At 46.7% G+C, this 287,466-nt stretch overlaps 10 protein-coding genes and 1 pseudogene across 11 annotated transcripts; 6 read left to right on the forward strand and 5 right to left on the reverse strand.

Moving 5' to 3' along the window:
* Positions 1-144: 144 nt before the first annotated feature.
* Positions 145-1,667, reverse strand: LOC149348378 (uncharacterized). The gene is made up of 2 exons (XM_089585807.1): positions 1,335-1,667; positions 145-757 (listed from the first exon to the last, which is right to left on the reverse strand). The coding sequence occupies exons 1-2, from the start codon at positions 1,573-1,575 to the stop codon at positions 549-551; spliced, it is 450 nt and encodes a 149-aa protein (XP_089441933.1). The 5' UTR covers positions 1,576-1,667; the 3' UTR covers positions 145-548.
* A 38,464-nt stretch (positions 1,668-40,131) lies between these two features.
* On the reverse strand, positions 40,132-41,091 carry LOC149348379 (uncharacterized; annotated as a pseudogene).
* Positions 41,092-44,061: 2,970 nt separating this feature from the next.
* LOC149348380 (uncharacterized) lies at positions 44,062-48,399 on the reverse strand. The gene is made up of 3 exons (XM_089541735.1): positions 48,298-48,399; positions 46,306-46,431; positions 44,062-44,307 (listed from the first exon to the last, which is right to left on the reverse strand). Exons 1-3 carry the CDS (start codon positions 48,397-48,399, stop codon positions 44,098-44,100), a joined length of 438 nt encoding a protein of 145 aa, XP_089397861.1. The 3' UTR covers positions 44,062-44,097.
* Positions 48,400-50,065: 1,666 nt separating this feature from the next.
* On the reverse strand, positions 50,066-59,090 carry LOC149348381 (uncharacterized). The gene is made up of 7 exons (XM_089541736.1): positions 59,072-59,090; positions 55,838-55,932; positions 53,697-54,020; positions 52,164-52,386; positions 51,672-51,822; positions 50,962-51,074; positions 50,066-50,264 (listed from the first exon to the last, which is right to left on the reverse strand). Exons 2-7 carry the CDS (start codon positions 55,917-55,919, stop codon positions 50,066-50,068), a joined length of 1,092 nt encoding a protein of 363 aa, XP_089397862.1. The 5' UTR covers positions 55,920-55,932; positions 59,072-59,090.
* Positions 59,091-68,927: 9,837 nt separating this feature from the next.
* Positions 68,928-86,615, forward strand: LOC149348382 (uncharacterized). The gene is made up of 10 exons (XM_089541737.1): positions 68,928-68,950; positions 69,504-69,604; positions 70,374-70,586; positions 73,933-74,134; positions 75,949-76,102; positions 76,196-76,293; positions 77,545-77,674; positions 84,027-84,209; positions 84,893-85,015; positions 86,406-86,615. Exons 1-10 carry the CDS (start codon positions 68,928-68,930, stop codon positions 86,613-86,615), a joined length of 1,437 nt encoding a protein of 478 aa, XP_089397863.1.
* An 18,830-nt stretch (positions 86,616-105,445) lies between these two features.
* LOC149348383 (uncharacterized) lies at positions 105,446-132,170 on the forward strand. Its single transcript, XM_089541738.1, has 9 exons — positions 105,446-105,468; positions 106,013-106,113; positions 111,795-111,996; positions 112,592-112,745; positions 112,841-112,938; positions 115,500-115,629; positions 117,335-117,517; positions 125,980-126,102; positions 131,961-132,170. Exons 1-9 carry the CDS (start codon positions 105,446-105,448, stop codon positions 132,168-132,170), a joined length of 1,224 nt encoding a protein of 407 aa, XP_089397864.1.
* Positions 132,171-141,958: 9,788 nt separating this feature from the next.
* Positions 141,959-160,196, forward strand: LOC149348384 (uncharacterized). Its single transcript, XM_089541739.1, has 10 exons — positions 141,959-142,023; positions 145,130-145,230; positions 148,497-148,709; positions 150,835-151,036; positions 152,880-153,033; positions 153,125-153,222; positions 155,747-155,876; positions 157,584-157,766; positions 158,446-158,568; positions 159,987-160,196. The coding sequence occupies exons 1-10, from the start codon at positions 141,959-141,961 to the stop codon at positions 160,194-160,196; spliced, it is 1,479 nt and encodes a 492-aa protein (XP_089397865.1).
* Positions 160,197-174,947: 14,751 nt separating this feature from the next.
* Positions 174,948-194,231, reverse strand: LOC149348385 (uncharacterized). The gene is made up of 7 exons (XM_089541741.1): positions 194,044-194,231; positions 191,738-191,891; positions 191,547-191,644; positions 181,497-181,626; positions 177,632-177,814; positions 176,833-176,955; positions 174,948-175,157 (listed from the first exon to the last, which is right to left on the reverse strand). Exons 1-7 carry the CDS (start codon positions 194,079-194,081, stop codon positions 174,948-174,950), a joined length of 936 nt encoding a protein of 311 aa, XP_089397867.1. The 5' UTR covers positions 194,082-194,231.
* A 61,595-nt stretch (positions 194,232-255,826) lies between these two features.
* Positions 255,827-257,738, forward strand: LOC149348386 (uncharacterized). 2 transcript variants are annotated; one of them, XM_089585809.1, is made up of 3 exons: positions 255,827-255,946; positions 256,680-257,438; positions 257,469-257,738. In XM_089585809.1, the coding sequence occupies exons 1-3, from the start codon at positions 255,856-255,858 to the stop codon at positions 257,654-257,656; spliced, it is 1,038 nt and encodes a 345-aa protein (XP_089441935.1). In that variant the 5' UTR covers positions 255,827-255,855; the 3' UTR covers positions 257,657-257,738. The 2 variants fall into 2 exon arrangements, with proteins under 2 accessions (XP_089441935.1, XP_089441934.1); XM_089585808.1 differs by having other exon boundaries at positions 256,680-257,738.
* An 8,538-nt stretch (positions 257,739-266,276) lies between these two features.
* LOC149348387 (uncharacterized) lies at positions 266,277-270,132 on the forward strand. The gene is made up of 3 exons (XM_089541742.1): positions 266,277-266,453; positions 267,504-267,644; positions 269,857-270,132. The coding sequence occupies exons 1-3, from the start codon at positions 266,277-266,279 to the stop codon at positions 270,130-270,132; spliced, it is 594 nt and encodes a 197-aa protein (XP_089397868.1).
* Positions 270,133-277,403: 7,271 nt separating this feature from the next.
* LOC149348388 (uncharacterized) lies at positions 277,404-282,580 on the forward strand. The gene is made up of 5 exons (XM_089588089.1): positions 277,404-277,727; positions 278,285-278,504; positions 279,509-279,834; positions 281,341-281,718; positions 282,452-282,580. The coding sequence occupies exons 1-5, from the start codon at positions 277,404-277,406 to the stop codon at positions 282,578-282,580; spliced, it is 1,377 nt and encodes a 458-aa protein (XP_089444215.1).
* Positions 282,581-287,466: the final 4,886 nt, after the last annotated feature.

Here is a 287,466-nt window from a genome sequence, read left to right on the forward strand (position 1 = left end):
TTTATACATATATATATATATATATCACTTGCATATATACATATTTATTGATGAAACTTATGTCAAGCAAATAATCACTAATTAGGTTCCGCCATTTCTGGCGACCTCGGCTTGCTCAATTCCCCAGCGTCAAAATTACGCAAGCTGATTGTGTATTATTCGAGAAGACGATACGCAACTCTGCACAAAAAAAAAAGAGCTCTTTCTTCATCTTTATGCCACTATACTTTTGTCTGAGCCTGCAGGGCTGATATAGCATTTTCTTAATAAGAAAAATTCTTCCTCAACCATAGAAAACTTACGGTGCTGCCATTTATTGAACCGGAGTGCACGACGGCAGAACAGAACTAGGATAGCGAAATAATATTCGTAAACCAGAGAAAATAATTATTTAATCTCCTGGAAGCTATGCACAGGCAGTGATAGTTCGGGGAAAAAAAAGTCTGGCCGTTGTTAAAACTGAAGGTATTGGACTTGTCCTAGGAGTTTTCATAGATTTCTGAGAAAGTCGTCAGTCGGGCACCCAGGGAAAGAGATGAGCAGGAGGATTATTGCCGCTTCCACAGCATGGGAGGCCGCTCTTTCTTGGTCAACTGGACGCACTCCTTGAGAAGGTTGCGGCAGTACCCTTCCTTGCAGTAGCAGCCGTATCCGCAATTTTTGGGGCACAGGCTGAAGACCTTCCTCAGAAAGCAAGCTTGCTCGGCGCAGCTCCCTCTGGCGCACTTTGTGTAAACCTCATTAGCCTTCTTGCAGCCTGCGAAGGGGAAGTGAAAATACATTTTCGAGATGTAGGGACCGCTGTAGTCGTCAAGCGCCTAGGAGGTGTGAAGATAATCGGCCCAGCATTGGAAACGTATTGGCAACGGCCGGTTCAAGAAAGTACCAGAGTGAGACCATCAGCTGTAGAAACAATCAGCTGTAGAAGCATGCGACATTCAAGAAACCTGTGAAGGCACAAAGAGTACACTTGCGGTTGGGCTGAAAGGCTAGATAGTAAGCTACCAGATAGCAGTGGCAATTAACATACGACCGACAAAAACTTAAAAATAATAAAAAAATAAGCTTGACATCATCCCACCGTACCTTGCTTTGCGACATGAGGGTTTTATTTTCATCTATCGGCAGTCTTTTTCACTGGTATGCCGGCTGTGCGCCAAATTGAACCAATAGTAAGTGGATGAATATCGCCTTTTCACTGACGTTTAAATCTAGTCCTTGGTGTCAATGCGACTTGCGTCCGACCATAGGGGAAGTGGTCCGACCATAGGGGAAGGACAGAATGAAAATTTCCTGGCAAGTTTGTGGAAACAAAACTAGAATATTTTACTTACGTGGATTTTTTGGTTTCCAAGGCCAATTCGGAAGCCATTTCTTAGGCGGCCATACAGAATTCCATATGCTCTGCAACTTTCCAAGCGATTTCTTAGGCCACGAGACACCATTCGCAGCTGAACGTTGATCATTAGCTGTCGGCAGGTTTTGCTCGGAAGCACTTGGTCCTGCACTCGCTGGCCGAAAGAGTACACACACTGTGGCCAGCACCAAAAGGCTCCATATGCTAGTCTTCGCCATTTTGTGCGCAAGTGCGCTGGCGGTCAGCACACACTGGCAGAGACGTCCTTTTCGTGATTTTTTTCTCCATAAGCAGCAGTGCTTTTAGGAACTTGCAGTCCTTTCTCCTATTTGCGACCTTGTTTACAAAAGCCACTGCTCGGGTTCACAATACCCATTGTCGCGGGTGCTCATGTTGCGAACGCCCCTCATGCGATCATTGATTTTTCGAACCTTTGCGTAAAAGCCTCTTTTACTCATCTATTCTTTCTTTTTTTGGGTGGAGAGGGGGTATTTATTTCCCCCTACAATAAGTTTATTGCGCCATTTTCCTTTAGCTATTAGCAAAGCTAGCATCTATATTTCTACCTTGAAAATAAAAAAAGCTTGAGGGTCACTTAAGCTCCGCCTTAAGAGCATGAGGCGATATCTTTAACAGGGCCCTTCATTGGCTTGGGTCCTCTTTTGGTAGTCGATTCCATATAGGGACATTGTTCTTTCTTTCTCCATCACATAATGCTTAAAACAGCCTCAAGACTGCAAAGCTTTAGCATTACAGATTCCTTCTGAGCAAGTACTTCTCGGTCGCCTGCCTACGAGTTCATATATGCGGAATCGGTTATTGTCTCGGTTATTGTCTACATCGGTTATTGTAATCGGTTATTATCTTCTGCGCAAGTACTTCTCTGTCGCCTGCCTACGAGCTCATATATGCGGAATAGGTTATTGTCTACCTACCGCTAGAAGCAAAGCTTGCAGCTGTTGTATTTTATTTTTATTTAACTCTCGCTCGTGTTGGAAAGAGCCGCCAACCGATCTATAGTGAAGATCGCATTGTTTAAATTCAGAACGCTCCTTACTCTCGGCTTTCCGACTCTTTGTATTCACTTTATATTCTGCTCGGGCAGTATTTGTTAAAACGGCTGCTCGATTTCTGCAAGTTTCTTAGAAAAGCTTGCAGCAGTCAAAGTCCAGTGTACTGTTCCAGCTGCTTTTCTCTAAGAAATGCTTGGTTTCGTGTGCGTTGCAAAAGAGATGTATTGCAACTGTTCATACTTGTAAACGGGTGAATATAAAGAAAAAATGAACATATATGTCCCAGGTCAGGTATGCAAAGTGCGAGTTTCCTCACAGCCTGCTGCGTCCCATCCGGCCACGTTCTTTGCCTACAAAACAGATGTGAGCTCGTTTTCGCACTTCGAGAAAATGGTTTTGTGAGCTTAGTTAGTATTTCTATACTGAAAACGGCAAACTAACAAGTGCATAAACTAGAAGAGACACCTAAGATATTCGGTAGGGTTAACGGGTTACTGCCCATATATACTAAATTGATCATTCTATAAATATTTTGATCGCTGGCACTCCTCATACAACTCCTGGCGCAGCGATGTATCTGTTAAGCGGTCCACCATGGACCTTCGGTGGCAGGTGCTGAAGCCGAAATTAGCCCCTAGCGAAAAAAAAACTATCTTTACGATAGTTTCGCTAATAATGAGGTTGACTGGATGGAGCAGCACCTCGTCAACCAGCCGCATTTTGATGGAGGGGGGGGGGGGGGGGGTGCTGTGCTCACTGAGCAAACTGTGACCATAGCACGATGAGCAGCAGGGGCAGTTTTGTCATTCTATACTATAGCTTCAAGAAGGAGCTGAACCAGATTTAACAAAGTTTATTAGCTTGTGTTCTTTCAAAGAAAATGTACAGTTTCAGCGCATTTTATTATTTATTATTACCTTCGCAAGCTTAATTGTCCGGTCTCACCGTGACCGTTGAAATATTATTCGATGCTTTAACTCACCTTGCAATCTACCCGCCTCTTTTGTCAAAAATGTCAGCACTGTCTCGAATAGCCCGTGAAATTTTCTAACGCACGACAGCAGTTCAGAACTGCTCTAGACAGCTAGTAATATGATAGTTATGAACTCTACTTCCGTAACGTTGTTTCCGAATGACCTGTTTTTTTTTTTGCGTAGTAAATGCAGACGCTCAATATCCCTTGCTTCCACTCGAAGGCAGACTACCTAAAACTTTAGCAGGGGAAATTTGAGCACAGGTTTCCATTGCGCCTTTTCAGTTTTTACCATACTGTGCCTTCTCCTGCCTTTATTGCAGCTGAAATTCCTTTGTAGCCTCCACGCTCGATATATCTTTAGCAAAGCAGAAATTTGGTCTAGCTGGTAAACATTCATCGTGCAGAGCAGCGCTTGCTCTTGTCTGTTTCCGTCTGTTTTGTGTTTCCCTATAGTTTGCGCTGCTTTTCATCACTTGTGTTGCAAAAGCACTGGATTCTCTGCCCTCTTAAGTGCACACCTGCTGCTTCGCTGTTGTCAAGGGGCCTTCGTAAAAAAAAAAAAAAAACAGGCACTGCGTTCACCGGTCAGTACTCCTAAGCTGGGCATCGTATTTCTGCTATAAACGCAAATGACAAAGATAAATGGTACAGAGAACAAATTGCCCAGGCTGCAGGGCACAGTAGAAAAGAACATTGTTGTAGCCACACGGTCTAGAGGCATCGCAACAAATCTCCAACAAAAAGCTACGCAGTTAAATGGTGGCGAGAAACACTCAGACAGCAATGACCAATAAATGCATTTGAAACTGAAAAAGCTTCTACTTTTCACTTAACAGACTACCAATACGTTAATCTTTAGAACCGATGTAACGGCTTTTCGAGCAGCCTGCTTTTATAAACATTCCTGAATTCTAAGTGGTCGCCCCTTCGCTCTAGAAAGCATATATGCATTTCAGAAGAAATAAAGTAACCCCATCGGCATCCCGCTCCCCATAAAATGTCTAAGCTATTATGGTACCTTGCATAAGCGCACAGTTGATAGCCACCCCGAACAACAAGTCAGGTCATGGCGCAGGTTATTTATTTCAGGTCTTCTGTTAAACTCACGGTAGAATAAAGCTTGTTGGTCTTGGGCAAAGTGACATTTCGGGCGACACTGCTTTACGTCTGTAATTTTTGTACGCCACAATCTTGAACCTTTCTGAAACTTCTTTTGCCTCTAGGCTTCCTTCGTAGCGTTACTACTGAGATGGGGAGCCTGTGGCTGCTAGTCGCATTTAAAAGTGTGTATTAATATTTTATTCAAATAAAAAATAAAATACGGCCCCGTATGAAACACAAGCGTACGCCGGGTTACAACGCTGCACGTTTGGAGCAACGGAGAGATTTAAGCCAGTTATATAACAGATATTCCTCAGCGGCCAAGACTTTGAGGCCGCCCCCTCCTCGCGTCTAATACTTACTGTAAGATCATGCTCTTTTGTACTGCTTTTCGCCCACTTTTATTATACTGTGTAGCATATGCGACCAGAAACTGCATCTTGTTTACAGCTTTTTTTGGTCTTCGCACATATGTAAGTATTTCACATTTGTTGCCTTTGCCGGGATAGCAAAGTGTATTCAGGTTTATGAATCACGCTCTTTTTTGCTTTTTTCGCTCATTTATTACAATTTCTAAGTCCAGTTCCACAATTTCTGTATGCTGTGCCTACGGCACAACGAAATAGATATGAAGGTACTGAGTCAAAACCAATATTTCTTCAGTAGAAAAAAAAAACAATACCACGACGGACTAAGCTACGACGCATACCGTAAATACAATACTGCAAGCGACCGCAAATCATAACACTCACAAGAAGGTTTTGGAGGATGACGGAAAATAATCTGCATTGACGAAAAGAATGAAGATGACGTTTAGAATTACGCTAGCCTTGTTCAGAATAAGAGCGAAACGTCACCTTCTTCATTCTCTTTGTCGAGGTCGTTTATTTATCGTGATCATTTTTTTTCCGTCGAGCAATTTAAACTATTGGAGCATGCCATGGTATGATATCCGCTTGTTTCCGTGCATTTGTGTCTTGAACCTCTGCATTGCTCAGGGATGATTAAGCATCATTTCTAGTGTCTTTTTTTCTATTTCAACAAAACGTACCCCGAATAAACCCCTTAGAGATCCGAGAGAACACCGTTGGGGGACTGTCGTTCGGTCGTCTTCCAGGCTCATTAAGAAACTGCTGTAGGCCTAGTTCAGCACGCCTAAGTTTCCTCGTGATGAAGCGTTACCGAAAGCTTTTGAAGATACTATGGTTAATGCATGAAGATTTGCATTAATTTTTTCCTGTTGTCTTCCAAAATTCAACCTTTTTCTTAAAAAAAAATGCCTAAAGTTAATGGGCTGTGCAGCCCAAGAAGCATTGGCTGTCGCAGCAACCATGGTTCATTAATTTCTTTGCTCATTTTTTGTTCTCAATCGCCGCCACAATAAAATTTACCTTAATATCTCCATCTGCTCCCACCCCTGCCCTCAGCCTTTCAAGCCCAAGTTCGCTAACTGTCCTCGCTTCAGACCCCTTAGATTCCCTTCTGCTGTGCTGGCCGTTTTCTTTTCACAATTTCGCAGGTTAACCGTTTATTCCTCTTTAGCAGCCGTCATGTCTGGACAAGATTTACCCTCCCCATCCTTACATGCTTGTTAATTCACACCCTCATTTCCCTCACCGGGCCTTCCTTGTCGGAGTGAAGATGGCCGTCATTTCTTGCTAGACTTACTATTTTTGAATTTCTGGACTTTTTTCTTTTGTTTGTGTAGCCTTTTTACTTTGCACTGTTTGTAAATTGCCCCTCCTGCTAGGGCCAAAGCATTTGCCTGCAGTATGGTTAAAAAAAAATAAATAAATAAATAAAATTAGAAATCAGGATCCAACGATGTTACTAAAGTTGCCGCAAAGAAAGAGAGTTTATTGCCGATAGTCGCAGTGCGCTGTGGAGACACCGCACATATCATTGCGTGCATTGTTCTTGTCTACTGCCTGCCATTTTTAGACTCCTGCCCAAAATTGGGAAATTCGGGCTTAAATGGACCAGGCTTGGGAAATGGGAAAGGGCGACGCCTGGGGCAATGCCAGGAATATACGCAGTTCCCATTGTTGTCTCTGTAGAAAGGCCAACGACAGACGCATTGGGGCTTGCATGGTTTGCTGCACAATCTTATGCGGGGGCGAGACAGCTCCGAACATTTTCTCTCGTGGCATCTCAAGGTGACACACGTTAGGACTTCGCGCCTTCCGCAACCTGCATGTAAAAAAAGTTGCGTCAGTGCAACCAACACTTTCAGGAAAAAGAGAGACGCTTAAGCTTCAGACGCTTAAGCTTCGCCTTTAAGAGTAGACTGCAATAGCGTACTAGAGAGAGAGAGAGAGAGAGAGAGAGAGAGAAAAATTTAATGAGGAAAAGGTGGAGAGGTCGGCCGGTGGCAACATGACCCTGGCCATCGCGTACTAAATAAACTAATTCCTAATTAGCATATCCATACTTACTTATGAGTCAGAACATGTCTATGAATATGTCTTATGAAAACCTCTGTTATCAGATGAAGTGTCTTATCAGAAAATGTCGCTAAGACACTTAAACAAGCCCAAGGCCACAATGCATAACTATACGTCCACAGCATCACTATACGTCCAGTATACGTTTATTCAGCTTGAACCAATGAGCCTTCGCGGCCTACCGTTATCGTACCGTCCCGCAAACCAACGGTCCTGGGTTCCATTCCCACTCAATTTCGAGTTATCCCAATTTTCTGTTCAGCTAATTTTTTATTAATCCCTTGCTTCCATCGGTATTTTTCGCTCACGCCGAACTACATCACGCCCTTCAGGTTGTCGCATTTGAACAAAATACACGAAACTATAATCGCAGTGCTGTCATTCCGCGTCTTCGATTTGCGGAAATTAAGTCCGCAGGGAGGCTGTTAGAGAAACAACCGAGTGATAGCACCACTGAATGTTTCCTGGACAAGAAGCAAGTACATTTGTTGGGGTTTCTCTTCGTCGCGGCAAGCAGCTAGAAGTCTGATGTAGAAAGATGCAGGCATTAAAGTTGGCGAGGTACACAGCTGCTCACTTCCTTCTCCGACGTAATACAGAAGTTAGTGCAGTGATGGTATACGTGCGCTGTCGTTCGTTTAAAGCCGTGTAATAGAATGGCGCTATCTTGGAATAAACCACATTCATAACTTTGAAACGAAGGTGTAACGTTAACAGATCGGAAGCGGCCGGAGTGGGTGAGAGAACAGACGCGCGTTATTGATATCCTAGTTGAAATCAAGAGGAAGAAGTGGGCTTGGGCAGGGCATGTAATGTATAAAATTGGTAAGCTCATTCCTTTGTGGTTGAAGAAAACATTGTATTCCTCTCTTTTCCTCTCCAAGTTATTATATTTTAGTCTAGTGTGGGGTACTACTACAGCTCATAACTATAACAAACTAACGATCGTCCAAAAAAAGGTGTTGCGAATATTTGAAAATTATCAAGGAAAACCATCTGATCTTCCAACAGACAAGCTATTTATTAAACATGAAATGCTTCCAGCTGCGCAAATATATTATTTCAAGTTATTACAATACATAAAAAACAATAAATTGTACCTCTCTGAAGCAAACCTCCAAGGACCAAAATACACCTTACGTAAACACACAAGAAGAATACCGCTCACTAGGACCAATTATGGCAGACAGATCTTACATTTCCAAGTTCCTTATTTGCTGAATTACATAGGAGAAGAAATTAAATTCGAAAAACAGGAGTTTAAGAAATATGTCAAATTGTATTTGTTAAAAAACCCCATTTCTTTTCTTCAATAAGACATTGTTGCATTCATTAATTTTCGGTGTAATCAAGGTGTATATATATTATCAGAGTACGGTGTGCTATGTGTCTGTAATCTGTGTGTGTGTGTGTTTGCAATTACATGAGTTTTGCAGAGTGCCGAAGTGTGCATTTAGCGTTTCTTTTTTCCCTTAAATTCTACTAAGTGTTGTCTAATCAGGTATTTATATGTTCCCTTTTATATGTTGAAATATTTATATGTTCAAATGTGTTTTCTGTAATTGAGAGCTGTTTCCATGTCTATCTTTTCTTTTTATTAAGTGTGCACTGAAATGCCGAATTGTGCTACCTGGGGCAGGAGCCTCTGTCAGGCTATGAGCCTTTAGCTCCTGCTCCTTTTTTCTCTGTTGTGAGAAAATGAAAATGAAATAAAGAAAGAAAGGCAAGATAACCGCTGGTCCTTAAGGGTAACGGAGTGGATTCCAAGAGAAGGCAAGCGGAGCAGGGGGCGGCAGAAAGTTAGGTGGGCGGATGAGATTAAGAAGTTTGCGGGAATATGGTGGCCGCGGCTGGCGGAGGACAGGGTTAATAGGAGAGACATGGGAGAGGCCTTTTCCCTGCAGTGGGCGTAGTCAGGATGATGATGATGATGATGAATGACTTCCACCTCCATCGTCATGCAATAAAAAAATGGTACTACCGAAGAAACGGGCTGCACCGAATATCCTTGCTTTTTTCAAGAACAATGCACAGCTTACCGCTGCGAAAAAAGGCGTCATTCTCAATCCGATCGATTCACTGTAAAATAAAAAAACCCGACTGAATGCTTAAACAGTGTTTTAAACTTTTGGTATTCCATTAGGCAGATCAGACTTACAGACCAAGCTGGTTCAAGTAACCCAGACTCACATCCCCTCTATGCTGCCTCAGCAATGTGTTGTCCTGTTGCTCACTACCTCCTTAAAGCTTAGTTTTGCATTCGCGTTCATAATTGAATTTTTCAGTTTCGAAAAGCGTCGAATGGCATTCTTATCTCTTTTCCAGCTGCTTGGCGATTGGCTCTAGCAAGAGCAGCGCTGCGGACATCAAACTCATACAACCACTTCCTGCACTTTCGAGAGCCACTTAGAGGAATATAGGCGCATTACAGATGGCACTGGTTGTACAGCACAGGTTTGCTTGAAGTTATAAATTGAAACCATCCGCATGGTTAGTCTGTTGTAAGCAAATTACCCCCGTTGAGGAACCCTTCGTCATCAATCCCTGAACTTCCTTGATACGCCCATTGGATTATGGCCAGTTAGCCCAATACCTCATATATGGTAAAGATGCATCAACTAAGCAGTACCTTATTCGTTTCCAACGAAGTCTTATTCCTGTCTGCGTCTAAAATTAAATACCATGAAAGCCTATTTTCACAGTGCACTCGAAAAGACAAAGTTCGGATTGTTACTGGCTGTGAGCGCTGAAAATATGGTTACAGTAGTATGTAAAAGAACAAAGGTTCCAGCTATTCTTTTAGTATTTGTATAAAATGATGTAATGATTCGTTGCTAACAATATGCGCCACCAGCGGACCATACGGTTGCAACTAGCGGTAGTGCTGCAACATTTCATTATCCCTACATGTCCCCACCCTGCTGCTGCCACACCTACACGCAGATGCCTACAGGTTTCTGGAGGCCCAGAACAACAAAAAAATTGGTCAGATTGCCGGCCGCCCGGAGATACGGTCTAGTATTATGCCCAGATCGTGCCGGGAAGTGAAAAACACAACCTTTCGTTCGTGGCTGCATCGTTATAAGCAAAATGAAATTGGAGCTGTACGCACGAGCATTCCTTGTTTCGAATACTTCTTCGGGCCCCAGCACATAAAACACCGCAAGGAAGACGAATAGGCGAATGCAGGTTGAAGCCACTCTTGGGTGAAAGGGTGTCCGTCCCTCTTCGAGGGGAGCGCCGTTAAGATACTCTTCACCGACTTCAATAATTATAATCAATATTTTGTTAAACTCTTTCTGAAGACATAAAACTACGCCGGAGACAGGACAGCGTATCTTTCCTGTGTCCTGTCTCCTGCGTAGCTTTATGTCTTCAGAATGCCTTACCAACTAGCCTCTCATCACACACTTCTAGAATTTGTTAAACTCCGCTGTCTTGGGCGTTTCTTCTGCAATAGCGATTACAATGCGCAGTACCAAGGCGATGCCCGGTACCAACTTGCCATCTAGAAGTAATCTTTTAAAAAATATAATAATATAAATTACGTACGCGACGGCCGCAAGATGTTTGGCGGCCACAGTGGAGGGAGTGTGTTTTGGCCCGGCCACAGCGGGTTCAGAAGATCTTGCTGCGGTGGCAAAAGGTCCAGCTGTGGCAGTTGCGGAGGCAAGAGACTTTGCCCTGGTAGCTGCGGCGGCAAGAAACCCTGCTCTGGCGGCGGTGGTGGCAACAAACCCTGCTGTGGCATCTGCTGTGGCAACTGCGAGGTAGGCACTTGAGAAACAATGCCTGGCTTCGAGGCCTGCACGTAGATGTGGAAAGAGCAGAAGCTCAAGAGAGCCAGGAGGCTAAATCTGGCCATCTTGGTCCTCACTAAATGAGATCCACCTCGAGCTAGTGCGCCTTCATTCGATGCGGTGCTTATATCTAGTATTCGGGAAACAATAGAAAGCTCAATGCACCTCCAGTACTTTTTATTTCGTTTGAACTCATCCATGTGACTGTTCAACGCTCCACGACCAAGTAATGGCCACTTGTCTTGCAACAGTCATTGGCCTCTCTTGAAATTTTGTTTGGCGACTGTATTGCTGAGTACTAAAAGCTCGTTTGCTGTCTCTTTCCACCTTTCCACCACTGCGCAACGCTGCTCGTGGACAGACATAGCAAGGCAGTATCCTGTATTGCAATGCTGTTCAAGCCCGTCTTGCATTGAATTTTCGCAAATGGACTTGAAACCGCCACGTGCGCGCGGAGACCTCTCTCTGACGTCAAGGAAAGGCTACTGCGCTTCCAACATTGTACCTGAATTATTGGACAAAGGTGTATCCGAGGCATAAATGGTGAATTCATTGCTACATAATGGTTGAGACGGCTTTCTATGCTGTCATAAGAGAGAAACAAGGGGTTTATGTGCATAAAAAACAGCAGGGCTCTTGAAATACTTTCTTACTGTAGCAAGCTTTTTAGACAAGTGATATCTATTTGCTTACGTCATTTCGAGATGAATCATGTTTGACCTCAGGTGTACGTGTGAAGAAACAGTCGCCCCAATGTTCAGCAATATTTTTTCAGCCGAACCCCGAAAGTTTTGCCTGACAGTGCAAAATGTTGAAAACAAAGGTGCTCAAAGTCCAGGGACTGAGAACAAAAAGATAAGCTGGCAGTTAAGGTCGTTCATGCAGATTATTAAAAATGCATGTAGGCAACACAGCTAACTGAAAATGGACTGTACTCCTTATAATTACTCCTGAAATTTCGCAGCTGAAGAGGTGACCTAAATAGGGTACACGCGTTTAGTGTAATCAGGATCGGACTATGCTTAAGGCCGACGGAGGTACTGCTCATGATCAAGGACGCACAATGAGAAGAAGGTAACATTTCTCACTCACTCATCAACTTAGTTTCTTTTCACGGATTTGGTGCGCATAGACAAAAAAAAAATCTCTGACAACTTTGTCGACGCGAATGAATCTTGTTGTTGCATGCTGATAGGAAACACGGAGCGCTTTTTCGAGAGTTATGCTTGTCCCAAATCCGCTAAGATAACTGGTACAGTATTGTATTTAGATACTTCGAGAAAAACTTTAAACATTGCTGTGCTATTTTTGCAGGTCCAATAATTCTTCAAGGGAACAATATTCTAGCCTGCACATTTTATTTTTCCTGCAGCACGAATCCTCGGCACGCGTGGTCCTTTTAAAGTTTTTCAAATTCGGTGGAGAAGTATACATAAATATGTTTACACACACACACCACAGAAATACACACACACGCGCGCGCACGCACGCACACACACACACACACACACACGCACGCACACGGGACGAGCCTTTCACTGCCATCTAGAACAAGGTTCGTGCTAGGAAGGCCGTGCGGTAGTGAGAGTCGGAGGCGTCAGCGCCAAGTAGCCGCCGCCACCTCTGCATGAAGTTCGCCACCAATATCGGTTCTCGCTTTCTATTGTAGTCGAAAATGCGCTAGCACTTATTGTGGTCGTTCACCTGAATTTAGCTGTCCGTCCGTCCGTCCGTCCGTCCGTCCGTCCGTCCGTCCGTCCGTCCGTCCGTCCGTCTGTCTGTCTGTCTGTCTGTCTGTCTGTCTGTCTGTCTGTCTGTCTGTCTGTCTGTCTGTCTGTCTGTCCGTCCGTCCGTCCGTCCGTCCGTCCGTCCGTCTGTCTGTCTGTCTGTCTGTCTGTCTGTCTGTCTGTCTGTCTGTCTGTCTGTCTGTCTGTCTGTCTGTCTGTCTGTCTGTCTGTCTGTCTGTCTGTCTGTCTGTCTGTCTGTCTGTCTGTCTGTCCGTCTGTCCGTCTGTCCGTCTGTCCGTCGGTCCGTCGGTCCGTCGGTCCGTCGGTCCGTCGGTCCGTCGGTCCGTCGGTCCGTCCGTCTGTCCGTCCGTCCGAAGAAAGCTGCACACCTCATGCAACGTTGGTCGCAACCACGGCCTCCGACGTGCGCAAGAAAGATTCGTGCACGATTCTTGCTTGTGTCGGTTCCCAAACATTGCTAGTGCAGACACGGGTTTGCACCAACCGTGGCATCAGCTGTTGCAGGTTAACGTTGCGCACATGTAATTCGCTAATTGTACGCAGCTGATTGAAAATAAATATAATTATGCATGCTATGAAAAAGCGATTCGGAAAAGGTTAACAAGACTAGGCTCGAACATGACGTCTTACATCAGCCATTTCACTTCGGCTGCACACTTCCAGAAAATATTTGAAAACCCCGCTCCACTGAAAACACAGTCTAGGGATTTCATGCTTTGCGAAAGCGTTCGAACCTCCTGTTTTTAAAATGAGTATCAAAATTTTCGATAGGCTCAGAGCCACAGGGCAAAACGCGCTGAGATGCTTGCCCAGTCAAGCCTGCTAATCACTGGGAGACTTCGAATTTAAACATCTGCCTCATTATGCAGAATCACTCGTTTTGACTATGCGCATAGCAAAAAAGCAAGTGTCTAAGATTGTAAACTCAGCCTGTGGACACCTGTCTCTGTGTCTCAGGGCCCAAACGGCCCATATTGCTGATGGGGCGAGTGCCGACTCGTCGAGAGCGTTTTTCTATCTTTTTTAGTAGTCGTAGAGGAAATAACTGAATCAATCACAGTACTATCAATTTATATATAGTTTCGGGTACATGTATTGAAAATCAATTCCATAAATGTATTTTGTAGCGGCACCGAAATTGCAGTATTTTTCTACGCAGCGGATACAGGCATCGTAGATCCTTTTTTGAGATATCATCGTGCCGAGCCCTGGCGCTTACAATGCCATAGAGTTTGAAATGCATAAGCAACGCACTGACTGCGGCAGCCGCTCCTTTTCGCACCTACCTCACTTCCGCTTTCGGCGTTTCAGCCAACCTTTTTTTTCTTCCCTTCTTTATGACAGAGGAATAGCGGAACAGTTTCGCAGCACTTTGATACAGCAGCGATTACAAATAAAAAAATAAGGCTTTGTGTAAATGCAGCTTTCTATAAATGCAATAAATCTTTCTATAAATGATTATAAATCAAGTGCGAAAGGGTAAATATTGTTACGCGGCGGCCAGCCGAAGAATGAGGCGTGGTGAACGATGGCTATGAGATGGTTTAATGGCCGCTGGCCTAGCGCGAGCGCTCCGTCCCGCGCCACTGCCAGCTTCGTCTTCGTCACACTACCCGGGGCCTCCGAGCGATCGTCCCGATCGGTGACGAACAGTCGGCGAAATGGCGATGGTGTTGAGTGAAGGATCGAACAATATGTAGAAGATGGTGCAGTGCTGGCCGCCACGATGAGAAAGATGAGAGAATGAATCCCGGTCCACGAAGCATCCGCGCCGTAGGGTGCCAGGAGCTGACGGCCGAGGTCTCTGGACGCACCGAACGGCGGGGGCAGGGGGGCAGTGTCTTCATGTTTGTGTCTTGGGTCAGTGGGGTCTTGGGTCGGTGAGGTCTTGGGTCGGTGGGGTCTTGGGTCGGTGGGGTCTTGGGTCCGTCGGGTCTTGGGTCGTCGTTTCGTGTGGTTCGGGCGGGGGACGGGGCTGGGGTGAGCGGCGAGGTCGGTTCAGGTCGGGCGGGCTGGGGCACGGCCGTGCGGCGGTGACCAGGTACTCACGGCCGACGTCCACGGCAGGCCCAGGACGCCGAAGCTCCGTGACCAGGATGGCGATGAAGGGACCCCAGCACCTCACACCAAATGTTACGCGGCGGCCAGCCGAAGAATGAGGCGTGGTGAACGATGGCTATGAGATGGTTTAATGGCCGCTGGCCTAGCGCGAGCGCTCCGTCCCGCGCCACTGCCAGCTTCGTCTTCGTCACAATATCTTCATCTTGTGCCGGCTTTTCAGGCATTTCAGACATATGCTTGCACAAAGTTTTTCGAAGTTCGTAAGGCTTGTTTGTTTTTTTATCTTTTGTCTCCGCGCTTGTACCCTCGTTCTTAAGCACCAGAATAAAAACCAAAGCTTTTTTACTGGCTTAACCTTTATTTCTTTTGATGAGCAACTTCAATGTGCACATTATATTAGCGGGAAAACTTAGTTACTAACTATTGCTTTAGTAGCCGTGTCTAGGGGTATGCTGTTTCAGACATCAATTTATGTGACCTTTACATTTTCTACGCAGAGAAAAGCCGACCCGGATTTCTAAGATTGTGAAAGATTGCAGATAATAGGACAGCCAGGGTACCATTGAAGCTGGAGAAAGTGTCGCTCAATGAGCAACAGTTTATTGCTTCAACATTATGTTGCGCTCCTGCGACAATAATGTCTACACTGCGTGTATTTTTCTGATCCTTATTTTGGCGTCTGTCTAGCGTTTACACGTGGCAAGTTAGGTAGCTGCCCAGTCTTTGGAGGCAGCAAGTTAGGGAGCTGCCCAGGTTTTGGCCCTGGAAATGGCCGGCGCTTGGGGCATTTCCAAGCTGCAACACAGCGTCCCTGGTCATTTCTGAAGAAAGGCCATCGGCAGACGCATCTTGTGCGGCAGTCCGCTTGGCATCTTCTTCTTGGGTGCGGCTTGAACAGGTCGGAACACCTTCGTTCGCCGCATCTCATGCTCCTACACTCCAGAACTTCACGCCCTCTGCAAACTGTATTTTAAATAAACGACATAATTCAAGCAAAAAGCGTGAATAAAAACAAAATAGCGGAGGGCATGAATTTTTTTCTGCTTTTGTGTGCTTTGTTTTGAGTGTGCAAGATTTCAAGAGAAAATGTTTTAAAAAATACACACCGCATGAACGTTCTGGTTCAGGCATTATCTCGTATTGAACGCTTTGAAGTTCTTTTGAGTACTCATTTTTTTTAGAGTTCAAACTGAATACTCTTCGTCCAGTGTTGAGTTCAAGCCCAGATAAATGCGCTCGCTAGAACACCAGCCGAAGTCCTGCTTAGGTACTTTCGAGCGACGGTTTATTTATGCTCGTCATTTTTAAGCTCACATTCCTCGCAGTGTTTTGTATACCTCTTTGATAGCACTTGTGTCTTAAACTGTATCCTGGGCTACTTTCGAAAGCTCGACATGTTGGCTTGCTTTACCCTACCATCATGGCTTGCCCTGTCTTGGAAGGAGTCGAGTTTAAATTGCATTCTCACCTGCGAGTCACGAACATCGCTTTCCCTCCTTGTTTTCCTATCACTCCGGAACAGCTGCTAGATGACGCCATCACGACAAGTACATTTATTGCTGCCAGTCGTTGCCGCTGAAGTTGAACAAGTTTTCTTATCTTTCGCGGGCATACTCTAATAACGCCAACCTGTCATCAGTTGCTGACGTGCGTTTGTCTCAGAACTTTGCGATATTTCTTATGTTTTCAGTGCTTGCAAAAACCTTTGTACAAGGATCGTAATTTCTATGCAGAACGGAAAAGAAAATTTCGCTCTAGAGATATTGCAAAAATCCACTGTAAGGACGATACGTTTAGTGCTGTTCAGAGCTCATTTATTTATTCCTGTTAATGACGAGGTGTTACTTTGCAGCTCCCAGAAACTCTTACTACATATGATCAAATCAACTCTCGGGCGCAGTTTACAGGTTATACATCGCAGTGGAAATTGACGCATCAATGCCGCATGCGCAAAATACAGGAGGAGGCGAGTGGAGAGCAAGGTTTAAAAGCAGCTGCTGTCTTGTCAATACGCCGACCAATTCTAAGCCGACGTGATGCTGCAATAGGCCATGACCAAAATTGTGATTGGGGTTTGTCGTATTTCGTAGGGTCCAATGTGGCCGCGGCGAGCACACTTCGGTAGAGGCGAAATGGGAAAAGCCCGGCTTGCTGTGCGATGCCGGTATATGCTGCTGAACTTCAGCTGGTCTGAATTAATCCGAGCCTTCTACTACGGAGTCGCTCTCAGTCCATGATTATCTTTTTGTCGTAAACCCACATATGCCACACCTCATTATTCTATATGAATAAGAAATGCTTCGGAGGTACATCGCACCCAAAATATGGTACCTTACCAAAGCCGCCGTGGTGACTCAGTGGTTATTGCGTTCGGCTGCTTACCCGAAAGACACGGGTTCGACCCCGGACCGCGGCGGTAGAATTTCGATGCAGGCGGAATTCTAGAGGCCTGTGTACTATGCGATGTCAGTTCACCTTATGGTCGAACTTTCCGGAGCCCTTCTCTGTGGCGTCCTTTATAGCCTGAGAGGCTTTGGGATGTTAAATTTTACCATGCACCAAACCAGCCTGACCGATTTCTTCCGTACAGGACACGACTTTCCCGAACAGTACCAGCTTCATTTTCGAACTTCTCGAAATAGCAACCAGGTATACGTACCCTTTGGACGTAAAATCGGATTGATCGGTACCGGAAATAAATTCCCCTGTTCCGGAAATTGCGGAAATGGAATGCCAGGTTGCGGGAGTTGTGGGGTGAGAGTATTCTGGTTTGGCAACTGCGGAAGTGGGAGATTTGGCTGCGAAAAGTCAGGAAAGAGGAAATTCTGCTGCGGCACCTGTCCGGCGGGAAACTGGAGTCCAGCACCGAGCTCTAAAGCTTGCACGTGGAGTGGAATAGAGCAGTAGGCCAAGATAACCAGAAGGCTAAACGTGGCCATCGTGGTCACCGCCAGATATTGTTCGTGCCTACTGAAGGTACATTCGGCAAGTGCGGAATTTATATGCAGTACATCGATTAATACATCAAAATACACGTGCACTTTCATTATTTTTCTCTGACTTCTTTCATGTTGCTTTGTTGAGTTGTACGCCTGTTCGCAGGCCCTGATCGCACCTAAAGAACAAAATCATTGTTATTCCTCATGTGCTTTAAACTTCAGTCAAGTTCTCGAACAACGAAGCAACATAGTGTTTGACCGCAACACACTACAATAGTCGCTGACCTATGCGAAGGTGTGTTTTGGCAATCGTACTGTTCAGCATTACAAAAAAAGCTTTTCAAAATCGTTTCACAATGGCGCAGCTCCAATAGTACACGGACACAGTAAAGCCAGCTCCTCATATTTGCATGCTATCTTCTTACTCCGAACTATCAAAACAGCTGTTCGATACCGCCTCATATGTACCGAAGACTGTCTATGACGTCATGTAAAGGTCGGTCCGTTCAAAAAATCGTGTCTGTATTGTTGAACAAAGCTTGAGCCGAGGCACAAATGGCGAATTCATTGAGGACATGATGACTAAGAAGGCTTGCTATGAAGTCAAGATAGAGAAATACAAGGTTAATGTCCAGAATATACGTCAGCGCTTTTTTATTCACTGTTCAAGTTCACCTTTTCATTATAATTATTCCTTTCCTCTTCGAGGCAGCTTGCTATGTCGAAGGTCTCTATATACTTACGTCATCTCCCGATGAATCATGTTTCACATTGGGTAACAATGTGAATTTATTTTCACATTGCTCTGGATTATTTATTTTTACTGTTAGCGTCATAAGTGCACTGAGAGAAGCAAACCTCATTGAAAACAAATATCTAGAAGAAAAATGCTCAGAGGTGCGCGTATCATCCTCGTAAAATGGATGTAAAAGATAACTGAAATCTGTAATTTATTTATTTATTATTTATTCCTCCGTCATGGATACATTCGCGCACTTTCAGAGTTCGACAGCATTTTCAACGTAGCAGGTGAAGGTTTTACCCCTCTTCTAGATGCGAACCCGAAAACGCTGCTCGGCGCGAAGTTTGCGCATGGCCGAGCCGCCGAAGATGTCTCAAAAGCTGGTCTTGAAGGAGGACGAGGTGCTGAAGTACGATGCATGCAAGGTTCTTTTACTAGGGGTTGGCTACACCCGTTGAGCAGAAGGGGACAGTCACGAGCTCCATGCTGTTGTGCAACCGGTTATGAGCGCTCACCCGTTCGTAGGAGGATAACCAGTCTACGTCGGCGTCGTCCGTCCCAAATCTTAGACGAACTCCGGTGTGCCAAACTTGATAATGGACGGTGGTGTTACCTAGCCTCAGAGATTGGCACAGTAAAGCGGTTTTGACTCCCAAGGCATTCCTTGTGAACACAGCCTGAGGTGGTAATACAAAATTGTAGTAAAAATAATTTTTTTAAGTTCCTGGGCTCTTCTCGATTTCCTGTCTCGAAACCACGAGCTTGAACTACTATTTCTGGCGAATAATTTCTTGAGATTATGCTACCACCAAATAAAAAGTGACTCTCCGATTACGCTTTCTCGTTAATAATAGCGACCAGCGCGTCTTATGCATGCCAAATGCTGGGCGTCATTCTTGCTTACATTGAGACTCCCTACCCCACTTTAAGCTTTCCTGACCCCTTCTTTCATAAACAAGGGGGCGCTAGATCAATCAATGTGAAGAGCTGTGTATGCACGTAATACATGGTCACAGCGCCTGCATGCTCACGCGGACGTCACGGAAGAGGGTCACATGACCAGCGCTGGTCACGTGAGAGGTTTCGACAACCCCGATGACTACACTCCACGAACAACTTAGCGGAGCGTACTCAGACAACTCCTCGTTTCCGGTGACGTCACGGTCACGCATTGTCACGTCACCCGAGTCGTGCAAGCGATGGCACGGACTCATGGTACCACGTTAACGCGAGTTGGTCACGTGATGCGTTATATCAACACTGGACGCTGCTGAAGGCTGGAATGAGCGCTTATCAGCTGCGCTATAAAAAGGCCAAATAGTGTCTTGCAAAGCGCTCTTAGAACCTACTGGAATCCCATCGTTGTTAACTGCTCTTTTGACAGCTCTAAATTGTATTTTTGTTATACTTTGATCCCTTCCCCGCCTTTCACTGTAGCGTGTCATCTCTGCTCGAAGGGTCTCGGAAGTCCTGCCAAGGATGACCGAAGTTAACCCGCAGGAGACAAGCCCTTTTTTGGAGACCTTGGTCAGTGGTCTGGGGCTTGCCCTTGCCCTTTTATTTCCTGCAATGAAGACAGCGGTCCAAGCTTTATCCACCTCTCTAAATTGTACAGGCGTTTATTGCAAGAATGACCGCGCCAAAGATGACTCACCCCCCCCCCCCCCCCCCCCCCCCCCCCCCCATGCCTTGAAAGAAATCGGTCTTTGAGCATTGTTAGCAGCTATGACGTCGAAAGGGGCACTGGCGACAGCCAACGACAATCTGAGTTTTTTCTTCGCAATTTCTCAAAAGGCGGCGTTAATTATGCAACAACAGACTGCTGCTTAAATGTCCCAGAGCAGCGTAACAAAGCGAAGGTGACTGCATTGCAGTGACCAAGTATATTCCCGCTGCTACAAATGAAATCTTCACCTCTATGAGAGGAGAACTGCCTGTAAGGCATTCATTGCGATTACAGTCGGTCTTTCGAGTTCCTTTTCCACAGAGCTCAAACTAGTAGCACAAAATGGATCATATGCCTAGTGTTCTGAAACTGTCACGCACAAATTTCTCTTTTCTCCTAAGGAATTTTTTCGTTGCTTTTGATTTGGGCATATTAGCAGGCATAACGTGGAGGCGACATTTTGTCTTTTTATTGTTCCTAATTGGGGCGTTAAAGGGTTAAACTACTAGTCTTTGACGACATCGGAGTGATTCGCCTCCTGTGGACTCTTGGACTGGCGTCGCTCTACCCTGGGTAGCTTTTCCCCCATCTTTTTGCTTTTTCCCATAATGTCTACTTATAGATCAAAATGCAACGTTCTGCTATAAAAGTTTTTGTCATCATCGATCACGACAGGCATCAAGTCGCGAGCTGGCATTCAAAGCTGAAGCTATATAAATGTGTGTGCGTGTGTGTGCGTGCGTGCATGCGTGAGAGTGTGTGTGTGTGTGTTTGCGCACACTAGAACGGCATAACAAGTGTCTTTATTGAAAATTATAGGTGCCTACAGAAAACGTTCGTCGTCTAATGCCGGCAAAATACTTTGTGCCTCTGTTGTAACGGACCGCTAGAGCAACAACGACCTCTTCAGCCTGAATGGTTTGCAGTTTGTGGTGGTGATACTGGCAATTTCTCTGCACGCAAAGTCCAATGCCGTAGAAAGAGCCGCTCAACTTTGAGCATAGCAAGCATCATACACGTGAACCACGTCTCCTCTAGCCTTCAAACGTTTTCTAGGCTCTTCGGCCTCGCTCCTATCCTTCCTTGGTGCTGTTCGGGGTTCATGTGTCGTGGAATAGGGAGGAGTATGTAGGACGCCCTAATATCATCTAGGACGTCTGCGACCTCTTTGATGTTCTCGACACAATCTCAGTAGCTCATTCTTTTCAGTAGAGATCTGCAGGTCTTCGATAGTAGGAGCCGTTCAACTTGGGAGCTGAGCTGCCTTTTGTACCCAACAGCTACGCAGTAGTTGGAAGGAACGGCACCTGTGAAGCTAAATACTATTTGCTCGCCGCGGAGTCTTTTGTTGCGGAAGCAACACTACGCTAGGTGTGAACGATTTCGCGGAGCCCCGGAGAGCCCCATCTGCGCGTGCGCTAGGAGCGAGTGACGTCAGAGCAGCGCAGAGCCGCCATCGACTCCCGCGCTGCGCGGGTGACTCAGAGGTGCCGTCGCCGCTCCGCCTGCAGTGCATTCTCCAGGAGGAGTGACGTCACACGGCGCACAGCTGCGGCACTGAGGCCACCGCCGACTCCTCCGCTGCGCTGGTGACTCAGCGGTGCCGCCGCCGCTGCGATTGCCACGCCGTTGCTTCCGCAATTCTACTCGGGATGGCCATTGGTCAAACCACAGCCAATTTTTGTCTTCTGTGGTAAGGGGCTCAGCGATCAGGCCCGTCTTGCCCTGACGTTCAGAGCAGTATTCCGTGCAGTCTTCGGTTTTTTTGCCCATAGACAACCAGATATACCTTAGCCGTGCCGACACTGTTCGGCGCCGCCATGGCATAGCTGGTTGCCTATGGTTAAAAACAACGCTCGTAAGGCACTTGGGTCGTTCCAAAAGCAAGACGGCAGTCTGAACCATTAGAAACTCATTTGGCTGAAGAAATACATTGTCTAGATTCTGTTGCCATCACCCATTTGTCACACGCAAGCCTTGCGTGGCTCCGACAGAGTGCGGATAATCATGCCTATAAGCGCAGGCAGCTAGCACGGAAACGCAGTAGGGCTGCGCAAAAAACTGCTTGCACCTCATGCCAGCTTTGCGTTACGCCGCTGAGATCAACACGACTAACTTCAGGGTAGGTTGCCTATTTGCCGGTTTCACTTGAAATTTCAGAGTTTCGGCGATAAGTAGCCGAACCAATGCGGTAAGTGGATGAAAGGATCGGGGATTCATCAAGGTCTGGGGAGAGCTTAGAAAAGGACAATCGGTTTTGCCTGTTATATAATTGGGTATGATAACTGTAGCTGAGTTAGCCGATTTGCTTCATCATAAGACAGTGATCAAGCGAACTGTACGTGTTCGCGCGATTTTGCTAAAAAATCAGAACAGCGTACGTCGTCCTTCACTGTTTTCATTGTATGAGTGCAGCTGGCAGGGACTTGACCTGAGAAAAAATAAACGCCACTCTGGTACACTGCGGCAAGTCCTAGTTTGACCAGACATAGCGGCTTAAAAAAGAAGGGACAAACTAGGCCAACTTGACCAGTGCTTTAAAATAACAAACCCTTCTAGCTTATGTCGAAAACAGTTGTCCATAAAATAAAAAAGGAAGGAAAAGCAGTCTCCGGTATCAGGAAATGAAAACAAAATAGGTAGTACTTGGTACGTCGTGGAGCAGCCGTCGTCTGCTTGAGGGTCTGTGTAGTTCATTTCGGACAAGGAGGTCTTTATTAAGCTCTCCTTTTATCTCTCCCATAAGAGATTTGGAGTGCCGCTTCCCCGGAGACGCAACAGCTGTTGCCGACTCGTATTACAGCAGTAGGACACCGCAGGCACTGAGCCACAGAAGGTGCAATTCTGTTGAATCTACTCCGCGCTGTTAATTACTGCTACAACCGAAAAGGTTACACCAGGCACACAAAAAAGACACCGTCAGAACACCTTTTATTGCTTCCACAGCGGCATATCTCAACTCTTACATTGAGTCATCATTAAGGTGATTCTCGACCGTGTTGTTTATAGGCAATATTTTTCATAGATTCTCCACTTGTTCCGTGGAGTGGAGTTTGAAGGTACTGGGGGGGCCGACCTATTTTTCCATGCACCTCCAACGATTCACACAACTTCCGCGGTGATTTCTGAACAAGCCCCGTTTGCAGAAACAGCGACTGACACAGTCGGCAGTGCACGCGGGAGGCCAACGCGTCGGACGGAACGCCTCATAACACTTCTTCTCGCCACAGCTGCTGCTCTGGCATCTCCTGAAAATTTCTCCTGGACCACAGCCTGCGTGAAAAACAAAAGAAATTGTGCATTTAGCAAGTGCCGGTTTGCTCCTTGACTGCGAACTGCGCTATTTCAAATTGTGCTCCGCGAGTTGGGGTATAGAGAGGTTTTTAGCAGCACAGATATTTGTTGCAATAAATTGTCGTTCTGCACTCTGATGAACGCCGGTTGCGTTTACACTCCAACACTGAATTGTCCTCCTTTATTCTGCAGTTTTGATATCATCTTTATACCTCGACTAATGCTAATTTCACAACAAAATTAGCGATATTAAGGCTCTTCTTTTCATGCTCGAACACTGCAGTGTCAAAACATAAATGTTTGAGAAAATAATTGTGACGATCATGAGAGATCCTACTTTTCAGGGCTCACTCAGCAGAAGAGACACGCTTTTGAATTTTTTCTGAGCCGCTTCTATTGTTCCGGGTCGGAGGATCGCTGCAGTGGGAGCCACATGAGGGTCTCTTTAATAACTGCATGGCATTCGCGATGCCGCAGAGTCTGCGTCTAGCGCCCCGCCAACACGTTGTTCCCAAACCAACTAATGTGATGTGATTCGCACGACTGCCACCCACTTTCCTGGAAGAGTAGAAGTGGGCCAAAAAAATGTTAACAGTGCATTTCTTGATCCCACGCTGTCACCCTTGAGTAAGGTGCCTGGTCGGCACCGAAACTTCGCTGTTCTCATAAAACTTTGTCCGGAGTTTCACAGTACTTTTACGTTTATTCTCCTCCCGACAAGGAAGATCTTTTAGGACATGGACTCGTCTTAATCATAACTTTTAGTGCACAAGACTTCCAGCAGGCCTGCATTACTTTGAGGCATAATCACCTCCTAGGAATTACTCAGAAAAACCCGCAGAAAAAAATGAGTGAAAGCAAACTGTACTCTAACATGTTAGAAAAAGCTAATGATCCTTCCTCGAGAAGATGCAGGTTTTAAAAAAAAGTTTTGGTTCACACTCGCACTGCTGAAGAACTAAGAATTTAGGGTGTTGAAGGAAGTCTTTTCATCAATAACTCTGAACACTTAAGTATACCCCATGCAATTTACTTTATGTAGTCGGCTATGTTCGCGCGAGCACCTGTCTTATATCAACTGGGTGCATGAGTTCGTATGTAGGACGGGACATACACGCTAAAAGGACCCTCGGCTGAAAGTTCAGTTCACAGAACAGAACACTAGGGCTTTCTTGAGGGTAACAGATTCGGTACAATGAAAGGCGCTAGCAGCAGATCCTCAGGCAGGCTGATGTGAGTAGGAAGTATGCTGCAACAGTATCGTAGCGGCAAGGACAAGACAGGAATAATTGAAATTTAAGGATGACCCTTTTTCAGGCAGTTGAATTCATCTGGCTTTAGAGAATATTAGAACTTTAAATAAAAAATTATAACATGAGCGAAAAAATTTACTTTACCTTTACACTTAAAAACTCGAAAAGCGTTTTGAAATGTTACAAAAGAATGGCGGGAAAAAATATCGAAGAGTGCTGAGGATCGCTAGTTGGTGCGATAGCCTTTAAAATAAAAACTGAGCTAACGACAGTGTCCTGTGTCCTTATTTTCTGTGTCCGATCCTTTCCGCATTTTTTATTTTTAAAGAAAAACAAAAAAATGCTTTCCAGACGCTTATTTTTATGGTTTCGGTTGGCAAACGAGTAAGATTAAATAAATGAAATTTCCAGTCAGAAGCCATTCTTGCACGGGCCGATAGTTCCACCAGGGAAGAACCAGCGAACAGTCATAGCGCGGTCTGATGTTAGGCAGTCAGGCGAAGCCCTCAGGCCAGGAAAATTTGTGCACCACAGATATTTGTGCACCACAGATACTGCCTGTAAGGAACGAAAGACTACTCCTTGCTTCTTTCCTTTCATTGAACGTCTTCAAAAAATTATATATACCTTCTAAAAAAGTCACTTGATCATGAAAACCGTGAGAAATTGCTATCAGTGTTTTACAATGTAATTTTTTCTTCCATAAGCCAAAGGAAAGGCACAGCACCACGTAAGGCAAAGTGAATTATTTCGTGCTTGTGATGATTTGTGGGAAGTTTTTGGGATCAGCAAAATCAGTGATAGAAGCCTGTGTTAAGCCCTCGTTGAAAATATTCCCTCTCGTCTCCCCGTCAGAAATTCTTGACTCTTTTGCACGCCCACATTCAAATCACCAACTGTGAAACAAAAACCGGAGGGAACACTTAATATCCTCTTTAAGGGTATGATGCGATAGCGCAGTACAGTCTGCGGGTTAACTCTCATATGTGCAGAATGCATCCTGCACGCATTTCTGCAGAAAAAAAATTCAGAGTTTAGAGCTGCTTTTACATGCAACTCAGAGAAATGCAATAGCGTTCATAAGATGATTGTCGGAGGACATAAAGGTCCTCCTAAAGGTCCTCCAAAATCCCCCTATGAAGGCTATTGCCGTAGCATTTGTTAACCTTAGCTGCTGGCTGTTTTCTTGCGGACGTTGCTACAATTTCAACAGTGATGGCAATTTGAAGAGCAGGTACTAGTTCCTCTATTTACAGAGAGAGAAAAAAAATAAGCCTCGAAAAAAATATTCTACTTACGTGGTCTCGGAAGGTGGGGAGGGCGCGGCGGCCAATTGGGATATGAAGGCCAGAAGGGATTTTGCAAACCAAAATCATCATCGGGTGTCCAACGCGCCTCATAGGTGAACTGTCCTCTCACCAGCAGGACCCCAGCACAGAGTGCCAAGAGGCACATAAGGCATGCTGGAATCACCTTCGTCATGCTGGACGAACTCGCAGGCCTTCTGAGATAGGCGTGCCTCCTGAAGGGTCTATATATACGGTTCTTATACAATACACCAATTACTCTGAATATAACTTCATTTATTTGTGGCATTTTTTTTTTCCGGGAGACATTTCTACTAGCGCTCCTCCACTGCTGGGGATAGGTTCCAACCAAGCTCAGCTGGGGGAAATTTACTTCTGTGTCTTGTGAAACAAAGCATTGCGTTTCCGTTTCTTCATAGTGGTGCCACAATGTTACAGAGCACTGTGACGCACTCGGTGCAACAAATCGTATCACGGGATGCAAATCCCGTTATTGTTTTGCAATGGGTGACTGGTCGAAGGCCCTTAGCACGAGTTCAAGAAACAAAGAGTACCGCAGTGCGGAGTGTTCCGCATCAGCGCCACGTAGCAAAGTCACGAAGAAAATAGCCTGAAGTGTTACTGACAATCCAGAGTCACCCTTCGCTCCACGTAACCACGGGTACTTCAACCAATAGCGTTATAAGAAAGAACCGAGGTACTTCCTGCAGTTGTTTGTCGGCTTTGCGTCTCCAGATATGTTACAATGACTGTACACCTCTTCTGACGAGTTATCTATTCTTGGCGATTTAAACATTACAATTGTGAATGTCCGCATATGCCTTTTGGAACAGGAATATAGTACCAATACTCAGCGTTGAATATTGAATCGGCTTTACATTTATGACACTAGATTAATTTATTTACTACAGGATTTGTGCTTTGGCATCCTTCAACTTTTACTTTGCAAGGGTCTGTGTTTTGAGTATTGGTTGTTTAGCGCGTCGTGACGCGCTAAACAACCACCCGCCGAAGTACAGCCACCCGCCGAAGGCCTTCAGAGGAGAGCTAGTCGGGCACGGGCAGTACCAAAGCACTGTTAATTTGACAACCGATAGTTGCGTGAAACACGCAAGCTTTTTTACACCATTGGTTGTAGTGCACGTCCTGGGAGTCAGCCTCGTTGCTCATTCAGCGGCGTTTTGCCCAATAGTGGCGGGGAGCCCTCACGTCCCAGCGTTTCTAGAATGTATGGCTATAGTCATCAGAAAGGTTTTGCAGTTGTGAACTGTACTGAAATTTTATTGAAAATATTTGGCTTATTGTGTACTGGTAAGAGGAATAGATGTATTAATATAAGCACTCGCTTGACCCGTAGCACATCCTCTGCGGCTTTGAGATGAAGCATTTTGATGGTGCGCTGTCAGCACACTGGGAGACGGCGCATCGCTACAAGGTGCGCGCGACTAGCTTGGCAGCGATGTAATCTTGCCTCTGGGCGAGCGATAAGTTTACTAATTGTCACTCTTTTATAACCCGTATTATCGCAATATCTAACTCTTTCGCCATCCCCTTCGAGTTCAGCGTATCCAGGTTTGACCTTAGCACCTTCAACAATGTTCGATAAAAGACAAACAATTGAATTTCAACCTTGCCTTGTCTTGGAACTTGAGATCTGTCGTCATTTTAAGTATATTCATGGCCATGCAGCTAAGATCGTATATGAAATTTGGAAAAAACCACCTAGGCGCAAATAATTTCACAATGACAAAGAAGAGACGGTGGTTTTTTCCAAGTTTCAAGATGCAAAACCAGCTAGCCCGTAAACATGCCTTACTAAGATCGTATATATTCAAGTAAGTTCAATTCGCGATTTTCACGAAATCCGTAATATGCTGTGGCGGCGCCGTGAAGAAAGAAGGATCGGCGCGTGGAACGGCTTCGTCTGGTCCGTTGACTTCGTGCGTTAAGCGGCACCTACATATGACTTAGTGCGTTCGCCGGCATGTTTTTTTTTGCCAGAGTTTCGTTGTATAAAGGTGTCTTGGGTGCTCGCTTACGTAGGCATTAGCATGCTGACGAGATAGAAGCGGCGGTATGTGTTATTACAAGTGTTTGGTGTTTTCTGCCATAGCCGCTCATTGAGGGCGCTCTGGATTCTTCCAACATACGGCCGCGCTCCGGCACTGAAGAGATAGCATGGCTTCAGGAAGTTTGCACGCTCTGCAATGGAGCACTTGCTGGTGCACGAACGAGCACTTTTTAACAAGCACCGAGCCTCACTTAAAAAAAAAATATGATTTGTGTGTGCCTATTTGAAAACTAATGATTGACAAAAGCACGCCTAAATTTCTGCACGAAATTCTTTATAATGGCAGGCCTTATACGTTGCACTTGTATAGTGATTTTGTGTCCACGGATAGGAAGGAGTGGATGATAGAATTACTTACGCCAACCTCATTTCGCGATAATTCTTTCACACTTCGCTATTGCCCCATGCGTTCGATATGACTAGAAACATGCACTTAGACGGGCGCATCGTAATAACCGAATATAATCGGACGCAAATATACAGTTAGAGTGGCCTTGCATACATTACTTTCAATCTCTTGCTTACAAATAGACAGAGAACACCGGGCACTGTTATTCCGAGAAAACTATGCTCGGTAAGGTGATCTTATATTTCAGAAGAGGCGAAATACGGGCTGGTTGGTACATGTTTGAAGAATTGGACAAAACAGCGCAACGGAAGACAAGAAAAGAGGACACCGGGGCTGGTGTTTGGCTTCTCTTGTCTCGTCTTCCTTCGCGCTGTTTTATTCAACTTTTCAGAGATATGATATTTGTTCTTGACTTACACCTGTACACAGGATTAAAAACCCGCTTTCTTAAGTAAACTAGCCCGTCGTGATCACATTTTCTTTACACAAAAATAAAACCCAAAATAGGGGCAGCTTTTGCAGTTAAAACTCATCTTATAGAGAGAACGTTTTTATCTTTTATTCCACGCAAGCTTCATGGTAATCGCTGAATCTTGCTTATCTGTAGTGCTAATTGCACTAAATCATGCTTCTAGTTCTTTCATTCACTCATTGTACAAGCCACTAAATTCGATGTTGCCCATTTCAAATTGCCGCCAAAGCACGCGACCGCTTTCCATAGCTTTGAATGCACGCCAGCCGTTTTCACACATGAAACCAGTGATTTCTTACTTGTCCTTCCTTTAGTCATTTCACATAAACCAGAAACGAAACGCTGGCTCGAAAAAGAATCGCGACTTTGTCATGAAATTTTAGAGCAATCACGGATCTACATAGGCTGAGCCCAAAAGAAGTCTCTAACGGATCCGCAATGGCAAATAAATTGACGCTCTCGCTCGTGGTCGTGAAAATCTCCTATAGACTTTATTTCTTCAGGCCTAGCTTACAGTATGGTGCGCACAGTACCGCTGTCAATTAACAAATTGCATATTGCTGTGAAGATCGCGTCTAAGAATATCAAAGAGCTAATAGGCTTTTCTGGTCTCCTGAAGCGCTGGCCGAAACCTGTTTCTATAGAGTATTGCACCATATCAAGAAAAAAATAACTGGGAGCGCTGTACCTTTCGTCATTTTCAATGAGGCTGATTTTACAATCGATTTTTTTTTTCTGAAATGACTCATGATAGTTTCACTTGTGACAACAGGCCTCGTTGACGAATGTCCTCAAAATAGTTGAAATAGTTGCAGCTGTTCAATTGTGGAAATTTTCCTGCATTTGTCATATGTTTCAATTTTGGTAAAAAGGAAGCGCGATTATGGCTTAACTTATCCGGCTCACCCATGCAAACTGTATTTCATCATCAGTGCTATCGCCGTCCAGGTCGCTGTTCTACTAAGATTCACTAGTTGGTCGCCGCCTTTTTTGATTAATCTTTGTCCTCGACTGTATTCATGCTGAACGTATACATCGCCCGAGCAGAGGGAATGAAACGAAACTCTTTTTCTGTTTATTGCAGGTCTAGAGGGTGTTGGACTTGGGTACCTTCACGCTTGAATTCTGAGGATGTATCGATGTGGTTTTTCGGTTGCTGATTTAAAGAACTAATCTTCAACCGCTATTCCGGTCGGCTGTTGGAGTGTTGCCCTGTTCCGGGCCTGCGAAGATTTCGCCGTGTGAGGCAAAGAAACGCAGGAACGCAGCGCCCGCGTGCATTTCTGTACAGGGGCCAGCGACAGAAGCAGCCGGTCTTGCAGTCAGCAGTGCAGGCTCGGGGGCCGCGTTGAAAGAGCTGGTGGCAGTGCAACTCCCCGCAGCTGCTGCTCTGGCACTGCTTGAAGACCTGAGTTACTGGACACCCTGGAGGGCAGAGAAGTCATCAATGTCAAAAAAAAAAGGAAAGGAATGAAGTCTTCATTTGGCCGCCTGAGAACTCACGTCAAATGACTTATAGGTATACAGGAGTTCTCGGCAGGGATCACTGCTTGCATTTTGCTTTTAACGGATTTTCTGGCCTACGCAAGCATCGCCTTTTTGTAAAGGAAGGAAGGGAAAACTTTATTTACACTAATGGTTTTTCCTGCGGTTTGGGGCATCTTCAGAGACGTCTTGGTTCTACCCCCAGGAGCCTTCTCTGTCGAAGTCGTCCGCCTCTAATCAGTGGTCGGTTGCCCTCAGTTCAGGGCTCCGCTGGCCACTGCCGCCCGTTGAGCTCGCTGTACCAGACCTTGTTGGTCTTCGCAGCGGTCGCTGGACAGCAGAGTCTCCCACTGCTCCGCACTCGGGTTTTGTATGTTGGGGACCACTTCTATGTTTTGGCAGGCCCATGTGATGTGGTATAGTGTAGGTTTTTCGTCGCACCAGGGACATTTGTTCGTGTATATCGTAGGGTGCATTTTGTTTAGTATATGTAGGTTTGGGAAAGAGCCTGTTTGTAATTGTCTCCAAGTGACAGCTTCCTCTCTGCTGAGAGATTTGTGCGGTGGGGGATATCGCATTCTTCTGCTTCTATAGTTTTGTAGTATGGCCGAGCATTCCCTGGGTGCTGGCGCGAGTTCCGCGGTCTCGTCGGAAGCTCGGAAAGTAATGTATCCTCGAGCTATCCTGTCGGCCTCTCGGTTCCCTGCCACCCCCGTGTGCCCTGGTACCCACACAATTTTGTGTCGGATCTTGTCGTGTTGTTCTTCCCGGTTTTTAATTCTGTCACTCGCTGCGAGGAGTATACGGAGCGCGTGACGACCTATCCTGCCATTCATGTAATTTCGGCAGGCTGTTTGAGAGTCCGTAAGTATTGTTAGTGACCGCCCGGTTCTACAGCCCTCCGCCACCGCTAGAGCAACGGCTACTTCCTCGGACTCTGCAGCTGTGCAGCCTCGGAGAGACGCGCTGGTCATTTCGCGTAAAGACGAATCGACCACCGCCGCTACGGCGATTTTGGTATCTCCTCCTCTCCAAGACGCGTCTGTATACACGGTCGTGGCTTGAGGAGCGTATGTTTTCTCGATGAATTCGGCCCTCGCTTCTCTTCTGCTTCGATGGAGGTTGGGATCCATGTTTTTTGGTATTGGCGCTACCTTGAGGGTGTTTTGTAAAAAATAATTCAATTGCAATATTAGAACTCTAGTCCCGTAATGTAGGCATACTTTTAGCTTATTAGGGTTTATTGCTCCTGTTCGAGCAATAATGCTGGTTGTAGCGCATTTTCACTCAGCGTGTTCCATAAATAAGTTAACGGACATAACAAAGCACACTATAAATGACACAGGCAACGCTGAAACACAACAAGTAGCCCAGCGCTCGATCACTGCGCAGCACAAAGGCCAGAGAATGAGGCGGAAGCTTTACCACCGCTTTAAACCGACCACTTTAAAGTGGTCGGTTTAAAGTGGTGCGGAAGGTGACGCACACGTCTCCCAGCAGTTTCAGCAAGTAACTGGCAGCTCCCAGGGTGACCACTGTAAGGGATCGTTAGTGTACGCGGGGTCATCGGAACGCGGCTGGGAGCGCTCAAAGTGAAGCGTCTCGTTTTTCGGAACACGGCCGCTCGCGAACGCGCCAGGAAGTACGGGTGTCCCCCGCCCCGCGGTACCGATTCGCGCACGTACTGGCACGAATGTGTATTTGTGTTTGTTTTTATGTTTATTTAGTGGTAGAGAGGGTGGTTTACCTTGTTGAAGCCGGAGGGCTGGCCATGCCCTTGAAGAACCAATCATGTTAAGAGCACAACATGATTGGAAGCTACGAAATGTGGGCCGGGCCTTTAGGGCTTTAAAACCGGGCCCCGGAGCCGGAAAAAGGGTTCTGCGCTAAGGTGAGATGCTACGCATCTTCGGCTATGCCGAGTAGGGGCCTCCCCTAGTGATTAGCCAGATCCACCCTTTTTGTTGTTGTTGGGGCACCTCTGGTGCGAGGAAGAAGAACCTGAAACTTTACTGGCGCAGTCGACAGGATCCTGCGGCCATCGGAAGACAGCGCAGGAAGAAGATTGAACGCAGGGAGAAAGGCGACGGTCAGGCAACAACAGCGTTCGAGAAAGGACCTGCGGAGAGACGGCGGCAAGGACGCAAGGACCACGGCAGTAGTCCAGCGACGCGGGACTGGAAAAGCAGCGCGTCAAGAACTTGACGGTCACCGGCGGGTCACAGCAAGTGACGACAACGTGCACAGGACCAGCGGCGTGCGACAGCTCATCGCAGCGTCCGGTGAAAGTGGCGGTGGACTGCGACGCCAAGGAGCTGGCAATGCGGATCGACTCTTCGAAACTGTGAGTTTCCTTCGTCGCATTGTTAGCGTCCCTGTGCATGTGTTCGAGCCGGTAGGACAGTTGAGGGATACAGACAGTGGTATGGAGAGTTATCCATGCCGGCCCTCACTCGATGTGAGGTATCGAGTGGAATTGGCGAAGGCGCGCTTAGCTTATTATCAGGCTGAGCTTGCAAAAGTGAATGGAGGAAAGGCGCCGCAATGCGAGGAAAAACCTCCAGATTTGCAGGCGTTAGAAGCAAGGCGCCAGCAGCTAGAGCTCGAGCTGGCTAAGCTCAAAGAGTCTAGGAGAGCTAGCCAACTAGCCAGGGAGAACTGCTCCGAGTCCCGAGCAGAGAGGTCGCCTGTGCTGGACGACAAAGGATTATGCTTGTCATGCACAGGTCAGGGAAACAGCAGTGAGGACGTTGAAAGCAATCAGCCGGTATGCGGGAACGCATCTTTGTTAGGAAACGCCGCAAAAGGTTCAGGAAGTGACAACAGGATTCCTGAAGGACGCGGAAATATCACAGCTTTTGCGCCACTGGGGGCGGCTAGCAAAAAACAGGAGCAGTCCAATTCTCATGATCTAGGGCCAATCGAGACCAAGGTGTCCGATAACAAACAGGACAGCGGTGGAATTCCTGCAGGCTATATGACTAAGATTGTGACCTCTGACACGGAGCTAGTAACAGGTGAAAATCTGGCGTTGCTGTAAACACAGACTGTGTCCGCGATAGGGCATGAAGTGCCCCGTAGCGTTTCTGGTGGCAAGAGCCCTTCATCCGAGGCAAAGAGCGGAGGTGGGCCTGCTGGGCCGACCGGGCAGAACGCCGCGCTATTGTCGAACGCTCCCGGTGTGTGTCCGGCCAGGTCATTTGAGGACCCGGAAATGAGTGGCCACTTGCCGCAAGGCAAGCTCGGGTCAAGTGACTGCGAGGGAGCCCATGGAGCCTCAGAGTTAGACGATGCCACGAAGCCGGCAAATGCCTATCAAGCAGGGAACGGCAACGTCAAGGTTTGCCCGTGCAGGAACGGGACAAATGGCTCCAAGCGAGGCAGAGTAGCTGGACACAGGTGCGCGGCCTTCACGTTTAAAATCAGCGCGTGGAGAAGTACGTTCCGTGCTGCAGTACACCAAATCCCGTGTGGCAAAAGCAGCCGCACTGATATGATTAGACTGGCCAGGAGCTATGCTCCTTACGCAGGACACGGCTTGTACTGGCGCGCCGGAGAGAGCGTGCCCTCAAGGGCGTCGCGTGGTCAGGGATTTGGACCCATCGAGTACCGCGACGTTCTTGATCGTGGAGGCCACCGGCTTTTGAGCTCTCGCCCCGCTGTGGCACCAGCCTAACGAGCCGAGTGGCAGTTAGGCGTTAATAGTGTTGAGACGCGTAGTGGCTCGAACGCACACAAGGACGCGCGATGCGACTAAGGAGGCTCACGTGGCCGCTTACGAACCCTATATGAGTGCCAATGAACGCTCCGGTTGCGAGTGTCTGTGTGCATGTGTGCCCATTCGCGAGGACGAGTGTGTACTTGGAGGTGGTGAATTGGGTGCAACCCACCAACTTGGACTCCGTTTTGCGGCGCACAGCAAGCATGCCACCGTGTGTATTTGTGCAATTTGCTTATGTTGTGTTGGTTCCTGTGTGCATTTTGCTGTTGGTTTTGTTCGTGCCAGTGCTGGTGTAGCTGCGCCATGTCACCCACAGGGTGGTTTTGTGATCCGTACAGATCCCTATGTTATAATTCTAAAAGTGGCATTTGAGCCCTTTGTAGAATCTTGGGAAGGGCGTGTAAGGGATCGTTAGTGTACGCGGGGTCATCGGAACGCGGCTGGGAGCGCTCAAAGTGAAGCGTCTCGTTTCTCGGAACGCGGCCGCTCGCGAACGCGCCAGGAAGTACGGGTGTCCCCCGCCCCGCGGTACCGATTCGCGCACGTACTGGCACGAATGTGTATTTGTGTTTGTTTTTATGTTTATTTAGTGGTAGAGAGGGTGGTTTACCATGTTGAAGCCAGAGGGCTGGCCATGCCCTTGAAGAACCAATCATGTTAAGAGCACAACATGATTGGAAGCTACGAAATGTGGGCCGGGCCTTTATGGCTTTAAAACCGGGCCCCGGAGCCGGAAAAAGGGTTCTGCGCTAAGGTGAGATGCTACGCATCTTCGGCTATGCCGAGTAGGGGCCTCCCCTAGTGATTAGCCAGATCCACCCTTTTTATTGTTGTTGGGGCACCTCTGGTGCGAGGAAGAAGAACCTGAAACTTTACTACCACATAATAAAGAAACCGTACGTGCATCATCTCCCAGCAGTGGCGCAGTCGTTGCTGCCAACATAGTAGCGCTATTCTATTATAGCAAATTATTTTTAGAGAGAACAGGTGAGAACTCACAGGCGCAGGACACTCTCCTTAAATTTGTCTTCAAGAAATGATTTCCTCTTTTGAACACAGCCGCGCAAAATACGAATCACTTGTACAGCAACTAAAACTAAAACGTAATAATGAGGAGCTCTTAACTTTTAAAAGCGGAATTTTAATTCCGTGTTTCTTTGCACGAATATGACAGAAATAGTTTTTAAAGCCTCACAACACTGTCCACATTGACCCCAGTGCAGCTTATCATTGCTGCATAAAAATATAACCTTTATCCGCCGTAAGGCTTTTCGCGATGGCATGCACAGATTGGTTAGCGCTACTATAATAAGCCTGTTTTTTATGTTTTCTACGTACACGTTCCCACCGCTTCCTTTTAAGTAAGCAACAAATAACTGCAGACAAAGATTCTTTACGTACGCCTCTTTCCTAGACCTTTTAGAGACTGGAATGGATTTCGTAGTTGAATATCGAAGCTCGGTGCCCAAGACCATTCAGCTCCAGCTGCCCCTGTCACCATCACAAGCATAGCGCAGAGTGCCAAAAGCACAGGGAGACACAGAAAAGAAACCTTCGTCATGCTGAATTCACTCACAGGCCGTAGAGCCCGCAGTTGTCGCCTGCAGCGTTTATATCGTGGTTCCTGACAATGCAAGAAAGCAAGATCAATTCAATAATGTTCTTGCTTCTAGCTGTATCTTCGTAGAACCCTGTTCCCCAGGAGCCTGGTCTCCCTCCACCGAGTATTCTTATTCTTCGGCTAAAGCATCTGTTCACTGTATCATATTCTGGATTTTCTTTTTCATTTTTTGAAAACATGTGGTTTCACCGCTTCAATCCAATACTTTCACAAAGGTTCTAACTGTGGGCACAACATTGTGCCCTGGTGCGCAAATGCAATACTTCAATTTTTGCTCCCGAAAACGTTCAGCAACCCTCCTTTGTTTACCAGTGGACATCTGTGTCCAAGGCTTTCTGAGCGCTTGCGAGCGATGAGCGCAACAATGCGCCCTGCAAAGAATGAGCGCAATGCGGTTCCCCTCTTCATCATCCGGTGTGGTCGTCGAAGGCTTTCTGATCGTGTGTGTTCAGTGGGTCTACACTAGCGCCCGCGAAAGCTCCGCCGCCTGCTGGAGAACACCTAAGAAAAAAAAATGCCGTGGCGGGCAGTCATGTGGCAAGAAGCTGAAGCTTTTGCTTTTTGCATGTTTTCTGTTGCACGCAAAATCAATGTTAGGCGCCAGTTTAAAAGACGATGAAACAGGCTTTCCGCTCACCGGTAGATAGCGTAAAAGTACCTAAGTTCAATAAATGCCAATACCAATACTTTAACGACTTGAAGAGCCATCGCAGTTTGCAAAGAAGTTTTTTAAGCATTTCTGCTCAAGTTTCTGCAATGAAACTTCCCAAGAGCATAGAAAACGAGAAAATCGAATGGATAATTGAGTTATGTAAGTTTTTTTTCCTATTTTTCTGGACTGGAATGTGTCGACAGTTTTCGGACAATGTCGTTGTTAAGAGGACAGGCTGATGTAGCAAAACATGTAGCATTGCCGCTATCGGCACGGGTGACATGAGCGATGAGGTCGAACTCATTTCCGACTGCGAAGCGTTCGCAGGTATATTATAGAGGCCAGGAGATTCTTGTGTCAATGCTTCTTTTTCTCTACTTTTCTTCCAAAATTTGTTTATGATTATTATTATTTTCAAAACTGAATTGAATTGAATTGAATTTTTATTTACCAGACAGCACTGGAAGGCTTTCAGGGCTAAAAACTGGTCTGGGCAGCTTGAAGTGGGCACTGAAATCTGCTCTTGGTATTACAAAGACGAAAAAACAGTGTAAAATGCAATAATAGTTCACAAACACAGAACCAGAAACACAAGTTTTAACTTCACATTGAATGAGAGTTAAGTTAGTCAGTTAGCATCTATCTGTTTATTTCAACCCTCATCACTTAGTTTCCTTGATATTCATTCCAACCTCCACAAATTTTTAAAATTTCTTTTTCGAATTCCCAGAATCCTCAGTTTTTATTTATGAACCTGTTGAGATGTCGAATTTCTTTCCTATTTAGATCTGCAGCAAACTCTGGCCAATCCCCCTCCGTGGATATGTGCCATTGCCTAAGAGGCAGCAGCAGCAGCAGCTCAGCAAACTTAGTAGACTTCCAGCAACCAACCATGCCAACACGTCATCAGGGAGCACTACATGGTTACCAGCCGCCCCTGCCAGGCTCTTTAACAAAAAGACGCAGACTGCCCGATCATTAGCCATCTTCCAGAAGGAACTCTTTACTGCCTGTCCTTGGGCCAACAACGAATTGAACCGTGCGAGGGAACAGCGAATGACAGCAGCAACTGCAATCATGGTGTCGCTGAGGCGCATTTCCGGGTATGCTGAAAAGCTCGTCGTTCTTATTCTTGTGCTTGCTCTGCTGGTATTGGTATGGGAGACGTACCGTTCCAACGCCACGCTAAGCCTCCTATAACGACAAAATAGAAAAACCAACGAAGCAAGCTCAAGGTTAAGAATACGAGCTTTTCAACATCCCCGAAAGTGTGCCTCAATGAGACTATACGGCCAAGCACCTGTGGAAGAGCCGCATGACTGAACTCCACGCAGAGCCGCTTTGTTCAGAGCGAAGTGTGTTTTGAAGCGAGGAGTATACGGTACGCACCTGTCTGACTGGCATTACTCGACGAATGTGTGTGTCTCTCGGAAGTCTGATGTCCGGGTAGAATTATAGGAGGATGATGGTGTGACCATGTATGACAAATTCGTAAGAAGCGCCCTGGTTAATTAAAGCTAGAAGGCTGTCAGTGTCGCATGGTACTCCCACGCAATAAAGAAAAAATGAGACAGTGGTCGAGCGCTTAGGGCCCCAGCACCCAAGAAACATGGATTTGAATCCCACCGGAACCTCATTTTCCATGTGTATTTTAATTTCGCTAATTTTCCAGTGTTAAGGATACGCTGCCTTTACAGCACGCCCGTGGCCGACGCATGTTCACTTGTTTAGAGCACCTCTCGCCACAGCTGTTGGTCGTGCAATCCTTGTAAACTTCATTCCGTAGGCAACCTGCGTGTAAGAAATAAATGGTCGCATTCGCTGTTATTCCAAGAGACCAAGCTTTCAGAAAGATGCCCATGAGATTCACAGTTTGCACGCCCCTCTCTTGCAAGGCAGAAGTTAAGATATTTATAAAACAGCAACTGTAGTGGTAATAACTGCCTGCTTCCACGCAGGTTTCCAAAAAGCCCTACTAGAAATTTGCTGCAACATTGTCGTTCGTCGCTGCTTGACGCAATTCAAATTTCCACTACACGGATACTTCACCCAAGAAAAATGCTTGTTCTTGAAAACTATGAGCCAGCGCCTCGGTTACCATGTTTGACGCCCTATCATATAATAACACAATTTCACCACGGAATAATTACACATTGTGATTATGTGCTGCCTGGTTCGGCAGTAGATATCACACCTATCCTAGCTGCGCTGCCTCAGGACAGCCTGAGGGTTAATCTCGTGAGCTTGTACGGCAGGCAGGTTTAGGTTCCTGAGAAGCACTTTTAAGCAAATAAAAAAAATAGCGGGAAAAAATAAAGCATTCTCTGAGTGTTCAGTCACAAGTGCCCAATAGATCAGATAATGAAAAAAGGTGGTGCAAAGTTACCGCTCACCTTAGGCTTCACAGATATTCTGAGTACTATTAATTACTTCTGGGGTTCTTTCAAGCAGATATTTCTGGACACCACTAGTATGAACCGTTCCGAATTTTCCGACATACCATTTGTTTTTAAAGTTTGCACACCACACCGCGTCTTACTCCATATAGAAATTGGAAGCTGTAGGGACACTTATTAATCGGTGCAAGTAAATAGATTTGGAATTATAGAAATGGAAAATTAAGCTCGAAACAAGCTGACGCGAACATTTCAACATATTTTTTTCTAAACGAAGTGTTCATAGGGGCATCACGCTCCGTGGATGCAACTCTAATCTTGTGCTCCATTGTTTTGAAACCGTCGATATTCAATAGAGCACATGCAGGAGTTTTTGCAGTCACTATTGTTTTTGCACATCAGATTCTTTGATGGTAGATTCTAAACAAATCTGTAGTGAATCTTCGCGCACACTCACGACTACAACACTATAATTCTTCACTACAAGAACATAGGTCTTTTAAATTTTTCTTGTTGCATAAACAAGAAGCCCATCACCTCAAGAAGTTCTAAGCACAATAATTTTGATGTTTCTGTCATGCCTAAACGAGTGAAGCATTGACTCTAATTTTGTTAACTGCTGAGGTTAGCGCAATAGTACTGGAACCTCCCGGCCACAGCCCATTGCTGCCAACTGCTGCCTTTTATAACCTGTATTCCGGATTTTCTCCCATATCCTGCAAATTCAGACGAAATCTCCGTTACTCTGAGGCAGTACTCCGAAAACGAAGTACCTTTTCCTTGAAAACTGTGTACAAAGAATAAAACCATTCAAGTTGGAATTTTCCGAAGCGGGAATCTGCGCATCACTGATCACAAAGAGGTTTTCAGGGCTTCTGAGTCGCAAATTATGCCGCAGAAATTGTTTACCTCCGTACCCAAGTGACCGAACCAAAACCGCTTTCATTGATGAAATTTTAACCGTGATCTTCCTTTTGGAGCACTCTGCAGTTAAATGTGAAGGCTCCAGCACGCACACTTTATCAGAACATAGGAAGCCGAGTTAATCACGATAAGCCAAAATGCTAATTTCACAATCAACTAGTGAAGACCAACGAATAGCTATGCTTTTCAAGATAATTATACATAGGATCTTAATATATAAAGAAAAAACAAAGCGGAAGGAGCGGAGACATATCGAACAAATGATTTAAGTGAAGCAGGTTTCGGTTGGCTTCTGACCAGCTTGAAGTGGATGCTTTGAAATATAGCCCAATGCTCCTAAGTAAAACGTTATCAGTGTTTTCCAGCTCCAAGGCTGCAAGCAGGAAACGATCGCACGCTTTATCAAATAAAATGAATGAAACTGCCTCAGACTCCTTAGCAGCGCCGTAGATCCCGCATGGCCAATTGCCTGGAGAAGAATGAAAAACTGTTAAATTTGTGGTATCGCCTTTTGATCGGTGAACGTGGAACACGTTGTATTAATATGCAAATTAGTGCCAGAGCAGAACCTGGGTCTTAAAGACCACGAACTACTTAGTGTCCTCTTCGAGGCTAACACAAATTATCTCGCTAATAGCACTCTTCGGATCAGTGAACAGAACGTCGGCAACTGACAGGAAAGGAAAACCTTTCTATCACGCTGCTTAAGAGGCGCTGACAAGCCATCAACTCCAAGTGCTCACCTGGAACACTCTGCCCGCGCGGTTTCTTCAGCCTCTGCAGCGAGCGCAGCTTCTGCTCCGGCTCTGGCCAGTTCTTTTTTGTCCCGGGGTGCTTCTTTTTCGCCTAGCGCAGCTACTTTTTCGACCATTGCCGCTTCTGCTGCGGCCAAAGCCATTACTTCTTCAGCCAGCACCGCTTCTTCTTCAGCCAGCGCCGTTTCTGCTTCAACCAGATCGGCTTCCAATTTCGCCAGCGCTGCTTGTCCTTCGACTAGAGCCGCTGGTTTTACTGCCAGCGGCGCTTTTCCGTCGACCAGCGTCGCATCCTCGGTCAGCGCAGCTTCTTTTTTAGCCAGTCCTGTTTCCTCTTCGGCCAGCGCTTCTTCTTCCTCGGCCAGAACCGCCGCCTCTTCAGACAGGGCAGCTTCTGCTTCGTACAAGGCGGCTTCTTCTTCGGACAGGACCGCTTCTTCCTCAGCCAGGGTCCTTTCTGCTTCGAAGAGTGCCGTTTCTTCGTCGACCAGCGCCGCTACTTTTTCCTCCAGCCCCTGTATTTCTTCGGCCAGGGCCGCCTTAGCTTCGGCCAGGTCCGCTTCTCTTTCGGCGAGAGCTGCTCTTTCTTCCACAAGCCCCGCTTTCTTAGTTTCTGCCAGCACTGCCTCTTCTTCGAGCAGCGCAGCTTCTATTTCAGCCAGGGTCAATGCTTCTTCGATCAGTGCCTCTTCTTCGTCGACAAATGCCGCTTCTTTTTCGGTTAGAGCTGCCTTTACTTCGACCAGCGCCGCTTCTTGTTCAGCCATCGCTGCTGCTTCTTGGGCCAGCGAAGCTCTTTCCTTGGCCAGCGCCGCTTCTTCCTGAGCCACAGCTGCTCTTGCACGGGCCAGAGCCACTCTGTCTTGGGCAAGCGCTGCTGATTCTTCGGACACCACGGCTCCATCTTGGGCGAGCATTGCGATTTCTTGCGCTCCTCAAGCAATCGCCAATTTTTAACCGCTGGCCTGTTGTGCTACGTGCGCTCACGTCAGCTTCCTCATCCTTCGTCCCTCTGTTCTCTTCTTCTTCGCTCTCAGTCAGTGTGAAATTGAATTATTACTTGCGCTGTATTCCAGTTTGCACATAAAGGCATTGTCCCATCTTCGATCTCCCAGTTAACAGGTCTCCTGTCGTTACGTCGTGCAATCTGTCAGCCTATACCCTATTACTTCTCCTTTCCCCCTCTAGACGCTCCTGTTTCCGGCAATTCACCGCCTGTGCCTTGGCCACTCCCCCGTATTGGGTATGTGTCATCTTTATTTTGAGGCCATCCAACAATCAAATGCTCGCTGACGGTAGCGCTGCTGCCATGCCTGTGCTTTTGAGCCCGTTGTCCAAAGTGAAAGAAAGGTTCGAACATGTCGCCATGCGCAGCTTTATGTAGTTGCATAGGAGAGAGGGTCACCAGCCAACCTGGCCAAATGCGCGGCTAAAACCGAAGAATAAAAGCCGAGTGCTACGGTGGAAAAATCTTCGAAGGAAGCATATATTGGCGCAGGTTCATCGAGGCGAAAAATCGGCAGGGATACCTAGTGCGCTGCAACGTTCGAAGAGCAGAAATGGGTTAAACCGGGGGAACACACGACAGCTAAAGCCCCTGGCCTATACAGATATGCGGATTCATCTAATGAGCCGTCCAGAAGCCTTTCCAGCAGAGCATTCGAGGCTTACACCTCATCATCATCATTCATAATTTATTTTACCCTTAAAGGCCTCTGTTGAGGCATTACATCAGAGGGGGGGGGGGGGACAAAGCAGATACAACTGTGAATAATACGTTAATATAACAAAGCATAATGCAATACAATAAAATTAAAAACGATACATCACAATACAACGTTGGTCAATAGTGAATGGTGAAAGGCTGAGTTAGGCGGTAATAACAAGAACAACAACAAGAAAAAGAATAAGTGTAACTGGGTGAAGTTTGAGACAAATCGGCAGTATCTTTTATTCAGTACAATGATTAATTAATGCCTGTCGAAATTTCGTAGCGTCGCGCTCGTTAGCAATGTGGTCGAGTAGCAGTTTCCAATTTTCTATTGCAGTTGGAAGAAAATATTTATTAAATGACAAGGCCGATCGATGTGTACGTTCAATGTTGACATACTCTCAACGACAAAATAAAGTATGCATTCTTTTCAGGCATCATTGAATCCTTGATTACATTTACGTCCTTTATACCTTCTCCTAATCTCACCAGGGGCAAAAAAATACCAACCCATAATCTACCAGTCTAAACTTCGTTGACAAAAAGCCCATGGTATACAGGATCATATCGAGGCCTATGAAGATAACTTTACAGCGCTGAAAGAGCACAGATTTCTGTCTCAAATTATTCTATCGAAGACCTATAAACTTTGATAAGAATGCCTTTATCTCTCATCCCGACGATGAGGGAAGTGAACATCTGGAGAGCCAACTCGACGCACTGATTCCTTCGCTATGATGTGAGCACAAATTGCGATCAGCGTAGCACAGCCCATAGGGCAAGCACCGCACAGGCAACCAGGAGAGAAAACAAAATGTAAGTTCAATCAAAGCAACTTTGAATTACGCATGCATCAAACAACTGATACACATGACCGAGCAATGTTTTTAAACCAAGAGTAAACTAAGGCTGTACAGCAGCTTCAACAAATTTGATGGCAATTTTTACAATTCTTTCGTGTCTGTGCCTTTACCCTTGAGACTGGCCATGCCGATTTCGAATGATCAATCGTGGTTTTCGAATCAATTTCTCTTTTTCATTCTCGACCCAGTGCATACGACGTTTATGCCAGAAAATGAAGACAAAGCAAATAGAAATCGCCATACCAGACTACTTTTACACGCTGTTGAAGGACTGTTGCAGTACATTGTCTATGCCAGCGGTCCATATATTTTGTGCTCTTGTGTACCTTTCAAGAAATAGAGCCTAATTTTTTTATCGTTCATCATCATCATCATCAGCCTGACTACGCCCACTGTATCCCATGTATCTCCAATTAACCCTGTCCTTCGCCAGCCGCGGCAAAAAAATACAAACCCATAATCTATAAGTAAAAACTCCGTTGACAAAAAGCGCATGGTGCAGGATCATATTGAGGCCTATAAAGCTAACTTCACAACGCTGAAAGAGCACACATTTGTCTCAAATTATTCTATCGAAGACCTATAAATTTTGTTAAGAAGGCCTTTATAATGCGGGGGTAGCCATGGGGGCTGAGTTTGTGGTAGTCCAACAGTTTTCAGTGTTGCTTTGACATTTAGGTGGTGGCGTGGTCTTTCACGAATGCTCTAATTTCCACGACTGTTAAAGGTATGTCCCAACTGAACTCCAGAAATCTTCTGTAATACAGATACCTAATAGTGAGGATATTCGGAGGCTATCCACATAGTGGTCAAATTTTTTTGTGTGCAGGAGTTTAATTTTTGCTTAACATCCATTTGTAGCGCCAGTACCCAGGTCGGGATATTTTATTTTAACATTTACATCGTTTGAAATCCTTCAAAGCGTTTCTAGATAAAAATAAAAAGAAAGGCAGTGAGGTGAACTTCGCAAAACGCACGGCTGGCTAATCTGGCTGCCAAGAGCTGTAAATAAAGTTAAGAGGACCGGAAAAGGCACGTTTAGTCCGTTGTGTTCATGGGGCGTGATTATGGCCGCAGGAATACACCATGACCATGAAAAAAAAAACGTGCACTGTTTATTGTTAGGCGCCAACTCAGACCCGTATATTGAAAATATTTGTACAATTCTTTTGCTGGCGTCGTCATTAGAATAAATTAACGCAGTTACTTTGAAATCTCTCCACCCCTATGGAGCCGAATTTGTTACAAAGATAAATTAGAGCATGCCCGAGTTGCGTAAAATTCGAATCTTATTCTGTTGAATCATTTCTCTTTTAGTGCAGAGGCAACAGTCCGTGAATATTTTTTTTTCTTGTCGAATGCCCACCGCGGCACCCCTAACCAACGATGGCTGTACACGATGGCTCTGCGAAATCGTTGCTAGCTAGCCTCCTGTAGTAGTCCACGATCCTCCTCAGAGTCTTGAGCCGGCTGTGCCTCCCAAACTTGTTGAAGGACGCGCACTGGTTCGAGTAATCGTCGTAGTCCACGTCGAAGGCGGCGATGCCGAAGTTCACGTCCAGCTCCTCACTTTTCACCCTGCAGAGCTGTGCGTTGAAAAAGGAAAGAAGCGTTTTGCAGAGTTTTTCTAAAGACAGTCATTAATGTTCCAATTATGTTCAAATGAACTAAAACAAAAACTTTCCAATACACAAAATAAGATCCTCCAGAACCATTGTAAAACCACAAGAAATGTCATTTCGTGCCTGCACAACTATGGTAGGTCATGGACAAGTCGAAATGCATGGTATTATCCAGATCAGCTTTTTATGGCGAATTCAATTATGTTGAATTTTTTAATCCACCTTTATTTTCAACATTTCGCAATGTTGACGGTCTCCCAGGCAAAAAGCTGTAGCAACAGCTTGACGAGGCCTGGGAGCCGGTGGCAGGCAACAGTCACAGCAGGCCAAAAAAATTCTATACAAGCTACCAACTCCTATACCTAAAAAAAACAGTCACATTTTATCATAATTTACGAAAATAAGAGGTGAAGTAAATGAATAAAAAAAGATATCGAGATGTTATACGAAGATTAGTGTTAACATGCACACGATACTGCTACAAAATCGATAATTGCACATATGAGAGGTTAAACTACCATGTGCATGTTTTTGTTGCACGTATTACCAGTTTACGCAAGAAACAGGAAAGATGGGTCACTCCAGAAACATTGAACGCAAAATTTTACGTGTTATAAGCCCGTTCTTAAATCTAGATAGACTGAGCTTATTTAGTAAGACTGGCACTGTAGAGCTTAATGACTGCAGAAGGTAATTAGTTCGGTGGTATGGGATCAACCATTTTTCAGGGGCACGTGTTTTAGAAATATCGCCGCGTAACGTTGCTCCGAAATCGACATTTGGTTCATTCGGAGTGAGGTACTGAATTCGCACCAGAGCCACTAAATACGCCACAGGGTGACCCAATCCTGATCTAGAGTTTTCTGTAAAAGAAGACGCTACCAGATGTGCCAGTCATTTTTCCTCTGACCGCGCGCCACCGCTTCAGAACAAGCGGAGATAGATGTGTAACTTTTCACGCGCAATGTTCAACGCTCTCCATTGGTAATGGATGATCCTTCTCCATTGGTCTCGTACATTACACGGCGTCCGCGAATGCGCTTACTTGTTTATGCGAGAGCATTATGTGGTTTATCTGCAACGTAACCCGGAGGCGTTCAACAGCAGCAGTGGTCCGAAACACCCACAGCGACATTACCCTCATATCGAATGACGTCAGCAGCAGACCGTAAGATAGTGATAACTGAAGCAAAAAAAAAATGTCTTTCGAAGGTGCGGAAAATTGCACCGAGGACTTTCAGATTGTAACGCGAGCAGCCAGTGCGTTGTCCACAAAACTGAATTGCTAGTGGATAAAAATGAACCAAGTATATGCGTATCCTCAAGACTGCACGCTAATAAAGTGTTTCATTAGAAAGGAATGAATCTTTCATGGGCCTCCCAGAAGAGCTTACGATGAGACTGTTTTCGCATTCAAATCGCCTAGGTAGTCGAAGTGCCCTCCATAGTTTTTTGACATCCGCCATTTCTTGTGAGAAATGTACCATGTGAAAACGGCCCCTTGTTCTCTTTTAAAACTTTTAACAAAGGCTGTACATCTCAGTCACCGTAGTAAAGAGGGTGGTAAAGCCTCCCTGACAGTTTTTCTGTACACCGTTCACATGGAAACGTGTTACAAAAAAATGGCAGTGGTTTAGCTGTGGTTAAACCTGGAGGATTGCAAAAGCAACCAGGAGAGAGAGAGAGGCGATAGAGTGCGCGCGGCATCGGTGGCGGCCCCGGCACGCTAGCTATGCGCCTCTACTGCGCATGCGCAACTGGCCAGCGCGGCGGCGGCACCTCTGAGTCACCCGCGCAGCGACGGCGGCGGCGCGCCAGCTGTGCGCCGTGTGACGTCACTGCTCTTCGCGCATGCGCAGTATGGCCTTTCCTGGGCTCCGCGAAATGGCTTGGCGACTAGCGTAGTGTTGCTTTCGAAACAAAAGCACAGGAACTTTCCAAACGGGTAGCAGACCTACATACCTTGGCATTCAGTCCCTGCTCGTTGTCGTAAGTGAAGACGCGTGTCTTGGTGTCAAGGCTGGTCAGCATGGCGTAATGCTTGGGCACGTACTTGAGGTTGGCCGCGTATTGAGTGTGCCTGCACACCTGCGGGGCCGAGGTAAAGCTAAAGCATCGAAACTGAGAATACCAGTGTAAGGACGGTAGGCTAAAAAACACACACATGCGTTATTGAATATACCATCCAGCTTAAATTATCTGCGTCGTCACGAAGAAACTTAATTTGAAAGCCTCTTAGGGATGCGGAGTGACGACAAGGCCCCAAGCAAGGAAAGCGTGCTCCTGAAATAACAGTAACTGCGTTATTTCAAGCATTTGTACACTTTCTAGTATGCGTAAGCTTTCATATATGCAGTGAGCATAGGCTTGTCTTGGGTGAAATGCTTGTTAAACTGCGTCTTTGACTCGTGCCTCGCGCAATCAAATACGTTAGTGAAAGCGCTTTCTCGCTGTTTCCTTTCAGCACTTAAGTATTGTCATCATCGACACTATCGGCTTGCATTCTTGCAAGAAGCTTTTACTTAACAATGTTCCAATATTATAACATATGAAACATAGCGTACTTTATTTTAACTTCCTACACACCCATCTTCGAAATTTTTCTTACCGCATGCAATGCGATGAGAGTATAAAACATCACTACTATAATGAGGTTAAAGTTTAATTTTTCTCCAGTGTTTCCTTCAGCCAATGAACGGGTGCTGTGGCGTGGCAAATGGGACTAAGCTGACGAGGCGCGGGCAGTAAGTGCAATGTAAAAGCTGCTTTTCGACCCGCTGTCACTATAGCTCCAAGGGCAAACGAGCGTAAACCTTGGAAACAATTCAAACGATTAAGCAACTCTTACGTCAGAGTTCTTGCATGTCCCATGATAAAACAGCCCTATATATGACATCATATTCACCATCCAGCTAAGAAACCACCACTACAATTACACACAACAAGAACTTCTAGCACTAGCTGGATGCCAGGAATAAATAAAATTTCACATGCTGATTCGGGTTCAGTAGTATTTTGCGCAGGATTGTTAAAGAATCGACCAAAAATTTTGAGGACACTTTGGCAACTAAAGTGTAGACAGGCGAAAGCCTTTTTGGCATGTTGCGTTTGCGAATGCTTGCGATTAATCACACTTAATTCACAATTACTCCACTCGAACCACCTCGCTCCATCTACACACTATTCTAAATATTCAAATTTTGCGCCATTCGTCGACTGCGCCTAGACTTCCGGTCACATGGTACTGCACTTCCTGTGGTTCAAATTTTGCACCTTTCTTGCTTCGACCACCACCAATTTTGGTCGTTTTCTTACTATAATTAATTCACTAGTCATTCTACAGTCATCAAGCTTGGCTTCTAGGTTTAGTTGTTCCTCCTCTATCTGAAGCAACCATTGCTTTTCTTCTATCTTTTCTAGTTCCCGAGTTAAACGCGTGTGACGCGCTTTGTTAACGGACGGACGACAGTATCAGCCATTAAAGGCCTTCGTCTTAAAACTATTTAGTCCCTGTACCCCTGCATATCTTAGTGCTTCATCATTCTGAAGTCATCAAGCTTGGTTTCTAGGTTTATTTTTTTCCTCCTCTATCTCGAGCAAGCATTGGCTTTCTTGTATCTTTTATAGTTCCCGAGTTAACGCATGTGACACGCTTTGTTAACGTACGGACGACAGGGTGAGCCATTAAAGGCTTTCGCCTTGAAAATATTTAGTCCCTATACCGCTGCATGTCTTAGAGCTTCATCGTTCTACAGACATCAAGCTTCGCTTCTAGGTTTAGTTTTTCTGCCTCTATCTGAAGCAACCATTGTTTTTCTTCTATCTTTTCTAGTTCCCGAGTTAAACGCGTGTGGCACGCTTTGTTAACGGACGGACGACAGTATGAGCCATTAGAGGCTTTCGCCCTAAAAATATTTAGTCCCTGTACCCCTGCATATCTTAGTGCTTCCTTACTTCGGTGTAGCTGCCAAATGACTCCGCCGCTGGGTCGTGCTTGCACCGCGCGAAGAATTCCGTTGGCTGCCCCTTTTCAGGCTCGGTCCAGCGGCCCTTCATGGTCACCGAAAGGAACGCCCGGCTCGAAACATTCCTCGTGTGGAGCTCACGAAGAGCAAACCCGCCGGCCGACTGCGAGATTAAGCAAAAGGTATATCAGTTGGCCAGGAGGATGGCAACGGTTATTAGACACCTTTAGCATACGATGTACCGTGTTACCGTTACCGCTACCAGTGTCCCTATCGGTACCGGATTATCGGAAGCCCGCGCGCAGCCAATAAGCATGCGCAAATCTCCTTGACGGCGCCAGATGGCGCCAGGTGCCCGGCAGCTGCGGCGCAAGCTTGCAGCATCGGGACCAATCAGCGCGTGCTCACCAGCGGTGGGCGGGATCCTGATACTCCGGTACCAGTAACACGGTGCACGCTATGATAAAGGTGCCTATTTTACAGCGACAGCGTTGCTGAAACTCGAAGGAGTGTGAGAAAGAGCGCAACAGGTCACCGCGCTTCGTCGATTGCTTAAGATGCAGTGATGCCAAGTCTAGCTTGAACGCAACGTCATGAGTGCTACGCAGTGCCGTGATTGGTTTCAAACCATAATGACGTCCCGCGCACTCTACAAGAGAAGGCGATAAATAGTAATGAATAAACCATATCATACTGACCCCGCCAACACCTCCCGCTGTATCTGGCGTTATGCAGCGGCAATGAACTTGTGGCTGCTTTCAAACGGCGAAGTAATGCGCGATATCCTTTATTCGTAGCGTACGCTAATGAAGCATTCACATCCCAGCTACGCCTTTTCAGTAGTATATACTGCTACTGGAGCACTTTGCTCACTCTTTCATCTATGAGATAATCACTGAACCAGCAGCCTCTTCACGAGAACCACAGAAGTAACTTGATATTAATAAGCAGTAAAGCTGGAGCCCATAAAGAGCCAGGATACATAAAAGCTCATCTTTTGTAATGACGTACAGCAAGACGGCGGCTGCTCAAACAGCATGCGACATCAGCCGTGCAGCCTGGCGATTGAGGAGTTCTGTATACTGGTCTTTTGGAAACCCGCCTCCGCGGAATGACCCTCTAACCAACTACTACTTCCTGCAGTTCTCTTCATTGTTTCGAAAATATCTTGTAAAGAATATGTCGCATACCGTGCACACATGCTACGGCATCGAATTAGCGAAAAGCAACAGCTCCTGAGCCGTAATTTTTTGTAGAGTGTAAAGCTCTGAGTACTGTAGCAAGGTAATGCGCACTGGTATACCTCGATCACTAGCTAAGGTTGGAAGTCGTGGCTAGTAAGTTCCTATAATGCAGCTAAACACAGCTGGTCAAGAGTTTTCATTCACACGTGCATGCCACCATATCCCCCGACATGGCTGGCAGCCGAGAGTTTTCGAGTTGAGATGCGTTTAAAAGATAGCATCACATAGATCCTAAATCTGTACTCGAGGTCACGCCGTGAAGCGTGGTGACCTTAGTTGTTTGGTACCATTTTCGGTCACGTAGGTGCCATAGGCCTCTGGTATTTACAAAAAGCTTCCAGCTTTCCAACTAAGACTACGATGCTTTGAAAGTTTTTGAAGACTCTAATGATTCCGATAATCGAAAATGCTGCTTCCGGAAATTGTGTTGGTGTTGTTCAACATTCAACTGCCACAAATTAGCGCGGAAGTTTCTAACTGCAACTTCAGCCATGGACATCCAAGAACGCTACTTCACTCATGATGTAACTTGCGCGCTGGCGACTTCGTTCGCCGCCTCACCAGGTCGAAGCGATATTCATCGAAGATATGATCGGGTAAGTCGTCATCTGGATGCCGCGTCGGAGGCATCACTGCGCAGTTCTTCAAAGTGTTGTCACCGAACCGGTAGTGGCCGATCATTATGAGCAGATCCGGCGTGAAGAGAGTCTCCCTGGGTCAGGTTACAAAAACGAAAACTGCATTGTCGGCTACGTTATTCTATATGGTACGGTATGGTATAATGAGCGACAGTACAGAGTCGTACGTGATTGCAAGATGTGGTATAGCCTTCTGCGGTTTGGAACTGCGTGGGTAGATAAAGAATTCCATTTCGGGCTATATTATGTTCTCCATTATGCCTAAATTATAGCTCCATCGGAATGCAGGCGTTACTACCTGTATTTGATGCCCTAGGAAGCTCGAGTTTCGCAGCCCTAAATGAATGAATCTAAGCCATAACTGTAGCTCACGGAGTGAATGAAACAGACGGCGGTCCTTGTTGGCGATATAAGCAACAGTCGAGAGGCAGCAACCTGAAGCATCACGTTAATTAGTCCCACGGCCAGGCTACATGCATATGAAATGATCTCTTAAAATTCGTAAAAAAGGAAGGTGTGAGCATCGTGCACTACACAGGAACTATAACAATATCTTGGCGTTTTAGTAGCCCTGCGCTTAAAATACGCCACCCATTAACTTAAATGAAAGCGATGGATACATGCACAGTACTAATCCGGTAATGTGCAAACTTCCCCGTGTATTTGCTGTTAGTATGGACCACACTGTGCCTAATTTTGATTGCGTGTTTTGGGGTTTACTTCTGTCATCTCCTTCTCCCTACAGTGAAAGACGTGATGCTTATAACTGACTTGAACCGCTCAGCCAGGAAAACACTCCAGTCGTGCTCCGGAGACGGCCCGGCAAGAACACTGAGTGCATGGCTACCCAGCGCCCTCTGCGTGTCCAAGAGGCCGTGAATCATCTGCGAGGATAAGAGGCAACCACAGCTCAGGATTCTGACACTATCCTGATATGCTGAGATGGTTAAGTTCTGGCGCAAAACAACACACTGACGAACAACATGACAATGAACATAAACAGGACATGTAATGTTGGGAACAGACAACTGGTAGACGCTTAATGTAAGCGATAAATTTGATTGGAAGGACTGTGTAGCCGCCGTCGGAATTAGCTCAGGCGGGGAGAACAAAATTCCGCTAATTAGCTTAGACACCATGCCTGGAACAGACGCAAACGGGAGGGCTGACTGCAGATTAGTGGAAGTCCTCAACGTTGACGTAAGCAGGCTCATCATGGCCATGAGGAGGATGATTCCCTTTGGGTGCTGATTATTATTATTCTAGCGCTCCCATAGTATGCACTGTACTTCACATGACTACCACAACATACCCCAAACATTGACCTATATGATCGAAGGAGTGTCATTGCCTCTGTCAGGCACAAAAAAACAGGCTGTCTACTACAAGTGGGTCAGGAATTTTCTAGACAATATGTGTTAGCAACTGGCACTAGTGAAGCGTTTTCCGCGCCTGAAGCACCATACGAAACTGAGACACACCTTCAGAGTGAGTACGGCTTCCTTCAATTTGGGCCCCGATATTTCGGCAGGAGTGTCAATGATTCCTGCGTGGAAGACCTTGCGGTCCCAGAATATTTCCAGAGGGCTCGGACTTCTGGGCTGCAGGTCTTTTTCCACCTCCTTCAAGTGCCTGCGGAGGAAATGCATGCATGACGCAGCGGTCGTTAATGGCCGACCAGACTGCAATGAAATGAGTATGGAGATGGGACTTTTATTACTATTTTAACACCCGACACCGTTACAGGACTTGATTACAGCAACCAAGCGATGTTTAATGCAGAGAATGGGGTGGTATAGCGTCCCCATTATTCTTGATGGAACTTCTTGTACTGTTGCTGTTAGGACAAGGACTTTAAGAATCAGCTAGTTGCCCTCAAATTTACTTTCCCTGACTTTTGACATCAGCGCAAAAGTGTTTGAATAGGCAGTGCGCCCCTCATGCCTAGCGATAAAGTCAGGATGCGTACTCACTGGAACGCGAATCCCACTCCCAACGTAGTCCTTTTGTAGTCGTTGGCAGCACTGAGGAAGGCGTAGACTTCCGGTTCGAGCTTCTTGGTGCCACTCAGCTTGTTGACGTCGTTGGAGTACAGCGAGTCGTAGATGGCGTAGTCACACAAACCATCTTCCGCCATTACAGCTCTCGATGTCGTCTTCCGGCCGTAGGTGCAGAGCAGCGTCTCGGGGCCCAATCCTGTAGTCAGGAATCCATGTTCACGGACGTAAACGTCGCGCCAAGAGCGCAGTTCAATGAGTGGAATCGCCAAAATTTCCTGTTAGTCTCTAGCTTTTCGTCCGCCAATTTCTTGCATACAAAGAACGCAGTTGTGCTGTTCTCGTCTGCAAATTTGAAACTGTACGGGAGGTGCGGGGTTCGAACCCAGTGCCACAAGCTGTTCAGGGAGGTGGAAACGGATCCGAGTTTTCCCACAGCCCCGCCTGTCATCTCGACACTGTGAAACGCTGGAAAACTCGAGTTTATGACGGCACCGCTTGCAGACCAGATACGTGTCATAGAGTGCGTTTGCCAATCTATCCTTGTGTCATGAAGTCATTTCGCCATCATTATTTTCATCTCAGCATGCTCACTGCGAGTGATATACAAAATAACTGCCCTAGTCGACGACTGTAGCGGGACCTCTTCAGCAAGGAAGGACGCCGTACTTTATTTTGCGATGTCCCGCGCTATTAGCAAAGCGGACGACCTGAAGAGGCTGCCTCACGTGTTTTTGAAATGGTAGGTTAAGGCCGTCGCAAATACATGAATGAGATTCGTTGGAGGAATTAGATAATCTGATTACAAATATATATGGGAGAGGGAAGCGAGAGGAGTGATAAAGTGATGCAAGGTAATGCATTTTCTTTTCTACTTTTTTGGAAGGTGGAGAAATAATCGCTTACTTACACCCGCCGCTAAAACATTTAAGAAATAGCACGTCGCCGGTCGCTTTCTCCAAAGCAAATTTTCTCACTAGACATGCTTTTTATTAAAACCTCAGTATTGTGCTCACTTTAAAAAGCCGGCCAGCTCTGAGGTGCTTAATCATCTGGCACTGGCGTACTTTCTGGCTACAGGCTTACATGATGGTGTGCGCGGTACAGTACGCCGTCGTAACTGTCGACCAAGCAATGGGAAAGATAGAGTTATGATTTCTTCATTTGGTACAATTTACGACAAGAGCAATAGAATGCTTGGTTTTCTTTAATTTACGTAATTTAACATAGTCGTGCGGTTGTTTCCAAAATTGAATTAAGTGAAGGATACAGGTAAACAGTTGCCGGAAGAGTGCTGTTCGCTCCCTGGTTTTCACGAACACGGTAATTCTGCTTTCGAGGTTACCATGCTACAAACGGTCTATAGGGAATAAACACGGGCCGTAGTTAACAGGGGTTCTTATCATCGGCTGTTCACTGTTTCATCAGTATTGGTGGTTAGCGCCTTAACTTTAACCGCATATTACGTTCTGCCGTCTGCATGCAATAACAGCGGATTTAACAGCTTACCCATTGGAGGGGTCGTTGGCACAGGCGTCTTCGGCTCTGGCTCCGGTTCCGGCTCTGGTTCCGTCTCTGTCTCCGGCTCTGTCGGCGGCTCTGTCTCCGGCTCTGTCTCCGGCTCTGGCTCCGGCTCTGGCTCCGGCTCTGGCTCCGGCTCTGGCTCGGGCTCGGGCTGTGGTGGAGGCAGTGGTGGCGTCATTGACGGCGTCAGTGGTGGTTTCGGCGCCGTGACAGGCGTGTGGCTTGATGGGACATCGTCGGGGTGTTTGGATGAAATATCTTTGGTTACGTCGATGATGTCTTCGGTCGACACGCTTTCATGATCACCGCCTGCGACCGTGTGACGCGTCGAAATCAGCAAATTTTGTTGCGGACCGGCAGTCGCAATTTTTTTTATACCGTCGCGAAGCTCTCTGTGAATGCGAACCTTTTGGCGGGGACAAAAAGGACGACTTCATGCAAGCTTTGAGCTGAGAAAAAAATCAATTATACGGGTTTTCCCTGATACGTTGGTGTTTGTTGGGCTGCGAAATGCACATTTATTGTTGAAGAAAGCTTGATTTGAAATTTTTTCTTCGGCACAATTCCAGCCTGAAATGTTGCGACCTGAAAAACATCGTGATAAGAGGCTCGGAACGAACGCCCACGTTACCTAGCCTCTCTTATCAGGGCGCAAAAACTGCATTCGCGCCTCCGCAGTTTCCTTGCGTAACTGCCCGATGATGACGATACCGGTGGATTGTTTTTTCATTTCTTCTAGCTGATGAACGCTCTAGTTTCCGTGAAAAGTAGGTTCTGTTCAAATACTCCACGCTAATACATCGAAACACGGTGACCTTTATTAGTCCTGTGTTCATTTATATCTCTAACACTGCCTGCTGAAGCTGTAAAACCTCAAAAAACACACCGCCGACTTCCACGTTAGGCTTCAGATCAGCTGGCCGCGGGAAAACACCGGCTTGTCGGTCATTTGTAATGCAGAAGCAAGTGCGCCGAAAAAGGTGAGGACTAACGAAGAGAACACAGGCTCCACTTCGGCTACAAATAGAGGTGGCGTCATTTCCCGTATGTTCTGCGCAGTTTTTCTTTGTATTTTTGCTTTGTCCTTTTCATCGCTTTTAACGTCCCTTCCTTCGCTTGGCGTATGCTCAAGCTTCTTGCACTTGTCATTCTCGCAAGAGCCGTTGAGGCGCATGTGTATTCATTATATCCAAGTGAAAATATCGCGTCCAGGTATTGGAACACCAGGCACACGTCTAAGCATTACGAAAGATGGCGAAGATTGCTTGAGAAATCAAATGTGGTGCGTTTAGTTTGCATGTGCAAGTAAATTAACTTCCTTTGCTTGATCATGACCGTCAAACAGCCAATTATGCAAACGTTTGGAAGAATACGAAGTGAGCGGAACTGCACGGGAGACACCGAGAGCAGTTCGCCACTTTTAAGGAGTGGTTCCACGGATTGGCATTCTCATTTGCACCGGGCCCTAAAGGGGCTGCTCTCTTGAAGAATAGGGCATCATTCGCATAACGGTGAGGAGCAAGGGTATCTCGAGATGTCGGGACCTTCAGCCACCCTCTTCCCTCAATTCCCTCCCTCCACTTTCCAGGCCACCTTTTAACATCGCTGATCCCCAATCCTGCTTAGGCCAATGGGCCATCATTTTAAATGTAGCCGCTCCCATTACGAGCGGGCGGTGGACGACTTGTCCCCAGTTGTGCCCAAAAAGCCTATATTTTTTTCTGCTTGACATCTCATGGACTCATTCTCGATGAATAAAAAAGTCGAAGCAAATTGACCTCTTCATTCTAAACAAGGAATCTCTTCAGTTTTGAACATGCGCAATGTTGCAAGCGACGCTGAGTTTCGAGCCAAGTCGAAATGAAATGACGACAACGTATTAGCGTCAGAAGAAGAAACGTACAATCTTGGTCAGAAGTGTACAGGCCGAAGGCTTATCTCTGAATCGCATAATGGCGTCAAAGCCCAAAGGGTATTGAAATGCTGGGAGGTCTCTTCTCGCAGAATAGAATCTTGCTGCTTGACGCCCACTTTGAATGCTCCGTTACAAGGAGCATTCAGGAGACATTCAATCCGCTACAAGCAAACGCTTTGGTCTGGAGACTTTTGACGGGGGATGTACGTACCACTCGTTAAGATCACCACGATCAAGATGCTCATGAGGAGAAGGAAGAGCGTGACCATGATGCTGAACACCGTGAAGCTCATGTTCTCGTGTGTCCTGCGTCATGGCGACAAAGCATCGTTTTAGGCGCGAATGAAACAAATACGACTGGTTGTAACACTGAGTTTTAAATGGACATCAAAGACAACAAGATTCAGTTTTTTCTCTGAGTAAAAATCGGTTGCTTGGCATTTTCTGGCTATGCTCATGTTTGTTAGGCAGCAAGGATACATTTTTGCTCAGAGATTTAGATTTAAAATTAGAACATTTTTTTCTAGCCATTCGATTAAAACGGATGACGTCAGTACTAGAAGAGACCCCGAGATCACTGCTTCGAAATATAGCAAATGGCACAGTAGCTTAGCCTCAGTAATCCGATACTTAAGTTGTCTTGACACCCACAGAGTTTGTGGTGATAGTGATAGCAGTCTTTCTTTATTTTCCGACGACTTTTTAACTTACACGCGCCCTTTTTAAGAGAAATTAGCGCTTTTATATTCAGACTGGGGTAATCTAGCATATATATAGGACCACTTTGATTTTCCCTCAGTGTTCCTTTGAAACGTTCTAGGTGTACACCACGTTTCGACCCGTCAAAATGTCGCTAAGTTCTGTCACACAAGGGCATCCTCACACACTTCTAGCATTTATATTGAGGGTATCTTTATTGCTGGTTTCAAGGTAAATAACAGCCACCAAGCTCCAAGAACAACGACGCCTGGTGAAGGAATCCTGCAGCATTGCGGCGGCAAATAAGTCGCTCGATGGAGGTCTTCACTCCGGGAGTGAGACACCAACAATTGGAATGACACACAAGTTTTTTCCTGCTAGCTTTTTTCCTGTCCTCCCTAGTGATCGGCAATAGTGGTGGGTGAAGCCTACTTCAAGCAAAGTGTAATGCGAGGAGACATTTGGCATGCCACATATCTGTACAGTGAGGTTCGCGTTGCAACTTACGTGAACATTTGACTCTTCCATGCTAGAAAAAAACAACAAAAAAAAACATGTCATATAGCGTTGACAGCTAAAATGCATGTCCGGGCAATCAAAACACCATTTCTATCATCACCCGGTAAATAATTATTTACGATGCACATAAATACGCCATTGGTCCCATACATAATTAGCCAGTCAGGCTGATGCTAAAGTACAGTCTTTGTCAAAAGTTACCAGGCTGCATGGTTTGCTTCTAGCTCGTCCAGTGGAGCCCTCACAGCTTCGCTGAAGCTGAAATGGTCGTTAAAGGTAAAGACTGGGGGTCTTCATACCTTCCAAAATTTTTTGATCCTTATGAAAGCCACAAGGGCTCCACTATACAAGCAAGAAGCAAAACATGCAGCCTGGTTACTTTTGACAAAGACTGTACTTGGGTTTTTGCAAGCCCGAAGCCGTGCTTGTCCATTGGCTACCTGCGTGACATCAGAAACAATTTTGAGCCAGTGTTACCTCTTAGACATCTCGCTGTTTACCATTTATGGCGGACTGTACGCACAATTTCGGACTTGTGGAATCGAATGAACCTCGCTTTCACTGAGAGTCAGATCATACGCTCGGAAGCAGAAAAGACCGCATGTCCGTCGAAACTTAAATGGAGTCGCCAAGCGAATTTCAACCGTTAACATGCGAGGAAGATCCGAGCACAGGCAGTTTGCCGCAGTGACTCAGCAGCAGTAAAGCCTGGTGCTGCTGATTGACTCCAGGTCAGCACAGGGCTCACCAGTTGACTGAGATTTTTGGCGCTGTTACAGTGCTGCCGAAGTGAACAAAAGAAACACTCATGCAATGAAACCTGCGCGTGGATTCTGGAACTCAATGTTGCCAACATCAATAGACGCCTATAATACTTCCCATTTACTAGCATCACATAAACGTGGGCTGAATTTCCGCTTCTCACCGCACTAACGAATGGGGGTAGCATATCTTATGCCTCAAGGTTGTAACTTTTTATTCCGTTTCAGAACTGAACGAAAGCATGTCCAGATGAGTCTATAACACGTTAATATTTGATATAATCGCCAGAAGCAGTGGTCACCGATGCGCTAATAGCCTCTGCATGTCATCGTAGAAGAATTACGGCACCTGTTTTTCTGACACACCTAACAGCCCGGACCACAAGTCACCAGACTTCGAGTTAGTCCCGAAAATGGTTAAATATCTCAATAGTACGGGCTATAACTTAGCGCTGACCTGACCACTCCAGAGACGTCCGCAACTGCATTCATTTCTATTACTTCTCTACAAAGCCTTCCAAACTCCAGTGCACTGGTGACGAAGGTAGAAATGGTGCCCATATCAAAAACCTCTTTTCACGAGCCGTCCCTAGGCTAACACACGAGCCGGTGAGGTAATTAGATGAAAGACCAGCAAGCCCGCACACGATAGTAAACTAAACATTATTAAACACGCGCAATATGCGTAGGAACCAGTACAGGTGCCTGCGCAGCGTGCGCCGGAGTTCATTACAGTATTGAACATAGGGGAAATAACGCATTTTCTAGGAATGGGCGACCGTTTACTTGACAGGAAGGAAACGTGCAGCACCTTGATTTTACTCCATTGCCAGCTTCCACCATAGAACAAAATGCCGAGGAAACTGTGTTGGTCAAATGTTTAGGGGAATCCCCCAAGGTGAAGTAGATTTGTAATAAGTGAGTAGTTACTCATCGACATCCACCCGAGCGCAGCCATACTGCTACAAAGGAAAGCTATACAGCTTTCTCAGAAACATCGTAGTTAAAGAAAAATTCGTCCTGGTCCGGGGTTCGAACCCGGGACCACCGCTTCATCGGAGCACTCGCTCTACCAATTGAGCTAACCGGAACGGCAAGTTTATGGTAGGGCGGGAGCGAATTGATCAATGACTCGTAGTGGGAACTGTGTTGGTCAAATGTTTAGGGGAATCCCCAAGAAAACATCACTTATTAATCATGGGTCCATCGGAGTTTCCATGGCTGGTCCCTAACACGCAACTCAGTGCCACTTGTATGCCTGCTGAGAGCCAACGGAAGGACGTAACTCAGTGCAAAGCGCTGGCTTGTGTCTTAAAGCGTGTCCAGAGTGTGGCAGCCGGTTCCATCGTGTCCTGTCTGCTATTTTCAGCGGTATTTCTTCCTCTGGCTGCCCTTAATCAGGCAGACATACCAAGTGGCCCGGTATCCAGAGATCCACGTGAGTGAATAAACAGGATCGCACTCACTAGCCTCGGTGTTCATCCCTTCCGTCATGGTCGTAGAGCCGACGTAGGTGGACTGCGTCTGCGCTACCGGTTGCGTTTGTGGCATTTGAGGCGATCGTAGCGCTGGCGGCGCTGGCGGTGCTGGCGGAGGCCGCGCGGGTATTAGAGGCACCACGCGCAGGGGCACGGCCTTTTGCGGAATCATGGTCTGCCTGCGTACACAACGAAATGGTCCACTTGCCATGAGTGATGCGCAATATAGCGGACGGTCAGCGAGAAATAGCTTATGGTTTATGCGGATTTTAAGGTCCTAAAGCAACCCAGGCTATGAGGGACGCCGTAGTAAAGGGCTCCGGAAATTTAGACTACCTGGGGATCTTTAACAGGCACTAACATCGTATAGTACATGGGCCTCTAGAATTTCACCTCCATCGAAATTCGACCACCGCGGCCGGGATCCAACCCGCACCTTTCTGGACAGAAGCCGAGTGCCATAACCACTGAGCCACCGCAACGGCAGTGACAAATTATCACCATTGGCTATACGTCATTGCACTGTGTGTTACAAAGCCCCTTCTTATATTTGATCGAATGCTGAATTCTTGCTAGCGAGCACAGCCATTTTAAGATGTTTGAGTCTGATCTTCTTGTAAGTTCCTTGTATAAAAGCCTAGGGCTTAGACAGGCCCCTACGATGGAAGGTTAGCGGACTGTCGCTTCTGTTGTGAGCAGTGAAACGAACTGTGCAAATGTAACCGCCTATGAAGGAACGGGTAGTAGTGATGACGAACTGTGCCGGATTTTATTTGCGCTTTCAGGGTGCCATGCCGGCGGACGGCAACAGTCGCATCAGAGAAAAGCAGCTTGGTGCAAGTAAGCAACGGCAGAAGCGCGCAGCTGGATACTTAACACTTCAGTGTGATTTGCACACAATTGTGTACATTGCAGTCACTTGTTTTCTTCGGTGCGTGCTGCCTCTCATAATGACTTCTTTGATGCACACGAAGCCGGAAACATTCGTAATGAAACCGTGACTGATTTTACGCGACGAAGCAAGCTCAGTAAATATTATTACACAAGAATGTAAACATACCAACATGCGCCACAAATTCGACATCAAGGCTGACTTTGCCATTTTATTTTTGGGTTAAGCCGTGAAATGCATATCTAAAAACACGTGATAGGGATGGCTCTTGTATCTTAGGGGTTTTGCTGCGGCCTGTGGCGCCTAATGGCGTACGGCATCGCCTGCATTCTTTGAACTAAAGCCTTTCGCAGCTCTTGCAGCAGCGTACACGAAGAGCTTACTCCGTACCCAGTTAGGGATAGAACTAGGTCGAGTGCATCACAATTCTAAACAGATACCACATGCATCGAAGCAAAAAAGTGGCCTGTCGCAGTTGTCCAGGAATTCAATTACATAGTACCACACTGGGGGATCAACCAAGTACACGGGGCAGGTTTTGGAAAACGGGTGCGATTGAGCCTGCACAGTTTGGCGTAGCAAAAAAGGAGTTGTCCAGAATGAAATTGTGTTTTAGAACTGAAGTTCATCTATATCTATGAGGATATTCCGAAGCCTCTGGCTCTGTCCTAGCAAGGTGACTTCCGAAGACAACGAAATAAGATCGCCCTACCTGAGGCCAATCTACGAAGGGACCAAGAGCTGTAGAACAGACAAAAATTGTCACTCTATTCTCGTTCACCGCAAAATATCCATAAACACTCAGCCTAGACGAGAAATGAAACAATCCAGCTTACCTTGAAAGGTTCCCTTCTTCGTTGTCTTAATGCCCGGCTCAGATGCTGCATGCGCCACCTTCAAAGATTAATGAAATAGAAAAAAAAATATTTCTTACCGGAGAATGGAGGACGCACTCTTATCTGCCTTACATTACTTATCTATGGAAAAAATATTTAAGAAATTTACAAATCTTATTTCCATTTTAATGTTACGAACTCTTCCTTTCAGCAGTATGTTGTGAAGCACCTATCTTCTCCTAATGCTACAAAGCGCAGAAAGAGAGAGAGAGAGAGGGAAAGGCAGGGATGTTAAAGTGGATTGTTCATTTCGAGCATGAGGCTAACAACTACGTCTAAATTACCGCTACTCATGGGGGGCCGGTCTGTGGATTGCTCAAACAACTGAACAACCATGGCCATTGGACAGAGCTCTTTGGGAAGCCCAGTCTCGTGGACTTCTGGACAAGTAGCTGTTGTGCTAGAGGACTTTTTTTTTCAAATAAAAGTTTGAATCATGACCTCTAAGTGTCAATAGAAAAAGAAGTCAACAACAACAGCTACGGGTCATTCTCCCTCATGTAGATCATCATCGCCTGTCATCACCGCTTCAGCCCAATATATTTGGCAAATTTTGAAGCCATGGTTCTAGCCTTGCGTAAGCCGACCAATGAATTTTCACCTGTCGTATACAAAGAACTCATTGTCTCTGTGCACTTCTCTCACTACGCCTGAATAATCAATGCCATTACTGGTATCAAAGTTGATGTTAGTTTATTACGGTTAGTACGTGTGCCTAGGAATAGGCAATTTCTTTTAAACGAAGTGCGAGACCTTTAGCGGAGTGGTGCTTTAGCGGTCCAATCTTTCTTCCTCTACCAACCTGCTTGTAGTTTACGGCGACGAAATTTCACTGACGAAAGTTAATGCAATAATTTTCTCAATGAGCGCTCACTTTTACTCACTACCAGAATCTTTTATTTTCTCGAGCAGTAAAGAATGGCGATATCGCAAATTTTAGGCCTCCTTCACGCGCCCACGTTGTCGTAAATCCCGTTAAATTTCTACCTCCGGATATCTGTTCTGGGGATCTTCTTTTTGTGCCCGCCATATGCTGAAGCCGAAGCTCATTATCATTTTCTGCTCTCCTGCCGATGTTTGTCTTCCCTAAGAAGGCTCCCTATAAAAATCCCGTTTTGGAAGCTTGGTCTGTGTTTGCAGACTCAGATTGTTCTTTCCTTTGGAGCATCTGTACTTGTAGACAGCCACAAATAAGTCTACTCGACCGTGCAAAGTTTTCCCTTACAGCGGAAACAGCCCGTCTTCCAAGAATTCTCGTTATTCGAATTACTTTGTCAGCTCTGCATCTATGTAATTCAGAAACTTTCCAGCTTCCTTCCAGCCCTCCTCCCGTGTAAGCAGCTATCTCACCGGAACCAATCAGTTACCTACTTGAATGAGCCTATCTTCTGCGTTCAAATATTTAATTCCTACATATTTTAAAGCGTCTGGGGAGCACTGTCTTTGTCTTAGTCACTCACCTACAGCGAGTATGCGTCATTTCCGAATTGCTGACATGAAATAAAAATCATAATCTTTTGTTGCTGATCAGTGTCATAAACAGAAGGACTTCTGGTCTTCTTGACTTCTCCAAAAATGAAAGGTTCGACACGTCACCTTCACCACACGTGCAAGCCATAACGAATCGGGACTGTAAAAGCGGTACGGTTTCTATGTGATCCCTACAATTGCTTTGTTCCTTGGATCTCCACATGCGAAATGGAAATCAACTTATCCTGGCCACTAATACGGCAGCTGGGGAGGCTGATCTTAAAGCACGCAGCCTGCGGAGGGGTGCGTGTGTGGAACAACAATGACCGGTGCAGGGACCCGAACAATGTAATGCAGACAAGCCCCTTTCCTAATGGCGTCCAATTATTCCGGTCCTGCGCTAACCTGGTCGTACAAAACTGTCTCGACTGATGTCTACAACTGACCATCGACCTACGCCGACTGTGGTCTTCCTCATTTGTGGCGTACATGGGTGAGTCATCACGGTGACGAATCGGCCCCGAGGCAATAGACACAGCAAAGGAGGACCTTAAATGTAATCGCGAGTAAGGGCCAGATACGGCATCACACCGTATGATCCAATAAAACAGTTTTCCGAAATCTGACATGGAAAGTTGAACTGTTGTTGCGACTGCAGGGAGGATTGAGAGGAAAGTGCACGGGCATGCCCACTAGCTCTAGCTGAGCCACAATCGCTGCCACGTGCAGACAGAGGAGAGACGAACGATGTGCGTGGAAAGATTGAAAGAAGAGACGTGCGTCGCTACAACAACGTCCGCCGAAGCGATTGCGACGGCTCTTCAAAAAAAAAAACAAAAAAAAAACCGAAAGTTGAAACTAAAAAGTATCGACCTCATATAGGGCCCACCAACCCCGCCAAAATAGCGCTTTTTTAAAAAAAAGGCAAACTTGGCTCCACCTATTACAAATAACAAAAACTAGACTAACATAGATGTAGACAATATCAGTCTACGCTGGTGAATTCAGTTAGTGTACTTGTTCTGCTTTAGGAAAAAATGGCAATGAGCTACTCGCTAAAAATCGCCCCGAGATGAGAATTAATTTCATGCAGGTACACAGAAATTCCAGTATGTGCTGCTGTTTTTTTCTTCGACTAGCTTGCTCGCGAACGTGCTCGCGTGCATCGATAGAAGAAGAAGCGAGCTACGACAGGGTGTGGTCAGCGCCAAGCTCCTGGATTTTTTTAACCAAAGCTGTCTCCGCACATCACAGTCCCATCAAGCAAGAATGACGGGTGAGCCATTTATTGAAGCTTCTGGAGCTTTTTTGTAGGATAGTACATGTCAGTATAACACCCCATTGCGGAACAGTTGCAGTGTCGAACCCAGAGCGCTCCGTAAGCCGTTGGAGGCCTTAGTTCTGCCATAAAATTAGGCGTGCGATCAAACGGTGCTCGAAACTTTCCACTTACACGCGTAGTCATCACGAGGCACTTCGAGTACCGTTGTAGTATGCTGCGTACCAGTGGTCAGTGTGCTGTGCGAAGCTTCATATCAATGGTACAGTCTAAAAATACGGGCACAGCTAGAAATAGCGTTACAGTTATTTGAAATATAGATTTCTTCGCTAACGTTGCCTGCCGGACTTACACAGCCCTGTACTGGGCTGTGTAAGTCCTGTAGGGAGGCAGTAAATTTTGTAATTTTTCTACATATCCTATCTTTCACGATGTCTTGAGCTGCGGCGCTCCTTTCCATTGGTCGTTTGTGGTACACTAGCTTTAACAGTAATTGATTTGACTTTCTAAAATTATCTGTATTTGGTTACTGCGGCACCTTTTCTACAAGTGCATTTTGTAATCACACAATTTGCGACCACTTCGTTCGTGAAGTTATCTCTTTCAGCTTCAGATGTTTTCTATGAGCGAAGTACGACTTATTACGCTGAATGCGTAGGTTCCTAAAGCGTACCGGTTTTTTCTTTTCTCATGGCACAAATCATAAATGTCAGTCCCTGATCTCTTTGCTACTTTCCATGCTCTGTGTGTGATGGCGCTTAAATGCTTTATACGACAAAACCGCTTACGAAATTCCTTTTCTGTTTTCAAAGTCGCACGACGTACCATTCTTGGACATAGCATCTAAAAGCTACTAGAGCATATATAATCAACCAAATTAAACTAAAAAGTTGTGCAGTTCATTTTTGCAGAGAATACACTTTAAGTCTTGCGGTTGTTTATAACAACGAGCTCTCGGTGAGGACTTAGAAGACAGCAGCAATTCCTTCACAATTTGTCTCTGCCCATTACTTCCCCATTTTTACCCATGTCTTTTACCAAAATCTTCACGTAGCCCTTGTCACATCGCTTGTAGCATAATCCGCGGAGGCGAGAATGTGGAGATAAATTTTTATTTGCGGCTTCATGGCCATGGTTTCCTAAATCTACAGGTGGCTCCAGTTACACGCCAGACCAGGAGGCTCTTCCTTCCAGTTGGAATTTAGTGGCTCAAAACTCAGCCACACAATAACAGCTGCCTCGTACAATGTGGTGCGAATTCTAACCACGAGTGATCTATTGAGCGTTTATGTACGTCATTAAGCAGAGCTCAGTTGTCATCTTTCCTGTCCCTTGAAGCATGGTAATGCTCAGCCATCTATGATTCAGGAGTAGCGATCGACAGGTCTCGTTGATCTATATTGGACATCATTTTCGCAATCAATATGGAAAATTCTGTACGTGGCTGCGGGCAAGAGCTTCGCCCGCTTTTGATGACGGGGGCAAATTTTACACTGCATTTTTTTATTTTCTGATTGTGAGTGATGGTGTGCCGTTTTACACGTGATCCCGTAGAACATCGCCCCAGAGTGCAAGCATGGCATTGAAAAGTGACAAACAAAAGATCCGTAGCAACCAAGGCGCCTAGGAACAAAATATTACAATGTAATATCAAGACCCTTCCCATTCGCTATCTAATTGCCATGGTTCGCACTTCGGCAATAGATTGTCATTCATTTCTTTTATGGATTAGTTTCAACAGCGTTACTGGAATTCCGCACTTTAAGGAGCTTGTTCCATTGCAGTGACCAGGGGAGTCCGTAAGTAAAACATTTCTTCACATGCTGGTGATCTGCAAAGAGAGGTCTTTTACTTCAAATCACTGATTGCTTGGGTCATATTAGCCGCATGACGATGTTTCTTTCCACGTTTTTTTTAATTGCGACCTTTGTTGATAACTGGAAACTGATCAAGTTCTGTTCAGATATTAGGTACTCTAAAAAAACTCGGAAGAAAATAAAACCAAGCCCACGACTTCCGCATGAAAGGAGCGGTGCTCTCCTAACTGAGCGAACACAGCGGCCGCATCGTCTAGTACTTTCGAAAGTGTTTATCTTAACTGTAGCCTAACGTTGAGAGTGTTCACTAACACCAAGTGACACTGGCGGTATAACATTATGTTCCACGTCCGCCGGTATGGTTTCGGTTCCTGCGGCCATTGTTTCTGCGGCCACCGTTCTGGCCATTGGGATAAGTTAGGTGCAGAAATCCAGGGGCTAGAGGTTTTCTCCTATGAGATTGTGTGCCCTTTGCGAAACGTCCTGTGTGCAAAAATATTCGGCTGATTCTCCTCTTATTTCACTCCAACCGAGTGCAATGCACTTAATTACTAAGGTGCAACTTTGGGCTATGTGGTGTGAAAGCGCGGAGGTATACAGCGCGCTATCGAGACAAGCTACAATGAGAGGCTATCACTGTATACACTCGATCCCGCGCTGTATGTCTTCGTTAGCTGAACCAGGCTTATTATGCATACACAGAGTACCGCACGCACTCTGTTCACTAAACTACAGCATAGCACCGCCAGCGCCCTTGTCTTCCCACGTATCTATGCCCCGTGGAGTTCAATGAATTGTTCATAATCAGTTGGTAAATACCGTTACTCCTATCTTTTTCCTAAGGGTGGCGTTATTCACTTAATATCCACCGTAATAAAAAAAAGGGCCGTCCACGTTGGGCAGTCGCATTCCGAAACTACTGAGACCACTGCAGTCGTCAGCAACTTGACGCCAGCGACTGAACTCACAGGCAAAATGGCGTTTGCGCACACTTCACTAATGTTTAAAACATGTCTGCACTGTAAGTCCCAGCGCTTGAAGTAAATTCCTTATTATCTCATTTAGAATATGCCTATGACGTATCAGCCTACCAAATAAATGGAGCTTCATGTAGACCTTGTCGAAATAACAAGCTCGTTTGTTTATTGTGCTTAAGACAGTACAGAAGTAGTGCCAAGGGGCAGAGGCAAAAGGCGATAGCAATGAACGCCTGACTGGGCCAATGTCCCTGCAAAACTTGCTGCACAAACAGCACACACATAGGAATGAAAATAAAGCAAACTTGCACATGAACAAAGGCAATCTGTCGATTACAGAGGAAATTAAAAAGAGCAGGATTGAAGCCAGCACTAAGTAGTCAAATTATACAATTGTGTAAAGTTATCACAAAATAAATTGACAGAATAAGTTGAATAATAAAATACAGAACCAATCAGTGGGCATAAACTAATGCAGTATAATATAATAAAATCACAGGACAACATTGAATTATGATATGCTACTCGCAAGCAGCATCACTGACCAAATACTGTAGGTATGCTTACAACTACACATAAAATAAATTTTCCTCTTTTTCCTGAAGGAAATCAGGGAAGAACAACAGCTAATGATTTCGATTAAAGGCGGGAAAAGATTCAAACATTTAGGAATTTGCCAGTTGAGCAGTTGCATACCATAATTCGTTCTAATGAAAGGTTTAACAAAGGAGCGGTGTCTGAACGTGTAATAAGGTAAATTCTTAGTGTAAGTAGAAAAGAAAAGTTGGCTATTTGCTTTCACCTCTAGATAGATAGCTAGAGGTGAAAGAAGAAACTTCGTCAAGAAGAAACTCCGTATCTCGGCCTTCGGAACAAAGAATGCTAAGAGTCATCTGTTTTTGCAGTAGCTCCAAGGTGTCGAAGAGGAATTTTCTCGTGTTCGGTTCAGGTTCGGGTTCACGCCTTTAGAGTTCAGTGCCGGGTTCGGCTCCGGAGCGACATTCCGTTACGGTTCGAGCCGGTTAGGATCGTGTCGAACCGGTTCCAACGGGTTCAGGCTATAAAAAAACCTGAAAGTAGATTGTTTTTATTCAACAAATGTGCCGTAATATACTTTAGAATTACCAAAAGCACATTTCCGAAGCGCCATTTAGCTTTCTTCCTACACACAAGGGCAGACAGCTTTCCGTGGGTAAGTCTACCTGCTAGCACATGTCATTTTCTCTGAAAAAAAAAAAATGCGTGTGGCAAAAAAGGTGGGGCTGAACTGAGTCCCAGACCGGTTCGGAACGGTTCCTTTGAATCGTTACGATTCGAGTTCTGTTCCAAGATGGCGAAAAAAATTTTGCGTTTGGTTCGGTTCAGTTCCAGGCAAAAACTCGGGTACGGCTCCGGTTCCGGGTTCAGGCTCGGTTCCGGTTCAACAACCTGCTTCTCCCTTCACCTTGACAGGCCCCACCGACGTAGCGCCAGAAACCGGTAAGAATGCGTTCTGGTTCACCCTGACTAAGATTTCGCTCTTTAGTAGTACCTGACATATAAGACAGCTTAATTCAGGATATCTATCTAGGGCACACATATGTTTGTGTTTACTCAAAGGCGTTGCATGTATTTTCAATGAACTACTCATTAATGAGTTGAATTAAGCTGTCGGTTCACCTCAGTTGCCAGTATACAAAAGTCATGTGCCGAATAAAAGAAAAAATTTGTCCACAGCGGCTCCGTACTCCTGCACTGACGAACTCCGTAAGTATGTTAACAAAATATATTTTTTTCTCTTCTCAGAGGCGACTAATTTTTAGTTGAAGATTTTAACTGATTCATATATTTTTTTCTTTTCTTTTCCTTTTTAAAAAGCTTTCACAGAGTAAGTACCCGATGAACAGCGAAAGGCCTCAACACTAGTTATGGCCTTCTTTTCAGAGCTGCCTTACAAGGCAACCCACCGAAAAGAGGATTTCCTTTTTTACTGAAACTTTTACTTCTGTCATTCGCTTTCAACAGTAATCAACAAATATTCTTTGCAGTTAATCATCGCTCTTTGTGTTTTTTATATAATGTTTTTTTGTATCACTCAATGCACTGAATAGTTGCAATTCCACTGCCGAACTTCCGTATTAGAAATATTCGTTCGTTGTATTATCACTTAGCCGGTGCAAGGCAACTGACAATAAATACAACGAGCGCATATTTCTAAAAGGAACTTCGGGAGTGAAATTGCAACTGTGTACTGTGCGATGTCAGTGGACGTTAAAGAACCCCAGGTGGGCGAAATTTCCAGAGCCCTTCACTACGGCGTCCCTCAGAGCCCGACTCGGTTTCGAACGTTAAACCCCAATAAACCTAAACCAAGCGCGTGATAGACATTACGCGCAAGCTCGCATTAACACATATCAGTTCCGTACCTAACAATAATTAATTTACGATGAGAATAATGACGACTAATGTCGGCAGGCGTATTAGGGATGAAATACAGGAGATCACTGCAAGATCCACGATGAAGTAGCCGTCAGATGGTCTGTGCTTACCGCGTCAGGTTAGTCACCATCACGCAAACAATGTACCAAAGTAGTAAATTTTAAAGACCGGAAAATTCCATAACATTTAGACTGATTATACGAAGTACAATACCCAACGGTGTCGTGCACCAACGGTGCTTACGCTGTTGGAACGGCGTCCTCTTCAGAACGGCCGCATTTTCCCGATTCCCCAGACCGTCTTCCATGATGCTCTGTTTTGCGTAACAAGTGGCGCTGCCATTAAGTTAAGAACTGCGACGTTGACTGACGTTGAAAACGTGGCGACCCGAAAGCCATGCATGCACTTATCATCGGCAGAAAAGCTGTCACTTGGTTTTGGGTTATTTTTCACCCCTTCAATACGAAACATTCTGTGGAGTTGCTTGCCCCGTAGTTTTAATGTAAAGCATTCATACCTTCGACACTACAGGAAACACGGTGGAGACGTAACATTTTTCCTGCAGTAAGCCGTCCATGTATAGATTCCCGAGTTTACTTCGACGCTTTTGTAATCAGCACGTAAATTGTGTCAGGGCTTTTAGCGTGATTCCATTGCCTTCCCTTGTGCAGGGACGCCCGATCACAAGAGTTGTACAGCTTAGTAGTGTGCATCACCTGCGCTCTGGGCTGCCTGATACTCATTGCTCTCGCACTTGCCCTGACGACGCCAGGTGAGAACTGTTCGTTTAAAGTGCACGAATCAATTTACTTCATTACTTGGTTTCGTTCGGAGTCATGGCACATTGGAGGAGTGAATTGCTTAGAAAGAGGGTAACTAAGTGGCAGAAGATATAAGTACAAACAAGGATCCCAAAAACTAGAATCGGTCAAACAGAAAAACGTCGTTGAAACAACACAAAACCGCGCAAAGTACAAAATGCACAATGTCGAACATATAAGAAAAAATGACGGCACAAATAAAGTCACATTCACGAAAAAAAGAGCAGAGTGAGATGAGCGAGGAATTAGTCATTTAAAACAAAATAGATATAAAAGTGACAAAAACTCAAATGTTGTCGCGTAATAGTGTTCATATATGCCAAGTTGTCATGGAATTAGGTGGGGAGGAACATTCGAGTCGAATACGAACGCTGTCACCACGAACTGAAATTTACAATCTTGCTTGAAAATTTATTTTTCCTCAAATATCGCTACCATCAAATATCATATACAGGCCACAATAGAGGCCTCAGCGCAGAGTTTTCTTTTGCAAGCTGAACTATTGCGACATGAGCTCCTAGGCTGCGTTCGCAGCTAACTGTATTATTATTTAACCACAATTTTCCGAGCAAAATGAACTCCAGATCAGGTTTGCAGGTTTTTTGCTGGTAACCGCACAACAGCTCTAGTCGCGCTTCCAGCAATAATAACAGCATAAATATTGCCACCTCCTCACCAGCCATATTTCTAGCACGTGAGGAATTGACCCCTTCTCTGCAGGGACGGGTCGAGGTCCCGACCAAACAACGTACCCAAGTCTTCAGGGGGCTGGCGGTGGCGATGGTGACAAGGCGTTGCCGACAGTTGGAACATCCTCGCCCAACGAACCGGATATAGGAGTAGTCACGGAGGATCCACTACCTGATACGACAGCAATCTCTACCACAGCGTCCGCAATGTCCACAGCAACAACAACGCCTCGTGTTTTTCAAAGTAAGCACTTAAAATATCTAACCCGCGTATATATTGGGAACATCGACCCCAACCGTGACTGTGAGAGGCGGGGGCAGTCAGGTGCTTACAGGAAGGTAGCGAGTTCATGCACCGCTCTAAGGGCCTCGTTCCTGGGATGGAAGGCGCGAGGTGGAAGGAGGGGGTCTACAGTTCCTATCTGTGATTACTGCACGCATTGGCATTTCAAATTTTCCGGCCGCTTTAAGGACGACTTTGCTTCGCGTGTGCAACATGCAACAAACAACCCACGTTGGTCTTGCAATGGGGGGTATGAAGTACCAAGTATGTTAAGGCGAAAGTTAAAATCCTTCTGTGCCTTCGGAAAATCTCATGTAATCTCTTTTATTAAGATTCCTCAGACGAGGAGTTGGCAATGTATTCGGCCTCATATCGACGTTCCCTAGCCATCCTTCAGAGTTACCTTATTTGAGCGAGTGGCTGCCCTCTAAATGCATTAATTAGCCTCCGTGGTGGCTCAGTGGTCACGGCGCTCGGCTGCTGACATGAAAGACGCGGGTTCGATCCCAGCCATGGTGGTCGAATTTCGATGCAGGTGACATTCTAGAGGACCGTCTACTGTGTGACGTCAGTGCACGTTAAACAACCCCAGGTTGCAGGAATTTCTGGAGCTCTTCACTACGGCACCCCTAATAGCCTGAGTCGCTTTGAGACGTTAAGCCCCATAAACCAAAATATTTAAAGGCATTAAAATGTTTTAGCGGGCTTATTGGTTTTGAAGCATCATGAAATGAACAGTGTGACCAGAGTCATACACAACATGTACAAAGGGCAGAAACAAAGCTAAAAAGAATGTTTTCTTGCTGAGTCACACACAATAGGGTGAAAATATACAGACCAACAGTACACTTAATAACAACGGATGGTTAATTTCGGTGACATGATGTATAAATTAAGATCACGCCAACGAGATTCTAGAACACCCGTTAAGAATAACAAAATGCACGAAATAGGAGCAAGAAAATGATTATGCTTCCCCTGGAAGAAAGCGGTATACTTGTTCAGAAGGGCAGCTGACTAACGGAGTATACGCGCATGAACTACACAGCCTCCTGATCTGCAAAGCTTCGAATATTCCTCTGGAACCGGTCCTCATCATCATCATCCGCCTGACTTCTCCTACTGCAGGGCAAAGGCCTCTCCCATCTCTCACCAGTTAATCCTGTCCTTTGCCAGCGGTGCCCACCGTGTGCCCGCAAGCTTCATAATAGTATCCGCCCTCCCAACTTTTTGCTGCCCCCTGCCACACTTGCCTTCTCTTTGAATCCACTCCGTTAACCTTAAGGACCAGCTGTTATCTTGCCTTCGTATGACATGCCCGGCCCAAGCATTTCTTTTTCTCGCTTGATTTCGAATAGAAGGTTATTAACCCACGTTTGCTCCCTCACGCACTCCGCCCACTTCCGGTCTCTTAACGTTAAACCCCTCATTTTATTGCGAAAGCAATAATACTCCTAAGAACGGCCTTTCGCGTAGCGGCGGCCACGTGGCACGTTTGACCTTTAGTATGGCCCCTGACGTCATACCATGCCTAGTCACGTCACAGCGTGACGTCATACCAAGAGCGAGAGACGGGCTACCAGCTCGGCTCATCGGGTAACGGCGGTCGCTTGCCACGGCGCGCCGCGCTCTTCCCTCTAGAGGCGCTGCATATGCAGTATAAAACACCTTCTTTCGCAACCTACCAGACTTAACCAATTTTTTTTCTTTCCATAGCTCTCTGCGTTGTCCTTTACTTAAGCTGGACCGTTAACGTTAGCCTCCCCTTTTCTGCCCCGTAGGTGATTACCTATAACATACAGCTTGTGTATACTTATCTCTTGAGGGATATTGGTAAACTGCCATTCATGAACTGAGAGAATCGGCCATATGGGCTTCACCCCATTTTTATCCTCAGGCACAGGGGGGGGGGGGGGGGGGGGTAAGAAAATATTACCACACGTATCGCAACGATGAAATCTCGCCACGCAGTTTGCGCCGCGCCGCTGTTCCCAATCCCACCGATCGGGCCCATCTTCTTTTTTGCAAAACAGGGGTGGGTGGGAAGCAATCATTCTCAAATGGGTTGAACTGATTTCAGGTCGCCGAAGTGCCGTTGTCGCACACCACAAGTTGGCCATCCGTTGGTGACTCTGCACATGAGATTCTTGGCCGCTCTTGTACGGAAGCAAGCCTATCTTAAAACAAAAAAAAAGCCAGAGAGAAAGTTTGTCAACGTTATAACTGTCTGCAGAGCCTCCCTAACACTGGAAAAATTCTTGGCACCCATGTTACATTCCTCCTGAGTACTACTTCTGAATATTTACGAGCATCGTATGAAGGCCGTCAAGGCTCATGGAAGCTATCGTGTGGGATGACACCGTACGAGAAGAGAATACATAGCAATCATGCTATGGGGTAAACAGAAGTAATTAAAACCTTTGCGGAAGAGGGGTGTCTGTGCCATGAGGGACATGCCGGCCAGGCAAAGTAGTTCGGGCAAATCATACCTCTATCTTTCACTCCCTCTTGCTCGGTAGCCTTCGCGTTTGCTTCGCACGTTCTTTCTGTCGAAAATTAGTGACGCGCCGCGGAAGATGGGTGAACAAATTTTTATATTTTTCTGAGGGGGTGAATCATGGAGGAGCATTGAGCAGCAGTGCCATCAGGTCACGTTATGACGCACGACACCGCAAGGCGTATGTCTCCAGACGAGAAACGACTACAGCTTTCCAAAATGATCCCGTTGCGAATAGATCCGGTCGGCAGTGAAAAGGAAATGGTGTTCCGACTTTCTCTTATCCAGCACTCTTGCGTAAAAATTTTGAGTATTAGAAAATTGCAGGGTGCTGTTATCGAAAAATTGAGGGCGATGAACCATTCTTCCGATGTGTAGTAAAATCTTTTTTTTTTCGAGAATATCATCGCTTGCATCGAGCATTTAGGACTGCCATAAAAACCAATGGTGAACGCTTTTTATGACAGCAAAAATAAGAATTAAAAAAATGCAAACCTTCCGATGAGAGGTCTGCAGATGTATTGATTGGCTGCTATTTTGGAATCTTAAATATGTGAAAAATTTCGTTCATAAACTCTTTGCCTCTCAAAAATAGTTTTTGTTCAAAATTGTTGGGTGTGGAAGCGCCGCTTGCGGTATAAAGGCCCGAAGACAACATAAATTCGACGTTCCTGTATTTTCAAGCTCTAGCTTGAAAGGCGCAAATATGTGAGTCTCCTGAGCCCCTTGTTAATATAAACGTATGTCCAACAACTTTGTTATTTAGGGAAGTTTTTGTGCAGACTGTGCATCGATAAACATCCCTTGCAGGTGGACCTTTGGTGTGCACGGTCAGCGATAAATTTGGCAACAACAGCATCTTACCGGGAGACGGGTTGTGCGATTTCATCTTCTACCAGTCGTTCTACGTGAATGACAGTCAACTCGAGTATACCGGCACCGCCTTGGGCTATTTCGTCAAGACCTGCTGGAGTATGCGCCTCACTGGAATTGGGGCCTCGTTTACTCCAGCGTAAGTGATCCTTATAAAACGTAAAGAAAATTGCTGTTTCATAACTGACGGCAGCGAACGGTCTTTCTGCGGAGCTGGCTGAATTTTTCGGAATGGCTAACTATAGTGCTTTTGAAAGCTTGCCCTGCAAAGCTGATTTATTATCGTGAGAGATGGGTCGATTCGTCATCGCATTGCTGATTGTTCTGTTGCTTGAAGTTTTCTAACATCAGGTTCGAAGAAATTTGCGCTTGAACTGAATTACTCTCCTTTCCAGCTTAACGCAACATACACCTGCCGAATTTTGTACATAAATAACGAATAACGAAAGGTTAGACACGTGAAATGGCGTCGACATGATAGTGGCTCCAACCCGGCAAGAGATTTTAATGCTGTGGCACTGCCGAAGCGTGAATAATCTGAAAAGATGAAGCAAACAGCACGGTTTTGCAGGGATTCAATGTCATTTATGTTGTATGCTTGTCGAGGGCTTATACCAGAAGCGTACTAAACTTTCGAGCAGATGAGCGCGATGTAAGCAAGTTTTTTAAAATGTGAAGGCGCGTGTTTGAGATTACGCCTAAGAAGGCCGAGTGCGCGATTTGCGGATGCCAAGATTGTGTTAATATGCTAATGCCAGGTTAGGTAAGACAGAAAGCGAACTCCTAGGTACTTGTATGTTCTACTGTATTGTTTTATATTAAGTGGGCTGTATCAATTGGAGTGGAACGGTTAGCAAACGAAATTAACTTTCTTTTAGATGCATTTAGAGACATTAGCCAGGAGGAGCCACAAGCCGTGAGAGGGGGGGAAATAAATAGAAGAAATCATGAGAGGGGAATGAATAGAATAAGAATGGGGTTAAGCGTATATGGTAGAACGTCTCTGACCAGGAATGGCAGTTACCAATACCCTTCAAGAGAAAGGTATGCAACAGCTGTATCTTACCGTGACTCATCTATTTGAAAGAGACATGAAGGTTAACGAAAAGTGTTTAGCCTTAGTTAAGGACAATGTGAAGAGGTATTTTAAAGAAAATTGATAGGTGTAACGTTAAGAGATAGGAAGAGCTCAGAGGGGGTGAGGGAACAAACGATGGTTGACCATTTTTCAGCTGAAATAATGAAATGCGCATTTCCAGGGCACGTAATTCGCACGCAAGTCAGCCGCTGGTCCTTAAGGGTATCGGAGTTATTTTCAAGAGAAGGCAAGGGTAGCAGAGGGCGGCAGAAGGTTAGATGGGTGGATGAGATTAAGAAGTTCGCGGGAATACATTGCAGTAACTGGCAAAAAATAGGGTTAATTGGAGAGACATGCGAGAGGCCCTTGCGCTGTAGTGGTCATAGTAAGGCTGGTAGTGGTGATGCTGAACAATCCGTTTACAGGACACTTTCCTGCTAATAATTTGTGGGGTGACTCACCGCGCTTGATTGAAATTCGGAACTAAAAAAGTATACCGTGCGTTTAAAGACAGAAATACAGAACTCAAAATGAATGTCATTAGTGCTGCCGTCTTGTTCTTGTAAAGAATTGCAAGGAGCTCCGGTAAAAGGTTGCGCAAAGTCTCTCTCCGGCGTAGAATGACTACAAACTTGAGTGAAAACAGCGCCAAATAAGAATCCCAAAGACGAAACGAAGAAGGGACAGCGCTCTTTCCTTTCCCTTCTTCGTTTTTCCTTTCTGGCTTCTTTCAGGCTGTTTCACTTATGTCAAAATGGACCAACTAGCCCAGCAAAAAGTTCTACTTCACTACAGACTTATACATGCGTTTCCTGCAATCACGCTGGTGCCCAGAATAGTGCGGATTTCGTCTGTTCTTTTCGTTATTTCTACAGGTACGGCGATCTCTCCTTCGACGCCATTCCCGGAAGCCTCGGATATACTATCAAGAGATTCATGAACACTAAATTCAACCACTTCGGCATTTTGAACTTGTACGGCGCCTACACCACTAAGCACACACTAACCCAATGTCTGAAGTTTCTTAAGGTACGGCTTGAGAAAGTACTTATATCGCGATTGTACCTCAAGACAACTCTTTGTGTGATGCCGAGACGATGTTCAACTTTTCTTTGCCTGCAGGAAGTCACTGTACACCTTCAAGACGGTCGGTCTCATTACACATTTATCGGCGTGCAGTTCGATGACAGTAATGCTGAAACGCTGCCAGAAGAATTCGAGCAAGTACATTTTTCCTGCTTGTTTTCACTTGCTGCGGTGAAACCTGCGAACTCACAAGGGGAAGGTTGTGTAATATTAACGCAGCAAAACTGCAGGCACGGCAAGCATGGAATTAGTTTGACTCCATAAAGATTTCATCGTGGCCTTCTCAAAATGTGCAGTGCTTATCTAAAGAGCGTCATCAATGTCGTATCATCATTCATTCTTGGGGAACTCTCAAACTGGTTAGGGTCCGTGCCAGCAGATTTTATGGCTGTGGTCAGAAAAAGTGACGACAATCATATGGGTTGCAAAAAGTCTTAAAGCCGATATAAAAACTTCTTGGCACTTATAACTGCTCAGCCAGCACACACAAGTGCACAATGAAGAAAGAAGGAGCCTCTTTGTCTTGCTACTTCGAATTTTTTCCTCAAAATACAGCAGAGGGTATTCAGCAACGTCTTGGAGTTAAAGAATACTAGCAGTGTGAAAAACCTAGGACACACATCCTCCACGCATCTTTATGGCAGGATGCCAATCAGAGATACTGCTGCACCACATATTCACGAGCCTGGATTCTGCGTTTGGAGCTTCCCGCAATTTGGTGAACGCAACCTGTAGAAGCTGCGCCAACTGTGAATTGACAAGTCCACTCACTGTTCAAGAACACCGCAAATGCAAGGCCTTATACCCGTCCAACACGGACACATTAAAACAACATTTGTCTCAAATGACCTTGGGGACTACGCATAGCATTGGGACTTAACCGAAGTTCGCTGCGCTCCTCAACAATTTCCGAAGTAGATTGGAAGCTTCAACGTTCACTCTCTACCTTGCAGTGGTCCTGCTGTTGTCAATTCTGCACTTCAGGAGCCTTGCAAAAACTATATTAGGCACAGATATCCACATTTACGTAACTGCGCGTCTTCTACTGAAGTAAATCTGATTGATGGATTCCACGGTGTTAGAATGCTGGCACAGTGTATATAACTGCTGAAATCCAATTAGAGCCCTCGTTTTTTGACTCCGCCGCGTTGGCTCAGTGGTTACGGCGCCGGGCTGCTGGCCCGAAAGACGCGGGTTCGATCGCGACCGCGGCGGCTGAATTTCGATGGAGGCAGAATTCTAGATGCCTGTGTACCGTGCGATGTCAGTGCACGTTAAAGAGCCCCAGGCAAATTTCTGGAGCCCTTCACTACGGCATCTCTCATAGCCTGAGTAGCTTTGGGACGTTAAACCATAATAAACCTGACCTTTTTTTGACTCTGCAGGACGGTGTTTAAACCCACCATATATGTCGCCATCACCCATGTGTCACACCCAGACTTTCCACAGTGCCAGACATTGCCGATGACGATGCTGCAGTGTCCTTCTGGTATAAAGTGCAACGAGCGGACGATTGTAAGTTATAACACTTTCCATTACATGGGCAATATTGCAATTTCTCTTCTATTATAAAAAAAAGCTTTATTCGGGCGTAACGGACATCGGAGCTAGGGTGCGGCTCCAGAGCATCAAGATGAGAGGGGCGACGTCGAGCAGCCTCCACCGAGAGCTTGTTGTGGCTCAGCAGAGCCTAGGTCGCTCTGCAGCGCTCAAAAAAGGTTCGGGCCAAGCGTTCGGGCTGCTAGCGAACTTTACACTTCAGGATCGTCGTCTTCTTTTAGCACAGTTCACCACTGTGAGCGAGAGTGGCTGCTACGCTAATGTTTGAGTAACTTAGGCGTCTTAGGTAATATAGCTTAGTAGTAGGTCTTTCACGGAATACAAAACTGAAGCTCAGAAGGTAAACAATACTTGAGAAAGAATTTTCAATTGCAGCATTCCTGAAATAAAAGAATAAAAACAAAAACATGTTGACATATATCTAGGGAAACCAGAAATAAATAATTCAATATACAAGTCGCTGTTCAAGATGTTCGCTGTTACATCCAGATGTCGTACAGTTCTTGCTGCAAGTGCTGCAATTTTTGGTGCTCGTCACGCAAACTTTAGCAATGTGCAGTAGTGGTGTTGATTCATTGAAGACAGTCAATTTCCAAACTCTGCTCTTGAAGGTTTACCTTTTTCGAACAAGCAGATGATATGGGGCGCGGGCATATTCAGGAATTACCGGTGAGCTCTATGATGCGCTCCGAAAACAATACAGCTAGCTGTTAACACAAGCGATGTCATTGCAGTGTAGAAAAGTGTCGTGTCCGGTCGCTGTGTTGAATGCAGCGAAAGACGCACACGGTACTTTAAGACTTCGTTTATTTAAAGCCGATGAGGGTGCGACCAGCGTCGACCGAGGCAGGAGCCGAACTGGCCGCCCGAAGAAAGGAGGGAGCGGAGAAGCGTCCACGGGAGGGAGTGGCTTCCCAAAACAGGAGGAGGATGCGAGGGCGCACCATGGGGGGGCATCTGGCGACAGCGTGCGACGAGGGGCAAGTGGTCGTTAGGAGGAGGATGCGAGTGGTCGTTAGGAGGAGGATGCGGGTGGTCGTTAGGAGGAGGATGCGGGGGCGCACACACACAAAAGCAATAAGGGGACACAACACTTCCTTCCCCCTTAGAAAGTTGCCTGGTATCGTGCAGGGGGTCGGCGCTCACGCGTGGAGGCGCGCTGGCTTTGTGCGCTCGGGGGAGAAACACTTGTAGGCTGGCTGTTGTTCGCTGTGTCTCCTAGGTCTGTCCTGGGCGAAGTCTCTTCTTCCGGGAAGAGGTGCCAGGCTATGTGGGAAGATGGTGCACGTGTTCTCTCCGCTGGCGGACAGCTCTCAGACGGCGTCGTAAATCTACGCAGCTGGTTGAGATGTCGGCGTGCTACTGTGCCATGTATGTTGACGAGCCAAGAGCGCAGGCCTATGCGTCTGACAATTGTAGCTTCCTCCCAGCGTGGCTTTTTCAGAAACTGTCGGGCGAGGACGCGCTGCCCCTCATTAAGCGTGCCGCAGCGCGGAATTCCTTTTTCTTCCCGGAACGTCTCTGCCTTTGGCTCGGGGAGGATGGCTGTGAGCTGGGTTCGCATTTCACGCTCGAACATCATTTTCGAGGGGGTCTCGCCTGTTGTGCTCTGAACCGTCGTGTGCTGCTTGAAGAGAAAGCGCGCAAGGCGGCGCTGCAGCGAGCCTGTCTGATCTCTTTCAAGGGCGCGTTTTAGCTCGGCTACGTAGCGCTCGGCTTGTCCGTTTGTCGCTGGGTGGTAGGGGGCCGATGTAACTGATGAGATCCCGTTGTCGCGATAAAACTTGAGGATCTCCGCAGACACAAACGGTGTTCCGTTGTCCGACACTACCTTGCGCGGCAGGCCGAACGTTGCAAATAGTGATCGGAGGTTGTCAATGACTGCTGCCGAAGTCGTCTGTCCCATTTGCCTTATCTCAAGCCACTTTGTGTAGGCATCTACGACCACAAGGAAAGTGCAGCCCTCAATTGGTCCTGCAAAATCAATGTGCAGTGTGTGCCATGGTGTGTCTGGCTTTTCCCATTCTGGGACAGGAGCTTTCGGCGGGGCGCTCCGGCTGCTCTGGCAAGGCTTGCATTCTCGCACCACTGTTTCGATGTCGTTGTCAATGCCAGGCCACCACATGTAGCTTCTGGCACACTTTTTCATTGCAACGATGCCCCGATGTCCGGCGTGGATGAGAGACATAGCTTGTGCGCGTAGTTCTCTCGGCATCACAACTCGGGACCCAAATATGATGCAGCCGCGATGGGTGCTCAACTCTGTAGCTCGCCTGCGGTAAGCGTCGAAGTTGTCCCCTTTGAGTTTATGCACGTTGCCTTGTTGAACAGCTGTGTAAACTAGCCGGAGAGCTGCGCACTTCTGCGTAGATGCTGCAACTGTGCCTGCTGTAAGCGGAGGTTCTGGCAGTGCTTCGAACATCAGAACGTCTCCTGGTGGAAATGGTTCGTCAACAGTTGCGTCTAGTGGCAGACGGCTTAGCGCATCGGCGTTTTGATGTTTACTCCCATTGCGGTAGACCAGAGCGTAGTCGTACGCTGAGAGTTTGATGCACCAACGTGTCATTCGCGGAGACAAAGTTGGTGGCATAGGCCTTTGTGGTCCCAGAATGCCCAATAGCGGTCGGTGATCGGTTATAAAGGTCACCTTCCGGCCGGCAATGTACTGGTGAAAATGTGTCGCCGCGTAGACGATGGCTAGCCCTTCTTTGTCAAGTTGCGTGTAGTTGCGTTCTGCTTGCGACAACGTACGTGAGGCGAAGGCGATGGGAGCTTCCCTTCCTTGCTCGTCAGTTTGCGATAGAACCGCGCCGACTCCGTACGGTGATGCGTCGCAAGCCAAAAGCAGAGGCTTCCTTTCGTCGTAGTGGCGGAGGACTGTACATCTTCGAATCAGGTCTTTCAGGGCATCGAATGACTGCTGATGGCGTGGCGACCATGTCCATGTCACATCTTTCCGAAGGAGTTGGTATAAGTCGTTGGCCACGGTAGCTCTTTGTTCCAAGAACCGGTCGTAGAACGTCAAGAGTCCGAGAAAAGCCTGTAGCTCCTGCTTGTTTGTTGGAGCTCGTGCTTCTGTGATCGCTCGCACTTTGTCCTCGGTAGGGTGAATGCCTTCCGCATCAATTCGGTGTCCCAGAAATTGCACCTCTGGCACCGCAAAACAGCACTTCGATTTGCTTATGCACAAATTAGCGTTTGCTAGCCTTTCGAGAACGAGCTCTAGGCGCACTGCATGCTCTTCAGTGGAAGTGCCACTGATGATGACATCGTCAAGGTAGACACAAACTCCTGGGATGCCCTGAAGCACTGTCTCCATGAATTTTTGAAATATGGCCGGGGCTGCAGCTACGCCAAAAGGCAGTCGCTTGACTTTGTACAAGCCTTTCAGTGTGTTAATTGCCAATAATTCAGCAGTTGACTCGCTCACCTTCAGCTGCTGATACGCCTGGGTGAGGTCCAATGTGCTGAAGACTCTTGCGCCACGTAGTACACTGAATACTTCTTCAGGTGTCGGTAGCGGGTAAGAGGACGCTTTAGTCGCAAGATTGACGGTGCTCCGGTAGTCTCCGCAGAGGCGTATGGTTCCGTTCTTCTTGCGAACTACGACAAGTGGTGTGGCCCATTCTGAATGCTGCGTCGGCTCGATGACACCTTGCTGCTCCAGTTTGTCCAACTCTTTTTCAACTGAATCTCGGAGAGCAAACGGCACCGGCCTGGCCTTCAGAAATTTGGGTTGCGCGTTGTCCAACAACTCCAGTGTGACCGGGGGCCCTTCGTTTCCTGGAATCTCTTCCGAGAATACTCTTTCGTATTTCTCTTGCAGTTGCTCAACCATGTTCTGGCTCGGCGTCTGGTGTATGCCGCATATCATCACGCCTAGTGGAGAAAACCAGTTTCTCCCTAGAAGGCTTGATCCTGTGCCCTTCACAACAAGCAGAGGTAGCGTATGGGTCTGGCCGTTGTAGTTAACCTGCACGTTGGCAGAGCCCAATAGTGGCAGATTCTGTCCTGACCACGTTCGCAGGTGCGTGTCGTCTTGTTGCAGGGCGGGTGCGTCAGATGGCCATGAAGTTCGGAACGTGTCCTCACTGATCAGAGTACAGGCTGCGCCGGAGTCCACCTCGAACTTAATCAGCTGGTGATGTACGCTTACTTCTGTAAAAATCTTCGGTCGCGTGCCGAGATTCATGGTGTTCAGGTCGTACAACACAGATGGTGTTGCTGATGTTGTTCCATGGAGATCAGATAGCGGCGTATTCTCTGAGGCGTTGACGCTGTGATTAGGCTGGGAAGGTGACTTTATCTTGGCAAGTCTCCGTTTCGTAATGCATGCTCTTTCGATATGCCCTCGCTTGTGGCAAAAATTACACGTGGCTGACTGGAATCGACATCCCTGGGGGTTGTGTTGGTCGTCACACCGCCAGCAGCGTTGTGCCTTTTTGACCGATTTTACAACAACAGAAGGCTTGCGCACCTGGTTGCTTGTCTGGTGTACCGGCTCGGTGTTCCGGCGAATCCCTCTCTGCTGGTGACCGGCGCTCTCCGCTCGAACGGCGATGTCGTAAGCTTTGCTGAATGTGAGGTCCTTCTCAGCGAACAGGCGCTGCTGCAGTGACTCGTCACTCAGTCCGCACACAAATCTGTCGCGTAACATCACGTCCAAGGGAAGCATGGTGGTGTTAGCAGAAGAAGCTGCGTCTCCCTCCTGCCCGGTAGCTGTCGACAGCGTTCCAAAATTGCAGTCGGCAGCGAGCTTCTTGAGCGCGGCTACGTAGGCGCTCACAGTTTCTCCTCCCAGTTGATCTCGTCGTTGGAAGCGAGCCCGGCTGTAGACCTCGGATGGCCTTGGGTCGTAGTGCTTTTGCAGCGCTTTTACGATGTCGTCGTAAGACACTGCCGCTGGTGTGCTTGGCTGAATAAGGGCGCAGACAGTATCGTAGGTCTGCTCCCCGCACAGCGTCAGCAGGTTGGCCCTCTTCAAGGCTGGGTCTGTGATGTTGTTAGCTTCAAAGTAGAACTGAAGGCGTCCAACCCACGATGACCACGATGAGCCGTTGAATTCTGGTATCTGATTGGGAAACCCTCGCGTAGCCATGGCTTGTCAATAGCGTTGCGTAGCGCGGGTCGAATCCACTTTCTCGTCGCCACTGTCGTGTCCGGTCGCTGTGTTGAATGCAGCGAAAGACGCACACGGTACTTTAAGACTTCGTTTATTTAAAGCCGATGAGGGTGCGACCAGCGTCGACCGAGGCAGGAGCCGAACTGGCCGCCCGAAGAAAGGAGGGAGCGGAGAAGCGTCCACGGGAGGGAGTGGCTTCCCAAAACAGGAGGAGGATGCGGGGTCGCACCATGGGGGGGCATCTGGCGACAGCGTGCGACGAGGGGCAAGTGGTCGTTAGGAGGAGGATGCGAGTGGTCGTTAGGAGGAGGATGCGGGGGCGCACACACACAAAAGCAATAAGGGGACACAACAAAAAGTTTTCTACCATCATCGCGAACTTAATAACCACATTGTACTAACTAATGGGCTGGTCTGGCTTGCCCACACCAAGCATGCAAGCGCTCTGGTCTTGATCAAGAGAGGCATCGGCATTATTACCTTGCGGCAAAAAATAAAGAAGAGATAAGTTCATGAGGAACAATCTTGTAAGATTTCTAATGATAACGAACCGTGATGTTTGCTAAGGAATTCCAAACATCCATGGTATATGGGAAAAATCTGCACTTAAATAAAGCTAGTGCAAACATAAAATATCGGAATGTGGTGGCTCCTTCTAGATGTAAGTTTGGAATATGTCTGGAAACTATCTAGCTGCAAAAAAACGCGGTGAATTGAATTAAGTGTACATATATTTGAGACATTATATACGACGACGGGGGGCAAGATCAGTGAGGTCTAGTTGGGGAATAAAATTAGACTGCATCGATATGTAGCGGGTTACACTGTGTCGTCTGGCCACATTGGGGAGACTCACAGGGTACAAAAGGAAGCACGAGGTTATAAAATAGTTCTTCCCCGTAAGCCTCCTGCATGCAACTGAATGAATTTATCATCATTATCATAATAAACTGGAGAAAAATCCTTGTCAAATCTCCCGCGGACAAAACGCGCAACCTCCTCCTGCACAGATGCTCGTTTGTTGATACCAGAAAATACATAAATATGAAAAGACCACAATCGACTTTAAATATGGTAAAATCGCAATTGTATTACTGTGATCCTGAGAAAAAGATTTGCAGTGTTCACTTCACGCAAATTGAAATGCATGTCTTCCATTTTTTTTCTCTAATTTCACTGGAAAAGGTGCAAGCCATGAAGAGACAGGACAGCGAGGAAAGGCGCCGGGATACTCCTCGTTTCGCCATATCCTTCTCGATGCGGGGCCACTGGTACGCCCCAACAAACATGGCGGCCACCGCCGAAGACATTGGCCTCTTCAAGCCTTGCCGACCGCTCCAAGTTCCTCTCGACTTTGTTCCCAATTTGGTAAATTTCGTTCCATCAACTTGACGACGATGCATTCGAAATTTACTCCGAACTATATGTGCGAGTATAGCCCAGCGGGCGATAATAATTTTACAAAGCATGGCGCTGTATCCTGTTGCTAACGCAACGCCTAGTCAGCACCTGAACTGAGCAAACTAATCTACGGCATTCTATTCATATACATCTATTTATCAAGTGAGGGCAAAGGACGCCCTTCGAAAATTTACTTTTACTTTACTCTTTTCTCTTAGGGGTCACATTGCGTGAATAATTTGGGCATAATGTTCTACAGGCTCTACAATCATATTTTTTCACTGGAGTCAGGAATCCGCAACTGGATCAAAAATGATCTGCTCTTTACTTGTTTATCTTTTAATAAGGAGCGGAAGCTCACACCACTGGTCTACTATGAAATATATGCTGGTGGCTTAGCTAAAAAGGCAAGTAAATAGGGAAGAAGCCGTAAGAAATTGTGGCATACAAAAAGAAAGAATAATAAAAAGACACCCAGCTTGGAAATCTGAGCTGTGTAGTGGCCCTTTTCGTCATCACCCTAATTCATGTAGCCAGGATTTTCAAGACTTTGGACAATATTTGCGAAAGATCTAAGGACACCCATTCTGTGCTAAAATGAATGGCAAGATGTGGGGCAACCTTCCTTCTCAAGCCTGTTTCTTTTGCAGCTCTGCAGTACACCTTTCGGATCAAACTACAGATATGACAGCGTAATGGCTAGCGAATACGCTGTCAATCCTGTGACCCGCTTTATGATGGTATTTGACTCTGATTTTGCCCTGACGGAGAAGGTTAGTGTTGCTCAGAATTTTTCTCTGCGCTCGTCTGCCGTGCGATGTCAGCGCACGTTAAAGATCCCCAGGTGGTCGAAATTATTCCGGGAACCTCCACTTCGGAAGCTCTTTCTTCTTTCATTCCCACCACCTTCCTATCGCTTATGGCGCAGTTCCGGTGTCCACGGAGATATGTGAAACGGATAATGCGCCATTTCCTTTCCTCAAAAACCAATTTATCAGTCAGTTAACCAAAGTTTGCATTTAAAGGACCGGTTACCCCTTAAATTTGTTGTCCCTATAAATAATGATGCACCTGTATTTTTGAAGCGAAAAGCTTCACTACGAGGGTCGCAGCCAAGCTTCGCGACAGCCACGATGTCAAACAAAGCATAACTGCAGCTTTTCGCTTGTATATCCATGCTTAACCAGAGCTAAGCCGCTGCCAACAAGGCCTCTTCAACTTCTCATAATCTGGGGAAGCGTGTGGCTCTTCACTGTAGCCCTATAACTGCGCTCAGTTGGCTGCTAGGAACAAATTGCGGTCTTATCTCTGTTGAGAGATTTTGTTTTCATTTGAATTATGATTCAATCAGATATAACGCAGTTAATTAATTAGTCTGCGCTAGTGAAGGCAGATATCGCTGGTTTAAGAACGTTGTTCCTCGTTTAATGTGGAAGTACGGCTTGGAAGTTGTGCTCTGCTGTTGTTTTGGAAACAAATGCTGGTGTTTTCAGATACCTAACAGTGCAATAAGTCGACGCTATCAAGAAGATACGAACCAGACCATCCGTAAAACCTATCGGACTACGTGTGGAAATCGCTCTATTGCCGAAAACGGCCATTGAATCAAAATTCACCCACGTGATCGATTGAACTATGTAAAGTGGATTGTTCGTGTAAACTGTGCAATCCAATGCTGTTGGACCGGTATACCACTGTAATATCGAGTTGTTAATATAACACATGTTAACCACTCATCCCCGAGAAATATTAGAAGCACCACAAATAGAACCCACAAGCCTACCTGCAACGGAACTTCATGAATAGCGCTGCTGCAAAAGAAGATAGGGTATTATTGGAAATACGAACTTGCTCACCGGATTCTCTTTTCCTTTTAATTTTATGTGAGTTGAAAGTAGAAGAAGGAAATATGCTGTGATACTATTAGCTTGTTTATAATTTGAGTGGGTGATTTTTATTGTCTTGATGACTAAGAAACTTGCAAGCCAGTGCTATGCGTGCTTCATGTTATCGCTCTGTTCCGCGCCTCTGTCATACCAACTAGCGCACACCGCAACATGAACGCATCGGGCTTTTCTTCATTCGCCTCCGGGGATGGCGACATTGTTGGGAATATTTTTCAAGACTCTTGGAGTAATTAATCTGTCATCCACGCAATTCCAGATTTGCAGGGCGAGGTCGCAGTTCTGGGACTTGTCATTCGGCGTGGCCGTCTACGACGTTGACTACGACTCTGACGGTACGCCCTGCCCCAGTATGAGGTTCGTAGGTACCCGCTTCAATCGTCTAAAGCTCATCAGGTGGCTGCTGGACGCTGTCCACTCAGAAGACCGCTACAACATTTCGAGCTGTGTCTCAACATCGTCGTCTTGACAGCGTCCATGACCCTGAGACAAACGCTTCGACTTCAAAGATGAAGTGTCCCTACATCAGGCGCTCGTAAAAACTTTGCTGATGGTACTGTTACCTCGAGAAAGTGCCATATTCGTCTACGAACATAGATCTGTTCGGAAATAAAAAAAAAGTTTTATAAATCGCTTAAAGGGACGATTAAATCTCAGATGGCTTCGAAAGTTAATTATTGATGAAATTTCCGCTCTATATGATCGTTTGGCTCAGCTTTCGACGCCTGGAATGTGTCGAGCGTCGAAGACATTTATTGTGAACAGCTAAGTTCAGACTAGATAGAAAGGCGTCATTATTTCTTCTGCCGGTCATGCGCCTGCTCCAGTCAACTTGTCTCTGTAAACTTCCTAAATTAATTCACCCACCTGACATTGTGCCTCTCCCTACTTTGTTTGCCTTCCCATCGCAATCCAGTCGGTAGTCAGAATGGACCAACCGTATGTCTCCTTACTCGCTACATGCAGTGAGGAGGGTCGACAAACGTTGAAACCGAACTTTAGGACGCTCCAGTTTACAGCGCTCGAGCACGCAGACACCTTGTGACACACAAGCTTCCTTCTCATCAGCGTCCGCTCGCCTAGCCACCTTAGGAACACAGGCCAGTATTTCCGCAGCGTGTTCCTTTGGCTCGACAGTGTACTTGGGACCAAAGCTCAAAGTCCGGCTAACTTCATCCGGTAAATCCACCTTACCAATTGTGTGGATCTTGTAACTGGATTACTCGGTCTTCTTCGGGGGAACCAGGAGACGGAGGGCGATCAGTGCCTGTTGCCAGTAGGCCTCAGTGGAGTGGACATGAAGTCTTGAATAATCACGCCCCCTTTGGTGCCCTACCCGTGAATCTCCGTCACTGAAGGCGGTTGCGTGCAGTTCAACGCAACAGTTCAGCGCATTCTAAACTTGACAAAAGAAATATCGTTCTTTCGTTCCTGTCCAATGCTCTTGACAAGTCATGCCGGCATACGTTCGAGGAGGGTTTAAACATGCAAGTTGCACGTTTGCAGGGCGCGGGCTATCCGACTCACGTGATAGCTTCGGCTGCTGAATGCTTGCATCGCAACAGGAAGGAAGCTTCTCGCCTGAGTCATCAACAAAGAGCAGAGGATAGGAAAAAGAAAAAGGATAGAAGGGACAAAGAAAAGTTGGCGGTGATACCTTACATGCATAAGGTATCACACAACCTCAAGAAGGTGGCTCAGCGGTCTCATGTTAAGGTCGTGTTCACGGCTCCTGAGAGGCTGGGCAGATTGTGCAGAATGAGTTGCCCGGTCAAAATGCGCAGACCCGACTGTACTATCAGACATAGGCAGACCTACGTCCATTGTCGGCTGGGGGTAGTCTACAAGATCCCCTTGTCCTGCAAAGATTCTACATCGGGCAAACGGGCAGATGCCTCAACGTAGGACTAAAAGAGCATGCTAGAAAGTCAGAGGTGGTGTCGACGGGCATCTGGCATTGCATTGCAAGGCATGTGACTGTGACCCTCCATGCAGTCCAATTTTTGAAGATACTGGAATCTTGTACCATCACCGCGACCAACTTACCAGGGAGATTGTTGAAGCGTCGAACTTCGTGCGTTTTGGACCGGATTGTGTCAGTGAACCTTCCGTTAATTTGTCGAAAAAAGAGCTTGCATATCTGGCACGATAAGCAGATGGCTGTTGAGGGGGTGTGTGTCTTGTTGATCTATCTTCCATCCTTTTCTTTTTTGCCTTTCTAGACATGTGTATATATGCTCCCGATTTTGCAATAAACCGTCTGTTGAAAGTTAGCGCTTGTCTGTGTCTCCTCGCTTGTCCCGTCTTCTCTTTTGCGCTATTTATTTCCCTTAAGTATCTCATACCAACATGCCCAAGCCTCATCTCTTCTGTCATGTGAGGAGCCGCTGGCAGGCTGCTAAATCTAACACGATTAAACCTTGTCCTGAAGAAGTTGAGGATGATGCGGACTGCGTGCAGCCGCGAAAAGGCCCCGTGCTTGTTCATCGCCCCGCATGTGTTCGAGAAGTCCTCGTAGTCCAGATCATATACGGCGATGCCGAAAGGTACGGACGGGCGCTGAGACTTCACATTGCATAGCTGCCGGGGAAAAGAAAGCGAAGAGTAAGGAAAAAGCGATAGGATGTTCTCTCCGTTATCAAAACTATAAACTGTATAGCAATTTTCTTCTCCATATGCAAAAGCCACTTCAGCAGCATCCAGTAAAAACGCACTAATGAAATAAAGATAAATGCAGATATTGCCAAACATTTAATTCAAATACAGGCAATGATTTTTAGCACGTAAATTCCTGATGACACGACTAAGCCGGCAGCATTGGGTACATTTAAATTTCAACGGAGGTTCACCGTTGCGGTAATGCGAATTGAAGCGGCAACTGAGGCGGCGAAGTGCGGACGGCAGCCGAACTGTTTGGTATTTCTGAGTACATGTTAACAGTAGTCGGTCGTGCGTCGCGCGTGCAACAAAGGAAATGGATGGGTTGAGAACGAGGAAGAGAGAAAAATAGGCTTAGAGTAGAGAAGCTACAGCGTCTCTCTGAGTGGGCACCTCTACCCGAGCGCGAACGAAGAGATAGTGAAGAGAGTGAAAGAAGACAGACAGGGGCGCTGCAGTGCATAGCTCCGGATTAATTTCGACCGCCTTGGGTTCATTGTAGCGCAGTTGCGTGGCACAGCATACGCGCTTCTTTTGTATTTGCTCGAATTGAGAGCGGGGGTGGGAACGAGATTTGAGCCGGCATTCTCGTGCCAGTAGCCAAAGGCAATCCCGCTGAGAAGTTTTGGTGGATTGATAAATTAAGCCGGGATAGAGGCCCAGCGTAGAGGAGGAGAAGAAAAGGGGAGGAGAGAACGGACGACGACGGCGACATGCATTTTTAGGCCTAGTGGAGAGGTGTCCATCCTAATTCGCGAAATAAGTCGCTGAAGACTCAATGAAGTCGGACTGCATTCAAGCAATTGGTAGGGGTGCTTTAGACGGCACACTACAAACACTCCAATATGGGAATCACCAAGAGTTTTACGGAATCTCTAGGTCAGCCATTTCTTACTCCAGACTACACCACATGCGGCGTTTCAAGATCACGCGCATCTATGTACTAGAAATAACAAGGAATGCCCTAACACGTGATCTCTGCTGGGCAACCCACATTATGAACGCAAGCAATGAAGCTCATCTTGTCCTTTTTTCTACAAAACGTAAGCTCCGACTGGCGCCACTTTGTGTAGAACTGCCCGCCTATTTAACTCTAGTTCGCCCTGAACTAGAATACTCATGCTCGATCTTAGACTCCAACAAGTCAATCTAGCCAAAACAATTGAGTCCGTCCAAAGCCACGCGCCAGGATCTGTATATTCCGACTGCTTTGTTTATAAGAGCCATCCCTATTAAAGCATGCGTAAAAAAAACAATAGTATTTTAGGACGGATGTCTCCGCGTTGCTTGCATATTTTACGCTTCGATTCCTTGAAGAAAATTGCGCACTAAGCCTAGCGTAGCGGTTAATTTGGATCTCGAAAGCTTCGGTTGCAGTCTGCTATACTCCAACTTTGGGCTGATACGAGTGGCGTATTTTAAAGGGGAGTTACGATGGGGTATCTGAAACTGGTGCGTTTTGTTATTTGTGCTTCATCTGAAGTTCGGCTTATCACAGCGTGGTATTCTTCCTTTGCTGTTTACCTGGGTGCGTCATCGCGATGACGAACCGGCTCTGAGCAGTGGCGACCAACGGTAATCTAGTAACGTTGCTGGCGACAGCGATAGCAAAGAAGAACTGGATATAGCCTCACACCGCATCATGCAAAAACAGTTTGCCCAAATTTGACGTGAAAAGTTGAACTGAAAAATACCGGCCTCCTCAAAGTACCTTAAAATAGCGCTTTCTAGCAAAAGAAAGGCAAAATTCGCGCCATCTATTGGAAATAGCGAAAACTAGACTAACATAGATGTTGTCAATATAGGTGTTTTACGCTAGTGAATTCAATTGGTCTACTTGTCGAGCTTTGCTCTTTGAAAAAAATGGGAATGAGCTGCATGCTAAGAATCGCCACAAGTTAAGAATTAATTTATGCAGGTACACGGAATCTCAACCTGCCTGCTGCTTTTTTTTTCTTAGAACGTGTTCTCGTGCATCGATAGAAGAAGAATCGAGCTACGACAGGGTGCGGTCAGCCCCAAGCTACTGGATCTTCTTAACCAAAGCTATATCGGCACATCACAGTCCTATCAAGCAAAAATGACGGGTGAGCCATTTCCTGAAGCCTCTGGAACAGTTTTGTAGGCTAGCACATGTCAGTATATAAAGCCGTCTCGAAACAGTTGCAGTGTCAAACCCAGGACGCTTCGTAAGCCGTTGGAGGCCTTAGTTCTGGCATAAAATGATGCGCGAGATCAAACGGTGCACGAACCCTTCCACTTGTATACGTAGTCATCACGAGGCACTTCGAGAACCGTTTTAGTATTCTGGGTACCAGTGGTCAATCTGCTGTGCGAAGCTCCTTATCAATGGTACAGGCCAAAAAATACGGGCTGTGAGATTTTAACAGCCGTCTACCGGGCTGTGTACGTCCTGTAGGGAGGCAGTACATTTTGGAATTTTTTTACATATCCTATCTTTAGCGATGCCATGAGCTGCGGAGCTCTTTCGCGTTAGTTGTTTGTGGTACTGTCAACAGCAGTTGGGGATATTTTCTAAAATTATTTCTATTTGGTTACTGTGGCACCTGATCTACAAGTGCATTTTGAAATAGCACAATTTGCGACCACTTCGGTCGTGAAGCTATCTCTTTCAGCTTCAGATTTTTCTATGAACGAAGTACTACTACTTATTGTGCTGTATGTCTGGGTTGCTAAAGCGTATTGGTTTTTGCTTTTCCGATGGCACAAATCCTGAATATCAGTCTCTCAACTCTTTGCTACTTTCCATGCTCTGTGTGTAAGGGCGCTTAAGTACCTTATACGACAAACAGTTTGCGCAATTCTTTTCCTGTTTTCAAAGTCGCACAACAGGCCATTCTTGGACATAGCATCTAAATACTACTACAGCATGTGGAATCAACCAAATCAAATGGAAAAGTTGTGCAATCCATTTTTGCAGAGAATACACTTTAAGACTTTCGGTTGTTTATATCAAAGAGCTCTCACTGGGGACTTAGAAGACAGCAACAATTCCTCCTCAATTTGTCTGTGTCCATTACTTCCCCATCCTTGGGCATGTATTTTACCAAAATCTTCGCGTAGCCCTTCTCACATCGCTTGTAGCATAATCCGCGGCGGCGACAATGTGCAGATAAATTTTTATTTGCTTGTTCTTGGCTGCGGTTTCCTGCATCCAAAGGTGGCTCCAGTTACACACCAGACCAGGAGGCTCACCTTTTCAGATAGAATTTAGTTGGCCGCCGCGGTGGCTCAGTGGCTATGGTGCTCGGCTGCTGACCCGAAAGACGCGGGTTCGATCCCGGCCGCGGCGGCTGGAATTTCTTTGGAGGAGAAATTCTAGAGGCCCGTGTACTGTGCGATGTCAGTGCACGTAAAAGAACCCCAGGTGGTCGAAATTTCCGGAGCCCTTCACTACGGCGTCTCTCATAGCCTCAGTCGCTTTGGGACGTTAAACCCCATAAACCAAACCAAACCAAACCAGAATTTAGTTGCCGAAAACTCAACCACACAATAACAGCTGCCTCGTACAATGTGCTGCGAATTCTAACCACGAGTGATAGATTGAACGTTGATCTACATCATTATGCAGAGCTCAGTTGTCATTCTTCCTGTTCCTTGCAGCATGGTAATGCTCAGCCATCCATGACTCAGGAGTAGCGATCGACAGGTCTTGTTGATTTATATTGGAGATCATTTTCACGACCATTATGAAAAATCCCATACGTGGCTGCGGGCCAGGGCTTTGTCCGCAATTATTGACGGGGGCTAATTTTACGCTGCATTTTTTTATTTTCAAATTCTGAATTGTGCGGTGGCCGTTTTACACACGATTCCGTGGAACTTCACCCCAGAGTGCAAGCATGGCATCGAAAAGTGACCTACAAAGGATCCGCAGCAACCAAGACGCCCAGGAACAAAATCCCACAATGTAATATCTAGATTCTTGCAACTCGCTATCTATTTGCCATGGTTCGCACTTCGGCAATCGAATGTCATTCATTTCTTTTATAGGTCCGTTTCAACAGCATTGCCGAATGCCACACTTTAAGGTGCTTGTTCTTTGCAGTGGCCAGAGGAGTCCGTAAGTACAACATTTCGTCCCACGCTGAAGGTCTGCGAAGTAAGATCTCTTAGACTGCTTCCTTGGGTCATATTAGCCGCATGACGATGTTTCTTTCCGCGTTGTCTAATTGCGACCTTTGTTGATAACTGGAAAATGATAAGTTCTGTTCAGATATGAGGTACGCTAGAAAAACTCGGAAGAAAAGGAAACCAAGCCCACAACTTCCGCCTGAAAGGGGCGGTGCTGTCCGAAATGAGCGAACCCAGTGGCCACATCGACTAGTACTTTCGAAGGTATTTATTTTAACTGTAGTCTAACGACGAGAGTGTTCACTAGTACCATGTGACACCGGCGGTATAGCATTATGTTCCACGTCCACCGGTTTAGTTTCGGATTCTGTGGCCATTGTTTCTGCGGCCACCGTTCTGGCCATTGCGATAAGTTAGCTACACAAATCCAGGGGGTAGAGGTTTTCTCCCACCAGATTGCGTGCTCTTTGTTAAACGTCCTTCGTGCAAAAATATTCGGCTCATTCTCCTCTCATATTTCACTCCAACCGAGTGCAATGAACATAATTTACTAATGTGCCACTTTGGGCTATGTCGTGTGAAAGCACGGAGATATACAGCGCGCTATCGAGACAAGATACACTGACAGAGTATCACTGTATACACTCCATCGCGCGCTGTATGTCTTCGCTTGCTGAATCAGGCTTATTATATATACACAGAGTGCCGTCCTTGTCTTCCCACGTATCTATGCCCCGTGGAGTTCAATGAAGTCTTAATAATCAGTTGGTAAATACCGTAACTCCTATCTTTTTGTTAAAGGTGGCATTATTCACTTAATATTCACAGCACCAAAAAAACGGGCCGTCCACGTTGGGCAGTCGCATTCTGAAACTGCTGAAACCACTGCAGTCGTCAGCAACTTGACTCCAGCAACTGAACTCACAGGCAAAACACTTCAGTCCTCTGTAAAACATGTTAGTAAAAGCTACTCTACATTTTTGTTGCTCTGTACGCCCCAGGGATTACAGTAAATTCCTTATTACCTCATTGAGAGTATCCCTATGTCCTAGCAGCCTACCAAATATATGGAGCTTCATGTAGACCTTGTCGAAATAATAAGCTCGTCAAGAATAAACTCCGTATACCTGCCTTCGGCACATAGAATGCTAAGAGTCATCAGTTTAGCAGGAGCTGCATAGTCTTCTCCAAGGGTGTCGAAGCAGAATTTTTTCGGATTCGGTTCAGGTTCGAGTTCACGCCTTTCGGGTTCAGTTCCGGTCTCGGCCCCAGAGCCACATTCTGTTCCGATTCGAACCGGTTCGAATCGCGTCGAACCAGTTCAAAGGGGTTCAGACTATAAACAATTCTGAACGTAGATTGTTTTTATTCAACCTTGTTTTGCTGTTTACTTTTCTTTGTGATGTCGGATATAAAAGAAAACTGCAAAATTTGATCAATACGACATGTTTGGACTTTACCCACTTTAAGTTACTGTACGCGGCAAAAAGATTTAAATTTACGCAACGGCCGCGAAATCAAATGAACTCAAATTAATGTTGGCTGTCTATACTAGACTCTATCTGATGAGGTACATAAGAAGGAAAGCTGATGGATTTTTCATCTACAAAACTTGTCAGCTTCAGCAGTTTCAGAGACCCCGTCAGGCGAATAATAGGTCTCTCTTGAAGCTCATATGTCAGCCGGGAATTGCTCCTGTGCAGAGTTCTTACGCGGGCGCCGTCAGGACCACTGCATTCGGCCACTATGAGCGGAAGCTGTTCTGTGTATACAGTCAGGACATCTTTCTGTCACCCCAATAAAGGCTTGCCAGTCACCCCTTCCCCCTGCACACCTGCCGCATGCACCTTGAGAGTTTACCAAAAATATTTTTATTTGCATCAGCTGCTCTATATCGCCTTTTAACTCACATCCTATATCCCGACCACCTATAGCTCAATTTCTTCAAAAACACACTTAATTGTGGCTTCTCGCTTGTACAGTGCAAAATTAAGATTTTGGCCTATGCTGATGTCGTCGCCATATTTTGCTCTGATGAAAAAAGTGTCACCAAAAAGCAGGCTTGGATTGGTTGGGAGCACGTCTTGTCTGTACGGACACAAACTTGCGACGACTTCGTGGCGACGTTGCGTTGTGACACTACTGCAATTGGTGCACTATCCAAGGAGAAACGTAAATTCCTTACATAGAATTTTTGTCACTTTTCTGGGGCGCTATCAAAGAGAGCCCATGCGTGGGCAGAATTTCTTGCTGCCTTGATATAGTCTTGTGAATCTTTCGTGCAGTTTTCGTACACTAACCTGTTTCAGGATTTTTATTTTTTCAAACCGAAAACCACCGCTCCCTGGCAGCTGTGCTTATTAGGTGACTAAATGCTCATCTGTCTTCTCTGTACATAGTCGTGAGAGATTTTTCTGTTGATACATTCGTTTTCATCAGTTTTCGCTTTTCCTTAGAATACTTCTGCGGCTACTCCAGAAGGCAACTGACAAAGGTTGTTATCGGTCGTTACTTCCTCTTCGTGCAGGATTACCTAGCCTTTCTTGACGACAGTGCATTAAGGCGAGTTCAGGGGATGTACATTTAATAGACCCCAAAAATCTTTCTCAGACTTCATATTTGGACCTTACATGTTAGGACACGCCATCAAGCCAAGCGGACGTTTGTGCGTTGTCACTGAATTGCTACATCTGCGAAATAAGGAGAAACTATTGATCAAAGAAATTATTTGTAAAGCTATCTTTGTTTGAAACATAGCGCACTTCAGCAGTCTCTCAAGAAGGACACTGGTGTCACTTCTTGCACTAAGATTTGTGCCTGTAAAGGAGGACACCGGAGTTCCGTGTGAACTTTTCTTGTTAATAAAGGGTGGGAAAGCCTTATGATTGATAAACACGCACAACCCCCACTTTCAGCGAGGTCACTCTTCAGAAGACAGTGCAGTTTAGCTCAGAACGTATATGCTGCGAAAGTTCAGCCTCCTGACAATTCGCCCTTTCCTGAAGTGTACGTGTTCAGGAATCCTTATGTGCGGGCAGAGCAAGGCACTGATGGTGGCATGAAGCCGTATGCCGAGGTCGCTGAATTCGAACCAGTCAAGTAAGGCAAGAAGAGGTCAAGGAGGTTCCTGATCTTCCATGCGGCAACAATAAAAAATTGGCAGAGGCTCAGCTTGGTTAAGCCTGGAAATTGCGAAATCAACTTCATCCGTTTCTTCAGCCCGCATCCGCCGTGTCTACCGCCGCTCTGCGCCGACGGTTGTTGTTGTGACTGGGAGAAGGATGAAAAGGAAATGCACGGGCTTGCCTACTGGCTCGAGCCGAGCCATCACCTCTTCATCTTTTTCTTCAGCGCGCCGGCGTTTCCTGGCTGCTGCATTTCATTGGAGCTTTGCCTTATACACATCATCCGACATACCGAGGTTAGCTCCACCATGGCAACTGGGAGCAACCGAGCTGCTCCCCCACGTTTATCCCCCTGATGTGATGTCATAGCAACGCGCGCCCTCTCGCGGCAGCTGCGCAGTGCGCCGTGGCAGCTCCGCCGCGCCCATGCTAACCGCGCGAGCTGGGGCCCTGTCTCTCGGTCTGGCGCGACGTCACATGGTCACGTGACAATGGTGTGCGCGCGCGCCCTCTCGCGGCAGCTGCGCAGTGCGCCGTGGCAGCTCTGCCGCGCCCATGCTCTTTGCGCGAGCTGGGGCACTTTCTCTCTCGGTCTGGCGTGACGTGGTGGAAGCGCCACGACCACGCTAATGGCTCGAAAGGGAGAGCGTATTGCTTTCGCAATAAAAGAATATTCGAAGATGGCCGAGTAGCCCAAGGCCTCAGTAAATGAAGCTTGTCGGTTGCGTCCGCCGCCACTGGCTCGATTTCCACTCAGAGTTAGAGTAGTGTAGTTGTTTTCTTTACTGCGTTAGCAGTTTAGCCTTCTTCCTCAAAAATTAAAAAAATTCCGTTGGTTGCGAGTGTGCGTGCGTGCCCGTGCGTGCGTGTGCGTTCGTGCGCCCGTGTATGCGTGTGCGTTTGTGCGCCCGTGTATGCGTGCGTCTGAGCACGTGTATGCACACGCGTGCACAATTCGATGGACGCACATACGAATACTCACTGGTAAAAAAATCGACAGACAGTTGCAATTGTAAGTAATGAGAAGTTTGAGCGCAATTCATCACATGCCACCTGGCATGCAGCGCATTACGCTGCTAGCCACTCTCGGGGTTTTATCGTTGAAGCCACATTCCAGGTGGCGTTTATTCGCTCTGCTATTTGGACAAGCGATCACGCCAACTACGACACGGAACGCTGGAACGAGCGCATAAAAGCTGCACTCCAAAACGCCCCATCTAGCTGCAGCCAAAGCAGTCGCGAAAGCGTTCTACAAAAGAAGGCCAACAAGCATGAAGCCTGTTGCGCATGCAAGCGAAAACGCTAGCGAATCCTGCCGCCACGGCGCAAAATTTTAGTCGTCGCGGCGGTGAGCGGCGATGTCCCAACAAGTTGGAAATTTTCGCTGGGGCACGCCGCTAAATAGCTCATTCGCTTGCATGTGCGCCAGCCTTAAGCCTCTCGCCTAAGACGTAAACAGCCAGAAGTGAGGGTTCTCGCACACGTTCGGCTTCCACCGCTCGCCCATGTTTCAATGTGGCACTCTCGGTAAAAGAAGACGCGTTACGTTCGCCGCTATTGACGAGGGTGGCGCTGGTGAACACTCTCAGGGTTCGGTTTCACAAGACATAAGTACCCCCGGAAGCTAAAGTTTGGACACTCATCGCTGTAGCTCGGAAACAGCGGACGCCTTCAATTTCCTCACGGTGCGTTTTTCTTTAAGCTACCCACATAGCCTCTCCAGAAGCAAGACGACTCAAGTACTTACAGGATGCTTCCTGTACCGTTGAATCGGCAACCTTTTCTAGAGTTCCTTGACACCAGTGTTTCAAAACGCGCTAAGCGAATGCGTATTGTTCTCTTCTCCTGCAAAAACGTTCTGCTCCAAACGTCACACATCGACGCTGCCTGTGAACGCATGACTTCATCCTGAGGAGATGTTTGTGCCATGGACGGTGAATCGCCGCCTGTGCAACAAGCGAACTACCATTGACCATTGTTTTATTCTGTGCAATGAAGCTACGTTCTTCTGGGACATATTTACAGCGAACATTTAAGAGGAACATTGAAGGAACACCTGTTAGTATCCGTTCTTTTCAAGTGGAGAAAAACTGAGTTGTGCCGTGTGATCTATTTACGCTGCTGTGACTATTTAGTGTCAGGAAGAGCCGCGTGATGGACCGTCACGCCGAATCACCGGGATTATCGAAATCATTCTTCCGCCAGCAGTATGCTTTGGTGCGGGGAGCATGTGTTGCCCTAGAAGGGACGCCTTTCTGGCTCCCCCATCTAGATGCATGTGTGCCTCCCAGACTTTCGATGTTTAGGGAGGTGGGGACGCGCAGGGGTATGGTGGGCTTGAATTACACAGCCTGGTGTTGTGTGGCTTGAGTATACTCCTATTTTCTTTTTCGGCTCTATTTCCATGCAATAATGCAAAAAATCGTCGCCGTAGCTAGGTTGGTAGATCACCGAATTGAATATTCGAAGGTCATTACTTGTGATTCTAGCGGCGCCATTTTTTTTATTTTGAGGAATTATAATTCAAAATAATTACTCTATTAAGCTAAGCTCCTATTGATCAGCACCACAAGTTACTTTTAAAAAAGTACATCCCCTATGCTCCTCGGTTCCGGTGACTGTTGGCTTCCGTCATGTTTTGGCAGCGAGAGGAAGATATCAGCCGCCCGTCAGAGAATTCAATATACAGCAGCCCGAGAACAGCGTGAGGAAGCTCCCTGCTAGAGATTAGAATTTATTTTATATGTATATCAGCAAAACAATTTCAATGCATCAGTATAACGCAAAATCACTTCATCGCAGTTTCATTTCATTTTTGTAGCTCATTCTTAGGCGTACATCGCATCCCAGCGAGCGCATGTATTTCCGGATTGCTTTTTTGTGTAATCACTATTTACTTTCTTTGCTAAATATCGTACCGCTGCTACATGCCCGCCTTTCCTTGCTTATTTCAATCGCGTGCAAAAGAGAATGTTGAGATTCTTTACAAGGAAACGCCGATTTATATTTCTTTCTTTTTAATAACAGTATTACGGCCCCGACACGAAAGCTCAGTGGTTACTGCGCTCAACAACTGACCCGAAAGACACGGGTTCTATCCCGGCCGCGTCGGTCGAATTTCGATGGAGGCGAAATTCTAGAGGCCCGTGCACTCTGCAATGTAAGTGCACATTAAAGAACCTCTGGTGGTCGAAATTTCCGGAGCCCTTTACTACGGCGTCCCTCTTAGCATGAGTCGCTTTGGGACGTTAAACCCTGTTGAGACGGCGTTGTCGGTGGACAAGCCGCTCCCGGTCGATGCATCAGACAGCGTAGCCAGGCCGGAGAATGACGCTTTATTCTCGGATCAAGGGATATAATATAGCCAGAGGGGCGAGGGAAAGAGGGGCGAGGGAGAGAGAGAAACGAATGAAAGATCGGTGTCGGCACGGGTTCAGTTGGTGGCTTATCGCTTCTGCTATCAGCAGCATCCCTTCCTCCTAAAAGTCATAGCGATCCACTGGTTTCTTCACCCGGGCTGACCGGCGCAGCATCGTCTCCTGGGGTGCAGGGTCAACGGATGCTGACGTGGGTGCGTTGTGTTCAGCCAGCGGATGTCCCGATGGTGCTGCTGCTTGACTGTTTGTCCCTGTGTGTGTGGAGCCCTCGTCGTAGCGTTTGCGGACTTGATCAGCATGACGACGAACCACCACCTCATCTTCCGTCTTGACAGTCACTAGTCGAGCGCCTGTTGTCGACTTCACCTTTCCGGGTGTCCACTTGTCACCCACTCCATAGTTACGGACTAGTACTGGGTCCCCCGGAGCGAAACTCCAGCTGGCGTCGTCCGAAGTTCTCTTAGCTTCTCTGCACAGCTGCGTAGCTTTGTTCCTGGGAGGAAAACACATGTCAAGTCGAGTGCGTAGTCGATACCCTAACAGTGTTTCCGAAGGTGAAAGGCCGGACTGCCGCGGGGCATTCCTGTAACGACACAAAACTCGCGCGAGTGCGGTTGAGAGATCCACGCCCGGCATCTTCTTTAATCCATCCTTCACCGTCCTGACTGCACGTTCTGCGAGTCCATTGCTCTGAGGATGGTAGGGCGGTGTCCTAATGTGGGCAATGCCGTTTCTTTCCATGAATGTGGCGAAATCCGACCCCGTAAAGGGCGTGCCATTATCAGTTACTACAGTGCGCGGTAGTCCGAACTGGCTGAAGAGCGTACGCAGCGCGTTTACCGTGCTACTCGACGTTGCACGCGCTAGTGGAATTGCCTCGATCCCCTTACTGTGGGAATCTACCACGATTATCAACATTTTATCTCTGATAGGTCCGGCAAAATCCAGGTGCAGACGGGACCACTTTTCTTCGGTTGCTGGCCAGTTCACTGGCTCACGAGCTGGTGGCATTGGTAAAGCCTGGACACAGTTTCTGCATTGAGCGGCAATTCGGCAAATATCCAGGTCAATCTCCGGCCACCAAAATTTAGACCGCGCTACCTTCTTCATGGTGCAGACGCCCTGATGGGCTTCGTGCAGCATCATCAGCAATCTAGCGCGTGCCTGTTTGGGGATTACTACACGATGTCCCCACAGTAGGAGACCATCCTGAACAGATAACTCCTGCCGCTTTTTGTAGAAAGCCATCATCTCAGAGTTACCGGTTGAACACGCGTTGGGCCAACCCTCACGGACGTACCTGCATACAAGGGGTAGCCCCTCGTCCGTTGCTGTAAGGGACCGCAATTCATTTATGGTGATGGCCGACTGGTCCCACTGGTCGACGGCGAGAACAAACTCTGCGTCGCCTTCCGGTGCAGTCTCGGTTTCCTGCAAGGTTTGAGGTAAACGGCTTAGGACGTCCGCGTTGACCATCATTTTACTGGACTTGCAAAGCAGCTTGTATTTGTACGCTCCCAGTAAGAGCGCCCATCTTTGTATTCTGGCGGCGGCCATGGCTGGGGTCTGGCGATCCATTCGCAGAAGGCCAAGCAGAGGACGGTGATCCGTGACCAGGGTGAACTCCCTGCCAAGTAGGTAGTCACGGAAACGTGAAACACCGTAGACAAGAGCTAACGCTTCCCGTTCAATCTGTGAATACTTCGTTCCAGCCGAAGTCAAGGTCCGGGACCGAAATCGAATGGGCCTGTTTTCTCCATTTATGCGATGGAACAGTGCCGCTCCTACCCCGTGAGGAGAGGCGTCGCATTCCAAAAGTAGCTCGAGCTTCGGATTGAAATACGTTAACACAGGAGCTGCGCAAAGAGCCTTTTTCGCCAGCTCGAATTCAGCTTGCTCTTTTTCGCTCCACATCCACGTGGCTCCCTTCGTCAGCAGCTTGTACAAAGGAGCAAGTAATGTGGACAGATTAGGGAGAAACTTATTGTAGAACGTGATGAATCCAAGAAAAGCACGCAACTCTGTAACATTACGTGGAGAAGGGGCTAGTCTGATAGCATCGATGTTCTTCTCAATTGGATGCAACCCGTTTTTGTCAATGCGATGACCAAGATATGCTACTGCTTGCTCGGCGAAGCGACATTTATCAGAGCGCAGCTTAATACCATGTTCCCTGAAGCGCGGCAGCACTGCTTTCAAGTTGGCGTCATCTTGGCTCTTATCAGCTATCAGCACATCGTCGAGGTAGGCCTGCACGCCGGTTAACCCTTGGAGTACCGATTCAATTTTCCGCTGGAATATTGCTGGCGCCGATGAGATACCGAATGGCAGCCGATTGTAGCAGTAGAGTCCTTTGTGAGTGTTAATGACGGTCAGTTTCCGCGAATCCTCGTCTAGCGCGACCTGGTTATAGGCATCCCGCAGATCTAGCACACTGAACCGTTCTCCTCCCGCTAAATTGGCAAACATATCGTCAATGACTGGCAGCGGGTATTGCTCAATCTCACACACTGGATTTAGTGTAGCTTTAAAGTCTCCGCAAATGCGCACCGAGCCGTCCTTTTTCAAGACGGGAACAATGGGCGTGGCGCATTCCGAATATGGCACTGGAGATATTATCCCCGCTTCCGCGAGCCTATCCAACTCCTGCGACACTTTCTCTTTGTACGCAAAAGGAACCTTCCTTGCCTTGAAAAACTTCGGATTCGATCCGCTCTTGAGATGAATCCGGGCTGGCGGGCCTTTCAGGAGTCCCGTGGGCTCGGTGAAAAGATCGGCGTAACTGGTCAGTAGTGCCAAAGCCGGTAGCGGGGCAGCTGGTGGAATTGTGCTGGTCTTGTTGGGTTGCGCCTTGACGTGAAGGACAGCCGTTCCCGTGTCATCTAGTTTCTGCAATAGATCCCGGCCACAAAGACTGGGGCCTTTGCAGTTTAACACCACCAGGTTGCATTCAACTGTCGCTGCTTGATAAGACACGTCCATGCTCATTACCCCAAGCACGGGTAGCTTCCCGAGATGGCACGACAACTTTATCGGCGATTTCGCAAGCGGAGGCCATTCCTTACGATGCTTGTCATAGATAGCTTTTGAAATGACGCAGACTGGGGATCCGGTATCAATGTCCATTTTTAGGTCAACGCCGTTCCACGTGAATGTTTTCTGAATGGGCGGTAGCAGTGTCTGCTTCGTGCGGAGAGACCAAATCTGCGATGTACTACTGTCACTGTCCTCAGATTCCTGCTGCGTTTGCGCTTCCATGGTACCGGTTCTGTTAACAATGTCCGATGAAGAGCACATCCTCGCTAGATGACCGTACTGTCTGCATTTGAAACATTGCCGTCTGTTAAAGCTACACGCTTCCGTCTTGTGGCCATGGTTCCCGCAGCACTGGCATTGCTTTTGTGGCCTGAACTTCGGCTTTTATCTCTCTGGTTTGCGCCGACGAGTTACATTGAGCACGTTAGCATCCAGAGCTTGTCCGGTTATGCCCCGTGAATCAAGTTCGGCGCTTTCTGCAGCTAGCGCGAGAGCCTCTGCTTCCTTTAGCGACAGGTCCTTTTTCGCCAGAAGTTGCTTTTGCGAACTATTCGATCTGACGCCGCACACGATGCGGTCTCTGATCATTCTGTCTAGCATAGACGAAAAATTGCAGTTCTGTGCTATTTGTCGTACAGCAACAATGAATTCTTGCACGGATTCCTCTTCTTTCTGATAGCGGTTGAAGAACTTGAAACTTTCTGCTATCTCGTTCGGTGTAGGATCATAGTAGCTGTTCAAAGTGTCGACACCTCATCGTAGCTCAGCGAACTTGCTTTTGCTGTTGCTACTTTACTGCACAAAACTTGAACTGTCTTTGTCCCTTTACTATGGCGTCCCTCTTAGCATGAAGTCGTTTGGGATGTTAAACCCTGTTGAGACGGCGTTGTCGGTGGACAAGCCGCTCCCGGTCGATGCATCAGACAGCGTAGCCAGGCCGGAGAATAACGCATTATTCTCGGATCAAGGGATATTATATAGCCAGAGGGGCGAGGGAAAGAGGGGCGAGGGAGAGAGAGAAACGAATGAAAGATCGGTGTCGGCACGGGTTCAGTTGGTGGCTTATCGCTTCTGCTATCAGCAGCAAACCCCAATAAAGCAAACCAATAGTATTATGTCTATTCTAGCGCGTCAAGGTGACGCGGAGTCTGTCAGGGACGTTGTAGTGGACGAATCCAGATTAACGCACGCATACCAGCTGGGGTTCCTCTGAGTGCACTCATATCGCACACCGCGTGCGTATTTTTGCATTTAGTCGCCATCCAAATGCTGCCTCGTCACTAGTATTGAACGCGCGACCTTGCATCAGCAGCCGAGCACCACAGCCACTGAGTCATCGTGAGGGGTCTTATTCATTATATGCTATCAGGGACAAGGATTGCCTCAGAAAGTAAATGTTGCAAAACGTGACTGGGTCATTGCGCCTATGCTTCACATATTTCTGGTAGTCGACACAAAGACAAGGAAACCATTCTCACTCAGTGCTTTACGGTTTAAAGCAGAGCTAATAATTCGATTACAGCTGTTGGTAAGCACGTGAAAGAGGGACACTATAAAATCCAACATTTCTCATAAATCTGGCGTAATATACTTTAGAATTACCAAAAGCACATTTCGGAAGCACCAATCAGCTTTCTTCCTCCACACGAGCGCAGAGAGCTTTCGGTGAGTAAATCTACCCGCTGGCGCATGTCATTTTCTCTGAAAAAAAAAATGCCCTTTTGCAAAAAATGTGCGCCTGAACAGAGTCCCGAACCGGTTCGCAACGGTTGCTTTGAATCGTTCCGGTTCGGGTTCAGTTCCAAGATGGCGAAAAAAGTTGCGATTGATTCAGTTCCAGTTCCGGGCAAAAACTTGGGTCCGGCTCCAGTTTCGGGTTCAGCTTCGGTTCCGATTCGACACCCTGCTCCCTTCACCTTGACAGGCCCCACCGAGACAGCGCCAGAAAGCCGTAAGAATGCCTTTTGGTTCACCTTGACTAAGTACCTAACATAAGAGAGCTTAATTTAGGAAATCTATCTAGGGCACATATGTTTTGTCTTTACTCATAGCCGTTGCATGTATTTTCAAAGAACTCCTTATTAATGAGTTGAATTAAGCTGTCGCTTTACCTCAGTTAGCCAGTATACAAAAGACACGTGCGGAATAAAAAAAAACATTTTGTCCACAGCGGCTCCGTACTCCAACACAGACGAACGCCGTAAGTGCATTAACAAAATCATATTTTTTTCTCTTCTTAGAGGCGTCTTATTTTTTGAGTTCAAGATTTTAACTGGTTTTGTTGCTTTTTCTTACCTCTTTAAAAAGCTTTCATAGAGTAAGTACCGCAGGAACAGCTAAAAGGCTCAACACTAATTATGGACTTCTTTTCGGAGCTGCCTTAGAAGGCAACCCATTGAAAACAGGATTTCCTTTTTTAGTGAAACTTTTACTTCTGTCATTCTTTTTCAACAGTAATCAACAAATATTATTTACGGTTCATAAAGCTCTTCGAGTTTTATATAATGTTTTCTTTTGTATTACTAAATGCAATGAATAGCTGCAATTCCACTGCCGAACTTCATTTTTCGAAATATTCGTTCGTTGTATCGTCTGTTGGACGATGCATGGCAACAGATAATACAGCGAAGGGATATCTCGGTAAAAAAAATTCTGGAGTGGATTTGCAACTATCATTGCACTGAGCGGCCGAATTTCAATGGAGGGGAAATTCTAGACATTCGTGTGCTGTGTCGATGTCAGTGGACGTTAAACAACCCCAGGGGGTCGAAATTTCCGAATCCCTCCGCTACGGCGTCCCTGATGGCCCGAGTCGCTTTGGAATGATAAATCCCAATAAACCTAAACCAAACGCGTGACACAAATTACGCGCAAGCTCGCATCAACACATATCAGTTCCGTAGCTAACATTACTTTACAGTGAGAATAATGAGGGCTGACGTCGGCAGGCGTTATTAGCGATGAAATACAGGAGATCACTGCAAAAACCACGATTAAGTAGCCGTCAGATGGTCAGCGCTTACCGCGTCAGGTTAGTCGTCGTCACGCAAAAAATGTACCAAAGTGGTAAATTTTAAAGACCTAAAAATTCCATAACTTATTGACTGCGTATACAAAGTAAAATTCTCAACGCTACCACGCGCCAACGGTGCTTACCTAATCACACGGCGTCCTCTTCAGAACGCCCACATATTTCCGATTCCCCACACACTGTTCCATGATTTTCTGTTTACGTAACAGGTGGTGCTATCTTTAAGTTAGGAAGTGCGACGCGGACTGATGGCGACAATGTAACACCCAGAAAGTCATGCATGCACCTATCATTGACGGGGAAACTAACTTGGTTTTCGGTTATTTCGCACCCGTTCATTACGGAACACTCCCTGGAGTTGCTTGCCCGTAGTTTTAATCTAAAGGATTCATATCTTGATCACTGCAGGAAACACGGTGAAGACATAACTTCCTTGCAATAAGATGTTCATGTATATATTTCCGAGTTTACTTCGTCGCTTATGTAATCAGCACGCAAATTATGTCAGAGTTTTGGCGTGTTTCCATTGCCTTCTCTTGTGCAGGGACGCCCGATCCCAAGAGTTGGACAGCATTCTAGGATGCATCTGCTGCGCTCTGGGCTCCCTGGTACTCATTGCTCTCGCATTCGCCCTGACGTCGCCAGGTGAGAACTCTTCGTTTAAGGTGCACGAATCAATTTACTTCTTTACTTGGTTGCCTTCATGGTCATGGCACATTATAGGAGTGAATTGCTTAGAAAAAGGATAACTAAATGGCAGAAAATTTAAGTACAAACAAGGATAACAAAAACTGGAGAATGTAATATGAAAAACGTTCTCGAAACAACACAAAACCGCGCAAAGTATAAAATGCACTATTTCGAACATATAATAAAAAATTACGGTACATATAAAGTGGCATTCTCGAAAAAAACAGCCGGAGTGGGATGAGCGAAGGATTAGTCATTTAAAAAAAACAGAAACAAAAGTAACAAAAACTCAAAAGTTGTCTGGTAACAGTGATCAAATACGCCAAGTCGTTATTGGATCAGGTGGGTGGAACATTCAAGTCGAATCCTAATTAACGCTCTCACCACGAACGAAAATTTACTATCTTGCTTGAAAATGTATTTTTCCCCAAATATCTCTTCGATCAAATATCATTGCCTTCAAATATGGCTCTCATAATGAGTGTTTCGCCTAAGGTGTCGTGCAGTTTTCAAAACAGGCTTTCTTTGTTACAAAGCGCGTTTTTCAGTTTAGTATAGTGAGTCATGTAGTGCATTACAATACAACTAGAACGTTCTAATTTGTGTAGGCTTTTTAACTAATATTGAAGAGTTAACTTTTTAATCATTACTGATAGGGTTCCTATTTACTGAGTGGCGTGTAGTCTACCGTAAGCAATATACATATCAGTTTTTAAAGTTTCGAAAACGCAGTTACACTCGGCGCTGTAGCCAAACAAATTTTGGCTATTTCGACGATTAACCTGCCCAGGAAGGGTTGCTTTGCCTGCAGGCTTTTCGAATTGAAATGTATTTTGACACAATATAGGTGGAATCTGTTGAGCACGAGCGGTGAGAGTAAGTGCATTCTCGCGATTCTAAAAACTGCTGTGGATATCCCTTACGGCGGTCTACACGTTTCTCAATAAATAAGGAGACTAAAATCAACGGTTAAAAAGTTAGCTATTCATTATAGGCAACCAGCCGAACTAGTCAGCACGGCTTAGATGTATTCAGAAGCGCTACGCTGCTGAGCGTTCAACTCACTCGAAAACTGCAGAAAATTTTAGGTGAAGCATTCTACATATACAGAGTGCTTAACGTAACTTGAACCAACGACAGCGGGGCACCGAAGCTGTGTGAGACCAATGACATGTTGTTTTCCGTCGTGTAGAGCTTTCCAGGGAATCTTTAAATTCCGCTTAACTTAAGAAAAGGCCACGGGAAACGTACTGCACGGAGTGAAATTGTAGGGAATCTGAAATGGCCGCTCGACGGTTAAAATTTTGTGCCGTAGCGCCGAGAGTAATCGCCGCTTCAAAATAAAAAAGAAATGATTTGTCTATCACTACTTGGTGGCTCCAAATTAGTATTTTCAACCATGCGCCAAACATTAATTCTGGAGATGTTAACTATTAAAAAGTAATAAGGGAGCACACTGGTTAACATGATGCATTTGTTTTCTGAGCTCACCATCACTGAATGTACAAAGCCGCACAACACGCTTCGATTCCTCAGAAAAATATATTTTTAAACATTCTGGTTCACTTTCTTAGAAGCAATCAACAAACATACATTAATAGTGGCTTCAGTGCCCAGTTGTCTTTTGCAAGCTGAACTGTTACGACATGAGCTCCTAGGCTGTGTTTGCAGTTTACTGTATTATTATTTTACCACAATTTTTAGAACAAAATTACCTCCGGATCGGGTTTACAGGTTTGTGCTGGTCACTACAAAGGCATGAGCTAAGAGGAGATCTTAAGTTTTAAGCCTTGAAACACACAGGGGGGGAGAGACAAAAAGGCTGTATACCGGACCGCACAACAGCTCTAGTCGCGGTTCCAGCAATGATGACAGCATAACCACCTCGTCACCAGCCATACTTATAGCACGTGAAGAATTGATCCCTTCTGTGCAGAGACGGGTCGAGATCCCGATCAAACAACGCACCCAGGTCTTCTAGGTGCTGGCGGTGGCGATGGTGACAAGGCGGTGCCAACAGTTGAAACATACTCGCCCAACGAAGCGGATACAGCAGTAGTCACGGAGCTAACCCGAGTGACAGTAGCGACGCCGCAGAACACGATGACGTCTATTACGGAAAGGCCTGCTTCAACAAGCATCGACAACGACTACAGCACTGACTATAGCAAGGAGGATACGACACCTGATAAGACGGCGATTTCAACCGCAGCGTCTACAATGTCCACAGCCACACCAGAGCCTCGTGTTTTCCGAAGTAAGCACTTAAAATGTCTAACCTGCGTATATATTGGGGACGTCGACCCCAAACGTGACGGTGAGAGGCGGGCAGAGTCTGGTACTGACAGGAAGGTAGCGAGTTCATACACCGTTGTAAGGGCCTCATTCTTGGGATGGAAGACACGGGAGGGAGCGGTGGAAAGAGGGGGTCTGCAGTTCCTCTCCGTGATTACTGTACGCTTAGAGATTTCAATTTTTTCCGCCTCTTTAAGGACGACTTTGCTTCAGGTCTGCAACTTGCAATAAACGACCCACATTAGTGTTCAATGGGGGGGGGGGGGGGGGGTATGAAGTACGGAGTATGTTAAAGCGAAACTTAAAATCGTACTATGCCTCAGGAAATTCTCAAGTGATGTCTTTTGTTAAGATTCCACCGACGAGGAGTTGGCGATGTATTCGGCCTCTTATTGATATTCTCCAGCCTGCCTTCATGGTTAGCCTATTTGAGCCAGTTGCTGCCCTCTAAAGGCAATAATTTAGCCTCCGTGGTGGCTCAGTGGTTATGGCGGCCGGCTGCTCACACGGAAGACGCGGGTTCGATCCCGGCCACGGCGGTCGAATTTCTATGGAGGCGAAATTCTAGAGGACGCTGTACTGAGTGATGTCAGAGCCCGTGAAAGAACCCCAGATTGTAGGAATTTCTGCAGCCCTTCACTACGGCACCCCTAATAGCCTGAGTCGCTTTGGGACATTAAGTCCCATAATCTAAACAGTATAAACGTACTAAAATGTTTTAGTGGGCTAATTGATTTTGAGGTTTGGTTTAGGTTTATGGGGTTTAACGTCCCAAAGCGACTAAGGCTATGTGAGACGCCGTAGTGAAGGGCTCCGGAAATTTCGACCACCAGGGGTTCTTCAACGTGCACTGAGATCGCACAGTACACGCGCCTGTAGAATTTCTCCTCCACGTGATTTTGAAGCATCATGAAATGAAGTGTGACCTGTGTCATACACAACATGTAGAATGGGCAGAATCAAAGCTAAAAATGAATGTTTTCTTGCTGAGTCACACACAGTAGGGTGAAAAAATACCGACGAACAGTACACTTAATAACAACCGATGGTTAATTTCGGTGACATCATATATTAATAATTAAGATCTCGCCAACGAGATGCATACCGTCAAGGACAAAAAATGCACGTGTGAGCAAGGAAATGATTATGCTTCCTCACTGACGGAGTACGTATACGCGCATAATCTACACAGGCTCCTGATCTCCAAAGCTTAGAATATTTTTCTGGAACAGGTCATCATCATCATCATCCGCCTGACTTCTCCTACTGCAGGAAAAATGCCTCTCCCATGTCTAACCAGTTAACCCTGTCTTTTGCCAGCTGTGCCCTCCGTGCGCCCGCAAGCTTAACATCATCCGCCCACTCAACTTTCTGCTGACGCTTCCCATACATGCCTATCTTGCCTTCGAATTACATGCCCGGCCCAAGATCATTTTTTTTTTCGCTTCATTTCGGCTAGAATGTTATTAACCCACGTTTGCTCCCTCACCCACTCCTCCCACTTCCGGTCTCTTAACGTTAAACCTCTCTTTTTATTGCGAAAGCAACACTACTCCCAAGAACGGCCCTTCGCGTAGCGGCGGCCACTTGCCACGTGTGACCTTTAGAATCACCCCAGACGTCATACCATGCCTAGTGACGTCACAGCGTGACGGCATACCAGGAGCGAGAGACGGGCTACCAACTCGGTTCGTCGGGCACAAGCGGACGCTTGCCACGGCTCGCCGTACCCTTCCCACTAGAGGCGCTGCATATGGAGTATGAAACACCTGCTTTCGCAACCTACCAGGCTTACCCAATGCTAAGCCCCGCCATTTTTTTTCCTTTCCATAGCTCTCTCCATTGCCCTTTAAGGATAGTGGTAAACTGCCATTCACGATCTCAGAGAACCGCCCATATGCGCTCCACTCCATTCTTATATTCTGGCACAGGGGGGGATAAGAAAACATTACCACAAGTAATGCCATCGCAACGGTGAAATCTCGCCACGCAGTTTGCGCCGCGCCGCGGTTCGCGAACCCGCCGATCGGGCCCGTCCTCATTTTTGCAAAACGTGGGTGGGTAGGAAGCAATCATTCTCAAATGGGTTGCACTGATTTCATGTCGACGAAGTGCCGTTGTCGCACACCACGCGTGGGCCATCCGCTCGTGACTCTGCACATGAGATTCTTGGCCGCTCTCGTACGGAAGCAAGCCTATCTTAAAACAAAAAAAAAGCCGGAGAGAAAGTTTGTCAACGTTATAACTGTCCGCAGAACTTCCCTAATACTGGAAAAAGTCTTGGCACCAGTGTTACATTCTTGCTGAAAGCTACTTCTGAATATTTACGAGACTCGCACGAAGGCCGTCAAGGCTCATGGAAGCTGTCGTGTGGGATGGCACCGTACGAGAAGAGAATACATATATCAATCATGCTATGCAGCAAACGGAAGTAATTAAAACATTTGCGGAAGAGGGGTGTCTGTGCCATGAGGGACATGCCGGCCAGGCAAAGTGGTTTGGGCAAATAATACCTCTATCTTTCACTCACTCTTGCTCGGTAGCCTTCGCGTTTGCTTCGCACGTTCTTTCTGTCCAAAATTAGTGACGCGCCGCGGAAGACGGGTGAACAAACTTTTATATTTTGCTGAGGTGGTGAATCAAGGAGGAGCATTGAGCAGCAGTGCCATCAGGTCACGTTCTGACACGAGACACCGCAAGGCGTATGTCTCTAGACGAGGAAGGACTACAGCTTTCCAAACTGATCCCATTGCGAATATCTGCGGTCGGCCATGAAATAAAGACAGTTGTGTTCCGATTTGATCATATCCAACACTCTTGCGCAAAATTTTGAATATTAGAAAATTGCACGGTGATGTTGTGGGAATGTTGAAGGCGATGGACCATTCTTACAATGTGTAGCGAAATCTTTTTTTTTTTTTTCAAGAATTTCATCGCGCGTATCGAGCGTTTAGAACTGCCATAGAAAAAAAATTGGGAACGGTTTTGACGATAGCAAACATAACAATTGAAAAGAAAATTCAAACCTACCGATGAGGGGTCTGAATATATATTGATTGATTTTTTAGTGGAATCTTAAATACAAGAAAAATTTCGTTCATAAACTTTTCGCCTAACAAAAATAGTTTTGTTCAAAATTGTTGGGTGTGGAGGCGCCACTTGTTGTATTGAGGCCCGAAGACAACATCAATGCGACGTTCCTGTGTTTTCCAGCCCTAGCATGAAAAGAGCAATTTCGTGAGCGTCCTGAGCCCCTTGTTAATATAAACGTATCTCCAACAACGTCGTGATTGAGGGGAGGTTTGCAGCACAGTGTGCATCGTTAGAACCATCCCTTTCAGATGGACCTTTGGTGTGCACGGTCAGCGTGAAATTTTCGAACAGCAGCATCTTACCGGGAGACGGGTTGTGCGATTTCATCTTCTACGAGTCGGTGTACGTCAAGGACAGTAAACGCACGTCGGACGGCGCCGGCTTGCTGCATTTCTGCGAAGCCACCTGGAAAATGAGCATCACTGGAATTGGTGCTTCGTTTACACCTGAGTAAGTTCTCCCTAAACACCGGAAAAAAATATTGCCGTTTTCATAACTGACGGCAGTGAACAGTCTTTCTACAGAGGTGGCTTAATTGTCGGAGTGGCTAACTATAGTGCTTTTTAAGCCTTGCCCTACAAACCTGATTGATTATCATGACCGATGTGTCGATTCGTCATCATATTGCTGATTGTTCTGTTGTTTTTTTCTGAAGTTTTCTGAGGTGAGGTTCGAAGATATTTTCTCCTGAACTGAATTATTCTCATTTCCAGCTTAACGCAACCCACACCTGCAGCATTTTATAAATAAATAGTGAAACGCTACCATTCCTCATTTGGTGCGCAACCCTCATCTGCTTTAGCGCCATACATTTGGTTTTCCTCGCCAATGACTGCCTGCGCGGCGTGGACCATGTGCTGCTGCGTTGGTGGTTTAAACATCTTTCACAGCCTGTGATGAAAACGCAATGCTTGTATCGAAGCGCTCGCATATGGGCTAGGTTACGCAAAGTCTCTCTCCGGCGTCGAATGACTACAAACTTATGCATGTGTTCCCAGCGCTGACGCTGATGCCAAGAATACTGCTGATTTTGTCTCTCCTACAGGAACGGCGAGCTCTTCTTCGACCCCGTTGGCGAAGGCATCAGGCACGATATCGACGACTTCACCATCTGGGGATGGTTGCACTTCGGCTTTTTGAACTTGTACGGCGCGTACACTACCAAACATACAATAACCAAATGTCTGTTGTTTCTTAAGGTACGGCTTGAGAAAGTACTTATATCGCGATTGTATCCCATTTCAACTCTTTATGTGATGCCCACACGATGTTCAACTTTTTGTTTTCTCTGCAGGGAATCATTGAATACCTTAGAAACAATCCGGCTTATTACACATTTATCGGCATGCAGTTCGACAGCAGTAAAGGTGAAACGCTGCCAGAAGAATTTGAGCAAGTATATTTTTCCTGCTTCTTTTCACTAGCTGCGTTGAAACCTGAAAACCAACAACGGGAAGTTTGAGTAACATAGCCGCAGCAAAACTGCAGGCGCGGCAAGCATGGAAGTAGTTTGACACCATAAAGATTTCTTTGTGTCCTTCTTCTGAAATGTGCAGGGCTTATCTAAAGAGCGTCATCAATGTCGTATCGTTTTTCATTCTTGGGGAACTCTCAAACTGGTTAGGGTCCGTGCCAGCACATTTTATGGCTGTGGTCAGAAAAAGTAATGACAATCATATGGATTGAAAAAAGTCTTAAAGCAGACATAAAAACTTCTTGGCACTTATAACAGCTCAGCCAGCACACACAAGTGCACAATGGAGAAAGAAGGAGCCTCTTTGTTTATTTCTTCGGATTTTTCGTGACTTGATCAACGCAGGACCTTTTGCAGCGTTTTTGCGAAAGCTAAAAATTCAGCAGAAGGTGTTCAGCCACGTCTTGGAGTTAAAGTATACTAGCAGTGTGAAAAATCTAGAACACACATCCTCAACGCATCTTTATCGCAGGATGCCGATCATGGTATTGACACCTAGTTACCTATCTATCGATTAAAAGTCTAATCTGGGCGAGTTGCATGGTTCATAGCTTGAAAGGGGTACGTACATGCGCGAAAGACAGGGGACGAAAACAAGGAAGCATGTACATGTCGTTTGTGTTTCCTTGTCTTCGTCCCGTCTTTCGAGCAAGTACGTACCCCTTTCAAGCGATCTATCGAAGAGACACTGCTGCAGCCCCATATTCACGAGCCTGCCAGTTCTATTGGATTCAACGTTTGGAGCTTCCCGCAGTTTTGTGAATGCAACCTGTAGAAGCTGCCGCCAGCTGTAAATCAACAAGGCCGCACATTGTTCAACAACACCGTAAATAGAAGTAATTATACCCGTCCAACACGGACACAATAAAACAACATTTATCTCAAACGACTTTTTGGACTACGCATAGCATTGGGACTTAACCGAAGGTCGCTGTGCTCCTCAACTATTTTCAAAGTGGATTGGAAGCTTTAACGTTCACTCTCTACATTGCAGTGGCCCTGCTGTTGTCAATTCTGCACTCGAGCGATAGCCGTTAGTGCGGCGTGTGGAGTTATCCGGACGCACGCCAGAGAACCGCAGTATTGTATTATCAATCAATGGCGGTGATGATCGCGGAGGAGTACAAAGACAGGCATCCTAGAAGAAATCAAGAGGAAGAAATGGGATCGGGCAGGGGATGCAATGCGAAGGAGAGATAACCGTTGGGCATTAAGGGTAACGGAGGGGATTCAAAGAGACGGCAATCGTAGCAGGTGGCGGCAGAAAGTTAGGTGGGCGGATGAGATTGAGAAGTTTGCGGGGATACGGTGGCCGCAGCGGCAAAGGACAGGGTTAATTGGAGCGACATGGGAGAGGCCTTTGCCCTGCTGTATGCGTAGTGTGGCTGATGATGATGATGGTGAAACGCAGCAGCGCACAGCGAATGAAGTAAGGGACAGAGCGTCGCGCGTGTCATATAGCGAGCAATAACCGAATTCTAGCGATGGGGAAGTAGGTAACAGGACAGAGCAGTTGGAGTTCTGGTGGTAATGGTTTTATTACAAGTATCGACCAAAACGACAATAAAATTTCAGTTCAGGCCGCTTCAACTTCTCTGTACCACATTAAACGCTTCAGTCGTGGCACGCACAATAAGTGGCGAAAAGAAAGCGAGAGGTATTATATACAGGTTGTCCAAGCTATGTTTATCCAAAGGATAAAGCAAAAATTTGAGGTAGTCCAGCGAAACCACGTACATACACCTACCAGCCGGCTTACGGATCATAGGCAATTTTTTGTTTTGCAATTAGTTAATTATCAATGAAGATAACTTTTCTAACCACGTAAATATTGACTTCAGACAGCAAATGTTCATAGCAAAGATGGAGAGCACCACCAAAAACCCCCACTCTATTTATTTTCGATAAAGAAAGCCTCACGTGTACCGTTTTTCAGAGCTCCAAACAAAGCCCGCGAAATGCAAAAAAAAATGACGTGATTGGCGCATTCGCACGCCACGATTGTGTTGCTCTCAACCGTGGCTTGAATGAACGAAATTAGCTGCTGGCAAGCCGGGACGACCTCATAGTGGTTGCTGCACAACTTGCGCTCTCACTCTTGCAGACTGGCTCTTGCGGGTGTCGCAACCACCGGCAACATATCGGCCTGCCGGAGCAGTGGGGTCGTCGCGCCATACCAGCAGCTGATTTCGTTCACTCTAGCCGGGAGTTAGAGCAGCACAATCGTGGCACGCGAATGCGCTAGTCACGTGATTTTTTTGTATTTCGCGGGCTTTCTTTGGAACTCGGAACACAGGTTTAAGTGAGGCTTTCTTTTTTGAAAGAAAGAGGCGCTAATGGGATGAGGACAAAAAAGGAACGTGAAGCAACAGGACAAGCGCGTGTTGGCGTTTGTCCTGTTGCTTCACGCTCCTTTTTTATTCTCGTCCCACTTCTTTGTTGTCGTCCCTAATAAACCAAAACTATTTTGACTCTGCAGGACGGTGTTTAAACCCACCATATACATCGCCATTACCCATGTGTCACACCCAGACTTTCCAGAGTGCCGTAAATTGCCGATGACGATGCTACAGTGTCCTTCCGGCAACGAGTGCAACGAGCGGACGACTGTAAGTTATAACACTTTCCATTGCATGGGAGAAATTGATTTTCTCTTGTATTACAGAAGAAAAAGCTCTATTCGGGCATAACGAACATCTAAGCTTGGATGCGGCTACGGGGCATCAGGATGAGAGGGGCTACATAGAGGAACCTCCACTAAGAGGTGGTTGTGGCTCAGCAGAGCCTAAGTCCCTTTGCAGCGCTCAACAAAGGTTCGAGCCAAGCGTGCGGGCTGCGAGCGAGCTTTAGTATAGGATAGGATAATTTTTATTTGCTCTATTTTACAAGTTATTACGGTCAACAGACGTCGATGCCCCTATTACACCTCAGGGTATTCGTCTTCTTTTACCACAGTTCACCACTGTGAACAAGAGTGGCTGCTATGCTAAGGTTTAAGTAACTAATGCGTCTTAACTAATATAGCTTAGTAGTATCTCTTTCACGGAATACAAAAGTTAAGCTCACAAGTTAAACAATACTTGTGAAACAATTCTCAGTCTCAGCGTCTCCGAAAAAAAAACAATAGAAACAAAATTGATGACATATATCGAGGTAAACCAGTCATAAAAATTCAATATACAAAAGGCTGTTCAAGATGTCCGCTGTTACATCCAGATTTCATACACTTCTAGCCGCTAGTGTTGCATTCTTTTCCCTGTATTTTGGTGCTCGTCACGCAAGCTTTAGGAAGGCGCAGGAGTGGTGTGGCTTCATTCAGGAGGGTCAATTTCCAAACTCTGCTCTTCAAGGAATTTGTTTTTCGAGCAAGCAAATGGTACGGGCGACCGGGGAAAATTCAGGAATGTACCGGTGAGCTCCAAGATGCGTTCCAAAAACAATATAGCTGTTAATACAACCGATGTCATTACAGTGTAGGAAAGTTTTCTACCATCATCGCGAATTTAATTATCACATTGTACTGTCTAATGGGCTGATCCGGTTTACCCACACCAAGCATGCAAGCACTGTGGTCTTCGATCAAGAGAGGCATCGGTATTATTAACCTGCGCTAAACAAGAAAAAAAGAAAATATACTTTCATTAGGAAGAGGCTTGTAAGAATTCTGATGATAACCAAAAGATGATGCCTGCTAAGGAATTCCAAACATCAATGGTATACGGGGAAAAGCGGCACTTAAAGAGGCTAGTGCAAGCATAAAATGTCGGAATTTGATGGCTCCTTCTGAATATAAGTTTGGAATATGTTTGGTAATTCTCTAGAGAAAAAAAAAACTGGTGAATTGAATAAAGTGTACATGAATTCGATGCATTCTTGACGACGACGTGCAGCAAGATTGGTGAGGTCTAGTTTGGGAATAAAATTAGACTGCATCAATATAAAGCGGGTTACACGTGTCATCTGGACACATTGGCCAGACTCACAGGGTATAAAAGGATGCACAAGGCCTTAAAGTAGTTCTTCCCCGTCAGCCTCCTGCATGTAACTGGATGAATTCATCATCATCATCAACATCATGAATTGGAGAAAAATCCTTGTCAAATCTCCTGCGAAAAAAACGCGCAAGCACCTCCTGCTCAGATTCTAGATTGTGGATACCAGAAAATATATTCAAGTGAGGAGACCAGAATCACCTTTAGACATGTTAAAATGGCAATCTCGTTACTGTCATCCTGAGAAAAAGAATTGCAGTGTTCACTTCACGCAAATTGAAATGCTTGTATTCCATTTTTTTCTCCCATTTCCCTGGAAAAGGTGCAAGCCATGAAGAGACAGGATAGCGAGGAAAGACGCCGGCATACTCCTTATTTCGTTATATCCTTCTCGATGCGGGGCCACTGGTACGCGCCAACAAACACGGAAGCCACTGTTGAAGACATCGGCCTCTTCAAGCCTTGCCGACCGTTCCAAACCTCTATCAACTTTGTTCCCAACTTGGTAAATTTCGTTCCATCAACTTCTCGACGATGCATTCGAAATTTACTCCGAACTCTATTCGCGAGCACAGCCCAGCGGGCGATAATAATTTTACAAAGCACGGTGCTATATCCTTTTGCTAACGCAACACCTAGTCAGCACCTGAACTGAGCAAACAAATGTGCGGCATTCTATTCATAAACTTCTATTTATCAAATGAGGTGAAAGGACGCCCCTCCGAAAATTTACTTTTACTTTACTCTTTACTCTTAGGCGTCACATTGCGTGAATGATTTGGGGATAAAGTTCTTCAGTCTGTTAGGGACGAGATAGCAGCATCCCACCGCTGCCACCAGTTTGTTACGGACGAGGTAGCCGTATCCCACCGCTGCCACCAGTTTGTTACGGACGAGGTAGCATGGTCGTGTGCCGGAGAGTGAATGAGGGACGTCTGAGACGAGGCTGTTGGGAAAAGACAATGAAGAGGAATTTATACAGGAATATTTACAAGTGAGCTGCAGGAACGCTGCATCACGACAGCTCAACAGGAGACCATGATGACAAAAAGCTCTTCTGCCGTGCCGCTGCCGGCTTTTTAAGAGTTCTCTTCCCTAGGGTCCCTAGATGGGGGCCGGGTTTCACTGGCACCAATCACAGACACGCACGCACTCACTCACTCCCGAGAGATCACGCCGTTGTCACGCGCTGGGAGAGGGGAACGATGCCAACCACGTAGCGCAGACGCTTAAATGTCCATGAGCGGCGTTCGCGCGCATTTCGAACGCGCGTTCACACTCGGTGTACGGGAAACGCTCGCTCAACCGGGCAGACGGACGCGGCTTCCGTGGCAATCCAGGCGTTCACCCAACGCGCGTCTCGGGGTTTGTCGGCGTTTCGCTGCTGCCATGTCGTTGTCTTCCCCACGACGAAGGCCAGACGTAACAGACTGTCCCGCCGGGGGAAGGAGATCCCGATGGACAGGGGACAGCATCCGCTGTCCGGAGGGATGTCGCTTGAGGCTGGTCTCAACCGGAGTCGGTTCTCTCTCGGCGGTTCTGGAGCTCAGCGCACCCCGAAGTCTTCCTTTGCAGGTGCAGGTTCCCAAAGGGCACTGCAAAGTGACTCGTGCACCGCTAGCGTTAGAACCACGCCGAAAACCCAACTGCTCAGTCCGCAAGCACGACACAATCCCCACTAAGCGATGCCAGGTTCTTTCCCTCTTACAAAATCAATCCCTGGGAGTAGTTCCGCAGCACTGTGAAAATGCCCACAAATCGGCACATTACACCACAAAGCGCATCTCAATTTAAAACAAACAAAACTTATCGGTTCAAAATCCTACATCAGGAAGAAAAAGACCATTAAACCGCAACTATGACGCTGACTCTTGCGCTAGGAACCTCAATTTAAGCTATCGGCATTACCTTTGAGACTCCCCTTTTTGTGATGTATTCCGATTAGTAATGACCACAACATTATTTCATTCTGCATAGCAGCATACTGCCGTCACCTTGCATATCCCCGCGAAGATTCGCTCAACATCGGAGCCAAAGTCACAGTAATTTTCCTAATGCCATAAAATCAAGCGACTCCATGCGCTTATGCTAGTGGCCTAAATGGCCCGTCTGGCTAACACTTCGCGTTTTAACGGACGCTGTTACACATGGGCACCACTAGTGCATTTTTCGAAACAATCTTTGTCCAAAAGGAACGCTTCCAATGTAACCAACGAGTCCGAAACCTATTCCTGCTCAAAACTTCTTTTTTTTTTACTTTTTTTTTCTGAGTAAAGATCAGGTTCTTCTCTTCTTTGCACTACAGGTGCACCGCCAGAGACGGTTGGTAACTCGAACTGAAGCTCTTCGCACCAGGGGTGCCACGTCAGAGACGCTCGTGTGATCAGTTGACACGCAGGGATAAAAAAAAGGCAATAACTGAGGTTTATGTACAGATATTTACAGCGTACAGAAGTTTAGACACTTGAGACAAATTAAACGGCAAAAGACAAACAACAAAAAGGTGGATCTGGCTAATCACTAGGGGAGGCCCCTCTCGGCGTTGCCGAAGATGCGTTGCATCTTACCTTAGCGCAGAACCCCGATTCCGGCTCCGGGGTCCGGTTTTAAAGACCTAAAGGCCCAGCCCACATTTCGTAGCAACCAATCATATTGTGCTCTCAACATGATTGGTTCTTCAAGAGCCTGGCCAGCCCTCCAGCTGCCGTAAAGTAGAGCACTCTCTCCACCACAAAATAAAAACAAACACAAATAGACATCCGTGCCAGCACGTGTGCGAATCAGTACCGCGGGTGGGGGAACACCCGTATACCTGCCGGCGCGTTCGCGAGCGGCCGCGTTCCAAGAAAGGAGACGCTTCGCTGTGAGCACCCCCAGCCGCGTTCCGATGACCCCCGCGAACGCTACCGAACCCTTACACGCCCTTCCCAAGATTCTACAAAGGGCTCAAATGCCACTTTTAGAATTCTAACAAAGGGATCGGTACGGGTCACAAAACCACCCTGTGGGTGACATACCGCAGCTACACAAACACTGGCTCGAACAAAACCAAAAACAACAAAATGCACACGGGCACCAACACAACATCACGCAAAATGCACACTTAAATACACACAGTGGCATGCCTGCCGTGCGCCGTAACACAGCGTCCAAGTTGGTGCGTTGCACCCAGTTCGCCTGCATGCACGCCGTCGTCCTGCTCGCGAATGAGCACACAGACACAGACACTCGCGACTGGAGCGTTCACAGCACTCGCACAATGCCCACGTGAGCCTCCTTAGTCGCACCGAGCGTCCCTGTGTACATTCGAGCCACCACGTGTTGTCAGTAACACAATTAACGCCTAAACGGTAAGCCACTCATTAGGCTGGCGCCACAACGGGGCGCGAACTGAAAAGATGGGGCCCTCCAGGATCAAAAACGTCCTGGTCATCGATAGGTGAAAACCTCTGACCATGCGACGCACTTGAGAGCACTCTCTCTCTGGCGCGCCGGTACGAACCGCGTGCTGCGTAAGGAGCATAGCCCTTGCCTCGGCTAACCATACCAATGCGGCCGGTCTCGCTACGCTTGATTCGGCGACCTGCAGCGCGGAACATAGTGTTCCACGTACCGGCTTTCAACATGAAAGCCGCGCTCCTGCCTCCTGCCACTCCACCTCGCCCGGGGCCATCTGCACCTTTACTGCACGAGCAAACTTTGAAACCGCCGCTCCGTGCCTGATCGGCGCTTGCCGGCTTCGTGGCATAGTCTGAGGCTGCATGAGCTCTCTCGCAGTCGCTTGATCCGAATATGTTTTGTGGCAACTCGCCACGCATCTCCTTGTCCTCCAAGGACCTGGTGGGACACACGTCGAGTGCGTTCAACAAATGCGTGGCGCTCGGTCCCGTCGGCCCATCAGGCCAACCTTCGTTCTTTGCCTCGGATGGAACGCTCCTGCCACTATCAACGCTATGGGGCACTTCATACCCTATGCCCGACACAGTGTGCGGTTGCGGCGACGCCAGACTTCCTCCTTTCACTCGCTCGCCGATCTGACGTCTGTCCTCACCGACCGTTTCCTGCTGCACGAAATGCTCTTTTTCACAGCTTGCTTGGGACTGCGTTTTCGGAATTGTCAGAGTGACTTCCAACAATCCTGAACTCGCGTCCGCGTCCCTGGTCTCATTAGGGGTTGAGCTAACTTGTGCAGCTGGATCGTCGGAGTGCGCGTTCACCGCCTCGATTACCGCGACGCTGCGTTCCGTCACGACACTTTCTTCACGAGAGATTGCACTTTCGTGGAAAGCTGGCTCCCTCTTTTCTTCTGCCTGGCTGTTTTCTTGACCTGTGCTTGACAGGTATATTCCTTTGTCTTCCAGCACAGGCGGCCTCGCCTCTCGGGACTCGGAGTAGTTGTCCCTCGCTAGTTCACTAGCTCTCTTAGACTCCTTGAGCTCAGCGAGCTCCAGCGCTAGCTGCTGGCGCTTTGCTTCTAATTCCTCCAAGACGCACTTAACATCCTGAGGTTTCTCCTGGCACAGTGGCGCCTTTCCTCCATTTACTTTCGCAAGTTCAGCCTGAAAGTACGCTAAACGCGCCTTCGCTAATTCAACTCGGTACTTCACATCAAGTGAGGGCAGGCTTGGATAGCTCTCCATACCGCCTTCCGTACCCCTCAGATGTCCTATCGGCTCGAACACAGGGACGTGAACAATGCGACCAAGGAAACTCACGGTTTCGATGCGTCGATCCGCATTGCCAGCTCCTTGGCGTCGGGGTCCACCGCCACTTTCCCCGGACGCTGCGATGAGCTGTCGCACGCCGCTGGTCCGCCGCCGGTGATCGTCGAGTTCCCGACGCGCTGCTTCCTTGATCGGACGCAGTCACGCGTCGCTGGACTACTGCCGTGGTCCTTGCGTCCTTGCCGCCGTGTCTCCGCAGGTCCGTTCACGAACGCTGACCTGTCGCCTTGTCGTCACCTTTCACCCTGCCTTCAAGTCTTCTTCCTGCGCCGTCTTCCGATGGCCGCAGGATCCTGTCGACTGCGCCAGTAAAGATCACAGGTTCTCTACCTCTTCCTTATTGCACCAGCGGTGCCCCGCCAGAGACGGGTTGGTTTCAACTCGAAGACTGAAGCTCTTCGCACCAGCGGTGCCCCGTCAGAGACGGTCTCTCGATGATTCGAGACGCAGGGATAAAGAAAGGCAATAACTGGAGATTTATATACAAATATGTACAATAGATACAAGTTAAGACACTTGAGACAAATTAAACGGCAAAAGACAAACAACAAAAAGGTGGATCTGGCTAATCACTAGGGGAGGCCCCTCTCGGCGTTGCCGAAGATGCGTTGCATCTTACCTTAGCGCAGAACCCCGATTCCGGCTCCGGGGTCCGGTTTTAAAGACCTAAAGGCCCAGCCCACATTTCGTAGCAACCAATCATATTGTGCTCTCAACATGATTGGTTCTTCAAGAGCCTGGCCAGCCCTCCAGCTGCCGTAAAGTAGAGCACTCTCTCCACCACAAAATAAAAACAAACACAAATAGACATCCGTGCCAGCACGTGTGCGAATCAGTACCGCGGGTGGGGGAACACCCGTATACCTGCCGGCGCGTTCGCGAGCGGCCGCGTTCCAAGAAAGGAGACGCTTCGCTGTGAGCACCCCCAGCCGCGTTCCGATGACCCCCGCGAACGCTACCGAACCCTTACATTCTGCAAAACGCTTTTTCTGCAGGAATGGTTTAAAACAGCAGAGACATCCTCGGAATCTGCTGCTAACGAGCCGCGCCGCGGCTCAAAGGGGTCGCCTATTCTTCAGCCGTGCCCTGCGCGGACGCACACCAACAGTGGCTTTAGCAGCCGACAATTCACAAAATTCGAAGGGCTTAACTGCGCTTCGACACCTGCGAGCCTCAGACGCCACGCGACATTGATTTGTTTCGCACACCGGCCGCGTGTCTCCAACACCCGAGTAGCGTCTGAACATTTGAATGCGAGGGGTTGACGGTCGCGCATGAAACAAACGTCTGCGTGTACTCTCTCGATTCGGCAATGTCCTTCGACTGGAACGCGTTCTGCGTCGTTCTTCCATGCGGTAGCTGGGCGTCCTCTGCGGCCCGCTGCGAGTTTTACGCGTCCTGCTACCGTAGCGTCCCCACAATGGGTCAGGTGGCCTTCGCGCTGTCTGTACACGCCTAGCCAGCCTTGCCTTTGTACGGCGCTTATCGCATCTGGCGTGCCGCGATGACAGTCTTGGAGCATTACATGGTTGACCGGCCTTCACCCTTACGATGCTTTGGGCCCGTCCTTTGTCCTTTCTGTCCAGACTGCCCTTTCGCATGGCTCTCCTTGCGCGCGGTCGCCTTCCGGAAACTTTCTTAGCTGTTCCGTCCTGCACGTCTCCCTTTCTCGCGGGGCACTCAGCCTTCTCATCAGCTTTTTGACTCAGCAGCGAGCCGCCTTTTCTACTAGAATTCGAACTATCGGCTCGCTCTTTCGATGAGTCACTGCGTGTCGTAGCACTTAAGTGTCCCGACTGCCCTTTAATTTCGGCTGGGCATAACTTGCTACCCTGAGGCTTGCTAATCGATCCTAATAGCCTAACGCTCTTGCCCGGAACTTGAACTATGAGACGCTGTTCGGCCAACGTAGCGTTATTGTCCTGGGTACTACCTTCTCGATCGCAGCAATCAGCCTCCTTCCCGGAAAGTGCATGCTTCTCTGGGCTCAAAACCAACGCATTGCCCCTTTCCTTTTTTTTAGCAGTACCTATATTATCCCCCGAGCCCTCACGGCTGGCGGATCTGCACTCTTCCACGTTGCTAGCCTTAGTGCCTACATTATCGCCCGAGCCCTCATGGCTGGCGGATCTGCACTCTTCCACGTTGCTAGCCTTAGTGCCTACATTATCGCCCGAGCCCTCACGGCTGGCGGATCTGCACTCTTCGCTAGCTTTTCGACCGAACTCCTCGGTCCTCGCTGCCGAAGTGGCCTTTCTTTCCTGGACCAAACCTGTCCTATGCCGCCACTTCTGCACAGCACTCGTGTCATCCGGCGACTGAGCGGAGCTTCTAACTCGGTCCCTGACACTATCGCGGTGTAGCTTACCACCGTCAATTTGGCCTTCCAAATCTGCCTCCGCGGGAATTCGAAAGTATCGGAGGAGCGCACTTTTGGTTATCGCATAGTTGTGGGCATCCTCGTCAGACAACCTCGCCCAGACATTACAAGGTTCACATGGGAGGAATCCCATCAACACAATTGGCCAATAATCCTCGTCTAGCTGCTCCTCCATGCAAATTCTTTCAAAATTTTCCAGAAAAGTTCTGAAATTTTCGTCTTTTCTGAAAACACTTAAGCGAGATCGCGTTCTTACTTCTGAGCGTATTAAGTTCACGCGTGAGTTCCCGCATCTCTCTTTCGTATTCCTGTCGCCGCTGCTCTCTTTCGCGTTCCTGTTCCTTTTTCGTTTGTTCTCTTTTTGCCAATTCTCTCTCCTCAATGGTCTCAAGGCATTCCGCAAGCTCGTCATCTTCAGCCTCCAACGCAAGAATAGCCTTCAGCAGTTCTGGTTTTCTGAGTTTGTCTGATACCTCCAGACCCAACTCTTTCGCAAGTTCCAGTAACTTTGGTTTGCGCAGCGTCTTCAAATCCATGGCTGCTCCGAGTGCTGCTTCTCTACTGCCCGCTATTGTCTTGCTGCAACTAACCCAGCAGCAACGACAACCCAATTACCAGCTCTGTTCCTGACACTAACAAAAGCCTGGCAAAACTCAGCAGAAGAAAGTCCCGCACTCACCAAACCTCGCAGCCAAGAATCCAGCGCAGTCGGTCCGCTGCAGGCAACCAGTCAACACACAGGGCTCGTTGCACTGCCCCCGACTCGCCGTTCTGCTGCTCATCGTCCCGTTGTCCGCAACTCTCCGCTGGCGTCCGATGTTTCGCACCCCACCGCTGCCACCAGTTTGTTAGGGACGAGGTAGCAGCATCCCACCGCTGCCACCAGTTTGTTACGGACGAGGTAGCCGTATCCCACCGCTGCCACCAGTTTGTTACGGACGAGGTAGCATGGTCGTGTGCCGGAGAGTGAATGAGGGACGTCTGAGACGAGGCTGTTGGGAAAAGACAATGAAGAGGAATTTATACAGGAATATTTACAAGTGAGCTGCAGGAACGCTGCATCACGACAGCTCAACAGGAGACCATGATGACAAAAAGCTCTTCTGCCGTGCCGCTGCCGGCTTTTTAAGAGTTCTCTTCCCTAGGGTCCCTAGATGGGGGCCGGGTTTCACTGGCACCAATCACAGACACGCACGCACTCACTCACTCCCGAGAGATCACGCCGTTGTCACGCGCTGGGAGAGGGGAACGATGCCAACCACGTAGCGCAGACGCCGAAATGTCCATGAGCGGCGTTCGCGCGCATTTCGAACGCGCGTTCACACTCGGTGTACGGGAAACGCTCGCTCAACCGGGCAGACGGACGCGGCTTCCGTGGCAATCCAGGCGTTCACCCAACGCGCGTCTCGGGGTTTGTCGGCGTTTCGCTGCTGCCATGTCGTTGTCTTCCCCACGACGAAGGCCAGACGTAACAAGGCTCTACAGTCATATTTTGCCACTGGAGTTAGGAGTCCGAAACTGGAGCAAAAACCATGTGCTCTTTATACATTTTTTAATAAGGGGCGGAAGTTCATATCACTGGTCTACTATGAAACATATGTGAGTGGCTTAGCTGGAAAGGCAAGGAAAAAGAGCAGAAGCCATAAGAAATTGTGACGTACAAAACTAAACAAGAACTAAACAAAACTAAACAGCATGGTGATCGGAGCTGTGTAGTGGCCCTTTTCGTCATCACCCTAATTCAGGTTACCGGAATATTCAAGACTTACAATTATTGCGAAAGGTATAAGGACGCCCATTGTGTGCTAAAAGGAATGGCAAGATGAGGGGCGACCTTCATTCTCAAGCCTGTTTATTTTGCAGCTCTGCAGTACACCTTTTGGATCAAACTACAGATATGAAAGCGTAATGGCTAGCGAATACGCTGTCAATCCAGAGACTCGCTTCATGATGGTATTTGACTCTAATTTTGCCCTGAAGGAGAAGGTAAGTGTTGCTCAGAATTCTTCTCTGTGGTTGTCTATTGAGCCGGAGTACCCGGGTTCGAACCCTACCGCGGCGGCTGCGTTTCGATAGAGGCGAAACGCAAAAGGCGTTCGTGTGCTGTGCGATATGTCAGTGCATGTTAAAGATCCCGTGGTAGTTAAAATTATTTCGGAGACCTCCACTACGGCAGGTCTTCCTTCTTTCACTCCCACTTTCTACCCTTTCCTTATGTCGCGGTTCCGGTTTCCACGGAGATATTTGAGACAGACACTTCCTTTCCTCAAAATTCCATTTACCTATCAGTTAACCAAAGTTTGCATTTAAAGGACAGGTCATCTCTTTAATTTGTTTATTTCGTTTCTTTAATTTGTTTACTCGTTGAGGCATTAAAGGCGATAGCCTTTAATACCTCATCATTGTCAACAGAGCGCTGTCAGCAGATGCTTGTAAAGAGGTTTAACGCTTTTGACGGGTGTCCACCGAGGTATTTGAGACAGTTACTGCGTAATTCACTTTCCTCAAATACAATTTTCATTTCCTTCATTACGGCATCTCTTTCTTTTTCTTCTCTCACTCCCACTTTCTCCCTTCCTGTACGGTGCGGTTCACGTGTTCACCGGGATGGCAGAGAATTACTGCGCCTTTTCCTTTCCTTAAAAATCGTTGCGTTCAAAGGGCAAGGCATCGCGCTGAACTAGCGGTGGCGTTCGTGGACTCTCTGGCAGCGCTACAACACACTTTCGCGTTCTACTCTTAAAGGTGAAGCTTAAGCGCCATTAATTAGCAGTTAATTACTATTGAGTCAGTAATCAGCAACTAGTCATTAATTATTAGTTTGTAATTACTTAGTAATTCGTCGTTAATTATGTGTGATTTCAATCTGTGGTGACGTCGCCAGTCCCACAGAGGCAGTCGAAGTGGCTCGGAAAACTTTTTCGCCTCTACGCACTTTACACACAACGTGCCCCTGAACTTTTTTTCCCCACGGTTAAGTTTTAGCACAAAATTACGCTGAGGACTGATCGCTATGTAGAATATATATCACTGTCGAGACAAGAAAATGCGCACTGCGCATGGCTGCGGCGAAAGGTCAAACGGTGGCGAGGAGGAGATTCGGCGGCGCACACGCACATTTGCCTGCGCCGTTCATGACGTCACTCGTGCTCCGACATATGCCGGCTCACGGAAAGCGGGGTGTTGACTAGCGTAGTGAAGGTTTTCGCTACAAAAATAAGTCCTCTTCAACTTCTTACAATGTGAAGAAGCGTGTGGCACTTCACTCTAGCCCTGTGACTGCACTCAGTTGGCTGCTGAAAAAAATTGCGGACTTATCTCAGTTGAGACACGGCCGCTTGATGCACAGCACAAAGCGAGGTTGCGCTTTGTATCTAGAGGCCGTGGTTGAGATATCTTGTTTTCATTCAAACTATGATTCAATCAGATATCACCCGTTAATCAATTAGTTTGTGCTAGTGACGGCAGATATCACTGCTTTAAGAACGTTGTTCCTTCCATAATCTGGCAGTGCGGCTGGGAAGTGGTGCTCTGCTGTTGCTGCTGAAAACAGCTGCTGATGTTTTCAGATACCTAACCGCGCCATAAGTCGACACTATGAAGATACGAATCAGACCGTCAGTAAAAGGTACGGACTACGTGTAGAAGTCGCTCTAATGGCGAAACCGGCCGTTGGATCAAAATTTATGCACGTGATCGGGTGAACTATGTAAAGTCTATTGTTCGTAGAAACCATGCAATCCAATGTAGTGGGACCGCTATTGCCCTGTAATAGCGAGTTGTTATTATATCATATTTCAATCACTCATCCCCGAGAAATATTTGATGCCGTAGTAGTAGAAGACCTTTATTCGGCCATAATTTACAGGCGGGGCATATCGACGGCCTGGGCGACCAGAAGTCGATATTCTTCCTCCCCTTCAGCTCCAACCCGAGCCAGGTGGTGATGGATAAAGATTGTGGGGTGTAGGAACCCGACTGCTGAGCAACCGGGCAATAGAAGAGGCAATGGACCAGGTCCGCATAGATATAGGGACATTTGGTGCAGGAAGGGTCCGATCGATAGCGATGGAGAAAGAGGCGAGACGGGGTGATGACTGCATTCATTTGGATGTGCCGAAAAAGGCGAGCCTCTGGCACTGAGTGATGGATGAGGGGGAGGGTAAATGCGTTTGTCAAGGCGGAGCTCGAGGTAGACCTCTTTTATGGTGCGTCGAAGGATGAGTTTCCCACCGTCATCTGAGGGCTTGGGGCCAGGGGATCAACGGTGGCCGGAAAAGTGTGTCGCGGGCGAGCTGATGAACCAGCTCGTTGCCGTCAATCCCTGAATGCCCAGGGACCCAGCGGAGGAAAACGATGGAAGGCTGCAATGCGGAGACCGCTCGTTCGACCTCCTGTTGGAGAGAAGGGGTTAGGGTGCGTTTCTGTATGGGGTGTATAGCGGCTTGTGAGGGCCTAGATACGGCCCGATGGTGTGGGTTTCAGGAACGGGAAGGTGGGGATGGTACAGGGCGTAGCCGCAGGAACCTGGAGGAGCCACGAAGGAAGCATCCGTGTAGGCTACACCCTGGGTATCAAAGAGAGGGGAATGGTGCTGCGCGACCGCATGACGACGGCCGGCGTGCAAGACGAGGGACATGTTGGTCGGGAGGGGGAGGATACGAATATTGGGAGCCGTGGTGGGAATGGGAGAAGTAAACGGGGCGATGAGAATGGGCGAGATACCCGCTTGAGTCACTGGCCACTGGCCCTGACGTGTAAGGGAAAGCCGGGCAAGCTGCGAGTCACGATGGAAGGAGAGAAGAGAACGGAGAGGATGAAAGAGGCCTGTGGCATGGTTCTTAGTGAAAGAAGCAGTCATAGGGTGGTTGAGAGCTGCTTTGTAGAGACCCACAAGGGCAGTCTCGAGAGCGTTAAGGTGAGCCTGATTGAAGCAAACGTAGGGTGCAAAGTACAAGATCTTCTTGAGCGCCAGCGTACGGGCAACTCGGCTCGCATGAGCCTCGTGGAGACCTGAGCACTGAGTACCACGCGCTGCAGAAGGAGAGTTACCGAGTTGCAGGTGGTGACAACGAGGTGGAGGGCTTGCACGTTCTTGGCTGCATGCAAAGGAAAGCCCAGAACTATGCACTGTGTGACGACAGGAATGGGAGAGCCAGAAAGGTGGAGAGAGACGAAGGGGTTGTGTGAGTGCTGGTATGAGGAATGGTTGAGAAGGAGAAGTTCGGATTTGTCAGGAACAGGAGAGAGACCAACGGTGGTGAAAAAGGAGTCGATAAGATCTAGGCCCCGTTGCACGGTGTCCTGTTCGTGACCAGGAGAGCCCGACGAACACCAGAGAGTGATGTCATCGGCGGAAAATATATGATGCAGGTCGGAAATTTCAGCTAGCTTGGTGGCGGGAGGGGCCATAGCAGATTGAAAAGGGTAGCAGAGAGAACAGCACCTTGAGGAGTGCCACGGGAGAGGTGGTGGGGGTCGGACAGATGAGTGTCTACTGGAAAGCGAGCCACACGTTTAGAAAGGAATGAGCGGATGTAAGAGTACATGCGGGAGCCACAGTCTAGGGAGGCGAGTTGAGCAAGGCTGTGGTCGTGGCAAACACCGTCGAATGCCTTGCGAAAATCGACGGTCACAAGTGCGTTAATTTGAGGGGGGGTAGGTGACCGAAAGGTATGCTGGAGAATCAGAAGCATGTCCTGTGCACAGACGCGGCGTAGGAAGCCGATGAGAGGATGGGGGAAAAACTACTTCGGGTGACATCGAAGGATGTAGGAAAGATAGGTGGTAATAAGGACGAGAAAATGGTCACTGAGAAGAGTTTTGGCTGTCAGCTGCCAGTGAAAGGAAAGTGAACCACGAGAGAAAAAGAGGTCAGGTGTCGTGGGGCGCTGTGAGGCAGTGCCCGCTCGAGTATACGGGAGCCAGGAGTGTTAAGAAGGGTGAGGTGGCGTTCCTGGGCCGGACATTGGAGGAGGCGCCCGGGTTTGAGGGTTTGAGGGCAGCCCCAGAGTGTATAAGGGGCATTAAAGTCACCGCCAAGGAGGAGATGGGAGGTAGAAGGAATAGAGTGAAGGAACTTGCCCAGGGCTGAGAATAAAGAGGAGGTGACAGGGGTGTTGTAGAAAGACAAAAGGGCGAGTGAGACGCAGGAAGAAGGGTGGTAATAGACCACACCAACTAAATATTTAAGGAGGGTGGACGGAATGCCAAGTGGCTCCACGAGCACGTCGCTGCGTACATAAATAGACGCAAGTGGTGTGGCGGTAGTGCCATGGTAGGCGCGGTAGCCTGGCACAGTGCGGGGCCGTCCGAGTCTCCTCGAGAAAAAGAAAATGGGGCAGGGAGGGGAGGGCGAGTAGATTCTGGTGGAGGGGGGTCTTATTATGGCACAGATTTCCGCAGTTTCACTGCACAATCTCGAGGCCCTCGCCAAACGCCGTTATGATAGTGCAGAGGTAGAGGCTCTTGAGGGTACGCTTTCCGTCTTTTTGTCCGGGGGTAGTGTCTCATGTAGGGAGTGGAGCATAGAAGTGAAGGATTCCAACTTTTTGGATTGTGCTTGGAGGATGGCCAGAATCTGGAGAACCGATGTATCTAGCTGAACCAAGAGAGTGTGGTGTGCTTGTGTGGTGGTTTCCACAAGATCAGCCAAAGGGGCGGCCTGGATGGTGGAGGAGGGAGTGGTCAATATGGCAAGAAGCTCAATTAGCTTTGTAAGCTGGGAGGTAAGAGAGGAGGTTTGTTGTCTTGATGGTTTTGTTCAAGGCATTGGTCTGCTGTTGTAGGTCGTAGGATATGCTCTGCTGCTCTCGCTGCTGCCGCTCCAGCATGGCGAGCCAGGTCGAAGGAGTGGCTTTCCTCAGTCAATGATGGAGAGGGTGGTGTAGTGGAAGGGAGGGACGCTGGAACCGAGGATGCTTTAATTTTGGCGGTGTAGGAGCCTAGTGGTGGAGGTTCATAATTAGAGAAAGGGGTTGTAGGTTGAGTGGCCCGGCGCAAACCTAGGCGTCGGAGGTATGCAACTTTGACACACTCGCTTGTTTAGCGATGAGGAAGAGGAAGTATGGTCGAGGGAGGGGTGGGGTTTTACCTGGCAATGAACGCACCAGGGCTGGGCACATTCATGAGCGGAAGGGTCGGCGGTTAGAGGAGCAGCACAGCTACGGTACTTGGCCGGAACGCTGTCCCGGGGGCATTGGTGGGCGCGGTGTCCAAGAGCAAGGCAACGGGTGCAGGTGGGAGGCTTACGCTTATGGGGACGGCACCGGAAGGCAACGCGTTTAAAATACACCCAGTGGGAGATGACGGTTGCAGCGAAAGTTATGAGCACCGACTGAGTGGTGCCCATCATGCGAGCAGCAAGAATTTCGGTTTTGAATGATTCGATATCATGCATGAGGTCATCAGGGGTGAAGTGGCCACCGACGTTATGGATTACGCCGAGGCATGAGATGGAAGAATTATAGGCATATGATCTGATGTTGATAGGCTTACCGTGAAGCTGAAGATGCGTGATAGAAAGTTGGAGGTGGGCTGTGAGAGGAGAATTAGATGCCTTTTCATTTTATGTGAGTTGCTAGAAGGAAATATGCTGTCATACTATTAGCTTGTGTATAGTTTGACTGGGTGATTTTTCTTGTCTTGATGACTAAGAAACTTGCAAGCCAGTGCTATGCGTGCTTCATGTTATCGCTCTTTTCCGCGCCTCTGTCATAGCAACTAGCCCACACCGCAACATGAACGCATCGGGCTTTTCTGCTTTCGCCTTCGGGGGTGGCGACATTGTTGGGAATCTTTTTCAAGACTCTTGAGTCATTAATCTGTCATCCACGCAATTCCAGATTTGCAGGGCGAGGTCCCAGTTCCCGGACTTGCCATTCGGCATAGCCGTCTACGACATTGACTACGATTCTGACGATGTGCCCTGCCCCAGTATGCGGTTTGAAAGTGGCCTCTTCAATCGTGTGAAGCTCATCAGGAGGCTGCTGGAGGCTGTCCACTCAGAAGACCGCTACAATACTTCAAGCTGTCTCTCAACATCGTCGTCTTGACAGCGTCCATGACCCTGAGACAAACGCTTCGACTTCAGAGCTAAAGTGCTCTTATATAAGGCGTTCGTAAATCTTTCCAGATTGTACTGTTATCTCAAGAAAGTGGCATAGTCGTCTACGAACATAGCTGTGTTCGGAAATGAAAAAGAAATGTTTTAGAAAGCTCCTAAAGGGAGCATTTAAGCTCAGATGCCTTCAAAAGTGACTTATTGGTGAAATTTCTCCTCTATATGATCGTTTGGCTCAGCTTCGGACGCCTGGAATGTGGCAAGCGTCGAAGACATTCATTGTGTTCAGCTAAGTCCACACACAAGACAAAGGCCTCATTCTTCTGCCGGTCATGCGCCTGCTGCAGTCAACTTGTCCCTGCAAACTTCCTAATTTAATTCGCCCACCTGACATTGTGCCTCTCCTTACTATGTTTGCCTTCTCATTGCAGTGACCGTGTTCATTCTCTCGTTTTGATTTGAGCTATAAAATACAACTCTTGCTCCTTCCCTAACATACTCTTTGTCCGCCTGTCTTCTAACGTTACCAAGGGCGCGTTGCATTAATGTGATGGCACTAGAATCCTCATCACTTAAGAAAGACGGGCTGGTTAACCTTCAAATTCTCTCGTTTTTTTAAACCATAATGGCGCCACAGTGTAACGAAACATGGCCGAGGGCTGATTAGTCGCCGGAGTTTGTGATCTCATAAAACCACCAGACAGGGCAGAGTTGGTATGCAGCCGTCGGCACGTAACGTGGCCGAGCTCTGATTGGACGCCGAGGTGTGTGACGCCATCAGACCACGTGACATATGGCCGAGTTTGCCGGTGCGCTCGTCACGTGACACGACCGACATGGCAGTGGCGGGCTCGATGACAGACTGCAGCTCATCTGGGTTGTGTGTAGAGGGGTCTAGAGAACTCCGAGTACCAGGTTGAAATGAAGCCAGGATCAACGCCACCCGTGTCTTCTGAAGTGAAAAATCCCCGCAAGTGAAGTGTCGCAGAAGTGGAGAATTGTGGTCTGCATGAGGTGAGCAGCACTGAAAGAGGAGAGGAGGAAAAGCAGACAGTTTCATTCACACTTCTGTGCTACCACTTTCAGAAAGCGTAACGTAATTAAGTGTCCCGGAAACTTTCGTCTTCTGAATAATCGTTTAGGATCTACTGCTTGGGTGAGCAGCGAAAAGGTACACTTATTGTTCTCTTTCCTCTAGGCGGATATGCTCAAGCTGCTATTCATAAGGTTTGAAGGTTTATTTCCGCAACTAGGTGTTGCGAGGACAGCCAGGGAAAAAGCTGTATAGACAGCTTGAGAGGTCCTGGCTTCCTCTTACAGTGCAGCATTTACGGCGGCGGAATAGGACATCAAACAAATAGTAAGAAAAAACTCGTGTATGTTCTGTACATAGAATGACACATGTACGTTCAGTAAGCAGTACATTCTGCTTGTAAAAGAAAAAAGAACTATATTAGGTCAAAGAGACTATAAAGGCAAACACAGGGAGGAGAAAATAGAGGACAGCAGAACTGACAGGTGCACTCAAAATGGTAATAGCAAGAAAAAAAGAAACTACACGAATATTTGGGGCAATTCTTTCAGAGAAATATTGGAGACATCAAGATTCTTGTGGCAGTACAACTGGTTCAGAAGTGTCGGTAAGGTATGCTGCAACATTTGTTTGCCATAGTTTGTACGGCATTTCTTAACATTCCAAGGCTCTGCTGCGCGGGTATCATACACAGTTCTGCTTTGCTCTAACCTAGCAAGTGTAAGTAAGAAGTCATCATTTTTCATTATGGCGAGTTTATATTTATAGCACAGCCTATAGTTATACATGGATTTCATTGGAATAACGCTGTGTCGGTGGAAAAGGCTCGCAGTGTGGAAGAAATACGGCACTTTACATGCAATGCGTATAATACGTTTTTGTAAGACAGTGAGTTTGTTAATATTTTCAGCTGTTGTTGTTGCCCACACCATACATCCGTAGCTGGCTATGGAAGAGAACAAAGAGTGATAAAGTAACATGTTGACTGACGTAGGAAAATTAAAGCAATGGCGGCGCATGATACCAACTGTTCTGGAAAGTTTCTGAACGACGTAATTAATATGGTCATTCCACGACATATCTTCTGCAAAGTAAACGCCCAGAGTTTTCACAGACTGCACAAATTCTATTCTGGTATTGTTTAATTCAATTAGAGGAAGTTCAAAGTGTTTGTGACGTGGGTGGAACATGACGGCTGCAGTTTTACTAACGTTAATTCTTAAGTGATTATCAGCAGTCCAAGTATTTATTTCTTTTAAGGTTTTATTAGCTCGATTTGCGAGATCAGCCGTTGAAGTACCCGAAAAAAACAGACTAGTGTCATCTGCATAAATTATGTACTTAGCAGTGCTATCGATGCGTACAATATCATTAATATAAAGAACAAAAAGAAACGGACCCAAAATGCTCCCTTGCGGAACGCCAGAAGCTACCGCTTTCAACTGGGAGCATTCACCGGCAATACTAACAAACTGAGATCTATGTCGCAAGTATGAGAAAATCAGCATATGGGCTATGCCTCTAATACCGTAGTGGTCTAATTTTTTAAGCAGCACAGAGTGATGAACAAGGTCAAACGCCTTTGAAAAATCTAAAAATAAACCAAGTACCATGTTTTTGGATTCAAAATGTTTTAGTATGAATTCTTTCTGAGCAAGGAGAGCTAACTCAGTCGACCTATTTTTACGAAACCCATATTGAGCGGTAGTGATAATGTTACATCTTTCAGTGAAGGAGGATAGCCGTTTAAGAATAACTTTTTCGAGGCCTTTGGAAAACACAGGTAAGATTGATATCGGGCGATAGTTTCCCATTTCATTTTTGTTTCCTTTTTTATACACTACTGTGACTTTTGCCCTTTGCATAAGACGCGGAAAAACACCGGAAACTAAGGATAGGTTCAAGATATGGGCGAGGGAAGGTGCAAGAATGTCGATAGTAAATTTTATGGGCTGTATCTGAAAACCTGACGCATCTGTAGCTTTACTATTATTAAGCGCTAAAAATTCTGTAATTACTTCATTTACTGTAACCGGTGTTAAAAATATTGTTTCACTATTTCTGGCACTCATATAGGAAAGATTTACGTCGCCGCTTGATGTGTCAGCAAAGGAAAGAAAGTAGTCATTAAAGGCATCTGCTAGATCAGAACCTTTTAATTCAATGCCTTCATGATTAATTTTTGTGGTCAGTTCGGAAGAATTACTGAAGATAGATTTTAAAACCTTCCAAACTTTTTCAGATTGTCTACCAGTTGAATTAAATCGGTTATAAATATATTGCTTTTTAGCGACGCGAAGTTGCTTTGTAACGAAGTTCCTAAATTTTTTGAATGTTTTCAGTGCTTCAGGACATCTACTTTGTAAAAACACTCTGTAAAGTTTATCGCGTTTTCTTATCAACTGCAACATGTCTTTGTCGACCCATGGTTTCTTACATTTCTTTGACTGGGAGAATTTCTTAAGTGGAAAGGAAGCATTATAAATGTCAGTAACAATCTCTAAAAATTTTGCGTATGCTTCATCAGGGTCGCTTTCCTCAAAAACATGTTCCCAGTTAACAATAGATAAGCGTTCCTTGAACTCGCATAACGTGTGATGATTTATAACTCGATAAAATGACATTTGGTCGGGTTGTCGTTGAGAAATCGGAGCAAGATTGACAGATATGAATATTGGTATGTGATCACTCAGAGCATAAGCAATGGTGCCTGACTTCAAGCTTGCTTTCACCAGCATGACCTGCTATTCATGAACACTACTTTTGCTTAATCAACAGAAACGGAACCTGCAGAAATGGAATACTTGCGAATGAATAAAACAATAACTGCTCTTGGCTTATAGCTGACATCCTCGTAGCTATCATGGATACAGGTTTTTCGGTCGAAACACCGTAACGTTGCCCATCGCGCCTTCTCCCACTCCTGTATGTTGTGTATCACATCTGTGACGACAATTAAAAACGCAACACTGCTTCTCATAATACGGTTTTAATTCAAATCGTCATAAGTTCCATAGGCAGCAGTCTGTGAAGCAATGTCATGTGACGAGCCGCTGGCAGGCTACTAAATCTAACACGATTGAACCTTGTCCTGAAGAAGTTGAGGATGATGCGGACACCGTGCAGCCGCGAGAAAGCCCCGTACTTGTTCATCGCACCACACGTGTTCGAGAAGTCCCCGTAGTCGAGATCATACACGGCGATGCCGAAAGGTACGGACGGGCGCTGAGACTTAACATTGCATAGCTGCCGAAGAAAGCGAAGAGTAAGGAAAAAGCCATCAGATGTTCTCTCCATTATCAAAACTATAAAATGTATAGCAATTTTTTCTCCATATGCGAAAGCCACTTCAGCCGCATCCAATAAAAAGGCACTAAATAAATAAAGGTAAATGCAGATATTGTCAAAGATTTAATTCAAATGCAGGCAATCATTTGTAGGACGTAAATTCCTGATGACACGTCTAAGCCGACAGCGCTGTGTACATTCAAATTTCAACGGAGGTTTTCCTTTGGGGTGATGCCAATTGAGGCGGTAAGTGGGGCGGCGAAATTCTGTTGTAAACCGAACTGTTTAGTATTTCTGAGTAGATCTGAACAGTAATCGGTCGTGCGTCGCGCGTGCAAGAAAGCAAATGGACGGGTTGAGAATAATGAGGAGAGAAAAATTGGCTATTAGAGTAGAGAAGCTACAGCGTCTCACTCTAGGTGGACACCTCCACCGCGCCGCGAACAAAGAGATAGTGAAGGGAGTGAAAGAAGACAGACAGGGGCGCTGCAGTGTATAGCTCCATATTGATTTTGACCGCCTTGGGTTCATTGTGGCGCAGTTCCGTTGCACAGCATACGCGCTTATTTTGTATTTGCTTGAATCGGAACGCGGCAGTAGGGAACGAGATTTGATCCGGCATTCTCGTGCCAGTATCCAAAAGCATTCCCGGTGAGAACTTTTGCTGGATTGATAAAGTAAGCAGAGATGGAGACCGGGGGTAGAGGAGGTGAAGAAAAGGGGAGGAGAGAACGGACGACGATGGTGACATGAATTCAGACCTCGTGCAGAGGTGTCCATCCTAATTTCCGAAATTAAGTCGCTGAAGACTTAATGAAGTCGGGGTGCATTGGAGCAAATGGTACGGGTGCTTTAGACGGCATACTACGAACACTCCAATATGGGAATCACCAAGACGTCCACGGAATCTGTTAGTAAACTATTTCCTACTCCACACTACGCCACATGCGCCGTTTCAAGATCACGCGCATCTATTGACTAGAAATAAAGAGGAATTACCTAACACATGATCTCTCCTGGGCAACCCACATTATGAACGTAACCAATGAAGCACATCTTGTCCTTTTTTCTACAAAACGTATGCTGCGACTGGCGCACTTTGTGTAGAAATTCCCAACTATTTTACTCTAGTTCGCCCTGAACTAGAATACTCATGCTCGATCTTAGACTCCAACAAGTTAATCTTGCCAAAACGATTCAGTCCGTCCAAAGCCATGCGCCAGGATCTGCATATTCCGACTGCTTTGTTTATAAGAGCCCTCGCTATTAAAGCATACGTAAAAATAACTATGATTTTAGGACGGATGTCTCCACGTTGCTTGTATATTTTACGCTTTGATTTCTTGAAGAAAATCCCGCACTAAGCCATGCTTAGCGGTTAATTTTGAACTCGAAAGCTTCAGTGTCAGTCTGCTGCACTCCAACTTTGGGCTGATACGAGTGGCGTATTTTAAAGCAGAGTTACGATGAGGGGTATCCGAAACTGGTGCGTTTAGTTATCTGTGCTTCATCAACTGCACGAGGGATGGTGAACTACGCCTGCTCCGTACATAATGATCCCGCAGCACTGTAGGCCACTACTTTCGCGTGTCATTAGAACTATTGCTTGTGGATGAAATCCTAGTGCACAGCGATTGGTTACAAGTAGGATGCGAAATAGTTTTCCAGTATACTCAGCACAAGTATGTAAAGAAGGTCTGACCAACACAGGAACGGATGGTCTGCCTCACTTAGGCATTTCGGAGCATGTCGCTGAAAGGCTGCACAGAAAAGTATTATCGTCCGTAAAACATCCCGGTGGCACTGCATCTTTACACCGCAAAAACATGATGACTATTCATTGACGTCCTTGGTAGACATTACAACAGGAGATGTTAGGGCGCATTGCCATGTTTGTAACATGAAAAATTTTTGTGGGAATTTGTGCTCCGGTCATGATGTTTTTTTACTGGTTGTGGCCAAGAAGGCTGGGTAAAGCGCAGCATAGCCCGTAATGGGCTGCCACCCTGAATGACTCACTGCAGCAATAAATACGCGGAGCTGCAAGCTCACGCCGCACACAGAGTTCCATTGACACAGACCATGGACGATACAATGCGTGTGACTACACCGGTGGTGTGCTTGGCGTGTGAATATAAACGTAATAAGAAAATACCGACGGCACATATTCAACACTTTTCTAGGCCAGTCATTTAAATTTAGGAGCGCTGTAGATAAACTGACGGAGATGCACACTTCAAACGGACGGAATATTATCCTAAAAGGGAACCGAAAAGTGCAATGTAGGCAAAACGCCTTTCTTAATGCCCTCCAACTATTTCGGCCCTGCGCTAACCAGGACCACCTAGTCGTACCCCTTTTGCCATAAGTAACCAAGCAGCAGGTTTTTAGTTCAAAACAGTAAAGTGGAGCCTTTACGTCACCCTTAAAGATGTAGAGGTGTCAGAACGTGAGTGCTAGAGTTCACAGTATTTTAGACAAACTCAGAGCTTAAGTGCTGCCAAATTAAGTGCTTCACTACGCGGCTAAGAAACATACCAGCGTTGCTGCAATACTTTTGGCTAAAACGGTACGAAAGTTTCTTAACTGATCTCGACATCTGAACTTCGACCTATGACGGCTGTAGTATTCTTCGTTTGTGGTTTACGTGGGTGCGTCATCGCGATGACGAACCGGCTCTGAGCAGTGGCGACAGCAATAGCAAAGAACAGGATATAGCCTCACACCACATCATCCAAAAACAGTGTTCCCAAATTTGTCGTGAAACGTTGAACTAAAAGTACCGGCCTCTTATAAAGCCCGCAAAACTCCCGTAAAATAGCTCTTTCTAGGAAAAAAATGGCAAAATTCGCGCCATCTATTGGAAATAGCAAGAACTAGACTAACATAGATGTTGTCAATATAAGTGTTTTACGCTGGTGAATTCAATTGGTCTACTTGTTGCGCTTTGCCATTTGGAAAAATATGGGAATGAGCTGCTTGCTAAGAGCTGCTTGCAGCAAGAGCTGCTTGCTGCTTGCTGCTTTCAGGTACACGGAATCTGAAGCTGCCTGCTGCTGTTCTTTTTTTTTTTCTCCGAACGTACTCTCGTGCATCGATAGAAGAAGAAGCGAGCTACGACAGGGTGCGGTCAGCCGGAAGCTGCTGGATCTTGAGGCCAACCAACCAACCATCTTTTTAACCGAAGCTATCTCCGCACATCACAGTCCCATCAAGCAAGAATGACGGGTGAGCCATTTCCTGAAGCATCTGGAACAGTTTTGTAGGCTAGTTCAAGTCAGTATATAAAGCTGTTGCGAAGCAGCTCCAGTGTCGACCCCAGGGCGCTCCGTAAACCCTTGGAGGCCTTAGTTCAGGCATGAAATGATGCGCGACATCAGACGCTGCGCGAACCTTTCCACTTACACACGTAGTCACTGCACGGCACTTCGAGAACCGTTGCAATAAGCTGCGTACCAGTGGTCAGTCTGCTGTGCGAAGCTCCTTATCAATGGTACAGGCTACAAAATACAGGCACTGTTAGAAATAGCGTTACAATTACTTCAAATATACATTTTTTTACGAACGTTGGCTGCCGGACTAAAACCGCCGTGTACCAGGCTGTGTACGTCCTGTAAGGAGGCAGTACATTTTGGAATTTTTCTAGACATCCTATCTTTCGCGATGTCATGAGCTGCGGCGCTCCTTTCCGCTGGACGTTAGTGGTCCACTAATTTTAACAGTAATTGATGGTACTCTCTAAAATTATTTGTATTTGGTTACTGCGGCACCTTTTCTACAAGCGCATTTTGTAATTACACAATTTGCGACCCCTTCGTTCGTGAAGCTATCCCTTTCAGCTTCAGATTTTTTCTATGAGCGAAGTATGACTTATTGCGTTGAATGTGTAGGTTGCTAAAGCGCATTGGTGTTTTCTTTTCTCGTGGCGCAAATCATAAATGTCAGTCCCTGATCTCTTTGTCTATGGTGCTCGGCTGCTGACCCAAAAGACGCGGGTTCGATCCGGGCTTCGGCGGCTAGAATTTCTTTGGAGGAGAAATTCTAGAGGCCCGTGTGCTGTGCGATGTCAGTGCACGTTAAAGAACCCCAGGTGTTCGAAATTTCCGGAGCCCTTCACTACGTCGTCTCTCATAGCCTTAGTCGCCTTGGGACGTTAAGCCCCACAAAACCAAAACCAATCTTTGCTACTTTCCGTGCTCTGTGTGGGATGACGCTTAAATACCTTATACGACAAGACCGTTTACGCAATTCGTTTTCTAATTTCAAAGTCGCAGGACATGCCATTCTTGGACATAGCATCTAAAAGCTACTCGAGCATTTGGAATCAACCAAATCAAATTAAAAAGTTGTATAATTATTTTTGCAGAGAATATGCTTTAAGACTTGTGGTTGTTTATATCAAAGATCTCTCACTGGGGACTTCGAAGACAGCAACAATTCGTTCTCAATTTTTTGTGCCCATTACTTCCCCATTCTTTCGTGTCTTTTACCAAAATCTTCGCGTAGCCCTTATCACATCGCTTGCAGCATAATCCGCGGCGGCGACAATGTGCAGATAAGTTTTTATTCGCGGCTTCTTGGCCACGGTTTCCTAAATCCACAGGTGGCTTCAGTTACACACCAGACAAGGAGGCTCTTGCTTCCAGCTGAAATTTAGTGGCCGAAAACTCAACCACACATTAACAGCTGCTTTGTGCAATGTGGTCAGAATTCTAATCGCGAGTCACCGATTGAACGTTGATCTACAGCATGAAGCAAAGCTTGTCATCTTTCCTGTGCCTTGCACAATGGTAATGCTCATCCATCCATGATTCAGGGGTAGCGACTGACAGGTCTTGTTGATTTAGATTGAACATCATTTTCGCGACCATTATGGAAAATCCTATACGTGGCTGCGGGGCAGAGCTTTGTCCGCCATTGATGACGGTGACTAATTCTATACTCCTTTGTTTTTAAGTTTCTGATTGTGACTGGTGCTGTGGTCATTTTACACGTGATCCCTTAGAACATCGCCCCCGAGTGCTAGCATGACGTGGAAAAGTGACAAACAAAAGATCCGTAGCAACCAAGACGCCCAGGAACAAAATCCTACAATGTACTATCAAGATTATTCCCATTCGCTATCTAATTGCCATGCTTCGCACTTCGGCATTCATTTCTTTTATGGATTCGTTTCAACGGAATTGCTGGAATGCCGCACTTTAAGGTGCTTTGTTCCATTGCAGTGACCAGAGGAGTACGTAAGTAAAACATTTTTTCACATGCTGATGATCTGCGAAGAAAAATCATTTACTTAAAATAACTGATTCCTTCGGCCATATTAGCCGCATGATGATGTTTCTTTCCACGTTTCTAAATTGTGACTTTTGTTGATAACTGGAAATTAATGAAGTACTGTTCAGATATGAAATACGCTAGAAATGCGCAGAAGAAAACGAAACCAAGCCCAAGACTTCCGCATGAAAGGGGCGGTGCTGTCCGAAATGAGCGAACGCAGCGGCCGCATCGCCAAGTACTTTCGAAGGTATTTATTTTAACTGTAGCCTAACGTTGGGAGTGTTCACTAGCACCATGTGACACTGGTGGTATAGCATTATGTTCCACGTCCACCGGTTTGGTTTCGGTTCCTGCGGCCATTGTTTCTGCGGCCACCGTTCTGGCCATTGCAGTCACATTGGTACACAAATCCAGGGGCTAGAGGTTTTCTCCTACAAGATTGCGTGCTATTTGTAAAACGTCCTTTGTGCAAAAATATTCGGCTCATTCTCTCATTTCACTCCAACCGAGTGCAATGCACTTAATTACTAAGGTGCAACTTTGGGCTATCTGGTGTGAAAGCGGGGAGGTATACAGCGCGCTATCGAGACGGGATACAATGGGGAGACTGGAACTGTATACACTCTCTCACGCGCTGTATGCCTTCGCTAGCTGAACCAGACTTATTATAGATACACAGAGTACCGCACGCAATCTGTTCACTAAACCCGAGCATAGCTCCACCAGAGCCCTTTTCTTCCCATGTCTCTATGCCATAGAGTTCAATGAAGTGTTAATAATCATTTGTTACATACCGTTACTCCTATCCTTTTATTAAAGGTGGCGTTATTCACATAATATCCACCGCACCAAAAAAAAAAAAAAACGGGCCGTCCACGTTGGGCAGTCGCATCCCGAAACTACTGAGACCACTGGAGTCGTCAGCAACTTGACGCCAGCGACTGAACTCACAGGCAAAATGGCGTTTGCGCACACTTCACTAATGTTTAAAACATGTCTGCACTGTAAGTCCCTGCGCTTGAAGTAAATTCCTTATTATCTCATTTACAGTATACCTATGACGTATAAGCCTAAAAAATAAATGGAGCTTCATGTAGACCTTGCGAAATAACAAGCTCGTCAAGAATAAACTCCGTATCTCGGCCTTCGGCACAAAGAATGCTAAGAGTCATCTGTTTTTGCAGTAGCTCCAGGGTGTCGAAGCGGAATTTTCTCGTGTTCGGTTCAGATTCGGGTTCACGCCTTTAGAGTTCTGTTCCGGGTTCAGCTCCGGAGCGACATTCCGTTACGGTTCGAGCCGGTTCGGATCGCGGCGAACCGGTTCGAACGGATTCAGGCTATAAAAAAACCTGAACGTAGATTGTTTTTATTCAACAAATGTGGCGTAATATACTTTAGAATTACCAAAAGCACATTTCCGAAGCGCCATTTAGCTTTCTTCCTACACGCAAGGGCAGACAGCTTTCAGTGGGTAAGTCTACCTGCTGGCACATGTCATTTTTTCTGAAAAAAAAATGCGTGTGGCAAAAAAGGTGGGGCTGAACTGAGTCCCAGACCGGTTCGGAACGGTTCCTTTGAATCTTTCCGATTCGGGTTCAGTTCCAAGACATGGCTAAAAAATTTTGTGTTTGGTTCGGTTCCAGTTCCCGGCAAAAACTCGGGTTCGGCTCCGGTTCCGGGTTCAGGCTCGGTTCCGGTTCAAGAACCTGCTTCTCCCTTCACCTTGACAGGCCCCACCGACGTAGCGCCAGAAACCGGTAAGAATGCGTTCTGGTTCACCCTGACTAAGATTTCGCTCTTTAGTAGTACATATAAGAGAGCATAGTTTAGGAGATCTATCTAGGGCACTCATATTTTTGTGTTTACTCATAGCCGTTGCATTTATTTTCAATGAACTAGTTATTAATGAGTTGAATTAAGCTGTCGCTTCAGCTCAGTAGCCAGGATACAAAATACACGAGCCGAATAAAAAAAAATTGTCCACAGCGGCTCCGTACTCCTGCACTGACGAACTCCGTAAGTATGTTAACAATATATATTTTTTTCTCTCCTCAGACGCGACTTATTTTTTAGTTGAAGATTTTAACTGATTCATATATTTTTTTCCTTTTCTTTTCCTCTTTAAAAAGCTTTCACAGAGTAAGTACCCGATGAACAGCGAAAGGCCTCAACACTAGTTATGGCCTTCTTTTCAGAGCTGCCTTACAAGGGAACCCACCGAAAAGAGGATTTCCTTTTTTACTGAAACTTTTACTTTTGTCATTCGCTTTCAACAGTAATCAACAAACATTGTTTGCAGTTAACCATCGCACTTTGAATTTTTTATATAACGTTTTTTTTTGTATCACTCAATGCACTATATAGTTGCAATTCCACTGCCGAACTTCCTTTTTCGAAATATTCGTTCGTTGTATTATCAGTTGGCCGGTGCATGGCAACTGACAATACAACGAGCGCATATTTCGAAAAGGAACTTAGGGAGTGAAATTGCAACTGTGCACTGTGCGATGCCAGTGGACGTTAAAGAACCCCAGGTGGTCGAAATTTCCGAAGCCCTTCATTACGGTGTCCCTCATAGCCAGACTCTGTTTGGAACGTTAAACTCCGAAAAACCTAAACGAAACGCGTGATAGAAATTACGCGCAAGCTCGCATTAACACATATCAGTTCCGTACCTAACATTAGTTAATTTACGATGAGAACAATGACGACTAACGTCGGCAGGCGTTATTAGCGATGAAATACAGGAGAACACTGCAAGATCCACGATGAAGTACCCGTCAGATGGTCTGTGCTTACCGCGTCAGGTTAGTCGCCGTCACGCAATGTTCCAAAGTGGTAAATTTCAAAGACAGAAAAATTCCATAACTTTTAGACTGATGATACGAAGTACAATTCCCAAAGGTGTCACGCACCAAAGGTGCTTACGCATTTGGAACAGCGTCCTCTTCAGAACGCCCACATACTCCCGATTCCCCAGACCGTCTTCCATGATGCTCTGTTTTGCGTAACAAATTGCGCTGCCATTAAGTTAAGAAGTGCGACGTTGAATGACGTTGAAAACGTGCTGCCCCGAATGCCATGCATGCATCTATCATCGGCAGAAAAACTCGCTTGGTTTTGGGTTATTTTTCACCTCTTTCAATACGAAACATTCTATAAAGTTGCTTGCCCCGTAATTTTAATGTAAAGCATTCATAGCTTCGTCACTGCAGAAAACACGGTGGAGACAACTTTTTTCCTGCAGTAAGGCGTCCGTGTATAGATTCCCGAGTTTCCTTCGACGCTTTTGTAATCAGCATGTAAATTGTGTCAGGGCTTTTATCGTGCTTCCATTGCCTTCTCTTGTGCAGGGACGCCCGAACACAAGAGTTGTACAGCTTAGTAGTAAGCGTCAGCTGCGCTCTTGGCTTCCTGATACTCATTGCTCTCGCACTCGTCCTGACATCGCCAGGTGAGAACTCTTCGTTTAAGGTGCACGAATCAATTTACTTCATTGCTTGGTTTCGTTCGGGGTCATGACACATTAGAGGAGTGAATTGATTCGAAAAAGGATGACTAAGTGGCAGAAGATATAAGCACAAACAAGGATCCTAAAAACTAGAATCGGTAAAATAGAAAAACGTCGTTAAAACAACACAAAACTGCGCAAAGTATAAAGCGCACAATGTCGAACATATAAGAAAAAATGACGGCGCAAATAAAGTCGAATTCACGAAACAAAAACAGAGTGAGATGAGCGAAGCATTAGCCATTAAAACAAAACAGAAATAAAAGTGTGCTTGTCGGCATTCGTTACCCTTGACGGCCTATATGAATTCACCGTAATGCCATTCGGTCTGTGTAACGCTCCCGCCACGTTCGAACGAATGATGGACAATATATTGCGCGGGCTCAAGTGGAACATTTGTCTCTGCTACTTGTATGATGTTGTTGTGTTTTCGCCTGATTTTCCGACGCATCTCCAGCGCTTGCGCCAGATATTGAGCTGCCTCACCCATGCTGGCCTTCAGCTTAACCTCAAGAAATGTCACTTTGGCGCCCGGCAACTGACAATACTCGGCCACCTCGTATCCAAAGATGGCGTCCTACCTGATCCTGACAAACTCCGGGCTGTGGCTGAATTCCCTAAACCAACCTCTACGAAACAGGTGCGCCGATTTGTGGGCCTCTGCTCCTATTTTCGGCGCTTTGGCCCTAATTTCGCCTTTATCGTCGCGCCCCTTACGAAACTCCTCAATGGTCCCGCCGACCTGCCAACGTGGGACTCTGCCTGCGATGAAGCTTTTGCTGCGCGCCGTCGTCGTCTCACTTCACCCCCTATTCTTCGGCACTATGACCCCAGTGCTCCTACTGAGGTGCACACCGACGCAAGCGGAATTGGCCTCGGTGCTGTCCTGGCCCAGCGCAAGCCCGAATTTTCTGAATACGTTGTTGCGTACGCCAGCCGTGCTCTCACCAAAGCAGAGTCGAACTACAGCGTGACTGAAAAGGAGTGTCTGCTCGTAGTGTGGGCTCTCACAAAATTCCGCCCTTACTTATATGCCCGCCCGTTCACCGTCGTTACTGATCACCACGCCTTGTGTTGGTTGGCCTCCCTCAAAGATCCCTCAGGACGCCTTGGCCGCTGGGCACTCCGTCTTCAGAAATTCGATGTTACCGTTGTCTACCGGTCGGGCCGCAAGCACTCCGACGCCGACGCCTTGTCACGCTCGCCACTGCCCTCTCCTGCGCCCTCTTCCCTCGTGTCTGATTCCCCACTCGCAGCGCTCACTGCTATCGACATGCCCAATCAACAACGCCAGGATCCATGGATTTCTTCCTTGCTGGATGCTCTTCGTGCACACTCTACGTCCTCCTTCCCTCGGGCCCTTCGTCGTCAATCTTCCCATTTCGCCATCCGCGACGATCTCCTGTACCGCCGCAACTATCGTACGGACGGCCGAAAGTGGCTCCTCGTGATTCCCCGCCATCTTCGGTCTGAGATCTGTGCGCACTACCACGCCGACCCTCAAAGCGCTCACGCTGGATCGCCAAAAACCTACGAGCGGCTACGCCAGAGGTACTACTGGCGGGGCATGTACAACTTCGTTCGTCGATACGTTCGCTCCTGCACAGCCTGTCAGCCGCGGAAGTCGTCACCTCGACCCTCGACTGCCCCGTTACAGCCATTACCGTGCCCGGCTCGCCCTTTCGATCGTGTGGGCATCGACCTATATGGGCCGCTCCCCTTCACGACCGCCGGGAATCGATGGATTATAGTCGCAGTGGACGACCTCACTCGGTATGCTGGGACAGCTGCCCAACCTGCGGCTACTGCTCGCGACGTCGCCTTCTTCCTTCTTCATCACTTCGTCCTGCGTCACGGCGCTCCGCGAGAACTTCTCAGTGACCGCGGCCGTGTTTTCTTGTGTGAAGTTGTTCAAGAGCTTCTCGATGCGTGCCACTCAGTCCACCGTACCACTACTGCTTACCACCCCCAAACCAACGGCTTCACCGAACGATTCAACCGGACTCTTGGGGACATGATCTCCATGTACATTAGCTCCGACAGCTCTAATTGGGATCAAGTCCTTCCGTTCGTGACCTATGCATATAACACCGCATCTCAAGCAACCATCGGCTTTTCCGCATTCTTTCTTTTATTCGGGCGCGAGCCTTCCTGTCTCCTGGACACAATCCTTCCCTACAACCCCGACCGCTCAGAATATACTTCCCTTTCTGACACTACCCGCCATGCTGAGCAGTGCCGCCAGTTCTCTCGCTCCTTCACCGCCGAACGTCAAGGACTCCGCAAACATGAGTCCGATCAAGACACGCCCGCTGCACACTTCTCCACGGGATCATTGGTCTGGCTTTCTGTTCCGGCTGCGTCCAAATTTTCGGCCAAGCACATTGGTCCTTACCGTATCTTAGAGCGTACGTCACCAGTGAACTACATCATCGAACCGGTGACGTCAGCCGCTTGAAGTCTTATTACAGCCCTTTCGTCGTCTCCTCGCCTTGAGTCGCCAGGATGGCTCCCTCTTTCCGCCGGGGCAGTTCGACAACGAAGCGCTAGCGCCGCCCGTAGAAGGCTCGTGCTGGAGAACTGCCGCTTGTGTGCCGGGCTCTCGCCTCGCTGGTTCCCAGACGACTTGCATCCGGGTCTTCGTCGCCAGCGCTCCAACGTGCCAATAAACCACTCTACAAAAGTAACAAAAACTCAAAAGTCTCGTAACAGTGATCACATATGCCAAGTCGTCATTGAATCAGGTGGGGAGGAACATTCGAGTCGAATACGAACGCTCTCACCACAAACTGAAATTTACAATCTTGCTTGAAAATGTATTTTTGCTCAAATATCGCTACCATCAAATATCATATACAGGGCACAATAGAGGCCTCACCGCGGAGTTGTCTTTTGCAAGCTGAACTGTTACGACATGAGCTCCTAGGCTGCGTTTGAAGCTTACTGTATTATTATTTTACCACAATTTTTCGAGCAAAATTGACTCCAGATCAGGTTTACAGGTTTGTGCTGGTCACTACAAAGGCACGAGCTGACGGGGCATCTTATGTTTCAAGCCTTGAATCACACAGAAAGGAGAGGCAAACAGGCTGTATACCGGACCGCGCAAAAGCTCTAGTCGCGTTTCCAGCAACGATAGCAGTATAAATATTGCCACCTCCTCACCAGCCATATTTTTAGCACGTGAGGAATTGACCCCTTCTCTGCAGGGACAGGTCGAGGTCCCGGCCAAACAACGCACCCAAGCCTTCAGGGGGCTGGCGAGGGCGATGGTGACAAGCCGTTTCCAACAGTTGGAACATCCTCGCCCAACGATCCGGATATAGGAGTAGTCACGGAGGATCCGCTACCTGATACGACAGCCATCTCAACCACTGCGTCCACAATGTCGACAGCAACAATAGAGCCTAATGTTTTCCGAAGTAAGCACTTAAAATGTCTAACCCGCGTATATACATGTATTCAGGACATCGACCCCAACCGTGATGGTGAGAGGCGGGGGCAGTCTGGTGCTGACAGGAAGGTAGCGAGTTCACGCACCGCTCTATGGGCCTCATTCTTGGGATGGAAGGCGCGGGGGGAGTGGTGGAAGGAGGGGGTCTACAGTTCCTATCAGTGATTACTGCACGCTTTAGGATTTCAAATTTTCCTACCGCTTTAAGAACGACATTGCTTCACGTGTGCAACATGCAACAAACAACCCACTTTTGTCTTGCAATGGGGGTATGAAGTACCGAGTATGTTACAGCGAAAGTTCAAAACCTTTTGCGCCTCTATCAAGATTCCTCTGACGAGGAGTTGGGAATGTATTCGGCCTCCTATCGACATTCCCTCGCCATCCTTCAGGGTTACCTTATTTGAGCGAGTGGCTGCCCTCGAAAGGCATTAATTAGCCGCCGTGGTGTCTCAGTGGTCACGGCGCTCGGCTGCTGACATGGAAGACGCGGGTTCGATTCCAGCCATGGCGGTCGAATTTCTATGGCAGCGAAATTCTAGTGGACCGTGTTCTGTGTGACGTAAGTGCACGTTAAACAACCCCAGGTTGTAGGAATTTCTGGAGCCCTGCACTACGGCACCCCTAATAGCCTTAGTCGCTTTGGGACGTTAAGCCCCATAAACCAAACCATTTAAAGGCATTAAATTGTTTTAGCGGGCTAATTGGTTTTGAAGAAGCATGAAATGAACAGTTTGACCTGTGTCATACACAACATGTAGAATGGGCAGAAACAAAGCTAAAAAAGAATGTTTTCTTGCTGAGTCACACAAAAGTACAGACGAACAGCACCCTTAATAACAATCGATGGTTAATTTCGGTGACATCATGTATAAATTAAGATCACGCCAACGAGATTCCAGAACACCCATCAAAAACAGAAAAATGCACGCAATATGAGCAACAAAACGGTTATGCTTCCTGACTGACGGGGAATACACGCATGAACTACAGAGCCTCCTGGCCGGCAAAGCTTCGAATATTTGTCTGCAACAGGTCATCATCATCATCATCCGCCTGACTTCTCCTACTGCAGGGCAAATGCTTTTCCCATATCTCACCAGTTCACCCTGTCTTCTGCCAGCGGTGCCCACCGTGTGCCCGCAAGCTTCATAATATTATCCGCCCTCCAAACTTTCTGCTGCCCCCTGCCACACTTGCCTTCTCTTGGAATCCACTCCGTTACCCTTAAGGACCAGCCATTATCTTGCCTTCGCATTACATACCCGGCCCAAGCCCATTTTTTTCGCTTGATTTCGGCTAGAATGTTATTAACCCACGTTTGCTCCCTCACCCACTCCGCCCACTTCCGGTCTCTTAACGTTAAACCTCTCATTTTATTGCGAAAACAATACTACTTCCAAGAACGGCCTTTGGCGTAGCGGCGGCCACTTGCCAAGTTTGACCTTTAGAATGACCCCTTACGTCATACCATGCCTTGTGACGTCACAACATTACGGCATACCAGGAGCGAGAGAGCGGCTACCAACTCGGCTCGTCGGGTAAAAGCGGCCGCTCAATTGCCACGGAGCGCCGCGCTCCTCCCGCTAGAGGCGCTAGTGAAGTTATAGCGTGACGTCATACCAGGAGCGAGAGACGGGCTACCAGCTCGGCTCGTCGGGTAACGGTGGCCGTTTTCCACGGCACGCCGCGCTCCTCCCGCTAGAGGCGCTAGTGAAGTTATAGCGTGACGTCATACCAGGAGCGAGAGACGGGCTACCAGCTCGGCTAGTCGGGTAACGGTGGCCGTTTTCCACGGCACGCCGCGCTCCTCCCGCTAGAGGAATCTTAAATATGTCAAAAATTTCGGTCATAAACTTTTTAGCCTCCCAAAAATAGTTGTTGTTGAGAATTGTTGGGTGTGGAAGCGCCGCTTGTGGTATAAAGGCCCAAAGACAACATCAATGCGATGTTCCTGTATTTTACAGCTCTAGCATGAAAAGCGCAATTTTGTGAGCGTCCTGAGCCCCTTGTTAATGTAAACGTATGTCCAACAACGTTGTAATTCTGGGGAGCTTCTGCAGACTGTGCATCGTTAGAAACATCCCTTGCAGGAGGGCCTTTGGTGTGCACGGTCAGCGTGAAATTTGGGAACAACAGCATCTTACCAGGAGACGGGTTGTGCGATTTCATCTTCTACGAGTCCTTCTACCTGACGGACAGTAAAATCAAGTATACCGGCACCGCCTTGGACCATTTCATCAAGACCTGCTGGAGTATGCGCCTCACTGGAATTGGGGCCTCGTTTACACCAGCGTAAGTGCTCCTTATAAAACGAAAAAAAAATTGCTGTTTCCTAACTGACGGCAGTGAACAGTCTTTCTACGGAGCTGGCTTAATTGGTCCCAATGGCTAACTATAGTGCTTTTGAAGGCTTGACCTTCAAAGCTGACTGATTATCGTGACAGATGGGTCGATTCGTCATCGCATTGCTGATTGTTCAGTTCTTGGAAGTTTTCTAACATCAGGTTCGAAGAAATTTTCTCGTGAACTGAATTATTCTCCTTTCCGCAACATATAAATACAGAATTTTGTAAATAAATAACGAATAACGAAAGGTTATGCTAGTGAAATGGCGTCGACATGATAGTGGCTCCAACCCGGCAAGTGATTTTACTGCTGTGGCACTGGTGAAGCCTGAATAATCTGAAAAAGATGAAGCAAACAGCACGGTTTTGCGGGGATTCAATGTTGTTTATGATGCATGCTTGTCGAGGGTCCCGTATACCAGAAGCGTACTCAACTTTCGGGCAGATGAGCCAGATGTAAGAAAATTTTTAAAATGTGAAGGCGCGTTTTTGAGATTACGCCTAAGAACGCCGAGTGCGCGATTTTCTGATGCTAAGATTGTGCTAATATGCTAATGCCAAGCTAGGTAAGACAAAGTGAACTCCTAGGTTCTTGTAAGTTGTGGTAATTTCTACTCTAATGTTATATATTAAGTGGGCTGTAGGAATTGGAGTGGATGTGTTAGCAAACGAAATTAACCTTGTTTTAGATACATTTAGAAACATTAGCCAGGAGGAACACCAAGCCATGAGAGGGAGGGAAATAAATTGAAGAATTCGTGAGAGGCAAATAAATAGAGGAATAAGAATGGGGTGAAGCGCATATGGTAGGACGTATCCGTCCATGAATGGCAGTTTACCAATACCCTTCTCGAGAAAAGTATACAACAGCTGTATCTTACCGTGACTCATCAAATCGGCAGAAACATGGAGGTTAACGAACTTGTTGAGCCTTAGTTAAGGATAATGTGGAGAGCTATAGAATGAAAATTGATAGATGTTACGTTAAGAGATAGGAAGAGGGATGAGAGGGTGAGGGAACAAACGAAGGTTGATGATGTTTTAATCGAAATCATGAAATGCGCACGGGCAGGGCATGTAATGCGCACGCAAGACAGCCGCTGGTCCTCAAGGGTAGCGGCATGATTTCCAAGAAAACGCAAGCGTAGCAGAGGACGGCAGAAAGTTAGGTGGATATATGAGATTAAGAAGCTTGCGGGATGCATTGCAGCAACTGGCAAAGGACAGTGTTAATTATAGAAACATGGGAGAGGCCTTTGCACTGTAGTGGGCATAGTCAGGCTGGTGGTGGTGGTGAAAACTTTTATATGGTGAAATAGAGCTTGGCAGCCACAGAGTGGCCCCGCTACATGGTCGGCGTCCCTACTCCGGAGCACCGCATTACGAGGCCCCGTCTCTCGCCCGTTTCACCAGAGCCCTTTGGGACTCAAGCGAGGAGCAGCTGAGCATGCCTCACTGGAAGGCTGATCTGGTGGTGGTGATGGTGACGCTGAACCATCTGTTTACAAGACACTGTTCTAATAATTTAGGGGGTGACTCACGGCGCTTGATTGAAATGCGGAACGACAAATGTAAACCGTGCGTTTAAAGACACAACCAGAGAACTCAAAATAGCTGTTATTAGTGCTGCCGTCTGCTTCTTGTAAAGAGTTGCAAGGAGCTCCGGCAAAAGCTTACGCAAAGTGCCTCTCCGGCGTCGATTGACTACAAACTTATACATGCGTTTCCTGCAATCATAGTGGTGCCCACAATACTGCGGATTTCGTCTCTTCTTTTTGCTATTTCTACAGGAAAGGCGAGCTGCTCTTCCACCCGACTAGAGGAGCCCTCATGTGGCAGATATCGGCGCTCATGAAGTCTAAAATCTTGCACTTCGGCATTTTGAACTTGTACGGCGCCTACACCACTAACCCCACACTAATCCAATGTCTGAAGTTTCTTAAGGTACGCCTTGAGAAAGTATTATAACGCGATTGTATCTCAGGACAACTCTTTGTGTGATCCCGACACGATGTTCAACTTTTTTTCCCTGCAGGGACTCACTGAACACCTTAAAGACGGTCGGTCTCATTACACATTTATCGGCGTGCAGTTCGATGACAGTAATGCTGAAACGCTGCCAGAAGAATTTGAGCAAGTACATTTTTCCTGCTTGTTTTCACTAGCTGCGGTGAAACCTGAGAACCAACAAAGGGAAGTTTATATAGTATTGCCGCAGCAAAACTGCAGGCGCGGCAAGCATGGAAGTAGTATGACTCCAGAACGATTTCTTTGTGGGCTTCATCTGAAATATTCAGGGCTTATCTACAGAGCGCGATCAATGTCGTATAATCGTTCATTCTAGGGGAACTGTCAAACTGGTTAGTGTCAGTGCCAGCATATTTCATATCAGGCTGTGGTCAGAAAAAGTAATGACAATCTTATGGATTGCAAAAAGTCTTGAAGCAGATATAAAAACTTTTTGGCACTTATAACAGTTCAGCCAGCACACACAAGTGCACAATGGAGAAAGAAGGAGCCTCTTTGTTTACTACTTCGGATTTTTCGTGACTTTCTACGCAGGACCTTTTGCAGTGTATTTGGGAAAGCTCAAAACTCAGCAGAGGGTATTCAGACACGTCTTGGAGTTAAAGTATACTAGCAGTGTGAAAAACCTAGCACACACATCCTCCACGCATCTTTATGGCAGGATGCCGATCATGGTATTGACACCTAGTTACCGATCTATCGGAAAGAGACTGCTGCAGCCCCATATTCACGAGCCTGTAAGTTGCATAGGATTCTGCGTTTGGAGCTTCCCGCAATTTGGTGAACTCAACCTGTAGCAGCTGCGACAACAGTAAATTAACAAGTCCGCTCACTGTTCAACAAAACCGCAAATACAAGGCCTTATACCCGTCCAACACGGACACATTAAAACAACATTTGTCTCAAACGACTTTGGGGACTACGCATAGCATTGGGACTTAACAGAAGTTCGTTGTGCTCCTCAACAATTTCCAAAGTGGATTGGAAGCTTTAACGTGCGCTCTGTACATTGCAGTGGTCGTGCTGTTGTCAATTCTGCACCCCAGCGATAGCCGTTAGTGCGGCGTCTGGAGTTGTCCGGACGCACGCCATAGAACCGCAGGATTGTATTATCAATCAATGGCGGTGATGATCGCGGAGGAGTACAAAGATCGGCATCCTAGTAGAAATCAAGAGGAAGAAGTGGGCTCGGGTGGGGTATGTAATGCGAAGTCGAGATATCCGTTGGGCATTAAGGGTAACGGAGTGGATTCCAAGTGACGGCAAGTTTAGCAGGGAGCGGCAGAAAGTTAGGTAGGCGGATGAGATTGAGAAGTCCGCTGTACCACCCAGTAGAATAGCAGGCGTAGCGCGCCACTGTCTGGGGTATCAATGTTTTCACGCACTTTTCAGCGTTACCACAATCTGCACTACCGGTGGCGTTAAAAGGCGACCCGTTCTACGTATTGTTGGTACCGCTACAACAGCACCATGCCTGAAACGCTATACTGTTACCACTCGCACGACCAGATTGTCATCTGTGTACCGCCAGCCAGCACTGCGATTCTCACTGCTACGGTGGTCAACTTCGAACGGGGGGGGGGGCGGGGGGGGGGGGGGGGGGTTAGGTTCGCTTGATTATAACTGCTGTTCTGGGCTCATAAATAACGCTGAAATAGCCATCGTCGAGGGATTTGTTCAGTTCATTGAAGCGTGGATGCTTTATGCTTGTGAAAACCGAACAACCGCCGAAACATCGTCGAAGCCAACGAGATCGACTATGGCTACCGTAGTCTCTATGACGTGCAGCTAGGTAGGCCGCACCAATTAAAACAAAAGTAATCCATGTGGCGAGCACTAATTTCATAATAGAAAGTGTATATCTAGTCGCGAATATTTTCATTGTGAAGCCAACTTGTGAAGCCAACTTCATTGTGAAGCCAACTTCATTGTGAAGCCAGCACGCATGGCTGCGCAGCCATGCGGAATCCTCTAAGCCGGTTCGTCGACTTGAACGGCCTTTGAACCAAATGCGTTCCATGGCTTCCTGGAGGAGCGCAAATCCATCGGTTGAGTCCAGTGTTCTCCAATTAGCCGATACATCAAATAGCCGTGCAGCACGAGTATTATTATATTATCAGATCTCTCGATTTTTTAGCACGGAGAGAGCAGAGAGCATCGAGTTTTTACTTAGTAAGAGCATCCTAACTGAAGTGCATTGACTTGATTTCATATTTTATTCGTTTTTATCAACTCTTACTAAAGTGTGCGCGCCAGTCAGAAACCCCACTGTAACTTCCGCCTCGAGGAGCTGATTCTAATCGAGTAAAAACAGAATGAAGTGCTGTCTTTATCTTTTCTTCTTAAAATTTCTCCGCTGACAGTTCCACAAAATAATCTTTTCTCCTTATTTTCTCGTTCATACCCAATATCCGGCCGTTTAACCCTTTTCAAAGCTTCCCGCATATTAGTCAGCAACAACACCTTAGAGCCTTGCAACTGCTAGAATAGGCAGAGATATCCACATTTACCTAACTGCGCGTCATCTACTGAAGTAAATCTGTTTGATGGATTCCGCGGTGCTGGAATGCTGGCACGGTGTATATAAGTGCTCAAATCCAATAAGAGCGCTCCGTTTTTGACTCTGCAGGACGGTGTTCAAACCCACCATATACATTGCCATCACCCATGTGTCACACCCAGACTTTCCACATTGCCGGACACTGCCGATGACGATGCTCCAGTGTCCATCCGGTAACGAGTGCAACGAGCGGACGATTGTAAGTTATAACACTTTCCATTACATGGGAGAAATTGCAATTTTCTCTTGCATTATAAAGAAAGCATTATTCGGGCATAAAGGATATCGGAGCTAGGGTGCGGCTCCAGAGCATCAAGTTGAGAGAGGCGACTCAGAGCAGCCTCCACCAAGAGCGTTGCTCAGCAGAGCCCAGGTCGCTTTTGAACTGCTCAACAAAGGTTCGGGCCAAGCATTCGGGCTGCGAACGAGCTTTACACCTCAGGGTCGTCGTTTTCTTTTAGCACAGTTCACCACTGTGAGCAAGAGTGGCTGCTACGCTAAGGTTTAAGTAACCAAAGCGTCTTAGCTAATATAGCTTAGCAGTAGCTCTTTCACGGAGTACAAAAGTTACGCTCTCAAGTTCAACAATACTTGAGAAAGAATTCGCAATTGCAGCGTTTGCGAAAAAAATGAATAAAAACAAAAACATGGAGACATAAACCTAGGTAAACCAGCAATAAAAATTCAATATACAAGAGGCTGTTCAGGATGTCCGCTGTTACAACCAGATGTCATATAGTTCTAGCTGCTAGTGTTGCAATTTGCTTTCTTTTCCCTGTATTTTGGTGCTCGTCCGGCAAGCTATTGGGAGGTGCAGTAGTGGTGGGGCTTCATTCAAGAAGGTCAATTTCTAAACTCTGCTCTAGAAGGTTTATCTTTTTCGAGCAAGCAAATGATAGGGGGCCCGGGGCAAATTTAGGAATGAACCGGCGAGCTCCATAATGCGCTCGAAAAACAATACAGCTGTTAAGACAACAGATGTCATTACAGTGTAGAAAAGTTTTCTACCATCATCGCGAACCTATCACGACATTGTTCTAACTAGTGGGCTGGTGCGACTTACCCACACCAATCATGCAAGCACTGCGGTCTTCGATCAAGCGAAGCATCGGTATTATTAACCTGCGGCAAACAACAAACAAAGAAAGCATACGTTCATTATTAACAGGCTTGTAAGAATTCTAATGACAACGAGCAGACCATGCCTGCTAAGAAATTCCAAACATCAATAGTATGCGGGAAAAAGCGGCACCTAAAGAAGCTTATGCAAGCTTAAAATGTCGGAATGTCACGGCTGCTTCTAGGTATTCGATTTTGATAGGTTTGGTAGTTATCTAGCGGAAAAAAAAGCGGTGAATTGAATAAAGTGTACATAAATTCGAGACATTCCTGACGACGACGTGAAGGAAGATTAGGGAGGTCTAGTAGTGATCGATATGCAGCCGGTTACACTGTGTCGTCTGGCCACATTGACTGGACCCTCACGGTATAAAACGATGCACAAGGGCATTAGGTAGTTCTTCCCCGTTGCAGACACAGTGTCAGACTGTGTCAGACGCAGTGTCAGGGGACGGAGAAAAATCCTTCTCAAATCTCCTGCTAACCTTACCCCTTACCCTTCTCCTTTACAATACCCCCTCCCCTCCCACCTTAGCGCCTTCGGCACATTTTAATGTGGAATAAACGTTGTTTCAATCAATAAAACTAAACCAGCAGCCTCCTCCTGCTCAGATCATAGTTAACATATACCAGAAAATATATATCTGTGAAAAGCCCAGAATCGCCAATAAACATGTCAAAATGGCAATTTCTCTACTGTGATCCTGAGAAAAAGATTTGCAGTGTTCACTTCACGCAAAATGAAATGCATGTAATCCATTTTTTTCTCCTATTTTGACTGGAAAAGGTGCAAGCCATGAAGAGACAGGATAGCGAGGAAAGGCGCCGGCATACTCCCCATTTCCTCATATCCTTCTCTATGCGGGGCCACTGGTACGCGCCAACAAACACGGCGGCCCCCGTTGAAGACATTGGCCTCTTGAAGCCTTGCCGACCGCTCCAATTTCCTCTCGACTTTGTTCCCAACTTGGTAAATTTCGTTCCATCAACTTGTCAACGATGCATTCGAAATTTTCTCCAAACTCTATTCGCGAGCGTAGCACAGCGGGCGTTTATAATTTTATAAAGCATGGTGCTGTTTCCTTTTGCTAACGCAACGCCTAGTGAGCACCTAAACTGAGCAAACAAATGTGCGGAATTCTATTCATAAACTTCTATTTATCGAGTGAGGTGAAAGGACGCCCTTCCGAAAATTTACTTTTACTTTATTCTTTACTTTTAGGCGTCAAATTGCGTGAATGATTTGGGGATAACGTTCTACAGGTTCTACAGCCATATTTACCACTGGAGTCAGCAGTCCGCAACTGGAGCAAAAACCATCTGCTCTTTACATTATTTTTTAACAAGGGGCGGAAGTTCATATCACTGCTCCACTATGAAACATGTGAGTGGCTTAGCTGAAAAGGCAAGTAAATAGAGGAGAATCCATAAGAAAATACGGCATACAAAAACAAAGAAGAATTAAAAAAGACACCCAGCGCGGTGATCGGAGCTGTGTAGTGGCCCTTTTCGTCATCACCCTAATCCATGTTCCGGCATTTTCATGACTTCCAACAATTTGTGCGAAAGATATAAGGACCCCCCATTCAGCGCTAAAATGAATGGCAAGATATGGCCGACCTTCCTTCTCAAGCCTGTTTCTTTTGCAGCTCTGCAGAACACCTTTTGGATCGAACTACAGATATGACAGCGTAATGGCTAGCGAATACGCCCTCAATCCTGTGACCCACTTTATGATGGTATTCGACTCTAATTTTGCCCTGACGGAAAAGGTAAGTGTTGCTCTGAATTGTTCTCTGCGCTCGTGTACTGTGCGATGTCAGCGCACGTTAAAGATCCCCAGGTGGTCGAAATTATTCCGGGAACCTCCACTTCGGAAGCTCTTTCTTCTTTCATTCCCACCACCTTTCTATCTCTTATGGCGCGGTTCCGGTGTCCATGGAGATATGTGAAACGAATACTGCGCCATTCCCATTCCTCAAAAGCCTATTTATCAGGCAGTTATCCAAAGTTTGCATTTAAAAGACCGGTTAACCCTTAAATTTGTTCTCCCCATAAATAATGGTGCATCTTTATTTTTGAAGCGAAAAGCTTCTCTACTAGGGTCGCAGCAGAGCTTCGCGACAGCCATGTTGTCAAACAAAGCATAACTGCAGCTTTTCGCTTGTATATCCAAGCTTAAGCACACCTAAGCCACTGCCAATTTTTTTCCGGCGGTTAAGTTTGAGCACAGCATTACGTTGAGGACTGACCGCTATGCGGTAGCCGTATCACTATCGAGACAAAAAAACATCCTCTTCAACGATGAAGCGTGCGGCTCTTCACTGTAGCCCTGTAACTGCGCTCAGTTGGCTGCTAGGAACAAATTGCGGACTTATCTCTGTTGAGAGTTTTCGTTTGCGTTCGAGTTATGATTAAATCACATATGACGCAGCAATTCGTTCGTGTGTGTTAGTGACAGCAGAAATCACTGCTTTAATAACGTTGTTCCTCGGGTAATCTGCAAGTGCGGCTTGGAAGTGGGGCTGTGCTGCTGTTGCTTAAAAGATCTGCTGCAGTTTTCAGATACCTATCAGTGCAATAAGTCGACACTGCGAAGAAGATACGAATCATTCCTTCAGTGATACCTGCGAACTACGTGTGGAAATCGCTCTATTGCCGGACCCGGCCGTTGGATCAAAAATCCTCCACGTGATCGGGTGAATTATGTGAAGTCGATCGTTCGTAGAAACCGTGCAATCCAATGCTGTTGGACAGCTATTGCCCTGTAAAAAATAGTTGTTCTTATGTCATAAGTCAACCACTCATCACCGAGAAATATGAGATGCACCACACATAGAAAACGCAAGCTTACCGGCACCGGCACTTATTTGAAAGCGCTGCTGCAAAAGAAGGTAGCGTATTCTTGGAAATACGAACCGACTGACCGGATTATTCTTGCCTTTAGCTTCTATTAGTTTCTGTATAGTTTGAGTGGGTGTTTTATGGTCTTACTGAGCAAGAAACTTAGAAGCCACTGCTATGCGGGCTTCATGTTATCGCTCTGTTCCGCGCCTCTGCCATAGCAACTAGCGCACACCGCAACATGAACGCATCTGGCTTTTCTTCATTCGTCTGCGGGGATGGCGACATTGTTGGGAGTCTTTTTCGGGACTCTTGAGTCATTAATCTGTCATCCACGCAATTCCAGATTTGCAGGGCGAGGGACGAGTTCCCGGACTTGCCATTCGGCATGGCCGTCTACGACATTGAGTACGACTCGGAAGATGCGCCCTGCCCCAGTATGAGGTTCGAACCTGGCCGCTTCAATCGTCTGAAGCTCATCAGGAGGCTGCTGGACGCTGTCCACTCAGAAGACCGCTACAATATTTCGAGCTGTGTCTCAACATCGTCGTCTTGACAGCCTCCATGACCTTGAGACAAACGCTTCGACTTCTGAGCTGAAGTGTCTCTACATCAGGCGGTCGTAAAAACTTTGGTGATTGTACTGTTATCTCAAGAAAGTACCATAATCGTCTACGAGCATAGCTGTGTTCGGAATTGAAAAACAATTGCTTTACAAAGCGCCTAAAGGGAGGATTTATGCCTTCAAAAGTGACTTATTGGTGAAATTTCCCCCTCTATACGATCGTTTGGCTCAGCATCGGACGCCTGGCATGTGGCAAGCGTCGAAGACGTTCATAGTGATCAGCTCAATTCAGACTCGAGACAAAGGCCTCATTCTTTCTTCTGCCGGTCATGCGCCTCCTGCGATCAACTTGTCCCTGTGAACATCATAATTTAATTCACCCACCTGACATTGTGCCTCTGCCTACTATGTTTGCCTTCTCATTGCAATCCACTCAGTAATCTGAAGGGACCAACCGTTTGTCTCCCTTCTCGCTACATGCAATGATCGTGTCCATTCTCCCGTCTTGACTTCAGCTATAAAATACAGCTTTTGCTCCTTCCGTAACACACACTCTGTCCGTCTGTCTGCTAACGTTACCAAGGGCACGTTGCATTAATGCGACATCACTGGAATCCTCATCACTTGAAGAATGACGGGCTGGTTAGTCTTCACATTCTCTAATTCTTTGAAACCATAATGGACTCATAGTGTAATAATACATAGCCGAGCGCTGATTAGTCGACGGAGTTTGTGAAGTCATAAAACTGCGTCACAGGGCCGAGTTGGTAGGCAGCCGTCGGCAAGTAACGTGGCCGAGCGCTGACAGGATGCCGAGGTGTGTGACGCCATCAGACCACGTGACATGATCGAGTTTGCCGGTGCGCTGGTCACGTGACACGACCGACTGCAGAGGCGGGCTCGATGACAGAGTGCAGCTCAGCTCGGTTGTGTTTAGACGGGTCTGGAAAATTCCGAGTATCAGGTAGTAATGGAGCCAGGATCAACGCCACCCGTGTCTTGAGAAGTAAAAAATCCCCGCAAGCGAATCGGTTGACCCCAAAAGTACTTCGCAGAAGTGGAGAATTGTGCCCTGCTTGAGGCGAGCAGCACTGACAGAGGATAGGAGGAAAAACAGACAGTTTCCTTCACACTTCTGTGCTACCAGCTTCAGCAAGCGTAACGTAATTAAGTGTCCCGGAAACTTTCGTCTCCTGAATAATCGTTTAGGATCTACTGCTTGGGTGAGTAGCGAAAAGGTACACGTATTGTTCTCTTTCCTGTAGGCGGATATGCTCAAGCTGCTATTCATAAGCTTGCTTTCACCAGCATGACCTGCTATTCATGAACACTACTTTTGCTTAATCAACAGAAACGGAACCTGCAGAAATGGAATACTTGCGAATGAATAAAACTAACTGCTCTTGGCTTATAGCTGACATCCTCGTACCTTTCAGGGATATAGGTTTTTCGGTCGAAACACCGTAACGTTGCCCATCGCGCCTTCTCCCACTCCTGTATGTTGTGTATCACATCTGTGACGACAATTAAAAACGCAACACTGCTTCTCATAATACGGTTTTAATTCAAATCGTCATAAGTTCCATAGGCAGCAGTCTGTGAAGCAATGTCATGTGACGAGCCGCTGGCAGGCTACTAAATCTAACACGATTGAACCTTCTCCTGAAGAAGTTGAGGATGATGCGGACACCGTGCCGCCGCGAAAAAGCGCCGTACTTGTTCATCGCACCACACGTGTTCGAGAAGTCCCCGTAGTCGAGATCATACGCGGCGATGCCGAAAGGTACGGACGGGCGCTGAGACTTCACATTGCATAGCTGCCGGGGAAAAGAAAGCGAAGAGTAAGGAAAAAAGATGCCCAGGCTTAGCTTGGTTAAGCCAAGAATGCGTTGCATATTGCGCGGTCTTTTTGCGCGAGGTATTGCTTGGCGGCACTCGATTTTCTGAGCAGCTTTTCCTCCGTGACGTATAGATGGATGGATGGATGGATAGGAGCGCCCCCTTTGAAACGGGGCGGTGGCAACCGCCACCATGCTCAGCCCTCCTTTTTTTTCCCTTTCTTTTCTTTTTTTTCACGTGGTTTGGTGACGTCACGTCACCACGTGACGTGACGTCATCAAACCATGTGACGTCACGTCACGTGGTTTTTTGGCTGCCCGGCCGCGCCCAAGGGCTGACACTGAGTGATTGCAATATGCTACGCATAAAAGCGATCAGATGTTCTGTCCGTTACCAAAACTATAACCTGCATAGCAAATTATTCTCTCCATATGCAAAAGTGACTTCAGCCGCCTGCAATAAAATGGCACTAAAGTAATAAAAATAAATGCAAATATTGTCAAACATTCAATTCAAACACAGGCAATGATTTCTAGGTCGTCAATTCCTGATGACACGGCTGAGCCGACAGCACTGGGTACATTTGGATTTCAACGGAAGTTCACCTTTGGGGTGATGCGAATTGAAGCGGCAACAGAGGCGTCGAAATGCGGACGGCAGCCGAACTGTTTGGTATTTCTCAGCACATGTTAACAGCAGTCGGTCATGCGTCGCGCGTTCAAGAAGGGAAATGGACGGGTTGAGAACGAGGAGGAGAGAAGAATTGGCTTTTAGAGTAGAGAAACTACAGCGTCTCATCCTAGGTGGACACCTCAACCGCACCGCGAACAAAGAGATAGTGAAGAGAGTGAAAGAAGACAGGCAGACGGGTGCTGCAGTGCATAGCTCCGGATTGATTTCGACCGCCTTGGGTTCATTGTAGCGCAGTTGCTTTGCACAGCATATGGCTTATTTTTATTGGCTTCCATCGAGACGCGGCGGTAGGGAACGAGATTTGAGCCGGCATTCTCGTGCCAGTAGCCAAAGGCAATCCCGCTGAGAAGTTTTGGTGGATTGATAAAATAAGCAGGGATGGAGACCGGGGGTAGTGGAGGAGAACAAAAGGGGAGGAACGAACAGACGACGATGGCGACATGAATTTAGGCTTCCTGTACATTTGAATTTCAACGGAAGTTCACCTTTGGGGTGAATTCCTAATTTCCGAAATAAGTTGCTGAAGACTTAATGAAGTCGGGATGCATTGAAGCAATTGGTAGGGGTGCCTTAGACGGCATACTACAAACACGCCAATATGGGAATCACCGAGAGGTCCACAGAATGTTCTGAGTACATGTGATGTGTGAATCGAACCTTCTTAGCTGCCTGTCTAGCGCATGCTCTACTTGTGTGCTATTTTACACAACCTTTGGTGTTTTATGAGGCTGCGAAATTTAGAGAACCTCGAAACGAGACAGCGAATGCAACAATCAACCTTTCAGTTTATTCAGAACACATGAATAGAAGCAAAAAAAAAACTAGACATTTCATCTAGAGTGGCTCAGTAACGAAAATTGAGGGCCTCTCAAGCACAGATGCATGTGCACCTAACGTTAACTCAGACCCTGTTTTGTCCAAAGTGAACCTAGTACGACTGCATTTGGCAGCCAGCGTCCTAAGTGGCTGTAATCAAAAACGACATCGCGCCCCAACTAATCAACTGCCTTTCTTTTTGTCTTCGCGATTCTTTACTCTTAAGCCTCGAAGCTCCTTTAAATGCGTCGTGAGCACATATGGTAGGGAAATCTGTACTCCAATTGCCCCCTTGTGGTTGTTTAATGAGCTAGCACTAGAACCGCAATGTAGGAATAATCTGTCCGTCTATCGAGATGATTGTCGATTGGAAGGTTGCGAAGTGTAGAGGGGGACGCCCTCTTTGGAGGAGGGTGCACTCTTCGCTTTCAGGTGAGTAGGAGGAAGATAATGCTAACATACTCTGGCGCGCCAGTCGCACTGATTATCTAAAAAATTAACGAGAGCGGGTTAGCACCCCTGTGTCGGAAAACACTTTCTGGCGTCGGCGTTGAGGACCGCTTCAATTCTCTCAGCCGGAGCGGCCTGCGCAACCGGCCGCTCCGGCAATATAGGTGAGTCACATAGGGTCACGTGATCTTGTGGCGCCAGTACAAGCGGCCCGCCGGATTGTGAGCAAACTGACTCCCGTTACAGGCGGAAGTTAAATTAATGATTGCTCGCAAGAGTTTTCTCCGGAACAACAACCTGGGTCTCACAAGCTCCTCTGCGGCAGCAACTGCCATTGCAGGGCAGTGGCGCATCTGTTAACCGCTCCATTACTGCGCCACGAGTGGCATGAGGACTCTCAGGGATCTATGCCTGTAAAGTATAGATTGACCAATTCCGCATATATAGGAATTAACCCACTAACGCTATGACGTCATACACTTGGGTCGTAGCTCAAGTGTCCTCTCCAGTTTTCTATGTCGAGAAATTTTACAGCTTTGGTTTGTCATATGCGCTGTTTTCTAACATGGAATCACACCGTAAGCCGTAAGGACATTCAATTAGTTAATTAATTTAACATAACAATGTTAAATTTATGTACTTATATTAATTTAACTGGATGAAGTTACACTCGACTTCTACCTACCGTAGTAGGTAGCGCCACCTGTTATGGTTGGCAGGTGGCAATTTGGAATGACTAACAGTTTAGGGGAGAGTGACAGCAATAGGGTGGGGGCGTAACTGAAGGAGGACAAAAATTGAAAGGCGATGGGTGGCGAGATCAGATTTTCCTAATTTACGCGAGCAAAGTCCAGGGCAGCTATAGCCAGGCGGTTAATGCCGTCCTAGCTGTCCACGACACTGATAGCTTGCTCTTCGCTTACGACAACGAAGTGGGACTGTGCAGAAAGGTGCGGCTACACGTGACACTGTTGCTGTTAGACGGCGTGAAATATGCCTGAAACGGCTGATTTGGAGGTTGCATTGCTTTGGGGGCTGCACTATCGTTCGAGAAGTATGCGCTTCTTAGCTTAAAGGTCAAGTTTAAATTATATACTTGTTAAACAGCAGACTCACTTGAAAAATATTCAACTCTCATTCACAATTCATTTTCGCTCACTTTTGTGCAGCGTTCATGTCGCAGACGGGAGACCTAACAGCCAATAGTTTGGGAGCCTTTCAAGAATAAAAAATGGCAGACACTGTGGAAAGCTGTAATCTCTGGCTTGGGTGACAAGGTGACATTTAAAGTACTAGGGAAGCCAACAGCCTCCGACACCAAAGAACAGAAAAGAAAATGTTCGTCCTTTATTTCGTGGTGTTGATGAATGCAAAATTAGATGCGTGAACATTTCAGAGCATAAAAATAATTAAAGAGTGCTAGAATATATGTAGACCTAATCATCGGCCTATAGAATTAATCATGCAAAGCTCTTTACCTTTCACTTAAGCATTTAACACTGCATTAGGCTGTGGAACCTCTATCGTCAGTCCCAGAAGAAAGCCTGACTTTGCTCGCGCAAATTAGGAAAATCTGATCTGGCCACCCGTTGCCATCCACTTTTTGTCTTCCTTCAGTTACGCCGCCACCCTATTGCTGTCTCTCTCCCCTAAACTGTTAGTCATTCCATATTGCCACCTGCCAACCATAACAGGTGGCGCTACCTACTACGGTAGGTGGAAATCGAGTCTAACTTCATCCAGTTAAATTATTACAAGCACATAAATTTAACTTTTTTCTGTTAAACTAATTAACTAATTGAATGGCCTTACGGCTTACGGTGTGATTCCATGGTAGAACACAGCGCATATGACAAGCCAAAGCTATAACAGTTATCGGTGCAAAAAAACTGGAGAGGACACTTGAGCTCCAACCTAAATGTATGACGCCATAGCCTTAGTGGGTTAATGCCTATATATGCGGAATTGGTCAATCTGTACGTTACAGGCATAGATCCCTGAGAGTCCTCATACCACTCGTGGCGCAGTAATGGAGCGGTTAACGGATGCGCCCCTGCCCTGCTATGGCAGTGGCTGCCACAGAGGAGCTTGTGAGACCCAGGTTGTTGTTTCGGAAAAAGCACTTGCGAGCAATCATTAATTTCACTTCCACCTGGCACGGGGGTCAGTTTGCTCCCAATCCGGCGGGCCTCTTGTACCATAGAGTTTCTTACTATTACCTAGAGGGAAGCTGGCAGCCCGTCTATGGGAGTTTGCATGGAGATCCCTCGAGACCACTTCAGCCACCATGGGCGCTCAAAGCATCATGGGGCGGTGAGCTACTTGTTGCGGAACTGCAACTTTTGGCCAAAAATAATGCAAAAATAAACGCTATTCGATAATTAAGAATGTCCTAACATCCAATATCCTGTCTAAAAATTGCAACAAACGAGCAGAAATGCATTCAAGTGTTAAGTTTGCCCAAAATAACAGATGGCCAACTCTCCTATTGGCCAAGTAATGAACACTACTAAAAGTAATATTTCGTAATAATCAGGCGCATTTTTAAAAGTAAATATGCTTTAAAAAAAATGTGGTTACTTAAACACTTTAAGAGGTTTTTAATCGCATTTCGGAAAACTGAAACCTTTTATTGGCGTCGTGTCTTGTCGCGTTTTCAGTACTATGGGTTTTGCGCACTGCGTTCGCGCGAAAGTCCTCTGCGCACACACGAACAGCGTTTTCGAAATGAAAAGTCTTAGTAGTGCCACTCCGTGTTCCCAAAAAATTACGACTGTGCCGCAACAAGCAGCTCACCACCCCATGATGCCTCGAGCGTCTATGGTGGCTGAAGTGCAGGGCCGCCAGCTTTCCCTCTAGGTAATAGTAAGCAACTCTATGGCTTGTACTGACGCCACAAGATCACGTGACCTATGTGGCTCGCCCAGGTTGCCGGAGCGGCCGGCTGAGAAAATTGAAACGGTCCTCAACGCTGACGCCGGACAGTGTTTTCCGACACAGGGGTGCTAACCCGCTCTCGTTAGTTTTTTAGATAATCAGCGCAACTGGTGCGCCAGAGTATGTTAGCATTATCGTCCTCCTACTCACCTGAAAGCAAAGTGTGCACCCTCCTCCAAAGAGGGCGTCCCCCTCTAAACTTCGCAACCTTCTAATCGATACTTCATCTCGACAGACGGACAGATTTTTCCTACATCGGGGCTCTAATGCTGACTCATTAAACGACCACACGAGGGCAGTTGGAATGCAGATTTCCCTACCATTTGTGCTCACGACGCATTCAAAGGAGCTCCGAGGCTTAAGAGTAAAGAATCGGGACGATAAAAAGAAAGGCAGTTGATTAGTTGGGCGCGATGTCGTTTTTGACTACAGCCACTTGGGACGCTGTCCGCCAAATGCAGTCGTACTAGGTTCACTTTGGACAAAGAGAGGGACAGAGTTAACATTAGGTGCACATGCATCTGTGCTTCAGAGGCCCTCAATTTTGGTTGCTGAGCCACTCTAGATGAAATGTCAACTGAGTTGTGTAAAGCCGTAACAACACCCGCGAGTTTTTTTTTGGCTTCTGTTCATGTGTTCTGAATAAACTGAAAGGTTGATTGTTGCTTTCGGTGTGTCGGTTCGAAGTTCTCTAAATTTCGCAGCCTCATAATACACCTAAGGTTGTGTAAAATAGCACACAAGTAGAGCATGCGCGAGACAGGTAGCTAAGAAGATTCGTTTCACACATCACATGTACTGACAAGATTCCCTGGACCTCTCGGTGATTCCCATATTGGAGTGCTTGTAGTATGCAGTCTAAAGCACCCCTACCAATTGCTTCAATGCAGCCCGACTTCATTAAGTCTTCAGCGACTTTTTTTGGAAATTAAGATGGACACTTCTCCACTAGGCCTAAAAATGCATGTCGCCGTCGTCGTCTGTTCTCTCTTCCCCTTTTCTTCTCCTCCTCTACACCCGGTCTCCATCCCTGCTTACTTTATCAATCCAACAAAGCTTCTCAGCGGGATTGCCTTTGGATACTGGCACGTGAATGCCGGATCAAATCTCGTTGCCTACCCCCGCTCTCAATTCGAGCAAATACAAAAAAGCGCGTATGCTGTGCAACGCAGATGCGCTACAATGAACCCAAGGCGGTCGAAATCAATCCGGAGCTATGCACTGCAGCGCCCCTGTCTGTCTTCTTTCACTCTCTTCACTATCTCTTTGTTCGCGCTCCGGTTGAGGTGCCCACCCAGAATGAGACGCTAGTAATAGCCTATTTTTCTCTCCTCCTCGTTCTCAACCCGTCCATTTGCCTTGTTACACGCGCGACTCACGACCGACTGCTGTTCACATGCACTCAGAAATACCAAACAGTCAGCTGCCATCCGCATTTCGCCGCCTCAGTTGTGGTGGTGGTGGAAAACATTTATGTACAGGTATACTACAGGAGGTTATGCATGAGCTGACCCAGAGGGGGCCAGCCCTTACAAATACTAGGTGAAGATCCCTAGTTCGGGACCCCAGTGGCATCGGCCGCCGGCCGGGCTCGCGCGACCAAGGCCCGTTGGGCCTGCAGGTCAGAGCAGCCGAGCGGGGTCGCCTCCCAGTCCTCCCGGGTTGGGTTGGGGTGAGGGGGGATAGCAGGGTTGGAGGGGCAGGCCCACACCATGTGGTAGATGCCCGAGGACTTCTCCGCACAGTGCGGACAGCTGCCCAAGAAAGAAGGGTCGAAGTGTTTGAGAACTGCCGGGCACAGCAAAGTATTGGTATAGAGGCGAAGCAGAAGCCGCTCCTCCGCCTTTGAAAGACCTTTACACGGGCGGGGATAAAGGCCATGGCCAGATTGATAGAGTAAAACGATGTCTTTGAAGGTGTAAGCTGGAATAAATTTGAGTTCCTGATCATCAGGGTCGGAGGGGAATGTCCGGTGAGAGAGCGCGCGGGCGGCGGCGTCAGCTGCCTCATTTCCCTTAAGGCCCATGTGAGCGGGACCCAAACGATACGCCGGTGCACGGGGTCACCGGTGTAGACGCTGTTTTGGAGAATGCGGTAGGCTAGATACGGTACCCAGCCCTGCTCGACGTTCCGACATGCCCCTCGCGAGTCGGAAATAATTGTTTTTGAATTGCCGCTTCAATTCGCATCACCCCAACGGTGAACCTCCGTTGAAATTTAACTGTACCCAGTGCTACCGGCTTAGCCGTGTCATCAGGAATTTGCGTCGTAAAAATCATTGCCTCTATTTGAATTAAACGTTTAACAATAGCTGCATTTGTCATTATTTCTTTAGTGCCTTTTTATTGGATGCGGCTGAAGTGGCTTTCGCATATGGACAAAAAAAAATTGCGATACAGTTTATAGTTCTGTTAACGAAAAGAACATCTGTCAACTTTTTCCTTACTCTTCTCTTTCTTTTCCCCGGCAGCTGTGCAATGTGAAGTCTCAGCGCCCTTCCGTACCTTTCGGCATCGCCGTGTATGATCTGGACTACGAGGACTTCTCGAACACATGCGGGGCGAGGAACAAGTACGGGGCTTTTTCGCGGCTGCACGCAGTCCGCATCATCCTCAACTTCTTCAGGACAAGGTTCAATCGTGTTAGATTTAGTAGCCTGCCAGAGGCTCGTCACATGACATTGCTTCACGCACCGCTGCCTATGGAACTTATGACGATTTTAATTAAAAGCGTATTATGACAAGCAGTGTTGCGTTTTTAATTGTCGTCACAGATGTGATACACAAAATGCAGGAGTGGGAGAAGATGCGATGGGCCACGTTACGGCGTTTCAACCGAAAAACTTATATCACTGATAGCTACGACGATGTCAGCTATAAGGCAAGAACAGTTATTGTTTCGTTCATTCGCAAGTATTATATTTCTACAGGTTCCATTTCTGTTGTTTAAGCAAGAGTTGTATTCATGAATAGTAGGTCATGCTGGTGAAAGCAAGGCTGTGAATAGCAGCTTCAACATGGCCGTCTAGAGGAAAGAGTAGAGTAGCCGTACCTTTTCGCTGCTCACCCAAGCAGTAGATCCTTTAATGGGAAGAAGAAAATAAAGTCCAGAAGACGCAACGATCTATACGGAAGTATCGATCGCTTGCCGGGAAGTTTCCGGGACACTTAATTACGTTACGCCTTCTGAACGTGGTAGCACAGAAGTGTGAAGGAAACTTTGCTTTTCCTCCTCTCCTGTGTCGGTGCTCCTCGCCTCATGTAGACCACAATTTTCCACTTCTGCGACACTTCACTTGCAGGGACTTTTTACTTCTGAAGACACTGGTGGCGTTGATTCTGGCTTCATTACAACCTGATACGCGGGGTTTTCTAGACCCGTCTGCACACAACCAAGCTGAGCTGCAGTCAGTCATCGAGCCCGCCGCTGCACTCGGTCGTGTCACGTGACCAGCGCACCGGCAAACTCGGCCATGTCACGTGGTCTGATGGCGTCACGCATCTCGGCATCCAATCAGCGCTCGGCCACTTGCCGACGGCTACCTACCATGTCGGCCCTGTCACGCATTTTTATGACTTCACAAACCCCTTCGACTAATCATCGCTCGGCCATGTTTCGCTACACTATGACGCCATTATGGTTTCAAAGAATGAGAGAATGTGAAGACTAACCATCCCGTCTTTCTTCAGTGATGAGGATTCTAGTGATATCGCATTAATGGAAAGAGCCGTTAGTAACGTTAGAAGACAGACGGACAAAGAGTTGGTTAGGTTAGGGACGGAGCAAGAATTGTATCGTATAGCTGAAGTCGAGACGAGAGAATGGACATAGGCGCTGCATGTAGCGAGATGGGAGAGAAACTGATGGACCGTTCAGATTACTGACTGGATTGCAATGAGAAGGCAAACATAGTAGGGAGAGACAAAGTCAGGTGGGTGAATTAAATTAGCAAGTTTACAGGGAAAAGTTGACTACCGCAGGCGCATGACCGGGAGGCCAAATGATGAGGCCTTTGTCTCGAGTCTGAACTTAGCGGGTGACAATGAATGTCTTAGACTCTTGCCATATGCAGGTGTCCGATGTTGACCCGAACAACCATAGAGATAATCTAGCAGAACTTTTTGCTGGGCTAGTTGGTCCATTCTGACATTGGTGAAAACAGCGCGAAAGAAGAAGCCCGAAGGCGAAACGAGGAAGTGACAGGAAAGAGCGCTGACTGACAACTGAATTTATTGAGCGAAACTCGCGCAATATATAGGAAGGCAGTGCCAAAGATAGTCAGATGCAGTCAACGTCACATGGTGCAAAGAGCCATAAAAGCGATAAAAACAAAACAAGGTGAAAAAGCTAACAGTGAACTGAATATCAAAAGGGATGGTAACAAAATGAAAACTACACTCAATGACTATACACAGTTAATGTCACATGGTGTAAGGAGCCATAAAAGCGATAAAAACATAACAGGGTGAAAAGGCTAAAAGTCAGCAGAATCTCAAAGGGATGGTAACAAAAAAATACATGATGACTTAAACAGTTAATGTCACAAGGTGTAAAGAGCCATAAAAACCGATAAAACATCAATAGCAGGTAACAAGGGTAAAACCGATAAAAAATGACGAAATGGAATTGTGGAAAGAATAAAAACTAACTGAATGTAACAACGTATGGCTAAAAACATGCACAGACCTTAACAATAAAACGATGTAACAGTGACACTCAACGATTGAAACACGCGTAGTCAACAAAAATTTAGCAATGTTGTTCCAAAAAGGCAAGTTCACTCCTGTACAATGATTTTGACGCGTCACTGACACATTCCAAGCCCTTTCTTTTTATAAAGAAAGCCTCCTTCAACTCCCGGGCTACGCTGTCTCTACTCCTATCAAGAACAATAGTGTCGCGTAATCGAGGCATGCATTTACAATCTTTGCAATGAAGCGCTAGATTAGAGCCAGTGCCTTTTTCGAGTGAGCGCTCATGTTCCCTTAAACGTTCGTTCAGGCACCTTCCGGTTTGACCAATATAAACTTTGTCGCATGTAAGCGGAATCTGGTAAATCACCCCTTCCCTACACCTGACGAACATGTTGGCATGCTTTACGCCACAGGTTTGCTGTCTTTGCTTTTCATTATTTATCCTGGGCAGAAAAGACTACGGGAATCTCATATTTATTTGCAACCTTTTTCAAATTATGTGCTACCCGGTGGGAATACGGGTTAACGGCAGGCCTCACCCTCCTATTGCTTTCCTGAGTAACGTTTTTCTTCTTGCCTTTAACTTTCTGAAGCAGAGCTTCAGTCACTGCCGAAATCACAGTCTGCGGAAAACCTGCCTGTATTAACCGTGCGGTCTGCAGTTGGAAGCTCTCTTGCATGCAATGCTCGCATGATTTTGTTAGTGCAGATCCTAATCCTGATGTGGCTATGGCTCTTTTAACTGTTTTTGAGTGAGCTGACTCGTAGGACAACAGCTCTTTTTGACTTCGAGGCTTGTACATCCAACAGAATCTATCTCGTTCCAAGGAGAGTTCCAAGTCCAAAAACTGTAACTTGTTGTTTTGTGGAAATTCACAAGTGAATTCCAAACCATGGCTCAGTTCATTAAATGCATCTAGAATTTCATTTACAGTGGCTCTGTAAGCTGGTGCGTCTTGCTTGGTTAATACAACTAAAAAATCGTCGACATACCTGAAAACCTTTAGCATGTTTTTTACTGCAAAGACTCACAAAGAGGAGGTTCCGTTCCGGTGTATTGTTAGTGAGCGCTACACTTACCAAAGGCTTATTAGCCAATACCTGTTAAGGCATTTAAACTCGCTTGTCGTTGATGATCCCTTCTGTACGAAGAACTCGACGGAAATTATTGCTTTCTTTCAATCCTGCAAAGGCTTTGGAAGTGTGTTTTCGGTAGATGCCAAGGACCTTTTCTATTCCATTCCACACAAAGAGTTGTTCTCAGCTGTTCAGTCTTGCATTGAAAAGAAAGGTGTGTTGTTTCAAAATTCACCGGGTATTTCAATGGAGAGTTTTCTTTCTTTGTTGGAATTCTACCTTAGTGCTACTGTGGTCGAGTTTGACAATCAGGTCTACATACAGAAGAAAGGAATTTGTATAGGGTCCTGCGTAGCGCCAGTGTTGAGTAATATTTTTCTCGCAGCAGTTGACAAAGATCTGGACGATAGGTTCGACAAGAGCAAAGTATTAAAGGTTTTCAGGTATGTCGACGATTTTTTAGTTGTATTAACCAAGCAAGACGCACCAGCTTACAGAGCCACTGTAAATGAAATTCTAGATGCATTTAATGAACTGAGCCATGGTTTGGAATTCACTTGTGAACTTCCACAAAACAACAAGTTACAGTTTTTGGACTTGGAACTCTCCTTGGAACGAGATAGATTCTGTTGGATGTACAAGCCTCGAAGTCAAAAAGAGCTGTTGTCCTACGAGTCAGCTCACTCAAAAACAGTTAAAAGAGCCATAGCCACATCAGGATTAGGATCTCCACTAACAAAATCATGCGAGCATTGCATGCAAGAGAGCTTCCAACTGCAGACCGCACGGTTAATACAGGCAGGTTTTCCGCAGACTGTGATTTCGGCAGTGACTGAAGCTCTGCTTCAGAAAGTTAAAGGCAAGAAGAAAAACGTTACTCAGGAAAGCAATAGGAGGGTGAGGCCTGCCGTTATCCCGTATTCCCACCGTGTAGCACATAATTTGAAAAAGGTTGCAAATAAATATGAGATTCCCGTAGTCTTTTCTGCCCCTTGCAAGCTAGCTACGTTGTGTCACAGGATAAATAATGAAAAGCAAAGACAGCAAACCTGTGGCGTAAAGCATGCCAACATGTTCGTCAGGTGTAGGGAAGGTGTGATTTACCAGATTCCGCTTACATGCGACAAAGTTTATATTGGTCAAACCGGAAGGTGCCTGAACGAACGTTTAAGGGAACATGAGCGCTCACTCGAAAAAGGCACTGGCTCTAATCTAGCGCTTCATTGCAAAGATTGTAAATGCATGCCTCGATTACGCGACACTATTGTTCTTGATAGGAGTAGAGACAGCGTAGCCCGGGAGTTGAAGGAGGCTTTCTTTATAAAAAGAAAGGGCTTGGAATGTGTCAGTGACGCGTCAAAATCATTGTACAGGAGTGAACTTGCCTTTTTGGAACAACATTGCTAAATTTTTATTGTTGACTACGCGTGTTTCAATCGTTGAGTGTCACTGTTACATCGTTTTATTGTTAAGGTCTGTGCATGTTTTTAGCCATACGTTGTTACATTCAGTTAGTTTTTATTCTTTCCACAATTCCATTTCGTCATTTTTTATCGGTTTTACCCTTGTTACCTGCTATGGATGTTTTATCGGTTTTTATGGCTCTTTACACCTTGTGACATTAACTGTTTAAGTCATCATGTATTTTTTTGTTACCATCCCCTTGAGATTCTGCTGACTTTTAGCCTTTTCACCCTGTTATGTTTTTATCGCTTTTATGGCTCCTTACACCATGTGACATTAACTGTGTATAGTCATTGAGTGTAGTTTTCATTTTGTTACCATCCCTTTTGATATTCAGTTCACTGTTAGCTTTTTCACCTTGTTTTGTTTTTATCGCTTTTATGGCTCTTTGCACCATGTGACGTTGACTGCATCTGACTATCTTTGGCACTGCCTTCCTATATATTGCGCGAGTTTCGCTCAATAAATTCAGTTTTCAGTCAGCGCTCTTTCCTGTCACTTCCTCGTTTCGCCTTCGGGCTTCTTCTTTCGCGCTGTTTTCACCAATGTCAACCATAGAGAGGGGACATTTCACCAATAAGTCACTTTTGATGATGTCATCTGAACTGAAGTCCTCGCTTTTGACGCTTTGTAAAACATTTTTTTTTTAATTCGGAACACAGGTATGTTCGTAAACGATTATGGTAGTTTCTTGAGATAACAGTACATTAAGCAAAACTTTTATGAGTGCCTGATGTAGAGACACTGCAGGTCTAGAGTCGAAGCGCTTGTCTCAGGGCCACGGATCGTTGAGACAGTACGAAGTAAACTGGCGTTTTTGTGAGTGGACAAATTCCAGCAGCGTTCTGATGAGCTTCAGACGATTGAAGATGCCACTTTCGAAACTCATTCTGGGGCAGGGCGCATCGTCAGAGTCGTACTCAATGTCGTAGACGGCTATGCCGAATTGCAAGTCCGGGAACTCTTCCCTCGCCCTGCAAATCTGGAATTGCGTGGATGACAGATTAATGACTCAAGAGTTCTGAAAAAAGACTCCCAGCAATGTCGCCATCCCCGCAGGCGAAATCAGAAAAGCCCGATGCGTTCACGTTGCCGTGTGGGCTAGTTGCTATGACAGAGCCGCAGAACAGAGTGAAAACCTGAAGCACGCAAAGCACTGGCTTGCAAGTTTCTTACTCAGAAAGACAATAAAAATCACCCACACAAAATATACAGAATTTAATCGTGTGGCAGCATATTTCTTTCTTCTTCTTGCCACTAGCATAAAATGGAAAGGCAAAAGGAATCCGTTCAGTAAGTTCGAACTTCCAAGAATACGCTACCTTCTTTTGCAGCAGCGCTATTCATTAAGTACCGTTGCAGGTAGGCTTGTGTTTTTTATGTGTGGTGCATCTAATATTTCTCGGGTATGAGTGGTTGACTTACGATATAAAAACAACTCGCTATTACAGGGCAATAGCGGTCATTGGATTGTACGGCTTCTACGAACAATCGACTTTAAATAGTTCACCCGATCACGTGGTTGAATTTTGATTCAACGGCCGGTTTCGCCAATAGAGTGATTTCCACACGTAGTCCGTAGGTTTTACTTGAGGTCTGATTAGTATCTTCTTCATCGTGTCGATTTATTGCACTGTTAGGTATCTGAAAACAACCGCAGCTGTTTTCAGCAGCAACAGCAGAGCACCACTTCCAAGCCGCCCTTAAAAAATAGTCATAGGCAGTCTACAGACTTCTCATTGACTCTATTCACTTCATAAAGATATTGTGTCTTTGTCTATTCATAGTCTGTAGACTGTCCACAGAAAAAGCCTACTAAAAGAGAATGGTCATGCATCTATGGATCTTCTATAGACAGTCTATGGCATCTGTATTGCCTATAGACTGTTCTCCAGGATTTGTCTATAGACTTTATAGACAGAAGTCTATGGACACTATATATACTGTAAGGGCGCACTACCAGATCACACTAGGATCAACGTTCTTAAAGCAGTTATATCAGGCGTAACTAGCATAGACTAATGAATTACTGCATCATATCGGATTGAATCATAATTACAATGAAAACAAAATCTCTCAACTCAGATAAATCCGCAATTTGTTTCTAGCAGCCAGCTGAGCTCAGTCACAGGGCTACAGTGAAGGGCCACACACTTCTTCACACTATACGATGTGGAAGAGGCCGTGTTTTTTTTTTTGTCTCGACAGAGATATCCTTCCGCATAGCGCTCTGTCCTCAACGTAAAGTTGTGCTCAAACTTAACCGCGGGAAAAATTACACATGCATAAAAATTTAAGGCGGCAACAAATTAAAGGGATAACCTGTCTTTCAATGCAAACTTTGGTTAACTGACTGGTAAATTGGTTTTTGGGGAAAAGAAATGGCGCACTATCTGTCTCACATATCTCCGTGGACACCGGAACCGCGCCGTAAGGGAAGGGAGGAAGGTGGGCATGAAAGAAGAAAGAGGTGCCGTAGTGGAGGTCTGCAACATAATTTAAACCACCTGGGGATCTTTATTGTGCACTGACATCGCACAGCACACGGGCGCCTCTTGCGTTTCGCCTCCATCGAACGCGGCAGCCGCGGTCAGGTGCGAACCCTGGTACTCCGGCTCGGCAGACAAGCACAGAGAAGAATTCTGAGCAACACTTACCTTCTCCTTCAGGGCAAAATTAGAGTCGAATACCATCATAAAGCGGGTCACAGGATTGAAAGCGTATTCGCTAGCCATTACGCGGTCATATCTCTTGTTTGATCCAAAAGGTGTATTGCAGAGCTGCAAAAGAAACAGGCTTGAGAATGAAGGTCGCCCCACATTTTGCCATTCATTTTAGCACAGAATGGGGGTCCTTATATCTTTCGCAGAAATTGTTGGAAGTCTTGAAAATCCTGGCTACATGAATTAGGGTGATGACGAAAAGGGCCACTACACAGCTCCGATCACCGCGCTGGGTGTTTTTCTTTAAGTCTTCTTTCTTTTTGTATGCCGCATTTTCTGATGGCTTCTGCTTTATTTACTTACCTTTTCAGCTAAGCCACTCACATATGTTTCACAGTAGACCTGTGATATGAAATTCCGCCCCTCATTAAAAAATAAAGAGCAGATGATTTTTGCTCCAGTTGCGGAATGCTGACTCCAGTGGCAAAATATGACTGTAGAGCCTGTAGAAATTTATCCCAAATCATTCACGCAGTGTGACGCCTAAAGTAAAGAGAAAAGTAGAAGTAAATTTTCGGAAGGGCGATCTTTCACCTCACATTATAATAGATGTATATGAATAGCATGCCGCACATTTGTTTGTTCAGTTTAGCTGCTGGCTAAGCGTTGCGTTAGCAAAAGGGAATAGCATCATGCTTTATAAAATTATAAACGCCCGCTGTCCTATGCTCACGAATAAAGTTCGGAGTAAATTTCGTATGCATCATCGACAAGTTGACGGAACGAAATTTACCAAACTGGGAGCAAAGTCGAAAGAAAATTGGAGCGGTCGGCAAGGCTTGAAGAGGCCAATGTCTTCAACCGGGGCCGCCATGTTTGCTGGCGCGTACCAGTGGCCCCGCATCGAGAAGGATATGGCGAAATGAGGAGTATCCCGGCGCCATTTCTCTCTGTCCTGTCTATTCATGGCTTTCACCTTTTGCAGTGAAATGGGAGAAAAAATGGAAGACATGCATTTCAATTTGCGCGAAGTAAACACTGCAAATTTTTTTCTCAGGTTCACAGTGGAGAAATCGCCATTTTAAAATGTTCAAAGGCGGTTCTGGGCTTTTCACTTAGTAAATTTCACAGGTTCCCTCTCTTCCTCGCACCAGGGGTGCCCCGCCAGAGACGGTTGGTTTAACTCGAAGACTGAAGCGTTCCTTCGCACCAGGGGTGCCCCGTCAGAGACGGTCTCTCAATGAGTACAGATGCAGGGATAAAGGGAATACTTATGTACAGTTTATGTAGAGCAATTTACAATAGACACAAGCTCAGGCACTCGAGACAAATTAACGCGCAAAAAGATATACAACAACAAAAAGTGGATCTGGCTAAAACTAGGGGAGGCCCCTACTCCGCATAGCCGAAGATGCATGGCATCTCACTTTAGCGCAGAACCCTGCTTTCAGCTCCGGGGCCCCGTTTTAAAGCCCTAAAGGCCCGGCCCACATTTCGTAGCTTCCAATCATGTTGTGCTCTCAACATGATTGGTTCTTCAAGGGCATGGCCAGCCCTCCGGCTTCAACAACGTAAAACCACCCTCTCCACCACTAAATAAACATAAAAACAAACACAAATACACATTCGTGCCAGCACGTGCGCGAATCGGTTCCGCAGGGTGGGGGGACACGGCGAGCGTTCGCGAGCGGTCGCGTTTCAAGAAAGGAGACGCTTCGCTTTGAGCGCCCCCAGCCGCGTTCCGATGACCCCGCGTACACTACCGATCCCTTACACACTTCAAAATATTTTTTGGTATCAAGAAACTAGAATCTGTTATGGAGGCGGCTGCGCGTTTTGTTCGCAGATTTGACAAGGATTTTTCTTCGTCTACTTCATCCAGTTACATGCTGGAGGCTGACACTGTCTGGAACAGGGAAGAACTACTTTATGGCCTTGTGCTTCCTTTTATACACGGTGAGTCTGGCCAATGTGACCAGACGACACAGTTTAACGCGCTATATATTGATACAGTCTAATTTTATTCCCCAACTAGACCTCACTAATCTTGCAGCACATCGTCGTCTGGAATGTCTCAACTTTATGTACACTTCATTCAATTCACTGCATTTTTTCTCCCTAGGTAATAACCAGACATATTCCAAACTTATACCTAGAAGAAGCTATGACATTCCGACATTCTATCCTTGCACTAGCTTCTTTAAGAGCAGATTTTTTCGGTATACCATTGAAGTTTTAAATTACTTAGCAGGCATCATCTGTTACTAATCAACGTATGCTTACTTTGTTCCTTTTTTCCCGCACGTTAATCTTTGGAGGTGGATGAGACCGGTCAGTATCAAGTACCCACCGCAATACAGCAAGTAGATGTGCCAATGTTAATAATACCCACGCCTCTCTTGATATAACACCACAGTGCTTGCTTGCTTAGAGTGGGTAAGCCAGACCAGCTCATTAGATAGTACAATGTGGTGATTAAGTTTGCGGTGATGTAGAAAACTTTTTTTACTAATGACATCCGTTGTGTTAACAGCATTGCTTTTCGACCGCATCATGTAGTTGACCGGTACATTCCTGAATTTGCCCCAGGCCTCCGTACCATTTTCTTCCTCGAAAAAGATAAACCTTCAAGAGCACAGTTTGGAATTTGAGTAGTGGGAGACTCTGCTGTCCAGCGACCGCTGTGAAGACCAACAAGGTCTGGTACAGCGAGCTCAACGGGCGGCAGTGGCCAGCGGAGCCCTGGACTGAGGGCAACCGACCACTGATTAGAGGCGGACGACTTCGACAGAGAAGGCTCCTGGGGGTAGAACCAAGATGTCTCTGAAGATGCCCCCAAACCGCAGGAAAAACCATTAGCGAAAATAAAGTTTTCCCTTCTTTCCTTCCTGAACGAAGCCACGCCACTCCTGCACCTTCCAAAAGCTTGCGTGACGAGCACCAAAACAGAAAGAACGAAAAAAAAGGCAAAACTTGCAGCTAGAAGTGTATGTATGACATCTGGATGTAACAGCGGGCATCATGAACAGCGTCTTGACCATTGAATATTTGTTACGAAAAGAACACTACGCGAGTCGCCGAGCCATTTCGCGGAGCTGAAGAAAGGCCATACTGCGCATGCGCTAGGAGCGGTGACGTCACACGGCGCACACCTGGCGCTCCACCGCCGTCGCTGCGCGGGTGACTCAGAGGTGCCGCCGCCGCGCACGCCAGTTGCGCATGCGCAGTAGCGGCGCATAGCTAGCATGCCGGGGTCGACGATGCTGCCGCGCGCTCTCCATCGCCTCTCTCTCTCTCTCTCCTCGTTGCTTTCGCAATCCTCCAGGTCTAACAAGAGATAAACCACTGCCAATTTTTTATTGCTGGTTTCCTAGATATATGCCATCATGTTTTTGTTTTATTCTTTTTTTCGCAAAACTATAATTGAGAATTCTTTCTCAAGTATTGTTTAACTTCTGAGAGTAACTTTCTTATTCCGTGAAAGAGCTACTACTAAGTTATATTCTGACGCAACCTGGGGGAGACGCATTAGTTACTTAAACCACTCTCGCTCACAGTGGTGAACTGTGGTAAAAGAAGACGACGACCCCGAGGTGTAAAGCTCGCTCGGAGCCGGAATGCTTGGCCCGAACCTTTGCTTACCCGCCGCGGTGGCTCAGTGGTAAGCCGCTCGTCTACCGAGCCGGAGTACCCGGGTTCGAACCCGACCGCGGCGGTCGCGTTTCGGTGGAGGCGAAACGCAAGAGGCGCCCGTGTGCTGTGCGATGTCAGAGCACGTTAAAGATCCCCACGTGGTCGAGATTATTCCGGAGACCTCCACTACGGCACCTCTCTGGCTCCCTTCTTTCACTCCTACCTTCCTCCCTTCCTTTACAATGCGGTTCAGGTGTGCGCCAAGATACGTGAGACAGGCACTGCGCTATTTCCTTTTCTCAAAAACCAAAAACCAATCACTAAAAAGCGACCTAAGCTCTGCTGAGCCACAACAACCTCTTGGTGAATGCTGCTCTACGTCGCCCCTCTCATCTTGAAGCTCCGTAGCCGCACCCTAGCTCCGATGTCCGTTATGCCCGAATAAAGCTTTTATTGCGAAAGCAATACTACTCGCACTTTCAAGCCTTCGCGTGACCCGGCTGCAGTTACGTTTGACCTTCAGCGGAGTGAATATGGGCGACCAACTCACTCCTTCAGATAGCACGGCTGCACTTACGCCGCGCCGCGCACCTGTGGCGCTACTGCCGCTGTGTCGTCATACCAGCTGTAGATTATGGGCGACCGACTCGCTCCTTCAGAGAACCTGGCTGCAGTTACGGTGTGTGTTTGCCGCGCTGCGCACCTGTGGCGCTACTGGCGCTGTGACGTCATACCAGCTGTAGATTATGTTTTCTTTCTCTCAGTCGCAACAACATCAAAAACAAAATATCAAAAAATTACCGAAGACGCTTTGAGTCGTCGCGCAGCGGTAGCCCGTAGACACGCGTGACCTGTAGAGGCGGCCACCGTGGACGCGGCGCATTGCGTTCCTTCAGTTGGAGGCGCAGCGCATTTGTTTTCGAAACCTACCACGCTTAACCAAAGCTAAGCCCCCACAATTTTTTTTTTATAAAACAAGAGAAAATTGCAATTTTTTCCATGTAATGGAAAGATAACAAACTTACAATCGTCCGCTCGTTGCACTCCTCACGGTAAGGACACCGGAGCATCGTCATCGGCAGTGTCCGGCACTGTGGATAGTCTGGTTGTGACACATGGGTGATGTCGATATATATGGTGGGTTTGAACACAGTCCTGCAGAGTAAAAAATGAAGCGAGCTAATTAGGTTTGAGCCGTTACATGCACCGCTATATGATTCTAGCGCCGCGGAATCCATAAATCGGATTTACTTCAGTGGAAGACGCCCCGTTAGGTAAATATAGATATCGCTGCCAAATATAGGAGTTTCAAGGCTCTAATATGTGCTTGATAACAATATGCGTGAAGCTTTGAAAAGGGTTAAACGGCCGGGCACTGGATGTGAAGGCAAGAAAAAAAAACAGCGGGAAACATTATTTTCTGGAGCGGAGAAATTTTGAGAAAACAAGAAAGATAGCACTTTCTTCTGTTTTTATTCGGTTACAATCAGTTCCTCGAAACGGCAGTTAGTGACGTTTCTGACTGGCGCGCACACTTTAGTAAGAGTTCATAAAAACGAATAAAATATGAAATCAAGTCAAAGCGCTTCAGTGAGGACGCTATCCCACTTAAGATCTCGCAAACTAAACTCCATGCTCTCTGCTCTCCCCCTATTAAATAATGGTGAGATATGATATTGTAATAATACTCCTGCTATAGGGATATTTGAAGTACCGCCTATTTGGAGAACATTCGACTCAAACGATGATTTTGCGCTCCTCCAGGAAGCCATGGAACGCATTCGGTTCAAAGCCGTCCAAGTCGACGAACCGGCTTAGAGGATTTGGAGGGTATGAGCTGTTGGTTTTGTTGAGTACGCAGGGTGACCAGATCTTTGGGAGTCGCGGATTGAGTGGATTTGGCACGAAGCCAACGAAACGACACACACTGTCAAGCTGCCATTTTTTATTAACACACACACATAGCAGAGAAAAGGTGAAACAGCGACAGCGCACCAACGAATACATGGCGCCATCTCGTGACTGGTCATTACACTAATAACACTCCCCCTTAATGGAAGGTCATTGCGCCCACACTTTTGATGCCCAAACATTGACAGTGCTTGAGAGTCGTTCTTCCATTTAAGCCTTAGTGAAGAGGTCAGAACAGTTCTTAGACGACTCGATGTACTAGAGTTGTAACTTTCCCTCTTCGACCTTTTCTGTCAGAAAATAACACTTGACGTCAATGTGTTTGCTTCTTTCTGAAGTAACTTGGCTTTTCGTAAGCGCAATTGCACCCTGGTTGTCAGCCATTAAAATCTGTGGTTCGTGCATGAATTCGTGCGCATTAAGTTTCTTCATGAAATTTTGGAAGCACATTACTTCTTTTGTAGCGTGACACATTGCTATATATTCTCCTTCCACTGTTGTCAATGCAGTGCTTCGCTGCTTCTTGCTACTCCGCCCCGCCGCGGTGCCTCAGTGGTTACGGCGCTCGGCTGCTGACCCGAAAGACGCGGGTTCGATCCCGGCTGCGGCGGCACAATTTCATGAAGGCGATATTCTAGAGGCCCGTGTGCTGTGCGATGTCAGTGCACGTTAAAGAACCCCAGGTGGTTGAAATTTCCGGAGCCCTTCACTACGGCGTCTCTCATAGCCTCAGTCGCATTGGGACGTTAAATCCCAATAAAACCAAACCAAATCTTGCTACTCCAGGAAATCGCAGCACCAGATAGCGTGAACACTTACCCGCTGAATGACTTCCTGTCAGCCTTGTCACTAGCCCAGTCTGCGTCGCAAAAGGCTTGTATGCACTTCCCAGTCCTCTGGTAGACTAGTGCATTATTCTTTGCGTGTTTCACATAGCGAAGAATATGCTTTATCCCATTCCAATGTTCTTCTGTGGGATGTTCATTGAAATGGCTCATGTAAGTAGTCGCAAAAGCCAAGTCCGCCCTTGTGCCTCCGGCGAGGTAAAGCAATGCACCAATTGCTTGTCTGCAAGTGCGAGGTAGGTCCTCATTTGATGGGTTATTGTTGTCTCCACTTTTGCACTTGCTTCCACGATCCAAAGGGTACGATGCTGCCTTTGCGTCTGACATGCCAGACGTCTCCAGTATGTCGTTAGCGTAGGCCGTCTGGTCGAGTGTTAGTTTTCCATCTCTTTCTTTTTGCAGTTGCATGGAAAGAACGTGGCTGGCCGGCTTTTGCATCAAATACTTGACCCAAGCGGCTCTTGAAGTCGGCAATCTCTTTCTCATCTTCTGCTATGATCAGCAAGTCATGAACGTAGACTCCTACGATGAGGTTCGTCTCCTTCTCGATATAAACACAGGGTTCAGCTTTTGACCTTGTCATCCCTTCTGACTTGAGCATTTTGTCCAAAGCAAGGTTCCACTCCCTTCCAGACTGTCGTAGCCCGTAAAGGCTCTTCTTCAGAAGGCAGACTTCATCCTTCTTACAGTCATTCAAAGGTTGCGGTAGTTCCATGTAGACGGTCTCCTTCAGAATACCATTTAAGTATGCTGCCGTGATGTCGATCTGGTGGATCTTCCAATTTTTCTCAACTGCTATGGCCAGCAGTGTTCTGATGGACTTAAGCTTCACTACAGGAGAGAAGGTTTCCTTGTAATCGGTACCTTTCACTTGTGATTATACGCATGCAACTAACCGTGCTTTGTATCGCTCAAGGTCACCATTTTCGTTGTACTTCTTGCGGAACACCCACTTGCATTTTAAGACTTGTCTGTCTTTCGGTCGTGGCACTAGCTCCCATGTATTGGAAGCTTCGAGGCTGTCGAGTTCACTCTGTATAGCTGCTTTCCATTCCTCCTTGTCTGGTGCCGATAAGGCTTCATGTAGAGTTTCTGGACCTCTTTGGCTGTTTTGCCTGGCTATGCAGCAGCCGTGACGTTCCTTTTGACGTGATTTCTTGTTTGCTAGTCTTTTCGACCGTCTTAGTGCCTGCGTACTACAATCTGCCATGCTGGACAGTCGATGCGTAGCTCCTTCGTCCCGCGTAGTTGCCTCATCTTCATCAGCTGATGAGCCAACTTCTTCAGCATAGTTGTAATCAGTATCATTGCGATCTAAACTACCAACATCATGTGGCTCGCTCAAGCTGTCTTCAACTTGTAACATGACTGTGCAATCAGTGTCGCTATGTGCGTCAGTCTTGCTATTTGCAATTTCGGTAAGCTTGCATGGGAAGGACTCTTCTGCAAAGGTAACGTCTCGACTTACAAAGAAGCGATCTTCCTTCTGGTTCCACAGCTTGTACCTCTTCACTCCTTCTGGGTAACCGACCAAAATGCACTCTTCTGCTTTCGGGCCCATCTTGGTCGCCTTGCAGCGTCTGTTTCGCACACTCCGTGCTCTGCACCCAAACATTCTTAAGTGCTCCGGGTTCACTTCTCCCCGTGTCCACAGAGCTTATGGTGACTCTCCTCCAATCCCCTTCGATGGGCACTTGTTTCTGATGTGACTTGCATCAGCCCAAAGCCTTTTGGTGACACCTGATTCGATGAGAAGGCCCCTCCTCATGCCAACCAACGTTTGGTTCATTCTCTCTGCGACTCCATTCTGCTCAGGTGTGCCAGGAATGGTCAGCTCGTGCCTTATGCCAAGCTTGGCCAGGTACTCGTTGAACTCTTTGCTTGTGTACTCTCCTCCATTGTCACTGCGCAAGGTCTTCACCTTCGTGTTGTGCAAATTTTCCGCCATGCGTCTGCAGTGCTCAAACTTCTCAAGCACTCCGCTCTTGGCCTTCATGGGGTACACAACAGTATATTTGTACTAGTCGTGCGTGAAGGCAACAAAGTAATTGGAGTCCCCTTTTGTCGTTGGTGTGAACTTTCCAACCCCATCTGAATGCGCCAGCTCCAGTGGAACCTTAGCCCGTGTTGCCTCGCCCTTTGGGAAACTGCTTCGCCTTAGCTTCCCCAGACAACATCTGTCACATTTGTCCTTCACAGGGTCTTCACTAGCTCCGGAGAGACGTGGAACAGCATCCTGGTGAAGGTGGCCTAGTCGTCTGTGCCACAAAGCTGTGTCTTTTTTCTTTGCCATCTTCGTCGACGTAATTTCTTCTTCAACAGAGTACAGTCGTCCTTCTCGAGTTGCAGTAAGAATCAGCTCACCAGTGTCCTTTGTAACTTCGGCTTTGCCCCCGGCGAACGCCACGTGCAAACCTCGCTCTTCAATTCTTCCGACTGATAGAAGGTTGCCGTTCAATTCGGGCACATAAAGGACATCTTCTAGCGTAATGAATGACCCACCACACTCTTCAGATAGTTGAATCAGAACTTTTCACTTTCCCCATGACACTCATGGATTCTTTATTTGCAGTTTCCACTCCTGACTCCCATGGCTTGGAATCAGTGACCTCTTCCTTGTGCGATGTCATGTGATCTGTAGCACCGCAATCAAGATGCCACACATGAGCAGACGCTGTTATCACAATTTTGGCACATAAAGCCTTCTATGTTGTAATATTTGCCTGTGATGAATTTCTCTTCTTTTGGTCATCCCCTTCATCTTGAAACTTGCCACAATCTATGGCTATATGACCAATTTTGCCACAAGCAAGGTATCGCACCTTCTTTTGCATACTTAAGGTGCAGTGACGAACCTTCTCATCCTTCTGGACAGTGAGTTGATGATGCACCTTCTCATTGGGTTGCTTGCTGTCAGTCCTTAATCGAGCTTCAGTGACTGGTGCCCTTGTGTGACTCTCTTCGTCGCTTAACCGATCTTCATCACGACGCAGCTTCCTCTTTTCTTCGATCAGCAGCCTAGTCTTCACTGCTTTGGTCGAGAGGGTTTGTTCGTCTTGCTCCAAGTTCAGAATGAGCGGTTCATATGAATCAGGAAGGCCCATTAGCATCACTAATGCAACCTCTCTGTCTGTAAATGCATGGCCTGCACTTGACAACTTCCTTTGCAGCACCATCAATCTTCCCAGGTAATCTTGCATTGACGCGTCTCTCTTCATATTTACATTGAAAAAATCGCGCAACAACTGAAGTATATGCAAGACTACAAACTTTGAGTGCATTTCCTGCAGCGTATTCCAGGCTTATTTTGCAGTTCTGCAAGTCCCGATGTCATCCAGGTAGTTGTCCTCGACGATGAGGAACTGAAAGGTCAGGCCTTGTTGTCAGTCTGCTTTTCTCGCTCGTTCATTTCTCTGTTCGAGAATCCGGGGACGATCGCTTCCCAGCATCCCTTCTGTACGAGAGCAGCTCTTGCCCTTAGCGACTATGTGTAAGAGTTACCTGATGACAACTTCGGCAGTCTAAACTCGTCTAATGGGACATGTTCGCTGATCCTCGAACGCAAGAGGGACAACGCACTTCTTTTTCGTAGCTGTTTCTCAGTTAGCGTACGTGAAAACGATTTGTCAGTCACTTCTTCCCGAAAAATTTCGCCACTTACACCCACTGAAAATATTTTGTCAGTCACTTCTTCCTGACAATTTTCCTGTACTCACAGCGGACGAGTCGAAGCGTCTTCCGTACACACCCGACATGGAGTCTGCAGCAACGACGGAGTAGCGTGACGGTCAGTCTTTCTTACAAAAAAAAAAACGCACTTCTCACTTCACCGGCACACACCACTTGTCAGTCACTTCTTCCCGACAGTTTCACGACGCTCGCGCCAGTCTAAACTTCCGAAGACATCCGCACGACGTAGTGAAGGTGGTGTCGCTTCACGTTCTCTGCTTCAACGTGGTCGCACATTTTCATCACTCTATCAAAGAAATCCGTCTCATTTCTTCCAAAAATGCGGTCGATGCGTCGTCCTGGGCCCATAACCTGTTGATTTTGCTGAGTACGCAAGGTGACCAGATCTTTGGGCGTCGCGGATTGAGTGGATTTGGCACGAAGCCAACGAAACGACACACACTGTCAAGCTGCCATTTTTATTAACACACACACAGAGCAAAGAAAAGGTGAAACGGCGACGGTGCACCAACGAATACATGGCGCCATCTCGTGACTGGTCATTACACTACTAACATGAGCTAACTTCGAATCGCCAAAGCGTATGCGTGCGTGCGCAGCGCCTTCATTTCATGATTTCACAATAAAAATACTTACGGCTAAATGTGTGCTTTCAATTATGAAATTACAGTGCACGTCCCATGGAATACTTTTGTTTTAATCCCTGCGGCCTATCTACCTGCACGTCATAGAGACTCCGGTGGCCAGAGTCGATCTCGTTGGCTTCGACGTTGTTTCGACGATTGTTCGGTTTCCACAAGCATAAAGCATCCAACCTTCAATGAACTGAAAGAATTCCTCGACGATGGCTATTTCGGTGTTATTTATGAGCACAGAACAGCAGTTACTATCAAGCGAACGTAAACCCCCGAAGTTTACCACTGTGGTAGTGCGCATTGCAGTGCTGGCTGGCGGATACATAGATGACTCAAACTGCTCATGCGAGGGGTAACAGTATAGCGTTTCAGAGGTGGTGCTGTGGAATACACTGAACAGGTCGCCTTTCAACGCCACTGGTACTGCAGTTAGCGGCAACGTTAAAAAGTGCGTGAAAACAGTGATACCCCAGACAGCAACGCGCTACGCCTGCTATCAACCTACTGGGTGGTACAATGGACGGCTCGCCCGGGAAGCGCACTTCACTGCCTGTGTGGCTGCTCGCGTTCAGTGCACACCTGTGTTTGCACGCCTGTTACCTTTCCATAACTACTGTGATCGTCCGCGTGAATATGACTGAGCACACTTGCATATATTCTCCGCCGAGTCCCTTTTGACGTATCTTATACAGGGTGTCCAGGCTAACTTTAGCCAAGGGTTAAAAAATAAGACATTTGAGGTAGGCCAGGGAAACCGCTTACATACAGCTACCAGCCGGCTTGCGAATCTAGGCAGTTTTTGCATTGCTATTAATTAAGGAGTAATTAAGATAATTTTTCTATATGCGTAAATATTGACTTTAGACGGAATGTGAATAGCAAGTGGGAGCGCACCTTTAGAAACCCCCGTTCTATTTATTTGCGATAGAGATAGCCTCACGTGGATCGTTTTTCAGTGTTCCAAAGAAAGTCCCCGAAATACAAAAAAAAAATCACGTGACTAGGGCATTCGTGCGCCACGACTGTGCTGCTATCAGTCCTGGCTTGAGTGAACGAAATCATCTGCTGGCAAGGCGCGACGACCTCATTGCTCCAGCAGGCCGATATGTCGGCGGTGGTTGCGACGCCCGCGCGAGCCAGTCTGCAAGCGTGACGGCGCAAGTTGCACCGCAACTACCGTCGACATATCGGCCAGCCGGAGCAATGAGGTCGTCGCGCCTTGCCAGCAGCTACAAATTCGTTCGCGCAAGCCAGCATTGACAGCAGCACAATCGTGGCGCGCGAATGCGATATTCGCGTGATATTTTTTTTTGTATTTCGGGGACTTTCTTTGGAGGTCTGAAAAAGGATCCACGTGAGGCTTTATTTATCGCAAATAAATACAAGGAGGGTTTCTAAAGGTGCGCCCCAACTTTGCTATTCACATTTGCCGTATAAAGTCAATGTTTGCGCATTTAGAAAAATTAAATTTGTTGCTAATTAACTAATTGCAAAACAAAAATTGCCTATGATGCGTAAGCCGGTTGAAAGGTGTACGTACCCCCTTGTCAAAAGTAACCGGGAACAGGTGGTTTGTTTCTCAGCCGCGTAGCGAAGCACTTATGGCAGCCCTTAAGCTATGAATCTGTATAGAGTGAGGTGAGCCCTTGTCCTCAAATTCTCAAATCTTTGGGTCCTGAGGGGTGGCATAAAGGCTCCGTTAGACGGTTGAGAAGCAAAAACCTGCTGCTCGGTTTCTTTTGACAAAGGCGGTACGTGGTTTCCCTGTCCTACCTCAAATATATTATTTTTTTATCATTGGTTAAAGTTAGCTGGGAAACCCTGTACATGTTTCCGCTGGCTTTCTTTTCGTCACTTATTCTGCCTGCCACGACTGAAGCGTTTAATGTAGCAGATAGAAGTTGCAGCGGCCTGAACTCAAACTTTATTTTAGTCTTGGTCGTTACTTGTAATAAAACCATTACCGCAACAAATCTAACGGCTGCGTCCTCCTAGCTACTTGCCCCTTCGTTGGAGTTCCGTTATTGCTTCCAATATGACACGCGCGACGCTCTACCCCTTACTTCATGCACTCTGGGCTGCTGCGTTTCAGCATCATCAGCCCGACTACGCCCACTGTAGGGCAAAGGCACCTCCCATATTTCCCCAATTAACCCTGTCTTTTGCCAGTTGCGGCCACCGTATTCCCGGAAACTTCTCAATCTCATCCGCCCACCTAACTTTCTGTCGCCGCCTGCTGCGATTGCCGTCTCTTTGAATCCACTCCGTTACCCTTAATGCCCTACGGTTACCTTGCCTTCGCATTACATGCCCTGCCCTAGCCCACTTCTTCCTCTTGAATTCTACTAGGATGCCTTCCTTGAGCACTCATCCGCGATCATCAGCGCCATTGATTGATGATATAATACTGCGGTTCTCTGGCGTGCGCGCGGATACCTCCAAACGCCGCACTAACGGCTATCGCTGGAGTGCAGAATTGACAACAGCAGTGCCACTGCGCTATAGAGAGTGAACGTTAAAGCTTCCAATCCACTTCGGAAATTGTTGAGGAGCGCAGCGAACTTCTGTTAAAGGTGGACTGAAGAGGAATCTGAACTGGTCTTTTTGCCGCTGCAACTCGATCAACACGCTCCCAGTATTCTTAGAAACTTCGATTTATTGCCCTGTGCGGCCGATTTCCCTAATTAAATCGAATTAAAATCCGGATCCCAACTTTTTTTTTAATTCCCCGCATACGGCGGGAGGAGTCGACCAACGCATGGAGTGCCTTTCAGGCAGTCGCGTGGAGACATTGCTTTCGCTTTTATTTTCTTTTCCTTTAAGTTTCCGTGAATAAATATGTCTATTCAATGACTACATAGCTGTAATTAGGCCCACGGAAATAAAAATACGCGTGCGCTCTTTACTATCCCAGATCACTAGGTATCACTCCGCCGATGGCAGAGCGGCAAGCCGGCACGGGTCTGGCTGAAAGGTTGGTCGACTCCTCCCACCGTTTGCGGGGAATTAAAAAAAAAGGCGGTAACCCGATGTTAATTCCATTTAAATTAAGAAAATCGGCAGCACAGGGCATTATTTCGAAGTTTCTAAGAACGCTCACAACATGTATATCGAGTTCCAGCGGTCAAAATACTAGTTCAGATTCCTCTTCAGTGCTCCTTTAAGTCCCAACGCTATGCGTAATCCCGAAAGTCTTTTGGCACAAATGTTGTTTTAATGTGTCAGTGTTGGATGGGTATATGCCTTCTATTTAGGGATTCAAATGATGTTTTTAAACAGTGTGCGAACTTGGTCAATTTACAGTTTGCGGAGCGTCTGCAGGTTGTGTTCACCAAGTTGCGGGAAGTTCCAAACGCAGAGTCCAATACAGCTGGCAGGCTCGTGAATACTGGGCTACAGCAGTCTCTCTTCGATAGGTCGGTAAGTAGGTGCCATTACCATGATCGGCATCCTGCCACGAAGAAGCGTGGAGGATGTGTGTGTTAGGTTTTTCACACTGCTAGTATAATTTAAGCTCCAAGGCGTGTCTGAATACCCTCTGCTGAATTTTGATCTTTCTCAACTACGCTGGAAAAGATCCTGAGTGCAGGAAGTCATGAAAAATCCGAAGTATTAAACAAAGAGGCTCTTTCTGGCTACAATGTGCACTTGTGTGTGCTGGCTGAACTGTTATAAGTGCCAAGAAGTTTTTATGTCTGCTTTAGGGCCTTTTTGGAATGCATACAATTGCCGTTGCTTTTTCTGACCACTACCATAAAATGCGCTGGCGGGGACCCTAACCAGTTTGAGAGCTCCCCAAACACGGAAGATGATACGACATTGGTCACACTCTGTAGATAAGCCCGCGCATTTCAGAAGGCCACAAAGAAATCTTATGGAGTCAAACTACTTCGATGCTTGCCGCGCTTGCAGTTTTGCCGCCGCAAATGTTACGCGTTGTTGGTTCTCAGGTTTCACCACAGCTAGTGAAAACAAGCAGGAAAAATGTACTTGCTCAAATTGTTCTGGCAGCGTTTGCGCATTACTGTCGTCGAACTGCACGCCGATAAGTGTATAATGATATGTATCGTTTCCAAGATGTTCAGTGATTTCCTGCAGAGAAAAAGAAATGTTGAACATCGTGTCGGCATCACACAGAGTTGTACTGAGATACCATCGCTATATAAGTACTTTCGCAAGCCGTACCTTCAGGACCTTCAAACATTCGGTTAGTGTGTGCTTAGTGGTGTAGGCGCCGTACAAGTTCAAAATGCCGAAGTGCACGAATTCCCTGTCGATGAGATTGTTGATACCGTCTTTGAGGGCTCCGTTAATGACGTCGAAGAAGAGCTTGCCGTTCCTGTAGACATAACGAAAAAAAAGAGTCGAAATGCGCAGCATTCCGGGCATTAGCGTGAGTGCAGGGAACGCATGTATAAGTTTGTAGTCATTCGACGCCGGAGAGAGACTTTGCGTAAGCTTTTACCGGAGCTACATGCAACTTTTCACAACAAGAAAACGGCAGCACTAATGACAACAATTTTGAGTTCCCTATTTCTCTCTTTAAACGCACGGTTCACATTTTTTGTTCCGAATTTCTATAAACCACTGTGAGTCACCCCCTAAATTATCAAAAGGAGAATGTCCCGTAAACTGACGGTTCATCGTCACCATCACCACCACCAGCCTAACTACGCTCAATTCAGAGCAAAGGCCTCTCCCACGTCTCTCCAATTAATCCTCTCGTTCGCCAGTTGCGGCCACCGTATCCCCGCAAACTTCTTAATCTCATCTGGGCACTTAACTTTCTGCTCCACCCTCCTACGCTTGTCTTCTCTTGGAAATCATTGGTTTGGTTTGGTTTAGTTTGGTTTATGGGGTTTAACGTGCCAAAGCGACTCAGGCTATGAGAGACGCCGTAGTGGAGGGCTCCGGAAATTTCGACCACCTGGGGTTCTTTAACGTGCACTGACATCGCACAGTACACGGGCCTCTAGAAGTTCTCCTCCAAAGAAATTCAACCGCCGCGGCCGGGATCGAACCCGCGTCTTTCGGGTCAGCAGCCGAGCACCATAGCCACTGAGCCATCATTCCGTTACGCTTAAGGACCACCGGCTGCCTTGCCTTCGCATTACATGCCCTGTCCAAACGCATTTCATGATTTCGATTAAAATATCATCAACAGTCGTTTGTTTCCTCACCCACTCTGCCCTCTTCCTATATCTTAAGGTTACACCTATCAATTTTCTTTCCATAGCCCGTAGCGTTGTTTTCAACTAAAGCTGAACCCTTTTCGTTAACCTCCACGTTTCTGCCCAACAGGTGAGTAACGGTAAGATACAGCTGTTGCATACTTTCCTCTTGATGGATATTGGTAAACTGCCATTCGTGATCTGAGAGAACTTACCATATGCGCTCCACCCCATTCTTATTCTTCTATTCATTTCCCTTTCATGATCCGGCCCACTATGAACGCATTATCTTTGTGGATCTTGAACGCAACTGTTCTTTTTTCTCGGCAAGGAATAACTTAGTAGCATTATTTTATGACCCTCTTACACCTGATGGAATAAAGCATCATAAAAAAACAAGTTAATCAAACTCTATATTTATCTCGACAATGATTCTGAGGGCAGCATATGATTAATCACTTAGGCGTGCTTTTCCCTTCTCCGAGATCCTCTGCAATATAATTTGGGGCAACGTAAACAGCCGTCCCACTTTCAGACGGACTTCAAAATGAATACGACTGATAGTGATAGGAACCTCCATACGTGTCAAGGCATTAATAATGACTATGAGGATGTTAAATGAATTTGTAGAGTACTTTTGCGGAGCATTATAAGGACATCTTTACAGCTTGCTTTTCAAGGCGAACGTGGTTTCAGCGTCTGATTTAATAAGTTATTAGTTCCCTGGCTGCTTAATGTAGTACGCAGTATTGTAAGGTACGTGTGGTATAAAGCGTCCAGAGAAATCAAAGAGTACATGTGGTTTCATTAGTTCGATATTATAGTATTAGCCCGTATGCGAGCGATTTGATACAAGCATTGCGTTTTCATCACAGGCTGTGAAAGATGTTTAAAGCGCTAACGCAGCACCAACGCAGCAGCACATAGACCATGCCGTGCAGGCAGTCATTGGCGAGGAAAACCAAATCTATGGTGCTAAAGCAGATGAGGGTTGGCACCTCATGAGGAATGGTAGTTTTTCGTATATTTATTTATAAGATACAGGAGGTATAGGGTGCGTTAAGATTGAGAGGAGAATAATTTACTACAGGAGAAAATATCTTCGAAGCTGACATAGAAAACTTCAAAAAAAAACAACAGAACAATCAGCAATACGGTGACGAATCGACACATCTGTCACGATAATCAATCAGCTTTGCAGCCTTAAAGAGCGCTATAGTTAGTTATTCCGACCAATTAAGCCACCTCTGTAGAAAGTCTGTTCATTGCCGTAAGTTATGAAACGGCAGTTTTCTTTTTCGGTGTTTAGGGAGCACTTACGCTGGTGAAAACGAGGCACCCATTCCAGTGATGTTCATATGCGAGAACAGATCGACGAAATGGTCCAAGCCGGTGTCGTTCCACCCGAGTGGACTGTTCGTCAGGTAGAAAGACTCGTAGAAGATGAAGTCGCACAAGCCGTCTTCGGGTAAGATGCTGTTCAACCCAAATTTCACGCTGACCGTGCACACCAAAGGTCCTCCTGCAAAAGATGTTTCTAACGATGCACAGTCTGCACAAAAACTCCCCTGAACCACGAGGTTGTTGTAGACAGGTTTATAATAACTAGGGGATGAGGACGCTCACAAAATTGCTCTTTTCAAGCTAGAGCTGAACACTACACGAACGTCGCATTGCTGTTGTCTTCGGACCTCTATACCACAAGCGGCGCTTCCATACCCAGTAATTCTGAGCAAAAACTATATTTGAGAGGCAAAAAGTTTATGAGCGTAATTTTTCATTTATTTAAAATTTCAATATAATAAGAAATATATCTGCAGACCTCTCATAGGCAGGTTCGTACTTGTTTCCAATTGTTATTTTTGCTATCGTCAAACGCGTTCGGCATTGGTTTTCTACGGCAGTCCTAATGATCGATGTGAGCGATGAAATTCTTGAAGAAAAAAAATGATTTTGCTACACATCATAAGAATGGTCCATCGTCTTCAATATTTCCATAACAGCACCTTGCAATTTTCTAATATTCAAAATTTTTGCTCAAGAATGTTGGATATCAGAAAATCGGGACGCCATTTTCATTATTTCACTGCCGACTGGATTGATTTGCAATGGGATCAGTTTGGAAAGCGGCTATAATTCTTCCGAATCCGGCATACGCCTTGCGGTGTCGAGTGTCATGTGTTTTGAGAACAAACAAAACTGCGCAAGAAGGACGGGACAAGAGAAAGAGAACCACACGGGACAAACGCAGACTAACAACTGATTTACTTCACCAACTCCTCTTTCCTTGAACAGCAAAGCGCATGCGCACCAACCACTAAAAGAAAAGCCACACTCATCTCGTGGAATCAAGGAACTCCAACTCCTTGCGGTACAGCTGTACTGAAGCATTGCTAACACATTTTTCAGGCCCTAATCCCGCGATTTCCAAGGCTTCAATAATTTCCCGTTCTTTCTTATCCCTCGAGCGTCCGATTACCTTAGTCCTGTAGAAAAGCGGATCACAATCTTTGTCATCATGCTTGCAAGTGTTACAGTGCTTAGGCATATGCTGCCCCCTTGAATCATGTAAGGAATTGGCATGCTCAAATAATCTAAAGTTGACGCAGCGGCCAGTTTTCCCAATGTACACCCTACCACAACTCAGGGAAATCTGATAAATTAAATTGCATGTACACTGTACGAACTTATTCCTGTGGTTAATGCCGCACACAACCTACTTTTGCTTATCTTTTCTAGCCAAATTGCACAAACACGACAACTTGCAAGGTGCAGGAAAAATAACCACAACTACGAATTTTCCGGCGACCCTCTTCCCTATTATTTTTAGGCGACCCTATTATTTTTTCTGCACCTTGCAAGTTTCGCGTTTGTGCAATTTGGCTAGAAAAGATAAGCAAAAGTAGGTTGTGTGCAGCATTAACCACAGGAATAAGTTCGTACAGTGTACATGCAATGTAATTTATCAGATTCCCCTGGGTTGTGGTAGGGTGTACATTGGGCAAACTGGCCGCTGCGTCAACATTAGATTATTTGAGCATGCCAATTCCTTAGATGATTCAACGGGGCAGCATCTGCCTAAGCACTGTAACACTTGCAAGCATGATGACAAAGATTTTAATCCGCTTTTCGACAGGACTAAGGTAATCGGACGCTCGAGGGATAAGAAAGAACAGGAAATTATCGAAGCCTTGGAAATCGCGAGATTAGGGCCTGACAAATGTGTTAGCGATGCTTCAGCACACCTGTACCGCAAGGAGTTGGAGATCCTTGAGTTCACGAGATGTGTGTGGCTTTTGTTTTTGTGGTTGGTGCGCATGCGCTTTGCTGTTGAAGGAAAGAGGAATTGGTGGAATAAATCAGTTGTTTGTCTGCGTTTGTCCCTTGTGGTTCTCTTTCTCTTGTCCCGCACTTTTTGCGCAGTTTTATTTGTTCTCATAATGTCGTACCAACTAGCCCCTCACCGCACTCTTCTGGATGTCATAACGTGACCTATGGCACTACTGCCAAGTGCTCCTCCATGATTCACCTCCTCAGAAAATTATAAAATTTGTTCACCCGTCTTCTGCGGTGCGTCACTAGTTTTGGACAGAAAGAACGTGCGAAGAAAAACTCGAAGGCTACCAACCAAGAGGGAGTGAAAGATAGAAGTATGATTTGCCCGAATCGGTTTGCCTGGCCGGCATGTCCCTCATGGCACGGACACTCCTCTTCTGCAAAGGTTTCAATTACTTCCGTTTGCTGCATAGCACGATTGCTATCTGTTCTCTTCTCGTACGGTGTCATCCCACACGATAGCTTCCATGAGCCTTGGCGGCCTTCGTACGATTCTCGTAAATATTCTGAAGTAGCTTTCAGGAAGAATGTGACACGGGTGCCAAGACTTTTTCCACTATTAGGGAGGTTCTGCAGACAGTTATAACGTTGACAAACTATGTCTGGCTTTTTTGTTTCTTTTAAGATAGGCTTGCTTCCGCACGAGAGCGGCCAAGAATCTCATGGGCAGAGTCACGAACGGATGACCAACGCGTGGTCTGCGACAACGGCACTTCGGCGTTGTGAAATCACTGCAACCCATTTGAGAATAACTGCCTCCTGCCCACCCCCGTTTTGCAAAAAAAGAAGGATGGGCACGATCGGCTGGTTTGCGATCCGCGGCGCGGCGCAAACTGCGTGGCGAGATTTCACCGTTGCTATGGCATTACATGTAATATTTTCTAACCCCCCCCCCCCCTTCGCCAGAATATAAGAATAAGGTGGAGCGCATATGGCCGGTTCTCTCAAATAATGAACTGGTAGTTTACCAATATTCCTCAAGAGAAAAGTAAATAATAGCTGTATCTTACCGGCACTCACCTATGGGGCAGAAAAGTAGAGGCTAACAAAAAGGGTTCAGCTTAAGTAAAGGACAATGCAGAGAGCTATAAAAAGAAAAAAAAATTCGTGGGGGCTTAGGTTTGGTTTGGTTTATGGGGTTTAACGTCCCAAAGCGACTCAGGCTATGAGAGACGCCGTAGTGGAGGGCTCCGGAAATTTCGACCACCTGGGGTTCTTTTACGTGCACTGACATCGCACAGTACACGAGCTTCTAGAATTTCTCCTTCAAAGAAATTCTAGCCGCCGCGGCCGGGATCGAACCCGCGTCCTTTGGGTCAGCAGCCGAGCACCATAACCGCTGAGCCACCGCGGCGGCGTGGTGGGGGCTTAGCATTAGTTAAGCCTGGTAAGTTGCGAAAGCAGGTGTTTTATATCGTATATGCAGCGCCTTTATTGGGAAGAGCGCGGCGCGTCGTGGCCGCCGTTACCCGACGAGCCGAGTTGGTAGCCCGGCTCTCGCTCCTGGTAAGACGTCATGCTGTGACGTCACTAGGCATGACATGACGTCAGGGGTCATTCTAAAGGTCAAACGTGGCAAGTGGCCGCCGCTACGCGAAAGGTCGTTCATGGGAGTAGTATTGCTTACGCAATAAAATGATAGGTTTAATGTTAAGAGACCGAAAGTGGGCGGAGTGGGTGAGGGAGCAAACGTGGGTTAATAACATTCTAGTCGAAATCAAGAGAGAAAAATGGGCTTGGGCCGGGCATGTAATGCGAAGGCAAGATAACGGCTGGCCCTTAAGGGTAACGGAGTGGATTCCAAGAGAAGGCAAGTGTGGCAGGGGCTGCAGAAAGTTAGGTGGCAGGATATCGTCCCATTTCACTAACAAGTGTTTGTTCCAAGGTAATGGAACACGTCCTCTACTCTCACATAGTAAAATTTTTAATATCTGTTAATTTTTTCAATCCTAGACAACATGGCTTTCGCAAGGGCCTCTCATGTGATACACAATTAGCTTCATTCATAAATGACATAAGCTCTAACCTAGACCTGAACATACCTGTAGACGCGCTGTTCTTAGATTTCGAAAAGGCCTTCGATAAAGTTCCCCATCAGAGACTACTACTTAAACTCTCAAGATTGTGCATTAACCCCCTTGTATTAGATTGGATTTCTAATTTCCTTACGAACCGAAAGCAATTTGTGTACGCTAACAACTGCTCCTCGTCTTTTTCTCCAGTCCTCTCCGGAGTCCCCCAAGGTACAGTACTCGGACCATTGCTGTTTCTAATTTATATTAATGACCTGCCTAGTAACATATCCTCTAACATCCGCCTTTTCGCAGACGACTGCGTACTTTACCGCCCCATCCACACCACCTCTGACTCTAGAATTTTACAGGATGACCTTAAACGAATTGAAACTTGGTGCGACAAATGGTTAATGTGCCTAAACACTAACAAAACGTCTTTGCTTTCCTTTCACCGTCGGAAAAACTATCAGGCATCAAGTTACACCATTTGTGGCTCGGTAATCTTATCTGTCCACTCTTACAAATACCTTGGCGTCACCCTTTCAGATACACTAACCTGGTCAGAGCATATAATGAAAGTTACTAACGAAGCCAATCGCACTCTTGGTTGCCTCCGTCGAAACTTGCGCCTAGCCTCTGCATCCGTGAAAACACTTACTTATCTTACATTTATCAGACCTAAAATAGAATACGCATGCTCAGTCTGGGATCCCCATCAAGCTAATCTTTCTAACACCCTCGAAGCTCTACAAAATCGCGCTGCCAGGTTTATTTTCTCAGACTACTCCTATCATTCCAGTGTCACTGCACTCAAATCACGGGCTAATCTTACTAATCTTGAAAAGCGACGCTGCATCTTCAGGCTGTGCCTTTTTCACAAATTCTACCATACGCCACTTAATGTTTCAGCAATCTTACCACTTCATCGACAGTCAAGCCGCACCAGCCATCCTAAAGCCGTCTATCCGCCCCCAGCACAGACCACAGCACATCTTCGTTCGTTTTTTGTTCAGACCGCTCGGGACTGGAACAAACTGCCTGTCGACGCTGTGCGCCACTCCGACCCACATTCCTTCAAGACTGCCATCGAACCACTCTTCACTTGAACATTATGCCCATCCCTCATGTAATACCCCACACCAAGGGGCATTTGAGGTACTAATAATAAATAAATAAATAAATAAATAAATAATAATAAGAAGCTTGCGGGCACACGAAGGCAAGATAACGGTTGGTCCTTAAGGGTAACGTAGTGGATTTCAAGACAAGGCAAGTGTGGCAGGGGACAGCAGAGAGTTAGGTGGGCGGATGATATCAAAAAGCTCGCGGGCACACGGTGGGCAGAGCTGGAAAAGGACAGGGTTAACTGGAGAGACATGGGAGAGGCCTCTGCCCTGCAGTGGGAGCAGTCAGGCAATGATGATGGTGATGACGTGAACTAGAGAAATAATCGAAGCTTTGCAGATAAGGAGGCTCTGTACTTCATGCCTGTATACCCCGTCAGTCACCTGCCCTTCTGAACAAGTAGCGCTTTATTCTAGGGGAAGCATAATCATTTTCTTGCTCATATTGAGGGCATTTTCTTTGTTCTTGACAGGAGTTACGGAATATCGTTGGCATGATGTTAATTTATACATGATGTCACCGAAATTAACCATCGGTTGTTATTAAGTATACTGTACGTCTGTATTTTTTCACCATACCGTGTGTGACTCAGCAAGAAAACATTCTTTTTAGCTTTGTTTCTGCCCATTCTACATGTTCTCTATGACTCAGGTCACACTGTTCTCTTAAAGATGCTTCAAAACCAATTAGCCCACTAAAACATTTTAGTGCCTTCAAATGGTTTGGTTTATGGGGCTTAACGTCCCAAAGAGACTCAGGCTATTACGGGTGCCGTAGTGAAGGGCTCCAGAAATTCCTACAACCTGGGGTTGTTTAACGTGCACTGACCTCACACAGTACACGGTCGTCTATAATGTCGCTTCCATAGAAATTTGACCGCCGTGGCTCGTATCGAACCCACGTCTTCCATGTCAGCAGCCGAGCGCCATGACCACAGAGCCACCACGGCGGCTAATTAATGACTTTAGAGGGCAGCCACTCGCTCAAATAGGGTAACCCCGAAGGACGGCTAGGGAATGTCAATAGGAGGCTGAGTACATTGCCAACTCCTCGTCTAAGGAATCTTAATAAAAGACATTACATGAGATTTTCCTGAGGCACAGAAAGATTTAAACTTTCGCTTTAACATGCTCGGTACTTCATACCCCCCACTGCGAGACCAATGTGGGTCGTTGGTTGCATGTTGCACACGTGATGCAATGTCGTCCTTAAAGCGCCAGGAAAATTTGAAAACCCAAAGCGTGCAGCAATCCCAGATAAGAACTGTAGACCCCCTCCTTCTACCGCTCCACCCAGCGCCTTCCATCCCAAGAACGAGGCCCTTCCTGAACTCGCTACCTTCCTGTGAGCACCAGACTGCCCCCGCCTCTCACCGTAACGGTTGGGGTCGATGTCCACAATATATACGCGGGTTAGACATTTTAAGTGCTTACTTCGTAAAACACGACCCTCGGTTGTTGCTGTGGACATTGTGGACGCTGTGGTTGAAATCGCCGTCGTATCAGGTGTCGGATCCTCGTTGCTATAGTCCGTGCTGTAGTCGTCTGCGCTTGTTGAAGCAGGCCTTTCCGTAATAGACGTCATCGTCGTCGCCACTGTCACTCGTGTTCGCTCCGTGACTACTCCAATATCCGGTTCGTTGGGCGAGCCTGTTCCAACTGTTGGCAACGCCTTGTCATCATCGCCACCGCCAGCCCCCTGAAGACTTTGGCGCGTTGTTTGGCCGGGACCTCTACCCGTCTCTGCACAGAAGGGATCAATTCCTCACGTGCTAGAAGTATGGCTGGTGAGGAGGTGGCAATATTTATGCTGTTATCATTGCTGGAACCGCGACTAGAGCTGTTGTGCGGTCCGGTATACAGCCTTCCTTTCTGCCATTTAGTTATCCTTTTTCTAAGCAATTCACTCCTCCAATGTGCCCTGAACATGAGGGCAACAAAGTAAAGAAGTAAATTGATCCGTGCACCTTAAACGAAGAGTTCTCACCTGATGACATCAGGGCGAGTGCGAGAGCAATGAGTACCAGGGAGCCGAGAGCGCAGCAGATGCATCCTACAATGCTGTACAACTCTTGTGTTCGGGCGTCCCTGTTTAAGAGAAGGCAATGGAAACACGCCAAAACCCTGACACTATTTGCGTGCTGATTACATAAGCGTCGAACTAAACTCGGGAATATATACATGAACGCCTTATTGCAGGGTAGTTATGTCTCCACCGTGTTTCCTGCAGTGTTCAAGATATGAATGCTTTAGATTAAAACTACGGGCAAGCAACTCCAGGGAGTGTTCTGTAATGAAGGGGTGCGAAATAACCCAAAACCAAGTTAGTTTCGCCGTCAATGATTGGTGCATGCATGACTTTCTGGGTGGTACATTGTCGCCATCAGTCCGCGTCGCACTTCCTAACTTTAAGATAGCACCACCTGTTACATAAACAGATAATCATAGAACAATGTCTGGGGAATCAGAAATATGCGGGCGTTCTGAAGAGGACGCCGTGTGACTGCGTAAAAACCGTTGGTGCGTGGTAGCATCGAGAATTTTACTTCGTATACGCAGTCAAAATTTATAGAATTTTTCGGTCTTTAAACTTTACCTCTTTGGTACAATGTTTGAATGACGGCGATTAACATGACGCGGTAAGCACAGACCATCTGACGGCCACTTCATCGTGGTTCTTGCAGTCATCTCCTGTATTTCATCGCAAATAACGCCTGCCGACGTTAGCCCTAATTGTTCTCACTTTAAAGTAAAGTTAGCTACGGAACTGATATGTGTTAAAGGTGCACTGAAGAGGAATCTGAACTTGTCTTTTTGCCGCGGGAACTCGATCTACACGTTCCGAGCTTTCTTAGAAACTGCGATTTACTGCCCTGTGTGGCCAATTTCCCCAATTAAATCGAATTAACGTCCGGCTCCCGCCTTTTTTTTTAATTCTGTCTCGTACGGTGGGCGGAGTCGACCAACGCGTGGAGCGCCTTTCACCCAGTCCCGTGGCGGCTTGCCGCTCTGCCATCGGCGGAGTAATACGTAGTAGTCCGTAGTAGCAAATAGTCCGCGCGTATTTTTATTTCTTCGGGCTTATTTTGCGGCTATATTATCTGCGAATGAAACTATTTATTCATGGAAACCTAAAAACACAAAATAAAGCGAAAGCAAAGCCTCCACGGGACTGGGTGAAAGGCGCTCCACGCGTTGGTCGACTCCGCCCACCGTACGAGGCAGAATTAAAACAAAAAGGCGGGAGCCGGACGTTAATTCGTTTTAATTGGGGAAATCGGCCACACAGGGCAATAAGGCACTGTTTCTAAGAATGCTAGGAACGTTTGGATCGAGTTCCCGCGGCAAAAAGACATGTTCAGAATCCTCTTCAGTGCACCTTTAATGCGAGCTTGTGCGTAATTTGTGTCACGCGTTTGGTTTAGGTTTATCGGGGTTTATCATTGGAAGGCGAGTCGGGCTATGAGAGACGCCGTAGTGGAGGGCTCCGGAAATTTCGACCACCTGGGGTTCTTTAAAGTACACTGACATCGACACAGCCCACGAGTCTCTAGAATTTCGCCTCCATCGAAATTCGGCTGCTCGATGCAATGATAGTTGCAAATCCACTCCAGAATTTCCTTTATCGGAATATCCTTTCTCTGTATTATCTGTTGCCATGCACTGGCACACTGACGACACAACGAACGAATAATTCGAAACAGGAAATTCGGGAGTGGAATTGCAACTATTTATTGCATTGAGTCATACAAAACAAGCATTATATAAAATCCAAAGAGCTATATTAAATGTAAATAATATTGGTTGATTACTATTGAAAAATAATGGCAGAAGTGAAAGTTTCAGTAAAAAAGGAAATCCTGTTTTCAATGGGTAGCCTTCTAAGGCAGCTCAGAAATGAAGGTCATAACTAGTGTCGAGGCTTTTAGCTGTTCCTCCTGTACTTACTCCGTGAAAGCTTTTTAAGGAGGAGAGGAAAAGCAACAAAAATACATGAAGCAGTTAAAATCTTCAACTATAAAAATAAGTCGCCTCTAAGAACAGAACAAAAATTTGATTTTGTTAATGTACTTACGGAGTTCGTCTGTGTAGGAGTACGGAGCCGCTGTGGACAAAATTTTTGTTTTCATTCGGCAAGTGTCTTTTGTATACTGGCTACTCAGGTAAAGCGACAGTTGAATTCAACTCATTAATAAGGAGTTCATTGAAAATGCATGCAACGGCTATGAGTAAACACAAAATATGTGTGCCCTAGATAGATCTCCTAAATTAAGCTCTCTTATGTTAGGTACTACTAAAGAGCTAAAACTTAGTCAGGGTAAATCAGAAGGCATTCTTACGGCTTTCTGGCGCTGCCTCGTTGGGGCCTGTCAAGGTGAAGGGAGGAGCAGGGTGTCGAACCGGAACCGGACCTGAACCCGGAACCGGAGCCGGGCCCCAGTTTTTGCCCGGAACTGTAACCAAACCAAACACAACATTTTTTTCGCCATCTTGGAACTGAACCCGAACCGGAACGATTCAAAGGAACCGTTCCGAACCGGTCTGGGACTCAGTTCAGCCCCACATTTTTTTGCCGCACGCATTTTGTTTTTTGTTTTTTTTTTCAGACAAAGTTACATGTGCCAGCAGGTAGACTTACGCACGGAAAGCTGTCTGCCCTTGTGTGTCGGAAGAAAGCTAATTGGCGCTTCCGAAATGTGTGTTTGGTAATTCTAAAGTATATTACGCCAGATTTATGTGAAATCTGAGATTTTATTGTATCGCCGTTCACATGCTTACCTACAGCTTTAATCAAATTATTAGCACTGCTTTAACTCGTAAAGCACTGTGTGAGAAGGGTCTTCATATCTTTCTGCGAAGCATAGGCGCATGATAAGCATAGGCGCAATGACCCAGTCACGTTGTGCAACATTTACTTTCTGTGGCAATCTTTGTCTCAGATAGCGGATAATGAATAAGACCCCTCACGATGGCTCAGTTGCTGTGGTGCTCGGCTGCTGATGCCAAGGTCGCGGGTTCGCTACGTGTGTCGAGGCACCATTTGGACGGCGGCGCAATGCAAAAATGCGAATGTGCTGTGCGATGTGAGTGCACTTAGAGGAACCGCAGCTGATATGCGTTATTCTGGAGTCATCCACTACAGCGTCCCTGACAGGCGCCGCGTCACTTTGACGCGTTAAAACAAACATAGTACTATTCGTTTCGTTTATTGGGGTTTAACTCCCCAAAGCGACTCAAGCTGTGAGGGACGCCGTAGTGAAGAGCTCCGACAATTTCGACCGCCTGGGGTTCTTTAACGTGCACTGACATCGCATAGTATACGGGCCTCTAGAATTTCGCCTCCATCGAAATTCGACAGCCGTGGCCGGGATGGCACCAGTGTCTTTCGGGTCAGTTGCCGAGCGCAGGATCCACTGAGCTATCGCGTCGGAGCCGTAATACTATTATTACAAAACAAAGAAATATAAATTGGCGTTTCTTTGGCGTTTCTCGACGACCTCGGTATACGGCCTCATGCCGCCATCACTGCCTTGCTCTGCCCGCACATAAAAATTCCTGAAGGCGCACACGTCAAGAAAGGGCGACCAGTCAGGAGGTTGAACTTTCGCATCATATACGTTCTGAGCTAAAGTGAACTTTCTTGTGAACAGTGACATCGCTGAAAGCGTCGATTGTGGGTGTTTATCCATTGGGTGTCAACCAATTTCAGTAGTGTCACAACGCAACGTCGCTACGAAGACGTCGCAAGTTAGTGTCCGTACAGACACGAAGTGTTCCCAACCAATCCACGGCTGCTTTTTTATCATATTCTTTTCATCAGAGCAAACTATGGCCACAGAATCAGGATAGGCCAAAATCTGAATTTTACACTGTACTATCAGAAGCCACGATTAAATGTGTTTTTGAGAAATTGAGGTGGTCGGGACATACGACGCGAGTTAAAAGGCGATGTAGTGCAGGTGTTCCAAATAAAATATTTTTGGTAAACTCTCAAGGTGCATGCGGCAGGTGTGCAGGGGGAAAGGTGACTGGCAAGCCGTTTTTGGGGTGACAGAAAGATGTCCTGACTGTATACACAGAGCAGCTTCCGCTCATAGTGGGCGCATGCAGTGGTCCTGACGGCGTCCGCGCAAGCACTCTGCACAGGAGGAATTCCCGGTTCAGATATGAGCTTCAACAGAGACCTATTATTTGCCTGACGAGGTCTCTGAAACTGCTGAAGGTAAAAGGTTTTGTAGATGAAAAATCTATGACCTTTTCTTCTTATGTACCTCATCAAATATAGTCTAGTATACATTGCCAACACTTATTTCAGTTCATTTGATTTCGCGGCTCTTGCGTAAATTTAAATCTTTTTGCCGCGTAGAGTAACTTAAAATGGGTCAAGTGAAAACATCTCACATTGAGCAAACTTTGCAGTTTTCTTTTACATCCTGATATCACAAAGAAAAGTAAACGGCAAAACAATGTTGAATATAAACAATCTACGTTCAGATTTTTTTAGTCTGAACCCGTTGGAACGGGTTCGACGTGAGCCGAACCCGGAACTGAACCGAAAGGTGTGAACCCGAATCTGAACCGAACCGAGAAAAGTTCCAGTACGACAATCTGGGCAGAAGACTATATAGCTACTGCTAAACAGATTACTCTTAGCATTCTGTGTGCTGAAGGCCGAAATACGTAGTTCCTTTTTGACGAGCTTGTTATTTGGACCAGGTCTACATGAAGCTCCATATATTTGGTGGACTGCTAGGTCACAGGTATACGCTCAATAGGATAAGAAGGAATTTACTTCAAGCGCTGAGGCGCACTGTGCAACAGACGAGTAGCGTAGGGTTTTGTAACATGTTTTATATATCAATGAAATGTGCGCAAACGCCGTTTTTCCTGTGAGTTCAGTTGCTGGCGTCAAGTTTTTGACGACTGCAGTGGTCTCAGCAATTTCGGAATTCGAGTGCCCAGTGTGGACGGCCCGTTTTTTCGGTACTGTGGATATTAAGTGAATAATGCCACCTTTAAGAAAAGGATAGGAGTAACGGTATTTACCAACTGATTATTAACACTTCATTAAACTCCACGGGCCATAGAGACATGGGAAGACAAGGGCGCTGGCGGAGCTACGCTGGAGTTTAGTTAACAGATTGCGTGCGGTACTCTATCTATAATAAGCCTGATTCAGCTAGCCAAGACATACAGCGCGGGATGGAGTGTATGCAGTGATAGTCTCTCATTGTATCTTGTCTCGATAGTGCGCTGTATATCTCCGTGCTTTCACACCACATAGCCCAAAGTGGCACATTAGTAAATTATGTGCATTGCAGTCGGTTGGAGTGAAATGAGAGGAGAATGAGCCGAATATTTTTGCACAAGGGACGTTTCGCAAAGGGCACACAATCTGGTAGGAGAAAACCTCTACCCCCTGGATTTCTGTACCTAACTTATCGCAATGGCCAGAACGGTGGCCGCAGAAACAATGGCCACAGAATCCGAAACCAAACCGGTGGACGTGGAACATAATGCTATACCACCAGTGTCACGTGGTGCTAGTGAACACTCCCAACGTTAGGCTACAGTGAAAATAAATACCTTAGAAAAGTACTAGTCGATGCAGCCACTGCGTTCGCTCATTTCGGACAGCACCGCCCCTTTCAGGCGGAAGCCGTGGGCTTGGTTTGCTTTTCTTCCGAGTTTTTCAAGCGTACCTCATATCTGAACAGAACTTGATCATTTTCCAGTTATCAACAATGGTCGCAATTAGAAAACGCGGAAAGAAACATCGTCATCCGGCAAGTATGACCCAAGGAATCAGTCTAAGAGATCTTACTTTGCAGAACGTCAGCGTGGGACGAAATGTTTTACTTACGGACTCCTCTGGCCACTGCAAAGAACAAGCACCTTAAAGTGTGGCTTTCCGGCAATGCTGTTGAAACGGACCCATAAGAGATATGAAGAAAATCTATTGCCGAAGTGCGAACCGTGGCATATAGATAGCGAGTTGCAAGAATCTAGATATTGCATTGTAGGATTTTGTTCCTAGGCGCCTTGGTTGCTGTGGATCTTTTGTCGGTCACTTTTCGATGGCACGCTCGCACTCTGGGGCGAAGTTCTGCGGGATCGTGTGTAAAACGGCCACCGCACCATTCACAGTTAGAAAATAAAAAAATGCAGCGTAAAATTAGCCCCCGTCAATAAAGGCGGACAAAGCCCTGGCCCGCAGCCACGTATGGGATTTTCCATAATGGTCGAGAAAATGATGTCCAATATAAATCAACAAGACCTGTCAGTCGCGACTCCTGAATCATAGTTGGCTGAGCATTACCACGCTGCAAGACACAGGAAGGATGACAACTGGGCTCTGCTTAATGATGTAGATCAACGTTCAATATATCACTGGTGGTTAGAATTCGCGCCACATTGTCGCGAATTGTCGGTGGTTAGAATTCGCGCCACATTGGAAGGAAGAGCCTCCTGGTCTGGCGTGTAAGTGGAGCCTCCTGTGGATGCAGGAAAGCACAACCAAGAACACGCAAATAAAAATTTATCTGCACATTACTCGCCGCCGCGGATTATGCTACAAGCGATGTGAAAAGGGCTACGCGAAGATTTTGGTAAAAAACATACCCAAGGATGGGGAAGTAATGGGCACAGATAAATTGAGCAAGAATTGTTGCTGTCTGCTAAGTCCCCAGTGAGAGCTCGTTGATATAAACAACCGCAAGTCTTAAAGTGTATTCTCTGCAAAAATGAATTGCACAACTTTTCCATTTGATTTGGTTGATTCCAAATGCTCTAGTAGCTTCTAGATCCTATGTCCAAGAATAGCACGTCGTGCGACTTTGAAAACAGAGAAAGAATTGCGTAAACAGTTTTGTCGTATAAGGTATTTAAGCGCCCAACCTAGACATACAGCGTAATAAGTAGTACTTCGTTCATAGAAAGAATCTGAACCTGTAAGAGGTAGCTTCACGACCAAAGTGGTTGCAAATTGCGTAATTTCAAAATGCACTTGTAGGTCATGTGCCACAGTAATCAAATAGAAATAATTTAGGAAGTACCATCAACAGCTGTTGATAGTACCACAACCGCGAACGGGACAGAGCACACCAGCTCATGGCATCGCGGAAGATAGGATATGTAGAGAAATTCCAAAATGTACTGCCTCTCTACAGGAGGTACACAGCCCGGTACACGGCTGTTTTCATCTCGCAGCCAACGTTCGCAAAGAAATGTATTTTTTGAGGGCAACGCTATTTCTAACTCTGCCCATATTTTTTAGCCTGTACCATTGATAAGGAGCTTCGCACAGCAGACTAACCACTGTTACGCAGCATACTACAATGGTTCTCGAAGTGTCTCGCGATGACTACGTGTTTAAGTGGAAAGGTACGCGAACCGTTTGATCGCGCGCATCATTTCATGCCAGAACTAAGGCCTCCAACGGCTTACGGAGCGCCCTGGGTTCGACACTAGAACTGCTTCGCAGCGGCTTTAGATACTGACATTTACTAGCCTACAAAACTGTTCCAGAGGTTTCAGGACATGGCTCACCCGTCATTTTTGCTTGATGGGACAGTGATGTGCGGAGATAGCTTTGGTTAAGAAGATCCTGCAGCTTGGGGCTGACCGGACCCTGTCGTAGCTCGCTTCTTCTTCTATCGATGCACGAGAGCACGTTCGCATGCAAGCCTGTCGAAGAAAAAAACAGCAGCACATAACTCGAATTTCCGTGTACCTGCATCAAATAAATTCTCAACTTGGGGCGATTTTTAGCTAGTAGCTCATTGCCAAATTTTCCAAAAGCAGAACAAGTAGACTAACTGAATTCACCAGCGTAGACTGATATTGTCTACATCTGTGTTAGACTAGTTTTTGTTATTTGTAAGAGATGGCGCCAAATTTGCCTTTTTTTAAAAAAAGCGCTATTTTGGCGGGGTTGGTGGGCCCTATAAGAGGTTGATACTTGTTATTTGTTAGAGGCTGATACTTGTTTTTTTTTTGAAGAGCCGTCGAAATCGCTTCGGCAGACGCTGTTGCAGCGACGCGCGTCTCTTCTTTCAATCTTTCCTCGCACATCGTTCATCTCTCCTCTATCTGCACGTGGCAGCGATTGTGGCTCAGCAAGAGCTAGTGGGTATGCCCGTGCACTTTCCTCTCAATCCGCCCTGCAGTCGCAACAACAGTTCAACTTTCCAAGTCAGATTTCGGAAAACTGTTTTATTCTATCAAACGGTGTGATGCCGTATCTGGCCCTTAGTCGCGATTACCTGTAAGGTCCTCCTTTGCTGTGGCTATCGTCTCGGGGCCGATACGTCATCGTGATGACTCACCCATGTACGCCCCAAATGAGGAAGACCACAGCCGGCGTAGGTGGATTGTCAGTTGTAGACATCAGTCGAAAAAGTTTTGTGCGACCAGGTTAGCGCAGGACCGGAATAATTGGACGGCATTAGGAAAGGGGCTTGTCTACATTACAGTTTTCGGGTCTCTCCACCACTCATTGTTGTTCCACACACACACCCTTCCGCAGGCTGCGTGCTTTAAGATCAGCCTCCTCAGCTGCCGTGTTAGTGGCCAGGCTAAGTTGATTTCCAATTTGCATGTGGAGATCCAAGGAACAAAGCAATTCTAGAGACAAAATGGAAACCGTACTGCTTTTAGATTCCCAGTTCGTTATGGCTTGCACGTGTAATGAAGATGACTTGTCGAACCTTTCGTTTTTGGAGAAAACCAGAAGACCAGAAGTCCTTCTGTTTTTGACACTCATCAGCAACGAAAGCTTATGATTTTTATTTGATGTCGGCAATTCGCAAATGACGCGTACTCGCTGTCGGTGGCTGACTAAGGCACAGACAGTGCTCCCCAGACGCTTTAAAATATGTAGGAATTAAATATTTGAACGCAGAAGATAGGCTCATTCAAGTAGATAACTGATTCGTTCCGGTGAGATAGCTGCTTACACGGGAGGAGGGCTGAACGGAAGTTGGAAATTTTCTGAATTACATAGACGCAGAGCTGAAAAAGTAATTCCAATAAAGAGAATTCTTGGAAAACGAGCTGTTTCCGCTCTAAGGGAAAACTTTGCACAGTCTAGTAGACTTATTGGTGGCTGTCTCCAAGTGCAGATGCTGCAAAGGAAAGAACAATCTAAGTCTGCAAACACAGACCGAGCTTCCAAAACGGGATTTTTATAGGGAGCCTTCCTAGGGAAGACAAACATCGGAAGGACCGCAGAAAATGATAATGAGCTTCGGGTTCAGCAAATGACGGGCACAAAAGGAAGATCCCCAGAAGGGATCTCCGGAGGTAGAAATTTAACGGGATTTACGACAACGTGGCCACGTGAAGGAGGCCTAAAATTTGCGATATCGCCATTCTTTACTGCTCCAGAAAATAGAAGATTCTGGTAGTGAGAAAAAGTGAGCGCTCATGGAGCAAATTATTGCATTAACTTTCGTCAGTGAAATGTCGTCGCCGTAAACTATGAGCAGGTTGGTAGAGGAAGAAAGATTGGACCGCTAAAGCGCGACTCCGCTTAAAGGTCTCGCACTTCGTTTAAAAGAAATTGCCTATTCCTAGGCACACATACTAACCGTAATGAAAGAACATGAACTGTGATACCAGTAATGACAGTGATTATTCAGGCGTAGTGAAAGAAGTGCACAGAGACAATGAGTTCTTTGTATACGGCAGGTGAAAATTCTTCGTTCGGCTTACGCAAGGCTAGAACCTTTGTTTCAAATTTTGACAAATATATTAGGCTGAAGCGGTGATGACAGGCGATGATGATCTACCTAAGGGAGAATGAGCCGTAGCTGTTGTTGTTCACTTCTTTTTCCATTGGCAACTAGTGGTCATGATTCCAACTTTTATTTGAAAAAAAGGTCCTCTAGCACACCAACTACTTGCCCAGAAGTCCACGAGACAGGGCTTCACGAAGAGCCCTGTCCAATGGCCATGGTTGTTGGTCCTCTAGCACAGCAACTACTTGTCCAGGAGTCCACGAGACAGGGCTTCCCGAAGAGCTCTCTCCAATGACCATGGTTGCTGGCTCTCTAGCACAGCAACTACTTATCCAGGAGTCCACAAAACTCGGCTTCACGAAGAGCTCTCTCCAATGGACATGGTTGTTGGTTCTCTAGCACAGCAACTACTTGTCCAGGAGTCCATGAGACTGGGCTTCCCGAAGAGCTCTCTCCAATGGCCATGGTTGTTGGCTCTCTAGCACAGCAACTACTTGTCCAGGAGTCCATGAGACAGGGCTTCCCGAAGAGCTATGTCCAATGGCCATGGTTGTTGGTTCTCTAGCACAGCAACTACTTGTCCAGGAGTCCATGAGACAGGGCTTCCCGAAGAGCTATGTCCAATGGCCATGGTTGTTGGTTCTCTAGCACAGAAACTACTTGTCCCGGAGTCCATGAGACAGGGCTTCCCGAAGAGCTATGTCCAATGGCCATGGTTTTTGGTTCTATAGCACAGCAACTGCTTGTCCAGGAGTCCATGAGACTGGGCTTCCCGAAGAGCTCTCTCCAATGGCCATGACTGTTGGTTCTCTAGCACAGCAACTACTTGTCCAGGAGTCCACGAGACTGTGCTTCACGAAGAGCTCTCTCCAATGGCCATGGTTGTTGGTTCTCTAGCACAGCAACTACTTGTCCAGGAGTCCATGAGACAGGGCTTCCCGAAGAGTTATGTGCAATGGCCACGGTTGTTGGTTGTCTAGCACAGCAACTACTTGTCCAGTAGTCCACGAGACTGGGCTTCCCGAAGAGCTCTATCCAATGGCCATGGTTGTTGGCTCTCTAGCACAGCAACTACTTGTCCAGGAGACCATGAGACTGGGCTTCCCGAAGAGCTCTCTCCAATGGCCATGGTTGTTGGTTCTCTAGCAGAGCAACTACTTGTCCAGGAGTCCATGAGACAGGGCTTCACGAAGAGCTCTCTCCAATGGCCATGGTTGTTGGTTCTCTAGCACAGCAACTACTTGTCCAGGAGTCCACGAGACAGGGCTTCCCGAAGAGCTATGTCCAATTGCCATGGTTGTTGGTTCTCTAGCACAGCAACTACTTGTCCAGGAGTCCACGAGACTAGGCTTCATGAAGAGCTCTCTCTAATGACCATGGTTGCTGGTTCTCTAGCACAGCAACTTCTTGTCCAGGAGTACACGAGACTGGGCTTCCCGAAGAGCTCTCTCCAATGACCATGGTTGTTGGTTCTCTAGCACAGCAACTACTTGTCCAGGAGTCCACGACACTGGGCTTCACGAAGAGCTCTCTCCAATGGCCATGGTTGTTGGTTCTCTAGCATAGCAACTACTTGTCCAGGAGTCCACGAGACTGGGCTTCACGAAGAGCTCTCTCCAATGGCCATGGTTGTTGGTTCTCTAGCACAGCAACTACTTGTCCAGGAGTCCACGAGACAGGGCTTCCCGAAGAGCTATGTCCAATTGCCATGGTTGTTGGTTCTCTAGCACAGCAACTACTTGTCCAGGAGTCCACGAGACTAGGCTTCATGAAGAGCTCTCTCTAATGACCATGGTTGCTGGTTCTCTAGCACAGCAACTTCTTGTCCAGGAGTCCACGAGACTAGGCTTTATGAAGAGTTCTCTCCAATGACCATGGTTGTTGGTTCTCTAGCACAGCAACTACTTGTCCAGGAGTCCACAAGACTAGGCTTCATGAAGAGCTCTCTCCAATGACCATGGTTGTTGGTTCTCTAGCACAGCAACTTCTTGTCCAGGAGTCCACGAGACTAGGCTTTATGAAGAGCTCTCTCCAACGACCATGGTCGTTGGTTCTCTAGCACAGCAACTACTTGTCCAGGAGTCCACGAGAGTAGGCTTCCCGAAGAGCTCTCTCCAATGGCCATGGTTGTTGGTTCTCTAGCACAGCAACTACTTGTCCAGGAGTCCACGAGACTAGGCTTCATGAAGAGCTCTCTCCAATGACCATGGTTGTTGGTTCTCTAGCACAGCAACTTCCTGTCCAGGAGTCCACGAGACTAGGCTTTATGAAGAGCTCTCTCCAATGACCATGGTCGTTGGTTCTCTAGCACAGCAACTGCTTGTCCAAGGGTCCACGAGACTGGGCTTCCCGAAGAGCTCTCTCCAATGGCCATGGTTGTTGGTTCTCTAGCAGGGCAGCTACTTGTCCAGGAGTCCACGAGACTAGGCTTCATGAAGAGTTCTCTCCAGTGGCCATGGTTGTTGGTTCTCTAGCACAGCAACTACTTGTCCAGGAGTCCACGAGACTGGGCTTCACGAAGAGCTCTCTCCAATGACCATGGTTGGTGGTTCTCTAGCACAGCAACTACTAGTCCAGGAGTCCACGAGACTGGGCTTCACGAAGAGCTCTCTCCAATGGTAATGGTTGTTGGTTCTCTTGCACAGCAACTACTTGTCCACGATTCCACGAGACGGGGCTTTCCAAAGAGCTCTGTCTAATGGCCATGGTTGTTCAGTTGGTTGAGCAATCCACAGTCCGGCCCCCCATGAGGAGGGATAAGTTAGAGACGCAGTTGTTAGCCTGATGTTCGAAATGAACTATCTACTTTGTAGCGTTAAGAGAATTTTATTTTGACAAGGTAAGAGCAGCAGTTCCTTTATGTTTCTTCAGTGTTCTCTGAGTGCCTGAAACCCATGATTTTAACGCACGAAGTATCACTTAATGATTCCATCAGGTTTTTAGATATCTCACTTCAGTTCACCTCATCCCATGTTTGTTGGGCTTTTGAGCCCCGTGGTCAGAAACCCATCCTGCCTTATTCATCAGCCCACTCGAAGCTCGCGAAAAGAGCAATTGTCCATTCAATTTTTAACAATGTTGTAAAGAAAACATGCGAGCACAGGTTGGAGCAATGTTTCCACAACCAAGTAGATCGTTTGACACAGGCCGGTTACCCTTCACAAGTTTTGGTCTCCGTCGCAGAAAAACTGCAGAAAAAGTTGAGGTGTGATGCCAACAGCAAAACTGAAAAGGAGAAAAAGAAAAAAGTCGCCGTTGTGCCATATCTGCATCAGGTCTCGCATAACCTTAAGAGAATTGGGAAGCATGTGGGAGTCGACGTCGTGTTTTCGGCACCTATCCGATTGTCCAGCCTGGTCAAAACAGTAAATTCAGCCAACAGGGAACCACGCGGCTGTTTGAAAAGGCATGCGAAACAATTTGTCCCCTGCCAGGAGGGAGTCATCTACTCTTTGCCGTTGTCATGTGGGAAGCAATACATCGGCCAAACCGGCCGATGTATCAACGAAAGATTGAAAGAGCATGATTAAAATGTTGCACGTAGGCCTATCGTAGGCCACGTATCGAAACACTGCAGAAACTGCAAAAGTGATGATGTTGATGACGAAGATGACAGTGATGCCTGCGTACCATTGTACAACGAGTGCGTTGTGATAAGTAGGAACCGCGATTCGCTGACAAGAGAAATCATGAAAGCACACATGATAGCAAGGCTCCCGGAAGAATGCATAAGCGCACCATCTGTACTGCTGTCAGGAAAAGAAAAACGCTACCTTGAATGTTAATGTTGACACGCGTGTGCTTTATTTAGTTTTTTTTTTCCGCTGCATGACTTGTGTCTATTACTTTTCATTTTTCACCGCCTGCTAGGTACTTATTCCGGCTGGTAGATAATAAAGATTTCTGTTGTAAGTACATCGCTGTGTTGTGTCTCTGCCTGTGTCCTTCTTCTTGTCCCGTTAGTTGAGCAGTAGTCATGGAATGAAAGAGAGACCACAACAGGATCCTGTAGAGGAAAAACAAGAACGGCACACTTGTTAACATTTAATGTGAGGTGTAAACTGCTCAACCAGTGCTCAAGAAAACTCAAATATGATTGCAATTGATCATAGAGGGATTGTATATCAGGCGCAGCCGCAAAAAATGCAATGTCGTCCGCATAGACGTAAGTGCGAACATGGTGGTGGAGAGGAATGGAGCTCAGAAGAATATTGAACAGCAAAGGCGAAAGGACAGCTCCTTGCGGAACACCTCTCGTCTGTTTGTACCTCTCGGATTGTACCCCATTATGGACGCAGAAGAAATCCCTTTTATAGAGAAATACAGATATCCAAGCAACTAAATATTATGGAAACTGGAGGGACTGTAACCTGTGTATTAGGATGGAATGTTCTACACTGTCGTAAGCTTTAGAGACGTCGAGCGTAACCAAAGCAGCATACAGGTGTTGACGACGAGCAAGAAGAATACGACTCTCAAGATCTACATGTGCATTCCACATCGAACATCGCGGCCGGAAGCCGAGTTGACACGGGCTGAGAATAGTTATGCATTAATTTTACTACGTTTGATGTTAGAGAAATAGGCCTAATATTTTCCAATTCATAGCCACCACCCTGGTTTTTAAGTAAAGGGATCACCTTGGCCAGCTTCCACTCAGAAGGGATCCAAGCGTGTTTGATAGAATAGTTGACCAGGTGTCACAAAGAGTCCGGAGACGCCTCAAATAGAATCTTGAGCATCTTTGAAGTGACACCATCAGGACTGGGAGCAGAAGCTGGTAATCTCTGAACAACTTGAGAAAGCTCCGAAAGAGTAACTTTAGCGAAATAATTATTTGGTGTCCTTGGCGCAAACAACATGGGACGTAAAGGAAATAGAGACGAGAACCGCTTATGCAGGCCCGCGGCAATTGATCCAACCGCCTCGATAGCTTCCTTAGGTGACATAAATAATGACTGTAAATTACAAGAAGGCAGGGCCTGTTTTCTGGACCGTAAAAAGCCAAATAATGCCCGTCGGTTGCCCGACTTTCAAAGATAATCAAAATGTTCAGAGTCATATTTTCCTTTCGCACGAGAAACTGCGCGTTTAAAGGTGGCTGCTATGAATTTATAATCTTTCCAGTTATTAGGGCATTGGTTATAAAGAAGCTTTTTCCATGCTGCCTTCTTCCGCCTGTAATCCCTCGTACAGTCCGCGTTCTACCAATGATTAGAGGAATTCCCTTTTAAGGGCCGCACCAGAAACTCCGACTTTTTGCGGCATTCCTCTAAAGCCAGGCATATGCTTATTGACTGGTGGTCCTCGGCGATGTTAGAAACTGACGCGAGGGCAGAGCGCAACATCGTCTGAGATTTGTCATAATTTACATGCGTCCGCAACGGACGAGCCGCAGGTTTTACACGACATATGATATCAAAACGAATAGGTATATGGTCACTTGAGGAGCCACAATCAACAGTCAACCAATTCATTATGGCAATTCCAGGACTGGTGAATGTAAGATCTAAAACAGATTTAGACTGAGCGCAAAGGTAAGTGGCTGATCCAGAATTTGAACACATAAGGCTGTTATCAGAAACCCAGTTCCAAAGGCGCTTCCCACATAGATTTGTGCGGTAGCCCCAAGACACATGGTGTCAATTGAAATCGCCAGCTATGATGATTCGGTCTCCACAGCTAGCGAGAAGCGAATCTAGCGGTCTAGTATCCTGGACTCCATAGGGGAAATAAACATTTACTAAGGAAAATTGGGAGCACCCAGGAAGAACAAAGTCTAATGCCAAAATCTCACAGTCAGGGGACATTAGCTGAGAAGATACCTTAGGCTTGTGGCAAAGTTTTGAAGAAACTAACGTTAGCAAACCCCCTCCTCGTGACTGGCGATCTAGACAAAATGAACGATAATCTTTGAAGTGAAAATGTTTGTCGGCTGAAAGCCACGTTTCTTGAAGAATTATGACATCCGGATTAAGCTGGGAAGAAACAGTGTAAATCTGTTGAAGCTGTAAGAATAGAGCGACAATTCCACTGTAAAACTCGCAACGACGCTATGGTTTCGAAAGCAGAGCAGCAGCAACTGCCTGATCTAAAATGGTATCCTTCGGCATAGTGCCAAGCTGCTGCTTCTTTGATTTGGATTGTGAACGCGGAGAAGTAGATGAAGGAGATATCGGAGACGTGCTACGCTTTAGGACCCGCACATCAGGCTCCATCATCTCGGAATCGGAGATAATTCCAGCGTCACTGGAAGTACCCTAAGTAAGTGCAGTGTTGGGGGCAGAAGTTTGTTCCTGGGGCTGAGATGTTGCAGATAGTGAAGAACGGACAAGAGCAGGGGTAATTAGATTCGATAGAGAAGCCAAACTGGCCTGCACAGCATTAGTAAGCTGGGAAGCGAGGACTTTGGTGAGGCATTCCGAAACACTTGCAGCAATTCTCTCTACTATTTTTGTCATGGACGCCTCCACAGCAGACGCAATTGCCTGAGTCAGCGACAAATCTAATATCACTCCCTGACGAGCGGTCACACCTGCATACCCGTAGGCCCGTTCCTTAATCTCCAGTATAGTTTCTCGACGTGAACACCGTTTCCTGTCTATAAGCTCCAAGATCTGAATCTCCTGCGCACGAGACGGGCAGTTGGAGGAATTAGCAGCGTGAGGGCCACCGCAAAGGCAGCACTTCTCATTCTGCTCAGAGCAAGTGCTCGTGTCATGACTCTCTCCACAGGAACAACAGCGCAAGGTGGATTTGCAACCGCCGGCGCTATGGCCATCGCGCCAGCAGTTGGTGCACTGCAGAGGCCTAGACGAGAACTGGTCAACCCGAAAAATTAGAGGCCAGGCCTTTATTTCACTCGGGCAAGACGTGCCGGCAAAGGTGGCAATCACCGACTCTGTGGGTACCCGCATGTTGCCAACATCTCGGTTACAGCGGTGCACAGCAACGACACCTGCGGCGGACAGCAGATCAAGGGTCTCAACTGGAGACAGCGAAGACTCGACGCCTCGGACAATGCCCTTCGTGCAAGCCAGATGAGGCGGAATAAAAGAGCTTACCCGGAGAGATGCGAAAGACGAGGTAGCTAGGAGATCTCTGACGCAGGCGAGGTCTGAGGACCTGCAGAGAATACCGCCGCGTCCAAACTGGCGGACCTCACTAATGGCTTCATAATGAGAAGTGGCTGACTGGAGCGCAGCCCGAACAATTCCAGGATTGGTCATCTTGATGGCGCCACCATCCTTAGGCACCAGCGCAACAGGGATGCTGCCGACGCCACTGCGCAAAAAAGCCTCCAAGGGCAAGACATCAGGGGAAAGGGATGCCGACCAGGAGGAGCTCCCCTGGCCGGGAGACTGGGTAGACAGACCCCGGGCTTACGGCCTCACCGTGTGCTTGATGCCCACAAAACGACAAGGACAAAGGCTGAGGGAGAAAAACAAAACCTCAACCAACCACCCGAAACTCAACCGATCGTTCCCCAGCGGGCTGGGCGAGGAAGGCAGTCCCAATGAAATTGTGTACCTTATCAGCCCACGCGGCGCATTCGCCTAATCTGGACGCCTGCTCATGCCTCCCTTGCTGGTAATGAGGCGGCTCATAACCTAGCTCGAGAACTGTCCCGCCGAGCTGGGTCGTGCAGTCCACCCGCCCTATACTCCGGCAAGGACAGGTTGTTTTCTTACAGAGAAATCCTGCAGCACTACAGGCTCGGAAGACTCAGACTCCCCCCAGCAGATAAAACGCTTTCCAAGCAACAGGCCAAAGCGTGGCGTAAACTTCAAACTAACACTTATCCAAATCCCCAATTGTGTAGCTTCTATTCGGATGGACTCTACTCAGACAAATGCAAAAATTGTGATGCGAAAGCCGATCTAAATCATATGATCTGGAACTGCCCGCAGTCCCTACCCGCGAGTCGATTCATTACCGGCTCTGATCATTGGAAGGCTCTATTGCTCAGCCACGACCCGGGGACACAGATCAAGCTCCTCCAGCTGGCTGAAGTCGCCGCCGCTGCCCAAGGGATAGCGGCCGCCGTTTAAGCGGGGGGGCGACTTCGGGTCGCTCCTCTACATCTGCTGGAAATAAAGTTCCACCACCACCACCACCACCTCCTGAATGCCATTCTATACCTCGACAACTAGGGTAGGACAGAATACAAAACATGAGAACAATACGGATGGACGCTAACGTTCTGAATCAAATGAAGTGCACAGCGTTTAGCGTCGTGTAGTAACCTGATTAACATTTAAACGCCGCACTCTGTTACAAAAACGAAACGTCCTCTTATCAATTCACATACTATTTCTAAAGTAATGATGGAGAAAAATTTTAGCCACATTTAAAATAACTAAGCATGTTTTTTTTTCGTGTTTCATTTCAGCAACACTGGCGTTTCGCATATTCAAAATTCTGTTGTTATCGGAGGTCTGTGCAGTGGGAATTTCTTCTAGATATCTGGAGACAACATTACAGCTGCCTGCATTGTCTTGGAAAGCTATAGGAAGCAAATTACAGAGAAAAGTTCTCTGCCTGAATAATCTTTTTTCATTACCGTGCGTGCACATCGCATACCGTGCTCTAGATGCAATTGAAGGGAGAAAATTGATTCTTGAGCAATGGGTTTCCCACCATAGCTATTATATCCATGTCCCACAACACATCCAAGCGTAGTTTAACGATCATGTGACCACTCTGTTCCCGTGCCTCGCGTTTCTTTCGTCGTCTTCAAGTGGGGTCAGTGCTAAGTGGATGGGGTAGAGAGGTTGCGCGACCATAAACTGCATTCTCTCCGCCTCTTCCTTAGTGCAATGATTGTCGTCCGCGGGAGAGACGTGTTGTGAGACGGGCCAAAAGCTTCAAAACCCCTCTCAGACGCCGCATGAAACTGGCAAGTGAGAGCCTAAAGACATGCAGGAAGTCCAGAATACCTAGTATGCTATTGGGACACTGCCCACAAATACGCTGGCCGAAAATGTCAAATCCAATGAACGGCAACGGCTGCTATAGGTGAAATAAATAAGGGTTCTTAATATTTACTAGCAATAAAGCGATTATCTTAAGGAGACATCAATTATATTTTTTCTGGCAATGCAACGTTTATTTCTTCCACACCTCCGTATCTAAATTCACATAATAACTCTTGCCTTAGCTTATGTCCCCCCGACGGAGTGTTCCCGTATTTTAACTTTATTCTGGTCTTCTGCCGCGAGGGAAAGGGTACGGGCCAGGGTGTCTCCTGCGGCACTGGTTCTTGGTGACACAACGTCCAGCCCAGTCTCTGAAGAGGCCTCGTTTGCAGAAGCACCCAGTGACGCAGTCTAAAGTGCAGCCCACTGGTCGCGGCTTGCCCACGTCAGAACACCTGCGCTCGCCGCAGCTGCTGCTCACGCATGTCCTGAATCTTTCACCCGGATTACAACCTGCAAGAAAGACAAAAAAAGCTTATTTGAATCCTAACAGAATAAAATACCGCAAATTTAACGTTCTATTTGCTTGAAAGAGTAATGAAAGACCTAACCATCAATATTTCCGACCTAACCCAACCTAACCTAACCTTCCAAACCAACCTTCCAACCTAACCTAACCATCAATGTTTCCAATGCTAAATGCATTTCCTTGCGTGCAAAAAGGAAGGCGGATAAGCAGAAACAAAACTGTAACTCAACATTGCATTCCGATCAACAGTGCTCCGACTTTCTTAACTTCAGTGAGTTTGCATGAAACTCTTTCGGGGAATCGATACCAACTCTGCAGCAACAAAACTTTTTCAAATGATTGGCGTAATATTATAGCCATCTCAATATTCTTCGGGAGAACGTTTTGCTGCCAATTTAGAAGATCTTGTCTTCTTGGAGATTAAACCATTTGTAGCTGGTCTTGGTATTTACACCCAAGGAAAAGATAAAAAACTTCACATACTGCGAAAGAGGTTTCTTCGTGTAATACGCAATACACGTAGTTGTTTCACCAAGTTTTAATATTTATAGAGAATATAAATATACAACGTTACCATCTCAACACCCTTCTTAAAGAGTAAATAATGCTTCTTGATACTGTTTAAGAAAGTTAGTGAACCTACAGAACAATGTTCCGACAAAACCCACCGGTTTTATGAATAATAAAAAGTAAATACATACCATGCACAAATATGAACCGCTAATAAAACAGACAGGCCAACAGCACAGAAAAGGCTGCACAAAAACACTAACTTTAAATAGCTCAGAACATTTCTCAATATTGCAGTTCATTTTTTATAATTTTTTTACTTCTGCTCTTCAACATTTCTTTAGTCTTGCATAATTTATACTTGAGTTCTGTTTTTATTATTCTCTGACTATTGTTACTTGAATATGAAATTGCGCCACGCATTTGATGTAAATATTATAAATAATACGGTTCGCTTGACGCTGTAGATATTCACGCTCTCATTTCATTCGACTTCATATGGCTGTTGTTTTCTCCAGATGAGACAACCTGTAAAATGCCTTCATGCTGCGCTCCCACCGTGATTGTTTCCAGCCTCGTTCAGCTGTGCTGACGGCAGCCTTTTCCTTCTCACCCCTACCATCTTGTACTATGCATTTCATAAAAATATAGCAAAAATTAAATTCATTAAAAAACAGACAAAATAGAAGGCAAATATTTATGTTGCTCTTTTCATCCGCGCCGTGCACTTCCAAAGCATGATAACGCACGCAAAGGCTTATGACTGATTATAAAACCGCAAGCATGCTTGAATATTTAGCCTGTGCTACTCAGGCCGGCTGAGAAAATCAAATTTTGTTAAATTTCATTTCAAATTTTTTTTTCTGCTCATTATTAAAATACCCTTTCCGACCAAAATTAGGGGTTTTCAATATAAAAAAATGATGTCCAGAGCATAGAATGCATGTGTACAGAGGAGGATAATTAAAAAAATATCAGAAAACCACGTTCCGACTGTTTCTAGTCAGAGTTTCGTGTGATTCCAAGTGGAATCAGTGCGACTTAGTGGGTGCGCAATGCTTAGTTTTGTCATTGCTTTGAAAGTTTAATTTACTATCAACTGCTTGGAAAATGCGTTTGTCTTTGCTGAAGTAGAGGTGTTTGCCTCAGCTCGAACGAATACGCGAGGATTACCAGAAGCGCAGCTTGAACCTCTCTTGTTTTGTTTTTTTCATATTGTGCAGGCCAGCGTGCCATCCCATGCAAGCTGAAATCTTGAGTTGGTTGAAGGCAAGCGCTGTTTCTTCAGAGAGGAGGTGGTGCGTAATAGGCAAGGCGGGAACGCTCCCAGTATTCCGATTTCTAACATCGAGCTCACAGTATTTAGCTTTCCCCGCTGACTGAAAATTTGTGATGGAAATTTTTCAGAGATAATGATACGATGTAGAACTTTTGAAGCATTAAGTTACTCCTTGAAGTATATGAATAGGTACTCCTTGAGGTACACTAGCTCAAATAAAGCGTACTAGAACGCAATTCTAGCATTACTTCCCATGTTTGCTTCCAAATTCGTATTATTACAACGTAGACATCAGAAAACTTTTCTATGCCTTCCGACTATTCCCCACAATGACACCCGAAGCGTTGAGTTAAACATGCTAATCCTTGCTGTAGTCATTTTTGCGTTTTTCTATTCTTGGCCGCGAGAATTATTTTAGGGCCGCTCTCCGAGCTGTACCATTGTTGTCCGATTATTCGAAAGTTGTCCGATTAGGCTATTCAGCCAGTAAATTAGGCCCGTTCTTGCAAAATAAAGAGAAATGCAGCGATTGCGATACGTACGAGGGCGTGGAGGCCAAAAGTAGTTTGGGAATTGAGGTCTGAAACCTGGTGCCCAGATCGCTTGAGGGCCACCTTGCCCATTCGCCAGCAGGATTGCAGCACACAGTGCCAAGAACAGCAGGATGCACGCAGGAGCAAGCCTTGCCATCGTGAATGCAGAGAAGGTGCTTCTCCTCCAAAGTTAATATACGGTTTCGGACAATGTATGAAAAAAAAGCAATCATTCATTTCGGTTGCAGGAGGCATTTCTTCTTACCGCTATTTTCCCGAGCATTCTATTCGCTCCATAGCAGCTTCGGTCGTCTATGTAGGATGTTATCTTTTTCCATTGTGAAAATTCTTAATATCTAAAATGCATTCTTTGGCAACGGTGCCTTCCTGCAGCCGAACAATGTGACCGAGTGCACCAGCATAACACATTTCGCCTATATGCGCAATGCCACGGCTTTTATTGTTCACCAATGGGCACCTCTATATTCAACTGTTTCCATGCGCATGTGTTGTCCTTTTCTTGCTTGTGTTGTCGTCGTTGCGCCGCCGTATTTGCCGTCATGCTGTTGCTTTATTACTCACAATTTTATTCCAAGCTTTCCTACGGCACGTGCTTTAGTCTGGGGCACCTTTACAAGTCCTAATTACAAGAGATTAATTAGCTTGCAAAAAAGTGTTCAGAATATTTGAGCAATATCATGGCCCACCGGTATTACTGCGCACAAGGCCTCTTTTCCTCAAACACAAAAACGTTAAAGGCCAATCAATGTTAATATTTCAAATTGATTCAGTAAATAAAAAAGCGAAGCTTCACAGTGAACAAAAATCCAATGCTGCTCCTGTATACACGCTCGGTAAAGAAACTTTACGGCCACCCAAAATAAGGAAGAATTATGGACGGCAACGTATTGAATATCAAACAGCTAACCTTCTAAAAAAATACAAGAATTAAGAAATCTGAGTGCTAATGTCTCCAAGAACACGCTTTGAGCTCTGCTGCTGGAAAATAACTTAGAGCTCACTTAATCTGCCACTTTTCTGTTCCTAATTTGTGTTTTTTAGGAGTGCATTACCATTTTGAAACTTGCTGTCGTGTGTTACTGTTATGCTGTTGCTAAGCTTGCTAGAACCATGCTTAGAATTGTGTTATATTTGCATCTTTGTACTAAGTATCTTGCGTTGGCCTTTAGGGTTTGTTTGCTGTCTATGCGTATGTTTCGGTACATGATTTATTTACCTTTCGTTTTTATATTTATGCATCTTTTCCCTATCAGTGTTGTGTGACACATTCTTATTTTCCCGCCAAGATTTTGGTGTGAAACTTTCCGCTTAAACCTATGTTAAATGGCTGTTTGTGCCAAACTGTATGCGGGGAAAGAGCCTTCGTCAGACGTTTCGCTTTTTGCTCTTGCTCCTCTTTCTGTATCAGAAATGAAACAAACAAATCAAATCAAAATCCCCGCACAGCGAACGTCCACGCTTCAGGGCAGTGTGGTACTTCTATTGCGTTTCATGTCCAGCACCAGCTTTTCTGAAATCGATTTTTCGTATTCAGGTGCGTGTTTCCTTCAAGAGCATATGAATTCAAATGAATAAATAAGCAAATAGTGCACTATTCGTCTTCCGCAAAAATTTCGCGGATGGACAATATAGCCGATTTGTAGGAAACGCTAGCAGGTGTGCTTTTTGAAACTATTACGTCGTAACCGTGGGCGCGGCGATCATCAACGGCGAAGGCCTGCAAGGCTCTCCTTTGTTTCTTGAGAATGTCAGACCTGCACGACACGCTCAGTCTGCCGCACGCTTTATGCACTAAACTCCTTCTCTCCTTCGGCCTCACTTCCCCTCATCGGTTCCCCCAGTGCAGGATAGCAAACAAATTTTTTCTCCTGGTTAACTTCACCGCCTTTCTTTCCCCTCCGTCTACTTCATCAGCTGTATCTCTTGCAGTTTGTGAGGGGTCTCTTGGTGCAAACTGCCGTGAAGGCACTGAAGCCAGTACAGCGCGGGAACAGCAAAGCGCCAGCCTCTCAACGGCGTTTTGATGTCTGAATTGGTTTATGGGGTTTAACGTCCCAAAGCGACCCAGGCTATGAGGGACGCCGTAGTGGAGGGCTCCGGAAATTTCTACCTCCTGTGGTTTTTTAACATGCACTGACATCGCACAGTACACGGGCCTTTAGAATTTTGCCTTCATTGAAATTGTGAAAGCCAATTTTAGAATTTGGCTCTGTGTTGTTTTCAGGCTCGGCTTCATACAAACTTCGTCCTCTCATCCTTTTGGAGAGGGAGGTGCTTCGGACGTGCCTTGGCGTTCCCAAATTTGTGGCTACCAATGTGCTGTACCTTGAAGCCCGCATTCCCCCTCTCTTATCCCGATTTCCCTTTCTAACTGTGCAAACTTTGCTCAAAATTTATGAATCTCATTTTCACCGTTCGCAATGCATTTTCTGTTGCCAGCCGACATCCTTTTTTGGTGTCCACTGGCCTCGTTTTCATACCCCACGGGTTGTGTTCGTGCAACGACTACTTCAACCTCTAAACGTGCACTTTCTAGCTGTTACTAACTGTTACCCTAACTGTTACCTTAACTGTTACTAACTGTTGCCTGCCAGGCAAGTTCCAGTGGTCCACCCCCTGCGTTGGTCCCACCGCGTGTGCTTTCGGTCCTCGTCCCGCCGAGCGTCCCGTGACGCCCTCGTGGCAAGCTGCGAGTGGCCTGCATGCCACGAAAGCACCTCAACGGCCGCCGTCCTGACCGCCGCATTCAGGATGGCTGCAGCAGGAGTTATTGGCGTTGTGGTTTTCGGACGCGTCGTTGTGGGTCACAAAGGGGCGCCAGTCGCTAGCACTGAGTCCGTCAGCCCAGCCCGTAACCAGACCCTCTTGGCAGCCGTGTAGTCCAGCCGATAACTGCTGCTTTGCGGAGTGCGCTGCATTGTTGATATGTGCGCTTTTCTCAGAAGGCATGTAAAAAAGAGAGCCTTCTAAACCAGTGATTGAGGCTAAATTGCGTCACGCACAAAGTGGCATGAGTTAGTTGTGGTCAACACATTTATAGTCGAAATCATACATCATGATTGCAAATGTTGTTTATTATCCGCTGTTCTTTACAGCTTACCAAGAAAGAATAAAAGGTTCCACTGCCTTGTAGAAATTAGGGAAAAGGTAATTTGTATTAAAGGTAGGACAACCGAATAAAATTGCTTAGTGAAATGGCGAGTGTTGTTTGTGTCGTATGCAGATAACGCCGTTTCAAAGTGCAAAATGCACAAATATTTATTTGCCTATAGCTGATAAGTTTAAACCGCACATTTAAACCGGATGATATTCTTGATGCCTGTGATTTATTCTTGGAAAAAGATTATTAATAATTATGACGCATATTCTGAGGTCGGCCGTGATGCATTATCCCCACTCTCATTATCCCTCACCCCAGACGGCTATGAACCCAGCAAGAGGCAGCCCTTCATCTTCCACACTTAAATTTTCAACTAAAGAGTGCACGTGATGAATTTTTGATTTTGGCTTTTGGCTGTGGAGATTATACAGTACCGTCGTCAGGACACTATGTGACCAGTGAAAAAAACAGATTTTTCTGCGTATGTGGTCAGCGAAAAAAACAGATTTTTCTGCGAAGGAAATATTTTCGTATATTGCCGTTGAATCTAAAAAATCCATCGGAATGGACTTGGACAATAGTCGACGTCGAATCGCATACGGCCTCTGCGGTTACATGTCCGTCTTCTAACTATTCGTGTAATAAGCAGTATATCCAGCACAGTGTGCTGATTTTTACCAAAGTCATGCATCGCTAGGTTTGCATCATGTCGTTTTGTTCTATGTCAAAATTGTTGACTTGCAGGAGGCTAATTCCGAAGGAGTGATGGCCTACAAAGGCGCAAGTATTAATTTCTAGAGGCTCCAAGCAATGTGTTTCGAGGAACAGTACAGCACGCAGTGATTGCTGTGGACAGTATAAACGGCGACATCTGGCGATATTTTTAAAATCATATCTCTTGAGCAGTGGGTGCCATGAAGTCTGCCGAAGTGAATGCGCACGAGCGGAATAACGGAGGCTCAGCAAGGCTGTCTAAAAAAGGCTCTCAAGGGCACGGATTTACGCAAGACACCCTAAGCGAAACTTTAGCATGAGATTAGTGGTAGCGTAGTATTTGCTTCAGGCGTTCTTAGGCTTTTGGCTGAATTTTGCAACATCTGGCCCTAGCCTCGTGTTTGGACTTAATTGACTTCTTATCTTGTTAAACATTAGAATTTCGTATCCGTTTTTGTTCTTTTATCAAGGACATTTCTGAGCTTTCCTACAGCAGGAGGAAAATACAAGCAATCGGCGGGACATCGCACTGGCGCAGGACAATGCACCACTCGATTTTCTTACGTGCAGAAGTTTCATTGCGCTGTATAAGACCGCATTATCAATCATGCTGCAGCGGAGTACCGGTAAACACACAATTGCAAGAAGCATGCACGAGACAAAGGTTGAACTTGCATTACTTTTTTCCCCGCATTTTGTATCTATTGAGCTAAGTGTGCTGGGTGCTTCCCGTGCACTCCGACTATGTGAGTGTATGCTGTATGCATCACACAATGGCGTAGCGTTTGGTAGGTCCTTGCAGCATGTTTCACAATTGTAAACTACCCGATAGCCTCAACTTTGGACTTGCAAAACATTTCAAGACCTAGAAAAGACGGCTTGTGGCCCGGCTCTTTTGCCACGTGTATTTTCTGTGTAGCGTCTCTCGTGATTTCTCATGTCTGAATAAACCGTTACCGCACACAGCGAAGACAAAGAATAAACACGTAAGCAACAGAACAACCCTGTTCCTTAGGAACGGGATAGAACCCGCAGAAGAACGCTACAGCAGTCGTCGCAATCCACCCGGCGTCGCCTATCTCTGCACTACTGATATCGAACTTTGCTGGGCATCTGTTGCACCTGGCGTAACCTGCTGTCTACTCATTATGCGGCGCATTCTTCCACATGTGTCGGCACCATAGACAAAAATGACCACAGGTGTGGCACAGAACGATACACGTGGAATTGTACAGACTCACATTCGTCTCACATACAACACATGTTGTTTTCGTTATTTGTTTTCTTTTTAGAGAAAAAGCCCGCCCAGACAAAAAGCTTGAGAACCTCACCAGGCGTCAGCACCATAATACAATTTCACAGAGCTGTCAAATGGCTTAAAGTGAACGACAATATTTACATCTGAACACAATTTATTACGTTGTGACACATTGTGGCAAGTCTGTAACACACGCAAGAGCTACAGGAAAAGATAGACGATACTGAGAAAACAAAATGAACAAAACGAGCTTTTGGCCAAGTTGGTTGCTTGGCATGGACCTAACTGCAGCGCTAAAAACTGCAGCGCTGCATTTATGTTCAAAACGAACAAAATAATTAAAAGGACTGGCGGCTATTTTGTCCTTCCTATCCCGGAGGTCAAACACAACGAGCGAGGGAGCGCTAAGGAACTGTTGCACGCTGCGCAGTGACAAATTGTGGCACCGGCTGTAGATAAAGCTTGAAAGGAGCGGCGCATCGTTGTTTTCCGCTGGCTGCAGGTGTTCCCTGCCTGCTGCGTGCGACGAACTCTGCGCAGCGTGCCAAGGGTGGCGTCTTCATTGTTTTCGCACGTGTCTAATCCTTGTCGTAGAGGCTGCAAAACAGAAACAAGCGCGTTTTTTAGCCTCATATGAGCATTTATATTATAAAGCGATAACTCTACTCGATGCAACAACCCCGCTTAACACCGGTGGACCTGGCCGCTGTCTGAAGTTGACCTTCAGCGTACACAAGGTCAAAACTTGCCTATATAGAGAAAGAAATCAATCCACGCCTGGGAGTGGAACCCGCGGCGGGGCTAACAAATCAGCTTCCCAGGATGCTGCCTGAGACCACTAGGCTATCGGCACTTCTTTCAACGTTGTGTTTATTACAGTGAAGTAGTGTTGTATGTACATAAACTATGCATAAACCATGTAGAATGGAATCGCTAATCAAGTTCGCAATGCATAATACAACAAAACCTTCTCCTAGCACGAGAAAGACGCAACGAAGAGTATATTACTACTACATCATAATATTGCACACGTAAGCAACGATGAACTAGAAATAGGGCAATGAAGAGCATAGCACTAGGAGTGGTCGCCACTCCTGTTCAATCTACCGAACACGCCTCGTGTTAAACTGCACCACACACTTGCGCTGGGCATTGCTCAGGGTCGTGGTCATCAGCTTCAATCTGCTCCCTCAAGCGGCACACTTCCAAGTAGCAAAAATCCGGGTTTTTGCATCGAACCGAATGTAACAAACATTCTCTGTAGATTCCAAACTGCCAAAATTTGGCCCGGCCCACATCCGGAATTCGGCCTTCGACGATTGGGACCATAATCGATGTCCAATCATGATTGAGCGCGTCCAACACGATGGCCACCTCCAGATTTGGCCCGTGCCAATACCAAAATGCTACCGCTTGAAGACTGGGTATAACAGTGGTGGAACACTGCCTAATTTCTGTTTTTCCTCTGAGATCGCGCTCAGCTTGTCAAAGCGTACGTCGTGTGTTTTCGCTCTTGAGCAGATTGTCGGAGCGCGCGGATTTCAAATTGTGGCGATGTTTGTCGGACCCGTGTTGGTAGTTTTTGCCATTTCTCATCGGCATTTGGGACGCATTTCAGAGAACAATTCAGCTGTTTTGCGCATGAAATGCCTTTTGCTCCCATTCTCGGCAGCCTCAAGCCAACGTCATCCTAACTAGAGAAAGAATTTGCGGGCAAAAAGAATGGTGTGTGTTCCTTGGGCAAAGGCAAAAAAAAATTGCATTTTTTGACAGTAGAAGTGAAGGCGCGTTCATTATGAAAACACCTTATACCACCTAGTAAACGCCGTGGGTTTAACCAGGTGGCAGGCTCACTATTTCCTAAAGTACTCTGTGTGCTGCTTGATCCCTTTTAGGTCCTGGTTGGAGGAATAGGCGCCACCTACAAAAACGTGACGGAGTTAAACAGATGTTCAATCACTGCTCGGTGCTCAGTCAAAAAGTCCATGCTAAAATCGCGTTTCGAGAACATCACTGTAGGATTATTAAGGTTGCAGAATAAATGTGTACGCTAATCGCTACTGGTGCAGACCGTAGTCCAGACGTTTAAACAACGTGACCTTCAGTGTTGCGGATTTCTGGACTGTGGCAGATGGTCATAACCTTCTTTATTTAGCTGTAAACGGTCCTCTAATGACAGAGCAATCAGCTCCTTTGTCCAGAAAAGCTCTTACCACGCGATCGTAGATAGCCATTTCAAGGTCGGTCGTTTTTTTCCTTGTATTGCATGTTGACCTCGCAGTCCTGCCTCGGCTTCATCGGATGTTGTGATAGCAGCGCCGTCGTCATTACGCCGGCGACTAACACATTTTGAAGCCCGGTAGGGTCATAGTCGAGCTCGTCTTTCTGTTCGTCGTCTTTGTAGGGCGTGCGGCACCTCACCTCAATAACGCGGGGTGAGTTGAGAAAGTTCGTAGTTTCTGCGCAACCAACCTCACCGCGAAAGATTGCTTTCATTACTTTCCTCTGCATAAACTACTTGGCTACCGCGGATAGCGGCTGCGTAGCTGCTGTATGTCAACCCGAAACGCGAGGCTGACGGCGATGGCGAGCGGGACCGACGGTTTGGCACATATTCCTTTCGACGCAGTTAGTCGTCGACCTTCTTTAGGCGGTGGCATGGGTGTACACGTGGTGCGTCGATGGAGAAACCACAAAGACCGAGGGTCTCTGGAGGCAGTGACGAACGATCTGGCCAGACTCACCACAATGGTACCAGAGAAGCCGTTTTCCGAGTCTTCGACGCGTCCCATTTCTTAGGGAAAATGCGATGCTCTTAGCAAAGCACGTTGATCTCAACGAGGATTTGGAAGAGATCGGCGGGGGCCAAGGGTACGCAGAGTGCGGCTTAGTTCTTGACTGGCGCTCCTTGTGTCGTGGTGGTTGTTGCCGGAGTGCGCAGTGCTTGCGGCACCTACACACACACAACACCCGCGAAGGCCCTATTTGAGGCTGAAGTGATCACATCGCAGGAAGTTATTCCTGTATGTATGTGTCCAGTCCGGCTGGTTTGTAGAGAAATTTTGGAGTGGCCGTTGGTACCGACGGGCTCGTGCATCGACGGTGTTGTCAGCTAGTCAACTCTGCGACACTCTTTGGGAGATTTCGTACCAAGCGAGCACAAAGTTGCTTCTTGACGCCGTGCATCAAAAAGCTCCCCGTCTGTTTGCTCACAGCCGCGTTGACACCTAGAAAGCGCATCATTTCTTCGATCTATGGTGTTGACTGTCTTGTTTGGATTCTGCGCACGCGACTGTAGTATTTATTCCCCCTCCCAACCTTCCTTTCTTTCTAGACACTAGAGCAGGTGCAGGAGTTCAAGGCCACCGAAGTGGTGGCTTTGTGGTAGAGCATCCGCCTCGCATTCAGGGGGTGCTGGTTTCGATGCCAAGTGCATAGTACCGGCGGCTACCCACCGGTTCACTAATGTGTACAAGATTTCCTCTGGCTTGGTGCTAGGCTTTTCTGAGGTGAAGTACATGGAAAAAAGGTCTTCGACTAGATTCCTGCGTTGACGGGCTTGTGATTCGTTCCGCGTCTAACAACCCTGAATCCGCTATGTGCCGTAAGAACCCCCTTGTAGCCCTTTTATCAGTTCATGCAATGCTGAACTCTCGCAACTCGCTGTGAAGACAGGGACTCACTCTCATCTGCTGAAATCTCGCAGAGCGAACTCATTTTAACTTCATCAAACTCGGTGAAACTCTGTTGAACCTCTCAACTGAATCATGAACAACCTTCAGTAACTCGCAATCGGTTTTTAGCGCAGAGAGAGAGCACACGAAGGAAAGAACTTGACAGGATAGCGCTCTGCCCTGTCAAGTGCATTCCTTCCTGAGCCTTCTTTCTGTTCTAAAAACCAATTCCCGCAATGCACCAACTAGCTTGCAAAAACTTCTTCGCAAGTTCAATAACTCCCTTTTGATAGAAGCCCGGGTAGAAAAACCTCCTGCTGTCCGAGAAGTAGCTAAAAGCGCGGCCCTCTAGAGTGATTAAAATGTTTCCTGAGTTTCGGCCAGAGTGGCAAGCTGTTGAAAACCACCACATTGTCGTTCGGCGCTCTCGGTTTAAAGCTACCGAGAAACTTTCGAGCAGACTGTTGGAAAGAAGCAACTAGTAACCCGCACATTGTAAAGTTAGCTGTGTGTGCTACAATCTTGCCAGAGAAATCTAGTTATATTTGGCGTAACGAATAAAAATGAGAAGGCTGCATGCAGGTTCCTTCGTGCATTATTAAATATGCACTGAGGAGGAATCTGAACTCGTCTTTTTGCCGCGGGAATTCGATCTACACGTTCCGAGCATTCTTAGAAACGTCGACTTATTGCCCTGTGTGGCCGATTTCCCTAACCAAATCGAATTAACATCCGGCTCCCGCCTTTAATTTTTGAATTCTCCCCGTACGGTGGGCGGAGTCGACCAACGCGTGGAGTGCCTTTCAGCCAGCTGCATGGAGGCTTTGCTTTCGCTTTATTTTGTTTTTTAGGTTTCCGCGAAAAAATAGTTCCATTCGCAGATAATATAGCCGCACAATAAGCCCGCAGAAATAAAAATACGCTCGGACTATTTGCTACAACGGATTACTACGTATTACTCCGCCGATGGCAGAGCGGCAAGCCGCCACGGGACTGGGCGAAAGGCACTGCACGCGTTGGTCGACTCCGCCAACCGTACGGGGAGAATTAAAAAAAAAACGCGGGAGCCGGTCATTATTTCGATTTAATTAGGGAAATCGGCCACACAGGACAATTAATTGATGTTTCTAAGAATGCTCGGAACGTGCAGATTGAGTTCCCGCGGCAAAAAGACGAGTTCAGAATCCTCTTCAGTGCACCTTTAAGCATACATTGCAAAGCTTCTAGGGAATACCTTGAAGAACAACTCCATAGTTGTCTGACAAACAAGGCTTGAATATCAAGCCTTGAATACTAACTTCTTGGGTGGTGAATAAATTTTTCTTTCATGCTGAGCGCCTTTTTTTTTCAATTAAACTGTTGCCCATTTTCCGCTTAAGGTCCTCATTAATAGGTTGTCCTATCTTATTTAAATTGCCTTCATGCCTAGTTACGCTGACCAGTATGAATACCTGCCAGTAGGTCGTACACTGCACCTTGTTAAGTTTAGCTTTAGTTGCTTTTGAGCATTACGGAGTGCGAACGTTTGCGTTCGATGTACGCTCTCTAAAACTTCTATTTTTTTTTATTTCTTATTATAGGGCTCTCACACTGCTCCCTGAGCAGGAGAGAAAATACATCCTTTGACTCGCTACCGCTAAAGCACAACGCCGCGCACAATTATCTCGCCTACAAAAGCCTCAGCTGCACCGTTACAGGGCTGTATTACCAATCTCTTTGGCGAGATATACAGTAAATACACAAATGCTACAGAAGAATGAGACAAAGAGTAAAGTTCCGATTTCTTTTTTTGCTCCTTCTTTCGAATGACGTCAAAGCGCTGCGTTTTCTCTCATACTCTTTGCGCAATGCGTGCACGTGCTGTAGGTTTCACGCAATTGTATATCACCTGATGGCTGCATGCAGTGTGATTCTTAGTGTTTGCCATCGGCATTGTATCCTAGACTTTAAGCTCGTGAAAGGATTGAAAGCAGCGCATTGTCCAGCAATGAAAAAAATTATCGGCGCACCTAAGCACTTCTTATGCTGTGCAGCGGCGGAAGCATTTATACATGGCGCCAAATGTGTCGCTGAGTTGTTGTCGGGGGCTTGGTGGGGTTAAACATTGTTTCGCTGCCGCTTCTCACTTCGCACGTTTCGCTGCGTTGTAATGGTCTCGTACTTCGTCGGCAGTAAACTGCCACCTCCAACCAACGCTGCCTTGACTGGTGATGTAGGCACCAGCATTTCAACCTTAGGTGATGAAGGTTTCATAAGAAGCGTTTACATGAATTAGACAGTGGGCATCGTATTTCCTAGCGTATCTCGTGGAGCCGACACGCCACTGCCCACATGTACCACATCAAGTCTGTCGGTACAGTGACCCCTCGAAAGTGCATGCTATGGAGTGGTTGAGCCGCCCCCATCTTCAATTCAGACTGCTTTGTTATCCAGCTGGTAGGGTATGGTATAGCCATTGCAGGGGGGAAAAGGAGGGGCGCCTCAAAACCTGTTTCCATTAACCCCGAAAGACGACTTCCTTTCTCGATCTACCCCTGGCAGATGACGTCATTGGTGGGCCACGTTTCTGCAAAGCGTGCCTGCCATGGCTCCCTGGCGACGGCGTGGTTTTCGTTCAACGAGCAAAGAAATGTTCTACCATTAAAATAGCGGGATTGAAGCTCTTTCCAAACAGTTAACCTTTTGGAATGTAGACGGTACTTCGGATAGATGCAGACTCGTGTTTCAGGAGCCAGCTCCAAGCTCATGTTAGGAGCTTTAAATAAACTTAAACACTCCGGTTTAAACCGCCTTCTGCCTCACTACTAAAACAGGACATTTTGCACAGAATATCTGCACAGTTTATGGCAACAGCTTTCAATCCAGGGTAAAGTTTTTGGGCGAAAGTACATTTTCCTTTCGTGTCGGAGAGACGATCCTAGTGGAGTTCGAAAAACAAAACTTAGAATAAGCTTCCACTGTCGGGAACCGAATATTAGCAGATGGCCATATGCCTCTTCTATATTGCTTCCTTTCTTTATTTACTGCTTCATTCCTTCTGCACTATAAAATAAACGCGGTTTCACGCGCCAAAGCTTAATTTGCGATTTCAGCGCCTTTCGATGGACAGCTCAAGACTAGAATCCCGTATCATTTTTTAGAACTCAGAAAAAGCTGTTACCCTCGGCGCTGTCGTTACGCAAATTTTGTCTACACCGCGCTAACATAGATGCGCTTTCGAGAAGCTTGCAAGAAAAGCAACCTCTGTAGTACACCTAACTCGACGAAATAGCCAAAATTTGTTGGGACACAGCGCCGATGGTAACAGAGTTATTTAAATCATAAAAATTGATATGGATATTACTTACGGTGGGCTACACGCTTCTCAATAATTCAGGAGCCTAATAGTAACAGTTAAAAATTAACTATTCAATATTATTTAACCAGTTAGTACATCTTAGCTGTATTCTGATCTACACCGCTCACAATAGTATGCCAAAGAAAGCTCTCTTCTACATTAAAAAGTATATTTTTAAATATTGCGTAAAATCTTAGGTTAAAACACACTGTATACTCTGGCTCTAACAGTCTTCTTTTTTTCCTTAAGCTGCACAATGGCTCTGGAGTCAGGCCGGGCGAAAGTTTTGCTGTCGTACAAAGCCCAGCTCCCAGCATCAGTCTCCATAGTTCTGTCATATGATAGCCACCTCCCTCTCCCTCTTTCAATCTTCAAGTCGCGCTATTGCCGAGGCGTCTCGCGAGGTGTGCCGCCGCATTACATTGAAGCTCGGCTCAGGAGGGCCTCCGTAAAACGGCTGTTGCCGTAAAAACTTCCACGGCTCAATGAAGCTGCTGCTCCAGGCTTTATTTTCAGAAGCAAGTGTGTACGCCTCCAAGTTTGGACTGCTTTTTCAAAGCTTGTGAAGAACTGGCGGCTACGCCTTTCTCTCAGCGTTACTTACTCGTGCCGCGCTATTCTGCCTCTTGCACTTTTCGAAAGAAAGCGATGTAAACTTAAGAACATCAAGACATATATTGCATCGATGACGAGAATCCAAACAAGAGTTCGCATGAACTGCACACTGGGTTCGGTGATGGTCGACGGAAATGCTCCCAACGTATGTCCGAAAATCGTTGTGTTAGATTTTATCGGAAAAGGCAGAAACACCTCAAACAATGTTCACTTCAAAACGTCTCTAAATTTAAAAAACGCGACTGAAATAGCGAACGCGGTGCACACGGTGATAATGTCGGACACGAAGGTCCATACAGGCATATTTTCATAGTAACAGAAAAAGCGTGATAGCTTACAATACCGTTAAATAAAAAGGCAGTCGGCATGATCGGTAAGCCGCGGACAATTAAATGCCCTCGCGAACTCCGAGCTATTTCGAGCCAAGCCACACGACTCTTCTGCCTCATACTCGCCGCAAAAGTGGCTACAGTAACTAATATAAAAAGTTTGCATTGGCGACAGCTTCTCCAGTAGCTTCACTTGCAGCGGATAACCGCCAGCCGCTGACGCTTTCTTCATTGTCGCTAAGGCCATTTCCAGTGCAAACAGGTCCTTGATCATCTTGCGTTCCCTTGCCGACTGGGCCTTTTTGAGCTTGCACGTCTCGTTTTCTACCGACCAGCTCAGCGACTTTCCGGTGGCGTAGTCGAGTCGCCTGCCTCGCTCGTCCACTGACCTCACCATCTGCCTGGCGAACTGGAAGCCCAATCCAGCGTACGTCATGACGTGGTTCCCGTGCGTCCGGTAAGTAGGCGGAAATATAGCCGCAAAGCCAAGGAGCATTAGGTTCAGGGAGTAAACGTACGTGATCATCTCTCTATACCATCTCAACTTAGACGTCATCAGAGTGCCGTGGTAATGGTTTGACAAGGCCTGTCTTAGAGCTTTCCTTGATTCAAACCAGGATACGTAGAAGTTCTCAGAACTGCCCGATGGAAAAGGAGCGTAAAAGCTATCTAGAGCATCGAAGTTAAGAAATAGATGCGACGGCCATAATTCGTGCGAGGCCAGTGACATAATCTTTGCGTATGTCTCGGACTTTGTGGTATTCAGGACGCTTCGAGACGCACCGACGGCACCAATGAGTACGTGCGCTGTGCCGTTGACGACGGCAGTGACCTTATCGCGTTCCTGCTCCGGGAAAAGATGTCCGAACAGGGCTGCGTCCATGGAGATGCCAAACGACTCGTGGACGGCTACGAAGCAAAGGACGTAGTTGGGATGGAAATCAATCGCGGCCGCTCTATCGAAAACGTCGAAGCTCGAGTTGACGATCCAAGAGTAGGAATAAGCGAACGTCCAGCCCAAAGCATTGAGCAGCCTTGGGGCCGGAATCTCGCTCATCAGCTTCGAAAGTGCGTCTACGTGCGGCTTGTTCAGGACCAGGAATGCTGTGAAAACGGAGACATCAAGCCCTCCTGGCTGAAGGTACTTCTCCAGCAGATCCATCCACTCTTTCAATGAGATGTTGCTCAGGAGGAAGCCCGCCCTGTCTAAGGGGACCAGCTCGTCGTAGGAGTCGTCTGCTCTCAGCGTGGACAAAATGGCCGTTCGAACCGCCGTTTCGTCCTGGCGAAGCTCGTTAATTGCTGCAGGGTCCTTGGAAAGGTCTTCGCCAGCTGTAGCGCCATCGGTATCATTGTGGTCCGTCAAAAAGTGCGCGATCTCACGAACCACTTTTGAGTAAGCTTCATCATCAAGCGTGCTGAGCTGTTCCATACGCAGAAGTGACACGTGACCCGGCTCATCGAGGACAACCAGAGGGTGAGGTTTCACGCGTCTGTCGGGGTACCACAGTCGGACATCCAACCACAGCGACGCCCTCCAGTCGATACTTAGTTGTAGGAGCGCGTCGAGGATGTCGACGAGTTGGGTTCTTCGCTGTGGTTTAGAAGGCCACGGAATATCTCGTTTTTCCATGAACTCCACCAATGGACTGGAGGCGCTCCGGTCGTCCCTTTGGAGGCAAAGGTTGAGCGATGAAAAGGCCTTCACAGTCGCCCCTGGAGTGGTCTTGATCGACAGCAGAAGCCTGAGATTCCCAATGGTGCTGTTGATAACTTGAACGTACTGCCGGGCCAACCTGCACATTTGAAATAGTTAGTGCATGTTATTGAAACTTATCGCTGCATTCTAAAATTGATAAGTGGCTGAACCATTTTTGCGAGAGCGTTAGTGCCAGTGCGTGTGCGTGCGTGCTTTTATGGGCAAGGCGGTTCTAATCCTGTCTGCAAACTTTCAGGGGGTCGTTCTCGTTGGCTAGGAGCAATCAAGATAGTTTATATTGACGAACGCTCAGATTCCACACATCTTATGCTCGTGTCATTGACTCCTATAAGGACATTGCAGGCACTCATATCGAAGCTTTCTTGAAACTAAAAATCGTCTCTTTGGCTACTTCTCGCTATGTTGATGTTGGTCCGACAGTGATGACTCATTTATTGCAGGGAAACCTTGTTGACAAATTTTCCCCAAACTCGATGAAAACTCCTGACGTTCAGACCCAGGAGGACTGCGTGATCCATTTCGAAGCAAATGAGGGTGTCGCCTAGCCTCAGAGATATGCTATGAAGAAAAATTGCCTTGACGCACTGCAGCTTTCTGCCGAGAGCAGCAGATGATAGCGACACCTGCATATATTTTATGAGCGCCGTTCTTAGGAGCTTGTTCTTGGATTCCACGAAGAAGTCTTCGTCAGCGTAGGCATTGGCGTAGTCGGCGTAACACACCACCTCACAACTGTGGCAGGCAGTAGCAGAGGGAAATATCACCTTCCACGGCGAGAGTGGACGAATGGACAACCGGAAGGTGATTGCTACGGCATGATCCCGGAGAGTGGCTTGCGCCATAACACGTCATGTGCCAGCGGTGGCAGGTGGCGGAGCTGCGCTTAAATTTCGCATTACCAACTATTCTAATCGTCTCACATTTTTTAACAATCTCTGAATGTAGAAGCTCCGATTTTAGCGCAAATAGCGCGTTTGTTATATTGTTATAACTCAATAATCTCTCCAGAAAGGCCGCTCAACTTTAGTGTCCCTTTAACATTAGAAAAAATGTTACATTCTACTTCTGAAGCAGCGCCATTCGGCAATGAATGTCCATGGTCATGCCATGCATTCTTTCTAAACATGCAAAATGAATCCTTATTCCAGCGCACGTTCACTGCCTGGAATAACCGATCACAAATCATAGTTCACTAGCAATTTGCATTTTTTAACAATCTCTAAATGTAGAAGCTCCGATTTCAGCGCAAATAGCGCGCTTGTTATAACTCAATAATCTCTCCAGGCAGGCCGCTTAACTTTACGTGTCCCTTTAACATTAGAAAAAAATATTACATTCTACTTCTGAAGCAGCCCCATTCGGCATTGAATGTCCATGGCCATGCCGCGCATTTTTTCTAAACATGCAAAATGAATCCTTATTCCAAAGCACGTTCACTGCCTGGAATAACAGATAAAAAATCATAGTTCACTAGCAATTTGCGCTACTGCAGTCATAAACCCCATTTAAGGCAGCCAGAGAGAAGACCTTTCGTTGCCATTAAGCAGATAGGGGGGTTCTGTAGCCTAAGAGCGTGCTCATTCTTGCCACACGACGGCAAAAAATATGTCGTTGATTTCAAGCGACTGCGGCGCACTAATCTGCTCAAGCCTTCGGCAATTACGTGAACCGTGCTTATAAGCGGTCATATGAGGTTTCTGTGTTCTTTCTTATGCGTTGTGTTGTGAGTTGTGCAGCGTGTATTTGGGGTACCCTAGGAGGGAGGACATCTGTTTGTGTATGTACAGTCTTTGTCAAAAGTAACCAGGCTGCATGGTTTGCTTCTAGCTCGTACAGTGGAGCCCTTACAGCTTGCCTCAAGCTGAAATGGTCGTTACAGGTAAGGACTGGGGGTCTTCTTACCTTCCAACACCTTTTGATCTTTAGGAAAGCCACAAGGGCTCCACTATACAAGCTGGAAGCAAACCATGCAGCCTGGTTACTTTTGACAAAGACTGTATGTATGTATGTATGTATGTATGTATGTATGTATGTATGTATGTATGTATGTATGTATGTATGTATGTATGTATGTATGTATGTATGTATGTATGTATGTATGTATGTATGTATGTATGTATGTATGTATGTATGTATGTATGTATGTATGTATGTATGTGCGCGTGCGTGCGTGTGCTTGCGTGTGTGCGTGTGTGTGTGTGTGCGTGTGTGTCTGTGCGTGTGTGTTTATGACTGCTTATCAGTCCTGTGTCTGTCTACCTGCCTGTAAATGCGAGGCAAGTGATAGCAGGACGCTGAAGAACACAACTCTGTCTTCGACTTTAACGTAGGTACCACCCACCTCCAGGCTGAAGGGAGATTGCCAATGCTGCGGAGATCCGGGTCGGAGTTCGTTCCAGGATCCTCAGATGGCTCTCCTTTACGGCTTGGAGATGAACTGCCGCCGCAGACGAACGCGTGGAAGTCCGAGCACGGGTCCACCGACGTGTTGAGGGTGAGCAGGATGTGGCGCGCGTGCTCGACGCAGTCCTCGGTGTCGCAGGGGTGCCGCTCGACGACGTGCGGAGGTCTCATCATGTTACGAACTATGAGCACGATGAGGACAACCACCACGAGCACCAGCATGGAGACCACACATCCGAGCACCCACTTGGAGATGGCGTGCTTGTGAATACGCACGGAGAGCTGCTCGCCAAAGCTGGAGCACTGCAGAAAAGCACACGGAACACGATGTTTCGTCAAGGGACGAGAGAAACTAAAAGGGGCGCCCTATGACCGGTTCCAACCCTACATTGTTAAATAGATAATTGTGGAAAATAGCGAGATTAAAATAATGAATTTCTGGAATGCTCCAGGTGAAATTGCAGCAACGAAAATAAGAAAAATGCATGGTCATATTAGACCCTCGGTTGCAGCTAATCACATTTCACACATGCTGAATACATAACTAAGCGGAAGGCGCAGAACCCTTTATAGAGCGCCGTGACGTATCTTAGTTCTCTACAAATTGATTTCTGCAGGAGCCCATGAAGGATAGCTTCGCCGCAAATGACAGAACACTGCCACCTGTGAAAATCTTGTTGCTGTTGCATTGAACAAATTACGCAGAGCATGCCTCTACAGATAACTAAATTAGGATTTAAGTATAAACAGGAAATGGCGCCTCATTCGGAGTTATTTAAAGTAAACTCGTTTCCAATCAATAACTGGTCATGCAGTGCAATGAGGATCGGCCCTTCTTTAGAAGCATCCAATGAAACCAATAGCAGTTTCCGCTAAATATCTCAGAAAGGACGTGAAATAACTTTACTACGACTCAGCATTAAGCTTGGCGGACAACGTGCGCCAGGGTCAGAAAGACCAACTGGTACAAAAGCTTTTCCGAGGCTCGCCGGGCCCCACCACATGGCAGATAGGGGTATGGGTAATGGATAGCTGAATGGTGACGGGCAGGAGGAAAAGGAGAGTTCCATATTAGCAGAAAGTTCGAGCGACGGAGGCATGCTGGGAACGTACAGAGGCGGTAGAAAAAAAAGTAGACAGTGGTGAGGTCTTCATCAGTATGATGCGCTTAAAAATGCACAATCGAGACTAGTGCACGAATACTGCCTTATTTATATTCTGTACAAAGTTACCTCGCTTTAACCCATGAAAATGTGGTTGCGCTTCATATATTTGATAAGAGCGCCTTCAATATTCACATATTAGATATTGAATATATTATTGGACGTAAAACGTCCTATAAATTAGCAGATGCCCCTTCTTTCCAGAAGCAAACAGGGACACTGGATCATTTAACAAGCTGCTCTTAACCCCTTTGATTGTCCCATCACGAATCTGCTACCAACTCACAGATAATCTCTACATCGCTCCGAATTTAGCCACGCTGTGAATGATATCAACATTGGCAATCGCTCTCCTCACGTTCCAGGCCACACTGATCTCCTTGATTCAACCCTGTTCTTCACAGACGTTTGACGAGTTAAAGTCGGTGACGCTGCTTACTTCATTACGCATGATGGCGAGATCGCGAAATACATCCTGGGTTAATACACTCATCCCCCTTTAACCTTGCCCTAAAAGCCCTGTCCATAACCACCAGTATAAATGACCTCCCAAAAACAACCAATCCCTCCTCTTAAAAATTATACACGCAGGTGTATAATTTACTATAAGGCGTATAACACGCAATAACACGCAACACGTAATTTGCAATAAGATGTATAACACGCAAGGTGTGCACGCAGTTCGTATGGCTCACACTCCAGCACAACTCAGGTATTATTTGCAAGATAGTCTTATCAAATTTTGTCGCCACAGCGGAACTTTGAGCTGTATTCCAGTCACGCTGGGTTCTCAGGCAATAAGGTGGTTTGTAGCCTTGGCCGCGAACATCAAGACCGGGCGCACGCGATAACTTGAACTTGCTTATCAACATGGCACAGCACTGTTCATTCCAAACGGAAAATAAATCTTCACTACGAGAAATTAGAGTATCTATTTGTACCCTCCCTGACAGAAATTCCTGTAACTCAGTTGTCTGTTACATCTTCAAGGTTCAGGTCAAGGGTGCCTGTAGAAAACGTACTCTGATTGCAGCGTTTTTTCTGCGATTTTTATAACAATAGAAACCTAAAACACTACAAGTGTCAGAAAAAAAACTTTTTATTTAGGCATCGCAAAGAGGGAAAATAAAATGATTTATAGACATATGTACCACCTCAAGAATGTAACATCTCTGCACGTGTTACATTGTTGAACCCTTGTCTGCTAATCAGTGTTTCCATTTTCCTCCTCTTGATATAGCGTGATGGCCACAGTGTACCTGTGCTTTTTCCGTTTTTCATTTTGCAATGCTCTTTTAACAGTTGTTTTGCCTTCTTCACTGTTATATTTCAAATGTTCATATTGTTTGTGATTTCGTTTTTTTGTTCCCCCCTTATGTAATGCCCCACCTAGGGGTCCTTAAGGGAAAATAAATGATGATGATGATGATGTATTCACTTACACTGTGCGTGCTTCCCCGCGAACCACGCCTTACGCGGTGGGAAGAATGTCGGCGGATCCTCTCCGAAGAACCACGGCGACCGCTCCTGCCTTCCTGCGAACTGCGCCGTCTACGTGACATCTTATTGCGCAGCCACATGACCAACTCCTGAGTGAGTGGACTCCTAACCGCTGGTTGGCTCAGTGACAACACTCTAGCGTCAGCACTATATGGCTGCTGGGCTGATGCTGCCGATGCCTGACCTGCGGTTAAGAAATGGTGAAAAGCGTCTTGCTTAGTAAAGGTTTCTTAGGAGTTCACTTGAACGGAAGCTTTTACGGAACAAAAATTAACTTCAAAGGTGGCTTGCGAAACTTTTTGAACATCGGAAACAATGTCACCCATTGGTTAGGTGGTGGTGTCCTGTACATCTGCAGCACGCATCACGCGGCCACAAACGGAAATGAGTAGCAAAATGCCGTAACCAGAAGCTTTCTGATCAAAACTCATATGCCCCACGCAAAAGTATTGATTTCGAGAAAGCTCATTTTATAAGCAAAATTAAGCTCCCACCGCTTGTCTATGTGCGGTATAGGTACTAGAAGATTATACAAAACGCTTACTATTCCTGACCTCCTCCTGTAAACGTGATGTTCGCCTTGTGAGGTCTATTACTCCAACAAGACAGTCTTGTACCCCTATCACACGGGCACTATCGATCCTCATTGAGGCAATGCTGATCGAACTCAATGCAGATCGACGGTTGTCACATGGGCACTTTTAAGCGCAATCGAGCTCGATCCTGCTTGACTCGTGATGCCGATTTCTCAAGAGTGCTTGAGGTTCCAAGCACAATCGAAAGCACTCTCGCTCTCACGAAGCTATAAAAATAAACACTTGTTAACAAAACAAAAACCAACACTGTTGTTGCAATTGACTAAAATGCAAGACAGAACATTTTGAGGCGCTACGCCTGCTTATATGCAAACATATTTATAAATAATCTAGACACCACGCTCCAAGCTTCGCCGGCAGTGTAAACAAAGATGGCGTCCTCCTGCTCGTCGACGCGCAAACTGTGGAGCGAGCGCGAGACAGCCGCTCTCATCGACTGCTGGCAAAGGCCGCCTAGATGATTTGCGGCGCCAGGAGAGAAACGCCGCAGTCTACGCACAAATCGCGGACGGAGGGGTTGCGAACCCTCGGATTCCATCGCACAGCTCGCACAGCAGCAAAGGTGCGCCACAAGTCTGGCTACGGATTTGGCTGCAGCTGCCCCCGACTGCACAGTGTTGCCGGACATCATCATATTATGGCTGTTGGAGGAACATTTGGCGCCACCTAACACACATGAGGGAAACTTCTCAAAGAGCATTGAAAATGCCCCAAAAATGCCCGTGTAGCGCCGGATGTTTCGAGCGTGCTCGAAAATCTCGGTGCAGATCAAGTTCAATGAGGATCGAAAGTGTCCGTGTGACAGGGGTATTAGTCATAGGAGAAATCAATCACAGGACCGAGTGGCCCTACGACCGTTCCAAGTTGAAGGTCACGCACCTTCTGGCAGTTGCACACCGCGGAGCTCATGGTCTGTATCAGAAGGTCGCCGCACCTTGAGTACAGGCGCACATATGACGGCACGCTTCCCAGAATCCGTAGAGGCCCGCCGACGACTGGACACTGAATGACGCCTACCGGAATCTGCTGCCTTCTCTCGCGATTCTTTGATGATCGACGCTGGTTCTGTTGGCAGAGAGACCGCCAGGTCATGAGCAACAAGCCATAGTAGTTTTAGAACGAAGTGCAGTGAACAACATGAAGGTTAGCTCATGTTCAAGAGACCGCTACACCCCATGTTAGCGGAGTCAAAACTAGACAAATCCCGCATTCTTTCTGCTGTTGTCATCAAGGACGACATCACGCCTACTACTTTAAAAAAACCTGCTTCAATTTCCTTCTACTGGCCAGCTTCGAAGCAAGACTCGCTATAAGTAAGCATTCCACCTTAAATAATTAGCCATAATCCTCGTCCAGTTTTCTTGTCGACCTTTTCTAGATGCCTCCATTGGAGTTTTTTTGTGTTCAGTTCTTGTCAGGGAACCGTGTCGTTGTTACAGCACTTGTCTTTAACGGAGAGCTTCCCGGACAAACACTGAACGAAATTGTGGGCGCAACGATGGGTGGAAAATTTAACGAGGAGTGTGATCAAATTATTTAAGGTAGGAGATCAACTCAGAGCTAGGCTAGCATCGAAGCAGAGAGGGAGGAAATCGACGTATGCCTTTGAGTAGCAGTGGACCAAGGCCTTTGTCCACTACAGGAGAAAGGCATTTTTACTAATTACGACTTTAGTAACTGGTGTCTTTCGCCTATGTTTGCACCCTACTATTCATTTTAATAAAATTCCTTCGTCTTCGGAAATGGCAGACAGCGCATGCTTTGAAGACTGGCACTTTGGTGTGACTAGCCACATATGTTGTGTATGTTTCTTGATATTGGCGCAAATCACATTCGAAATCGTGCTGCGCACATAAATCTGTCCTCGTTGTCGTACCCGAGCGATATGGCTCTCACTTCCAGGACACTGCATTATTTTCCCCCTCGGTTATCTGACAACAAGCAAGATACCCAAACCTGAAGCTTTTCTAGCTTGTGGTATTTCGCTCTGCAGGACTGGCTCACAAAATAGCTTCGTTTAGACACAAAAAGGCTTTCTAAGTTGTCGAGCGGAACAAAGTCACCTTGTGTCTGCGATTGCGTATTAACACGTACTCGATCTTCGCGGCGAAAGACCAGCACGACACCAGCTACCCCTTGCGGATTCAAAAGAAGTGCGAGTGTGCAAAAGTGACGTTCAAGACCGATGCGCGCCGCCGCTGTCTCGGAAGCTGTAAAGCCCCATCGAGGGTCTTTAGGAAGCTGGACAGCGCATGTACAGAACGGTTCCTACTTCTCCTTTCGTTTACAGCTATCACGACCACATTACGGCGCTTCCACGCATCTTGTCAAGCAGTTCCTCCCGAACCATCCTATCGCCCGCAATCAGACTTAAGCGGCCTAACCCGACAATCCATAAGGCTGAACCGCTAGCGTTCACTTAAGGCAGGCTGGTCAGATTAGCCGAGACTCGATAGAACGTTGTCTAATCCGTCTAAACATCCGCAGTACCTTAAAACTCACCGGAGGCTGGTGGCATCTCTGTAGGCGGTGACTGGAAGCTTTCGGGTGAGACAATCTGACTCAGAGGCGAGATGACGCCGATGGCGGGAAGCGGGTCAATGCTCACCCTTCTCCCCTTTGGCGGGGCCTCCCGGTGCAGCATGGGACTGAGAGGAAGCTCGGTTGGGTCCAGAGGCAGCGTGCGTCCCCTGAGAACCGTCAGCTCGGCCAGCTACGGCAGACACGGTCCGTATGGGATATTATCCAGTTTCAACCAGCATTGGGCGTCCTTTTTCAGTAGGTTCGCAACAAAGATTGGAATTATGGCGCGACAGAAGAAACTACGACACGTTAGTTTTACTTTTGTGCTAACGCATCGCGAATGATTCTAGAAGGTCCACAATTCCGCTTTGTGAAGTAACTTGTGACCTATTACGCGAGGTTAATAAACCTGTCAGCGATGTTAAAGTGCGAAAAAAAAAAGTAGGCACAGACACTTAAGATTGCTTACGTGTAGGAAGTCCTATGCCCGCCCACATTGTGAATGCATTCACTGAGCGCTGCGGTGTGATGCAACCCGATGCCACGCAGCTGGCAATTCTACCTCTGCATGGCTCTACGTCTCCGCCGCCGAGACACCGCCGCACCCCTTCTGATCTGCGCGCTCACTTCGTGAAGCAGTCGCCGCCCTACCGCGGGCCACACTCCGCCTTACGGGTATGACGGGATAGCTCATGAGTTGATGCCCATATATGCAGAATTGCTCTTTCGCTACTTAACAATCATAGATCCCTGGGAGTCATTATACCACTCCTGACGCAATGGTGCGGTTAAGCGATATTCTACTGCCAGTGGATGGCAGGTGCCGCCACCGGTGGGACCGCCACCTGCCGGGTTGCATAAGGACGTCATCTTTTAGGGTACCAGCGAGTGTTAACACACACAGGTTTTTGATCAAACGGAGCAAGTAATTAACGCTCGCGCCTTAAAACCGAAGAAATCTGAAAAGAACAGTTAAAAGTTCTTACACGTCGTTCCGCTTCGGATGAGGGGTCTGATATGTCCGGACTGCTGCCGCTTCCAAGGCGCGGCGAAGTTGGGGATACCATGGTGGACGGTGCAGCGTCGTCGCTACTCTCCGTTTTCGCAGCCGCCGCACCGGATGGTGACACACTCGTAGAAGTCGAAGAGGCGGGCTCCTGGTGGGCTGCGTTCACTGCAAGCGGCGCTAAGCCAGAGCGTGAGAGACGGGTTGTTATGAAAGTGCAGCGGTAAAACAGGGCGAGTAAAAACGGTAGGCACAGAAAAGAACAGTGCAGTTGTCATATAAATCGGAATGGTTCTGAGGAGGCAAGACAAGGCCTTGTATCTATCTGCAAAGGAGTAAAGATCGGTGCATGGGCAGGGTAAAAGGCAACGGGGTGGTACCTCACCCCTATCACTGCTTCGCTGCAGTGGAGTTAAGTACAATTCTACAGAACTGAGTGCGACACGAATAAACTATGAGTGGTTAGTGCGCCTACGCGTCCGTCTCGCGTCTTCTCTTTCTACCGTCGATTTCTCTGGCGCCTTTTAGCAATAAAATAAAATAGAAGCTATGCGGACTTCAATTTCTTCCTCTTTACTGTTGAGTTAAGCAGGCTCTGCCATGGGCTTCAAAATATCTCTCAAGCGCTTCTTGAAAATTTGCCGCCCTTACAGCTTACCCGGCAGATCAGGAGCGCTATCAGGGTGATCGCTGGCGGGCTGTTCGTTTCGCTCTCCGTCGCTGTCCAAACCAGGTTGTCCTCGTTCGCCACTCGGAAGAGGTAATCCCAGTCCAGACGCACCGCGGCCGCTGGACTTCCTTCGGCCCGTTCGAGAAGATTTTCCGTGTGAGCGCTTCTTGACCTTCGAGCTCGTGAGTTCGCCTGTAGTGCTTCTGCCCTCTTCGGAGGCCAAGGCTTCATCGGATGTCGAATACAACGGCGGCGAATGGGAGTTCTGGTTCGGCTCAGGATCGGCCATGGCGCCCGGCTCACACCGCTGATAGGAAAGCTACGGTCTCAGGAAAGTACAGCAGCTTTACGCATTCAGCGTCTCTTCCGACGGTACAGACGTAGCTTATGCGCTGCGAGCTGAACCTGAAACAAACTGAGATTCTCGCTTCTGAAAAAGCAGAGGACTGGCTGGCGACGACCGATGGCACTTACGGTTCTTCTTCTTTGCTTTCTGGTGTCGCGTGCCACGCGTGCACGGTTGGCGCATGATGATGATGATGTCCTCAAACTTAATGGCACATTCAGCTTCTCAAGAACGACGAAATAGCGAAAAACGAAGACTTCACTTAATAAAAGAGGCACGAAACACATTATGACTCCCATATGTGCCATAAAATTATTACTGTAAGAGAGGCAGGAACTACGACTTGCGACACAAGGTGAAACACTGATCTCTGCTTTGAAAATGATGAGGTATTTTCTGTTAAGTAGTCCATGTCATAATGCACCAAGAACGTTGTATTTAGATTATTGTTGTTGTTTGTTATTGTTGTCGTTCGCCTTTGAAAAGATGGCACATACCCGCACTGGGGGATCGGTCAGGAATCGGGAGCCAGAGGTTGCTATTCACCCGTACATAATAAAGGCAAAATAAAAGCACGCGAGAGAGCAGCATCGCTGGATTCTACCACAAGGAAGGCAGGTAGTGAAAAGAGATAAGAGTTTGGATGGAAAATAGAAGAGAGACATGGAGAAAACATTAAGAACTGATTAATTCAAAATATAATAAGGCCCAGAAAATAAAATAGCTTTGTTCTTTCACTTTGTGCGCCTGCGTTTGCTAGGTTTCACAGTTTTTAAAGAACTATAATTAATTTTTTATCAACATAGTTAAGGAGCTCTTAAAAGTAAATGGTTTAATTCCGTTTGATTCAGAGCTCTTTAGAAAATCTCAGGTGGCTGCAGTTGGTAGCAGAAGGAGGGAAAAAATAATAAAAACTCGGCAGACACAGGAATCTCATCACTTATTCCCGCATGACCAATATTCTCGGACAAAAGTTTTGGGTTCTGATTAAAGGCTTCTGGTTAAAATATCCATGTGGCATTTTCTTATTATGCGCAAGTAAGCTGTTTGGACACTAATTTGCATTTGAGTGCTTCCAGAGCAGGAATTTAACACAGGCAGCTGCGCTACCCGGATCGAAAACTTAAATAGTGCTTTGACTTTTGCTTATTTGCATGGGATCAGTATGGGAACCGTCCATATGACTGGGCATTAAGCGCCATCTTTGCGTATAGATTAGCCGACGTGTCCCAACCAACAGTTCGCTGGGAAGTTTACGCAGTTACAGAAAACAAAGAACATTTGGTTATACATGAATGTAAAACTTACTTTTCTCCAGCTTGGCGGGCCTCCAATACACATGTCTTACGCCATTTACAAATCTTTGAAAACGTAGCTACCGTATTCAACACTCCGGCAGAGTAGCACAGCGATGCTGCCAGGCAAGATGACTTCATTTCACTAAGCAGTTCATGACGTATTTCCGTGAAGCGTGGTAAGAAAACGACACACCGGAAGCGTAGGTGCAACGCTGGTGTGCAGCATCCAATCTCACGTTTCCGTTACAAAGGTAAAAGTAGTGTCAAAGGTAACGTGACCCATTAACGTTGCCCAAGAATTACCAGTAGAGTAGCATGAATTCGAGAGAGGTGCCCTGAACACCATGATGAAGAGTCAATGGTCGTTGCGTACATATCTTCACCTCAGAATCGAGCAGAACCATGCGCAATTAACCGTTTATAAGCGATAGACAATTGATATAATTATTTATTTAGATCCCACACCTCCTTCCAGGGAAACTTTGCTCTCGCGGGGAAGGGTCACCAACATCCATCCATAGTGAGATGTATGCCCCAGAGCCGTTTGGCCAATCACAGTGTTGATTACCGGTAAGCTTTTACGAATGAACATACTGCATACAGGTGCAGATCTTCGGCGCCGATGCCAGTTCACAAACCAATTTTTATTCGGTAGTCGAAATGACAGCTCCGCGGAGCGTCCGGTGGTCAGATGCATAGAGTTTCTTACTATTTAGAATCTCTACGGTGAGAAGTAAATAACCCGCCGCTGTTGTTCTGTGGCCTTACGATGCTCCCCTTCGTGTCTTTCGTTTCTGCCTTTTAGCGCACATTGAGACAACCAAGACCACCGAGTGCCCCACAACCACAAATGCTGCAGTCATAGCAGCTACGAACACGACAAAGACGGTCACTGATATGTGTTAGCTTCGGCGGCGAAAAGTAAATATTTCTGAACCGATGAGCGCACCGCGCATCTAGACTGTGCAGAACTGATAAGTATTTGAACACGTTTTTTCTAAACATAATTTCAATTAGGAATAGTATTTACCCCAGCATTCACACGTTTTACAGTGCTCCACTTCGTATTTTACTCAGTGTTGTTACCCTTGGCGCCATTTGTCGGATCGCACGCTCAGTACTGACTCAATAATCATTGAAATTCGCCGTGTGGAAGCGAGGCATATGGATGGCTCTTGCAGATTTCGATGGCCATTGACTCAATGGACATTCAGATAGTCGTGTGTCAGGGGTACAAAATAACTTTATGCGTGGTTGAGTAACAGGTAGGCGCACGTGTTCCCAAAATGTAATGCGTTTTGACTTCTTGAAATTTCTAGCTTCTTTAGTACAACGCTCTCAGCCTTTCTCAATACACCGTGCTGCACATTGTCGTCATGCTGCAGCACCCACAAAATACAGTGATCCTTTTTTAGAGCAGCAGAACAACATTTCTATGCATGTCATGGAGGGCATATTGTTCCTTTGTGAGAAAAGCCTGTTCGTCATGCGCTGCTTTGAAGGATGGAGAAAGAACTCCCCGAGACTGTTTTTCATAGCCACTTCTAGCAGATGTAATAGCAGTTACATTCGAACAAACTGTAGTCTTTTCTTTTTTCATCATTTCAAGCATGGTATAGCCACTGCAAAAAACCATTCTAGAATTTAATCATCTCTCATATGCAGGCCAAACGCACTATTAAATCTATTTGAAGACGCTGCCGCTCCGTTTTAAGCCTAGTGTATGTTTTAATAGGTGAGTAAAGATCTGGGTAAACCTAAAAATTTGAGTGACGTAAGCTACAGCTCGTTCAGCACATAACTTCTGAAAAAAGATGTGGTCGTCGGCCACTGAAACTGTGGTATTTGAAATCCTTTGACGATGCATTTGAGCCCAGCCTGATGGTCATTTTTTAGCATTTGTATTGTTGATATAAAAAGCAGGAGGCTCTAGATTTAACGGCAACTGATTTTAAGCCGTGCATTCACAACTGTAACCAGCTTCCAAGAAATAGAACAGCGTATTGGGTTTATATCTCATAACACTGCTGAAGGATTCAACCTACAGATTTTTTGTTAATCGGACACTGTAACAAGTACTAATTATATTCGCTCTGAATATAGCGGGCATCCCGAAGAAATTAAAATTTAGCCGGATAATTTAGCAACTTAATTGTTACGTTCTCTTGCGTTCTTCTTAAACCAACTCTTCACTCCATTTCTTCTTCCAGACCTGTCTTTTGTGTTTTGAAGAACTTTCCTGAAATGTTTAAAGTCAACTGTTCGGTACCCAGACAAGGCGAATTCATGGGACAGGTTTAGAGACCACTAGTTCACATTCCGCATAACTTTACCCGTCTTTGGCAGCCAAGGGGCGATAAACAGAAGACATCCTTTATAGTTGCTTCACTGCCACACAGGATTAGACACGTTGCACATAACGGCACGGGTGCCATGTAAGCGATCCTCACATAGCTTCCACATTGTGCGTTGGAGCAGGATCCGATAAGTAGATTGCATGAGCACTCAACCTTTCGCAAGGCTCCCGGTTTCAAGCATGGCGGCCAATACGGCACTAATGAAACCCCATCAAGAGCAACCCCAGCTGAAGAATGATGAAGTATCAGTGCGTCCAACATAAGGCAGAAACGGGGAGCACTATTTACAATGAAGAGAATCTCCGCACAACAATTAAACACATATGCACTCGAACGTCGCAGCTGCGATGGGGGCGACATTACTCAAGGCTTGGCCAGAGCTATGTTAAAGAAAACTGCAGAACAAGAACTGATGCCGAATTAATACACGGTAGTGGTCTTTGTTCTGGGTCCGGCTCCATGGCAGTATTGCGGCATACCCCAATGAAAATAGCTGTGTCGATGCGCGGAACCCGAGCGGGGAGGTCTTGATGGCCTCCGGGAGATAAAAGCTCAGGCTTATTCTACTTTCCATCAGCTGAGCTACACGTCCACTGAAGCTTAGCTATGATCATTTCGAGTAAATCACCCTGCTATCATAAGCAACAGCTCAGTCGACCTCAACACTTTTACTCCCCAGTCCAAACTGGCAGAAGTGCTCGGCACAGACGGCTCCCTTCAGCCAGTCGGCTCCTGCACGTTGAGCAGAACAGCATCTTTAAGGCCTTTATTTGACCGTCGGTGAACGTTTCTCCTCTGACCTTGGTGGGTGACCATTCTCGGCAGCATTTGAGCGAGCTTCAACATTACGTGCCAAGGTTTTCAAAAATTGAGTTACACGATTTCAATGGCGCCAAGCGCGTCAGATACAGTGGAAGCAATGGAGGGGCATCGAAACAGCGAAAGCGAAAGTACGACATTTCACCAATTTCCTAACTTAGGATGTCAACCTATATGACGTATAGACCTGCATGGGAGTAAATGCGGCATTCACCTTTTAAAGGTTCCCCTAAAGTGTCCATTATATTGCTAGTTAAGTTAGCGAATAGTGACTTTTATTCAGTAGCATTTAAGCAGGAGGAAGAATTGATAATATGCCCTGATAGCGAGGTAAAGACAGCGTCTAGGCCTGATTTCATTGTCGACACTTGACAAGCGCTAGAGCGATAACGGGAATTGAAAACAATGCAGTACGCCACTCATAAGTTACGGAAGCGCCTAGGAAACTCTGTAAGACTCCTTCTCAAAGAATCACTTGAACGGATCTCTGGAATAGGATCCATGTGTACGGATGCTACTGTACTAGCTTGAACGTCTTTAAAGGGCCCTGAAGACAATTCTATACATCATCTACTTGGTTTCAAAACGAGCCTTCAAGCTATCTAGGCTGCGCTTACGGAAGCCACTTCCTGGCCGTACGGGGCTGTACGGCCGTACGGGGCCGTACGGGGCCGTACGGGTATCCTTCCAGATACCTGACGAGGACTCCTTGCCAATGGGGGTATCTGTTGCTAAATCCGCCATCGACGCTTCGGCGGGCGTGTTTCTTGCGATGCGTTTATGGGCATTTTCCACCGCTAGAAACTGTTTCCGTTACAACTGTTTCTGTCGCTACACTCCGGAGAAACTCTTAACGATATTCGTTGCATCCTTACGCACTTACAGTGAAGCGTGCAGTTTCTTGGATATATTACTCCAATAAAATGACCTTTCAGCCTGAGCGTGGTCCCTCTGTTTCAGATAATGGTACCTGCCACTAATTCATCTGACATCATTCAGCACATGTAGCGAAGGTCTCATTCGATCTCTTGTGACATGACGAGAGTTGAAAAGCTAGCACCAATATAGCATCACTAGGCTTTCTCTTTCTGCTTTCGCGGCGCGTGGTCAGATCGCCAAGCAGTGTCTCGGAAAGTTTTTTCCTACATGCATCTATTATGGGATTTCACTTGATAAGCCGCGTTGGAACATAATGGTGATCATTTCCAAACTGCCCTATTATCTCTTCTTCTGCAGTCCACAAGCGCCTCTATGATCCGAATGCAATGGGTGGGGCTGTTTATACGGGGCACGAAGACATATAGTTAACACGGCTTAGAAAACTTCAATACTCGTGCTAAACGGCCAAGCTCCAAAGTTATTCAAGTCGAGTGGTATTTCCGCTGGATAGGGTTCCGCAGCACTGCACGGCAATTTCTAGAGAAAATCGGAAGCTTCAGCGTTCTTTCGCAGTATAGCAGTGGCGCTTCTTCCGCAAAGATTCTATTTAATAACTTTTAAAATATCTAGCTGCGCTGCGCAAACAATATCGTTAAGGTGAATAAAAAGTTACGAACGTCATTACGCGTTTCTCTTTGTTACTACAGGCGACGTAGAGTTGAAAGTCTTGCTTTGGGTTTATTTTCTGGGATCTTGATTTTTTTTCTACATTGCTCGACAAAACTGGGTTTTCGCCGCTGGGTGAATGCGTAGTTCTCCCTTCGCTCTTATTGTGTTTGTGCCATAACTAGTATTTATTACAATAAATAAGGCTGAAAGAGACGTCGCCTATGGAGACTCAAGGTTTCCTTGGAGGATGGCCGCAATTATACACTCGGAGTGTGAAACTGACCACGAAATGGCTGCAACAACAAAAAAGAACTATACATCATAGCGCTAAACAACGAAGACAAAAGGGACGAGGACCAGACAGGCGCTATCGTTCAACTCAAGGTTTATTCACGCGAAACATTAAATACATAGATGCAGGAATACAGTCTTCGTGTTCGTCGTTGTTTAGCGCTATGATGTACGGTTCCATTCAATTAGCCCAACTCTCCGTCATACCAGATATGAGCACTACTGCATACGTGGTGCGTAGATATATAATACACAGTAAAGTACGTACAGTACTGTTTGTTGTATGATAGCATTTTTAACGCGAGACAATTAAGGAGCTCGTGAGGCGGAGAAGCCGGTGTACCGACACCCCCTCCCGCCTGGTAGCAGCTGGTAGCTGGTAGCAGCTGGCGACAAGCGCCGACCCGCAAAAGCTATCGCGTTCTACTCTTAAAGGCCAGGCTTAAGCGTCCTCCATGTTTATCGACAAAATAATTATTGCTCCACAATTTTTCTCCCCAAGTCAAAGCGGCCATACCTAAGCCGGTCAGCTTTGTACATATGTATATATTTGTCTTGCTTTTTCCTGAGGAATGGTGCTTCGGGACGGATTACACCGACGATATGAAACCGAAACATCTGCGGTAATTGAGCTTAAGCTCTAGAAAATATTACGAGACTGCCATCGCAGATCCTGCCATCCTAAGCGTTAACTGGTCGCTTAAATCTTGCTTGCTCACTTGCGTCACTTACGAATGAGGTAGTTAAGGGGAATAACTGCAAAACAAGGCGCGGAACGCTAGAACTGCAGTGTGACATTATGTTATTAACAGCGCGTAAATAAATATAATATTTCTCAATCAGTTATTGTGCGAGTTGAAGAGGAGGCTGCAAAACAACTCCTGCCCTGCGACTGTGGTTCTGGGGTCTAGTTAGTATGTCACATCAAATGAAATTTAAAGCCGAACCATACTGAAACGGGCCAACGTCTCAAAAAGCTTTTCTGGGCAGTTTGGTTATGAAATAACTGCACTGCTTATGCGAATTTTTTTTTTTTTTTTAAAAAGAGTGTGGAACCCTGGTACTGTCTACGAGACCTCACGGAAGATCAGTTTCTTGCACCTTAACATAAGAGGGCTCACCGAATTATTACTATTATCCATTATTATGACGCAGCTCTCCGAGTACATCTACTGCTGATTTACTCCAGAGCCCAACTAGAGCAAAAACTTCTTTTAAAAGCCCGTGTTATGACATATCCTTGCATAAGATCTTTGTCCAAAAAAAAAATCTACGCCGCCTTTGGTGACTGATACGAGGCTCTATTCCCATTACTTCGTTTTCATTCAGTTGCTTGAAGCGCAGACCGCCAGACGCCACAGTTCGGCATTTCTGTGCCGGGCGTGTTATGTTTTACAGCCTCTCCTGCGCTCCAAAGTACACAATAAGAAAGTTTTGCGTCATTGACGGGGCACATAGGATAAGCTGGCCTCCACTGTGAAATAAGTGGGCCAGCTCTAGCTCGAAACGAAAGAGAGAAATAAGCATTGACAATGCTCCTCTCTTCACCGCTCTATCAATCATTCCAAAACTGTACGCAGGCGAGACGAAAACGAGGACGTCCTCTGCAGCAGCATGTAAAGCTGGGCACATCCTGCTCAGACGTCACTTTCCTTTAATAAAAAACAACATTCTACTTAAACCCACAATACTTTCTGTGCCTGTGCGTTTGGACAATGCTTGCCAGATCTATTTTTTGACCAGTTATTGCGTAGGTCAGCCTTGCCCTACGAAGGGTGAGTGTAAGCGAACCTGTCGTATATAAAACCATCGATGTCTTCGAAGTCCAGACGAGCCCGAACCACTTCCAAACCGGCAGCATGGCTCGCCTCTTCGGAGTATGCGTCCTCGCCGTGTCGCTGGCGTGCGCGACGTCGCAGCAGCAAAGGCTAATCCTCAGTGGACTGAATGGTGAGTGTCATTTGCGCATTGAGCGCCAGAAACCCACTTTGCTCAGGCACTGCTGAGGAAATCGTCACTAGGCCTCCACACAATGAGTGCGTGCGGCGGTCTTCGGGTACTCGTAAGCATAAAGCCCGCCGTCTCGCTTTCTTGGAAGGGATGATTTGCAATCTTTGTTCCATCAGTTTAAGTGATCAACTCAAAACGCGAAGCCAGTAAAGAAACTGTGGCTGACAGCTGTTGAACCTGGGAGAGTGATGGGACTGATTAAAATATCAATATAATTTAGGACCGTAGCGACTGGGCTTTCTGGGTAATAAGGATGGCCAGTCATGCTGATTTTGCAAGTTGATTGTGATTTTAAACATGTAGGCAAGGATTTTTGCGTAGATACGCGACGTTAGTAAGTGAAGTCGCCACAGGATTAGTGTGTAGATACTGCCCGCGAATACCAACGTTTTCAATTCCATTCCATACCGTGAATCTCACCTCAGTTGTAGCTCCCTGCTACTTGTTATGTCACGCAACGAAGCATAGTCGTATAGCCGGCAGACGTCCAATGGGTGAAACGATGCAGTGCCATTTGGCGCCGCTGAGAGTACAAGTAATGCAGAGTGTACATGTACGTAAGTAATTTGTGTCAGAATTTCCTTCGCATAGTGGTGATTGAGGCACGCACAAGTTGAGAGTTGTAATGAAAACATGCATTCAGTAGTCAGCTGTTTGCCCGTATTTATAACAGGCGGCGGAGGCTTTGGCAACGGCGGCGGAGGCGGCGGCTTTGGTAGCAGTGGAGGTGGAAGTGGAGGCTTTGGCAGCGGCGGCGGAGGCGGCGGCTTTGGTAGCAGTGGAGGTGGAAGTGGAGGCTTTACCAGCGGCGGCGGAGGCGGCGGCTTTGGTAGCGGTGGAGGTGGAAGTGGAGGCTTTGGCAGCGGCGGCGGAGGCGGCGGCGGAGGCGGTCTCGGTGGCGGACTCGGCGGCGGACTCGGCGGCGGACAAGGCGGCGGAAGTGAAGATCTAAGCTTGTTTAGCGGCGGCTCCGGTGGCGGAGGAAGTGGTGGATTTGGTGGAGTCGGAGGTGGCCAAGGAGGCGCACTTGGCGGAATCGGTGGAATCGGCGGGCTTACCGGTCGAAGCGGCCTAGGTTCGATCATCGGCGGTGGAGGAGAACAAGGAGGAGGTGGTGGCGGCGGAAGCGGTATCATCGGACTCACTGGACTGGGAGGCGGCAGTGGAGGAAGCGACGGTTTTGGTGGACTCGGAGGCACGGGAGGTTCATCACTGTCGACAATCAGACGCAGGTACAGGATTGTCTTTAGGAGACGAGGAGGCCGCAGTGGTCTGGGCGGACTCGAAAGCTCTGGAGGACTCAGCGGCCTCAGCGGTAGGGGTGGAATCTCGGGAGGCGGCAGCCTATTGAGCAGCTTGGGAGGTGGAGGTGGTGGCTTCGGAAGTGGTGGCTCTGGCGGAGGTGTCTTCGGAAGCGGTGGCTCCAGTGGCGGTGGCTTCGGAAGCGGTGGCTCTGGCGGAGGTGGCTTCGGAAGCGGTGGCTCCAGTGGTGGCTTTGGAAGTGGCGGCATCAGCGGTGGTGGCAGCGGTGGCGGAATCGGAGGTAGCAGTGGTGGCAGCTTCGGTGGTGGCAGTGGTGGATCTGGCGGCGGCGGCTTCAGTGGCGGTAGCGGTGGAGGAATCGGTCAGCAGCAGTTCCTGAACTGGTGAACACCATGACCAGTAAGAGGAGAGGCGGTTAGTAGAAGGGAAACGAATTTTAATAAAGTGAAACATATTTCGAACACTCTAATGGTGTCTCAGCTCTCATCTCTTGTGAAGAAAATTACGAGAATGGACAACTAAACGGCGATGAGAAAAACAAAATTTCTTCTGCATTCTCAAGAAATTTCTCACAATGTAAGGTAAATATTTTCCTCGCGTTACAAGATTTTTATATTTAACATCCTGAATCGGCTCATTTGGCATGTGAGGGACGCCGAAGCCAATTGCTCCGGATAAATTTGCACCACTGGGGCTCAAAGTTTGACACACTGCTTCATGAATAGCACCGGCGCCTTATAATCTCCAAGGAGAAATAAGTGGAGTATAACTTTAGCAGCGCCTTATCAAATATATGACTTAATGAACTGTGGGGCAATGCACTCACTGCGCTTGATCTTACTGACGACATTCTACTGTTTTATGAAGGTAGAATCATGGCGTCTTCCGCCACCACGAAGGTTTTACAATGTGTGTAAGAAGCATAATTAGAGTTTTGCCTTAGCTCTCAGTCAGCAGACCGGAGGAATTACTGCGGCTTAATGCTGCGGCTGAGACCGATTGTTAGCCATCGTCTTTCTGAGTGTTAATTTCGGCCATAATCTTCGTCCATCACGTCCAGTGACTGCAACTCCTCAGGGAGTAGTAGCCTTTAGCTGAGTACGGTCTCAAACCTTCCAGGCGGAGCGAAATATTTGCAACACGAAAGGTGAGTGTATGGTTCTAGGTTCAACCAACGGAACACGATCGCGTCAAGACGCTCATCAAGATACGAATCATGAAGCACCGCCTTCATATTTGCATGTGTCTTACGTCCTTCTATAATTTAGTCTGCCTATACGAAGCAGTTAGTCATGCATCAGGCATATGTCACTAGAAGTGGGTATTACCAAAAACCGTTGTTCTCTATTGCCTGGTGGCAGGTTGCAGGCAAAGCGTGGAAAGCGCGAGAATTTGCCACGACTAAGAAGAAGATCGTTGGCGCCACCTGCGAACATTTATGAAGAGGCTTCATTTTAGGCAAGGTGGCCCAAGTCACGCGGCGTGAACTTCCATGTATTAAGTGGTCTAGACAACCATTTCTGGTATTTAGACGTTGTGTCTTAGTTTCTTGTTTGCCTGTTGTTTTCTTTTGTTTTGCTTTTTGGCAGGCTGCCCGCCTGCCCATCAGGATGTGATAAACCTGGCCAGGTGTGCGTGCGCGCGTGCGTGCGTGTGTGCGTGCGTCCTTATACCCCAAGAAGGGTATATCATCGCTGCCCATTATCGCTATCCGAACAACTTGCATCCGTGAAAAATGAATTCGAACAACGGAATTAGCATTTGGCCTAACTATGTAAATCCATCGTTAGTTTTTTTTTTAATCCATGCAGCGCCAAATGAAATGGTAGACTTCAGAGCAGCAAAACAAGTAAGAAATTACTGGGACATGCATTTATTGTCCATAAAACTGGTAGCGCAGCCAGGACAGCACTGGCTAGCGACGGTAGACAAGCGTGACAAATTCGATGCTATAGCGGGTTTCTCGCAAATCCTTATGCGTTCATCCATGCCCAAGAAATCACGCTCCTTGAAACGGCTGACAAGGTGGTGCATAAGTGCACTCTTTGGAAAGGGTACGGATTCTTCATCAAAAGATTTCGGCTCTCTGCAGTTCAAATGCGCAATGGGACGAGGCGTTCATCAGTGGCCAGACAATGACAGCGTGGCAGTGTGCCAGGTTGCGGGTTTAGTATTTTCGAGGCTGCATTGCGAGCTTTGGCAAGCCCATGCACTAGGTGCCGGCGCCTACGCTAAGCTGTTTCCACTCATAAACGCCCCCATTATATCCACACACATCCATGCGTCTACCCTAACTGGAGGAGGTTGCTTATCATCGCCAGCTAGCCTGTGGCATATTTCGGTTGGGGTGAAGAAAGCGCTTCCGCCTGACTCACGATGAATACTGCTGCTGATCAGCCAACGTAAGTCTTTGTCAAAAGTAAACAGGCTGCAGGTTTTTTTTCTCAGTCGTATATTAAAGCCATCATGCCAGCCCTCAAACTCTAAAATCTCTGTATGGTAAGAAGAACCCCTGTTCTCACCTTTAAAGAACTTTTCGATATTCAGGGAAGCCGTGAGGGCTCTGTTATACGAATGGGAAGCGAACCATGGAGCCTGGTTACTTTTGACAAAGACTGTACATGCGAGGGACCTTGCGCCATCCTTCGGGATGGCCACTGCCGTAATTCTCAGGTCTTAGGGCTCTCTCCAGTGCCTGGTGTGTTAAATTGTATTTTTTTGTTTGCCGTTCTCATGAAGTAGTGCTCTGTTGTTGTAAAATCTCTCCTATAGCAGCCTCTGACAAGTAGTAACTTCCTTGCGTCTGCAGTACACTCGAACGTGTTCTTAAGGCTGCATTGAAATACCTCCGTATCACCGATCTGGTGCATAAAGTTTGCTGTTTTGTGAACTTTTCACGGCGAACCAATCTCTTCCTCGCGACCGACAAAATTTGGGCTCTAAAAGACGACTCCCCTGTGGCAATTGGTAGTTAGATTACCCCTGAGCTTGTCACGAAAACTCGACGGTATTTAATGTGAGAGCAGCAAAGTTATTCTTGTATGCTCTGGCGGTGTCACGTTAGGCACACCACCCGTGTATATGTGACACCCTTAAAGATTAGCACTACGGTCTGCAAGGAAACGAAGAAGACAAAAGATTGCATGGCATAAACCTCCCGTGTACTTTTCTTTTGCCTTTACTAGGTACAGGTGGATACCAACCTTTACCTTCCGATTCTTGGCCGATCCCCCAGTGTGGGTATGTGCCATTCTGTCAAAGGCTACAATAACAACAACAAATCTGTCGCACCATAATCTATACCCATAAGTCTGTTCGCTACCTACCCCGAAAAACAAAACTAAGCGCTGTAAATTTCGTAGCCTTCTAGTACTTTTATTGCTGGCAAAAAAAAGCAGCGATTACAAAAGAAAACAGGGGAATAGTGCGAGCTTACCAACTTTCAGCCTGGAGTGAACTCAACGCAAGTGAAATTTTTCAACGTAGTGCACACTTCAAAGCAGAGAAAAGTTCCCATTTTACTCTTTGCATGAAGCATACAGTGCTCGCAAGTTAGCTTGTGCGAGCGGTGAGAAAACCGCACCTCTGTCGCAAACTCTGTTCATTTATTATTGACAAATTTTCTGAAATATGACAATAGCACCCGTAAAAAATTATTGGATGAAATAATTTTATCCATTTATATTTTAAAACAGAAGAATGGAAGAGTTATCTAACAGAAACGCCATCAAAAAAATTAAGGACTGAAATGCCGGTGGAGGCATCCAATACATAACTTGCATAAAATTAGTTTAATTGAATATTGCCTCTATACATTGCCTTACAAACTGAATGAAAACTTTATGCCATCAACAGCGTTATTACGCGACGAATAATGATGAACAATGATCTATTCGTTGTGCCAACCGCGTAGCTCAAGTATTTATTTTAAGAACAGCCTCAGTGGCACCTAAAAAGTTAGCATACGGTATTCAACCAGGAGCCCATCTAACGTGCGCCAGTCAAGCTATAAGCGATAAGTGCACCAGGAACCTTTTTGCTCCCACCATCAAAAAAATGTTCGACGATTACGTTACTTGTTAATGCGAAATTTGAGCGCAGTTCATCAGCTGTTTCAGCTTTTCGATAGACTGAGGCAAACAATTCGACGGCGGTTATGGTAAGCTTCTGCTTCGGCGGCACGCACCTCTGGATTCTGGCGACGACGGCGCTGGGCCTCTGCTCTGGCAGCTCGTTTAGCAGCAGCGGCAGTCTAGGGACTTCCACCGGTTGCCTCGCTCATGGCTCAGAAAGAACTGGCAGAGACTGAACTATGGATATAGGCAGGTGGTTGGCAGTGGCGAACGCTGCGGCTATGCGTTTCGGCCCGGGCGGTGCACATATGGAGATCCGCCACCACCGATCCGGCGCTCTGATTGCCGCCGCACAGGGGTGGTATTGGAGGAAGATCGAAGAGAGCAATTAAATTATCGGGAGGTCGCGGGAGATGGTGCCAGGCATAGAGTTTCTTACTATTACCTAGAGGGAAATCTGGCACCCCATCTATGGGAGTTTGCATGGAGACCCCTCGAGACCACTTCAGCCACCATGGGCGCTCAAAGCATCATGGGGCGGTGAGCTACCGACTGCAGGACTACAACTTTTGGCCAAAAATAATGCAAAAATAAAGCTGTTCGATAATCAAGAATGTCCTATCATTCAATATCCTGTCTGTAAATTGCAACAAACGAGCAGAAAAGCATTTAAGTGCAAAGTTCGCCCAAAATAAGGGATGGCTAGCTCTCCTATTGGCCCAGTAATGAACACTACAAAAACTAATATTTCGTAATTAACAGGCGCACTTTTAAAAGTAAATATGTTTAAAAAAAAATGTTGTTGCTTAAACACTATAAGAGGTTTTTAATGGCATTTCAGAAAAGTAAAACCTTTTATTGGCGTCGTGTGTCGTCGCGTTTTCATTACTATGGTTTTTGCACACTGCGTTCGCGCGAAAGTCGTCTGCGCACGCACGAACAGCGTTTTCGGAATGAACCGTCTTAGTAGTGCCACTCCATGTTCCCGAAAAATTACGACAGTGCCGCAACAAATAGCTCACCGCCCCATGATGCTTTGAGCGTCCATGGTGGCTGAAGTGCAGCGCCGCCAGCTTTCCCTCTAGGTAATAGTAAGAAACTCTATGGTGCCATGAGTGCGCGCAGCTAGAGCAGCGCACTCCCCCGGCTGCGGAGCTGGTTACGAGGGACAACGGCGACGCCACGAAACGTACGAACGGGCGCCAAAGGGCTGCTCGAAAATTGGAATCAGAAAAGCATGCGTGCAAAGTGTAATAAACTGTTCTTCAAAATTTCCAAGCCTCGTGATGCATCCTTTGTAGACTAAGCAAAGACATTTGAATAAGTAATGAAAAAGGACAAAACATCGTATACAGACCGCTTCCCATGAGAAAACGAGAATTTATATGCATTTACACTGCTTCAAAAATATTACATTGCTGCAAATATATTAAGCCAATAAACCAGCTCCCCAATCCTGATAGATGTCAAACTGGCAAAGAAAAAAATGCGACTACTTCTGCCAACTGTAATTCCTTCAGTTCTGCTGAAGGAACTGCAGCAGACGGGAGCAAGTGCAATTTCTACGGTTTTCAGTTTCTAGAATACAATTCATTGACAGTCTTTACCGCTGGCCAGAGGCCACGAGCAAGCGGTAGCAACACACATATTGGGGAGCAACGTAGTCCCAAGCGTTTAAGAACTAGTTTTCGCTGAACCCGGTCTGTGTAAATCAAACGCGTCATAATTTTAAATGTGCGGCCACTACAGTATTAAGCCGCACATTCATAACCCATAGCGTAGTAGCCAGGGCTGGCTATTCATTATCAGTTTTACAGGAGATCACCAGCCATCTCATGCGCCGAGCAAAGGTTGAGATGAAAGCTTTTTTTGTATTTTATTTGCATGCGCCGCATAGTGGCAAAGTGAGATGAGTAGGCCAATATTCCGAATTCCGTTAAACGTAGCCGGGTGAGCTTACATAATTTATCTCACGTCAACAGTAAAATTCCTTTCTCTAGCATGAAAGGTAAAATTTAATAATGATTTTCAGTCACCCCTTTTTTCAAAATGAATTTCCTCACTTACCTACCCGGACATTCATTATGCCAAGCGCAAATTTTAACAATCCGTCTTCTTGGTCTGCACGTCGCCAGCGTGAAAGAAGAAGCTTTTCCCAGAGAGCTGACCCGTTCAAGGTGAGCTATCCTCTCGTAAGAAAGGACTTCGTGATGGCCTCGGGTCTATGCCGTAGGACTCCGAATGAGTCATAGAGTAGAGGGCTGGACGCGCTCTTTTAAATATGCCAACTGGCATCGTCCGTTATTTCTAGTATTTTTGGCAGTATTCCTAGGCCGTGTGTTCAGCTAGCGGAGAGGGATAGGTTGGTTGGTTTATTGGTTTAGTGGGGTTTAACGTCCCCAAAGCAACTCAGGCTTTGAGGGACGCCGTAGTGAAGGGCTCCGGAAATTTCTACCACCTGGGACTCTCATTCTCTTAAAAGGCTACCAAATCTTTTGCCTCAATGCAAGACTCCGTGCGTATGTACTTCTTGCTCATTTCTCTAACAGTGAAAGGCTGACCCCCATAATTTCAAGGATTTTGCGCACTGCCTAACCGAGTGCCCTCCACGAAAATTGAGAGCTTATGCCTGCTGCAAGTGAAAAGAAGCAGATGGAAAAAATTTCAAATATTTTCTTTCTAACAGGCCACTGAAGTTTACGGTTGTAGCTTGGAGGTAATTTCTCATGTGCCGTTACATAACAGATATATGAGGCAAGGTTTCGCATCTGGAGATCAGGAGGCAGCTTATGGCCCACAAGCATGTAACACTACTTCATGTAAAAGCAGCGCGAAACACAGGACATAGTGGAAGAAACGGGAGACGACACGAGCGCTACGTCCTGTGTTTCGCGCTGCTTTTAGATGAATCCGTTCCAACTTGCCCAGTTTTCTGTTCTCATGTAACACTAGCCGTTCTACCAACTTTATCACGAATGCAGAGCTTGCAACGCCGCTGTATCAAAGCCAGTCTAGCCCTGTGTTCCTCGGAGCGCGAAAAACACGCCACATGCCAGTCGTGGGCGCCGCTCCTCAGAAACTGAAGGTAGAGAACCATGAGTAACGACACCAAGGCGTATCTCAGCATTTGGCCTAGGACGTCATTGCTACTGTACTTGTATGCGTTACTAAACTTTTTTTTCAGTGGCTCTCGTGGCGTACCTATCATTCAGCCGGTAATCATAATTGTTAAGGCCTCCTACGCTAATGGGTGGTGTAGTCCTTTTTCATGAGAAGATGTGTGGATTCCGCGTCATGTTCACAAAATATTCTTCGTTAGAAGTGGTCGGCTACCCGTAGTTTGTCAAGTGTCGGGCACTCTAGGCAGCAACAACGACTTAGCTCAGTCATGTCCGTGAATATCGATGAATTCGCTCGCAAGTAAATAAACAGATATACAACGTTTTTCAAAGTTTAGAGCCAATGTAGTTTTCTTCTGAGCCGCACCGTGTGAATTTTTATTCATTCCGAAGGTTAGCGCTTACACGATGTTGCAGGAGTCCCTCTAGACAGTTAATAAGCAAACCACTTGGCCTCTAAACTTTTAACAAACGCTGTATGTAACCAAAGACTTCGTAAATTGAACCCCGGCAGCGGGATCTGTACTTCCTTTTTCCTGGCATGCCAATTTTGCAAGGTCATGTAATGGTGAGTCCGAAAGCTGCTCCGCCGTAACCTCCTTTTGCTAGAGGTGCATTGAGCCGACAGCGGTCCTTGTGACATTCATTAGTGAAACATGAATTACAGAATCACTACCGTTTTGTAAATACAGAAGCAATGTGATGTAGGATTTTGTTTTTTCATTTAGTCCTTATTATCCTCCTCACCAACACTTTGATCCCTGCGACAAAAGGTTGGGAGTGGCAGCTGAAGGGGTTTTGTTACTTGATCCAATAATGAAATAAGGCAAAGTGATCGAAATGAGCTAGAGCATGAATGAAATCCATATTAATTTCCGCTTTGCTGTCAAAGTTTTGTCAAAAATGCTGAACAGACTAACACGGTGGGCACATGCTCAATATATAATGTGGCAGGTTTTCCTGGAGGTAAGAAATCGAACAACGTTTAAACTTAAGGAACGCTTTTACGCTGTGAAAACCAAAAGCAGTGCTTTTGACCAAATTGCTTTCACGCCAAGAAAAACAGAACAAATCAACATACTTTGTACGAGCAATATAAAATAATAACGTAATTCGTAACATATCAAGCGCAAAACCATCAGAAGCAACATCAAGATGCGAAAACATGGCAGCGTCTAATTCGTCCGCGAGGGAACTTCATTTCCCGTAAATTTTAATTCGCGGAATCGGAGGAGAGCAAGGATATGCTACTTTATATAGGGGATGCACCCTTTACGCTTTTAAATGAAATTATGCGTAAGCAAAAGCTGCCATCTTCGAAATCTCAACGGTACATAAATTCCAGCATTTTAAACGAGGTATGCGTGTGGAGGGGGAGGAATACGTTTATTTGCTTTCCTTCGTTAGTGCAGCAGCAGATTATATTAATCGAACGAGAACATATCCTGAACCTCTGCTGCGTCGCCTTTTGCCTAACAGCCCCATGGGAGATGAAGGTGTGCGGTAAACTTTAACCACATTGCTTTTGCTTTTCCTACTCCTCAACAGAGGCTACTGCTTCCACATACTCAACCTAGGTTGCACATGCTGCACTCTCATTACTTGCCCCCCAAGCGCCACTCACGGCAATAAAATCACGCGCTGCAGCCTTCAAATTTCACATCGCTTTCTGCATCAACGCTTTGAAGTTATTTGTTTGTTCGCAGTTTTCATTGTTGTTTTGTTTTTGTTTTTCGTTTTAAAGTAGCGACGTTGCACCGCTGTATCCCCCCGCACCTCTGACATCTTGACCAGTTGGACGAAGATCTAGAGCCAATGGATAACACCTCACAAGGCGGGAGCAAGCACGGCAGCAAGATCAAATCCAAGTCGAAGTCAAAGCGCCGGGGCTCCACCTCTTCCAAACTATCATCGCGATCCAGCGGCAAGAAACAGCACGACGCTGCCGCCACCACGGCTCCCGACGCTGCTGCTTCTGGCGCCCCTTCCGCGGTGGGTATCAGAGTCTCTCCGTGTGACCCTAATAAGTGGAGCCATTTTCCGTCTTTCATTCTAGACAAAGGTATAAACTGCCCGTGCGTAAACTTCTTCCTTATGGTCCGTCTATCTGCCCTACTATCCGGGACGCGTGATTCAGTTCTCTCTGTCTCAGGTACAGTGATTTTTATAATACTCAGCATATAGATATTTTAGCTGTTCGCTTCCATCAAAATGCGACCTTAGTCGAAATTTTAACACCCAACCTCAAGTTGTGTAAACATACGCCAATCCTTTATGAAGGCGAGCCAAGGCGGAAGGTGAGTAGGTGGATATTTTGCAAGCATTTCGCACATTCTCTGCTTCATCTTTCGTCATCACTGGTTTTCAGTGAACAATACCAAGGGCTTCGACTCAGCTCGGTAAAATTTAAAGCAACTACGCACGAGGGCCAAGACAGCCACACCGGTCTTATTAAAATAAAAGCTAACAAGCAATTAAGAAGGGTTCATGGGTACATATAATTCTGGAGTTAGCACAAGCAGGCAGCGTTAAGAGGGAACTGTAATGTAGGGCGTTGCTGCAAATAAAACAACGGGCAACTCAGCGCTGGTGTTGGCGCCTTCTTCCATCGTAACTAGGCACATCCATCCTTATCGATCCCTGAAGCTCGCAGTCTTGGCCGAATACAGTTTAATCTCCTACATGCAACAGCCAAACTTTACCTGTACCGGTACACTTCCACACCTCAGTGCCCAAACTGTACACACACATATGCAGACATAGAACACTGCCTTACACAGTGCCACGCAGCCTTCCAGTCCCCCGCCTATCCTTTCCCCCCACCCCCACCGTGGCCCATCTGGCTCGCCTCCCTGGATCTAAAACTGCACCGCGCCCTCGTTGCCTTGGCCCAGGACCTATTGAACGCCTAACTTAAAGGCTGTTGTAATAAAAATATCACACCACCGCCTCACAATTCCTTCTTGACCAAGCCCTCCCAAGAAGCGATGTTTTGCAGTGTTTTGGAGTGGCCAGCTTTCTGCTTTCTCCACAATGCCACAGGGCACGTCTGGCACGGAGTCAGTGGCGAGCCCACCTCTGGCTCCCGCGCTTCTCATCAGGAAGGACTCCAAGATCTCGAACTCCTCAAAGTCATCCGAGCGCTCCAGCCGCCTCACGCGCTTCGTGCACGGAAAGCCCAAGGTGAGAAGCCTAAAAACCGTGTTTAAGAGCTCTTTATTTACTTTGCTATGTCGACGATTTCGTGTCTGCAAAACGTGTCGGCAGCGATTTTCCGTTCGTCTAAGAGTTAAGCGAAAAAGAATGCGTCTGTGTGATAAAGGATGATGTGAGGATGATGCACGTCAAAATTTTGCCAATGTGGAGTAATTAGTAAATAATTCGAGCCAAAAATGTCCCTTAGACGTCGAAATAGTATCGGACAACGATATAGTGCGAGGACGTGAAAACAGTGCTAGACGTCAAAATTGCGGGAAAAAAAGTGTCCACGTGACAGATGACCACAAAATGTCGTAGTACACCAAATTTGACTGATCTGGAGTAATCAGTTAATCACAGGCCAAAGATCATTTACACGTCAAAATAGCCCCGGACGTGCATATAGTGCAAGGACGTGAAAATAGCGGTAGACGTCAAAATTGGAAGAACTAAAAAAAAGAGAGGCATACAGTCAAAAGAGAGAAAAGGAGGCAAAAAAAAAGGCAGTCTAAAGTGAAGCAAAGGGAGGCTACGACTGTGAAGGAAGAAGCATCAGTGTTTTCCCATTCTCCCAAAGCCGGTCGCTGCATTGATCTCTAACGTCTTTTGAGGCATAATAGGGTATTAATGACAGTTTGGCTGAAGCATTCAAGGTATTTGTATCCCAACTGACTTTAGAATCTTCGCGGCCGTCGGCTGTTCGTTAAGCGAGCAGGTAAATGGACAAGTTAGTTGTGCTTTTGATAAAAGCGCTTCAAAATATAAATATGAATCGTAAAGACAGAAAAGTGGTCACAAGAAATTTCAGTCGCAGAGGATAACAATTATATGAGCCGAGATTAGAACAGCATTGCTAATTGCTTTGCAATCACCAAACATCAGACAATAAATAAACATATTCAATACATCAAAATACTAGTATAGGTGATATTTTAACTAGCCGGTACATGGTAGCAATGTCATTAATTGTACAAAAAGAATACACAATTTCAAATACAACAAAGCGGAATGAACAATGCAAATTATACAAATGCAATACCATGTTTGAGAAATGGGGCTCTAAAAAATTGCTTGGTGACTGATTTGTTAAAATCGACGAATCCGTCAACACGATTCCGCAAAAAAAGGCACCTGGTTGTCTTTATGACCCCGGCTGTAGTGTGTTCTTATGGCAGGTGTCATTCAGAGTCCTCTGCGAGGAGAATACGGTAAACATGGCTTTGGACTTGTATTTATGTAAAGCGTATTGATATTTATATACTGTAAGAATGTAATAATAGACTTGGTCGGCTTTGATTCACAAATTTTTTTTGCAAAGAGATTTCCTTGCCTTCTCGACTTCAATACCTTTGTGAGCAGATGTTCGCGGGATAATAATAGCCATGATAGGGGGCGCTGTTTTGCAGAGGCCGTGAAAGCTGTTGGCTCATGAGACAGCAATAGAAACCTTGCCCAATACATTGGAGAACGCTATCTCAGGCGCGGCAGCCCTTGACAGAAATCTATTCCAAAAAATTCTGCTTCTCGGCAAGATTTAGAATATCGGCCGGCACCTTGTGATGTATGGGCAAGGTTGCATTTTTTCCCGTTTATCTGAGGATCTCTAAAAAACGTGGGGGTCTATTCGAGGCCGTTCTAATGTGGCAGTTAAAACTATCATCTGTATTCACACGCTTTCAAACACCAGGCAGAGCAGTATTGGGTACTTGTTCGCACATGTCAAAATGACACCAACAGATTTCATGCCGGGATTTCATCAAAGGGGAGTGTCTGCTTTTCCCGTGTGGTACGGAGATTTTGGATTTTTTATACGGGTTTTTTCTCAGCACACAGGTAATTGTTCGAAACGGCGCAAAAGACATTTCACTCATTTTCTGGGAGCCTAAATATCACATCCTAAACGTCTGGAAATAATTTCTGACGTGGCCTAGAGGCCTGGTCTCCGGAACATAATGCACCAGTCTAAGTCAGGTCAGTTCAAGAGCAACTGACATTTTGGCTCCTGTCACAATCAGTATTGCTGTAATCAGTAAGCGCGTCGTCCTGTCTTCCTTTCTCGTGTCTGTTTTTTGTGTTGCGCTAACTTTTATCAGAAACTATGCACCAACTCGCCCGGCAACAAGTTTTACTTGAGTATTGCTGCGTCATGATCTTAATTACAAACATTTAGCACTTATTTTTGTTGTCTTCAATTCAGACCAATTCTGGAGCGCAGGTCCCGCCCCCACTGGACATATTCTCCAGAGAGCATTCATCCATGGCGTCTCCTTTGTCGCCCCTGTCGCCAATGTCGCCCGCACCGACGTTGGACCCAGGCCAGGCCGGGGCTCAGGCGGACCCTGCTAAAGCTCAGCAGGGCCCTCCTATGGCTCAGCCGGACCCTGCCAAGGCTACGGCTGAGAAGCCAGCAGCCGACCCGAAGGGCAAAGACAATACCGGCAATCCCCCGACTCAGCCGCCTAAGGGGAAATAGCTTGATGTCCGCAATATATAATGGACATTTATGCTTTTCAAGCAGCGTCCCGCGTTTAATTCTTTCAGTCGCTGCGTCAGGGCAGCAAGCACATAGATCGAGTGTAAGATGCGAGGTCCTTTCCTTTCAAGTAGATCAACTTCTTTAGAATGCTCGTGATAGGATAGCAGGCGACTCTAATTGTTCTTGCCAGTACTAGTCGACCTTCTTTATTTGTAAAAGCACTATAAATGTACATGAGAGAATAAAAATTGCCGAAGAAGCTTTAGAAATTTTAAAGTGTGCTTGGCGAAAGCCTTGTGATCAGCCCACTGCCGCTTCCTCGAACCGCTTGGCGTGGAATCACTGGGCCGCTTCGGAGCCATGCGTCTTACTCACTCGACTGCAACGAGACGCCTGGCGAAGGAGCGGCGGTGCAGCTGCCATCGCCGACGCGTGCGTTCTATCGCTACTGTGTGACGTCACGATTGCTATGCACAGGTGCCCCCCCCCCCCCCCGGCGCGCCGGTTGCTAAGGCGGGGAGGAGGTTGCGCCGCTGCGCGGAGGAGAGGCCACAGTTGGCACGATTCCAGCGCAGGGACGGACACCGCGAGCATGAGCCATTAAAGGCTTTCGCCTTAAAACTGTAGAATGTTGAAACGGTGGCCTTTGATTGGTGTTTCTTGTGGAATACTTGATGGCATCCCGCAGGTCTGCCCGCTTTTCAAACGCCTTTCCATTCTCCGCTTGAGCTGCGAGACACACGGTACTTCATGTGGTCGCTTTACTTGCGCCCTGCCGTGTTCAACGACGCTTATCTTTTCGCCCTTAAGAACAACTGGTTTTGTCAGCCCTGCTTACAGAAAACGGGGTTGTATTTTGGCGCGTGCAGAAAAATACTGCGCGCCCAAGCCTTGGATTTCCAAACACTCGTCGTGCTATGCGCATCTCCCATATTCTTTTCTAAGTATTGCCAGTGCCAGTGAGCAGTGTTGACATCCATGATTACTTCCCTGGAAATGTCCACTTTGCTTTTTGAGACCTTGCGGAGGTAAAGTGTGCCAAAAACTATTTCAGCCTTCTATTTCGAATAACATCGGAAGTCCCTCCACCAATGATTTTGCCGCCATTAAAACCCCGATACCGCACAAAAAGACACTGGACGAGTAGACTGTCTTCTCGCCCATGTAAATGTGTCCTTCAACCTCCAAATCGTTATCGTTGTCGATTGTTCTGGCCCTTCTACCGATAATGTGAACTTATCGGATAAATACTTTTTATTTCAGACGAGCAAAACTGAAGCCTGGTGCTCATGATCTAAAAGTTCATTTTCTGATTCATTATTTTTTCCCTCGTGGCTACCAACTGCAGCAAGTTACTTCACTATCGCTGGCAGCAAGCAATACCACTCGCTCTCGGCTTTAAAGGCAAAGTGAACAAGAGTAAAAAAAGGGGAAAATACAGAAGCCAATTCATGAGAGAATTATTGCAAAATACGAAAAACTTAACTGCTAGAATAAGCCTATTCTTATACTAGCTTAAATTTAGCTTCCTTCCCTTCAAACAGATTGCTGTAAACGTTCACAAAGCCCTCAGAAACATTGCCGAAACATGTTCTATGGCATCGCTCTTCAGCCTTCAGAAATTATCGAAAGATGTTAAGGAATATCATATCACATTATTACTGCACCATTCTTTTCTAAAGAACTGCCTAACATGCCGCGGCCGGCTCGAACCACGGCGCCTATCTTGGAGCCCGATTTTCCTTTCAGAAGTTCCAGGAGGAATTTGCGACCTTGAATGCTGTGCGGTGTGTTTGCTCTAATGTACCGAATACAGCGAGTAATTTAAGCATCAATCCTATAAGGCAACGCTGTGAAATTGTCAACGAAGTTTCTAGCAATCATTTTCTTCATGCCAAATCTAAGGTTTTCCAATCCTATATTTCGAGGCGTGATTGCGTCTGTTGTGTGAGCGGTACCTCAAGATTCTACGGTGAGGTTTTCATAGCCCAGATAAAGAGTGAAAACACACGTTTAAGTGCCATTTCGAATTCGTGCAGTACAGCCGACATGGACGGCGACACACCTGCTGGTTTTCAGGGGCTTCTAAGGAGAGCGTTAGTTGCGTAAATAGCAGATATCTGGAAATGGCAACCTCCCAATGCGTTACTCCTGCCCCTTGCGACTGAAAAGTACGCCTCCCATGGCAACAGCAAGGGTTCAGGCAGTAGTGGCACGAATGAAAGAACAAGTGAATTTGTTCAAAAAGATGGAGTGGAGAATGGTATTACGTTTTTCAAGGCGGGTCTCCTCATCTCCACCTGGATACCTCAGCAGCACAAGCTGGATTCAAAGTAAGGCTCTTGCATAAATTATCCTGGGTTCCAACACGCCTCAGTAGTGGTGCCTCTTTTCTTTCGTTTAGTTTTTATTTATTTAGGAGCCTGTATATGTCGTCTTTTTTTACTTGTCCCTGCCTTGTTATCTGTCATTTTTTCCTCGTTTGCATTCTTTTTTATCGCCTTGCCTGAAAATTTACAATTTTAAGCTGCTTCTTTTATCTCCACTGCCGGTCACTCGGGCGATTATTGGTCAGATGCCTGAAGAAGATGGCGAGCAGCCGCGGCGTTCTTGCGCGTGAGTCTCGCTCTTGCTTTCGCGTGCCCGCCTAGCAGATGCGGAGAAGCCTAGCGTCGCCGCCCGCCTCGTTCGGAAGAAGACTCTACCCACGCCCGTTGATAAAGGTAACGAGGATTCTTTCATGTTCGGCACGCATTCCGAGAGCGTACGAAGCTTGTAGGAGGCGACGCCTGCTCGCCCTGTGTCGCATCGCTTTATCGGCTTTCCGGTCTCTCACAGGAGGCCAAGAAGAGTTCTGTGTGAGCGGCAGCCTTAAACTCCGGACGCCTCCAATCTCTCTGCGCGACAGTGGTAGAGACGCACTTGATGCGAGTCGACAGGCCATGCTCTTTTCTCTTCATTTGTCTACAGCCACGTACTGAAACTGCTACTGGAGAAAAACTAAATGATCTTTAAGAGTACATTCATGTGCAACCTGTTGTAAGCTTTGATAACTGCCACTCCCACTCGTAACTGAGTCGAAATATGCCGTACCACAAAAATTTACGATTCTTCAGAACGCGGCATTGAGGTGCTTCTGGCTTGACTCTTATTAGCTGCTTGTCGACACTACGCGTCAAGCACAACCTCAACTAAATTCCCACTACAGCATGCTCTTAAGAGCTTACTCTGTCTGCGGCTGTACCACTCAGTAAAATCAAGGAAGCAGGTTCGCGAAGTGCCCGGTACACTGACATCGGCGCGTTAATAGCTAGCTGTCGCTCAGCTATCACTCTCGATAGCCACCGACATTATAACCAAGTCTTCCAGTATCCTGCTTACGCATCGCGACGCCAGCCTCGTCAATGATAACCGTATGCATGACATCGGCTAGCCACAGAAGCAGAGCCGTAACCATTTCAACGTTCTTGAACAAAGGTTTTGAATACTGGAAAGTTATAAGACAAAATTTTGAATACTGGAAAGTATTAAGTCCCTCTTGTGTAAATATTGGAGGCAATGGTTTATTCTTCCGATGTTCAGAAAAATCTTTGAAAGTTTTTCTGTCGGCTGCACAGAGCAGTTAAGACTGCCATTGAGAATGAACGGCGAATGCCTTTTACGATAGCAAAAAACGTTAATAGCAAGCAAAATTCAACCCTGTTGACCAGAGATCGCCGGGTATATTGACTGCTGTAGTGAAATCTTACAGTACACGAGAACAAATGCAAAACGTTTGCGTTCATACACCCATTTCCTGTTCAAATATGCTTTTTTCCAGGCCTGTTTGGAATGAGAAAACCTTTTTTTACTCTCCTCCTTTACAACCATGCCATCTGTTAAGCTGAATACTAAACTGTGTACTGGGTGCATGAGACATTATAAGGACGTTTCCTTCAAAACGCCACAGTTGCTACAAAGGTGCCGGACAGCATGTGTTCATTAAACATGCAGCCTTTCACACATTGGTCGACGATAACCCATAGTCTCACTGCTGTATCCCCAGAAACTTTTATTAGGGAGTTATTGCGGATAATGCGGTCGACCAACCAGCATGCAAGCGTATACATCACCTCAATTGCTTGTACGCCCCGCCGTGGTGGCTCAGTGGTTACCGCGGTCGGCTGCTGACCTGAAAGACGTGGGTTCGATCCCGGCCGCGGCAGCCGAATTTCGGTGGGGGCGAAATTCTAGAGGTGCGTGTACTGTGCGATGTCAGTGCACGTTAAAGAACCCCAGGTGGTCGAAATTTCCGGAACCCTTCACTACGGCGCCCCTCATAGCCTGACCTGCTTTGGGGCGTTAAACCCCAATAAACTTAACCAAATCAATAGCTTGTTCCTTTGAGCGAAAACATAAGAGACCGCCCCTGGAAATTCTGACCTTTGCGGCCTGCGTGGAGGTGCCACCTTAAAAATCATTCTAAAGAAGGTCGATTTCAGTGAACGTTAAAGAACCCCCGGTTGTCGAAATTTCCGGAGCCCTTCACTACGGCGCCCCTCATAGCCTGAACTGCTTTGGGACGTAAAACCCCAATAAACGAAACCAAATCAATAGCTTGGTCCATTGTGCGAAAACTTAACAGACCGCCCTGGAAATTCTGACCTTTGCAGCCTGCGTGGAGGTGCCACCTTATAAATCATTCATCATCATCATCATTTAATGGCCCTTAAAGACCCCTGGCGGGGTATTACATAAGGGGGGGGCGAACATCGAAGCAAGTAATGACATTATTAGGTCAAAAAAAAAAAAAAATACATATACAAAAAAGTACAGTAAAACAGTGAAAAAAAACTGAAAAAAAGTATACAGTGAAGAAAAAGTATACAGTGAAACAATCGTTGCTTGGAAGAAAAAAAAAAAGAAAAACACGTTTATAAATCAGGCAGACAGGTGCAGTAGTATATCAAACAATCATAACATAAAAATAAAACGCAAAGGCAACAGTTACCCACATTGGGATTTCAAGTGCAATGACAGCATTTGACGGAATTTCAGAGCATCGCGTTCAGTGACAATTAATTCGGGTAGTGAATTCCATTCATTAATGGCAAGAGGCAGAAATGACTTGTTAAATGCGTTTGAGGAGCCATGAAGTCTTAGGATGCTCATGGAGTTGAAAAGACGGCGTGATGTTCGGAGGGGAGGGAGCAGAAGGGAGTGTCGAAGTGAGGGAAAACAATAGTACAATTTATGGAATAATGATAAACGGGCAATTATACGCCTATGCGCGAGAGGCTCGATGTCGGCAGATAATTTTATTTTGGTAATGCTAGAGCGGGTGTCATAGTTGGAGGAAATAAAGCGGGCTGCACGGTTTTGGACGGCTTCTAGGCTGGCTATTAAGTAGGCTTGATGTGGGTTCCATATTGGGGATGCAAATTCAAGTTTGCTACGGACGAAAGTTTTGTAGGCTAGGCTGCGAATGGAAGAAGGGGAGAAACTGAGGTTGCGTCTGATAAAGCCGAGTGTTTTAGATGCATCAGCAGCAATCTTCGTGATGTGCTCGGACCAAGTGAGGTTGCTCGTGATATGGATGCCAAGATACCGGTATGATTCGGCTTTAGTAAGGATGGTTGAACTGAGTGAATAAGCGTAGTCGATATTAGTGCGCTTGCGTGATACCTGCATGTATTTGCATTTCGTTACGTTGAGCGTCATTAGCCATGTGGAACACCAGCTTTCAATCCTGTTTAGGTCGCTTTGGAGCAATTCCTGATCATTGTTAGTAGTTATGCGGCGGTACAGGACGCAGTCATCTGCGAAAAGACGAATTGTCGATGAAATGTCGGAAGGAAGATCATTGATGAAGATTAAAAATAAAAGTGGGCCGAGCACCGAGCCCTGAGGCACACCAGAGAAAACTTTTGTTGTGGGAGAATTGTCATTATCGATAGCAGTGAATTGAGAGCGATCAGTTAGGAAGCAGCGAATCCATTTTAATATCAGGGGATCGAGGCATAAGCATGAAAGTTTAGCTAAAAGGCGTTGGTGGGGTACACGATCAAATGCTTTTGAAAAATCAAGGTAAATGACGTCTGTCTGGAATGAAGAATCTAAGTTCATTCTAAAGAAGGTCGATGTAAATGAACGTTAAAGAACCCCAGGTTGTCGATATTTCCGGAGCCCTTCACTGCGGCGCCCCTCATAGCCTCAGTTGATTTGGGACGTTAAAACCACAATAAACAATACTAAAGAAGGGCCCACAGCTCCGGTCTCGACATGAGGGGCCGTTGGCGACCGGACCCCACCATAGCCTACATATTGCAGCCATTGTTAGCCAGTGGTTCGGTCCGGTCGCCTGCTGTTGACAAGAGCGCTGGGAAGCACCACACTAATGGCCTCATATCGCGGCCAATGGATGGCAATGTTGAGGTCCGGTCGCATTCGTCCAATGGTCCCGTCGCTTCCCACGGACGCTTGAAGGCCGCGGGTATATCGAATGACGAATGACAGAGGAGCAAATCGACGCGAAATAGAGGATTGAAAATGAACAGCTTATGAAATACGGCCGCTGAAGTCCTTTGCCAGGTGGTGTCCCCCCGCAGAGTGGCACGGGTCGGAACTTGGAGGGGGGCTCTGCTACTTCAGCGCAAGAAAGCGCGTAAAGAAGCCAGATCAATCTAGGTTATCGATGCACCCCTGAAACTAAACGATTGAAATTCTAATACCTCCGAAATAACATGCCTTGGATCTGAGCGTATAATTGAGCAGCAGAAAGTGAACAAGGACGTTGAAGAAACATACAGACGAGGACGATGCTGAATCGTCCTCGTCTGCCTGTTTCTTCAACGTCCTTGTGTGATCAGTTTCTGCTGCTCAGTTATACGATCATGAACCAACTAGCTCGGCAATCCACCTTGTTAAAGTTTGATCTGAGGCTACAGAATAGCGCTAATGTGAATTAACAAATACTTCCACGTCGTGCAATCTGCGCCACTGGTTGGGGACTTACTCAAGTGCACGGTAATGACCGTAGCAACTATCAGTCCCTAATGGCGGGTGACCATGCAAGACCACAGTTCATATACCTCGGCGGGAAAGCCTTTTTCGCTTCTCTAAACGTCTACCCATGATGCAGACTCCAGCGGGCGAGTACCAGCGATCGAAGAGGAGGGCAGGAAGCGTGAGCCTGAACCACCTTCCTCCCATGGTGTTTCTCCTCGACGATCTCGAGTCGTCGTCGTGTCTTTGTCGTCTACTTCGCCACTGCCGATACCTGCGCCGAGATGTCAAGCGCCGCGTTCGGCGACACTCTGGCCATGGTCCTCGTCTTCGTCGGCGGTATCCTGACCGGCGTGCTCATCTGGCTACTGATGCGCAAGTACAACCGAGACCATCGCAGGGAGGGTGCCACGCCTCGCGCCGCCACGCCACCAACCCTGAGTCCCGATTCTACGGCTCCCATAATGGGGCCATTTCGAAAGGGTGACTCGCATCATGCCACAAGCGCTCCTGTCGTCGTGCCGCCAGCCGATGAACCTACACTGCCAAGTGTTCCAGCCGCGCCACCTAAGCCAGCGAGTGAACCACCTCCTGTCGCCCAGGCCACCGTGAGTAGCTAAGCCTGAGAGGTATCAAGGCGAAAGCCTTTTCTTGGCTCATATGTGGCGTTTGTCTGAGAAGACAGATCCTTAGCCAGTCCAACACTAGCCGCATATCAATCCAAATCACTAAACAGTGTTTTCTTGTCTCACAAGTGGTGTCCATAGATTGGTCTTCCGATCAAAACGTCGAGTCTCATCAATATGTTTCCTTTAACGAAGCGTATACTTCGCTATATACTCCTGTAAGCAGTCAAGTACTTCATGCTCTCGCAACCTATATATATATATATATATATAGAGAGAGAGAAAGCGTGAGAGCCTCTAACATGCTGTGGGTACACAGTACGGACCGCAAGCGTTTGTCCTCTGACCTTTTTCGGGATAGTGCTCCTCTTTAAGCCAAAATCCACTTAAGCATAGATCAAAATGTTGAAAAACATTCTTTTGAGCATTTACTTATATACAGTGACTTCATGCCGAAACTCTGCAGTGATGCTCCATAGAAGCCGTGCCAAATCTGTCGTTTTAGCGCCAGTGGCCCACCCTGGGCTTTCCATTCGTAGGACGCCAAGGCAGATAAGGCGACAGCGCCTATGGGGAAGCCGCCCTCGCCGCCAAAGCAAGCAGACGAATCCAAGCACCGCAGCAAAGGCGGCAAGCCCAAGAAAAGCTCCCCCAGCGGCGGCTTCTCGGCGGAGCAAACGAAGGAGCAGTCCAAAAGCGAGCACCGGAGACGCAAGACCAAGAAGGCCGACCCGATGTCACCTTCAATCATCGACTCTGGTGCGCTAGTATTTGTCTGCGCTTTTTCCTTTTACGTGTCCAATGTTTAATTCCTTAATAACGTCTCAAAGGTAGACTGCAGGCTACAAAGCGCTGCAAAGATGAAGATTAGGAATTAACTGCACTGAACTGGCACCTTATATTCTAAAGTAGAAGAGCATAGCACTGAAGCGCTGGGGCGCTAGTTCGCAGGGATGGCAATCCGAAGAGACAGATCCAGTTCAATAATGAAGAAATAATATGAATGATACAAGGCGGAATAATTCAAAAAGACCAGGAAGTACACGAGCGAGCGGTAATTCAACTTTTGCCGTATACACATTTATCGCTGTCTTAAGCAAAGCGCATTTCACTTTCTCTTTAAACGTTTATTGTGAAAGGGCTCTTGTGGGGCTGGCACTGATACTGCGATCAGACCCACTCAACGCTACTAAGGACTATAATGCCACCGAAAGCCCCCCCCCCTCCCGTCCCCCTTTCCTTTGTCTGAGTTCGTGCTTTTGCAGTCACAATAGTTACCGACTTTCCCACTTCATATTATCAATACATATCAAGGTTGAAGAGGCTTTGCGAAGAAAGCGACTTAACGCAAATTTCGATTACATGCGGAAACGGACTTTAGAGATATTATTTCGATCTGCGGGTAACTACATTTGTATTGACACGTAGCTGACAGGCAGACTCGCAGATTGCTTCTCGCTGAAATAACTTGCCCATTGAGTTTATTCACTCATACTCATAACGTGTTCGTAACCAATTTCACTGACAGCGTTAAAAGCCGCTTTTTTTCGTTTACCTTACATTTTATTTAAGCACGGTAAATCTCCGCTGGTCTGGGAACCCTCTCTCTTTCATTGACCTTTTTTTCATCTTCTTCTGAGAGGCCTGATAGAATAACGCGACAGTCTCGAACCTCCTGTTCAGTTGTGAACCCGGCGGCGTGGGGCAAACGTGGATTGGTCGTAAAGGTAGTGACGTCATAGGTATATATCGCTCTGATGTAGGCCTATCAAAGCGCAAGTCCAAGAGCAAACATTCCAAGCGCCACGACTCGGAAGCTGCTCGGGATGGTCCCACGGACACCACCTCGAAGGCTATCACGCCGGTCCGCACGGCCCGATCGCAAGAGCGTTCGCTGCCGGAGCAGCCTACGTCACCACCGGAGCAGCCTACGTCGCCTCCAACCGAAACCGAGACGGCGGCGGCCGCCGCGGAGACTCACGAATCGGTGGACCCGGACCTCGTGAAGGAACTCCGAGAGATAGTCATCAAGCGACGCGCATCGCACGTATCTATGCACTCGCAACGCCACATTCCAACTGCGCCCAAGGTGCGTCCTGGATTCCTTTCTGGGAAAGTTATTAGTCTTATAGTTACCAAACACGCAGATAATCGGCCCAATATTGCGAATAAATGGTTTCAATCTAGCCCTTTGCAGGACTGGCCAGTAAGTTTCTAATATTGAGTGGATTATTTGCGCTGCTTGTGTCAGGGGAACCCCCCAAGGTGGAGTAAATTTGTAATAAGGGGGTAATTACTTATTCGCGTGCATACAGGCGCAGGCATACGCCTACAAAGGAAAGTTGTACAGCTTCCACAGACACTACACAGGTGAAGAACAATTCTTCCTGATCTGGAGTTCAAACCCGGGACCCCTGCTTCACCTACCAACTTTGCTGACAGCGGAGGCAAGCTTAGGGTACGGCGACAGCGAATTCATCCATAACTCGAAGTGGGAACGGTGTTAGTGAACTCTTTAGCGGAATCCTGTGAAGGTGCAGTAAATTTTTAATCAGGCCGTAATTACTCATTGGCATCCACTCAGTACAGCCATACGGCTACAAAGGAATACTATTCAGCTTCCATAGAAACTTCGTAGTTGAAGAAAAATTCGTCCTGGTCCGGGTTCCAACTTCCTTAATAAATAATAATTGTTTAATGCTAACTAATATTTAAAATTAGTTCCTTATTAGAAATTTTCTACAACTTAGGGACTCGAGTTATTGATCAACTTGCTCTCGCACTACCACATGCTAGCAGTTCCGATTAGTACAGTTGGTAGAGTGACTGCTCCAGAGAAGCGCTGGTCCTGGCTTCAAACCCCAGACCAGGACGATTTTTTTTTTTCACAAAGAAATTTCCTTGGAAGCTGTACAGCTTTCCTTTGTAGCCATATGGCTGCTTCGAAGCACGAACTTGAACGAGCAAGAACGCTCCCCCCCCCCCCCCCCGATCATCCTCTTATTCATGGTTTCGAACCTGGTCCGCTGACTTCCGCGAAGTCTGACCGTCGCTAGTAGTAATGACCACAGTTGCCCAAACGAAGGCTACTGTCATCGATGCTTTTGTCACAAGACCGAGGTTTCCTTTCCTCTCCATATTAGTGCTTGAGAAACGCTGGCGCTGCAGCTAGGCAACATTGCATTCACTGCCTATCTGCGATCAAGGAGGGTTCGATCCCGGCTGCGGCGGTTGAATTTCTTTGGAGGAGAAATTCTAGAGGCCCGTGTACTGTGCGATGTCAGTGCGCGCTAAAGAACCCTAGGTGGTCGAAATTTCCGGAGCCCTCCACTACGGCGTCTCTCATAGCCTTAGTCGCTTTGGGACGTTAAACCCCATAAACCAACCAACCTTTTTTTTCTTCACTCTACAAGTCTGAATGGAGAGGCCCGAAAATTTTAATTCAATACTCTCCGCAATAAACGCGCTTTGTCCTGCCGGATAAACGTTAACATAGCCAGCTAGAGCCAGAGAGTCGATATTTATTGAGAAGCCAAATGGAATAAAGTTTCCCTCATTGTTCATTTTGGCTGTACCGCTCCTGCTATGATTTTAGGTGCCTGTCGAGCTGGACATCTTCTCGGAGGAACATTCGGAGGCAAGCATCGCGGACGCCATGAGTCTGCCAGACAAGCCACCCGCCAAACGCAAACACAAGACAGGAAAGAGCGTGGTGGTGGCGGAGTCGCCTCACATGACGGCGGCGGGCTCTCCTGGAGCTGGGGGGAGCTCAGACTCCACAACTGCTGTAGGCTCCCCGGAAGCGGCCCGTTCCCCTGCCTCCGCGCGGGGAGCAGCAGATGACGCGGGCCCTTCCTCGGCGACCCACGACGTGGACGAGCCGACCCTCAAAGAGCTCCGAGAGATAGTCATCAAGCGCCGAGCGTCGTGCATGTCTGTGCACTCCACCAAGTCTGGACGGCACGCCCCCAAGGTATACCTGGTTACGATCTTCTCTTCCGATCTCATCTCTTTGTCCTTTTCCACACGTTGCTGGCTTTGGAAGCTCGATGTCTGAAGCTGTCCTACGTCGCCAGCACCCTTTCAGGCAATTGTCCTGCGACCCTATAGCTCAACAGGACAGATAAGCGGGCCAGATGGTGATACCTTATGCACAAAAACAGCGCGAACAAGCGGGGACGAAAGGAAGAATACACAGGACCAAGCGCTGACTCTCAACTAAAGTTTAATCACAGGAAACACGCTTATAAAAGGAACCAGAAAACAAAAAACACCAAAATCAGAACGCGTGTGCTACTATGTGATGTTCAGATATGCAACCTCATAGTCACTCAGGAGTATGGATGGTTTGTTGACACACAATCTTGCTTTCTTTGCCATGTTGTACACCTCGATAATTTCTCTGGTCAACTCGTCGGGGTGTTTGTACAAACACCCCAACCAGTTGACCAGGGAAATTGTCGAGGCGTCGTTTCCCGGTGTGTCGTTTCCCGGTGTGTCCGTGCCGTCGTCTTTAACGAGCATCAGACCAGATGATCGGAACAGCTTAACCTCGATCAAAGCTTAACCTGAGTCTAATATCGTCACCAGACGTGCCGACACCCAACATAGCAAAACCATGAACAAATCAGGCTCAACACATGCTTTCGCACGTCTACTCGGTTCAACCACGTTAAAATCCTACCTTTTTTTTTTATTGCCCACAGCCGCCGACTAGTCTTGACATCTTCTCGGAGGAGCATGTGTCGGAAAGCGCTGACGAGGAACCGCCGCTGCGTGGAAAGAAGGCCGAGCCAAAGGTCAAGATCTTCTCTGAGCAGCCGTCGCCGGAGTGACCTGCCTGGGGACGCCATTCGACATCGCCTTTTCAGGCAACCCCGGCTCCCGTGTTGTGAAAAACTTTTGCCCAAAACTAGAATCAACACGGGACAACTTACAAATTTCTCATGCGCACGTGAAATCTTCCACAAACTGTGTTTAAAATAATCGCAGCAAAGCATGTCCCATCAGTTTCCTCTACGCACGCCATCTTCCCTGTCAAGTTATCTATGAGGCGCTGATGTTTCTCGTGTTTTATGCTCAACGGTATTTTTGTTAGCCACTGACATTTCTTTGAGCTGGATGTACGACAAGGTTACAGTGTACCCACAGTGCCCGGTGTTGCCAGCGTTTCAGCTGACACCAGTTAGCCGCAGGGTTTTGATAGTACCAAGTCGCGGTTCCCTCCATGGTGGCTATCAGCGACACTGTCTTCACTCGTGCTTTTCACATATACGATACTCTAATCTCTCTGTCCTGTTTGAAAATACAGGATTCTAAGAGCTATAGGCAGCCAGCTGTATGCAACAATTCAGCAATATTAACGTTCGTGTTAACTTCAGGACTGTTTACACTGCGGACACATGCTATTCAGTGGCAGTCATTATCCTGACAACCCTAAGCGACGAGCAGCACTCTTTACCACTCTCGTCTCAGCTTCTTTTTGGTGTGTGAGCTGAAGTGACGAGCGAAACTCGTGCGAACGTTGTTTTACTGCCTGCCAGTAGACTTGCGAAGCGGAATGTAGATAGGTTGATTGTTTTTTTTCGCGTCATTTGCTCCAGGAGTGCCATCAGTGTACACATGATGAACATTTGCCGATCACTTCAGAAGCTTCCCGTGAAGTGTGAATAAGCTGTGTGTTGGCAAGTTTGACGCTCAGCCATGTTTTTGTGATAACCAAGTGCTCTTCTCTAACGCTATGTTTTATCTGTCTTTATAAAGGGATGACTTTAAATATTCTCCCTAACACCATTGTTTCTGTGAAATTGAATTAACAAAATGAAATTAGAAATAAACAATTCTGTTTCTGCTCGGTCCAATTAAATGATTATTGACCCCAGAGCAAGTTTGTGTCTCAACAGGATTCGGATACATCCCAGGTTGCATGAGGATCAATCAGTGAATGCGAACAAACAGACGTTTCTAACTGAAGGTTCGCGAAGTCATCCGCTCCCCTTTACAACAGTTCTGCGAATGTCCCAATACCAGTCATCCGCCACGTCACGAGAGCCTTGTGGGAACAACGACTGTGCCTCCCCTTGTCAGGCGTGCGCAAGACACCGCATCCTAGGCTAAGCTTTTCAGCAAAAATGTCCATCCTAATAAATTTCCATCTATATATCTTTTCTCTCTGCCTCTCTCTAAACCATCAGTTCGTTCACAATGACCAAAGAACACACGTCCTCAAGCGACATCAGGGTTAGGGCCGTCTACTTTGGAGTTAGTGCCGTCCGATGGACCCGACAGACTGCAAAAGGAGTCGCGCCTCTAATTTTTTATTACAAAGCACGCATTTCCCTTTCGGACACTGATTATGCGCTACTACTGAGAACTACTAGAAACTCTGAGTACATTTACAAGCCTCTATTTAATGGAAACGTTAATAGCTCAAACTTAACAATCCACGTACGGCGCACACTTCCACGATCACGGAATTTCAGCTTTCTTTAAAAGAAACACGTTTTTGCGCAAATAGTGATCTTCCTTATAATCCGAAGCAGCTTATCCAACAAAAAATCAGCTATGATTGCCGTTAGTAAAATATTCCAGCACGTGAGAGAAGAAAAAATTTTCTGCACCAAACAGCACTTACCAGGCGCACTGTACAACTTCGCGTCGAGCATCTTTATTTCTTATTCTTGAAAAGCGATCTATTTTTCGACGCACAAAATGGCGCTTTCATTCTGTTCTGTAGGAATTTCAAATGCCGCCGTCATTTTCTTCGTTAAAATGGGTCTAGACGCTTCGAAACAAGAAAAGTCACGAGCAAAGTCATAGACTCTGTGCCGCAATGGAATATTCATGGAGCCTAATGACCAATACGACAAAAGGAAAATTCTTTTTGACTAAATCAGTCGTGAAACTCGCCCTTGTGACGTCCTCTTTCCAAGTCTTGTCATTTTACACAAGATAAGAACCACGCAATGCCCAAGTTACTGTCCTTGGTGCGGAGCAAGCTCACGCTCTTCCACACATCTTGGGCCAGGACAAACCGGACAGAAAGTTAATAGCGCCGCACCCGACACACGAGCAGTGGGAGGAGGCCCTGACCAGCGACGACATGGACCGACAAGCCCCGATCACCCAGCTAGTACGCAAGTCAGCTTCCGCCAGCGGATACCTGGACTAGGGGCCCCAACCATCCGGCTCCTGCGAATTAATCTCTTCAAAATAAAATTCCCCTCTCTCTCTGTCTCGCGGTCATCCTTATTTATTCCAATGATGAAAAAGTTCTAACTACTCATCTTCAGGAAAGTGTCCAGCCCGTAAAAAGCGATCTGCTGAGGGTGTTGCAAACAAGGGCGCGAACAGAGTAAAGAAGCTTCATGCCAGTTTCGCAACTGAGTAACGCAGCTAACGCAGTTACTTCTTCAAGACTTCAACAACAGATTTTGCTATGTGCACGTGTGTGCACTACACAACTTGTCGCCATTCGCCGACGAACTATCTTCGGTTCGGCGCATGCGTGAAAGCACAAGAATATTTATGAGAACGGCTAAGAGCACAGTTAAAATCCGCTGTTTCAGTGGTTGTTGTAGCGCAGTACACTAGCGCTGAGTTTTCGGACGCGTGAGACAGCGGTCCAAACCCTTTTAGAGGTTGTTGTTGTAGCCTTTTACAGGTTCGTTTCCGCTTTTTAATAATGCGCTTTCTTGTCTTTTCTTTCAGCGAAGCAACAAAAGCACGCAAGTCCATTTACCACTGGAGGTGCGTCCAATTTTAGGCTGCATTCTGAGATGTTTTTGAGCCAAATAATTGTTTTAACCATTGTCTAAAAATCATTTTTTCAATTTCCTTATTTTTTTTCACCCATATCCAGTAATCATCCGCATGCAAATCAACTACCGCCCCCCTCAAGACGTGAGTTACCCTTTAGGTTGCATTATGAGATGCCTTGGCGAGAAATAAGTCGTTTTTATTCGGCCCTCGGGCAGCGGGTCTTTCGCCCGATAATAGTGCTTAATACATCGCTTGGACACAAGGACCTCATCATCGTTCACTGCTCGATTTCATTAGATCAGTGAACCTTTACTCATTCATTTAGGCATCCTCATTTATCATTACATGCCGTTTTATGCCCTGAGGCAATCAACATCGCATTAAAAAAAAAGAACTATCACCTACTTGACAAGGCTCTTCCTAGATGGCGCTCCATCGTAGCTCATCGAGCTACCTCCCGCGTGTGAGTGCACGCCGTTGTGCAGGAAGCATCGTTCATTTCAATATTCATCCAATACTTCATCAAACATTAAACTTTAAGTCTCCAAGCCAGCAGTTTTTTTTTCACCCTCTAGTTTTTCGTTCTTTCCGGTTCTCTTCCCTTTCTGCCAGAATTCGTTTTCCCTGTCGTAGTTTATTGATTTCACGCCTCGGGCTTCCAAGCAAATAACCACGTCGTGCGTGGATAGACGGATGAAGTAGAAGAAGATTAAGAGACTGCCGAGCTACGGACGCCCTGTCTCCACACGGCGCCTTCAACGGGGCTTCCTCGCCGTCTGACCTCTTCCGCACCGCGCCTCACAAACACGGTAAGACCTCATTTCAGGGAACAGTGAACAGGAGCCAATTAGGCTCTTGGCAGTTCACATAATTTTCCTTCAAAGACCTACTGCTACGACGAACCGCGACAGATTTGATTCAAAGAACGGTGCTTCACAGAGGTCATTGTGAGCAGTCCCGTAACTACACAGGGGATTCTACAACACCTCTATCAGGTCTTCTAATACGAGCCACAGGCTTGAGCGCCAGGCGCAGTGCAAGCATCCTTTGTTGTTATGGACCACGAACGACAATAAGGGCGCGCAACCCACTGAACCCAAATTCCCTTTTCTTTTCAATTTCGCTTCATTCATCCCTTTTCCTGTGCATGGGGTTGCCAACCAGGGATTGTCTGATTAACCATCCTGCTTGCCATTTCTTCTGTCTCCCTCTGTTTCTTACTGCAGTGCATTCAGCACAAAAGCAGGCTCAAAATATAGGCAGCAGAGGACCCAAGGAAGGGCTTTTTCCACAGACGCTGCAAGCGTGGAGCAGGGCGACCCCTCCATGGTTGCCCTTCACCGTCCCCTGCCTTGGACTGGTCGCCGCTATCAGCATGACCACGACGGGCCTCTTCGACGACACGGTGGCCATGGTCATCGTGGCCGTCGGCGCGGTGCTGATGTTCGTGTTCATCTGGCTGCTGATGCGCAAATACAAGCAAGAACACAGCGCTTACGCCATGCAGGGCACGGCGTCTCGCGTCCCCACGTTGCCCACGTCCGGCGAAGCGACCCCAGTGCGTCCTCTCGCTGATACTTATGACGTCGACGGGGCCCCTGGTGGCGAGTCCGATGTTCTTCAGCGGCTACCGTCCTGGATCACCACGCCACCCAGCGATGCTGGACAGGCAAGTTGACGAAATGGAGCTACTTGCAATTACGAACAACCTCGCATGCTCGTGTCCAGCCGCAACTGCATTTCAATCAATCAATCAATCAGCCTTTTATTTTCTCTATATTAGAGAAGGAGATAGCACTAAAAGCTCGGAAACTTGACAGAGGTCCTGCCCCCTTTTTTTCACGTTGACATTGCATAAGACAAGCGGCAATAAATTTTGCGCTATACATTATAGCACAAAAGAAGATAACACACCTTGGAAAAAAAGCAAAAAGTACCAACACAAAAATACATGCAGCGT

This window comes from Amblyomma mixtum, chromosome 4 (genome assembly GCF_055824585.1).
Source record: "Amblyomma mixtum isolate Tamu chromosome 4, ASM5582458v1, whole genome shotgun sequence".
NCBI classification, from domain to species: Eukaryota; Metazoa; Arthropoda; class Arachnida; order Ixodida; family Ixodidae; genus Amblyomma; species Amblyomma mixtum.

Coding starts and splice junctions, on each gene's coding strand:
- LOC149348378 (XM_089585807.1), bottom strand. CDS start 1,575: ATGGCGAAGACTAGCATATGGAGCCTTTTGGTGCTGGCCACAGTGTGT. Junction 758..1,334: donor TTGGAAACCAAAAAATCCAC/GTAAGTAAAATA, acceptor TCCCCTTCGCAG/GCTGCAAGAAGGCTAATGAG.
- LOC149348380 (XM_089541735.1), bottom strand. CDS start 48,399: ATGAAGGGCCGCTGGACCGAGCCTGAAAAGGGGCAGCCAACGGAATTC. Junction 46,432..48,297: donor CATTTGGCAGCTACACCGAA/GTAAGGAAGCAC, acceptor TCGGCCCCGCAG/GTGTGCAGGCACACTCAATA. Junction 44,308..46,305: donor AGCAGGGACTGAATGCCAAG/GTATGTAGGTCT, acceptor TTCAACGCACAG/CTCTGCAGGGTGAAAAGTGA.
- LOC149348381 (XM_089541736.1), bottom strand. CDS start 55,919: ATGAGCTTCACGGTGTTCAGCATCATGGTCACGCTCTTCCTTCTCCTC. Junction 52,387..53,696: donor GCCAACGACCCCTCCAATGG/GTAAGCTGTTAA, acceptor TCCTGACTACAG/GATTGGGCCCCGAGACGCTG. Junction 51,823..52,163: donor GGAGTGGGATTCGCGTTCCA/GTGAGTACGCAT, acceptor TTTCCTCCGCAG/GCACTTGAAGGAGGTGGAAA.
- LOC149348382 (XM_089541737.1), top strand. CDS start 68,928: ATGGTCTGTGCTTACCGCGTCAG. Junction 76,103..76,195: donor AATGTCTGAAGTTTCTTAAG/GTACGGCTTGAG, acceptor CTTTGCCTGCAG/GAAGTCACTGTACACCTTCA. Junction 77,675..84,026: donor AGTGCAACGAGCGGACGATT/GTAAGTTATAAC, acceptor TCACTGGAAAAG/GTGCAAGCCATGAAGAGACA.
- LOC149348383 (XM_089541738.1), top strand. CDS start 105,446: ATGGTCAGCGCTTACCGCGTCAG. Junction 115,630..117,334: donor AGTGCAACGAGCGGACGACT/GTAAGTTATAAC, acceptor TCCCTGGAAAAG/GTGCAAGCCATGAAGAGACA. Junction 117,518..125,979: donor TCAACTTTGTTCCCAACTTG/GTAAATTTCGTT, acceptor TTTATTTTGCAG/CTCTGCAGTACACCTTTTGG.
- LOC149348384 (XM_089541739.1), top strand. CDS start 141,959: ATGAAAGGGGCGGTGCTGTCCGAAATGAGCGAACGCAGCGGCCGCATC. Junction 145,231..148,496: donor ACTCGTCCTGACATCGCCAG/GTGAGAACTCTT, acceptor CCTTCTCTGCAG/GGACAGGTCGAGGTCCCGGC. Junction 155,877..157,583: donor AGTGCAACGAGCGGACGATT/GTAAGTTATAAC, acceptor TGACTGGAAAAG/GTGCAAGCCATGAAGAGACA.
- LOC149348385 (XM_089541741.1), bottom strand. CDS start 194,081: ATGAACATCACTGGAATGGGTGCCTCGTTTTCACCAGC. Junction 191,892..194,043: donor GGTGCCTCGTTTTCACCAGC/GTAAGTGCTCCC, acceptor TTATGTCTACAG/GAACGGCAAGCTCTTCTTCG. Junction 181,627..191,546: donor ACGCTGCCAGAACAATTTGA/GCAAGTACATTT, acceptor TTTACTCTGCAG/GACTGTGTTCAAACCCACCA.
- LOC149348386 (XM_089585808.1), top strand. CDS start 255,856: ATGGCTCGCCTCTTCGGAGTATGCGTCCTCGCCGTGTCGCTGGCGTGC. Junction 255,947..256,679: donor AATCCTCAGTGGACTGAATG/GTGAGTGTCATT, acceptor TATTTATAACAG/GCGGCGGAGGCTTTGGCAAC.
- LOC149348387 (XM_089541742.1), top strand. CDS start 266,277: ATGGATAACACCTCACAAGGCGGGAGCAAGCACGGCAGCAAGATCAAA. Junction 266,454..267,503: donor CTTCTGGCGCCCCTTCCGCG/GTGGGTATCAGA, acceptor ACAATGCCACAG/GGCACGTCTGGCACGGAGTC. Junction 267,645..269,856: donor TCGTGCACGGAAAGCCCAAG/GTGAGAAGCCTA, acceptor TCTTCAATTCAG/ACCAATTCTGGAGCGCAGGT.
- LOC149348388 (XM_089588089.1), top strand. CDS start 277,404: ATGTCAAGCGCCGCGTTCGGCGACACTCTGGCCATGGTCCTCGTCTTC. Junction 279,835..281,340: donor ACATTCCAACTGCGCCCAAG/GTGCGTCCTGGA, acceptor CTATGATTTTAG/GTGCCTGTCGAGCTGGACAT. Junction 281,719..282,451: donor CTGGACGGCACGCCCCCAAG/GTATACCTGGTT, acceptor TATTGCCCACAG/CCGCCGACTAGTCTTGACAT.